At 42.0% G+C, this 243700-nt stretch overlaps 6 protein-coding genes and 1 long non-coding RNA gene across 22 annotated transcripts; 4 read left to right on the top strand and 3 right to left on the bottom strand.

The window, feature by feature from the left end:
* Positions 1–10517: 10517 nt before the first annotated feature.
* AGMO (alkylglycerol monooxygenase) lies at positions 10518–59757 on the top strand. Its single transcript, XM_081881815.1, has 5 exons — positions 10518–10733; positions 13946–14073; positions 21874–22025; positions 57453–57556; positions 59647–59757. The coding sequence occupies exons 1-5, from the start codon at positions 10599–10601 to the stop codon at positions 59749–59751; spliced, it is 624 nt and encodes a 207-aa protein (XP_081737941.1). The 5' UTR covers positions 10518–10598; the 3' UTR covers positions 59752–59757.
* Positions 59758–68164: 8407 nt separating this feature from the next.
* On the bottom strand, positions 68165–114813 carry LOC309325644 (uncharacterized protein C7orf78). Of its 11 annotated transcripts, none has more exons than XM_081833841.1 (8): positions 114791–114810; positions 88184–88265; positions 81131–81194; positions 79116–79577; positions 75185–75269; positions 72469–72617; positions 69505–69585; positions 68165–68608 (listed from the first exon to the last, which is right to left on the bottom strand). In XM_081833841.1, the coding sequence occupies exons 4-8, from the start codon at positions 79554–79556 to the stop codon at positions 68336–68338; spliced, it is 1029 nt and encodes a 342-aa protein (XP_081689967.1). In that variant the 5' UTR covers positions 79557–79577; positions 81131–81194; positions 88184–88265; positions 114791–114810; the 3' UTR covers positions 68165–68335. The 11 variants fall into 11 exon arrangements, with proteins under 11 accessions (XP_081689967.1, XP_081689966.1, XP_081689969.1 ...); XM_081833840.1 differs by lacking the exon at positions 114791–114810 and adding an exon at positions 89127–89222; XM_081833843.1 differs by lacking the exon at positions 114791–114810 and adding an exon at positions 89127–89222 and having other exon boundaries at positions 88194–88265.
* Positions 89335–91931, top strand: LOC309325807. The gene is made up of 3 exons (XR_014150028.1): positions 89335–89524; positions 90706–90754; positions 91122–91931. It is a non-coding gene; the product is annotated as an uncharacterized lncRNA (long non-coding RNA).
* On the top strand, positions 107549–166381 carry VWDE (von Willebrand factor D and EGF domains). Its single transcript, XM_081834032.1, has 31 exons — positions 107549–107977; positions 110022–110206; positions 111439–111670; positions 115174–115233; positions 127018–127277; positions 128731–128820; positions 130058–130202; positions 132566–132780; positions 133519–133592; positions 135663–135936; positions 138189–138397; positions 140038–141032; positions 142688–142824; positions 145172–145327; positions 145697–145801; positions 147909–148023; positions 150146–150396; positions 150526–150745; positions 152110–152247; positions 152946–153092; positions 153987–154673; positions 155532–155627; positions 155711–155806; positions 157794–157889; positions 159024–159119; positions 160139–160234; positions 162460–162555; positions 162671–162766; positions 163425–163520; positions 165392–165495; positions 165594–166381. Exons 1-31 carry the CDS (start codon positions 107893–107895, stop codon positions 165612–165614), a joined length of 5673 nt encoding a protein of 1890 aa, XP_081690158.1. The 5' UTR covers positions 107549–107892; the 3' UTR covers positions 165615–166381.
* A 146-nt stretch (positions 166382–166527) lies between these two features.
* LOC309325665 (uncharacterized protein) lies at positions 166528–196653 on the bottom strand. Of its 2 annotated transcripts, XM_081833892.1 has the most exons (6): positions 196223–196653; positions 189590–189685; positions 189057–189161; positions 188034–188129; positions 170208–170327; positions 166528–167102 (listed from the first exon to the last, which is right to left on the bottom strand). In XM_081833892.1, exons 1-6 carry the CDS (start codon positions 196464–196466, stop codon positions 166978–166980), a joined length of 786 nt encoding a protein of 261 aa, XP_081690018.1. In that variant the 5' UTR covers positions 196467–196653; the 3' UTR covers positions 166528–166977. The 2 variants fall into 2 exon arrangements, with proteins under 2 accessions (XP_081690018.1, XP_081690019.1); XM_081833893.1 differs by lacking the exons at positions 166528–167102; positions 170208–170327 and adding an exon at positions 177648–178070 and having other exon boundaries at positions 196223–196633.
* LOC309325726 (uncharacterized protein) lies at positions 196597–219415 on the top strand. 3 transcript variants are annotated; one of them, XR_014149907.1, is made up of 4 exons: positions 196597–196729; positions 199303–199389; positions 207280–207383; positions 218880–219415. XR_014149907.1 is itself a non-coding variant. In XM_081834028.1 (4 exons), exons 1-4 carry the CDS (start codon positions 196738–196740, stop codon positions 217376–217378), a joined length of 309 nt encoding a protein of 102 aa, XP_081690154.1. In that variant the 5' UTR covers positions 196655–196737; the 3' UTR covers positions 217379–219415. The 3 variants fall into 3 exon arrangements, 1 of the variants encoding a protein (XP_081690154.1); XM_081834028.1 differs by having other exon boundaries at positions 196655–196777; positions 217301–219415; XR_014149908.1 differs by lacking the exon at positions 218880–219415 and having other exon boundaries at positions 207280–209642.
* Positions 219416–220096: 681 nt separating this feature from the next.
* Positions 220097–243452, bottom strand: TMEM106B (transmembrane protein 106B). Of its 3 annotated transcripts, none has more exons than XM_081833886.1 (9): positions 243287–243451; positions 239637–239710; positions 234994–235206; positions 229590–229653; positions 228633–228792; positions 228369–228509; positions 228218–228267; positions 226055–226108; positions 220097–223927 (listed from the first exon to the last, which is right to left on the bottom strand). In XM_081833886.1, exons 3-9 carry the CDS (start codon positions 235199–235201, stop codon positions 223789–223791), a joined length of 816 nt encoding a protein of 271 aa, XP_081690012.1. In that variant the 5' UTR covers positions 235202–235206; positions 239637–239710; positions 243287–243451; the 3' UTR covers positions 220097–223788. The 3 variants fall into 3 exon arrangements, with proteins under 3 accessions (XP_081690012.1, XP_081690013.1, XP_081690014.1); XM_081833887.1 differs by lacking the exon at positions 243287–243451 and adding an exon at positions 239844–240037; XM_081833888.1 differs by lacking the exon at positions 239637–239710 and having other exon boundaries at positions 243287–243452.
* Between the last annotated feature and the right edge of the window lie 248 nt (positions 243453–243700).

Here is a 243700-nt window from a genome sequence, read left to right as displayed (position 1 = left end):
TGCCTTGCCAGGTCTTAAGTTTTACATCTCCTTTGTGAGATGCTCTGTTGCTCCAGGATATTAGATCAATATTGACTCAGGGGAAGACGTGTCAGCTTTTGAATCCCCAAACCAACATGCACTAATACTACGAGCTTTTCCTCCTGGCCTCATGCCAGTTTATTTCTGACACTTCCTGACCTTCCTCTCCCTGTGGGATTACACAATATTGTTGATGCTCAAAAGATTAAGACACAGAAGTCCAAATACGGACATGCACTGACAACTTGGCCAATGTTGATTAACTGAGCAGTAACTTCCCGTAACTTATTTGGTACAATAGGTTTGCTCATGAATAAAAAATATTAATCTCAATAGCTTGGGGCACAAACCACTCACTATTGTGCTGTTCCCATGAGGTTTGCCAGAAAGTTTCCAAATGAGTTGTGTCTTTGGGGAAAGGTGTGCTATAGATCTCTATACCAATGATCAATCTCTTAAGCTCTCTCTTAAGGAATCACTTCGTTTCAGGAGTGATTTTAAACTGTTAATCAAGAAAACTACTTTATGAATCTATTTTATGGTAAAGCCACTGCATCTTTGTGAGATTAAGGAGGGGCACCAGTCATTAAACCCACAGTGTGGTGATGGGAAAGGAGCTAGATCACCTCTAGCATGTATGAGTTTTCAGCCACTCCAGCATACTCACTTTCTTCCTGTGATGAAGAAAAAACGGGTTTCAAAACTATACGGAATTCCTCCAATTTTGAGCTGAAATTAGCAGGACATGTCGCATTTGTAATGTGCTTTGGACCAATTTACAGAAACAGCACCATTCTGCATCTGAATATATTCACCTCTTAGAAAAAAGTGCTTTTGATGAGTGCATGGAAAAAGAGAAGGGCTTTTGGCTTACTTTTCAAAGTTGACAACAGGCTACTAACAGCTTACATGTCTGTGGAGCACCTGGAAAAAATGATTTATGGCAACTGGGGTGCATGGTCCCTCAAGTGGCCTCAATTAGACTTCAAAGTTACTGTGAAATCTTACCGGTTGTACTGAGCAACAATTCTGCCCTCTAGTAGAGAGCCTAGCTGATGCTGAAGTCTGACTCCAGTTTCTTGGTTCACAGGCCAAGGCTACTTTCCAATGTGCGCACAAAAACAGACAATATGAGATCAACTTATTTGTATATAAACCACACAAATTCTTAGGCTTAATTTTGTGCAGTGTTTGGCCTAATTTTATTCATGTGTGGGGGAGGGGAGGAAAGGCAAGTGGAAGAACTAAAATGGTGGTGGATTGGGAAGGGATGAAACAGATAGGAGTGGTGGAAGGAGAAGGGGGAAGCTCTCTGCAAGCAAGTAATTTAGACCTCTGGCAAGAGCAACCTGTTCTTCCCCTGGTAGCCCACTGAACAGGAAGAGGGAAAGGAAAAGAAAAGAAAAGGTACTGGGCCCTGCTCACACTGAAATATCCAGTCCTGCCCACCAACAGCATGCAACCCCTGAGCAAATGCAACCCTTAAGAGAGAAAAAGTTATGCTCCCCTGCAATGCAGGATGTCCCAATGTGAGCAAATGGGGGAATCAGTGTAAACATGGAATTCTAAGCATGGAACTATATATTATCCAGTACAGGCAAAACCAGCTTGGTGGTGACAATTACCAGTGAATGAACAATCCAGGGGAAAAGGGTGACAAAGCATTTGTTGCCTCACACTAATCTCTTTAAAGTGTAATTTCAGAAGCTGCACTTTAGAAAAAGAAAAGTCATTAATTTTTTTTAAAAATCACAATTCAGTGTATTGCAACCCATAAATTTACCAGAAGGTGCTCCAGATATGATCACATCAACATGAAAGGACAAACTCCCATAGAACCTTCTCCCAGCCATTTGAGGGAATGTGATTATGATTGCTGTTTCTATGCTACATTTTTAGGAGGGGTACTGCTGTTTTATTGTTAAACTTGATGGGCTTTTTTTTTTTTTTACTGTGTATGTATATTGCCTAGAGATGTTTTCTATCAAGCAACAAATCAAATCAAATTAATAATAAAAAATAAATAGATGGCACCAACCATTTCCTTCAGGATTTTTACATGCTTCCTGTGCTAAAGAAGATGAACAGACCAACAGCCTTTATTCATAATGCAAAGAATAATACAAATGGCTTGCCATAAAGCTGATTTTCTATCAGAGACACAGAATAGATTCTATCTCTGTGTATCATTATCCTTTAATATAAAGCAAAATATTACATTTATATTAAAGCCCGCCATTGTCATCAATGAGCCTTGGATAAAATCCTAAATCTCCAGACTTTCCGGAACTGATAAATAAAAGCATACACAGAAAAATCCATCCACATCTTGATCACAGCTGCTGTCAAAACAGTTGGCGGCTCTGGAATGGTTCCTCCGAACCAAACACAATTGGGTAAATTCCACAGTTATTATATTATTTTCTCAGAGTATAACACTCTCCCTCAATGGATTGGAAACATTCATGAGAGTATGTGGAATCCTGTTAATTACTTCTGGAATGACCATAGAGGAGATAATTAGGGCTTTCCACAACAGCTAGGGCTCCAATCCAGAACATTCTTACTAGGAAATAACTATAATTGGACTATGGTTTGAGCTTACACTTTCCTGCAATCCCCTTCCCCTCCAGATATTACAATGCTGTACTCAGTACACTCATACCTCGGGTTACGGACGCTTCAGGTTGCGCGATTTCGGATTGCACACTGCGCCGAACCTGGAAGTACCAGAAATGGTTACTTCCAGGTTTCAGCGCTTGCGCATGAGCAGGCGCGCTGAATCACGCTTTGTGCATGCGCAGAAGCGCCGAATCCCGACCCGCGCATGCACAGGTGGCAACGTGCTTCCCACACGGATCACATTTGCAACCTGGGTGTCCACTGTATTTCCACTTATCGCTTGTTTACAATTCAGTTGTGATAAAAAGAAGGAAAGAGGAGAAAAGTGGGGGGAAGGAGAAAGAGAAAGAGAAAGAGAAAGGGGAAATGAAAGTGAAGAGGGGAAATGATATACAGCAGTTTGCTTATTCCATGTGTAGCTCAAGGGAGCTGTGACAAATTGTCTGAAATGTGACCCCTTTTTGAATCTTAATGCAGAATATAGCTGCTAATGCTAGGTCATGGATCCAGTTTTGCAATATTATCTATTTGATTCCTTACCCCACTCTTCACCATAATGTCCCAGGGTGGATTACAACGATACAATCTTACAATGAAAAGGAAGTAAAACAGGTAAAGCAGTTTATACAATTATAAAAATGAGCAGAGGAAATACAAACAAAAGCAGTACAGCATAGCTTAAACAAAATGGTATTTGTCTTGTCATTGTGATTCTGGTGAACCATTCCCTGTGTTCATCTATTAAGTCCCAGTACTTCAGAGTCTGTGTGCAGCCCACCAGGGTATGTTTTACCTAGGATTGCTTCCCACTATGCTAGGATGTGTTGCCTCAGTTCTGCCCCCTGATTTCTTGCTGGATTTATTATTATTTATTAAATTTATTAGTCATTTTTTAAAAAAAATCAAGGTAACTCAAAGTGACTTACAATATATAAGGAAACATGCAAATAGAAAAAAACATAAAAGAAACATAAAAGAAAAAACAAAGAAAATTTAAAAGACAATCCTGTTTTTTAAAGGCAGGGTTGAAACATTCCACCCACTTGAAGTCACAGATAAATAAGAGCCAAAGGCCTGGCAAAAAAAGGAATGTTTTTGCCTGGCAACTAAAGGTAATGTAATTATGATGCGAAGCAAGTCTCCCGAGGGACATCATTCCACAAGCGGGGAGTCACCACTGAAAAGGCCCCTTCTTGTGTTGCCCCCCTCTGGACCTCCCAAAGAGGGGTAGATGAAGAAGGGCCTCAAATGGTGACTAAAATGTCCAGGTTGGTTCATATGGAGAGAGGCGGTCCCTGAGATATTGGCATCCTGAGCTGTACTTTAAATTGGGAAAGCCAATCAAAGCATAGAATTGTAGAGTTGGAAGGGATCCCAAGGATCATCTACTCCAACTGCCTGCAAAGCAGGAATATCAGCCAAAGCACACATGACAGATGCCATCCAATCTGTGCTTAAAAACCACCAAGGAAGGTCCACCACCTCCAAGGGGAGACCATTCCACTGTCAAACAGCTCCAGACTAAACATACCCAGTTCCCTCCACCATTCCCCATGAGGCTTGGTTTCCAGACCCTTGATCATCTTGGTCACCCTCCTTACCCTCCAATACATTCTGCAGGCAAAGCAGATGCTTTACCACTGAGCATCTTTCTCCCCACAAAATGTATGATTTAGCCATACAAACTGTGGAGGCCTAACCATGGACGCGGGTGGCGCTGTGGTCTAATCCACTGAACCTCTTGGGCTTGCCCATCAGAAGGTCAGCGGTTTCAATCCCTGTGATGGGGTGAGCTCCCATTGCTCGGTCCCTGCTCCTGCCAACCTAGCAGTTTGAAAGCATGTCAAAGTGCAAGTAGACAAATAGGTACTGCTCTGGTGGGAAGATAAACGGCGTTTCCGTGCGTTGTTCTGGTTCACCACATGTTGGCCACATGACCCAGAACCTGTACGCTGGCTCCCTTGGCCAGTAAAGCGAGATGAGTGCCACAACCCCAGAGTCATTCGTGACTGGACCTAATGGTCAGGGGTCCCTTTATCTTTACCTTTAACCATGGAGGGTTCTTGCAAGGCTCCCCATCATTTATTCTCTCTCACCCACCTACCCAGCCTTACCACTGGAGGTTCAGGTGGCCTCAGTGCCTAAAAGTGCCTTTTACCAGCTATTCCCGTTATGTAAACTAATAGTATTCTAGGCCATGGTGATTCAAGCCCTGGTAACCTCAGTTATTTCAATGTCCTTACACTCCAAATGTCCTAATTTACCAGGGTTGATCCCTATTTTCTCATACTGTAGTAAAATACTCTATTTTGCCTGTGGTAATATTAGAAATGTCTTTTTTAAAAAACAACAGCAGCAGTAACAATAAACATTGGTGTACACTAGAATTTTTTCAGGCCTCACACCTTCCTTAGCTCCTTAAAGCTCTGAGGGGAGATGAATGCATTGTGTGTCTAGAGTGTTTGAGTATATGCACCTGGACAGAAACTGCCAGTGCATTATCTTCTCTTCAGTGGTGTCACATCAGTACAGGAGTTTGGGGAAGGTGTCCAGGGCTCCGAGTGCAGCAGGCCTGGCTTACCACATTTTGGAGGCAGTGAAATAATACACGTTACCATCTAAAGAGGCCTCCCCTAAGACCGTTAAGTCCAGAATCTAAAAATTACCGAAGTACACCACTGTTTCCCTTCAGTCCCCTCACAACCATCTATCTAAACAATAATGAATTACCAAATGTGTTTGAGCTGCACCCATTGTGAAATTAAACATTTTAAAAAGCATTTAGCAGTTTCCTAACAAGTCCTGCTTCTGTAGCCAGGGTTCTTGACTACTCCAGAGCTCCCTATGTATAATGTATACAGTACGGTAATTCATTCTGGAGCTCTCTCTAGAGTTGTTGCTAATGCCTAGATACATTTTTCTTTTGTTTAAAGCATTTCTACCTTACTCTTTAACTCAAAAGTAGCAACAGCCCTTGTTCTCAAGCTAACCATCTAAAAGACATGCCATGCAAGTATATCAGGTTTGTTCCAGAGTTTCCTCCAATATCTATTATTTAAACACATGCCTTGGTTCTCAGCAAGATAATCCATCAGTTTCTGTTTATGAAATACTCTTCATAAATATTTCTCTATAGTACATAGCACTAGCTCATTACCAAAAAAAAATTAAAAAAAAATATTGGGAGCCACAGCCGCAAATTAAAGAGATGGAATCAGGTACTGGTTTGTGGCTGATAAGTACTAAAAACACATGACGAAATAATGCTTATCTAATAAAGAACTTCGACTCTTTTGCAATCACAGGTACCACCAATTAAATGAATCAAAATAAGCTGTTGCACAATTACCCTCATCAGGCTAGGAATATAGTTTAATAAATAGCACTACAGTGGTACCTTGGGTTAAGTACTTAATTTGTTCCGGAGGTCTGTTCTTAACCTGAAAAATGTTCTTAACCTGAAGCACCACTTTAGCTAATGGGGGCCTCCCACTGCCACTGCACTGCCGGAGCATGATTTCTGTTCTCATCCTGAAGCAAAGTTCTTAACCCGAGGTACTATTTCTGGGTTAGCGGAGTCTGTAACCTGAAGCGTATGTAACCTGAGGTACCACTGTATTGCCACATTTTAGACTACGTTAATAAATAGCTTAACTAGCAATGCATCAAAAGACATTTAAAAATATGGTTATTATTTATTATTTTAAGCTATTTCCCATATTCATGTATAATTTCAAATCATTCAAACAAACTATCCGCAGCTCACGTCTGGATACAATTTCACTTTGCAGTGAATTGCTGCCAAGGCAAACGGTATTGCCCAACCCATTCTAAACCTACCCTAACTCCCTTTATGAGTTTATTATTTAATGCTGCTGCAGAGCTCCAAAGAGACCCAAACAGGAAGCGTCTGGGTGTTTTCTGCTCATAGAGTGGGTGGGACAGAGTTCTTCAGAGAAAATAAGAATATGAGCTGCCTGCAGATCACATTGGGCCAGTTCCTCAATTTCCTCCAAGAGTTTAGTTTCCTTGGATACTGAAATGATTAGTCAACACTAGAATACTATCCCTTTAGACCTGTGTTCCTTTAATTGTATTGGAGATACCTTGGGTTCTACAAACACAAAGACATGGGGCAAAGGAACACGTACACATCCATGCTCACAAAGGTCCTGTTTCTGGAGCCTTGTGCCAAATGCTAACAAGTCGCAGTTCAGTATTCAGCTCAGTAAATATATGCTGCATTTGCTCTTTCAACTCTCCATCTTCAGGACACAAACAGGGCTCTGATAGTCCTTTGAGAGTATGCCAGAGAAGAGACCATACTCACATAAACTGAACGTCCTATCACATTGCAAACTGGGGGATGCTGGGGTCCTATTAGTAGAATGTTCCTTCTAAGAGAAAACACTGGTGCATTTGTTTCTGAAGTGGTCTGCTTTGTGTGACTTTACCCACCTAATTTTCATGGGAGACATTTGTGGGAAGTAATCTCCACATGAAAAAAACTCAAAGCTTGTATCATGCCAAAGAATTATGAATGTTCTCATTTTTAACTGACAGGACGACTCAAAACATTTTCTATATTTTCCACGGGTTGAATCCAGAGATATGCACACCTAAGGGAACTAATGGAACCTGCCTTTTCCCGTTCCTCCAGACCCTTATGCCATAAGTCACTCCATTCAGCAATGTCCCCTGAATCTCATGAAAGGCTTTTTGGGATGGTTGCTGGCAGGGAGGAAAATTTGTTCTCAGCAGTCTCCTTCAGTGCACTTATCTTTGGATCCAACCCCATGTTTAATCTAATTTAAAAATCATTGATTCTTGCTTTTATTCACAGTGTTTTATACACATAGTCTTTTTATTATCTGCATTTTCAACATGATTTGTTGTGTACTTTTGAGCCCATTTGAACTTTTGCAGTAAGTTTCACCTGAGCTGCTTTTAAAGAGACATTATTCACAGAGCAGTTTACAAATACACATTAAAATATAACCATGCATTTATTGTCATGACACAGGGACTTTACCCCCATAGAATCAAAATGAACCTCATAATACAGATAAAAGGGCTGAAGTAAAGGTGTAAAGATAAGTGAATATGCTGTTCTTATTTGGAGCACAGAAGGGGCTCCTGAAACCCAGTTCAGTTCAGTTCTGTTCTGTTCTGTTCTGTTCTGTTCAAACATCTCTAGTTATTTTCTAAAATGGACTCTGAGTCTACTGTGTCAATATGCACATGCTCATACTGTATTCTATTTTATTGTTTGGATGAGCAGAGAGCAACATAGCTTATGTGTACCTTGTGATAACCAGTTTACTGAACCTCTTAGAAGTTGTTTAAGGTAATAATTGACTTATCAAGTATCAATTCTGCATCTACCAAGAATCATCACAATGTTGGTCTGCAGCAGCTGTATAATGAGAAATAAAATATTCCAGCAAAGCAGGAAGATTGGTCGATTCATTTTATTGTTACTGTTAAACATTTTGTAACTGATATGGAAAAATCAATGAAAATTTGCAGATATTATTGCTTGCCTTCTGTAATCTGAGAGGAATTTCCTTTAACTCCAACTGTAAACATTCCTTATACATACCCTCTCTGTTACTTATCTTTGTCTCAAAGCTTTGTGCAGCATCATATTTTCAAGAAGCAAAGTTATTTCCTTCCACGTTGCCATGTTGACAAACCTAATCTGGACTCAGATTAACATCTGGGACAGCAAATGCAGTGATGAAACCATAACAGGGTACTTATTCTTTAGCACAAGGTCTACTTACATGGCAGCACATTAAAGAATTGTACCTGCTTCTGGATTCAATTCCTATTGCTGTGCTTCCCAGCAAGACAGCAAACAAGAGGAGCAAGACACAAGATCAAAGTGCTATAAAATAAGGAACATCTTGTAAGATAGTAAGAAAATGATTGCATCAGAACATTAAACACTACTTTCTTAGGTCACTTCAACACAATTGGTATTTTTGGGGTGGGATTCAGTTGCATAGCATCACCATCAAATTTCACAATTAAAGTAGATTTGGTGCTTTTGCAAAATAAACCCATTTACATTTTACAAAATAAATAAATTAAAATACTTTTTGAAGCAAAGGAAGTGATGGGGAAATGCACTAGAAATTGTGCATTGAAACTGCTTGATGCAGTCTCTTATATTTTCTCCCACAAATCAGAACGAATGCTCAATAAACAGTGACGTTGTATAGCCCTCCCTGCAAGCTTCGTGCAAACAAATCGGAATGCTAAATAAACAGCAGTCTGGAAGTAACCTTAGAATACACTGTCTTTGTAATGTAACAAATTAAAGCTTTTTAAGTTGTTATTGTTGCAGCTACGGTGCCTCTCAAAAACAAAACAAAACTGGCAATAACTACAGTGTAACCCCATTTCTCTACTTTCTCTCTTTGTGTGGACAGGAGGCAGGCATCTGTGGCAGACTTTAGGCTTCAAAATTTCAGCGGTGCCCTGTGAAACACCAAAATTTGGCACCCCTACCTCCACTTGCCTTCCACTGCTGGTCATTGTTGCAGCAACCAGCCCAGCGCAGGTGAATGTAATCAAGATCCAGGTGTATTGGGATGTGTGGATCTGAGCACCTGCAATTAGCATGTGAAGAGTTAATTAACCTGAAGGTATGGGGCAGTTATTATTATCATTTATTAAATTTGTATAGTAACAACGTCCCAAGTGTGAGTTAGTGTACAAATTTAATAAATAACAAGAAAGTCCTAATTGTCTTAAATCCTAGTCAATCAAAAAGTGTTGATGAAGTCAGGTGAATTCCTTTGTTAGGTGATGCCTGGTGGGGGATTAACCATTAGCGCTTCAAACCACTAGTGCAGGCATAGGCAAACTTGGCCCTCCAGCTGTTTTGGGACTACAACTCCCATCATCCCTGACCACTGGTCCTGTTAGCTAGGGATGATGGGCGTTGTAGTCCCAAAACAGCTGGAGGGCTAAGTTTGCCTATGCCTGCACTAGTGCATGAAAAGAACTGCCCATTAGAATGCCAATAAATAAAGGAGGTGGATTCAGGAGAGAGAGGACAGGAAATGCTTGTATATTTTTTAAAAATGTAGTATAAACACTAACAATTGGGAAACACAGGCCTACCAGCAGTCCAATTGGAGAACAGCCTTTACTAAAGGTGTGGTGGACCTTGAAGATGCACAAACTCAGGGTGATAAGGAGAAGCAAGCTAAGAGGAAGGCACATTTGGCAAACCCTCGCCGTGATCAACTCCCACCCCGAAACCTATGTCCCCACTGTGGAAGGACGTGTGGATCAGAATTGGCCTCCAGTCAGTCACAGACTCACTGTTAAGACTGTTTCCATGGAAGACAATCTTACTCGGCTAGGAGCGATTGCCAAAGAAGTAGAATTATGTTCCTGGAAGGCCAGCCTGGGTGGCAGAACAAAAAGTGATGCTGATGCTGCGAGGATAAGAAAAGCAGACTGAACAGTTCTTCAGGTGTGTCAGATAAGCGTGCCTGGTTCCCCCGGAGGGGAAAGCGAGGGTGGCGGCCAACTTTCGTAACCAGAGACCTTGAGGCCAGGAGGAGGCCGTGGCGCGGCTTCGAGAGCCGCCCCTCAACTTATGGCTCACCCGCTGCAGCCCGCTTCCAGAAGCCGCAGAGCTCGCTGAACCCGCGCAGTTCATCCATCTGCTTCCCGCAGCCTGTTTGCCTAAAGGGGTGGCGCGGGCAGCGCGCCGGCCACGGCCTTGAAACTAACCCAAAAGGCCAGCGAGGAAAGACGGAGCGAGCACTGCTCTCGCCCTCTCTCTCCTGCCCCCCCCCCCTGATAAGTTGAACTTTCCCCTCAGAAGGGAGCGCCGGGCTCAGATCCTCGCGCCTCTCCTCAGGAGGGGGGAAAAAGGCGGCCGGCGTCGTTGTCAGCAGCAGCTGCGCAAACAAGGCGCGCGCAGCCAAGCCATGGCGGCTTCTTCGCCCGCCCCCCCTCAGCGGGCGCTCACCGCCTCGCAGCAGCTCCGCGGCCTCTTCTACGCCCTCACGCCCAACGAGAGCTCCTTCTGCGCCCTCGAGGAGGTGCCCGATTACACAGACAAGGTGAGCCAAGCGCAGCTCGGAGGAGGAGGCGGCGGCGGCGGCCTTGGCCTTGGCCTCGCTTGGCTTTTTTACCTGAGGGGGATTGACTGCTGCCCATCTGCTCCCTCCCGTCCACCAAGAATGCACGAACCCCGAGGAAGCAACCTGTGCTTCCGTCGTGGAAAGGGCTCTTGGGCTGCCATAGAGAAGCCCAGGGTTGACTTTTACCTCAGGGTGAGGAGAAAACAAGGCTCCTTTGGGGGGAAGTGTTGGCGGAGCTGTTCTGTTTCTTGTGGGGCAGCCCTGGGTGTTGTAAACAAAAATTGCCCTTTTCCCTTATGGGGTATCCAAGAGCCCATATAGAGTCCTTACATAGGTTCCCTATTGGTGGGAGAAGATAACAGAGAATATTGAGAAGCAAAGCAGCTAGTAAGCCTGTTCTTTCTTGAACTGTTGCAACAGGGTGTTCCCCTCACTTGCAGGAGAGGAAGAGGAACCCAGAACAATGGCACACAAGGCCTTATAAAGACTTTTGAAATTGCCACTCTGTAGATCAAGACCACCCCCAGAAACATCATACATACCTCACAGAAGGGGTGTAATCTAAGACCAACCCTCAGATACATCATACCTACATCACAGAAAAGGCAGTCTAAACAGAAATTTGAATGTTGTTTTTCTCGGGTCTGGCAGGTTACTTGATTGGATTGCCTGGGGAGCCTGGCCAGTCTTTCCTAATGTTAAATATTTCCTGGGCCAGGTCACAGGCTCACACCCTATTCATATCTTAAATGTGCCCTTGAGACAGGATTTGTGAGGAAAGAGACAATGGGGAGGTTTCCCACTTGGACCTTGCAGAGAAAACATTTGCTCAGTTTAGGAATCAAAATGGTTCCAGGTCGGTCTTCCTGTGCTGATCTATGTACGTGCTTGGTTGGTACGCTTATGAACATTACCATATATCTAAGACCTCAAAATTCCTATCACATGGGGCCCTAGGAGCCAGGGGGCCAGGGTGTCTTCGCCCCCAATAAAAAATTGGAGCCCCCCCACTCTAATTAATGGACATTGCCAGCACCATTTTCCTAGAAAAAGAAGGGCCAGATTTCTCCCTTGTTCCCTTAGAATGACAATGGTGTCCACCAGAATAAATGGCGCCCACTGGAAAAAAGCCCTTGGCATTGCTGTTCGTATGGTGTCTTATATATTTTTCGGGGTGGGGATTACCTGCCTCCCCCCAGTATTTTATTCAAGTTGGCAACCCTGCCTATGGTACACACTTTGTATGTAAAAAGGCCCCAGGTTCAGTCCTCAGCATCTGCAGGTAGGGACTGGGAGAGACTCCCATGTCTGAAACATTGGACCAGGGCAGCATGGGGGTAGCCAGGATTTTTGTTGGGGAAGACAGTCGGGTCACCCTCTAAAGTTGATGACGTTTTGTGGGGAAATTACAGGTAAAAAAATACCCCCCTCCCAGTATGGGGAGGCATGCGTTGGTTGGTTGCTTGGTTGGTTGGGGCAAAACCTCAGTTGATTGAATACTTTCAATGCTTTTCAATAGCTTCGCCCATGCTAGGCAGCCCACTGTTCTGACTGGGCCTAAGGCAGCTTCCTGTGTTCCTGGCCCTGACTGTGGCCTGAAATGAATTGGAGCTTAACGTTGCAGGGAGCTGGTTGGCACCAGGTTTCAATAAGAATGATACAGGAAATTCTGAGGAAGCCCAAATAAAAAGGGGAAACAAATATGGACTGGCATTTTAATACCAAGTGTTGGGTGAATGATTGGGGGAAAGTATCTATTACTGTTTACCTGGCCTTTACCCCAAGGTCCCAGGAGGCGCTACAATTAAAACACAACATTAAAAATACTTTAAAACAACTTACAAGCACAGAAATAAGGTAGGTCCTAAAATATTTATATCTCAAGTGTCAAAAGCCTGAGTAAAGTGGAGCACCCAGGCTCCCACAATAAGCACACATACCTGGGCAAGTCTCATTGAATTCAATTATTTGTATTCAGTTAATCTTTACTTGGAGTAGACCCACTGAAATTAATGGGCCTAAGTCATGACCATTAATTTCAGTGGGTCTGCTCTAAATAAAAGTTAGTTCAATAGGACTAGCCCACCCATAGGATCAGACTATTAGCTTGCTCTCTCATCTCACTATATCATTTATCTATCCCAGTCCTAGTTCTGGAATGGCATTCTGCAATGGGGATTCAGTTTCTCTGTGATAGGAGGAGAACACAAAATCTTAAAGGGTAAAGGCTTGGGAAAGTTCCCTGTCTGAGATCTTGGAAAGCTGCTGCTACAGTGGGTGAGCTGGATTAATGGCCTATTTGTAAATTCAGACCTGCTTTTCCAGGGGTCTTGGTCACTAGAAAATGTGATATATATGAATTGTAGGATCTACACACACATTGTATTGAGTGTGTGGTGGCTGGGAGTAATAGCATCATGTGTGATCCTCCTCTCCTCACCCCCACATGTGAAAAGTGCTAGAATGAGATTTGGATCTAGGAACATAAATTCTACATCTGCTATGAACTTTTATGGAAAATTAGATCCCTGAGTCTACTCAGCCTCATCAATATAGCTTGCAGTGTGGAATAACTGCGGCACCTATGAACTACCAGCTCTAAATACAGTTGCTTCAGAAACAATACACTGATAAAGTCTTTTGCTGCAGAGGATTTTTTAACAGTGTAAAACAGAAGCAAGGGCAGACTTACTCAATGTAACAATGGAGAAATTTCCCAGAAGGCAATTATCAGTTTATTTTCCCTTTCACCGTGCTAAATGGCATTTTTCATACAAGTTTTTATATATATATATATTCTAATTTCATGGATCAGTCAGAAGAACACAATACCTATATTTTCTTGAAAGCTCATATGTTTTTAAAATACAATTTTCTTCATAAATGTCATGTTCAAGTTAGGATTGGTTTCACACCTTCAGACACTTCACTTGATCTCCTGTCTCTTGATGACTCAGCTATATGTGTGAATTGTCTGTACTGAAAATAAATACGGTACATTGTTACTGAGTTTTTTATGTAATACAAAATTAAAAAATCAACCAAAAGCAATATTCTTTCAAAACTGCAATATGCAGATGAGATGATAGCGAAAATAATGTGTTTTCAAGTATAAATCTTTACTAGAAAATAAGCACTCTGTCGTCTTTTATTGTTGACTATCTTGTTTTTGTGTTTCTTTTTCATTTTAGGCAACTCCATGGTTCCTTACCCTGATTTTTCTAGAGTTTATTGTTAAGTGGGCTCAGAAGGGATCATCAGCTCGGGTCAATGACAGCATAGCATCTCTCTCTGCAGGGATCCTGTCTCGACTTCCAGAGTGAGTCCTCTCAGTTGCATGGTTTGGCTGATTCATGTTTAGGGGAAAATAATCCCCTATGGCAAATACTAGCTTTCACTAACACAGAAAAGCTAGTAGGTTGGGTTGGTTGTGAAAGTGCAGTGTGAAATTGAAGGCATTTAGCTTCTCCTCCTGCTGCCACTGCACTGCAGGGAAACAATCGGTGTTACCTCCAAAGCTAGGCTTGTGGTTTATTCTCCACTCATTGTAAGCTAAGAACAGACCTTGGCTACTGCTCATACAGCAACAATGAGCCTGGGTTTGAATGTAATGTTAAGCCAGACCATGGTTTGCTTCTTGGCAGTGCAGCAGCACCAGGAGTGTGGAAGGAGCGAAGCACCTACTGCTTAAGCAGTGAGCACATTAAACCAAAGTTTATTTTATTATGGGTTAATGTAACATACAAACTAGGCCATTGAGGCATGCAGCTGTTAATACAATATGTAGTTTTGCAGGAACTGGTTTTCCACATCTGCATCTGAAAGTATTTGTAAACGACTAAATAGACTAGACTAAATCAGGGGTTGATAACCTTTTTGGAACATTTGGAACATTTTGAATTTTGAGAAAGTGCTGTGAGTGCCAGTCACAACATGGCTATCATGGAGGACATAGTATAACACAAAATGGCTGCCATGGGGGATCCATCATTGTTGCTGGAAGCTCCTGTGGTTGCAAAGGTGAGGACTGCTTTTTATCAACTTTGGCTACAATGAACCATGCATTGGTATCCTCGAGACTATATTACTGTAATAGTCTATGTGGGGCTTCCCTTAATATTTGAAGCTGCTGGGTTGCTGAGTGATGTGTCTGGCCATGGCCATGTAACACCATTGTTAACAGAACTACACCAGTGTCCAGATTTGCAACTGACCCTAGTTTAAGGTTTAGATATTAACTTAAAAGACCCTAAATAACTAGGGCCTGGGTTATCTGAGCAAACACCTTCTCCAATACATATCTGTCCAGTCACTAAGTTCATCCACAGAGGCCTCCTGTTGGGGCACAGCCTGCAGACATCCATCTGGCATTAATGATGAAGAGGGATTTCTCTGTGATGGTATTGACTTCTGGAATGGTCTCGCTCTAGAAATAAAGCATGCACCAGCAGTAATGCAGTTCTGGCATGTGCTGAAAGCTTTCTTTCTTTCTTTCTTTCTTTCTTTCTTTCTTTCTTTCTTTCTTTCTTTCTTTCTTTCTTTAAATTTTTTTATTCAAAGTTATAACAAAACATATTTTCCAAAAACATATCCTTATTTCCCCCCCCCATTTTCCCTCCCCCCTCCGCCCACAAACCCCCACCCCACCCCACCCCACCCCCAGACTTCCCTCAGTTCCAGTCTTTGGTTTCTCCAATAATGCTATTTTCTGCATGTTACAGAGTTGTATAGATCCTCCAACTGTTTAGCTAATTATGATCAGTAAAAATAAAATAAAAATGTGGATGTTTATTCAAAACCTGCCAAGGAGTACAGTTCGCTTTGTTGCGTCTTCAAATACTTTGTTTTAGGTTCCCATTCATCCTTAAAGTCACAGTTATCCTTGTCCCATAGCTTATGTGTCAGTTTTGCCAGTTCTGCATAGTCCATCAGTGCTGAAAGCTTTCTGAAGGAATCCATTCCATTGTCAAACAGATCTTATTGTCAGAAAGTCCTGATGGTTAGTTAGAATCTCCTTTCTTGTAACTTGAATCCATTGGTTTGGTTCCTAGCCTCCAGAGCAGAAGGAAACAACCTTGTTGCCCCTTCCATGTGTGACAACTCTTTAAACATTTGAAGATGACTATCATTTCTCTACTCAGCCTCCTCTTTTCCAGGTTAATAATAATAATAATAATAATAATAATAATTTATTATTTATACCCTGCCTGTCTGGCTGGGCTTCCCCAGCCACTCTGGGTGGCTTTCAACAAAATATTAAAATACAGCAATGTTAACACACCCAGCTCCCTCAACCATTCCTCCTAAGGCTTGATCATCTTGGTTGCTTTCCTCTGCGCACGTTCCACATGCTGCTTCGGTAAAATTAGGTACTACTACTTTAGTTCATAGTCGACTTTACATCTGAACCAACAAATTGATTTGTGCTTGGTAAGCACAAGTCATAGTTTGGTGCATGGAACCTATGGCCCTGCAGTTGTTCTTGGACTCCAGCTTCCTTCAGCCCCAGCCAGCATGGCCAATGGTTAGGGAATCATGGTAGTTGTAGCCCAGCAACATCTGGAGGACGAGAAGTTCCCCATCCCTTTATTAAACAGTTGACCAAACATTATCCATTGTTCTAGATGAGTTATGAATAGCAGAGGGGAAAAGCTAACAGGATTAAAAATTAAAAATTAAAAACATTCCTTTGTCATTTTTTATCCTAAAAAGCAAGCAAACAAAAAAATAGTAAGTTCCTTCCATTAGAGCTTCAGGCAGCCTTTCCCCCCCAACAAATACAAAGTAAGGAAGTTTGACAGAAACTGTTAAAATAATATTTCAGCAGAGCTCACTGTATCTGGGGAAATAGTAGTGTAAATCATTAACAGCTGAGGGTTAGATTAACGCACTATTGATGATATCCTCTCCTAGGGACTAATTTTCATCTTCTCGGCTAACAGGAGAAAGTTTCCCACTTCCTTGGAAAGCATGTGATTAGTATTAAAATGGTGACTTGCAATACATCAAACCTGTAGTTGGAACAGATCTTCAGACATATAATAAGAATACCTTTTTAGTTGCTGTGAAGAAATTTGAAGCCAGGGATTTAAAATTTAAGTATGTAATGCAACTTTTAAATTCTCTTAAAAGGAGGAAGAATATTGCGGCTGCAATCCTAAAAACTTTTAGTAAGTAAGGTCTATTGGACACAGTGAGACTTGCTTCCAAGTAAGAATTGATCAAAAACAAGGATAGTAAATTGCTTAAGGATAATTTAAGAGACATTTAAAATTCATGTAAATGTAAAGCTTTAAACTTTTTAAAAATCACTTTAGAAATGGAAACGGGATTGAGACATTAAAGCTCATTTCTTGGGAATAAGTCTCGCTGAACTCAAGGGAGCTGTTCCCTTCTATAAGTAGATGGTTCTGAAAACCTTGACAGTAAAAAATAAATTACAAATAAAACTTGCCTAAAATCTTGAAAAGTTTTCAGTGAACCAAGCAAAACAATACTCATTTCTCCGGAAATAACTACCGGTATATATATCCTAGATATGAATATCACCTACAGTTCATGCATTGTTTCTTATATTGGTTCGTTTTCCCCCATGAAATTAAGAACTACAAGTAAATGTTCACAATAACATTTTGGTAAATGTGAAGTCTTTATGTATATATTTTCTTATATTCAGATCCTAAACTCATCTTATTTATTTGAAAGGAATGAGCTTCCATGGAAAAATATAGGATTGCAGTCTGCAATGAAGTATCAGAAAATACCTTTCAGTTGGTTTGCCAATATGCTTTTGTATTTAGGCTGTACACTTAATATTGTTTCTTTTTAGCCATGCCTGCAATGAAGATTTCCATTCCTAAAACCAGAACAAGATAGAGTTAAACCTGTCAACTTAATATAACTCTCCACACTGTATTGACTACAAAAAGAGGGGAAATTCCTATTGGAATTTTTATTATGTGTGGTTCTACATCTTCCTTTGTTGATAACCTTTAAAATTATGCAGCTGTTTCATATTCATTTTTTAAATAGTTGAAAGTCATTTAACCTATAAGGGCTGCAATTCTTTATACACTTACCATTGAAAGCAATGATACATATTTTTGTGTTGGTTGGAGCTTTTCTTTATTTTTAACGGAAACAGCACAGATTTAAAATAACAATAAGCAAGCGTTTACTAGGCTCTGCTAATAATATTCAAAACTCTGCCATTTTTATGAATTGCTCTTAGCCTAAGGTTGCTTCATAGCCAGTTTTGCATATTGAGGGTAGAAGTGGATCATATTTGCCTTCCTGAGCGAAGTCAGGGAATAGAACTCCCACTCCTTCCTTCCCCTTTCCGCCACCTTGCGGAAAGTTTGGCTTTGTATTGGAGTGTGAAAAGGGAGAAAAAGCCTTGACTCTAGCATGTCAAGCATATTTCAACTCGATTTGTGTCAACTCTAATAAGTTGGTTGACAGAGTAATAAATTGGTTGTCAGCTCGAGAGCTGGCAACTGTCCAAAAAATAAAAAGGGGATTTCAGATTGCAGGCAAGCTCTTTTCATTTTTCAACCTGAGGTTTCCAAAGGCTGCTGCTTTTCCCTCCTTTTTCATAGAGAAAACATTAGGAAATCTTGTTGTTTTACTTTTTCTAGTCGTTTTCCCATTGAGAAATGTAAATTTCAATTTTAAAGTAAGTCTGTAGACTTAGTTACGGTGTGTGCGGGTGACTTCTCAGCAATTTCTGTGAAATAAGAGTGGTGTGGCCAGCTTGTATCTTTGTAAACCACATTGAGGTTGTTTTTTTTTTACAATCAAGTGCTGTATACATTTTATTAAATAAATATTTCCCTTGCGCTGAGGAAGGCTCCCTGTTGTTATTAGACAAGAACAGTGTGTTTGTGTGTGTGTGTGTGTGTGTGTGTGTGTGTGTGTGTGTGTGAGAGAGAGAGAGAGAGAGAGAGAGAGAGAGAGAGAGAGATTTCGCTTCATAATCAGAACCAGCAGAACATACATAGCTGCTCATGGTAAGCATAAGGTGGTAAAGGCTGGCTGTCTTTCTAATTTTGTCAAAACAAAACAAATTCCTTCCAGTAGCACCTTAAAGACCAACTAAGTCAGTTCTTGGTATGAGCTTTCGTGTGCATGCACACTTCTTCAGATACGAGTATCTGAAGAAGTGTGCATGCACACGAAAGCTCATACCAAGAACTGACTTAGTTGGTCTTTAAGGTGCTACTGGAAGGAATTTGTTTTGTTTTGACTATGGCAGACCAACACGGCTACCTATCTGTTTCTAATTTTGTGTTATTCCATGCTCCCCATGGCAGCCATTTTGTGCCCCACAGCAGACACAAGATTCACAATGTGCACACTTAATCCAAAAAGGTTGGCGACCCTTGTTATAAGCAGATTTCCTATCTCATATTTTATTTGCATCATATCTTCTGGATTTTAGTCTTTGAAGATCCAATATTTCCTAGCAGCTCCCTTTCCTTTATTCCACAAAAATAGACAGCAATTTATGGATTTTTCACACATTATTTATCTAACCTTTTGCAGAATTGCATATGAGGCAACATTACACCAAAATAGGTAGAAATTAAAGCCAAGTTGGAATGTTAGTGAATTTTCCTACTATTTTGCAATGAAAATTTGTCAGAGCTTCTGATTATAATCATCTTTCTTGGAGCAAGTGCCATTTACGTAAAAGAGTTTAGTTTCAGGTAAGTAATCAGCTTAATTAACCTCCATTTTTTTTCTTGAAACCCTCATTGAAGGGGGGAGTGGAAGGTTTTTTGTTTTTGGGGGGAAAAAGAGTAAGCATTAAATAACTGCTAGGTTGATGACTTTCATAAAATATTATACAAAAAGACATAAGTAACTGCTGATGCTTTTTGTGATACAATCAATTATTCTTACAATTCTAGCTATTATGTTTCATTTTTTTGTAATCCAACGATGAATGAAAAATATGCAGAATTTACTTGCGTGACTTTTAAAACCAAAACAAAATCATTTCTTTGCAGTTAGTCTGAATTTTACACTCTGGCTACAACCCATGGAAAAAAGGACTCAAGGGCAAAATGAAAGTTCATAAAAATGGAGGAAACATATCTGTTCATATTTCTGGATATGCTGCAAAAGCATTACATTTCTTTTATTAACAAGGCCAAAGTGAGAAAACAGTATCCAGTGGCCACAATCCAACACAGAGTCAGGCACTCTTAAGCCCTTTTGATTCAGTAGGGCTTAAGTCCATGTAACTATTCACTGGATAGTGGCCAATAAATGATAACATTGTGTTGCTGGATCCCCCCTTTTTTTTTCATTTCCTGGGCAGTGAAATGATGTTGAGAATACTTTTTTTTTTGTTCCCTTTAGACTAGCATTGGTTCTCTTCTTGCCAGTTGTCTGTATGATTAAGAATTTAAGCTAAGACTTGCAAATGCCACATGCTATAAATTGTAAAAATATGGTTGGTCATATAAAATCATCTTTAACAATATCTGAAGAACAGGACTCTTATGAAAATTAAACATCTTCCAGGTGTTTTGCCTTAGAAAATGGCAGGTTCACCTACCATTGAAAGTTGCATGGAAATTCTCGGTCCATCAACTGCCAAAGTGAAGTTAAACAGATATCTTGAGTGGAAAATCAGGACAGCTGTTGGAGGGCTATGAGTGAGGCACAGGTGGACTATGACAGCCAGAGGTGAAAGAGGGTCCTCTCATACTCTTTCTGAATTCTTTTTGGCTTTTGGAATTGTAACCAGGAAACATTGCCAAAGCATTTCCCAAATAATAGTTTAGTGTTAACACACTTTGATCATAGTGATTCTTTGTAGCTAGAGGAATCAGGTGCGCAGAGCCTTACAGGTAATTTTGGGTCAGTTTAAGACTCCAGCACCACAGTAGCAGCAATCTAATATGCTAACTGCACTTATTTGTCTTGTTTGTCATTTTTTGACTCTTTAATGTTGCCTCTGCTCATTGGGCCACTGCTTCTGTAGATTCAGTTTCATAGGGCCCTGTTGATTTGATTTTGAATATTTTATCTTCACTTTTTTTGCATTCCTTATGAATTTGTGTTTATTGCTTCAGCAAGTTTATTGCTTCTTTCACTGTTTTTCTACAACATTTATTTATTTACTGAATTTATATCCTGCGTTTCCTCCTGAAGGAGCCCTGGGTGGAAAACAGATCCACAAGTTAAAAACAAAAACATTCTTATTCAGTTAAAACATTCTAAAAACAATTACAGTTTAAAAAGTACTCCATCAAATGATCTCAGGGAGGAGCAGTATTCTTCAGCCACCAAATACTGGAATGTTTTCAAATTCCTCCTGAGCATTAGTAATGATGGAGACCTACAACTCAATAGGGAGGGCATTCCACAAATGGGGAACTATCACCGAAAAAGTGATGCAACTGAGTAGTGCAGGTGGCAGCACTGCCAAAAAGGCCTCACTTGTTGATTGTGGGGTTTGAAATGATTGAGAGGAATCTTTTAGGTACTTGGGTCCCAAGCCATTTAGAGCTTTAGATGTCTCATTTGTCACTGCCTCCACATACTTGTCCAACACAGCCTTTTCTCAAAACAAAATAAAAAAATTTCTTCCAGTAGCACCTTAAAGACCAACTGAGTTAGTTCTAGGTATGAGCTTTCGTGTGCATGCACACTTCTTCAGATACAGGTATCTGAAGAAGTGTGCATGCACACGAAAGCTCATACCTAGAACTAACTCAGTTGGTCTTTAAGGTGCTACTGGAAGAAATTTTTTTATTTTGTTTTGACCATGGCAGACCAACACGGCTACCTATCTGTAACAGCCTTTTCTGATTCTGAAGGAATGGAAAGAGAGAGCTGCGTATCATAGGTATACTGATAACACCATTCTCCAAGTCCCCATATGACTGCATCCAATAGTTTCATATGATGTTAAATAGCACACGAGACTGAATGGATCCTTGATGGATTCTGAAAGGCATGGAGTCAAGCAACAATCTCCTATTACTTGGGAGTAAGCCATATTCATCTAGCTTTTGAGTAAATTTCTTCTGAATAAATGTGCATAGAATTGGGCTGCATGTTGAACTCAGAAATTTTCTTCTGAACTATGCCTTCCAAATTTCAGAGCTTTGTTTATAACCATTGAGCTGGCAATATACATCTATGTGTGGGACAACTACAGACTTATGGAACTGCCATGGGACTCACCGTGGACATGGTATTTGACATTCCTTGGAGTAGATTTTGGTTACTACTGGTTCCACCGTATGGCTCATGGTAAGACGTGTTTTGTTTTTTGATTTCTTGTATATTTTTTACTTGTTTTCTCAAGAGATGCTGATGAAAGCACGCTCAGTTGATGCTGCCAGGAATGTATTAATCTTCTCTTTGACAAGTTGCTCCACCATGAATGCCATTTTGGCCATGAGGACTGTCATCCTGTCATCCAGGACCAGACTACTTGTAGGCAGAGTAAGGTGACTGTGTCAGGCAATAGACAATGGGGGTGAAGTAGTGACAACAGTCTACCCTGCTATGCCCCCTTAGCATGTTTGCAGGCTGTTTTCACTCTCCTGAACAGTTAGTGATGCTGCTTGTATTCCTGTACTCCCTAGTCAAGTTCCAGTGCATCACAGACAGTACCCTTGGAACAGGAAAGCTGAGAAGCAGGCAGCCCAGCCTACAAATGCCAGATGCCAGAAGGCATATGTGTGCATTGTTCTGCTCCTATTATGCATGTGGGTCCTGCTGCTGTTGAATTTGGTTGAGGAATGGTGAATTGAAGTGAGATGTTTGAGGACAGAGCTTTGTGTCCCTCAGCTGCAGTAGAGGATGTTCTCCTTTCCATAGTGTTAGAAGTATGATTCACATACCAGTCCATTTCATATTTCCATTTCAGTTTATGGAATGGAAGGGGCATTAGGTGGTCCCCCCCCCCTCCTTTTTAGGCAGCAAAATGTTTTGGGCTAGACATGACTGGATGTAGGCAAGTAGAAACCTCAGAGTCAAGACACAGGCAGGCTGGAAGCTGCAAATTGTAAAGTTTGTCTATGTGAGTGAACCACTGTGACAATCAGGACTTCACTTGTATGGAAAATAACTATATTTTGTGAAACTCCCCTAAGTTGTTGCATTATCTTTAATTACTTGTTTAAAATGCACCAGTGAAAAGTTTCAAAAATGTACTGGCGTTTCCCTAAGAGTGAAGTCAGATGTAATCTTCTGAGAGCAGTGTGGCCTTTTTGTGAGTGTGTTCAATTTGAAGGTTTATTTTTTTTCTTGAGTTAGGAAGCTGGGGTACCCAGTATACTTCTGATTGCCTGGTACCCATGCTGTTGTCAAGAAATCTCTTCCCCTTACCGCCACCAGTCTTTGGAACAATTTTGAAGTTAAATATTTTACTCTCTTTAATTAGCAAGGCAAAGATGAATGAACACATATATACACATATGAAATTAATTTAAAAATGAAAAAGATTGTCAGCCTTCCTGAAGCATGAAAGGTAGGGGCTAAAACTGAATGGCCGTATAAACATTTAATTTGCTGTTATATATGTTTGTATTTTAAATACTAGCAGTCACCTTTAAAGTCCAAAATGGCCTGGGGTGAGGTGGAACATAAGAACTTGCATGTACTTTAAGATTTGCTCTCTGGCTCATCCATTCGCAAAGATCTGATTGGTAGTTATCAGAAATGGGGTCTTCTCCTTGGTGACATCACAATTATGAAATTCTCTTCTCATGAAAATCTAACAAATGCCCTTTCTTCCCCTTCTTATACAGGTGCTTTGAAACTTCTTCTTCTTTTTTTTTAAAAAAATGCTTTTTTACCTTGTTTTTTAATAACCCTGTGCATTTCTATTGTGTTGTTTGATTTCCAGCATTGATTAATTTGTTTCTTTAAATGTACGCTGTTCCAAAACATTGGTTTGAAAAGGAAGGTATAAATTATTTAATAATTTTAGGCCAACATGCCTAAAATTAGTAGGGGACCCCTTTTGGGATTAGCGTGAACTTTTGCATTTCCTTCAAATGATAGGAAATAGAGATTTCTGTTCAAAGGGGAAACATTCCTAAATCCTCAGATGTGTGGAAAACATTGCTGCAGACTTAAAAACTATAAGGACAGGTAGGAAATTATGATGGGCTGTTGAACTGAGTGGAAGGGTGGGGTGGCTCCTGCCGCTGATGAGAACACTTGTGATGGAAAAAGGAATGGGGTCAGAATCGGGCTAGAACAATGCTGGGAGGGTTTTTGAATTAAGCTGCAGAGGAAGGAGGCAATCGGACATACAGCAATCCTATGGGGAGGAACTCCAGACTTCATTTAGAGAGAGGGGTGGGTGGGAGATGAGGAAGTGCATGGGAGATGAGACAATGCTAAGGGGAGGGAATATTCATCATAAGGGGTAGCCAAATTCTTTGTGTGGGTGTGAGAGAGATGGGGAATATTTTTCATCAACAACAACATTAACTGTATTGGCAGCACTAAGATGTCCATGATTTCCATTATGAAAAGCTATTATAATACATCTCATCCTGAGCACCTAATCCCATCCACCAAATTTGCATTGACAGAGAGGAAAAGAAAATCTGTTCACTTCTGTTTTGGGGGGAGAACAATTGCCCTTTAAGAGAACACTGTTGAACTCCTATTTTTAAATTATAATTAGACCATTTCATTGCAGGCAATACGATTTTTAAGGCTCAAACTACATGTGACACTCAGTTGCATGATTCTTTCCCCAGATGATTTGTTTCTTTAATGCAAAGCAGCCTTGGAGGAGGCTGTGATCAAGAGCGGGGAGAACAGTAGGGGGGTTGTTTTAACTCCTATCCTTCCTGCCATTAGTCTGCTGAAAATCCTCCCCCCAGCTGCTTTCCCACCTGTGGGGAGAAAAGAGATTAGGTCCTGTCAGGGAAAGAAGCACACAACTGTGTAGTGACAGGATGCATGCATAGTTCATTCTGAAACAGCCTGCTCACTACTACACTGGATGGGTGCCAATTCAGCAAGGTACAAGAATCTCGTGCCATAATAGACACACAGAATAGAGAATTGTCAAGGGAACATCTTTACACTATGGCTGAGGAAACTATCCAGTTCTGTTCTTTAGAAGTGCTGTTTTGGGCAGTTGTATAGGTAGAGGACCACTGTCTTGCTAGTGATTAAACTAGCAAGCGAAGTGGAAAAAAACAGCAGTGAAAAGGAGGTTACTAGTCAGTTTGGGGCATCCAGCACCATGTGGGATTGGCAAGATACAGTAATAGCTACTTGTGTTTTGCAAACTTTCAAAGGACTCAGGAGAGCAATGCCTCCCTGCCTCTTTAATGACAAGCCATCCCATGTGAGGCTGTTGAAGAGCAGCAATGTAAACTAAAATTAATGTTACACTAAACATATTAGTAACTTTTTTAAAAAAATTGCTTTCAGCTTAAAAAACAACCGGAAAAGAGACTTCAAAAATGTATTAGAAAGTGCCTTTGAACATGTGAGCCACTGGGAAAAAGCTTAATAGATGGCTTTTCAAATTTTAGCAGACCCAACTACAGTGGTACCTCGGGATGTGAACAGGATCTGTTCCGGAGCCCCGTTCACATCCTAAAGCGAACGCAACCTGCGTCTGTGCATCTGCGCATGAGCAGGCCGTGTTTCGCCACTTCAGCGCATGCGCGTGACGTCATTTTGACCGTCTGCGCATGCATGAGTGGCGAAACCCAGAAGTAATGCACTCCATTACTTCGGGTCACCATGGAGCTCAACCCAAAAATACTTAACTTGAAGCACATTTATCCCAAGGTATGACTGTATTTTAACATTACTAATTCTGAGGCTTTTAAAAAAGGTGGGAAAGCTTTCTGTAGAAGGTGACAGTATAAGGTTTCTCATCTACTGTAGTTACCTTGTTTGTTTTACATATCTTTTGCTTGGTTAATTACAAATACAGTATGTGATGTCTTTCCCCGGTGGCTAAAGGTTTTTATTTTCATTTTAAAGGTGCCAAAATGCTTTTTAGTTCAAGAATGGCAGTGCTTTCCCCAGGATACTGGAGTGTTTTCTAGGTGACGCAAACACACAAATGGATAAAACAGATTTATTCCTCTGCACTCTTCACTTTTAAAAATAGTCAATGGAATGAATAGACCCATTCTGGTGTTTTCAGAATTGGTCTAAGGCCTATTGTCATGTTTCACCATATGAATTAGACAAACTAATCTTCCCGTAGTTGCCTGTGAGCAAATAAACTTTTGCAACATTACTGTGGAGAAATTCTAACCCATATGTGATGCTGTTAAAAGTCAACTTTTATTTGGCTATATCTGAATTTCCCAACCTGCAAGCCTCCTGATTTGTTAGGCTGTATTCGTAGGTCACATTTTCTTATTCTCTAACGTTCAGAAATTTAAACCATAGTTTGAAAGATTGGGAAAGCGTGTTCTCATTAAAAGAGAGCATGTGTTGCAGTGGGGGCCAGCCAAGACACCCCTCTGTTGCCAGGCAGTTTGGGATGGTATAGCTCTGGCAGAGACTGGTAGCCTGAGTTGCTGGGGTAATTTTGATGTTACCAATTTGGGGGTGGGAACAGAGGTTTTTTAAACAGTGCTCGCAGCGATCTGCTTTCTCTTTTGCTGCGTGCACCGTATCACCCTCCCACCCTCCCTTAATTTGGGTCTTGTGCATTGACCTTGCTATGCCTGTCATGGGGTCGCCTGCCGTTGGGGCAGGGGCCTGGTAGGAATTTTGTCCATTTGGCTGATTGGCTGGTGCCATTTATTTTTTGCCTACTGCATAGCAAATCGTCACAACTTGTAAGGTTGCGGTTAGGCATTGGTTATAATTGGTTGGAGGAGGGGTAAGGATTGGCTGGGCCTGCCCCTCCAATGCTGCTGCTGCAAGGGAATTCTATTAAAGGAATTCAGGGGCTTGCCATCCTTTTGTCCAAACCCCTGGAATCGGGTTTGGGCCGCGTAAGCCCCTGGGAGCATGCGGGGAGAAGCTGAGGGCCTGTGGCGCAGCTCCAGTTCTCCCCAACATTGTTTCCCCTCACTGACTTTCGCTGGAATCCGGAAGTCAGTTCTGTCCCCAGACGGGGGGACAGATAGTCCTAACCAATGCCTAAGCAACCACTCACATCCACGTATGTTAATAAAGTTGTGGCCAAAATTATGCCAAAAACCTTAAACAAAAATTCTGTGTGAAGTGTGTGTTGTTGGGATGGGGGTGTCTTGGGGACCTCAACACGCAACAAGCACTATACTTACGTGTTGACACCCCCTTCCCTCCTATTAAGCACTAAGCTTAATAGAATACTTTCTGGTTTGATCAAACCTCAATCCGTCATTATGTCTGGCAAGTTATGATAAGAGTGACTCTTCCAAACTAGGAATCTACATGAGGAGCTCCATGTTGGGCAAAAGATTCTTGAATTGCAGAGCGTTGGACTAGATGACCCCCGTGGTCCCTCCCAACTCTAAAAAGGTAAAGGACCCCTGACAGTTAACTCCGGTCGTGAATGACTCTGGGGTTGCAGTTCTCATCTCGCTTTACTGGCTGAGGGAGCCGGCGTACAGCTTCTGGGTCATGTGCCAGAAGTGGCTTAGTCATGCTGGCCACATGATCTGGAAAAACTGTCTGCGGACAACGGAACACCGAAACCAGAGCAACACACGGAAACACTGTTTACCTTCCCACCGGAGCAGTACCTATTTTGACGTGTTTTTGAACTGCTAGGTTGGCAGGAGCTGGGACCGAACAACAGGAGCTGACCCTGTTGCAGGGATTCAAACCGCTGACCTTCCGAATGGCAAGCCCAAGGCTCAGTGGTTTACACCACAGTGCCACCAATGTCTCCCACTCTTATAGTTCTATAATTCTGTGATTTTATAATCAAACAGTTTGGAGAGAATCACTCAAACTAAGAGGGCAGCATAGCTGCTGTTTCAAGTGGTGGCAAAGTCAGCCTCCCACTTGGTATTTTTTGGTTCTGCTTTGTTTTTAACTAAAAGAAATTATTGGCCATTTAATCTTCCCCCACCAGAACATTTGGAAAATTCACTTTGCTAAAGTTGCACTTTACAGGGGAATGGTGGACTCCAGAAGTGTGTGTTTGAGGGAAGAGATAATTTTAGCCTGACTTAAAATAATGTAACATTTATTTTAAAAAGTGGTATTAGTATCTGAATTGTCTGTGCTGAACTTTAAAACTTAGTTACATAATAAAATCAAATGTGTCGGTTGTATGGCCCTTGTAGTTTAAATGCGTCAAGTTAAACCACAATAAGAAGACTTCAGACTACTTATATTTATGCTTACTGGCATCCCAGGGAAAAAGGTAAAGTTCAGTTTATAAAACCTGGGCAAATAAGGATGTAACTTTTTCTTTTCTCCCTTGGGCTGAATCTCAGCTGAAATAACTGACAATTTCTGGACTTGCAGGAGGAAATGATGAGCTAAGATAAATATCCAGATGTTTGCTGGCCAGATGGATAATGTTACATTTTGGAAGACAATGGTATACCTGTGTCTCCTGACAGGAAGTTGTAAACACACACAACCTTTTTATCTCTGTAGTCTTGATGAAAGTTTGTCTCACTTTTTAAAAATATAAAAGTGTGCATTTTTTTATAACTAAACCTACAATGGTTCCAAATAAGAAATCCTTGCAGCATGGAGGCACAGTTTTGAAATGGTGGCTGCATCTGTCAAAGTTAATTTAACACTCTCTGTGCATTGATTTCAGTTCATGGGAGACTTGGCTTCCAGAAGTGCCTTTCCAGCATTAGGAAATAGGTGTGCCATCTTTTCCCATGCTTCCTAGGGTCTGTTCTCATGTTTCAGGTTATTTATGTCCAAAACTGGAAACCTTGACTTTTCACCTGTCCACGCCAATTCAGCCCCCCTTAATTGTTTGGTTACATTTCAATCAAATTATTGAAAGTAATATTAAAAAGTAATGGTTTGTATCCAAAGTCAGTCATACTCGTAATAGGCCCATTGAAATGATTGAGCATGACTTATTTAGGTCCATTAATTTCAGTAGGTCTACTCTAAGTAATAGTTGAATACCACCCTATGTAAATGAGACACGGGTGGCGCTGTGGTGTAAACCACTGAGCCTTGGGCTTGGCAATCGGAAGGTTGGCGGTTCAAATCCCCACAACAGGGTGAGCTCCCGTTGTTCAGTCCCAGCTCCTGCCAATCTAGCAGTTTGAAAGCACGTCAAAGTGCAAGTAGATAAATAGGTACCGCTCCGGCGGGAAGGTAAATGGCGTTCCCGTGCATTGCTCTGGTTTTGCCAAAAGCGGCTTAGTCGTGCTGGTCACATGACCCAGAAAAACTCTGTGGACAAACGTCGGCTCCCTTGGCCAGTAAAGCAAAATGAGCGCCGCAACTCCAGAGTCATTCGCGACTGGAGTTAACTGTCAGGGGTCCTTTACTTTTACCTTTTACCCTATGTAAATTATTCAGCAGTGTAAACTCATATGAAGATGATCATCCAAATGTCATAGACCAAATGGAGCAAACAGCACGCAGACCTAGTGGTGGGAGGAAAAAATCCTTAAATAAGAGACATGGGGGAATGATTAATGGACTTCAATGTCTGTACACTAATGCGCAAAGCATGGGAAATAAACAAGGTGAGCTTGAGCTCTTGGTACAGCAAACTAAATATGACATAATAGGCATCCCTGAAACCTGGTGGGATAAGTCCCACAATTGGAATGTAATAATGGAGGGATACAATCTATTTCAGAGAAACAGACCAGACAAGAAAGGAGGAGGAGTGGCGTTATATGTCAGGGATGTGTATACCTGTGAAGAGATCCAAGATTTAGAACCTCAAAGCCAAAGTGAGAGCATTTGGGTCAAAATTAAGGGAGAGAAGAATAACAGTGACCTCATTGTGGGAGTTTACTATAGATCCCCAAGCCAAACGGAGGACATAGATGATGCCTTCCTGGAACAGATGGCCAAGCATGCAAAAGGAAGGGAGATAGTAGTAATGGGGGACTTCAGTTACCCGGATATTTCTTGGATGTCAAACTCAGCCAAGAGCATAAGGTCAAACAGATTCCTCACTGGCCTTGCAGACAACTTCATTGTCCAGAAAATGGGAGAAGCAACAAGAGGAACAGCCATTTTAGATCTGGTCCTAACCAATGTTGATGACCTGGTTAGTGGGGTAGAAGTGGAAGGATCATTAGGCGCGAGTGATCATGCTCTTCTGAAGTTTACTATACAGCGGAAAGGAACAGCCAAGCATACTAGGACTCAATTTCTTGACTTTAAGAAAGCCGACTTCATAAAACTTAGGGAAGTGCTGGGTGAGATCCCATGGACAGTAATACTAAAAGGAAAGGGAGTTCATGATGGCTGGGAGTTTCTTAAGAGGGAGATAGTAAAAGCACAACTTCAGGCAATACCAATGAGACGGAAACATGGAAGGTGCCTAAAGAAGCCAGGGTGGCTATCTAAAGAACTTTTAACTGAGTTAAGATTAAAAAAGGAAGTGTACAAAAAATGGAAAAGGGGGGAAACCACCAAAGAGGAATTCAAACAAATAGCCAGCATGTGTAGACACAAAGTCAGAAAAGCTAAAGCACAGAATGAACTCAGGCTTGCTAGAGAGGTTAAAAGCAACAAAAAAGGCTTTTATGGGTATGTTTGTAGCAAAAGGAAGAACAAAGAAACAGTGGGGTCACTCAGAGGAGAAGATGGTGAAATGCAAACAGGGGACACAGAAAGGGCTGAACTCCTCAATGCCTTCTTTGCCTCAGTCTTCTCTGATAAAGAAAACAATGCCCGACCTGAAGAATTTGGAGCAAATGATTCAGCAGAGGAAACACAGCCCAGAATAACTAAGGAGATAGTACAAGAATACTTGGCTAGTTTAGATGTATTCAAGTCTCCAGGGCCAGATGAACTGCATCCAAGAGTATTAAAAGAACTGGCAGATGTGATCTCAGAACCACTGGCAGTCATCTTTGAGAATTCCTGGAGAACAGACGAAGTCCCGGCAGACTGGAGGAGGGCAAATGTTGTCCCTATTTTCAAAAAGGGGAAAAGAGAGGACCCAAATAATTACCGCCCAGTCAGTCTGACATCAATACCAGGGAAGATTCTGGAGCAGATCATTAAGCAAACAGTCTGTGAGCACCTAGAAAGGAATGCTGTGATCACCAAGTCATGTCAGACTAACCTGATCTCGTTTTTTGACAGAATTACAAGCCTGGTAGATGAAGGGAACGCAGTGGATGTAGCCTACCTTGATTTCAGCAAGGCATTTGACAAGGTGCCCCACGATATTCTTGTAAAGAAGCTGGTAAAATGCGGACTTGACTATGCTACCACTCAGTGGATTTGTAACTGGCTGACTGACCGAACCCAAAGGGTGCTCATCAATGGTTCCTCTTCATCCTGGAAAGGAGTGACTAGTGGGGTGCCACAGGGTTCTGTCTTGGGCCCTGTCTTATTCAACATATTTATCAATGACTTGGATGATGGACTCAAGGGCATCCTGACCAAATTTTCAGATGACACCAAACTGGGAGGGGTGGCTAACACCCCAGAGGACAGGATCACACTTCATTTCCCCCCCCCCCAAATAATATTTATTTATACAACAAGAAAAAAAACACACACAAAAAACACAAATACCAAATATTACACACAAATTACAAAAATAACTATAGACACATAATTTTCTTGGCAAACAATAAAACATCTATTGGTCTTAACACTAAAGACCCAACTTCCCATCTATTCCATATTCCATATTTCAAATTCATATTACTTATTGCCAATACACATTTTTTTCATAATTAAACTTATTCTCAATAAATCTAATTTCTTCTATCTACCTAGCAACTATTACTGAAGTTCCTCGAATGCTGCAACAGAATTTAAACTACTATATTTATTTTTCAGATATTCTTTGAAAACCTCCCATTTAGAAACAAATTCCTGTTTTGATTTATTCTTTATTTTTTCTGATAAACCATCTAATTCGGCATATTCTGTCAGCTTTTGGATCCAATCTTGTATAGAGGGGATTTCATTACTCTTCCATTTTGCTGCGATCAAAACTCTTGCTGCCGCCGTCGCAGATCAGACTTCAAAACGACCTTGACAGATTAGAGAACTGGGCCAAAACAAACAAGATGAATTTTAACAGGGAGAAATGTAAAGTATTGCACTTGGGCAAAAAAAATGAGAGGCACAAATAGAAGATGGGTGACACCTGGCTTGAGAGCAGTACATGTGAAAAGGATCTAGGAGTCTTGGTTGACCACAAACTTGACATGAGCCAACAGTGTGACGCGGCAGCTAAAAAAGCCAATGCAATTCTGGGCTGCATCAATAGGAGTATAGCATCTAGATCAAGGGAAGTAATAGTGCCACTGCATTCTGCTCTGGTCAGACCTCACCTGGAGTACTGTGTCCAGTTCTGGGCACCACAGTTCAAGAAGGACACTGACAAACTGGAACGTGTCCAGAGGAGGGCAAGCAAAATGGTCAAAGGCCTGGAAACGATGCCTTATGAGGAACGGTTAAGGGAGCTGGGCATGTTTAGCCTGGAGAAGAGGAGGTTAAGGGGTGATATGATAGCCATGTTCAAATATATAAAAGGATGTCACATAGAGGAGGGAGAAAGGTTGTTTTCTGCTGCTCCAGAGAAGCAGACACGGAGCAATGGATCCAAACTACAAAAAAGAAGATTCCACCTAAACATGAGGAAGAACTTCCTGACAGTAAGAGCTGTTCGACAGTGGAATTTGCTGCCAAGGAGTGTGGTGGAGTCTCCTTCTTTGGAGGTCTTTAAGCAGAGGCTTGACAACCATATGTCAGGAGTGCTCTGATGGTGTTTCCTGCTTGGCAGGGGGTTGGACTCGATGGCCCTTGTGGTCTCTTCCAACTCTATGATTCTATGATTCTAAGTATAGCTTCTCAACTCCTAGAGAGCCACATATGCTGGTTTTTCATGTAGACTGTATACATCCAGAAGGTGGAAAATAGCGTTGAGCTGAAATGGAGGGTACTATTTAAAATACAGAAACAAAACAACAGACTCTTTAAAAAAGCGTCCGCTTTTGGTTAATTTCATGGGGTGGCTATGAATAGGATGAAGGTGTTTGCCTTTGCAGATTAAGGACTCCTCAGTCTGTATTGATTTTGTGACATCAGGTATAGCCAGGTCTGGGGAGAGCCTTAGCTCAGTTGCAGAGTCACCTGCTCTGTCTGCGGAAGGTCCCAGGTTCAATCCCTTGTATCATCAGGTAGGGCTGGGAGAGACCCCTGTTTGAAATCATGGAGTGCCACTGCCAGTCAGAACTCAGCTAGATGGACCAGTAGTCCAATTCAGTACAAGGCATCTGCCTGTGTTGCTATGGTTAAGTGATTTAGTGATGTCATGCTGGGTATGGTAACCCTGATTGGCTGGAATTGCATAGTCAGCAAGGAGGAGGAGGAGGGGATTTTAAAAACTGGTGCCAAAACAGCAGCTGATTAAGGCTGTAAATGACGAGGAGCAAGGAATAGATGGAATGTTGCTATTTAAAACTGAATTATGTTTATAAACCACTTAAGAGTTTTTTTTTTACAATTTAGCAGTATCCAATTTCTGTTAAATAAATATAAATAAATAGAAAAAAAAACTTGGTACAGCACTGAAGAAGCTTAAAAATCCTACGGGTTGAATTTTCATGTCCCCCTCTAAATTGTTTTATGGATAGGTCTGTAGAAAGCTTTTTGTTGAAATAGGGAGTTTCCAGCTCTTTAAAATGTGGAGCTGATGGGATTGAAAGGATATATAATCCTAAACCAAATTAAAAGGTGTCTCAGTTTGCTATTCTGGGCCACGTAGAAAAGTGTTGTTCATCTATTGCTAGTGAATGAGCATTGTGTCTCCAAACTATGCTTTGAGCTAATTACATTTTAGGCAAAACGCTGATGCAAACATGATGTTGCACCATTGAAAGAAAAGAGAGGGAGAAATTCAAGAGGAGGGGAAGGAAAGGAGAAGGTGCAGATGAACCTAAACAGTGCTTCTGATTCCCTTATCAGAATTAGATTGGGCAACATTATGCTTGCACTAGTCCTGGGTCACTGATTCCTACTAGTTTCGCATCCTCCATTTTCTTCTTTTTATCCCATTCTTCTTTTTCTGTAATCCCAGGAGGATTGCAACATGTAGTCTAGGATATACTGACTCTTGAATTGTTATCTGCTAACCAATAAAACAAGCACTATTTTGTGTCTGGTTTCCCACCACCTGTATTCTTTGAAGAGAAGCTAAGTATCATAAAATAATCAGAATATGTATTACAGTTGTATATACAGTGCATCGGATTTTGAGATTCCTTGCAGATTCCCTGATGCTTCTGTTAAACATGTGCTTGGCAAAAGTTGGGGTGGGGGTGGGGCTACATTGAGTCTTCCCCCCCCCCCACAGCTACATTCTAGACAGTATCTGTAGATCAAAATATATTTTAAAAATAATAAATCATAAATAAAATTGGTACTTGGTCAAGAGAAGGTTATTATTCATATTACTTTTGTTTATCCCACATTTAGATAATATGGTATCTTGAGTGATACCATCTTACTTGATAATATATTTCACCCATCTAACAACATACATTTCCATATAAATATGGAATCACAGGATCATTTGTTTGCATGAATGTATGCACCATTCATATGCCCTTTCCTAAGACTAGCATGTACCAATGTAAAACATTTTTTTTCATTACAGCTGATAATTGTGTTTTTAAACTCCTCATGAATTAGTGGAGACAATGTTTTCCATTGAGTAAAGCATTTATATTAGTTCTGAGCTGTAATTATGGGCATTCACTTAACTTTCTTTGACTTCCTTAGGATTGCATAAAGTACAAAAGTTGATCTAGCAACTGATTACAGTATGAAACATAGATGGTGTAATTCACAGAATAATATCAACACACAATAATAAAGACCTCCCTTTATAGAGAGCCCCTCAAGATCTACATATGATTCTATGCTAAACAGCCATGTTATTAGAGCTTATTATTAAAAGAGATGCATATAAGGCATCTGACAGTATCAATTTTAAGGCTTTAGTGCACAATAGCACCAGGAATCTAAAATTAAAACTGTTATTAGAAGCAGTTGAAAGGATGCACTGAACTGAAGCTGTGCCTTGCAATCTTGGCTATTGTTATATTATTGCAGAGTCCCACAGGCAAGCCTAACATGAACAGTACAGAGACTTCACATCCTGGCTCTTTTGATTCTTTTGTCCTCCCTCCAACCTGCACGGCCAGGAACCTTCAGTTGAGAAAGATTTATGAAGCCCTCACTAACAGGGTCAACCCTGTTATATCATCAGAGGGATCCTTCTTAAAAATAATAACATCCATCCACAGCTCTGTCGGGTGGCCTTTCTTGGCATCAGCATTTTGTGTTTGTCTTAACAATCTGTGCACACAAAAGCTCACCCCCCACTCCCTTAACTCCAGTGAGAACGTCTATCAATTCTGTTAGGCACAGTAGCTCAGGTTCTTGTTATCTGTCAGCCCTGTGTCATCTGAGGTAACTGATACATTGGAGAGGTGCTGTAAACTTCAAAGGGGTAGAATTGTGCATCCTGAGGAGACATGCTTAGATTTAGAGGTTTCCACATCAGAAGATATAAACAGAAGGAACCGACTGCTTAAGAAAAGAATTTATCTCTCACACTTACAAACCACTCCTGCAAATAAGCATGTTAGTTAGCGTACATTGCAGATATTCCAAATTGCCAACCAAGGTTAAATATTCACAGATGTACTACAAGACAGAAGTATTTTTTAGGCAGATAATATGTAAATGATGGATCATCTCTCACACAGTGACCTTCCTTGCAGTTCAAGCTTAATCGTTTGGCTGAACTAATCAAAATGTATTGTTGTTCATAAGAATGACAAAATAAATGAGGATATTATGTTTTTGTATTGCTTCCTCATAGACAATGGCCTTTTATTTACTGTGATTTCATAAACTGCTTCTTTGCAGTCAGCCTTTCAAACTAATTTTGTCTCCAGTGTTGGGAGTTTAAACAAAAGAGAATATATTCCTGGGTACTTAGCCAGGGATTTTGGAGAGTTAATACTCCCACTCTTCTTTGTCAAGTGCCATGGGGATTTCTAACATCCGCACAACAGACAGGAACTTGGTTTTATGCCTTAAAAAGTGGATGGATTTTTTCCACCACATAATCTGTACTGCAATTACCAATAAAAAAGTAGTATTTAAGTACTATAAACTGAACAATCTGCAAGCAGGTCTATTTTTTAAAAGTAAGACATGAACCTTGAAGTAAAAAAAAATGGGGGGAAAAGACACAGGGAATTTACATCAAGTTTCACAGTGAATATAGAAATCACCAAAATGGATAGATGGCCAGGTCCTAAGGCTATACGAAAGGGCAGGAGGACTGTGTATGTTTTTGAAGCCCAGTCCCTTAAGCATTGTAGGCCATGTTATGTTCTTTCTGCTGTGTGTTCTGCGGCTTCTGCAGAGTGTGCACCTGAATCAAAGCTCAATGGGTGTTCTGGGGCACATACCTTATTGGCAAGTATATCATGCCAGTCACGCTGATCTGTGAACTGGGCCCCATGAACTTTAGCTTTTAGCTTGCAAAAAGGACACTAGTCCTTTGTGATGGGTGTGAGTGCATTTTGTGGTAATTGTAGATTTCCGTCCTCCTTTCCTAATTCAGTTTGTCTTTATGTGGGTCTTTCGTATTGCTCTTCACATTCTCAACTGAGAAACCCAACTTCTGGAAATACACCAAAGTTTTAACAATGTATCAGGAAGGATTCTGTAATCCATTTGCTTTTACTTTTATTTTTGTCTCTTCACACATTTTGCAAATGTATGAATGTGAGGACCATTTGCATTTTATGTATGCAAGTTTAATGACAGATTAATTTATTTAGCTTTTTCTTTTTCTTTTTCTTTTTCATCCCGGTAGTTTTCTTTTGGATGATTTAGGATCAAACTAGATGAAAAGTGACGTGGAATCGCATGTTGTGTATTTTGGTGGGGATTTTAAAAAAGTGGTTCCCCCCACCCCCAATTTATACAGGTGAGCTGTTGGGTGCCAATAAAAGCCTGAGGAGCTATTTTCATTGGGAATCTGTTGTGGGGAAAGAATTAAATTTCCCTTCCCTGCATATCACAGTCCTGATCATGCTCCTCTACTGCTGCCATTTAACAGCAGATATGTGAAAAGCATATGTGACATAGTGTCAGGGCACCCCCCCCCAATATTGAGGGGGTCACCAGGCACCCTCCTTGTGCCCCAGTCTCCACCCAGCAGCCCAGGAGCTGGGTCAGGGCTGGGAAGAATGTGGGAGATATTTGCCTTCCCTCCTCCTAGCAGCCCATGAGCTGCCAAACTGTATTTATGCTTGATAATTTTAAAGCAGGGATCTGCAGCAGTAAAAATTGAATATAGATGCAAGAAATAATAATAATTAACATACTGAATAAACCCAATAAATACGTGCTACTGGGGTGTCTACATTAAGGCTGTTGCATAAGAGCTAGAGCATATGTTGTGTTTACTATGGGGAAACTGCCGAAAAAACTCTCTATGGAGAGTTTACTGTCAACCTCTAGCAGGGACCTTGAGATTCTCCATATGGCACTCTGCAGCCTAGGGAGGTGGAATGGAGAACTTTCTCTGAGGAGGACCTCTTAGATGACATTCCTTTTGCATATGTAATAATTAAAACTGACTCCTAAAATGGTTCTTGCTATTTGCAGTATTTATAAGTTACTTGTATTAAATTTGCTGTCCAATTAATTTACTTGATAAAAATGTTTTAAAGTCAGTCAGTTTAACCAATGAATCAACTAAACATTTCAGCCCTAATAAGAAGCCATATGTCCATAGGGTTTTTCTGCTGTGTTGCTCATCTTTTAATCAATTAAGCAACCAAGAAGAGCCCTTCATGTTATTTATGCATCTTGTAATCAGACAGACCAGTTAAGCCAAACTGCTTGGATTCATGCTGGTTAGTCCTCTAAAGCCAAAGGGATTTGATCCATTTTTAAACAGATCAGCTTGACTGTTCTAGTAGACCACATTATGAAAAATTAAGTTATTAAAGCATAGCATCTTAGCATAAAGGAAACAACTGAGACTTAAGTAAATATTTTTTTAAAAAAAACTGAACTCGTGAAAGTGGCTTTAAAAATTGGCACAGGACACCAAGTAGCGTTGCCATTTGTGTTGATATTCTGTGATGTGACCAGAGTCCCAAAATCCAGTGGTTGTTTTGCTTGGCTCAGTTGAAGCATCACATTCCTCAGGCTTTTGCACCCCATTGACTGTACTGGTGACAAGATCTTTAAGTCACTCAGCAGACTGAAAGTCAACAGCTATTACACATATTGCTCACATGTGCTAAACTTTACAGTCTGTTTTGCCAAGCATTTCTTTTAAGATCCTTTGTTCAAGAGCATTTTTATTTTTAAAAAAATAAATAGCAATAAGCAATTTCTTTTACTTTGTGTTTGCTTGTTTGTTTAAAAATTCATTGTCTGCTAAATAGTTACATCTTGCACTTTAAAAAAATATTCCAAAGGTGTCTGCTGAGAGAACTCTACTGCTGTATCATTCCAGTTTTAGTATATGTGCTGCTGGAGTGAGCATGGACTGCCTTCTTTGGAGTCAACGTCCCTCTCTCAATTCAAAATTCAGGAAGCATGTAATATTTACAATATTTATGTCAACAGCAAAAAATATATAAGAACAATTAACTTGAATTATTTCTTAGCTCTGGCGTAATGCTAAAATTATACAATACAATTAATTAGATGAACATCTTAATTATCTACAAACCATTGTTTGTATGAAAGGAGATGATAGTAATCAGACCACGACTGCCACAAATAGGTGGTATTATCTTTGACAGTGCCAACTATATGTGACTTACATAATCCAGACCTATACCATCAAGTGATGGAATCATCTCCTTCATCTCATAGCACCCTTCAAATCACCTAGATGATGATTTGCACCTCTACATAGAAACTTGTTTGAATGAATAAATTATTCTTACTAGACTGAGACTCTAGACACCACAGCTGCTTTTAGAAAACACATTTATGTACTATATGTATATTGCTAATTGCATATTATTATTATTATTGTTGTTGTTGTTGTTTGTTAAATTTGTATACTGCCCTTCATCAGAAGATGAACCAGGGTGGTTCACAACAGATAAATACAAAATGAGAATACAAAATACATAGTAAAACAAAAACAAGAAGAAACCAATAACACCTCTTCAATGAACACTTTATAAAAGCCATGTAATGTTAATCAGCCAAATGCCTGGTTGAAGAGAAACATTCTCACCTGGCACCTAAAGATGTGTAATGAAGGCAGCAGGCCTCTCCCTGGGGAGAGCATTCCACAAATGGGGAGCCCCACAGAAGAGGCCTTTCTCATGTTGCTGCCCTCTGACTTCTTGTGGAGGAGGCACACAAAGAAGGGATGATGATTGCAAAGTCCAGGTTGGTTTATATGGAAAGAGGCAGTCCTTGATGTATTGTGGTCCTGAGCCACTTAGGGGTTTATAGGTCAAAACCAGTACTTTGAATTGGGCCTGGAAACTAAGTGGCAGCCAGTGCAATTGGGCAAGGATCAGCTGAAGTTTCCAAACCATCTTCAGAGGCAGCCCTACGTGTAACACATTGCAGTAACCTAAACTAGAGGTTACCAGAGCATACAGTAGTGAGGCTATCCTTGCCCAGAGAGCAACACAGCTGAGCCACTGATGGATGCATAGTCTTTGGCAAAAATACTTTTTTCTCATAGATGAAAAAGGTACTGTATTTGTGGTAGAATAGTTAATATTAAAACCTTTGACCATTAATCAAAGTGAAGGCAGTAGAAGTTCCTATGGTAAATCTAGGACAATTGTTTATTTGCCTACCTGAATGTTCAATATTATTTGTACATGTTTTTCCAAAAGGCATGTGATGGCAAAGTGCCAATTTACCAGGTTTTCTCTTGTGACAAGTAATTAAACATTATACTGGTTATTACTAGGTATATTTATCTTTCCCTCACTAGAATTGGACCATTTGTCTTCTGAAAGGGGCAGTGCCTGCGCATTTTTCTAAGTGACATTTTTGAATTACCGGTCCAACATTTTCCACCCCACCCCTGGGTGTATTTTTTCAGAAGTAAGTTTTGTGACATTAGTGGCATTCTTTTTCAAGAAAAGTGAGCATCACATTGTAGACTGAATATGAACTCTGAGTAAGGAGGTTTCTGCTTCAAATCTTTCCTCAGCTGTGAATTTGCTGAATGCCCCTAGACAGTTTTGACATCATGTCAAACAATAGTTAAGGAAGATTAACTATGGTTTTGTGTGTTACCTGAATTGACAAAACATAATTTAAAGCTTTTTCTGCTGCTCCTTCAGGGACCACTGCACCTAAATTGCTGACCAGACAGAAAGTGATAACTAACTAGCAGCTTCCATGGTTTACCTTAGAAGTTCACATTGTGATTTGCGTTGTAAGGTATGCTTAGTGCAAACTATGGCTTGGTGTGATACCTGACTGTCTCTGACTGTCAGGAACTGGCAGGGTTCTGAGGAATGGGTGGAAGAGGTAGCGGGGCCAGAGACTGATACAGGCACAGCGACAACTTCATTGTAGGAGAAGTTGCAGGTTGATTGCGCTCACGCTATTAGGGAAGCATACTTAAGTTTGGGGTGTAGGAATGGCCACCAGTTGCTCCTACAGTCCAGCTCAGAGCACAAGCCTAAGGAGGGGCTAGCTAGCCACTAGAAGCATGTTTGTGTGTGCTTAGTGCATCTCAGGAGCTGCTGTTATTCATGCATTGTCAATAAATAAGGAATTAAACTACCGGTTGTTTTACCTCCATGGGCTTGGTGTGCTCAGTACACTAGCTCAGTCTTAATACAGTCATACCTCGGGTTACAGACGCTTCAGGTTGTGGTTTTTTTGGGTTGCGGACCACCGAAACCTGGAAGTACCAGAATGGGTTACTTCCAGGTTTCGGCTGTTGCACATTCACAGAAGTGCTGAATTGCACTTAGGTTGGGAACGTGCATCCTGCATGGATCACATTCGCAACCCAAACATCCACTGTACATTTAAATTTAGTAATGGAGATAATAATACTTATCTACCTCAAAGGGTTGTTGCAGAGATGACAAAGGCTGTGTCTGTGACTGTGTCTGTTTCTGTGATTCTGTCTTGGACATTCACAAACAATGATAAAAATATAGGATGGTTAATGGTAACAGTATAGATTATACTGTTAATTGGTTTAGTTGCAATGCTAGACAGCTGTAGCAAGGTAGGGGTGTGTCTTCATGAAGTGGGAAATAACTATTGAAAACCTCTGACTGCCGCCAATCACCTTATGGAGTGGGGAAATGGCTTTTCCAAACTAGCATGCTGGTTCAGCTGGCTTGTCTGCTTGCGCACATGTTTCTCCCTAGTCTGCCTTATACCTCTCTAAAACCTGTTTCTTGATGTGTGCTGTCTTACTCTGCTATCTGATTAGCATTCTGTGAATGACCATGGAACAGAAGGGATGGAAAATGTGAGTGGTGACAGGGGATGAAACAGACATAGGCAATATTTCTTGAAAACTTGGCATTTTGTTTATGCAATGATTTGGGAATAGGGCAATCCCTTATTTGCCTTTAAAATTATGAGAGATTATGAGTCTCCCTTCAATTTAAGGCCACAGCCAGCATGTAAAAATATTACAGTGCAGTAAACCTCAGTGATAAAATAGCAACATCCATTTGATAAACATTGACAGGAACCATAGAACAATTAAAATGAACTAATTTTCTTGAAATGCTGGGGATTTATTTTTTAAAGACTTTGTCCAGTGTCAAGTGGATATCAAAGTAGAAACTGGGCAAGTTTCTCAGGAAGGTAATTCCAAATGAGGGCACCACAAGCAAGGAAGTCCTCATAACACCAGTTAATTTTCTTGGTGGAACAATAAAATGCATTCAAATGTTTTGCAAGAAAGAAGTGAACTGAAGTGATGTCTGGGATGTCCCATTGTCCTCAAATTTTTCTCAGCTGTTCTCTTCTTAGATGCTGCGCTGTTATTTTCAGCAAGATGCACAATAGTGAAAGACACAGAGACTCTCCTGTGAATGTTTTTCTTTTTTCCTCTTAAAATTTTGATGCCTCAGCATCATCTCTTTCTTCTTGGCAGTACACCATGAGCACCAATCTGTTTATACTCTTCTTCCCAGCCAGTGTAATCGAACCCCCATTATTTTCTTCCTCTGAGAATTGTTAAGTTCATTTGTTTTAACTATTTTTGAAAGGGGGGAATTGGCCTCACTTAGGAACTCACTCTTCTGGGTTACCCTCGAAGTCTTAAATCCTACTTGAAAGCACCACAAATGAGGCAACTTTCCTGCTTACTTCTTCATCCTAGCTGAGAGTTTTGGCTGGACAAATAATTAAAATGAAGGGGAGCAGGAGCATTCTGTGGTATGTGCACTGCAAATATTTTCCTAGCATATAATATGAACTATTGGCTCCTTAATTTCAACTCTTCTCTCAGCAAGATAGCCTGAATAGTTCGGCAGGAACACTGCAGTCCTACTAACATATTTAGGTGTGTGTTTTGTGTATCTCAGATCTCAAAGTCTCAGCCCAAGAACCTAGGAATGCTCTTAACCCTAAAATGCATGTTCAGTACCGGTACATAGACTGTAATTTGAAAATGAAAAGTGTATGTGTGGAGTACTTTTCCTCCACTAACACCATCATTTACCATCTTTCTGGGATTACTTATTTATTTAAAACTTTTATAAAATGCTGAATGGTTTAAAAAACTGTGATCGTTGTACAACACAGAAACATAAAACAGTATCATTAAAACAAAAATACGCATAAAATTCCTGTTTTCGGTATGGTACCACAAATATAATTTCCCCAGATGACTTAAGTGATCTTACAGGTCTATATAGTGACATGGCGGTCTTTAAGGTAGGGGGCATAGGGCATGATTTCCAAGCATGGCTGATCTAGCACCTGTTACTTTAGAAATTAATAGTTGTTTCTGTGATGTGATACTGTGTTATGAAGTAAAAGCAGCGACCATTTTACTTGGGTCCAATGTGTGTGTGATTGCGCATGCATGCATCACCATGGACCTGGAAGTGGCCCAAAAATGTGGTGGGATGGGCTTATACACAGTCTATGTATGCAATGACCTGGAATGCAACCCCCCACAGAATCAGGAAGTTGCCTGTATTATTAATGCTGCTTTGTATATCATGGATATTTACATACAGGTCTTTTCTTCTTCTTTTTACCACCGCTGAGGCTCATGGCCTTTTTGGTTAATGGATTGTCCCTTTAATGGTGATGATATTTCAGGGAACCTAGCTTTTGCATAGGAAATGTAGTCATGCTGAAATATGAATAAATATTCAGAATGACACATTCCCATGACTTTGATTTGTATTATAAATGTGCTAATAATATTCTGCTATGGACCAAGGTTCATGCAAATTGCTGTGGAATTTTTCCCACACTTGGAAAATGTTGGCCACAGTATTCTCCTAGTATATTAAGCTTTTGGAATTCACTTCTGTTTCCTATTTCACAAACATTAGTCAAGTTTTAAAAGAGAGTGGAAATAGTGTGCAAAGATTCAGTTGAAACCGCCATGAAAAAATGATGGATAAATATTGTGTAAGGTTGTTATTTTGTGTGCTACATGGTACACCAAACAAGGTAAAGGTAAAGGACCCCTGGATAGTTAAGTCCAGTTAAAGGTGACTATGGGGTGTGGCGCTCATCTCTCTTTTCAGGCCTAGGAAGCAGTGTTTGTTCACAGACAGCTTTCTGGGCTAGCATGACTAAACTGCTACTGGCACATGGAGGACTGTGACAAGTGTCAGAGGGCACAGAAATTCAATTTACATTCCTGCCACAGCGGTTCCTATTCATCTACTTGCACTGGTATGCTTTCGAACTGCTAGGTTGGTAGAAGCTGGGACAGAGCAACAGGGGCTCACCCCATTGCGCAGATTCAAACTGCCAACCTTCCAATCAGCAAGTCTAAGAGGCTGAGTGGTTTAGACCACAGTGCCACCCATGTCCCACACTAAACACTGATGCGGCTTGAGGAAATAAAGTTGTAAATGCACAATGCCTTTGCATTCATAATGGAATGGTGTTTCGAAAGAAGTGTTACTTTGAGTGGATGGGGAAATGTATTGAAAAATAAAAGGTCTCCAAAATAATAATTGCAATTTCTTCATTGCATGGGTTAGTCCCACATGTATTACAAGCCATCCTTATAAGTACAGCTGTGTGGTGAATATGCAGAGCAATTCTAACCTCCAATTCAGCCCAATTCAGAGGCTTCGCTTTGTAAATAGGGGATCTCACTTTTCCAGTGCTGGGTGCTCAGCTTCTTCAGCTTCTAGAAATGAGCCTGATCAGGCCTTTCTCCTGCACCAGCCTGTACTGGCATGCTGAAAACCAGCAGTTTCACTGCCCCTTCCCCCAGAGGCATACACAGGCTTTCCTGCACCCTTGGCAAGGAGCTGTATTGGTGATTCTGAAGCCAGGAGAGACCATGGACAAGAAACTCAAAAAGTTAGTTTTTTGTTGATTTTCACAGGCTCCTAGGCATGCCGAGCCACAGTGGTGGTACAGTTTTTGTGCCCCCCTAGGCCTGTACCCTTCACAGGGGTCAACCTAGCCAACCCATGGTAGGACTTCCTGACTGGCATGTTTTCTCCCTCCTGGTCGATAGTTCGGGAGCTTCAAAAGCTTTCTTCTGCCCAAACATCACAGCGACTGATGCCAACAGACATCAGCACACTCACGGATCCTCAAAGTCTTTGCAGTTTGCGTAACAGACCTCAGCAACTCAGCATTTTGGCTAATCTACTTTATTTACATATAAAACACTCAGAGCATTCTGACTTAGCTCCTTTCTCTTTCCCATCAGACAGCAAAGAGAGAGGACAAAGGACAATAATCCCACTTCACAGAACACAGTAACACAAACATCCTGTCTCTTCCACTTCCCACTGTGGAATGAAAACATACAAGAATCTCATGACTGCAATCATGGAGCAGGAATCTTAACAAAATACACCCCTGTCTTTCTCCTCCTACCCTGGCTGATATGAGCGGTAGGACTTCTGATGTGACACTGGCTCTGTCACTCTGCTCAGTTCCACTGCTCCTGGCCAGAAATAAGGATTCTAAGATGACAGTGCAATCCTATGCATTCTTACTTGGAAGTAAATCACACTGTTCTCAGTGGTGTTTAGTCCCAGGTAAGTATGCACAGGATTGCATCCCTAACTGTTGTATCAAATAGCTTATAAGAAGCTGTTTAAGGAGGGTATTTTCTGCTTTCTGTCTTTAAATAATGCCTATAGAATGGCTAGAACTAAAATCTGCCAAATATCCTACCAACTAATTGATTGTGTATGTGGTCAAAATCAGGGGGGGGGGGTTGTACTCTCACTTTCTGCTCCAGAAACTGGGTTTCCCGTTAAAGGGATCCATGAAGGAGTTGCTTCTGTCCATTTGCTCAGATGGCAGCTTGGGCCTCAGCGCTTCTAGAGGTGGCGATCCCTGCGGGGATCCCCCTATTTGATGTAAGTCATAGGAATCCCCACTGCTGGGTTGACCCTCATGTCATTTCCGGCAGGCAGACAAGAAAAAATGATTACCCATTGTCTATGCCAAACCTCTTCATCTGTAGTCAATAAAGTTGAGGCCTGATTTGATCCCATTAAATGGCATGGTGTCTTATTGGTAGCTCATCTGAGTGGAGGGGTGGGGTGGGACAATGACTAGAACTAAAATATGCTAAATATCCCACCCAATAATTGATTGTGTATGTGGTCAAAATCAGAGTAGTATCAGATTTATTATGTGTTGAATTGGAATAAGAGGAAGAAAATAAACCAGGGAAGCAGGAGGAAGAGGGTTGGATCTGGCACCAATATAAGAAATAAAAAAGGAAGAAAAATACAGTTAAAAATCAAAATGAATATTTTTTATTTTATTTTTTATTGGGTTTTGTAAACAAGAATAATAATGTTATACAAATTAGTATAACAAGTTTTCTCATGTCATATGTATATCATAAAAATAGCATAGTAAATGTGGAAAACTATCTACAACATATGATTCATTATTTAATGTGATGGCTGTGCCATCACCTGTCTTCAGCCATATATTCAGATCTGTTGCAGACCACCTGAAAAAAGCTCACAGACCACTGGTGGTCCATGGACTACAGTTTGGGAACCCCTGACAGATAAATGTGAAGTAATCCTGATACACTTTGTCTGTTGCCTTTTGAAAGATGTTTGGGAGCATATTTTCCTACAGATTTGAAATTGTGACACTTAAGTTAAATTTGCAGCCGTTGTCATCAGTGACCCATGACAGATGGACAAATTTCAGCTTGATTGGTAAAGATGGAGAGTTATGTGTCATGACATTTCTGTGACTTGTGTTAGTCATGACTTAAAAAGAGTTTTGCTTCTTGAATACAATATATTATTTTTCATTGTGGATATATAGTTTGTCTTTGTGTCATATGCAACCTCACCTAAAAAATCAATCAATCGAAGAACACAATCATTTGTGTTATAAGTGTAAAGTTTCTTTTTTCCCTTTTGCAGTGGTGCATTATTTATGTTTTAACTAGAGTACACTTGATAGGAAATGGAAGTCAGAGCACTGATCTCTTGTAATTTGAGTCAGAAATTGTCAACAGATAAATTAGTTGTAACTTTTCGCAGCTGAATAAGAACATTAAAAATATTGGTAACAGCGAAAGGCCATTTACTATACTTGCCAGTATTATTTCATCTTATTCTAATCTCAAACACCTGCATAGGCTGCCTCCTTCCATCTCCACCCCTAGATCCAAGGCACTCAGGTCATCTTTCCTGAACACATTTATAATCATTGGCTTAGTCTTGCCATCTAGGTTGATACTTTAGATGTCGTGAGATTTATTGTCATCTGTTAATGGCAATAAAAGTATTCTCAATGCTTCAGGCCTAGTATTTTCTAGGTCAGGACCTGACACACAGTAAGTTAGAGTCCGTAGTCAAAGGATTTATAGGACGGGTTAACAAGATGCAAAGAGGAAACTAGAGAATTCCAGTGTGGGAGTAGAGAAGAGAAGAAGTTGAAAACAATAGTGCATTATTTGCCAGGGTTCTCAAACTCCCCACTCCCCCCCCCCAAAAAAGTTATATACGCAGACACACAAAATTTACCATTAAGTACAAGATTTCATTGGTACATCAGTCCCATTACTTTCATTAGCAGCTGATTATAAAAATGATACCATTTATATAATTGAAGAAGGACCACAGTTCACTGGTAGAGCATCTGCAGTCCTAGGTTCATTCCTGACATCTCCAGGTAGGGCTAAGAGAGAGACTTCACTGAAACCCTGAACAGCCATTGCTAGTCAGTATAGACATTACTAAGCATGATGCACCAATGGTCTGATTCAGTATAAGGTAGCTTCCTATGCTCCTATGTGCATTACCAGGTTAGCCAGAAATCCCTTGCTAACCATGTCTACTCAGCAGTAGGTCCCATATAAATCAATGATGCTTACTTCCAGGTAAGTTGGGTTAGGATTCCACCCTTACTGCATTTTTTTTTACTACCACTCTGTAAGAATCACAGAAAAGTTCAGCCATCTTTGTTCTCTGATTTTTATTTTTTTTACTATATTACTGCTTGTGTGGAGACCAAATTTAGAAAAATATGTGTGTGGTTTAAAGAAATTGCTTAGTTGGTATTGCAATAAGTCAAGAACTAAGACATAGCAAGCAAACAAATTGCCCTGGAAGCATTCAAATGAATACTTGGTTGTAGTGGACAATGGTCGTGGCATTTCTTTTGCCAAAGTTTGTGTTCTTTTTATTCTTAATTTTCTGTAGGAAGCCTCCTTGTCTCTAATAGCTTCATTGACTTTGCTTGTTAATCATATTAGCATCCTCTTTGCCTCAGTGGTATTTTCCACATTCGAGACAAGCTTCTGTTACTGTGGTTATGAGCAACTCCCAAGCATTTTGGAGAGTTTTGTTACTCTTTACTTTCGCTATCAACTTCTCTTTTACCCTCATTTTGGGGAAAGTTCTCTCTTTTGAAGTCAAATGTCGGACTTCCTTGGCAATTGTTCATTTTCATATATACTGAATATGATAGAACTAATTAATTCAATATTATTTACATCCAATACCAGGTTGGCTTAAATTGTGGGAAAAGCATAAGCAGTTCTCCCCTCCCCACCCCCATATTAAAATTCAGGAGATTGAGGGGGGTGCATCTCCTACAAAATAAGCTTGTCTGTTTTTTCTATCCATACATACACTTGAAGTGAAATTTCTATGCAAAGAAAGTGGTATGTAAATAGACTTTCTTTTAAAAATACATGTAAACTAAACATACACAATTTTAAACACACAAGCCAAGATTTGAAGAGTTGCATTAGGTGTGTCCATCAGCTTAGTTATTTGCAATGGGACTTAACACAACCTTTCAAACAGTGGGCCCTTGACCCAAACGACTTTTGAAAGCCACTTTCCCCATGATATGTGGGGATGATGTTCAAAGTAGATATGGGGACCCAGATGGTGGTGTTAGAAACTGAGATATGAAAGCTAGAAATTAAATGGCACCCCAAACCTAGGTTATGGGTGCTGTAATGGAGTGTCTAGGCACAATTTTTAGAACAAAAATACAAAACTGAAAATGAATGAACTGCAGATAAAATCTTATGTTCATTTTTCACATAGTCTAGTCCTCATCTGAAGAATGCAAAAAACAAAGCCATACTTCCCCTGCCCGCCCCACTAATATTCTTATGAGAGTCCCTTCTCCAGTCTTCAGGGAGTGGCTGGAAGTGGGGAGGCAGGAAAAGCACCTCCTTTTCTTCCAGCAGTGGCAGTTTTAATCTGAAATCTTAGGCTCATTACTGCGCCCAGGGCTCACAAACTGCTCACATTAATGAAATTCCCTGTCGCAAAATGCATCTAGAACGATGGGAGTTTCGAACGCTGCCAGTTGGGATGTAAAACTAGGTCAGATGGTTTTCTAGATCCTGACCAAAACTACTTATTAAGTATATGGTTGACCAATTGTCTTTTATTTTGATTCTCTTTTTGAGTTTGTAGAAGTAATATCAACATACCTTAGTTAATATCTGCATTTTTTATTTATTTAATTTGTTCACTCTTGGCGTACTCTAACTTTAATGTTTCCCTTTAATGTGTGCACATTCAGAATTTTGGACATTGTGGGAAAAGGTTTCACTGGCAACCATTCTTGCCATTAAAAGTGTTTCCCATCTGAATATCAGCTGCCAAAGTATGTGGTATCCAGCAGAGCAGGAGGATGAGGACATAGTTTGCAATGAAGCTGAACAGTTTGCACTTCCTAGCAGTGACACCAAACATCAATCTTTATAGAGACAGCCCAGAACACAGGAAAATAAGAACCCTTTACAAAAAAAAAAAGAACAAAAGGAGAATTATCTTCTCCCTTTCATTCTCATTCCAGTTGTTTCCTCTTCAGATCCTTTCAGAACGAAATATATTCTCCCAGTGACATTTCAGATTTTTATTAACGCAACTTGAGTTATAAATGTATGCACTCCACAATGTAAAAAATGCTTTGATTTCTTTAAATGTTGGCTTTGCTGTTGATATTAGTCTATGGAAATGTATTCTTGGACTAGTAGAGGAGCAGCAGCCCAGCTGCCAAAGTAGCATCAGAGTGCTATTGTGTCTACATGGGCTTCTGACTTCATAGCATCTGAGGCTGCTACTTTAAACTCTTTGTAAGGGTTTGAGGTGTTGCAGGGAAGCTTGTCTCCTGTTTATTTAGTTTGGTTTCATTCAGTTTTGTCCAGCAATGGGAACAATGTTCTTCTCAGCATGTGAGTAACCTATTTTGAAGTGGCTTCTCCCAGAAGGGAGAAGCTGCATGCTTTGCCTGCAGTTGTTCACCCATAGGAAATTAAAACAGATTCCTTCATCAGTTGTTGTCTGGTTATGTGTTTTTAATTTTAAGTGCTTGTGATCTTTTTAAAATACATGTGTAGTTAGGGACATTTGTGTGGGAGGGACCCTATTCCTGCCTTGTCTCTGTTGTTCTCCACTTCAATTCAGGGACATAAGAAGCAGCTGCATATTGAGTGGGACCATTGATCCTTTTAGCTCAGAATTGGCTGGCTGGGATTTGGAATTCTCCTTGTCCTGTTCCTTCTGCTCCAAGAGTGTGTTTCATCTTTCCTTGCGCATGCTAGGGCTAATTTGTTGAACTTGAGTCAAGAGTAGGAATATGTCATCATGCACTGTACAAAGCCACCTTTCTTATTTCCCTTTCCTAGATGCCACCTGGGTTGGCATAGTGTGCTCCTAGGTTGAGCAAGAAAGGAGCAAGGAAGGGAAGGCTACGTGGCTCCCTGTGCTCTGTCACTGCACAAACCTGCCTGCCTGCCCCCTTCCCGAGGGATGTGGCTGTAACTCAGTGGCAGGACATCTCCTTTGCATGAAGGATGTACTGGTTTCATCCCCCAGCATCTCCAACAAATAGGGCTGGCAGAGACCCCCCAGTCTGAAACCCTGGAGAGCCACTGCCCGTCAATATGGATAGTACTGAGTTAGAGGCACCAGTGGTCTGACTCATTATAAGCAGCTTCCTGTCTTCCTACTTCTCAATTGCTCCGTGCTTCAGTATTACAAAACAAAATGTTGGAGTGTGATAGAAGAATTGATGTTTGTGAAGATGGATGGACAGACAGGCCGGAGATGCTACCAAAATTCTTCAGGAAATTGTGGTGGCTTTGGTGATGTTTGTCTCAAAGAAGAGGAGATCATTAGAAGTCCTGAAATTCTTCGCTCGTTTTTATTAAATGCCAAATAAGAGAAGGCTTTCCGACTTACCAGTGCTAAAGAACTGTCACTAGGAACACTGGCCCATGGAAGACGCATGGTAAAAGAGGGTTCCCAAACATAGGTTGGCTTTTGCTCCCAAGCCCAGTTTTCACAGGGGTAGCTATGAAAGGTAATCACTTAGCAAAGCGGTGGATGAAATCTTTGTGAAGAAAGGTCTGAGCTGCCCACTATTTCTCTAAGTCAAGATGTCACATGTCTCCTGCCAAGGCTCTTCATGTGCAAAATGGGTACTTAAAATGCCTACCTGAAGAACATGAGGAAAAAGAGGCAAGGTTCCCCACCCAAAGAGAGGGGAATGTACCTCCCAACATCAGGGTATCCAGGTCCCTTTAGAGAACCAGGGTTCCAAGCTGGAATCTTCTATGAAGCTGACCAGCCTTGGTGATTCTTTGTGAGTAAACTTGAACAACGAGTGTAGTGAATAAGCAAGCTCAGTTTTAGAGCCACAGTGCTCAGGTTTATTTTATATTATGTTTTGACCTTCTGCTTCCCCTCTAAAAAAGTTTCTTAATTTGGCTGTGTATATGGTTGCCAGTCTCAGAGTTTTTGGATCCCTACATTTCTAAACACTTGGCATTCATGCTACTGGGAATTTTGGATTGGAATTACAACCACACTCTTCTGAGGTCTGGGAGGGACTCGGAGAGAGTGAATGCTTCCACTACACTCCAAGTGAATCACAAAGGTGCAAGTTGAACTGAGTGCTAGGGCACTGCTTTAGTGCATCCCAGGTTCCTTTCCATCTGGGGCAGAAAGAGTAATTGGGAGGGTGGTGGCAGTAACTGCTGGAGAGTAAGGCCGCTGGCAGCACTGCAGGGCTGTTGTGTTACAGTTGGGCAATGAAGTGAGTGAGAAAAGCTCTCTTGAGCACTTCTGTCTTCGTCACACTCTTGACTTTGCTAGAGGGGTGCTTTTTAGAGCCTTACGGTGGATAGGAAAAGGAAGTGAGTTATTTCCAATTGTGCAAAAAAGAATTTGTTTTGTTTCCAAATTTGTCTATGGTGATATCTAGTCAAGCTCACCCATCACAAATATCCCACCCCCCGAGCCTCAATATGATGCTTACTAATAAATACAAACAAATCAAAATCCTATTGAAATAATGTGGCTTTTTGGACATGTTTCACTTTAAAAAGCATGAATATGTATTACCTAAAAAATAAAGCTGTTGTAGACTTGAAGGGCAAAATCAATATGGATTACACTCTCTTAACATAGGCTGTGTACAAGATACCTTGAGATTTTACTACAGGAGGGCCTGGCTGTCTCTATTTTTCCTGGACGAGGTCTGTACTACTTTTTGCTTTGGAGATTTCTTCCCACATTGCCTCAGATCAATGGTTTTTGTTTTGAATTTCTAGAATGCTTGTGGATCTTCTCTGTGGGAGTGATTGCTTTGCTATTCAGATGGTATGGCAGAAGATCAGGCAGGGGTTTCTGGCACACGTACATATCTTTGAGGCAGGTTTTGCACTAGCTTGCTATAGTTCTTGGCATGTATATCCTGGGAACATATTCCCTGATTTTTCTATTTGATCCTAAGTTATCCCACTCACTGAATCATTTTCAGACCACACAAGGTTTTAATTTTTGAGTGATGGGAATGAGAATGAATGGAAAAATCAAATTAGAGAAAGAAAAATCAGTAAATTGCCAATTTTCCCTAAAATGGTTCATATATTGATACATTTTTCCTTTAACATTATGCAGATGTGTTAAAAGCATTTAAGGGCAAGCTATGTCAATATGATACATTTATGTGCAGCTCCAGACCTTAAACTGAGGATATGGGGAGAAGCCAACAATTGGCATTGGATCACAATGGATTTCAACCCTTATCCTTTACTACCACCAGCCTCCTACCTGAACCTACCAAGTGCCTTATCTCTAGCAGTCCTTAACACAAAAGCTGGCAAGTGGGATATCTTGGCAAGCTCTCCCATAAAATTTTTCTTTTATTGCAACAAAAAAGGAGGAACAACTTTGGTGTGTTCTGGTTCAAGTTACCCTCTGGGGTTGACTTCTGGCTACTTGTTTCAGTTGATTTGACGGCTGGATAAAAATATTAACACACTGGATACTGAAGGAGCAGAAATGAAAAACAAGAAATTTAAAGTTACTTGGTTTCTTTTTATTTAAGAATGTATCAGTTGATTTCTGATACTACATCTCAAAAGTTACATACTTAGCAACATTTTAATACAAGCAATGGAATGGGGGACTCTTCAGGGTAGTATGCCAAAGACTCCTTCAAACCTAGTGCCGCTCTCATCTCTGAAAGTTGGGACACCCAGGGAAGTGTTCTACTAGCAGATCTTGGAGTTTGGGCAGATTTTTGTAGGAGAAGGCAGCCCTTTAAATATGCTGGTTCCAAGTTATTTAGGCTCTGGTGCATGTCAGTAATTTAATTTCCAATGACTGGCTGACCATTATTAAGGGGGGAGAGAGAGAGAGAGAGAGAGAGAGAAGAGAAGAGAAGAGAAGAGAAGAGAAGAGAAGAAATTTATGCGGCTAGTGTATCTGGATTCTGCATGTGACATTTTAGTTCATTTGTTAAAGGAAAACTATTATGGAAAAAAGGTATTTGAAATTGAGTCTTTAACCATGTGTAACATTTGTAATTGTGGACAACTTTAAGTTGAAAATAGTATAATGGAAATGTTAATGAAATTATGTTGTAGTTTGCAGCCGTGTAGCTACTTCCTTTGTCTTGCTAGAAAAAAAAGTGTTTGCTTAAATTCCCCTTCCCTAGATTCAACGTTTTTATTTTTGTTTTTGATCCTGGGGAGAATAAGTTATGTTAGTTGACTGACACTGGTGTGCTTTCCATCCTTGTAGAGACACCTTTTGTATTTTACAATGTGTTGGCTACAGCTGTATATTTTGTAGTAATAGATAAAACAGGCTGCCACCTGTGTTCAGGGCTGACCAGCAGTGAGTGTGACTGTTCCAGTTCTTCTAGGCATGATCATTGCTCCTCATTCATTACTTAATCTTAACTCTTTCTTTTTAGAAAGGAATTCTACATTGCAAATACAGAGCAGAGTGAAACTTTGGTTTAGCTCACATTGTAAATATTTATTTATCCTGCCAGTATTTATCCTGCCAGTAAGAGCCCAATGGATTTTTTTAAAAAAATTCATTTTTCAAATAGGACACGGTCTATAGTCCATAGGCTAACCATTAGTGTTTCTGTCTACATTTACAAAATGAAAATAGATCTAATATATATGTATAGACAACAATATACAGTACTAGTATTTTCCATGAAACCACATCTGCTCCCAATGTAATTAAACTGTTCATCTTAAAATAAGAGCTCGTATTACAGTTAACTTTCTAAACTCAAGGAAGTTATACTGGCCTTTATTGGTTGCTTTTGCAAATTCTTCTCTCAGAAATAGGTCTTTAAAATTAGCTTTTAAAAGACAAGTCCACCTTGGTATATATTTTAATCAAATAATCAAACAATAAGTATCTGCTTATAAAGTGGAAATCTGTTTATAAGGTGCAGGAGTGGAAGTTTTGATGACTATTCTCATTGATCAATGGGTTTCCTCTTAGGCAGTAGGAACCTTTTTCTGTAAAAATAGCAATCAGAGGCTCTGTGTGCACATAGTTCTGTCCCACCTGTGCAAGAATTCTGGGCTATGTTTTTTAAATCACTCATTTCCACAGCTGACTGTTTGATGTATTTAAGACAAAGAACATGATTCAGCATTGTTCTCACTGGTTTCTCACTCTTTAATTGAATACTTGCTAGTAATAAAATGGACTTCTAGTAATTCTTTTTGAATACCATTTTACCTTAAGTTAAATGAATGTACAATGTAAAAATCATCATGAATTCTCTTACTTGAACTTTTCACAATGACTGAGGGAAAGAAGCAAGATCCAGTTACTGTACTGTTTGTACAGCTGTATCTCATTGAGTCAAGGTTTGTGTTACACACAGTTTGTGATAGGAAGTATATGCTTTTAAAACAACTAAGGAGACAGATCTTTAACCTCCACCCTTTTTAGATTTTTTTGTTCACTCATTTAGCTTCTGTCATGGTCCTAGGAAGTATTTCAAATACAAATTATTGCACAGTATTGTAGTTTGCATGAATAACTCATCCCCTAGTGCACTCATTAGGAAGGGTGGATTAAGATACTCATTTCCCTGAAGAATTGGTTTAAGATACTGCTTCAAGAGAAGATGAATTCTCAAAAACGATTTCTCAGGTTGCATGTTAGGGATATTTTCCTGATGGGTCAGTTAAATAATAGTTTTTCAGTATAGCTGATGTGAGGATTTTGAGGAGCTCAGGATACAGTCTAGGATAATTTAAGTTGCATCCTATATTATTAGCAGGTCATAATTTGTTGGCTGTCATATGCTAATATCTAACTTACAAGTAGTTTGCAATTTCTCTGGTGTCTTGGAATGAATGACCTGAAGATTCATTAACATATTGGATTTGGTAAATTTGATCTAACAGGTTAATCATCACTCCTAATATACTTTTGGCAGTAGAAGATACCACAGCATTGATGTTTATAATCATATACTTATATAATGAACAAGATCCCAATTTTTGCCAAATGTTACTTGCTTAATCGTTTCAACAAAAGTTTACCTTTCCATTGTTACTAAGTAGAGTTCATCTGGCTGCCATCCAGTCAACTTTCACATTATCAGCAGATTTATGTAAACTTCATTCTTTGAAACACAGGTGACCTGAGATTTGTTTAACTTTAAGAAGACAACTACTAGACTCCACCACCCACTTTCACATTATGATGAGTTCAAGACACTCCACAGAGCCTCAGGCTACACATCTGATGGCCATGAAAGACTTGGTCTTTTCAGTTCTTCTTGCCAAATTCCTTCTCAAAACTGTCTCAAAATAGACATACATATCTAAAATTCATAGCAACCAGGCCACCTAGACTATTTTAAAGAAGACAGTGTCCTGATATATTTTGGCTATTGATAGTGAGGCAAGGGACATAGAGACAATCAGTATGCATACGCATGGCTGCTGATTGGTGGCTGCCTGATTCCCTGTCTCCTTAGTAGAATTATAGGAATGGAGGCCTTGATCAACCAACCAGGCATTTAATCATCAGCTCAGGGCTTCTGACCTCTTTCACCATCACACTTAAGAATGGAAATAAACCAAACAAAATGAACAACCCCCATCATTCAGCCCGGACACTAAGGTCCACCTCCAAGGTTCTTCTGGAAGTTCCCTCACTGTGAGACATGAAGTTACAGGGAACCAGGCAGAGGGCCTTCTTGGTGGTAGCGCCCTCCCTGTGGAATCCCCTCCCATAAGATGTCAAGGAGATAAAGAACTATACAACTTTCAGAAGACATCTGAAGGCAGCCCTGTATTGGGAAGTTTTTAACGTTTGTCATTTTATTACATTTTTATATTCTGCTGGAAGCCTCCCAGAGTGGCTAAGGAAACCCAGCCAGATGGGCAGGATATAAATAAAATTATTATTATTATTATTATTATTATTATTATTATTATTATTATTATGCCAAAAGTGTAAAATTATCATGATATCTCTAGACATCAATATTATGTTCAGGGAACGATAGAGAATGAAAGATTACAAATAAAGCATTACTACATAATAAGACGCTTACTCTTATTTAGCTTATCTTTACTGATAAAGATTATATCTAATTGCGCACACGCTCTTCCAATTTCTCTTAAAATATGTCCTGAAAACCCTCCCAATTTCCTCGCTTTACAGTTTATTTCTGTATGTATTACTTCAGTTCTTTAAATAGGTAACTTTTCTCACTTATATTAACCCCACTGAGGGGTCCATTAGATATTCTCTCAATCATGTGGGAGCCACTTAATTGTGAGCCGTTCCTACATAGGTCATTTGAATTATCAAGGCACTTGGGCAGGGTGATTGTTTCTTTGCAATTATATTGTTTGATTGCAATTATATGAGCATTTCCTCAAAAGTAAATATTGTTTTATTCAATGGGTGTTCAATGCATAGGATTGTAGCCTCAATCATTTTCCTAGGTGTAGATATCCTATGATCCTGAGAGAATGTCTAAAGAGATTCTGGAATTAGCTGATTTTGATGTATAAAATGGGACCAGGACAGAGACACTGAGTTCCTCCCAACATTGGGGGGGGGGGCTCATTGTTTGCATATGACATTACATTTGCGACACACACATGTGACAACATGTGCATCGGGAGGAGGCTGAAAGGCTCGCTGCCACTGTGGGGAGGCCTTATAAGGCCCACCCCCTCAAGATCGGGAGCAGCTTAGCTCTGTTCCCACATAATCTGTGGGCGGGATGGAGGTGTCCTCAGCTCCATGGAGTTTGCACCTATCGACTATGATAACTGAAAAAATGATCTCACATCTTACATTACCAATCAATCACTGTCCTCTGCAGGTGATCACCCCCTGCAGATACCACCTTCTCAGGAGGTCAGTTCCATACAATGTCCTTTGTTTACTGCTCTTGGCTCCTTTGAGAAGAAGGGTGGGATATACTGGTAAATTTAATTAATCACCATCATTATAATTTTTGAAATATGTGTATCACATGCTAATTTTTATTAATTGTGATAGTTACTTGATTATAGGAACAAAATGCTTTGTTCTCTATTCCAGGGCTCACATGAATTATTTGTCTTTTCAGAGATTAATTTATTGTGGGCAGGACACCAAGCTCATCACAGTTCTGAGGACTACAATTTATTCACAGCATTAAGGCAATCCGTCCTGCAGAAGTATGCATCTTGGGTATGTTGCATAAAAGTTACACTGTTGTGCAATAAAATAATGGCTAAACATGTGTGTCAGTCATCAACTTTAGGGATATCAAATCTATGACTTAAGCTTTTTTCAAAAAGTAATTAGTAAAATGCTTTATTTACTTTAAACTTCCATGTGGATTCTACTTTCTCTATATCTTAAAAATTAATATATTTGACATAAGTAAATAAAATGAATTTAATACTTAAGTGCAATTGCAACATTTCTATTAACTAAAATTATAAATGTTGAATTAACAATGAATTAATTGATTTGTATATAAAGAGAATTGTTTTAAATGACATTGAAATGACATTTATGTATTGTGTGTGTGTTCTAAATAAAATGACACAAAACTACCTTGACAGGCAAGCAAAATTCTTATATTTCTCCCCAATCTAGGAAGTGATATCTATATGTAGGAAGGAGGCTTTGCTCTTAAGTTCCTTTGCTCTAAAGTTCCTTTGGTTGGTTGGGACATTTATAGTGTGTTGTGCTTCTGTGTTAATAGCATGAGTGGATGCCCATGACAAATAGTCAGGGCTGTGCAAGTGAGTCCTAGCACTGGATTAGGGACTGTAGTTGCTACACTGTTCAGGTGCTTGGTGCTGCCAATTCACACACTGTAAGTCACCTAAATTAAGGAAGTGAACTTTTCTTTTAAAATGTAACTAAAAAGGTATTAATACATGGCCACAAAACCGGACTTGAACCTAGCCTTGATCACCAGCCAAAATTTATGGTTGTCACTGACCATGTGCAGTGGAAAGATCTTTGCTGTGATGTCACAGTATGCGGAATGCATTTGAAAAAGTGTGAAGTGATTGTGGACGCAAACGTCTGTTCTCCTCACCTGGTTCTGAGCTTCTGATGTTGGGGTTGCCCCTGTAAAATGGCTCGGAAAACAGTAAATTGAGGTGTGGGTTTTTTTTAAAAAAATCCTCTCTGAGGTTTAATGACATATGGAGCCCGATCCTATGTGTGTTCACTCTGATGTAACTCCCCACTAAGTTCAGATGAGTTTATTCCCATATAGAATTCCCAGGTTGCAAAGAATTGCAACCTGGATTTCATTTCTTTGCCCTACATCAGGGTGCATAATTTCCCTTAACTATTTAACATAATTTACTACTTACTTTGAAAATTCTGCCGTTTAGATTTATAAAAAATAGAATTAACTGTTTTTGTGGTCACTATATATAAGCAAATACCGTAGTATGTAACAGCACTGTTGACTGTTTGTGAGACTTGCAATCAAACTAATGAAGAATGACATTAGAAGATTTTACAAAATAATAGTTAACTAATAGGAGATCTCTGGCTTCTGTTTCATAGCAAATGTTTGTGGTCTCCAGTGATGGGTAGCCTGCCATGTTCAAACGGATCCAGTTGAAATGTGACAGTGGTTCTTGTTTTAGATAAATTTGGCCATGCCAAAATGGAAACTAATTAGAATTGCCACAGTCTTTTTCGTGCTTTTGGAAAAAAGCAATGTGCTGTGATTTAAGCATTTTGCATCTCACTAGAATACCTTCCTAAATTCTTTACTTAGAACCTCTTTCTGTTACAAGTGCAGTGAAATAAGACTTGGTTGGATACAAACCCAACTGCTGACTTTTCTGTCATTGAACTTTTCAGATTTTTACCTGATGACATTAATTGAGTGGAGACACATGAATAGCTGGAAAATATTGTGGACATTTACAATCCACTAGGAATTCACCCTTAGAGTTTTGGCTGGTTAGCAGTTCCATGGCAGAACAGCAATGAAGGGAACAATTGAGTTAAGCAATTTAAAATAATGAAACGTGGCAACCATTTTAGTTATAGCACATCTTTATCCATACTAAGTTTCAAGAAAGCATATTTCAGAGTATGATGGTATGTATCTAATAACCAGAATAGCAACCAAGGGAATTGCAGTGGGTACATTTTCTCTTTGCTGGCTTCTTCTATCTTTGTCATCTCAGGCATGTCTTGAATGTGGAGTTTCCCATAATTCTTTTATTAAATGAATAAAATTATGTCTATTATAATTTGGTAGATCCATTTGTTAACTTGTCTTCCTTAATTTTCAGATATTCTACTTGCCCATGGCTCTCTTTATTCCTCCCTCAGTGTGTGCTGTTCATCTCCAGTTTAATCTCCTTTACCAGTTCTGGATACATACAGAGGTAATTTAGGATCTTTAGCAATGCCTAAGCTCTTAGTCTGGAACTGTGTCTTGGAAATCTACTAGTAGCTGATTTATTGTGTAACAGAAGTATTTTTCTGATTTCTTTAAAGAGAAACATATGCTCCTTTTTATTCCTCTCTCTCTCTCTCTCTCTCTCACTCACACACACACACACACACAGGCCATTTGGTCCCAGTTAGTTTAAAATATTTTAACTTCAGCATATCAAACCAAAGTACTATTTTAGTACTATATTTTTACACTTTTTATTTTAATTGCTGCAGCACAGATAGACTTTATATCTGAGAAAGACATATCAATGAAAATATTTTCAATGATCATCAGATCATTTTGATAATGATCTAAAATCATGACCAAATTTTGGTGTTGGCCTCCATTGTCCTAATGATTAGCTGCTCATGAAAGTTTCATGTGTGCATTTGAGCACATATTTGTTAGTCTTCTGTGTTGATAACTAATTAGTCATCATGCTATTTCTCAGGTAAACTTTGTTTCAAGTTTTAGTAATATGCAAGGATTATGTACTGATCATATTATTTTTCTGCTGCATACAACAATCTATTTTGAATAGCCATCACCCCATATTTAAATTAATCCTAGAATAAATAATTATCCTCTACTACAACTGTAGCTTATTACATTACAAAGTGCTTAGTTATTTTCAGTTACGTAGTTCACAGATTGCTGTGAGGAGGCCATACATAGTTCTAAAAATGCTTTCTCATCCTGTTTTCAGGTTTCCTGTGCATATTGTTTGGCTTACTTGCTGTGCAGTTACACTTGGCCTTTTATATATAATATAGCCTCAGCTTTTAAAATATTATAAATCTGAAGGTTATACTACACTGGTCTGCTATTTATAATAAAATACCAAAATCACAATGGGCTGTTAGGACAAATAAAGCAGTCCTGCTTTTTATAAAGAAAAGGGTCCAGGTGTTATTGTGACAGAACTAAATTTAATTTTGTTCAGATGTTGCTGTCTGACAGATGTGAATTCTACATTATATTTAATTAAGTGTTCTTCCATTACAAAATGCCTCTCTCATCTCAAGGCTACCTCTATTGCAACATTAAATCATGTGTTGCTGCCCTGCATGAAATTCCCCCAAAGTAAATATTTAGCTTAGATAAATGATGCTCCTAAATTTCTAAAATAAATGGTATAGTTGTTCCTCTCAAAATTACTGATATAATAAACAGAAGAGGGCTTTGAAATGCAATACTTCAGGAGCTGAATCAGGCCCTTAAAAGGCTGAGGGAAAGTGTTTATTGATAGTCATTTGAAAAAGACAACATGATAGTGCTTTTGTAACAACTGAATAGAGGGAGATGTAGGAGGGAATTGCATAAGGCTCAACTGAACCTTTCAACTTGGTTTCTGCTGCTGGTTTTTGGCAAGGTACATACATTCTGCAACCTGCTAGCTAATACTTGGTGTAGGAGGTCCATGCTTGCCTTCCATAGCAACATCCAAATATCATGCATGCATATGGATAGTGCTTCTTGAATCAGTTGTCAAAAGGTTGTTTTGATTTGGCATGGGAAACTTATATAAATGCATCACAAGTAGAATAACAGATTCCTGGTTCAGAAATATTCATTTTAATATAATTTAATTTTAATTATAGAGCCTTCCACAGGCAAGGGCAAAATAAAAACCAATACATTTATGTTTAAAGAATAATATAGACTATAATAAATAATGCTTTATAGAAGGTGTGCACCTACATAATATTTGCTTCACACCCCAATTTGGCACTTAATGGAACAGCCTAGAATTGTGGTCTGAACTAATTGTTGTGGTCATTGCTCAAGCATCAAAATTTTGTTAACTGAACTTCAGCCCACTGCTATGCATGTAAATAGCTGATTGGGGTGTGTGTGAATAAATGAAGGAATTCACTTTCTAGTTGAAATAATTCCCTCGGATTGTAAACTTGACCTTTTGATCACAATGGAGCTGTCCCTCAGCACCTTCTCCCCTCCAGGACCCCAAGGATCATCGAGTCCAACCCTCTGCAATGCAGGAATCTCAACCAAAGCATGACAGATGGTCATCCCATCTGTTTAAACAGAGCTATTCCGCCTGGCTTTCAATTTGAACTTAGCCTGATCTTTTATTCCCCTTCCTCCCTCTCTCGCCCCTTTTTATGAAGATTACCCACTCTGGGATCCCACAGCTAATTCTCCCCTGGTCTCCTCACTGGTCCAAACAGGACTAATTTAGCCGGCTATCCCTGGTGATCATCTAATGTTTATTGGATGGATTTCCCCCCTAAATTTATTTTTGAATTCTGAATTTATTGTTATTCACGTTTTATACTGCATTTTATGCTGTTTTTGTTGCATCGATTACCGGTAAGTGTTTTAAATTTGTTGTTAGCCGCCCTGAGCCTGGTTTTCTGAACCAGGAAGGGCGGGGTATAAATAAAAAAATTATTTTATTATTATTATTATTAAAAAAAACTTCCAAGTCCACCACCTCCTGAGGGAGTCTGTTCCACAGTTGAACAGCTCTTCCTGTCAGAAAGTTATTCCTGATGTTTAATCAGAATCTCCTTTCTTGTAACTTGAAGCCATTTGTTTGGGTCCTAGCCTTCCCTGTGACAGCCCTTTAGATATTTGAAGATGGCTATCATATCTCCTCTCAGTCTCTTCTTTTCAGGCTAAACACACCCAACTCCCTCAACGGTTTTTCATAAGGCTTGGTTTCCAGACCCTTGATCATCTTGGTTGCCTTCCTCTGCACAATATCCTTCTTAAACTGTGGGGCCCAGAACTGGACACAGTACTCCAGGTATGGCCTGACCAAAGCAGAACAGAGTGGCATTAGCTTTTTTAAAAAACAGCATTAGCCTTTTTTGCTGCTGCATCACACTGTAGACTCATGTTAAGCTTGTTGACTTATGATAAGACCACTGGATCCTTTTCACATGTACTACTAACATGAAATTGAATAGCACCTGGAAAGCTCTGCTTTGCTGGGTGATATGTCCTCTCCCTGCTCTTTGAGTTCCTTTGGAGAAGGGATGGGATATAAATTTAATAAACAAATAAACCCCTCATAGTTTGTTCCCGCTCGACACAGTACACCACAGAGCATTCTCACCTTTACTTTCCAACATTTTGTTTACACCACACAGTTTGTCTCTCACTGAACAAATGTGCGAAAGGCGTGATCTTTACCAACTATGATTCTATTATTCTTTAAATAGACACTTCCCTTTAACTTGCCATCACTGCCTGAAGAAAACCACAGGAGTGAGAAGCATCTAGTCTGTATAAGCAAATAGCAAGCTGAGTTTCCTTCAGTACAGCTCCCCTTGACTGTCTCAAAATCCAAGAATCCAGTGTTAGCAGAACATCAAGCAGCAGCTGAGACAACCCTCAAGCTATTTAGAGCACTTGCATTGTTCTGTGATTAAATCTCATGATCATGTTATGATGTAACAATCTTTAGGAGCTAAGTGGCCAGAATTAAAATCGTGTTTCATATTCTACCAAGCAGAAATCAGAATGGCTGGTGCGGATAAACTGCAACTGTACAAAGTCCGCCTAATTTATTTCCAGTTCTTGTATTGCAAAGCGTGTTCTCCCTAAAATGAGAGCATGTGTTGCGGTGGGGTCTGCCAAGCCAACCCTCTGTTGCCAGGCAGGTAAAGAGGAGCTGACTTGGGGCAACGATTGGATGGCCGGGTTGCTGGGGCTAATTGCATGTTGCAAATTGGGTGGGTGGGACCAAAGGCTTTAAATATTGGGGCACTCAGCTTTTGCTTTCTCTTTTGCTGAGTGCATCGCATCACCCGCCCGCCCGCCCTGAGTTCCAGTTGACCTTGCTATGCCTGTCATGGGGTCGTCTGCCGTTGGGGCAGGGGCCTAGTAGGAATTTTGTCCATTTGGCTGATTGGCTGGTGCCATTTGGTTTTTGCCTACTACTTAGCAATTCGTCACAACTTGTAAGGTTGCGCTTAGCCATTGGTTATAAAATTGGTTGGAGGAGGGGTAAGGATAGGCTGGGCCTGCTCCTCCAATGGTGGTGTGGAAGGGAATTCCGTTAAAGGAATCCAGGGGCTTGCCATGATTTTGTCCAATCCCTGAAATGGCAAGCCCTGGGGAGCAGGTTGGGTGAGCGGTGAGGGCCTGTGACTCAGCTCCATTGCTCCCCAATATTGTTTTCCCTTCACTGGCTTCTGAGGGAGTTTGGAAGTCAGTTCTGTCCCAGGCGGGGGGGACGGGACAGATAGCCTAAGCAACCACTCACAGATTATGTATTTTAATAAAGTTGTGGTCAAAATTATGCCAAAAACCTTAAACAAAAATTATGTGTGAATTGTGAATTATTTTGAGGGGTGGCTTGGGGACCTCGACACGCAACGGCTTTTCCCATAGTATTTTGCAAAATGGATGCCAACAGCCAGCTTAGACAAGACATGCACAACAATGCCAAACTGCTTCAGAGCCCTAGGAGCCTCTCTTGCTATAAAAGCCCTCTACAAACTTTCAATTATTGTGTTTCCATTTGAACAAGACAGGAAATTAACTGGTCAACAGCTCTGTCTTGCAAAGGAAAGGACAGATTCAAATTCCATTAAACTCAGCGCTTGGTCTTTCAACTGATTTCAAAGGGATCAAGGCCTCACAAGGACAGTCAAGCAAATTGGATCAGAGGCGAGAGGGACAGGTCTATTTCCAAACTGTCTTGAGTGGCATTTACAGAAGATCTGGCTCTGTCTTCTAGGAATAGAAAGGAAGAGAGTGTTTACTTCCTACCCACCCCCAAGATGTTTAAGGTCCTGAGAGAAGCAAGCATTGTATGCTAAAGAGTGGCCAAAGCAACATTGCCTAAAAGCTTTCCAGTGCTAAGGAAGATCCCTTGTGCATCAAAGCTTTAGATGGTTCCTGTTTCCAGATATTAATAAGCACATCTCCAAAACACAAGGAAATTCCTGTTCTGTTTCTGATGGCTATTTTGACTCCAGGGAACAAGAGGAAGTTGCCTTGACGTTAGAAAGAGAGAGAAAAAACTGCCACCGTTTTCAGAGTTATGTAACAAGCCTAATAGAGCAAACAAGGATCCCTGTCAAAAATGTGGATTATCGGTCCAAAAAGCTACGTGTATTTGACTTGTCTTTAAAAAACCTCGTTCGTACTGTTAAAAATACATGGAAGAATTTAAGGCCTCATCTCATGGGTCATGAATGCCAACAAAAAGTACTTTGAATGGGGCACAAATACCATTGCACAAGATGATCATGACAACTTGTGATGTGTCCATGTAACAAGCTGACCTGACGTCTCCATTGGGGCAGCTAAATCATTTTAGACCCTGGACTTAATGGTCTTGCTAGGGTGGGGGGAGTTTCATGCTTTATGATTGCTTCTACGCTCCTTAAGAGTGTTACAGCAAAAACAATGGTTAGCTAACTCTTTTTTTAAAAAAAAAAAAAAGAAATACTCTGAGCATGTGCCCAGTTGTAGGTCCAGAGTGTAGCCTGCCAAATGGTGAAATGTGGGGCAGCCCCATGGTCATCATGGCAGCCATGAAACGACCCCAGAGCCAGTTGCCTTGGCATGGATGTTGATGTCCCCAAAAACCAGCAGTCTGGGAGTCCTCAACACCACATCTTGAGACCAGCTCAATAAAAGAATGAAGTGATCCAGTAGCAAGGATTGCCAGCATAAAACACAAATGCTGGAAGTACCAGAAAATAAAAGATGCTGAGGTCAGGGAAGAACCTTGAATGCTTTTTCTAGTTCAATAAAGAAAATCTACAGAGTCAGGGCCAGATTTAGGTTTGATGAGGCCCTAGGCTCCTGAAGGTAATGGGGCCCTTTATATGTCCAGCTATCCTTTGTCAACAACAAATTGTCGCTGTTTGTTGTGTTGAATATATTCTATATGGTAATTTATGGACCTAATAGGTATCTAAAGCCATTTGCACATGTTGCCATGCAACCAGTCCATCCGTAAGCAGACCCCTGTGTTGCAATATAGACAAGCTGAACAATACAACAATAACAATGGCACTAAACACTATTATAGACTAATACAAATGATCAGAAATTACAACCAAATTCTCTAAATCTTCTTCCTCAGGTGCAGTAGAATAATTCAAAAGTTTGATATATACATAATCTGTCACCAAATATCGCCGGAACAGAGTTTCCGGATAACCAATCTGTTTCGTTCAATGCTTCATCAATTCTTCATCAACCAGACTTGTAAGAATATGAGAAGGATGCAGTTCAATTTCTTAACAAGCCAATCTTAAAAAAGGTAAAAGGTAAAGGTACCCCTGCCCGTATGGGCCAGTCTTGACAGACTCTAGGGTTGTGCGCTCATCTCACACTAGAGGCCAGGAGCCAGCGCTGTCCGCAGACACTTCTGGGTCACGTGGCCAGCGTGACAAGCTGCATCTGGCGAGCCAGCGCAGCACACGGAATGCCGTTTACCTTCCCGCTGGTAAGCGGTCCCTATTTATCTACTTGCACCCGGCGGTGCTTTCAAACTGCTAGGTTGGCAGGCGCTGGGACCGAGCGAAGGGAGTGCACCCCGCCGCGGGGATTCGAACCGCCGACCTTTCGATCGGCAAGTCCTAGGCACTGAGGCTTTTACCCACAGCGCCACCCGCGTCCCAATCTTACATGTAAGCAAATCTTACAAGCCAATTTTACATGTAAGCAAATATAAACGCTGTAGAAAATATGCTCTGGATCACTAGTCATATGATACTGTAGTCACTGAAGCAACCACTCCATGCAGAATGTAGGCACCCTATATATAGAAATGAGCAAACCAGTGATATTTTAGGGAGCAGGCTAGCAGTTGGGGCCCATTATTTACATCATAGGAGCCTACACAAAACACTGTTGCTGTAGGTAGGTTTTATTTTATTTGTTTTTTTATCTTATATTTTGGAAATGTGCATCCAGGGTTTTTTCCCCCTTTAAACTTTTTTTGGGCCCCCAAGAGAGTGGGACCCTAGACTATAGTTTGTTTAGCTTATATGTAAATCCGGCACCGTACACTGTGAACATCTTTGTTGTTCCCCTGCAGTAAGCACTGAATGGACTCGAGGCTTAGAGACAAACAGCAACCGCTGACACAGCCTTTCGTTTGGGTGAGAGCTTCAGGCACACGTGATGTGTTTTTCCAGGGAAACCACCTTTATACTCATTCATGGAGCTGTGAGACTTTTTTTTCAGCGGCTTGTTAAATGCTGCGTCTACAGTGTGCTTCCATACGCATGGGGCAGATAACACTCTCATTTGTGGTAGGACCGTTTCCCCTTTGTTTTTAGAAGCATGCATCCTATTGCCTTTATGTGACATGAACTTCTTTTACACAACTGCATGTGTGCTCATGCATGGGCTGAGTGCATATGTGCCTGCATTTCTGTGTGGTGTGTTGGAGTGACAGCTATGGCCATGCCCACTTCAGCCACGCCCACCTTTGCTTTGGCCACACCTTCTGTGTGGGCACGTGCCCACTCTCAGAAGTTGGCTGTAAAGAAGAGCTCTGCAGCCGAAAAAGGTTGCCAACCCCCATATGCAGTAGGGCATATCAGAGCCACCTGATCCAAACCCATCTTTATATGCTGTATCAAACGACACGTTCAAATCTCCGAATGTGCTATACAAATTCATGCCTCAAGAGGCATACCTGGTTGGGATGAAGGATGCCCATTCTGCTCCAGAAGCCATTAACTATCATTGCAATCAGAAGCCCGTGTGAAATTATTCCGTGAGGGCACATCAACTTTCACCTGTTTCTAGCCTGTTCCTCTGATTTCACATACCGTGTGCTTCCGTTTGCTAATTCTGCTGTGCTCAAAGCCTGTTTCTCTACCCCACACTGGTACAGGTTATGTGAGACACGCTTCGTAGAATCATAGAGTTGGAAGGGACCACGAGGGTCACATAGCAATGCAGGAATCTGAGCTATCCCAGATCTTTCACAGCATCAGGGTGCAGATTCTGCAGCAGGCCCGTTTGTCTTCTCCAAAGGAAGTTCTACTTGATTCTCACAGTATTAACATATATTTTTTTGCTAATTTCCCCCTATTTGAATACGGATTGATGGTTTTGATTACAGTGGTACCTCGGGTTAAGAACTTAATTTGTTCCAGAGGTCTGTTCTTAACCTGAAACTGTTCTTAACCTGAGGTACCACTTTAGCTAATGGGGCCTCCTACTGCCACTGCACCGCCACCAAGCGATTTCTGTTCTCATCCTGAAGCAAAGTTCTTAACCCGAGGTACTATTTCTGGGTTAGTGGAGTCTGTAACCTGAAGTGTCTGTAACCCGAGGTACCACTGTATATCATTTTTAGCAAAACACTCCTGAGTGCCATTAGATGTGGGAGTGTATTATATAGAGAAAACCATCCCTTGCTGCACTTGTTTGTTTGTTTGTTTATTATTATTATTTACAATTATTACATTCACTGTGATAAAGAGAGGATGAGATTTATCCTCCTGCAATACAGAACCCTACTGGCACTAGAATTGCAGCAATGAGCATAATACAATCCAGGTATTTACTGAGTGTTCATGGTCTCCCCCTCATTATTTGCACCTCAGTTCCTCGACACTCTGGGCAACGCCACTTGGCAGCAAGAAGCCCAAAGGTTCTGGTTTTATATGCATTGACAGCTGCAACCCCAGTGTTGCCATAGATGGTGGCTGTGAGAGCTGTCCTTTTTGCAGGCTTTTCTCCTGCGGCCTGCCGGCCTGTTGCTGCATCTCAATATCACTCTCAATGGAAACTGCTGTTCTTGGCGTTTTCTGCCTCAGACTAGATGCAGCTTTTCTTCTGTCCTGGGCCTGTTTCTGGGCTGCCTGGAAAGCAGGGAGGAAATGTCACAAAAGGTCAACATCCATATCTAGAAAGCCTGCCTAATTTTGTTCTCTCTCGCACACACACCACTATAATTCACGGGCATTCAGTGAAGCAAAAATTTGGGCCGATTGAGGACATATAAAATGCTACACTGCTTCACACAGAGCGCAGTTCAGCTGTGGAACTCACTGCCACAAGAGGCAGTGGTGGCCACCAACTTGGAAGGATTTAAAAGAGGAACGGACACATTCGTGGAGGAAATGGCTACCAACCAGCCACAATGCTTGTTCCTCTTCCTCCACAGCTGGAGGCATTAATGCTTCTGAATGGAAACCACAGGAAGAGGAAGTTCTCATGTGCTCAGTTCTGGCTTGCCAGCTTCCTATAAGGCCACTGTGAGAACAGGAAGCTGGACTAGATGGGCCTCTGGCCTGATGCAGAGGGCTCTCCATATCTTATTTACGTGACCCATGAAGGCTGTAGGTGTGTTCCTGGAGCACGTTCCTCACTTATTCTCAGTGAAGGCTGGTCCATTAGGGCAAGTTGGGTGAGTCCATTAGGGTCAGTCTGTCCTCAGTCAGCCCCCATCCGCCTGTCTTCTTACTTAGAACCAATAAGGAGGTGGCACTGCCTGTCATTGGCTCTGACTCTACCTACTGCTGGTCTACCGGCCTTCTGCCCCACCAGTCCCGAGGACAACTAGCCACCACAACAACTTCTATCCCAACTTTCCTTCAGTTCCTCCCCTGATGTGGGGAACCTGTGGCTCTCTGTGTCTTGAATGGAACTGGTGGGAGTTGTCTAAATATTCTCTGTACTTTATACTATAAGAGTTCCTTAGAGGGGAATAAACAGGTTTTAAACTGGGTTGCTAGATTTCCTGAAGGCAACATACCTCTTTCAACCACAGCTGGCTTAGCGTTTCTTCTACACGTTCCAGAAAGGCACTGTGTGCAGCTCTTTGGCTTCTGTGCCTCTGAAGACAAAATCATTAAAATAATGTAAGAAAACTACTGGCAGGCATGGTTTTAACCAAATGGGGATTCACAGATATCAAACATCTTAAAGCGAAAGGGCCTTGCTCTGCAGCTAGGCTTTATAACATAAGCATAGCCTGAAGGGAAGATACATAACATTTACTGGCAAAAAAGGCTTTAGCTGCAATAATTGAATACCCATCCAAATTGAGTATCATACAGACACCCATTTACTAGTGAGGATATGTACTCGGCCTTTTTCAAGTGTTTTTAATGCTAGTGCTTCACAGTTGCCAAATATGATGAGAGCCTATCAAACTTTCCCCAGCAGGCCTATCTCCTCACATATCTGTGGTTGCCTGTGAGGAGCACTGGCCTCAGCAGATATAAGCCTGACAACAGCAACAACAACAACAACAACAACAACAACAACAACAATAGTTGTTTTATTATTTATACCCTGCCCATCTTGCTGGGATTTCCCAGCCACTCTGGGTGGCTTGCAGCATATCTAAAAACATAATAAAAACATCAGTCATTAAAAACCTCCCAATACAGGGCTGCCTTCTGATGTCTTCTACAAGTTGCTAAATTCTTTATCTCCTTGACATCTGAGGGGAGGGTGTTCCACAGGGAGGGCGCCACTACTGAGAAGACCCTCTGCCTGGTTCCCTGTAACTTCACTTCTCGCAGTGAGGGAAGACCCTTAGAGGAGGACCTCAGTGTCTGGACTGAGTGATGGGGGTGGAGACGCTCCTTCAGGCATTCAGTACATGCCTGACATGAACATGCAAGGGGTTTGGGGAGAGTAGGTGCGAGCAAACTAGCTCTACACCATCCCTGTCATCCTCCATTTGCCTGGGAATAAGCCCCACTGAATTCAACAGGGTTTACATCAGAGCAGACATGGTTCGTACTGGGGTGTTAGCAATCCATTTATGTAACGGTGGTGGCAATGTTTGTGTTTTTCCTGCAGTTTCTTGGCAAAGCCGAAGTTCCTGAAAGCCTCCATGATGTGTGCTTCGTTTCAAGCGATTGAAGTCCCTTCAGCAACAACAGGAAGCACCTCATCCAATCATCCATACAGAGGACTGGCAAGATTTGTACTGTGATATGATTTCGCACAATGCCTAAAAATATGCCATGCGTTTTTTAAATTTAAAAAATCAAGCTGAACACAGAAGAACAAAAAGAGAGAGGAACAAATAAAATAACAGAAAGCATAGGTTGGGGGCAGCAGTAAACATCTGAACTTACAGGAGGGACAGGATAATGTACAGGGCAACGAATCATGGTGGGTCGGAGGGGCCCACTCTGAATTACACTAGGCCAGGCATAGGCAAACGCAGCCCTCCAGATGTTTTGGGCCTACAACTCCCATGATCCCTAGCTAACAGGACCAGTGTTCAGGGATGGTGGGAATTGTAGTCCCAAAACATCTGGAGGGCCGAGTTTGCCTATGCCTTCACTAGGCAGGTGCAGAGCCTAGGAGATTCCAGAAGGCAGCCCTTGCTATTTCCTCCCTAGGGGAGGGAGGAGACCAGCAGCACCTCCTATTAGCAGTGGCAGTGGGCAAGGCATGCCTTGGAGGCCAAATCTGTTGCCCCTGTGAATTCTGCCACCCAAGGCAGTCACCTCCCCTTGCCTCATAGGTGGGCTGGCCCTGCTTCGCAAGAAAAATCTCTGCGCAGTATTTTCCATGTGGCTCTAAAAAGTTGCTAAACCAGGTTCTGCATCAGAAAGTTGAGTTCTGTGCTGCCCAGCAAATGCTGGCACGTGAATACATGCATCTGTGATTCTACCTACTTTGTGTAGCATCTAAACAAAGCAGGAACAAATTCAAGCATTCACCATAAACGACATAATCGTAGTATGTTATTACCTAAAGTGACTAAAAATTCTTAACTGATATCTTCATAGCTACGATCCAAAACTTTGCATGTGTATACGAGGATCCTCACCCAATGTCAGGGAGGTGCCCCATTCTATATGGGGCATCAATGGGGAACCTGTGGTCATCTAGAGGTTTTTGGATTCCATCAGCCCTGGCCAGCATAGCCAAAGTTCAGGAATCATGGGAATTGTAGTCTGGAAACATCTGAAGGGTCAAAGGTTCCTTATCCCCAATATAGCATATCTATATCAGGGAATCAGATGGAAGCCTTACTGGTTACAATGGAATTTTCTTCCACATGTATTAGTGCTTATAATTTAAAAGCATTTGCAGCTCAAGCGATATTAAACAGTAGGCAAGATTCTACACATGCTATTACACTATTTGCCAACATGCATTTGAATCTCCAAGACTAGCTCAGGAAAATTACGCCTCCCACATTCTGAAATGGCTCTGGCTTGTTTCCGTTTAAAACAACACAAGAGTCATTCATACCTCATTAGGAAAAGTCTATAATTTGTCAGAAAGCCCAAGTCGCTTCTGATCCCTGGAAAAATGGGTGAATTTATTCCTTTCAGCCTGCAATGTAGCCAATGTACCCAAGGTTCTACAGTATATTTTTTGCTTTTTCTAAAAAAAAAAGTCGTTCAAGGCATTTTGCAAGAGAAACAGTTACAGTTTTCAAACAAAACTATAAATAACAGCAGGCCTACAAATATCTTCCTCTTCTACCTGTGAGAACCTGTTTATGAGACAGACATTTAAAAAAACAACCCACAGCCTGTCTTCTAATTATATCACCTTAGGTTAGAATCTGGCTAGCTATCAGCTTTGCAGAAACTCCCAAGTACTCCAGCAAAGCAATACTCTTATTTTATTTTATTTTTAAAAAAAACCATTCAGAACACCCACAGATTTCTATTCCAAATATGAGTACAGTGGAAGAAGATGCGAAGAAGGGAAGGGAATTATGGAGTGTTGTACTAACTGTGAAGGAAACAGGTTTAGTAGGCCAAGGCTCCTTTGGCAGAAGTAACTTCGAATCCCACTTGAGTTCTTGAGGCTTGTAGCAGGTGGTGAATCTTTCTTTAGATCGGGGTCTCCCCTTTTCTTCCGCGAGAGGATGGAGTCCGTGGACTGAAGAGGGACAGAAAACAAAAGGCAGTTTGTGCTCAGAATCCATATTGTGCATTGCTGCTGACAGGGAAAGGATTTGAAAGTGCATGCAGCACAATCCTATGATGTTTACTTGGGAGAAAGTCCAACAAGAGCCAATGGGACTAATAGTATTGCACCCAAAGCAACTAGCCAGTTTTAGGGGAGCCACACTGGTCTGGCTGCCCTGGGTGCCAATAACCACAAGGGGTGCCACAACCACTATGCAGAATGGAGCATAAGAGGTGGGGTTTGTGTGTGCCAATTTTTAGCGTTGCACAGGGTGACACAAAAATTTGAGAGCCCAATGTCTGCCACTGGGCTAGATTTTGGGTAGATTTATTAAAGGGTGTGATGTTGGATTACTGGTATCAAAGTGCTTGGAGATTAGCTTTAGTAGAAAAACGTACATATAAATTGAAAGCAACTAGGGGACAGCCAGGGGCCTTCTCTGTGCCTGGTAAAACAGTTTCATTTAGGCAAGCCTACCAAGATAGGTAGAACATCGATATATGTTTTATTCTGGGGTAGGGTTTTTTTTTTTTTTTTGTTTATTGGTGGGTCACCCCCCAAAAAAAATGTTTAAATAGTTGTTTTAAACTCTCTTTTTTACTGATAATTCCATTCTTTTACTCATTTTGCAAACCACATTAAAATTATTTGCTTTTATACTCAAGTGCCATGCATATCTTAATAAATCAAGAATCAGAGGCCAGATTTGCACCAGGCACATCATACACTTGTGCCTCTTGCTGTATCCCATTTACCTAACAGGTGGACACATATTCACATGAAGTTTTGTAAATGCAACAGCAGATGTTCAGCCTTCTGCCGAGTTTGCTGCTCCATAGATCGCAACCAGTTAGCGTAGATGTTCAGTTCTGAACTCGTCTATCAGTGCCACTTACACATTCTCCAGAGCACCTAGGACACTGCTAAATGGCAGCAGCATGGTCAAATATGGCAAGTGAAATTTAAGTGGGGTATACGAACAAAAGAGGAAGCTTTGGACTGCCCTAGCCAAGCTTCACAATCACCCATTTGTAATGATATGTTGACTTTTGAGTGTTATAAACAGTCAAATGAGAATCTTAACATTAATGTTTTGTGTTATAAATATGCCTGAAACTAACCTTTATTACTATTGTTCCCTAAAGGAAATAATGGCTGTTGTGAGGGCCAACTACTTAATATGTCTGCTTAATGAAGATTAATACTACCAGTGTCGAAGAAGAAGAACTCTGGACGGCTCCCAACAGAATATTAAAAACACAATAAAACATCAAACATTAAAAACTTCCCTAAACAGGGCTGCCTTCAGATGTCTTCTAAACGTCAGATAGTTGTTTATTTCTTTGACATCTGATGGGAGAGCGTTCCACAGGGTGGGCGCCACTACCAAGAAGGCCCTCTGCCTGGTTCCCTGTAACCTCACTTCTCGCAGTGAGGGATCTGCCAGAAGGCCCTCGACACTGGACCTCACTGGACCTGGCTGAACAAATGGAGGTGGAGAAGCTCCTTCAGGTATACTGGACCAAGGCTGTTTAGAGCTTTAAAGGTCAGCACCAACACTTTGAATTGTGCTCGGAAACGTAGGTAAAGGTAAAGGGACTCCTGACCATTAGGTCCAGTCGTGGCCGACTCTGGGGTTGCAGTGCTCATCTCGCTTTACTGGCCGAGGGAGCCAGTGTACAGTTTCCGGGTCATGTGGCCAGCATGACTAAGCCGCTTCTGGCGAACCAGAGCAGCGCACGGAAACACTGTTTACCCTCCTGCTGGAGCGGTACCTATTTATCTACTTGCACTTTGACGTGCTTTCAAACTGCTAGGTTGGCAGGAGGTTCGGAAACATACTAGGAGCCAGTTGCAACCCTCTTTAACTTCCTGGATAGCTCAGCAGGGGGTTGTACTACATGATCCTCGGGGTCCCTTCCAACTCCATGAGTCTATGATTCTATTATTTATTACAGGGATGAGGAGCCCTTTTCAGCTTATGGGGGCCACATTGTCATGTGGGCTACCTTTTGCAGGGCCAGCAGCAAAAGTTGGTAGAGCAGCAGACATTAATGTTACCTTTATAGAATCATAGAATTTTAGAGTTGAAAGGGACTCTGAGGATCCTCTGGTCCAACCTCCTGCAACGCAGGAATAGGCAGCTGTCTCATGTGGGGATCGAACCTGCAACCTTGGCATTATCAGCACCATGCTCTAACCAACTGAGCTATCCAGTGCAATTATACCGTAAGCCACTATACAGTATATAGTATATCGACTCATACACCCCTATCTATCCTCCACCCAAGTAAGTAAGAAGCATTATCAGATTTCAAGGACATATTTCAGCTAAGGAAGGAGGGTGCAAAGCAGGAACAGGAGGAGGAAGCGCAGCCTGGAGAGAGTCTTGAGAGCCACACCACACCCCATGCCCAGCACAATGCAAGCTTCCCAATCCAATTTATTACTGAGAGAACATGATGTTCAAACTATAATGTTCCTCTGATGCACGAAACGGGTGTCATACCTACTTCTGAAGATCAGCGAGGACTTACCTTTGCTTAAACACTGGGATTTCAACTTTAGATTCAGAGGGTCTCTGGCATAGCTGGTCACAAAATTTGGCCTATCTGGTTCATACTGTACGGGGAAAAACATGAAGAGGGGACACCTGGATTTGCTGGCAAACAACTTGGGAGCAATGCTTTGGCGCTTGTCATTCTTACTGCCCATTCACAGCGACTTCCTTTTGTATATAGCAAACAGGGTTATTTTATTTTATTTTGACATACTTCTATTTTTTGTTTGTTTGTTGAGGTTTTTTGCCTCCTGCTGTGGCACTGTACTTTTAAAGCAAAGGCTATACACCACACATTTAAAACACACGACTTCCCCCCCAAAGAATTCTGGGAACTGTAGCTTATCTTTCACATTATGACAATTCCCAGCATACTCACAAGCTACAGCTCCCAAGATTCTTTGGGTGGGAAGTCATGTGTTTTAAATATACACTGTGTACATAGCTTTAATAAGTGAGCCGTTCTACATTTCTTTCATGCTGCTGTTTTTAATGGATTTATATCCCATATTTTGCTTTATTTATTTATGTTACTAGGGTGGGTTTTGGGGGTGGGTTTTTTTTTTTTTGTATTGTTGTGTTTCAGTCTCGAGGCAACACCGGGGTCCTTTTACGGCACTACAGTGGTACCTTGGTTTAAGAACAGCTTAGTTTATGAACAACTTGGATTAAGAACGATGCAAATCCAGAAGCAGATGTTTTGGTTTGTGAACTTTGCCTTGGAAACAGAACATGTTCTGTTTCCTGTTGAGTGTGTTCCATTTGTAAACTCAGTCCCCTGCTGCTATGGGAAAGCACGCCTTGGTTTAAGAATGCTTTGGTTTAAGAACAGACTTCCGGAACGGATTAAGTTTGTAAACCAAGGTACCACTGTAGTCTTCAACTAGTGGGTGGCAGCCTGATTCAAGGTGGGTGGCAACAGGAGCACTCTGCAAATATAAAGTAAAAGACTAAGAAATAGGTCTCCAAATGCATGTTTGGGTTAAAAGTGGGTCATGGGTCTGAAAAGGTTGAAGACACTTATTTTAGCAGATTGCAAGGTAGGGTAGAGATTCTCTAAAAGAAATAAACAAACAAAAAGTGATCCTGGAACTGGACAGAGCTCATTTCTTGCCACATACTCAGTTGTTAAAGCTCAGTTAACATCAATAAAACTGATTTGTAAATTTCTGAGGCTCTCAAAAGTCAACAGAAGACACACAGCTATCATTAATAATATAGTCACTTCCTGGTTTAAGGCAGGAATAAGTTATCCAGTAAGTTTAGTATGGAAATGCTAATCTTAGCTTTTCAAAGCACCTCAGATAATCATCTCTGTATACACATTCTTAACCGGTTCTGCTAGTAAACACCTGCCCCTTGTTAACATCATAAGGTTCACATGTGACTGCATAAGCAGGGCCGTCTTTCAATGAAAAAACAACAACACTTTTAAGTCAGGTCTGAGGACCAGTTTCTGCTTGGGGCCACATTTTCTTTTAAGCAACCTGCTGCATGCTAGTGGTACATGAGATGAGAGGGAAAAGTAGGAGAACAACAATTCTAAAGTTTACCTCTGTATGGTAGGCTATTTCCTACATGTATTCATGCACCCTACTCTGTCCTCCATTGAAGTAAGGGCTGAAGAACATATTCCAGCCATTCAGAAACACTCATAGGGACATAGGAAGCTGCCTTCTGTTGAGGAAGACTGTTGGTCCATCTAGCTCAGAACTGCCCTACACCTCTCTGCATCCTCCAGGCCAAACACTCAAGAAGGGTGCAGATCCAGTGAGGGGTTTGGCCTGGGAAGGGATGAGGCCCAGGAAGAGTCCTGAGGACCAGGTGGAAAGGCCTCCTTTCCTAGCTGCAACCTTAAAAGTTTGGTGTGATAAAAGTAATGACATTGGGGTGTTTTTTAATACCACAGAGAGGGTTAACCTGTTAATTTGTGTTGTGGTTGAATGGAGAAAAACAATGAAATGCATTAGAAATGGGTGTATTGGACATTAATGTGCCTCTATAAAATAATTTAAGTCTCATGAAAAAAATCCAGTCACCAACAGAGTACCATGATTGAAGATGAAGATCTTAATGTTTAAAAAGTTTCTGAAGAACCCTGAGGCTTCAAAGACATTTTTCAAAGGCTAATATAACCACATAACCCAACTACACTATAAGGAAAAGATAAATGTGAGCCACATCACTGAATTCATTTGACCAAAGCATTTGTTGCAATAGTGCCATCTTGTGGAGACACTAAATTCTGTTGCTTGTGTGTGTTTCTTGGTGTGTGTGTGTGTGTGTACTTTATAGAACAGGCATAGGCAAACTCCAGCCCTCCAGATGTTTTGAGACTATAATTCCCATCATCCCTGACCACTGGTCCTTTTAGCTAGGGCTGATGGGAATTGTAGTTCCAAAACATCTGGAGGGACGGAGTTTGCATATGCCTGTTATAGACACACCAAACAGAAATGATGTAGCTTATGTGTTATGTAGGTAGGGCTAGGTGAAATTGTAAATTTAGGGTTCTCTCATTTTCTCATTTTTCTAATATTTATTTTGGTTCTTCACATTAGTTTCTTTTTTTTTAAGTCCTCATGAAAATTCATCAGCATTGTAGCATACAATTTTGCCCAATACTGACATTTTTGCAAAGCAGTATTCCTGTTGTATGTTATTTTATTTCATGCTTTTATATGCATGCTTTCCTCTAGTACATGCACTTTTGTACATATTCCTTGGCCAGAGAAGCACACTGCAAAATTTGGAGAAATGCAAATTTCAAAGGATGGCTGTGTTTTGATTCACATATTATTTCGGGAAGCGTGAATTACGTAGGTTCACCCCCCGATCCCTATGTGTAAAGGCAGAAAAAAACCTAAGCTTTAATGGTAGATTTCTAGGTGAGTTGAGTTAGATTGCAAGGGTTTCTGACATCTGGCTCCTTAAGAAAAGCATCAAATGAAAATATGTGCCTCTCTCACTGCTGAAATGAAGAAAACTTGTGGGGGACGGACCAGGATTGAATTTCTGTGAGAAACCCACCCTGGTGATAAAAGCAAATTTCTGGGCCACGCATGTTCTCGGAAGTACCCTTTAGCCTTTTTCAATTCTATATGTACATCTGTCTGACTGTGTAAAGACTTGGCTCCAACTTGTAGATCTTAGAACTCCAGTGGTACCTCGGAAGTCAAACGTTCGGAAACCAAGGCACAGCTTCTGATTGGCTGTAGGAAGCTCCTACAACCAATCGGAAGCAGTGGAAGCTGCGTCGGACGTTTGGGTTCCAAAGAACCTTCGCCAACCGGAACACTCACTTCTGGGTTTGCGGCATTCGGGAGCCAAAACGTTCAACTCACAAGGCATTCGCGAACCAAGGTACGACCGTATAGTTAAAACAAACAAATAAATAAACCACCCCAAACGGTCCGTCTTGGCTGGTTGTTGTCGTTTGCAGGTTATTCTGCAACATGCCATTGATGCAATAATAACACATCTGTGGTAGATTTATGCTGTGGACCATCCACAGGTCATTTTGCTTTATTAGTTGCTCTGTGACGCTTCCCTGATGTTAGTTACTATTGCTGTCTGGAGGGACAGTCTTGCGCTGCAGCACAATGAAAAAGGAAAGCAATAAAACAAACCCAGAACATATGGAATATGAAAAGTTAAATGTTTTAAGCAAGAAGTCATGGGACATGCATTGACTGGAAACAAAGCGGTATGTCCACCCCAAAACAGTGTAAAAGGTATTGAAAGTGAGATTGTGCATAAATGTCCCAATACATCTGGGGCAGCACAAAGTAGATTCCAGAAGCCTTGTAGTCTACCCACACCTGGTGCAGCGCATTGCCTCAATCCCCCTCCCCACCAAAGGCCACCCTTTTCCAGTTGCCTCTATCTCAATTCATCCTTCCCTTTACCTGTCTATAGTCAAATGGTTTTGGATCTTGGTATTTGCTGCTCTTGAACTTTCCCATCTTCACAAACATTAGCTGGGCTTCGTAGGGACCCATGTGGGGAAACCTTGTGATGATCTTGGGCTCCTGTTTGCGTTCCACGATGGAGAAAAAGAAATTGGACCTTATCCTCTGCAACTCTTCCTGCACCGTGCTTGGGGGCGATTTCTTTTTCAGCTCTTTCGACTTTCCTCGCGGCTTCCTGAGAAGGCCTCGGGTGATATAAAGCCTGTAGCTGAAATCGGGAGGTTGTTTTAGGCAGCTATCCTTTTCCAGAGGGGCTGTGAGTGGCTGAGACTCATTGACTCGATCTCGTTGTAAGGCTAGCTCCAGGTTCGTTGCAAATCTCCCCTTCAAATCGAAAGTACACTTCGATTGGTTCCCAGCATGGATATTGGGGAACATTCTGCACTCGCCGCTCTATGCCTAAACAAGGTAAAGAGGTAAAGAGGAAGAGGAATAAGAAGAAAGACTTCGATTATGACTGATCTATCATACAAATTTATTTTTAATACAATTCTGCAGAAAACAGCTGTTTAGAAACAACAGCAACAACCCATGAAAATACGCCCACTGCATCGCTTCCTTTGGGCAGACAGAAGAAGTCACCATCGAAAAAAACTGGCTAGGTCTGGACTGAGACACATCAATAAAGTGTTTCAGTTAAACACGTTGTAAACTTCATAAAGGGAAATCGTGTTTGCGAAAGATGGGACTCCACAGTGCCATCTGGTGTCACAGTGTTATAATGCATATAAAGTGCTTTTTCATTCTGAATGTAGCTGATTACAGTGGTACCTTGGGTTAAGAACTTAATTCGTTCCGGAGGTCGGTTCTTAACCTGAAACTGTTCTTAACCTGAAGCACCACTTTAGCTAATGGGGCCTCCTGCTGCCGCCGTGCCGCTGGAGCACGATTTCTGTTCTCATCCTGAAGCAAAGTTCTTAACCTGAGGTACTATTTCTGGGTTAGAGGAGTCTGTAACCTGAAGCATCTGTAACCTGAAGCGTATGTAACCCGAGGTAGCACTGTACTAAGTTGTGCTCAGGCAACGAGCAAACTGAAATTAGGGTTGTGGCAATACATGGTACCCGGCAAAACATCACCACATACATTTACTCCCCACCCAACAAGAATGCAAAACAAAACAAAAAAAGTTCCTTCCCTGAAGGAAAAATGCAATCAATAGCTAGCTTGTATTCCCATATGCAGATATATTCGCAGCCAGATATTTATGCCTTTATAGAAGTATATCTGTACTGCCAAGATATCAAGGCGGTGTACATGGTTAAAGGTAAAGGTAAAGGGACCCCTGACCATTAGGTCCAGTCGTGACCGACTCTGGGGTTGCGGCGCTCATTTTGCTTTATTGGCCGAGGGAGCCGGCGTACAGCTTCCAGGTCATGTGGCCACTGTTAAAAGTTAATATTTAAGGTGACTGGCTAAGCAAAAATAAAAACTAGACAGGTACAAAGGCCTGTCAGCTAAACAAGTCTGCAAGGGACACCTGAAAGTCAGTAGCAAGGATGCTTACTGAATCTCTCCTGGAAGGTGTTCCAAAGCATGGGATCAGCAACACTAAATGTCAGCCTGTAGTTCATCCAGGTGGGCCTGGGCTACAGGGAGGAGTGGGAGGCTGGTACAATTAACTGCACTCCTCCAGATGATCACAGTGTTTGAGCTTTATATTAAGCTATCCTGGACCTAAGTTGTTCTGGGATTTGTACATCAGCCCAGGAACCCTGAACCTGGCATGGAGTAGGTGTTGGGATTTCGTTTTTCCAACAGTAGGCTGTAAAGTACAAACTTGCATTTTTTAGAAATTGTGGTGAGAACTTTTGAAATCTCCTCTGGCTATATACACAGTTCTCCCCGATGCCACCACAATTATTTAAAGCGTTGCCCTAGTTATTAATAACGGTAAAACTGCAACCCTTATAAAGGAGACAGAGCTGAAGAAGCAAGGAGATTCTACTCACCCTCTCTAAAGCCAAGTCCTTTCCCAGGTGTTTCATGCCGGATCACATTTTTCCCTTTGCAGCCCTGGTTAGAGCAAAGCAAGCACACACACAGAGAGAGGAGAGTCTCATAACAGCAATGTTTGTTCTGGGAGATGTTTGTGCTCTTCTTTTTTCTTTCTTTTTTGTTATACAAAGAGGTTTGAATGCATAAATGTATTCAACCCATCTGGGTTGCTAAGAAACAGGACAATTCTTGCCTCAGGACGTCATTCAAAATTCAAAAAAGAGGGGAAAAACAACCCTGAAAAGAGTGCCTCTCTTGGCTGTATAAAATGAGCTTGAAACCTAGCAACAAGCTACACCAGTTCAAGGCTATTTTTTCAAATGCTAGGAAACAGAAAAGTTCATTGAGGGAAATGAAACTGAGGGAAAACGAACAAGATGAAACAGGCCATTGAGAGAGAACTGGCATAAAGACAGTCTTTTTATTCCTGTTCTTATAGGACAAGCTCTCTCCCATATAACAGACTCTCCGAGTGTCACTATTTTCCAGGGACAATCTTGGATTTACAGAAGCCATCCCAGTTTCTGAATGTCCCGCTTTTCCTTAGGACATCCCTATTTACATCGGATAAATGTTGGAGGTTATACAGTTGTCCGTAACATCTGAAGGCAGCCCCATATAGGGAAGTTATTTAACGTTTAATGTTTGTATAATATATGTGTTGGAAGCTGCCCAGAGTGACTGGGGCAATCCAGTCAGATAGGCAGGGTACAAATAGTAAAATTATTATTATGGAATAAGACGTCCCCATTTCATCAGAAAATTTTGGAGGGTATGGTATACCTTTTGCCAAGTTGGTTCCTTTGTACTTGAGTAGTACTCCACAATTTATGGCCAATGGATCCAGTTTTAAAATATGGAAAACTAGTCCTGTCTCCAGGAACAGCAGATAGAAAAGGGCCAGCACTGTTGGGAGTAGCAACACTTGCAGTAAGTTATCTGAACCAGCAGAAGGCAATAAACAGAAAGGCAACCTTTTCATCCCTCGCTGATCAAGCAACCACCTGCAGATTTGTTTTCTCTCAGGCTTCACTTCCTTTCTCCTCCTCCCTCAGTCAGTTAGTGTTCTGTCTTTTGTTATGACTCCATGATGGCCACATATAAGCTTGTACTCACAATGGCTTTGCTTGCCATTGGTAATAAACCATAAGTTTCTTTATTCTTTCAGTCTGCAGTCTCAACACACACACACACTGGTACCTCCGTTTAAAAACTTAATTCGTTCCAGAGGTCTGTTCTTAACCTGAGGCACGCTTTCACTAATGGGGCTTCCTGGTGCCGCGCGACTTCCGCTTACATCCCAAGGCAAAGTTTGCTACCCAGAACACCTACCTAGCACAGCTCGTTACCTGAAGCATTCGTAAGGAGGACGGTATGTAGCCCGAGATTCCACCATGTATATGTGTGTGTGTGTGTGTGTGTGTGTGTGTATGCACGCGCACACACACACGCACACACCCCAAATGCCAACGAATACATGGTCTGAATCTAGCAGTTCTAGTACCATGCTGTGGTACTATATTGTTTTAGTTTTGTATCACTTAGATGTTTTGATTATTGTTGTGCACAGCCCTTGACTGCTTTTGGAAGAAGTGTTGTATCCAGTGCTTTTATTCTAAAAAAATTATGTTTAGGGATACTTTCATCTTCCTACTCATATTGAAATACTGCCCCTCAATGAGGCCAAACTTAGATTCACAAATGTTTAGGGGCATGTGTACCCCTGTGTACCCCCAGAAAAAAGGACTGGTTGTACATCATCATCATTTGTACCCAGCACATCCTTCAATGCACACAATGGATTGAACATCCCCTTCCTCTCCAGTTGTATCTGGAGAAGATATCACAAATTCTGCACATCACCACAAATCCCCTGTATCGATGATCAGTGACATGCAAAACTTCGAGGAGCGCTAGCAGCAAAGGAAATATAGGGCAACCAATTTGCCGCAAGCAAAGAAACGCTAAAGACAAAAAACATTTCTAGGAGCAAGATGGACACATCCACCAGCTAACACATCACATAACAAGTCTGCAAGTCAAAAGGATGAGATACAAATAATAGTTAGCCTTTATGACAGTCAGCCTGTCCTCAGAGTTCCATTTTCTGCTCTTGCTGTGTTTCTTCTTCTTCAATGAAATGCACAGAATATTAAAATGTATAAAAGTTGTCATTTTAAATAGTCGATGTTACATAGATTTAAGCTGAGAATAAGTGCTGGCATCAAACTAGCGTTAGCCTGAGATTTTCTATCCAAATTTATTGATCGCAGGCATGAATCTAAGTGAATGCGTGAGCATGATGTTAACTCCTAATCATAAGGATTGATTTCTGTGTATTAAAGGTGAAGGGAATTCATATATCCGGCATCATCAGGCATGTAAAACTGGGTGGTTCTTTTGTCCACTAGATGGCAGGGTATTACTTGCTATAGTAATAATAATAATGAAAAAATTTAGAAAAGCAACCACAAATAGTTCTGCAAAATAAATTGATATTTTTCTAACCCAAGGCATTATTTATTTACATCTAAATGAAAGCAGAAATATTGTGAAATGAATAAAAGCAAGAGGCAATGGCATCCAGTTTGGAGAAAGACGAAAGAAAGACAGAACAAAGTATTCCTTTTCCCTCACAGAGTTCCCTGTGAAGAAGGATTGATTGTTAAACCTCTCTGGGTGGGAATGTTAGCTCTGAGGAGAGAATAGGGATCTGCTAGCAACTCTCAGCACCTCAAACAAACTACAGCTCCCAGGATTCTTTGCGGGAAGCCATGACTGGGTGGCCATCTGTCATGGATGCTTTAGCTGAGATTCCTGCATGGCAAGGGGTTGGACTAGATGACACTATGATTGTTTAAAGTGGTACTGTAGTGCTTTATATTTATGGTGTGAATGCAGCCAAGGTAGGAGTGCATCAATCCCTTCACTGACGCGCATGGCCAGAAGTCAAAGATGGGTGCAGCCAGATGCAAGCATGGGCAGGGCAATGGATGCAACTTTCTTGCCATTCAAAAGTCAGAGGTTTCTACAAACACAAACACACAGGTCCATCCTCCATCCACAAAAACTAGAAACAGATCAAATTTGAGGGCACATTCCAGCCAGCCAAAAGTGTTCATAGAGGACTTGGAGCAAAGTTGGTCAGAGGTTTGGCCCGGTGACGGGGGTGGGGGCAGATCTCTAGTGAGCACTGCAAGGTGCCGGAGGCCAGAGTGGGGGGCACATTAAGTCCCTGGTCCTTAGATTTCCCTCCCCCCATTGATGAAGTACTTGTGAAACTGAGAAGCATAGCGCTAAGGTGAATCCGAAGGAGTATACATGAAGGAGCGTCTCCACCCCCATCGTTCAGCCCGGACACTGAGGTCCAGAGACACCTTCTGGTGGTTCACTCACTGCGAGAAGTGAGGTTACAGGGAACCAGGCAGAGGGCTTTCTAGGTAGTGGCGCCCGCCCTGTTGAAGGCCCTCCCATCAGATGTCAGGGAAATAAACAACTATCTGACTTTTAGAAGACATCTGAAGGCAGCCCTGTTTAGGGAAGTTTTTAATGTTTGATGTTTTATCGTGTTTAATATTCTGTTGGGAGCTGCCCAGAGTGGTGGGAAACCCAGCCAGATGGGTGGGGTATAAATTATTATTATTATTATTATTATTATTATTCAGCGTGATTACACAAGCACTAAGGTTGCAGGTTCAATCCCCATACAAGACAGCTGGCTATTCCTGCAATGTAGGGGGCTGGACTAGATAATCCTCAGGGTCCCTTCCAATTCTACAATTGTATATTCTAGGATTACGTGATTCCACCGCTAAACATACTCTGCGTTCCAGAAAACACAGAGCTAGAGGAAGGATTTTGTGAGGCTCTATGCAGACATCATCACCCAAGGTGCAGACACACTCCTTGTATAAAGAGGGAGACTGGTAGTTTTGAGCAGGCATAGGCAAATTCGGCCCTCCAGATGTTTTGGGACTACAACTCCCATCATCCCTAGCTAACAGGACCAGTGGTCAGGGATGATGGGAGTTGTAATCCCAAAACATCTGGAGGGCCGAATTTGCCTATGCCTGATTTTGAGTTCTGGTAGACATTCCTGTGCAGTGTATTTGTAACTTCAGGTTACCATCTCTGTTGCTATAATCTCAAAGGTCTGGATGTTTCCATGAGGGCTAGTAGTGCTGCTGTAATCTCTGCACCAAACCATCTGGAGGATGGAAAGCCCTCCTGATCATGCCATGTGACCAGCGTGAACAGCCATCTTTGATGTGTTTATAGGCTTCTGCATTGGTTTATTGGCATGAGTCTTCCAAAACAACAGCTGCAGGGGCAACAAAAAAAGACACCCAGGATTCACACTTTTTAGCAAAAGGTCCAGAAAGCTCCATGGGGGAGTTATTGTTGCTTGTACAGTTTGAGAAGTTGAATGATAGTATACATGCCAAATAAAACTAAGACAACTGGAAGGGGGGGGTGGAATAGTACATAACTGGTTGGATACAGACTAAAGTCACTGCCAGATAACCTTACTGAATGTTCATTCTTGTTTGGTTGCCTGAAGTTGCTGTTCAGCAATGTTGGCTGTTATTTATGGATCATTTGTGCTGATCTGCTTGTGGAGACGGTAGACAACATTGAATCAGGTGTTCCCTCACACTTTCAAGCGCATTTCCCCATCCAGTATGGGCATAGCTGTCAACTTTTCCCTTTTCTTGTGAGGAATCCTATTCGGAATAAGGGAATTTCCCTTAAGAAAAGGGAAATGTTGACAGCTATGAGTATGGGAGGGGGAAGCGGGTTTGTTGTGTAAGAGCTTTAAATCTACCTTAATTGAGCAACCTGGATTTGTCAATAGGTAATTCAATCCTAACTTAGTTGAACCTGCATTGGTCATTACTTACGTCCCATTGATTTCAGTGGAGAACAAGTGCAATCCCAACCATGTCTACTCGGAAGTAAGTCCTCCTGGGTTCGGTGGCACTTCAGTGGGCTTAGGTCGGACTACAGCTTTTGTCGGGATCCAACCCAATATAAGATGGTACTTGTCTTAAACGTTCAGTATGGAGAAGGATTGAGTTGCACAAATCCTTTCCCTCACCCCCCCCCCAAAAGCCCTCAGAGGACAAAATTCTGACAGAATTTTTCAAAGCAGACAGAAGCAGTGGTACTACTGCTCCACAGTCGCCATCCCATAACAGGATGAGAAAAAATCTAATTGTTGTTAATATGGTATAAAATTATGTGCCATTAAGTTACCATTAAATCAATTACATTCTCTTTCCTAAACTCTGAATATAATGGATTTGGATATTCACAGGCTGTAGGTTAATTGGAACCTGCCGTGTATAAAGGATAAGCCACGGCTTTCCGGATATATTTACTGCATTATCATTCTATGTGTGTAAATAATTCAGTCTGTTTCCTGTAGGCCCCCATCATCCTAGCACTTACTTTTCCTGATATTTTCTCCGACAGGTTTATATTACCATTTTTTTTTTTACTCAATTTCACTGTGCTGAAAATGCTTGACTACACAGACTTCCTCTCATTTCAAACAGCCGTATATTAAATGGGGTTAACTGATGACTGCTCATCATCTCCTGAGGATACAGGATTAGGAGATTTTGTTACAGATAATTAAAGAGGATGTCTGCGCCATCTTCAGCTAAAAATACCTACAGCCTGGATTCTCAGGTTGCAACCAAGTTTGGGTCAACCCTTCCATGTTAGCTTAATCTATAGATTATACATTACTATATTCACTGGCAAAAACCATACATCATACTTAATACATTCTTCAATACATAATTCCCCCCCCCCATAACTAATTAAATAGTGGGGAGCCCGATTCTCACTAGAGGTGCAAGTACTTAATTTCAGATCCTGGACATAATGATCTTAGGAGTCTATAAACCATGTTGCAGCCTGAGGCCATCAAAGTGATGCAAAACAAGATAAAAACAAAATGCAGGTAATGACCGATTGACATGCGTTTGATATGTGCGCAACTGCGCACATCGTGGTGACCTGGAAGTGGCTAGAAAAGGGAGGGAAACTGGGGGTGGGAGTAGGGTAGACCAGGCTTATACACCTTCCCCGTCACATACAATGACCTAGAATGCAACCCCCACACAAATCAGGGGTTGCCTGTACAGAAAACACAATTTCTAAAAACAATCAAACCCATTTCAACAAACTCTAAAAACAACAAACCAATTCATACAAATGTTCGGTTAGTATTTCCTAATATTTCACACTTCGGGACAGCCTTCTTAAGCAAAATCAACTTCTGCAGCAGGTGCCTATTACAGAGGACTGGAACTGCCAACACTAAAAGCAGGATCTCTAGTGGGAAATTTAGAGACACCCCTTGTTATAGCCTAAACAATCCCTTCATACCTCAGATTCAAGGCCAGAGCTAAGAGACATTTAGTTTCAGAGTTCAAAAGTGTTATTTTAAGGCTGCATAGTCCTAATCTATATACTGTTAAAGAAACTGCAAATCAAACAACACACAATGTTCCGTTTTCAGAGACTCCAAGATTAATCTATTGGTCCTTTAAATGGAAATAATACCAGCTTAAAGAACTATGTATTAGTGATTTACTTATTATAAAGTTTGGGTTTTTTTATCGCATGTTGCAATTTAAGTGGCGCTCAAGGCTCCTACGAATGAAGGTTTAATATCAACAATTAACATTGAGCTAGAAAGTGACATTGAAAGCTGAAGCCAAACGGCAATATCCACCATAAAAGCAATAAAATGAGTGAAATAGCAAACGCAGGAGTCAATTGTAAATCACTGATTAAAAGCTTGAGAGAATAAAATTGCCTTCAATCTGTGCTCAAAAGGTCACGTGCTAGGTGGCAGCCAAGATCCCTGGAGAACCTATTCCACAACTGAGGAGTCACCACCAAAAAGGCCCTGCCTTCGTGGGGTCACACCCATCACATCTGAAGATATTGACACGGGATGCACATGCTGTTAATAACATAGAACGACCTACCTCTTCCCACCTGTACTGTAGATCCTGTGCCACATGGTGATTCCCTATAGCAATGGAGGGTCCAAATCCCTTGTTTGTCAACCTGAAAACAGCAATATGTCCTAATCAGTTTACGGCAGAGATGGAGAAATTGTGGTCCTCCAGATACTGTTGGACTATACTTTCCAACATCCCTGACTATCATCCCTGCTGTCTGGGGTTGATGGGAGACGGGGTCAGCAATGTCTGGAGGCCCACAGGTTCGTTCCCTTCTTCTGTTTTTCTACTTTGGCAATGGGTAGCTCCAATCTTGCCAGCCTCACTGATTTCAGAGGTATAGAATTAGGTACAAGATGGAGTCCTACATAGGATTAAGCCCGGTCACTATATGTCATATCATCATCATAATCATCATCATTATTAAAACCCTAAAAAATCCACACCAGGTCATGAACAATAAAACTGTAGGAATATTGTTTGTGTCTTTAGCTTGCCTTTTAACAAAACCTGTGGGAGAGGCTTAAAAGGGATCACTGTACCAGGTATTTAAACCTAATGATTGTCTGCAAAATCTCTCTTTATGCCACTGGAAGGGGAAAGCAGGCCAAGTGGAACATTTTGTTAATCGGGTATGTTAAAGTTTATATACTCTTGCAATTCAAGGGACACTGTACTGCCCTTTGTGGCCATTGCTGAGATTTATACATTTATTTACAGTAACTTCAAATGTCCTACAGGCTGTGTTATCAATCAGAGTTGTGGACAAACTATTTCTTTATTGGCAGTGCCTCACTATTGGGCGAAAGTTAATTTGGAATATTAGTCACTCATGTTGGAATTCAGAAAATATCAAGGAAGCTTGGAAATGAAGGAGATCATTAAAGTTCCTACCTATCTGCACTCTTTCCCTGATCCCCCTTTCCCTCTGACTCGGTTGCTTTTAGAACACATACATTAATTCTACCTTTGTCTGCGTACAGAAACAAAAGACACCCTAACAACTCCCATTGGATGAGACACAGAGCCATGCAGGCGAATGGCTCAGATCACGACGCTGCTCGATGATGTAGGGCTCCTTCCATCCGGAAGCATGCCTGTGATCTCACAAAAGCCGGTTCATGACAAGCAACCCAAAGGAAGATCCACACGTGACCTCACAAAGGACAGCTAGGAGAACAGAAATTCCAGGCACTTGTTACTCTAGGCAACTCCAAAGCATTTTGCTGCACCTTTCCCCCTTCCAGATACAGAAGCCAATCAGATTGGCAATTGAATCTCCACTCAACACGGACAACTGGACATCCTTCTCTACTGTATTCTCTAACCCTGAACCATCCCTTTTATATTACTGATCACCAAGAGGTGCTTAATACGCTTGACTGAAGTACACTATAAAGATTCACCCTTAAGAAGCAGCTCCGAAGTGACCTCTCCGGGGTGCAAGCCTGGGCAGTCTGTATGGAAGTCCTGGGCTGCCCAGGTGACAAGGCCCCCTTCTTGGCCTTGCCGATGTGATCCAAAGGAAAGCAGAGCAATATGTTTGGCACCAGCTTGGCTGCAGGAGTTGCAGGAAGGAGGTGTACAAGACACCATCCAACAGTCTTAGGGACTCCACTCCAAATTTGTGTAGGGTCTACTCCCTACTCTTTTCTTCTCCCAAAGATATCCTGCAAGGCAGAAGAGGTTCAGGATCAGAATTTCCCTTCTGTTAGATGAGCTCCCTTTCCAGGTTGACAAGCCCCATCTGCTTCTCACTTCCCCCCATAGGAGCCAGTTCCTTGGGGCTTCACCCCCCCCTTAAATATTTGAGGGGTCTGGGAGCTCCCAAAGTTGATGGGTATTGCCATTCAAATGGTGTGCATGCACCATGTGTTGTGATCAATTATGTGGGGCGGGGCTTACCTGGGTCCCCCCAATATTTTATTCAACTTGGCAGGCACCCTTGCTTCCCTCTACAGCACATGGAGAAACTGCCTTCTTGATCATTGGACCTATTCTTGGTCTCGTTTGCTCGATCCACCAGAGCCTGTCTTCACATGCAGGGGAAGCAGCCCAGTCAGGACTTAAGAAAAACATTCTGCACATCCCCAGAGTCTGTCTCTCTTTTCTGCTTTAAGTGCAGAGCCCTGGCATTTGAAATCAACCTCTGGAGCTGAGTCCAGTTAAACCCTGGCTCAGATTAACTCCACAGACACATATAAGAAAAAGCATATATAGGGTTTTGGAACATACAGTATTCCCAAATATCGGTTTCCTCTCTCTTCATTGTTTATTTGGCTCGAGACCAGGTTGGAATTTCACAAAAACAGAGCCAGAGAACTGTGGGCGGAGGGGAAATAGCTTGCTAGCACTCTTGTGCAAGAGCTTAAATGAGAGTCCAGCCCTGCAGTTGCTACACAGATATGGTTAGGTACTCTGGGAATGTGGTCTGTCTGAAACCTTGGAGAGTCGCTGCCAGACAATGCAGACAATCTGGGTCTGACTTGGCAGCTTCCAATGTACGTTGTTGAGTTTAATTTTTCTCATGCAACATTCTAGCACAGATGCACTTTGAACTCCAGCGCCCATCATCCCCAGCCAGCAAGGCCAAGGGTAAGAGAGGATGGAAATTGTAGCTCTGCAACATTTGGAGGGCCACAGGTGCCCCATCCCCAATCTAATAAACCAGCCCTTTTACACATGGATGGGGACTTGGGGACAATCAAGAGACTGACATTGTGTTTAGGAGCTCCAAGGAAGAACAGTCTTTGAAGACCAGTGCAATTTCTGTGGAAGCATATCAGACAATTCATGGTTTCTTCCATCCACGGAGACACTTGCCTCATTAAGCTCCTGCTATTTATGCTTTTAATGTCCTTATGGGAGTCTTTCTTCTTTTCTTTTCTTTTTGTTTTTTTGTCCAAGCTGTAAACCAGCAGATGATTGAATACACAGGAAATTTGCCATATCTTTTTCACAGATGCTGTCAGATGGGTGAAACAAGGAAATGGAAGGAAGCACAGATCGAAGGATTATCACTCTGTGATTCTACAAGCGTTTGGTACGATTCAATGGCCACTTATATTGATGTAGATCCATTAGCAGAATCAGTGAATTGCTCCCTTGTGCGAGATTTGCCGGCTCTGTGGATGCTGTGCAGAGACGATTCAACAATCAGCTGTGAGGCTGGTGGAGCATAAGTTGTATGTGACCACTTTGCTAGCGATGGAAAAGACAACACTCCGATTCCATAGGTTATCTCAGCAAAGAAAGGGGTACTTTTTGTTACTGGCAATTTATCGTTTCCCAGTGTTTGGATTTGAGCAGAGGTTTTTCCTTTGGATCTCAGAATTCAGAATGCAATGCTGTCCTCTTAATAAACACAAAGGGACAATTGACAAATCTTAAAAACTTAACATTTCCATGAACAGGAAACGGAATCAAAGTTCAGCTTTTATGAACTACTACCTGGTAACGACACATATTATTATTATTATTTTGTTAATAGCCTTCAACACTGAGAAACAGGAAATTGAGAACAGAATAACCCTTTTAAAAGATCAGGAATTTCCCCACCTTGGTTGGTTGATTGATTGATTGATTGATTGATTGATTGACTGATTGACTGATTGATGCTTTGAAAAGAAAATCTATGTGCTATTTTACCACACCATACATTCATTAGTTTCCTTAATATGCATGCTACCTCACTAAGGGGCTAGCAAATGTTCTAGTCATACAAAGACACTTAAAAACTGACCTAAAAGTGCTTCCAGGCTTCTTTTTAAAAACAAAAAAACATGAATTTTTTACTAATAACTGCGCTCCTTCTCTCCCCATCTCCATCTCTCTTTCTCTGAGTTAGTGTTTCCCTTCTTCTTCTTTGGCGATCACTTGTAGCCAAGTAAGATTACCATCCATAAACATGGTTTTAACAGTGAGCCTGCAAGTGACTGTGGAGGCCAATTCTCGACCCACATGTCCTTCCACAGTGGGGACATAGGTTTCCAGGCAGAAGTTGATCATGGTGAGGGTTTGCCAAGCATGCCTTCCTCTTAGGGCGTTTCTCCTTTTCATCCTGAGTTCGAGTGTCTTTAAAGCCCATGACACCTTTGGTAAAGGATGTTCTCCAATTGGAGCACTTGCAGGCCAGTGTTTCCCGGTTGTCGGTGTTTATACTACATTTTTAAAGATTTGCCTTGAGAGAGCCTTTAAACCTCTTTTGTTGACCACCAGCATTACACTTTCCATTTTTAAGTTCGGAATAGAGTAGTTGCTTTGGAAGATGATCATCAGGCATCCACACAACATGACCAGTCCAACGAAGTTGATGTTGAAGAATCATTGCTTCCACACTGGTGATCTTTGCTTCTTCCAGTACACTGATATTAGTTCACCTGTCTTCCCAAGTGATGTGTAAAATTTTTTAGAGACACTGTTGATGGAATCTTTTGAGGAGTTGGAGATGGCATTTATAAGTGGTCAACGTTTCACAAGCATACAGTAAGGTTGGTAGGACAAGTGCTTCCCTAACTTGCACTTTGCTAAACCTATAGGTGAGGAACCTCAGGTCATGCAGCCCAATAAGGTTCTCCATGCCTTTCCTCAGACCATTCTCCTCCTTGTCCAGAAGGCAAGACTGTGGTCGCACTACAACTACCTGTGCTGGTGCACTGAGACCCAAAAACAGCCAGTCTGAAAGCACCCTAGTGTTTCTTCCTGTTTGTTTTTTCTTCCTGTCCTCTTCCTAGTTTTGTGGTCGTTTAGCTAAAAGTAAATATATAACACAAAACAAGCAAACATACAAGATGTAATTTAAAGCCCACTCTTGTTCACAAGGAGCTGCTAGCTCTGCTGCTGGCTGCAGCCAGACTAGAAATCCTGACAAGATGGAAGTCTGCACTGGATCTCTCTAGGGATGGATGGTTTGAGAGGATGCGGAACCATTGCTTTGTCTGAGCATTTAACCCATCACAGGAGGGTGATAAGAGGGGTTAAGACCATTTTGATGTTGCATGGTCTCTGTTTTTATGCCTCACAAATGAAAATAATGTGCTGCATAGGCCCCCCAACAACACATGCCTAAAATAGATTCCCTATTTTATTATGTCTGCAAAAGTGTACTGAACCTTCTGTTTATTTCATTCTAACTGCAACAATGTGCTCCACACACTTGTTCTTTATTCATTGTTCGTCTTGTCTGCATGTTGTTGTTTTTGAAAACTCAATAAACACATTTTAAAAAATAATAATAATGAGTTATATAGAGCTGATGCTCAGATTACCCGCTGAATTACAAGGGGGGTCAAATAATCCATTTGTAATTACAAATCTGAATGAAAGCCATTTTAACTCTCTGCAGATCATCCATCCATCAACTACCTATATGATGATACATTTTCTTCTCTATTACAGCTGTCCAGCCCAGGTCCTAAGCAATTAGTGAATCACTCATGCTCAAATTTGTGGCTTTGAACAGCAAATCTTCCCCTCACTAAGTGTTTATTATCATTTTAAATACTTAACCTGTCCGCAAGACATTTTACTTTCTTAACCAAATGGCATTAAAAAGTGCTTTGCCCGGCCTTCTGTGAATCAGAGATCTTATCTCAGTAACAAAATTTCGAAAAGCTCCTAGCTATGAACAAAGACGGTGTTGTGCTCACATCGTGTTAAAAGAATCCTGCGAATTATGATTGAAAAGTGAAGCCTCTGAAATCCCATCGCTATAGGAGGCAGAGTGGAAGGAAGTGTAATTTTACCGAAATGTAAATGGGGAGGGGGAAGCCACACAAAAAGAGAGAGAGGGGTATTGTATCTCGGAAACCCATTTAGGATTGGAAAATATGTCAAACTCTGCTCCGACACCCGCAATGCTAAAGATTCAGATTTGCATAGAAATTTCCATCCGTGGTATTTTGATTATAGTCAGCTGGTCTTCCTTGCAAGTTTCAATCGAGTCACATCCCCTAGCCTAATGCATGGCAAACCTGTTTTGCCTGTGGATATCAAGTCTTACGGTCCTGGTAGAGAAATTTCACACCTCCATCAAAAAACGTACATAGATCTAACAGTACAATCCTATAAGTGTTTAGTAAGCCCTGCTGAGTTCAATAGGATTTTAGCAAACCTTAAGAACATAACAAGAACCAGCTGCATCAGACCAGTGTCCCATTCAGCCCTACATCCTGACCCCACAGTGGCCAACCAAGTGCCCCAGTGGAAAATCTGCAAGCAGGACAAGAGCCCTCTCGCCTCAGGTGGTTTCCAGCAACGGGTATTCAGAAAAATTACTGTCTCCAACCATGGCGGCAGAGCAGAGCTATTGTGGCTAGTGGCTATTGATAGTCTACCCAGATGTCAGCTTGACCATCCAATTTATAATAGGGGCAAGCAGAATATAATATGGAAGTATATAGGTGGTACATGACCCCAGTCAAGCTTGCAAAAATTTATCATTTGCCCGATAATAAATGTTGGAAATGTAAAGAGATTGAGGGTACATTCTTTCACCTTTGGTGGACGTGCCCAAAGATTAAGGCTTTCTGGGAAATGATCTATAACGAAATGAAAAAGGTGTTTAAGTACACCTTCCTGAAGAAACCAGAGGCCTTTCTCCTGGGCATGGTCAGCCAATTGGTGTCAAAGAAGGATAGAACTTTTTTTATGTATGCCACAGCAGCAGCAAGAATTCTTATCGCAAAGTATTGGAAGACAAAAGATCTACCCACCCTGCCAGTCATCTCCGAGACCTGGGGGAAGAGCTGGTGGAAGAGGATGGGAAGAAATTTAAAGACTATCTACAGAAACAGTGCAAAATTTATGAATGTTAAAATGATGTTGAATTAAAAATAAGCGGCATTAGTGATAAAGTTAAAAGAGTATGCAAAAATGAATTGATGGATGAAAATATTTGAGTTGTAATATGTTAAGATACAAAGTTAAAGATGATAAATTGAAAGAGGGCAAGGATTTGCTGATTTGATTATGTAAATGGGAATACAAAAAGAGGAGGTGTGAGGAGGTCAAGGAAACAAGGTAATGAGTTTTAAAGTTAAAAAAAGGAAAAATGGATTTTTTCTTTTGTCTTTATATTTTTATTCACTTTTTGTTTTTTGTATCTTGTATTTTTCTTTTTTCTTTTTTCTCTTTTTTTCGCTGTATTTTGTTATGTTTTTGTAAAACTTCAATAAATATTTATTTTTTAAAAAACAAAAACAGAATATAATATGGAAGAATGGTATAAAGATGCGTGGGATGTATCTATTACTGATAAATTAACATGTGCCACTGAGGTAAGACGAGGACTGCGCAGGAGAAATGATTTCGAGGAGATACGGAAGGTGTTTGTAGAATTTGTACTGTTAAAATGGAAAGGGGTCAAACCATCGCAAGAGGTGTTGAAATTTTGCAAGGCTGGATAGTTACAATGGAATGGTCTCAGTGGTGGGGTGCACATTTTAATTCTTATTTATTTAGATAGATAGATAGATAGATAGATAGATAGATAGATAGATAGATTCTTTATTGTCATTACACAAGTGCAACATTGCACAAGTGCAACGAAATTGGATGCCATCCCTTAAAAACAACAAAAGCAAAACAACAACAACAACCAAACAAACCACATTCCAGCCACACCCACACCCACACCCATCAAACTCCCAGGTCACACTATCGAGTTACAGCATTTAAGAAGGCCACAGCTCTTGGGTAGAAACTATTTTTCAGTCTGTTTGTCCTTGACTTGATGTTTCTGTATCTCCTGCCAGAAGGCAGTAGTACAAACAGACTGTATCCCGGGTGAGATACATCCTGCAGGATATTGTTTGCTTTCCTAAGACAACGGGAACCGTACAGTTCTTCCAAAGATGGGAGGGGATGACCAATAATCCTTTGGGCTGTGGTTATGACCTTCTGGAGCACCTTCCTCTTCCTAGCTGTACAACTGGAGAACCAGGCACAAATACAGTATGTAAGAACGCTCTCTATGAAACCTCGGTAGAAGGACACCAGCAGTCTCTCACTCAGATTGTTCTTCTTTAAAAGTCTGAGGAAATAAATTCTCTGCTGGGCCTTCTTCACCAGAGCAGTGGTATTTATGATTACTTTGTCAAAAGAAGAAGAAGAAGAAGGGGAAGGGGAAAAGGAGGGGGGAATAGAATCGCCCACAGCCATCCCTGGGTGTGCACAAACCACCAAACTTCCAGTCAACAGCCAACCAAACTGACCCACTGCACCTATGGCCTTTTCCACCCATCCTTTGTATTTGCAAAGGGTGTTTGAACATCTAAAATAGTTTGATGTTGCAAGAGCTCCTAAACTTTCAGTCTCTTTTTTTGTTTCATTTCTAAAGGTCATTTTTATAGGTAAGCCTGGGTTTCAAACATGTCAAAATCAACTCCATATATATATGCAGCCTAGTTTGCATTCTATGTAGAAGCTTTTAATGAAGTTTTACAAAGAGAGAGTAGCAATGATTGGAACTGAGACCGCCCTGCTCAACATGTAGTTTGTGGGACTTTCAGGATCTGCATGGGAGCGACCTTCATGCCAAAACAGCAATCACAGCTGTACCCTGCCCACAGTTTAATTTCATGCCATGCCAACTTCTGCTACTCACTGCACATGACTTGGTTTGTGCCAAGGCTCAGTCGTGGCATCTGTTTTCAGTGCCACGTTTCCAACTCCGGAACACAAGCAGAAAGAACAGAATTTAAAAGAGCCTCTGAGCAAATCCAGAGTGCATTTCTGTCTCTATCCAAATAAGGGTCTCAATTCTAGACCGGAAGATGACCTTTCCAGACTGATTTGAGCCCCAACATCTTTCCACCACTCTAAATTAAGTACTGTCAACATGACTGCGCATGGAAACTTCTCATTTTGCAGTTCTATTTGTTGTCACAAAAATGTGGGGAACTGTTCCAGTATTCCTTGCATGATATATTAATTTGAATTACAGACTAAATAACTTCCGGTGTGATCCACTTGGGCTGTGTACACATTAATGTTTACTCTGGTTCCAGTGTGCTCTCACGCCTGGCCTTTGAAGCTGTGTCCCAACAACATGAGTCACAATCCATCTCTAGCCTGGAGCTACGTGATGCACTTCCCCTCAAACCAGCTCCCATCCTATTTGCTGCATTCACTTCACATTTAAGCTGTGGTATGTGCATTTGAGGCAGCCGTTGTGCATGTGCAGATGATTCTCACTGAATATGAGTTTGGGGTGTTGCAGATGTGTGAGAGGACATCAGGTAATGCACATCAGGAGAAGACACCCCTACCCCTATCTCTTGTGTGTATAGAACAGGCATAGGCAAACTCGGCCCTCCAGATGTTTTGGGACTACAACTCCCATGATCCCTAGCTAACAGGGCCAGTGGTCAGGGATGATGGGAATCTTAGTCCCAAAACATCTGGAGGGTCAAGTTTGCCTATGCCTGGTACAGAAATATGCAAATGCAACGTGGAACCCTGTGGAAGAACTGTTTTAAACTGCTAATAGGCATATAACCCTAGATAAGTTGGCTGTGGTGCAAATAAGGAGGCATTAAAATATCCAGGCTTGGAATCTAGGTATATATTTGCATAAGATACGTTAATACAGAGTTCCTCTGGTACAAGTAAAAATGAAATGCAGGATTCAACTTTTTAAACTTTTTTTTAACCATGCATTTATAAAAGTGCTTTTAGAAGCTGTTTCATGGAGGTTTCAGGTTTTCCAAGATGCTGCCTGCTGTTCCCATCCTTAAACACGAAGGTTTTTAAAGACATGATTTGTTTTCAAGCTGCTAAGAATTAGACATGCATGACATAAATTTACCTAGCTGTGTCAAGTTTGCTCAGGCACTGCCAGAGTGACTTGCTATGATGACTAAAACTGGGAGAGGCATTAAGCAAGGCTACAGTTAAAAACAGGGTGTTTTAAAAATATATAGCAGAGAGAGCCGACAAGCTCCACTCTGCCTATGGTTAACTTTCATTGGTTTGTCCTATAAAGGTAATGGTAAAGGGAACCCTGACCATTAGGTCCAGTCGCGGACGACTCTGGGGTTGCAGCGCTCATCTCGCTTTATTGGCTGAGGGAGCCGGTGTGCAGCTTCCGGGTCATGTGGCCAGCATGACTAAGCCCTTCTGATGAACCAGAACAGCGCACGGAAATGCCATTTACCTTCCCACCGGAGTGGTACCTATTTATCTACTTGCACTTTGACGTGCTTTTGAACTGCTAGGTTGGCAGGAGCAGGGACCGAGCAATGGGAGCTCACCCCATCAGCAGCAAATAGTTGGGGGGAAACTGTGACTTTAACTGCATCCGTTAAAAGTCGCACTACACGGGTTCTGAGACTCTGAGTCATAGAGTCAACGTTGGGCTGCTTGTGGAAGAACCAAGAGAGTTCTTAATGGATTGGTGGGAAATCTGATAAAGCTTTTTGTTAAAAATGGGTGCGTCACTTTTAAATAACTAGCTCTGTTATGGCTGTTTCTTAAGATAAAACACATGGAGCTTTTACATTTCAGAAACACACACCTTCCTTAGGATTCCGAGTAACACTTTTATTAATGGATGCCTTGGATACAAAACAGAGGGTTATAGCTTTGCTAATGTTTCCTTTTAAAAAAAAAAGATAAACAAGGAAATTAAAAGATTTGAGGCTTATTGTTCAAAGTTATGGCTGCAGCTGCATCACATGAAATAGAGCTGGGAAAAGGATGCTTTGGAATACCAGTTATAGGCATCGCTAGGGTGTGTGTGCGGCTTGGGGGATTCCCATTGGGGCATCTGGTTAGACACTGTGAGAACAGGATGCTGGTCCAGATGGGCCTTTGACCTGATCCAGCTCTTCTTATGTTCTTTTGTGGCTTTACTGCAGTGGTGTCTGATGGGGGGGGGGCTTGTTTGTTTGTTTGTTTTCCGTTAGAATCAGAAGAATCTTTATTTGCATCAGCCACTAGCTATAGCAATTCAGTGGTACCTCAGGTTACATACGCTTCAGGTTACAGACTCTGCTAACCCAGAAATAGTACCTCAGGTTAAGAACTTTGCTTCAGGATGAGAGCAGAAATCATGCTTTGGCGGTGCGGCAGCAGCAGGAGGCCCCATTAGCTAAAGTGGTGCTTCAGGTTAAGAACAGTTTCAGGTTAACAATGGACCTCCAGAACGAGGGGGGCCACCAGGTGGTGCATTGGAAGATGGCCGACAATAACATCTCTCCGACCCACATGAGGTAATTAAGAGGCTGCTATGGGAAGTATGCAGTCTTCCCCGCCCCCAAGGATATGGGGGGACTGCCTTGCCAGCGGTGGCCACAATGCACCCCCGGATTCGAGAGAAGGGGGTACCCGGTCACTTGGCACCAGCCCTCGGTGAAGTCGGCTCTTCCTGGACGCCGTCTCCAATCTGCGCGTGCTGGTTTGCTTTAACTCGAAAATACAATTGGAAATATATAATTGGAAGATGTTAAAGCACATACGTCAAGCAAAGGTCGGGAGATAAGACTGCTGATTAATGGATCTCTGGGATTGGAGCAGCGGGCAAGGACAAATAAATCAAGCGATGAAGCGCCATTAAGAGATTGGTATGTCTGGAGTGAAGTATGTCAGGGGTAAAGAAGGGGGGTGGAGGAAAAAACTTTTCTTTTCTTTGCCTTATGTGAGTATTAATAACCCTCCACCCCAAAGAAAGAAGAACCGCTGTATTTTATTACACAAGCAGGAATTTAAAAACTGTGTGGGATGAATTAATGATGAATGAAGAGAGGATTGATAAAGATCGGAGAATGAAAAAAAATTATAATGCAGTTTTAAAATGGCGTCTCGCAAGACAGGCTTGTTTATGAAAGACGGGGGGAGGAGAACCAGGACTATTTGAAAGTGAACGATGATTGGAATTTGATCTTAACCTGGCAGAGCCCTCTATGAGATATTTTACAAGCCTGGGAAAACTAAAGGGCAGACCGAAGATAAACTTTCGAAGGAGGAGGGGAATGGCGGCTGTCCCTATGAGATATGACTTTTGGAGTGTGTAAAACCCACACAGACGATGTTTGTTTTCAACCTGCCTGTGAAGATTATCAGAGATCGCAAAGAAAGGAATATATGACAACAACAAGAAGATGAAGAAAGTAATAAAGAGACTTTCTGGATAGAACTGGATAGAACTGTTTAATTAAAACAGTAATAGAAGTGATGTTTGAATCCTCGTCTGGAGCTTGATGTATGGGTACCCCCAACAAAATTGAAAAATTTGGCTGTTTACCGGGAAGAATGGCAGATGAAAGTGATGGACTACATGGAATTGGCGGAAATGACTGGCAGAATCCGAGACCAGGGAGAAGAGTCGGTGGAGGAAGACTGGAGGAAATTTAAAGACTATCTACAGAAACATTGTAAAATTAATATTTGTTAGAAGGATGTTGGAATAATAATATATGATTTTAGCAGGACTGATATAAAGGATTTGGGAATAACTGACTGTTAATTGGTGAAAGGAGAAAAAGTAAAATTACATTATATTAAGACAATTTACAGGACAAAAATTTTAAAAGAGGGAAAGGATTTGCTGAAATAGATAATCAACCTAGAATACAAAAAAGGGAGGTGTGAGGAGGTCAAGGAAACAAGCTAATGAAAGAATAGAAAGGAGATTTGATGCTTTCTCTTTTTTCTAATTTTGTTTGAGTTTAATGGGTTTTATTTTTCTGTTCTATTTTTCCTTTTTTTATATATATTGTGGTGTGTTGTTTGGTTTTTGTTTAACGTGGTATGTTCATTTTTTCTTTTTGTAATTCTTGAAACTTTAATAAATATCATTTTAAAAAAAGAAAAAGAAAAATTTGGCTGTATAATTTGGAATTAATGTGATTTGAAATAATGTGATATGATTGGCCTGTTAATAAAAATTATGTTTTTTTAAAAAAGAATGGACCTCCAGAATGAATTAAGTACTTAACCCGAGGTACCACCATACAATAAAATGAAATGTACTGAAGATAGAGGTACAGTGGTGCCTCGCAAGACAAAAATAATCCGTTCCGCGAGTCTCTTCGTCTAGCGGTCTTTTCGTCTTGCGAAGCATCCCTATTAGCGGCTTAGCGGCTATTAGCGGCTTAGCGGCTATTAGCGGCTTAGCGGCTATTAGCGGCTTAGCGGCTTAGAAAAAGGGGGGGGAGGGAAAAAACTCACAAGACTCGCAAGACGTTTTCGTCTTGCGACACAAGCCCATAGGGAAATTCGTCTTGCGAAGCGCCTCGAAAAACGGAAAACCCTTTCGTCTAGCGGGTTTTTCATCTTGCGAGGCATTCATCTTGCGGGGCACCACTGTAAAAACTTAACTGTGGAAAATACATTTTGAGAGTTTATGTCAATAATCAAATAATAGATCTTATTCTATTTGCCCCCACTAATAACCTTGCAGTTTTTGCTGTCATCTGATCATCTTGATCCGTTGAAACAAAGGACACAGTAGCAATGGTTGAGCGACCTGGCATGGACAATAATGGAGGGGTAATAACCTCACTCCTCAAATCTTCATCAAGCGTACAAGCCAGAAGCACATGAGCCACTGACTCAATACTACCATCTCCACAGGGACATACCATATTTTCCTGTGTATTGGACGAGGTTTTTTTGACTAAAAAATGACATCAAAGAACTGGGGTTGTCCACTACACAGATAGTGGCATGGGGGGGGGGAGAAGCGGGGTGCCACCATCCATCCGGTTGGCAGGAGCGTGGCTTCCCCCTATGCCCCAGTGAGTGGGGAACAATCTGGGTGTGTTTCCTGCCTGTAGCTGCATGGGGGGAGAAGCTGTGTGCAGAAGCTGCATGCAGCCAGCCAGCTTGTTGGCGAGAGCACAACCTCCCGATGCCACTGCTGGCGGGAGCGCAAATTCCCCCAACGCCGCTGCGTGCAGGAAACGATCTAGGGAGTATTTCCTGCCCGCAGGTGCTTGGGGGGAGAGGCTCAACAACTCTGGGCCATCTTCCCTCATTTTCTTAAAATTGAGTCCCCCAAAATAGGGTCTTATACATAGGGGCGTCCTATAGACGGAAAAATACGGCAGCCATTTTTCCAGTGGAACTTTTTGAAATCATCCTTCAAGAACAGCTAAAGGCAGTATACTCAATCTTGAGAAAGTGAAAGCGCGTCTGTATTTTGGAATTGTTAAATTTTGCAAATAGGGTGCCAAAGTGTCAAAATGACTAGGTGGGAAATAATCATACCGTGGACAAAATTTCCTAATTGTGGCCAGATTATTCTGTCGCTCGATATCATAGAGGCGCTGTCTAATTAAATTATTCGCTTTACTGAAGCCCAGTGTTAATAACTGTTGTGGTTATAAACCAGAAAAGTAAAGCTTTTGGTTGACAATTTTAGTCCCAGTGCTCTCATGACAATCTTGCGATACTAAGGGCCTGCATTAGCATCTGGCATCCTTGGCCATCTGCTGGAGCTCTGGCAGTGCTCACAGATAACACTTGCATATCCTTCAACATTTCTCGGATGAAAATAGGAATGTCTTATTCCATCATCATCATCATCATCATCATCATCATCATCATCATCATTTTACTATTTATACTCCACCCATCTTGACTATGGGAGGCTTCATAATTACATAATAATACACTAAACATTTAAAAATCTTCCCTATACAGGGCTGCCTTCAGATGTCTTCTAAAGATTACATCGTTACTTATCTCCTTGCCTTAGGCATCACATAACTCCACACCCTTCAACATTTCTCCAATGAAAATAGGAACCTCCTAAGGAAAAGTGGGACATTCTGGGATCAAATCAGAAACCAGACTGGCTTCTGTAAATCTGTTCCTGGAAAATAGGGACACTTGGAGGGTCTGTAGCACTTGCCCTGGGCCCTCCTTAAGTTTGCATGCAGCCTGTGAGAATGATGGGCAGCAGAAGTAACTTGGGAAAGGTTTAAGGGAGGTAAGGATAGGATGAAGGGTGACCCACAGGGCAGGGACTGACTTGCTTATGAGAAGTTAGTTCCTTTGAGTAGGTGAGAGGTACATTTAATTAAGATTCAATTTATTTAAAAAATGTGATAGTTATAGAGAGGTGGGATGAACTGGATGAATCGTCTCTTGCCAAGGCCAAACTGAATCAAAATGGCAAAGCAGGATGAGCACTCTTCATTCATTACAGGAAAAGTTTCATAGATGCAATTAGATTCTCCTTAGCTTCTTATTGTTGACTTCATATCACCAGATCACCATCTGCAAAGCCCTTTACTTGTTTTTCATTACCTCTGGGATCAGAAGCTGCCACTCAGCAAACCTCTCTCTATGGCAGAACAAGATGACCAAAGAAAGAAAAGCCCTGAAGCAAAATTCTGCCTTTGTCTTGGTCTGAAGAACACAGTAGTTTCATTATACTCTGAAGGCCATCATTATCGTTGTTCTAAATAGCATCCTCTACAAGAAGCCACATGTTCTTTTTAAAAAAAATGCTGCACACTTTACACCTTCTGCATAACTCCTGCTAGGACTTCCAAACACTCTTCAAGGGTAGTGAAAAAGCTGCCACAGAAGGAAATTGTGTGTTCTGATATACAGTGAGGTTACAAAAGGTAGAATAATGATAAAATCAATTAAAACTACCATAACCATAACATCAGAAAACCATTGATGAATCCATATTTTCTTTAACAGGAAAAGGAAATAGCAATGGCAAAATTCAGTTTCAAGGATGCCTACTCAGAAACAAGCCCTATGGAATTCAGTGGGGCTTACTCTTAGGTAAATGAGGTGAGACTTGAAGGCTAAAGTCGTTCAAAAAGATCCTAAAACACCCCCGCCTTCTTCTAACATTTACCAACTGGCCTCAACTGCTTTCGGCCATCTCAGAAAGTTGTTTTTTAATGGGCTTTGACGTTTATAGTGAGACTTTTATGGAAGTTCTCTCAGAACTACCATTGAGATAAACCTTGGCTCAAACTTGCACCAATGGTGGCCTTGCAGGGTTGGATTAACAGCAGGGAAATCCTTCGGGGTGATCATAGCAACAAATGGATAGGCTACAAAATGTAAGCTTCTTACAGAGCAAAGACCAGCAGTATACTTTTAGTGCCTGACAACTCACAAAAGATGAAGACCAAATTGGTGAGATGTGCTGTTTCGTAGAATAGGAACAACCCCTGCTGTGCATCAGTCCCTTAAGAAAAGCTTCCAAGTGGTGAAAATCTAATGCAAATTTGTTTTACTGCAATCCACCATAATCTTGCCATTTCTCACAACATCTTTTCCCTTTAATATGCTCTACTGTCCACTAATTAAGAAAGTCCACAAATGTCTACACACAGAGAATTATAAATTTTGTTGTTAGTAAAAAGTTGGCTCCCTCAGCCTGAAAGTGAGATGAGCGCTGCACCCCAAAGTCACCTTGACTGGACTTAACCATCCAGGGGTCCTTTACCTTTTAACTTTAGTGGAGATTATACATTGCTGCAGCCAGAAAGTACCATAATTGATGACCCTAACACAGCACAGATTTACCAGTTCGCTATTTCTTTTATCAATGTGAGTGTTAAGTGGTGTTTGGATTTTTTCAAAATCATTAAAAAAGAAAGAAACAAAACAAATCAGGAGTATGTTTAAATGTTACAATGATGATAACCAAGTATCTACAAAATGGCCAAGAAACTGGACAGCTTATTGCCTGTCGCTTGCACAGCTCCTTAGACAAAGCTTGAGGGACAGTTGACTGTGAAGGGAAAATTACCCTGGCCGAAAAAAGGTAACAAGGACAGGATTGACAGAATAATTACCGTAAGTTGTCCAGGAGACTAATATGCATGAATCAGCTCCCCTGGAGCCTGCTGTTCAGATTATACCTTTGGAAGTTGGCCCGAAGTTGTTTTCTAGTGATTAATGTTGCACACTGATGCCTGGTCCTGTAATCAACATGTCAGGTTTCTTAGAAAGAGCGGTTCCAAGTTTTAAACAAAGTCTGGCCCTCTGTTTTAAAGGAGTACCTTTTGCTAACTTTGATTTAAAATAAAACTACACACCTACTACTCAGCAAAGTGGGATTCAGAACAGTTTTGTTGAGCACCCAATGCAGATGCAAATGATCAAAGTGATCAAGAAAGGCAGGGAGAAAAGGAACAATTTGGAGTGGGAAATAAGGATAAGAGAGGATAGAAAGGAAAAGAAACATCAATAGGATTGAAGCAGAGTAAAAATTTGCTGCTGGACATTGGAGTATTGTCAAAAATCATATAACGATGTGTGATCTTAAGCAATCTCTTGCAAAACCAGCATACATCTGCAGAGTTCAATATCAAAGCAATGTGTAAACCAAGGAGATTTACAGAAGAACCCTGTGTGTTTAAGAATTAAGTGCCTCTGAGTTCAGTAAGACTTACTCCCTGTTAAGGGTGTTTAGGATTTCAAGCTTAGAAGGATAAACAAAAGGATACACAAGAACCCTCTTAAGGTGTTCTGGCTACTGTGTAAACTAACACATAAGCAGGAGGATACAGGAACAAATGCATTAACTCTGCCCCCTCCAGTCATCCCCCACACATTCGTAGAATTGTAAACCTGGAGGAGTCCACGAGGGTCATCTACCCCACCCCCTGCAATGCAGGAATCTTTTGCCCAATGTGGGGCTCGAACCCATAACCCTGAGATTATGAGTCTCATGCTCTACCAAGTGAGTTATCCCATGGCGGGCAACAGTTCCTTGCTTAAGGCAATGAGCCTCTTTTCACTCTTGTGGGCTCTCTGATTTCCAGGATTTTACATCACATGGGGAACCTACATCAGAACGTAAGAGCTGTGCTGGAATAGCCCAAGAGCCAACCGAGTCCAGCATCCCATTCTCACAGTGGCCAACCAGATGCCTATGAGAAGTCCGCTAGCAGGACTTGAGTGCAACAGACTCTCCCCCACTTGTGATTCCCAGGTTATTTGAAGTCTTTCAAATAACCTGGTCCGGAACAATTTAGGGCTTTCCATATCAATACCAGCATTTGATTTTGGGCCCAGAAACAAACAAGCAGGCAATGCAACTGGTGCAGTTATAGGTGTATCGTGTTCCAAACATCTGGCTCCAACAAGCAGCTGGGCAGCTGCATTTTTACCAACTGGGAGTCTAGTCTGGGTGTAAGCAGGGCATGAGAAATTGAGGCAAGGTCCATATTCTAGAAAGGGTTGCAGTTGGTGTGTTACCTGCACATCCAGAAATTGCACTGATATCAAGGCACAAGCTTGGAAGAATGACACTATCTAGAACAGGAGTCGGCAAGGTTTATCTTGCCTGGGCCAGATCAGTCCCGCGGAGATCCCTCCATGGGCCGGATCGCGTGCAGGCCCGTGTGCAGACGCAATTTTCGGCGTCGTGGAAGTGGGTCCTTGCGCCGTGCTGCGCAGATTTAGTGCAGCGCATGAGTGGGCAATTCGGTTCAGGGGTGGCTCATGGACCAGTCAAATGACCTCCGCGGGCCACTTCCAGCCCATGGGCCTTAGGTTGTTGACCCCCGATCTAGAACCATTTGGAAATGGTCATTGATTTCCCAACCCACACCCAAGGACCTTCATCTTATCTGAATTAAGTTCAGCTCATTCGCCTGTATCCATCCAAAAGCCACCTCTAGACACCTGGTTAAGATTTCCGGTAACTCCCTGAGATTAGTTAACAGAAACAAGAAGCAAAACTGAGTATCCTCCACATAGGATCTGGCTAATTACCTGCTGATTATATTTTCCTACAAAACAAACTATGGCACAGCTGTGGAGCATTTTATGACCCTTGGGGACCCTTCCAGCTCTTTGATACTATGCTTCTATTAAAGACCCAATGTACTAAATGTATGCATAATTAGTCTAACATTCTGTTACTACCGCCAGCAGTGATTTCTGTACAATGGGCATAATCCAGAAAAAATTATTTGTGTATCTGCCCCAAGGTGTTTGGAATTAAGACTAACCACTAAGCCAAATCCTAAAAGCTGGACTCTTCTGATTTGTTGGGTTTTTCATAATTCTGCGTGTTGTCCACATCCCCTATTTCTGTTGGAGAGATTGGTAATTTATTTCCTACCCTGGGATTATTTTATTTTGCCACCTTCTCTTCATCTCCTTGTAGAAGCCTCTATCATCCCACGACTACCTTGAATAAGGAGGACCCTGCCGGTGGAGAGGCCTGTGAAAGAACAAGTGCCGGGCCTCCGCTTCTTAACGCTTCACTGCCGCACACTGGTAGCATTCCGTGCATTCCAAACGTGAGAATGCCGGAGGAATGGCCAATCCCGTGTACGCCGGAGAGACCCACAGCGTGCGGTCGACGGGGCTTACAGGCTGCGATCCCAACCTCACTTACCTAGCAATAACCGGCACGGCTACGACTGCGCTGCTACTCTGGCAGTCAAAACTGAAAGCCCCGCCGACCTGAGTGGGGTCAGCGACCAGGCTCGGTTGCAGCTACTCTGGTTGCTGCTCCCCTCCCAGCTTTGGTGCTCCAGCTGTTGCATTTGTTTGTCTCCTTCTCCTTCTTCCAGGCGGAGCGGCCTGCAGGGAGAGGGCGCGCGAGGCTGTCCCGGGACCTGAGAAATTGCAGCAGCAGCAGCAGCGAGAAGATTGCAGCAGAGCCAGAGCGCGCAAACTTCGCTCCCAGCGCGCTCGGCGGAGGGTGCCCAGCGGATCGGGGCCAAGCTCGCTCTCCAAGCTGCCTTGCTGAAGGGAGAAAGCGCTTTGTCCAGAGTGGGAGAAAGGAGAGAGCTATGCGCTCTCCAAGTCTGCCGGGGAGCTTCCTCTCCCTTTGCGCAGCGCTGGTGGTGTGCTTCGAGGTAGCGCGCGGCCAGCAAGGTAAGGAGAAAGGAGAGCAAGGGCGCGCGGTGGCTCTGGGCACGAAGAAAGAAAAGGGGAGTCTCTGCAGCATCTTTAGGCTCACGGAAAGGGGCGCGTTCATGGGTGTAATGCTGGCAAATGGAATGCCCTCTTCTGTAGTGGATCGTTCTTTAAAAAAACAAAAAAAAAAACTCCGCAAAAGTTGTTCTGTGGTTTTGTTTTCCTTCTGTGCCTGTTGAGCATCACTTTGCGCGCTCTGGTACCTTTAAAGCACATTCAGAGCACGCTTTTTAACTCCCAAAGAAGCCTGTGAATTATAGTTTATCCCTCACGGAGCTAAAGTTCCGTACAGGGTTAACAAGCGACTGTTCGCAAGATTCTTTAGGAGTAAAAAATGTGGTTTGAATGTGCTTTAAAGATATGGTGTGCGCACAGCCTCAGGAATTTCAATAACAGAATAGTGATGTCCTTATTACTGCTACCAATAATTGCTAATAATTGATGCTATGTTTCTCTTGCTGTATGAATGTAGGGAGTCGGGGTACTAATTCTAGATGAATTAACAGAATATATACAGGAATGGACTCCTTTGGGAGGAGGAGAGGGATATAAATCAAATGAATAATGATGGTGATCAGAAGTTAAGAGACAGGACTATAATACTTCTGCTGTGGTTTGTATGGGGAACCCTTTGTGGTTAGGATAGTACGTGAAATGTGAGAATCCAAGTGAGAAAGGCTTCAATATTATTTTTAATCGATTGTCTTGACACTGATTATAAACTGATTTTAGTGCTGATAATGATTTTTTACACAAAGTGACAACCGAGTTGCTTTTTTATGATGTTATGGGCTTTAGTAGAAAACATTTATATAAATGTTGTTTGACAACTTGGCAGAAGTTAGCCATATTATACAAACCAAAGACAGATTGCATTGCTGATATGTTTTGACCTAAGCTTATCATGGTAACCGAGACTGTCTTATTAAGTTATCTTGTGCTTCCTTGTCTATTGATTACTTAAAGCAGTTGTCTTCTTGTTTAATACTGCATTTCAAGTTCTTCAATTCAGGATGGTTGTTTTTTGTCTCTGTGGTGAAATGAGCCATGATATACTAGGCGCTTGTTCCAAAGACACAAAAAAAGCAGAAAAAAAGCAAAAAAAAAAGCAAAAAAAAAGCTATATATTTGATTCCTGTCTTGATTAGAGTCTCTGGCAAATATCACACAATATTATCATAATGCAATTGATTCACAAGCTTTGCATTTTTAAAAGAAGATTCAAACTCCTTTAGTTTGCAAACATAGCTTCTTTATGATGGACAGAAGGGACAGATTTGCTAAATGATTCATGTTCCAGAACTTCTTAGCTCCCTGCTAAATAGAGCCCAATAGACCTTTATTTAATATAAATCTTAGTAGCAAAAGCAAGGCATCATTTTGTTTCAGCAAATAGTGGCCTGGTTTGCATAACACAGTTTGGCTTAGTTTGTATTCCAGACTGAGGCTCATAGTTAAGCCTTCTCCTCACTAACCACAAGTTGTGCCCAAGAGTTGTTCTGGTATAGCCATAGTTTGGGTTGCCATATTTTGCAAACCAGACCAAGATTAGATACAATGCTGTAGATCAGAGATCACCAACCTGGTGCCCATGGTACCCCAGCAGGTTTCCAGTGGTGCTTCTGGCAGGTACCCTAGACTTCAGCTTTTGTTTTAGAAAAAAATAAGTCTCCAACCCTCCTAGAAAGGAAGTTATGGGGCAAAATGTGCAAGCAATTTCTGTGAAATTACAGTGGTGTGGCAACCTTGGCTTAGAATGCTCCCTGTTGTTATTAGACAGCATCAGTGTGTGTAACCTCCATAATCAGGACATAGCTGACTTTCTGTCATAAGCATAAGGAGGATGGGAGGAGTTGTCTACCTAATTTAGTGTTATGCTATGCTCCAGGCAGCCATTTTGTGTTAAACCGCTCGTACACCCTCCATGGCAGCCATTTTATGACTGGCAACACCCGCTGCAGATGAATGCATAAGAATGCTAATGTCTCCAATTTTTCTACAGCTCTGGAATGTCATCCAGGCGGTCATCAGATCCTTCAGAGTCCATACCGAAGTGTTGATTTTGATTCATCACGGCTTCAGCAATCAGCCATCCAGGACTTAATATGTGATCATTCACTGCCATCAGGGTGGTACCGCTTCCTGATTTTCGATAAGCAGGCTGAAATGCCAACCAAGTGTGTGGAGGTATGGATGCTCTCCTTTTAACCTATAATTGTATAATATGTCAGACTCCTTTTAAAATATATATATTGCTCATCTTCCATACATGTAAATCTGAGCTGTTATGCTTGGCTTTATAATGCAAGTGTCCTTCTGGTCCACCATAAGGCTGCAGAGTCCACTGCTGCATCCTAAAACCTCCCTGAATATTCTTCGTCTAGAGTAGTGATAGAAAATTCTGTTTGGTCTGATGTGGGCAAGATTTTAGTAGGCAGCATCAAAAAGTTTCTGTTCTTGTTCTAAAACAAGTTTACTTTCCCCACATTATTGACACTGAGTGAATGCAGATGATCAACTTATGAAAGACATCCTCTAGCTCTCTATCATCTGTGCCAAAATCAACTTGTATAGTGCAAGGTGGAGGCACAATAATCTGACCAGGATGGTAAAAGGCAGCTCCCTATGTTCCTTTATCACTAAAGTAAGGCTGGAATATCAGTGGCTCTCTAGATAGTGTTGGCTCCCATCAGCCCCAGCCAGTTTGGCCAACAGTCAGGCATGAGGAGATTGTGGTTCAGCAGCCTCTGCAGCACCACAGGTTCCCCACCCTGTATTATGAGATAGCTGCTGCTATAGACCTACTCAGTTTGTATAGTCTAAGTGTTGCGTAGTCTGAGGCTGCCCACCAGCATGTATTTGTTGCCTGCCAAGTGCTTGTCAACCTCATTATCTTTATTGCACTCAACAGGGTGGAAATGGGTTGCCCATGGTGTCCCTTATTTCTCAAAAGGCTGTTTTGCATGTTATGCTAACCATGATTTTGCATCAGCATTAAGCTCCAAGAGAGGAGATTGCAACTCCTTTGCTCTTTGGTTTTGCTTCTGTTCTGTGCTGAGCTAAGCCATGGTTTGACTTAGTTCTTCATCTGAATCTGCTTCTTGGTCTCCCTGTTGAACCATGAGCTGTAAACCATAGAGCAAATCTTGGTTACAGCTGATGGTTACTCTGCAGAGAGCTAAACCATGAGCCCATGACCAGACAGTCTGCTAAGCCAAGCCAAACCATGGCTTGGATCAGCCCAACAAAATAACCAAGGAGGAGTGAAGTGGCCATAATCTCCTCTTTGGCTTGGCTTATAATTTGTGTGTGTGTGTGTGTGTGTGTGTGTGTGTGTGTGTGTGTGTTTTCTTATCTTGGATGGTGGAAACATTCTGTTGATCAGCTGTTTTCTTCTGCTTTGGTTTTGGTGCTAAAAGATGAATCACTGTGGGACACAGGCCCCTGTTTGGTTGTCTCTGAGAGAGTCCGAGTCCTTGCCTCAGCCTGGTGAGATCAAACACTTAACAGCCTGTGCAACTTGGCAGTTTTTCTTCAGCACCACAGAGGACTGCTGCCTTTTCCGAATTCCTGTGAGTGTGAGGAACTGTGGAGATTTCTTTGTATACTTACTCCAGCCCACCCAGGGGTGCATGGGATATTGTGCAGAAGGTGAGGAAGCACATGCTGCCTGCTACATCCGAAAACATGTGTATGTTTTCTTTTCCCAAATGGGTCTCAAACCATTTGGCCTCTTGTTACATTTTTATAAATCCTTCTACATCTATAGAAGGGACACAGGTGGTGCTGTGAGTTAAACCACTGGGCTTGCTGATCAGGAGGTCGGTGGTTCGAATCCCCACGATGGGGTGAGCTCCTGTTGCTTGGTCCCTGCTCCTGTCAACCTAGCAGTTCAAAAGCACGTCAAAGTGCAAGTAGATAAATAGGTACCACTCCAGCGGGAAGGTAAACGGCGTTTCCGTGCGCTGCTCTGGTTCACCAGAAGTGGCTTAGTCATGCTGGCCACATGATCCGGAAGCTGTATGCCGCTCCCTCGGCCAGTAAAGCAAAATGAGCGCCGCAACCCCAGAGTTGTCCGCGACTGGACCTAAAGGTTAGGGGTCCCTTTATCTTTTACATCTATAGAGAATATTAGGCCTTGTCTACTCATGAAAAAATTCTGAAGTGTTATAGAGCATCACCTCAGACTGCAGCTAGGTAATATTGTTTTCAAATATTTCCTTTCTAGAAAGCTGCTCTCAATGTGTCCTCTCTCAAAAGTGATCCAAACAATCAGCGATCACCTATCACGAGCCAAAATCTTGACAGGCATTGTGCTTTATTCATATAAGTTATTACATAAAATGTCTCTAATAATAAATCACATGTTCCTCATAAGCTCAGACAAGGCTGCAGCCCCATCTACAAGAATTAGTTGAGTTAGATTGCAAGCCCTAAATGGCCTCGGCCCAGTATACCTGAAGGAGCATCTCCACCACCATTGTTCAGCCCGGACACTGAGGTCCAGCGCCGAGGGCCTTCTGGCAGTTCCCTCACTGCGAGAAGTAAGGTTACAGGGAACCAGGCAGAGGGCCTTCTCGGTAGTGGCGCCCGCCCTGTGGAACGCCCTCCCATCAGATGTCAAGGAAATAAACAACTATCTGACTTTTAGAAGGCATCTGAAGGCAGCCCTATTTAAGGAAGTTTTTAATGTTTGATGTTTTATCGCTTTATTATTCTTATTATTATTCTGTTGGGAGCCACCCAGAGTGGCTGGGGAAACTCAGCCAGATGGGTGGGATATAAATAATAAATTATGATGATAATGATGATGATGATCCTAAAAGCTGCGGGAAAGGGAGAATCAAAGGCAGTTTCCAAAATCCTGCCAACCTCTCACCAGCAGTACAGAAGTAATGGCAAAGCAAGGCACGAGCACCTCTGTCTCCATTTCCAGGTGTTCTTCTTCTTCTTGTTATTTTGTAGTTAATGATTTCCCTCCCATTGGAAACTGTGAAAGGGAGGTTCCCTATGCCAGCTTCTGTGGTTTGGAGGTGTGTGGAGGGACTGGGTAGTCTATAGATCCTTTGGATCCAAATTTCCACTAACCCACCTCCAATCCACTAATCTGCACACCCTTCCGGTAGGGCAAGGGCTATGGAGGTTTTCACAGTGGCAGGAAGGAGGCATCTCCTGCTGAATCTTCAGCTTGTGATTCTCCCTTTCTCTTCTTAATAGAAGGAGATTTGATGCTTCTCCTGGCCTCTGAAACACCCTCCCATTAAAGAATAAATGAGCAATTGACATGCTAAGTTGCGTTATTTTTCAAAAACTTGATGAGTAGTTGGAGCAAAATTCCATTTGCATCTGAAAATTGGCCTTAGAACAAAAAAAGGATCTCTTAGTAAAAGTCACTTTACTTGCAGTAAAAGAGGGTTTTAAATTCGTACTGTCTAGTGTTTTAATTAAAAGACATGAAATAAACTTTTTATTATCAGGAAGAGGAACTGTTACTTACCCTGAGTAGGCCACCATAATAATGTTTTCTTTATTACTTTTATGTGCCAAAAGAAATTATCATAATTTAATGGATTTCTTTATTATGCCAGCGAAAAGCCGATAGTGAAAGGCATAAACACTCTTCATCATCCTATGCAACTTATTTACTGAAAATGCGAAATGTGTATAGTATAATACACCATTTGTTTTTATGGCGGAGAACAATTTAAATATTGAAAACGTTTTCATTGCTACATTAAACTAAAAGCCAACTTGTTTTCTTAAACTGAAAATAATGAGCTGTCTTTAAAAAAGCGAAATACATTTGGTTTTAAAAAAGCTTAGCGCTGTTTAGTGAAATTGCAGCCTGCTGAAAAGTTTTTTAAACAGTTCACTCAGCTTGAATAGTTTATAATAAAAACTGAACTTTTAATTATAAGCATTCTCAGGGTGAACTTAGATGTCAACATTTAACAATACCAGGGACTTACTGACTGCGGGTGAACGATCTTCCCACTCTATAACTCAGTCCTGGCTGGTGTTTAATATTTGAAGAAGAAATAAACCAGGCCAGAGCTTCCCAGAGGTGTAACTTTCAAACAGGAGTAGGTATAGAAGGGTTTGCCCACCCTTCTGGGGCCTATGGGCACATTTGAAAACCAGAGCAACTGTTGTGGTTCCAGACACAGCAAGACTCTCCCCACCCCAGTTGTAGCCTCACCTGCATTGACCCCACACTGCAAAACTAGAGGGCTAAACAGGGTTTCTTTCAGCTGAGGGAGGGTCAGAGGGGACAGAATCCTGTGGGCACAAAGGAAGGCCTCTGAGGGCACATGTACACCCTCTGGCTCCCATTACCCCCAGCCAGCATGTCAAACTGCAAGGGATGATGGGAATTGTAGTGCAACAAACAACTGGAGGGCCACATTCCCCCAATCCCTGACCCAAATGCTTATTTGCTGGAGCAAAAGCCAAAAAAGTATTGTGGCATCTGAAGGAGAGCTTTTGATACCAGGTGCTAGCTTTCATCACCTGCTTTGAAAGAAGGATGTCACAGGACCCTTATTTTTGCTGTGAGAAACTGGCATGGCCACCACTCTGGAATTTGTCAATTGACAGCTGTCAATCCATATCCTCCAACATTTCTCCTATGAAAATAGGGACGTCCCATTCCATAATGATAATTTTACTTTTTAGACCCCACACATCTTACTGGGTTGCCACAGCCACTCTGGGCAGCTTCCAATATATATATAAAAACATAATAAAACATTAAACATTAAAAAGACTTACCTATACAGGATTGCCTTCAGATGGCTTGGGGGTTGGATAACTCCATAACCTCCAACATTTCTCCAATGAAAATAGAAGCATCCTAAGGAAAAGGGGGACATTCCAGGATCAAATCAGAAACCAGGGCGGCTTCTCTCAATCAAGGATGTCCCTGGAAAATAGGGACACTTGGAGAGTCTGTTAATCTAGGCTCAAAAATGCTTGGCAGGGGGTTGGACTCGATGGCCCTTGTGGTCTCTTCCAACTCTATGATTCTATGATTCTATGAAAAATCTAGGCCATTAATTTTCTAATTTATCTTTAATAAAATACAAGGCAAAAATGCTCAGAGTTCCTGTTGAACAGTCACCTGATGCAATTATATGTAAGAAATATATCTTTAGTTACTTCAGGTGCTGAACTGCAGGCCTGCCAGACTGGGGGGAGAGAAAACACATGCAGTGGTAAGTAGTTTTGTACAGATTTTGTCAATATATTATTTTGACCCAGGGATTCTGTGTATTTTCTGTCTTAACTCTGATTTTATTTGACATTTATTTGTTTTGTTTATACATACTGTAGCACCCTGCTTGTGGTTAACGCTTAGCTGGAATGAAATATTCAACGCAGCAATAGAGAAATTAAAATAGTAATTTATTTGTCAGACAAATAAATAAGAGGCTCAGTGGTACGTGGTTACCAAGCTCTGGCCTGGCCTCCTGCCATTCTGGCCAGCACTTATATTCCCTTAATCCAGCCCCCTTTGCTCCTCCTGTGGCTGCCTCTGTCCAATCAGCCTGGTTGAAATTCCTATTGGCTGTTTGCTAGAACCAATCACAAAAGATACACCCACAAAAGATACACCCATTTCCTTGCCCTTATATGGGAGACAAAGAGCTATATATAAATGACAAATAAGTAATAATATATCTTACATGGAATCTTAATTACCAGCTCACCTCTTGCCCTTCTTGCCCTATTGCCTTTTAAAACAAATGGTTTAATCTTACATTTTATGTTCAACAGATGTCAAGGATCTTGAGTTTCACATCAACATTGAAAGATTTCCTTCATTTAATGTTTCTAAACAAAATGCCTGACAACTATATATCAAGACTGCTTAGAGGCGTCTTCTGTCTGGCAGCGGGGGGGCTGGTGGCTGACTTAATTTCAGGATAAATACAACTCTTACAACCATATGAAATAAGAATCTAGCATTCCTTAAATCCTTTGCATAATTACATTTAAGCCAATATATTTAAGCTAATATATTTCATACATTTATCATAGGTAGCCTCTTAAAAGAATAAAGCTTCTCAAAGTGAAAAGGAAGGAACTCAATAAAACACAGCTTTTAAAAGAAGCCTCTTCAGTTTGCACCTCCCCCTTTCCCCCTCCTCTCCAGCCTCAAAATAAAATAGGAAGAAGCTGCTTCTTCTGCCAAGCCAGTTGCCTTTCCAACATTTAACACATTTTAACCTTTTTTTAACTCTCTCAGTTTAAGAAACAGCTTTAGAAGAGACTTCCCCAAAAATGCTCTCTTTCTTTCTAGCTAAATGTTTTTCCTTCCATTTGCTCCTGGCCTTTCAACCTTAGAAAGAAGATCTGGCTCATTTTACTGGGAGGCACATTAGTATTATCTTTCCCCATTCCTAATGGTGTTTTCTCAACCTTGGGGCAGCATATGTAATTTCCCTTTTTATGACTTTGAGAATTGTTTTTCTACTATAAATCAATGGGGCCCTTCTTGTCTTAGGAGGAAAAACATCTTGCCAAGGTTCTTTTAGGCAGCTGGTCTTTTGCCTGGCATGAAACATTTGAAAATCCTTTTTAAGCTCATTTTTAAATACAAGCCTTGATTGAAATATATAGAAGCTTTGATAAAAATGCAGGCTTATGATTAGATGCCTCATTCCCCCCTTTCAAGCTCAAGGACCTTCATCCCAAGTGTCCTTGATAGCTTGACCTTCATCATATTCCTGAGGTAAAGCTCTGTATAGGGCCATGATATGAGGTAGAGTTTCATTTGAAACCATCTTGCTAATTGTACTTCTAAAACATGAAATGATACATGGCATCATACATAAAACCAATACTACTACTGTCAAGAAAAACAAGCAAGACAATAGTATCCCTTTGAGTCCTGTGACATTAGGTAACCAATTGGTGAGCCATCCCATATCCCATCCTTCCCATGTTTGTACTGGGACATGTGCTATATTCTCCATCTTTGTGGCCAACACACGGATTGCCTCACCATTATCAGAAATGTTAAAGCAACAGGCATTCCCTGTCAAGTTCAAGACTCCACATAGGCCTCCCTGCCTGGCAAGTACATAATCCATTCCCATTTTCAGCTGCAAAATGGCGGCTCTACTTTCATCCAACTGTTGTGCAATAAGTCTCAAACTCTGGGCCGTTGCATTGGTTACAAGTTCCACTACTGCTTGCAATCGAATTATTCTGTTTAGATTATAAATAGGATCCCGTGCCCCTTGTATGAGCTCACCAGGATTCCAGGAGGCAGGATCATAATAGGCTATAATGCGCTCTGGCGGCCAATCATCAGTACCGCTCCAACTTTGGGTACTTCCTCCTGCTATATGAGAAATATCAGCATTCCTTCGTGTTCGCCTGGCCGAACTAGTGGGCATAATCCACATTGGTGGTAATACCCAACCCAAGAAACAAGTCCCACTCCATTTGGAAGGGAGTTTCTTGTATGCCCATTCTCCACATATCCACCACAACCATCGGGTCTGAGGTTTTTGGTACGGGGAGTACAGAAGGCGAAATACCAAAAGGGGTATAGAGTTCACAGTGCAGTATGTTAGATTGCCTTTTTCTGTCACAGTTATGTTCCACACCACTTTCCATGCATGAATAAAAGGAGGTGCACAGGGCAAGGCATTCCGAGTTCGATAGGTAGTACCGTGTGCCCAGGTATGACTATTCTTCTTATAATCCCAAGTATAGTGACAATGAGAAGAGCCTATCATGGGAGAATCAGCTGCATCTGATGATTTATGTACACAGAATTCCCCTTGTACAGGTATAACTCGTAATGGTTTAGTTGAGTTCCATCCGGGGAAATTCTGTATTTCAGTTTGGTGTGGCATTTCGCTTACCATACCAATAGCATCTAATGGTATCGGTAATAAGGGCATACCTCCCTCTGAATCATCTGGCCCAAGAGAGCAAACAAGGCAATTGGTCCTATTTGCAACATTAGCTACCATTTCAGCTAAACCTACCCACATATTGTGGTCATGGCTGAATCCATATTTAGCCAATTTGGTCAGATTCAAGGACCCTTCCCCTTCCCAAGGGATCAGGATTAATAATAAAATCATGTTGATGTCTAGTATATGCATTCCTTCCACAAAAGATTACCTTATTATGATAGCAAATAATTATTAGCCCCAATATAATTCCCCCAGTGACAGAAATGGGGAACCACCAAGACCAAAACATATATCCCGAGGATCCCCAATGAGTAATATCTCTGATAATTGTTCCACAAGGGGGGCAGTCAATCAATTGTATTAGAGAATCTTTCCGTTCACAGTCGCTGGTTCAGACGCTCCTCAAGCTTCAGGCGTGCGCAGGTCAGCCAGCTTCCAGGTTGTGGCTGCAGCAAGCCGGTCGTCAAATGTTGCCCGTGACCTAGCCCGTTCCCGGTAGGGCTAGATACAGGGGTTTTTGGAGAGAGTTAGTTTTAAAGGATTAGAGGGGTCACCTTTGCACGTCCAACTGCCTTCAGACTTCTTCAAACGAGAGTGATGAATCCAGGGGGTCACCTCAGCTACCTTCACCGCTGTTGGAGTAGAGAGCAAGACGGTGTAAGGTCCACGCCACTTAGGTGCAAGTGGATCACGTTTCCACTCTTTCACCCATACGCTATCGCCAGCCTGGAACTGATGAATCGGCTCGGCAATGCTGCACGGCGTGCGCTCGAGGGCCCACCTGTTAAGAGAAACAAAAACACGGGAGAGAGATTGCACTTGTTCCTGTGTCACATGGTCTCCTATTTGTTTAAGGTCAGCTGGAATATCCTGAACAAAGGAGGGCGGTCTCCCATACAGGAGCTCAAAAGGTGACAACTTAAGTCTTTTTGTGGGTGCACACCGAACACGAAACAGTGTTATGGGTAACACATCTACCCATCCCAATCCCGTTTCCTGGGTTAATTTTGCCAATTGGGTTTTCAGAGTCCGATTCATTCTTTCAGTTTTCCCTGAACTCTGAGGCCTATATGCTGTATGCAGTCTCCATTTTACTTGTAGGACTCGACATACATCTTGTACTACTTGATCAATGAACGCTGGCCCATTATCACTTCCAATGCATCTAGGTAATCCAAACCTTGGGATCAATTCAGTGAGGAGTCTTTTAGTTACCTCTCGTGCCTTTTCAGTTCGGGTGGGAAAAGCTTCAACCCATCCGGTAAGAGTATCTACAAACACAAGGAGATACTTGAATCCCTTAGAAGGGACCAGCTCTGTGAAGTCCACAATTAGGCTTTCCATGGGGACGTATCCCACATGCTGAATTCCAGGAGGTTGTACCGGTCCCTGCCTGGGATTGTTTTTAGCACAAAGAACACATTTCTGTGAAATGCAAGTTGCTAATTGTGATAGATTAATAATATACAACTTCCGACTGAGACTCTCTCTAGTTGCAGTACCGCCAAGGTGAGTAGATTCATGATAATTTCTTACAATTGTGCCTGCTAGATGATGAGGTACATAAATCCTATTGTCCGGCAGGATCATCCAACCGTCCCTCACAACCGCTCCTTCCTGTTCAGCCCACTTCCTCTCTTCTGGGGTATAGTGAGGTTTAACTTCTTCTGGAACTACCTCTGGTATGAGGGCTGCTATAAATCCTCCCACAGGCTTTTGGGCTGCCTCTCGGGCTGCTTTGTCAGCAGCATGATTTCCTCTGGTTATTGGATCCCTTCCTCGTCCATGACCTTTGCAGTGCATTACAGCAATCTGTTCTGGAGCCCATACTGCTTCTAACAGGATTTCTACTTCAGGTCCATATTTCAAGGCCTTCCCGTGGGCTCCGATTAGACCTCTTTCTTTCCATAGAGCTCCATGTGCATGCAGGGTTAAGAAGGCATATTTTGAATCAGTATAGATGTTTGCCTTACATCCGGCTGCCAATTGCAGAGCTCTAGTTAAACCTATAAGTTCAGCCTTTTGTGCTGAGGTGCCAGTAGGCAAAGCTTCAGCTTCCACAACTTCCTCATTGGTGACCACAGCATATCCTGCTCGTCTGGCACCTTCATGCAGGTAACTGCTACCATCCGTATAATATACAACATCTGGATTTTTTAATGGCTCATCTTTCAGATCAGGTCTACTGGAATAAACTTCATCCATTACTTGGAGACAATCATGTGATTCCTCATCATCTACCTCTGGTAGGGGCAGCAAAGTCGCTGGATTGAGCATATTCACTACTCGTAGATGAATCCTGGGATTTTCACACAATAGGCCTTGGTATCTAGCCATCCTTGGGTTCGTTAGCCAATAACTACCCTTATATTCCATGAGTGTCAAAACAGCATGAGGTACATTCACATACATCGTCTGGCCAAAGGTAAATTTATCAGCTTCTTTGACAAGGCTCGCAGTGGCCGCTACTGCCCTTAGGCATGGAGGCCATCCTTTTGCTACTGAGTCCAATTGTTTAGACAAATAAGCTACTGGACGGTTCCAACTTCCTAATCTCTGGGTCAGGACTGCCGCTGCAATCCCATTCTGTTCATGTACATACAGCTGAAAGGGTTTTTCCGAATTAGGCAATCCAAGGGCTGGTGCCTCCATAAGTCGCTGTTTGATAACTAAAAAGGCTTGTTTCTGCTCAGGTCCCCATACGAATGGGTCCTTTTCTGCACCTCGAGTGCTTTCATGTAAGGGCTTGGCCAGACTACTGAAATCAGGTATCCATAGTCTACAAAACCCTGCTGTTCCCAGGAATCCCCTAAGTTGTTTTCTTGTGGTAGGTTCCTTGATAAGGCAAATAGCTTCTTTCCTCTCTGGTCTCAATGCTCGTTGTTGGTGTGAGATGTCAAAGCCCAAATATTTGACCTTTTCTAAACATAACTGTGCCTTTTTCTGGGAAACTCGGTAGCCAGCTTCCCAGAGCAAGTGGAGCAGTTCCTCTGTCCCTTCTTTACAGGTATCAAAATCCTTTGCAGCTAGTATAAGATCATCCACATATTGCAGAACCACCTTTTCTCCCGGTGTTGAGGGGTAACTTGTTAGATCCCTCGCCAAGGCAGTGCCAAATAAAGTTGGGGAATTTTTTGAATCCTTGGGGCAATCTTGTCCAGGTTAGCTGGCCTTTTGTTCCTGTCAAAGGGTCTTCCCACTGGAAGGCAAATATAGGTTGGCTCTGTGGTGCCAGCCGGCAACAGAAGAATGCATCTTTCAAGTCCAATACAGTAAAAAATGTTGCTTCTGGTGGGATCAAACTCAGCAAGGTATATGGGTTTGGTACATTTGGGTGCAAGGTCTCGATAGCCTGGTTTACGAGCCTCAAGTCCTGCACTGGCCTGTATTCATCTGTCCCAGGTTTTCGAACAGGCAAAAGGGGTGTGTTCCATTCTGATTGGCAAGGCTTAAGCAGACCATATTTTAATAGGCGGTCCAAATGTTTCTGGATGCCCTCCGCTGCTCGCCGGGGTAAGGGATATTGCTTTACAGATACAGGGGTAGCCATAGGTTTTAGGGTTACTACAATTGGAGCTATATTCTTAGCCATTCCTGGTGGGCTATTTTCGGCCCATACTCCTGGTGGCACCTGTAGAGTTTGGAGGAGCTTGTTTAATTCTGTATCCAATGTGGGTTGGACTTGCAAGGCTGACATTAGGCGCCATGATTGTTCCTTAGGTACTGAGAGGGTAATTATTCCTGCTGCTTTTGATGGCAGTTTCATTTCTGGACCTCGAGGAGTGAAAGTGATTTGGGCCTGCAATTTGGACAGCATATCTCTACCTAAGAGAGGTATTGGACACTCAGGTATATACAAAAACTGATGGGTTAAACGATGTCCCCCAATCTGGCATTCCAAAGGTTGGAGGAAAGACCTCTTAGCTGACTGTCCAGTGGCACTTTTAATGATTACACTTTTGGATGCCTTTTTCTGCAATAGTTCTGGGAGTACCGAGTATTCAGCCCCAGTATCAATCATAAAGTCTATTAAATGGCTCCCTAATTGAATCGTGACCGTGGGCTCCTGGAAGCCTAACTTTATGGAGTCCGGTCGTTCCTAGTCTTGGGTAAAATCCTCTTCTGCCAGTCCAATGAAATTGTCTCTACTCCGTCCCTGTCCTGGTCTCTGATATCTTCCATCTCGGATCATTCCCCGTCCCCGTCCCTGGTTTCTTGGGCCGGAGCCGGAGCCTGGGCCTGGGCCTGGGCGTACTTCTTCCAACCTCAGGGGTTCAGGACACTCCCGCTTCCAATGACCCTCCTTCTTGCAATTTGCACATTGATTCCTTCCCAGTGGTGGATTCCTTCCTCGCCCTCGCCCTCCATTTAAGGGGCGGTGGTCTTGCTTCACTGCTGTGGCTAGCATTACCATCTTTTCCTTCTGCCACTTCTTCTTCTCTTGCTTCTCAGCCTCATCCCTATTCCGATAAACTCGGCGTGCAATGGCCATAATTTGGCTCATCAGCATCCCTTCCCATCCTTCTGATTTCTGAATTTTCTTACGAATGTCAGAAGCGCACTGGGCCACAAATGTAGCAGTAATCATTCTACTGTTTTCAGGGGCTTCAGGGTCAAAAGGAGTCCATATACGATAGGCTTCTTGCAGCCTCTCTAAAAAGTCTCCCGGACTCTCATTTGGTTTTTGTTCTACTTCTGAGACTTTAGACATATTAGTGGGCTTCTGGCATGCCCTGCGGATACCTTGCACAAGTGTCTGGCGGTAGGTGGTGAGTCTGGCCAGGTGAATTGCATTGTTTGGATCCCAATTAGGATCTTCCAAGGGAAAGTTATCTTGGAGATGACGGTCAACATTATAAATATTTCCCGCTCTGGCCTGCTCACGCAAATATATCTGTGCCTTTTCAATTATGTCTCTCCTTTCCTCAGTGGTGAACAGAGTATTCAGGAGCTGGCGGCAATCTGTCCAAGTAGGACTATGAGTATTTACTATTGAAGTCACCAAGTCCATCATAGCCTGAGGTTTTTCTGCAAAAGATGGGGTGTGTGTTTTCCAATTCATCAGATCTGTAGTTGTGAATGGAATATATTGCAGGGTCGAAGTTCGAGGTGGCCGTGGTCCGGGTTGCCCATTAACCAGTGCAGGCTCCTCAAGTGCATCAAATACTCTTCTAAGAGGGGCTACTACGTGATCTTTCTCTTCACTTTGCTCTAGGGGCCTCAAATCATAGGGGATGGTATCTGTCGCAAGGCGTTCTTTTAGCAGCTTTATACGCCTGGCTGTATTGCTTGCTGACCGAGCAAGGTCTCCCTGTAACTTCTGTAACATTTCTCTGGGACTTGGATGTACAGGGGTTTGGGGTGGGCAATCAGTTGTTCCACTAAAGGAGACTGTAGATGGAGGTCTATTAGGAGTCACAGGTGGAATAACCACTTCTGCTTGGGCTTTATTATAGAACTCCAATGCCTCCTGAAGATATTTATCATAATCTATCAAGGAATCAAGCTCTGTGACTCCACTCCCATTATTCATTCCAGTTTCTTGCCTTGGGGTTACAACTGGTGGAGTGTTTGGATTAAGCTCCCTTCGATGTGGAGCATAGGGTGGAGGTGGAAGCACCTCTTCCTCTGGCCCCTCAAAAATGGGTTTGAGTTTATTTGGCAAGATTCCTTTCCTAGCTTCGGCTTTTACAGCCAATAATTTGCATCGTTTGACTTTGCATTCCCTTATCCATGGAGGATTTTTATTTAATGTGCTCAGCCAGGAATCTATATATGGAAATTGTTCTGGGCACCCTCCAGTTTCTTTGGCGATATCAGTCCAAAGTTTGCTTACTAAATTTATATCAAAGGTTCCCTGGGATGGCCATCCAGTAATTTGTTTTGGCCATTCTAGTTCACATAACGTTCTCAAGCGCTCTGGCGTCATTTTGACTCCATATGCCCCTGAGAAGGCTTTCTTAAAATTATTTAACATACACTCAAGAGGTGTATTTTCCCCCTTTGAACCCCCAACTCCCATTGTATGGCCCTGTGAAGTATCCACTCAGTCACTCACAGACGCGCTTCGTGGGTTTCCTTGCCTAGTGAAGTCGCCTTACTAGGAACCGAAGTACTGCCCACTCCACACTCGGGTCAGCTACAGATTGCTCTGTACTTTCTCACACATACAATGCGCTGGATACTTCACCACACTCTACCTCCCAATTTTTCCCTTTCCCTACACCAGATCACCATCTGATGTACCCAACCACCTAGCGTACTCAGTTTCCCCTTACTGAGACGCAGAAGTTTGATCAAGACTTCTCTTCCTCCTAATTAATTGGAGGGCCAAAAATCCCTTTGTGCACTTACCCTTGGTTGGTTCCCTGTTTCCCCCGGTCCGTCGCCGCCAGTGAGCAGGGTATCAGACAGACGAGTCTTCTGCGTTCCCCCTGGAAAAATTTACCAGTGCGCGCTTTGGGTAAGCAGTTGTCCTCTCTCTTGTACCCTGCCCAGTAGGGCGAAGGGGCTGCGTTCCAGCAGACCACTTATCCGAGTCACAGGGCACCATAAAATGTAGCACCCTGCTTGTGGTTAACGCTTAGCTGGAATGAAATATTCAACGCAGCAATAGAGAAATTAAAATAGTAATTTATTTGTCAGACAAATAAATAAGAGGCTCAGTGGTACGTGGTTACCAAGCTCTGGCCTGGCCTCCTGCCATTCTGGCCAGCACTTATATTCCCTTAATCCAGCCCCCTTTGCTCCTCCTGTGGCTGCCTCTGTCCAATCAGCCTGGTTGAAATTCCTATTGGCTGTTTGCTAGAACCAATCACAAAAGATACACCCACAAAAGATACACCCATTTCCTTGCCCTTATATGGGAGACAAAGAGCTATATATAAATGACAAATAAGTAATAATATATCTTACATGGAATCTTAATTACCAGCTCACCTCTTGCCCTTCTTGCCCTATTGCCTTTTAAAACAAATGGTTTAATCTTACATTTTATGTTCAACAGATGTCAAGGATCTTGAGTTTCACATCAACATTGAAAGATTTCCTTCATTTAATGTTTCTAAACAAAATGCCTGACAACTATATATCAAGACTGCTTAGAGGCGTCTTCTGTCTGGCAGCGGGGGGGCTGGTGGCTGACTTAATTTCAGGATAAATACAACTCTTACAACCATATGAAATAAGAATCTAGCATTCCTTAAATCCTTTGCATAATTACATTTAAGCCAATATATTTAAGCTAATATATTTCATACATTTATCATAGGTAGCCTCTTAAAAGAATAAAGCTTCTCAAAGTGAAAAGGAAGGAACTCAATAAAACACAGCTTTTAAAAGAAGCCTCTTCAGTTTGCACCTCCCCCTTTCCCCCTCCTCTCCAGCCTCAAAATAAAATAGGAAGAAGCTGCTTCTTCTGCCAAGCCAGTTGCCTTTCCAACATTTAACACATTTTAACCTTTTTTTAACTCTCTCAGTTTAAGAAACAGCTTTAGAAGAGACTTCCCCAAAAATGCTCTCTTTCTTTCTAGCTAAATGTTTTTCCTTCCATTTGCTCCTGGCCTTTCAACCTTAGAAAGAAGATCTGGCTCATTTTACTGGGAGGCACATTAGTATTATCTTTCCCCATTCCTAATGGTGTTTTCTCAACCTTGGGGCAGCATATGTAATTTCCCTTTTTATGACTTTGAGAATTGTTTTTCTACTATAAATCAATGGGGCCCTTCTTGTCTTAGGAGGAAAAACATCTTGCCAAGGTTCTTTTAGGCAGCTGGTCTTTTGCCTGGCATGAAACATTTGAAAATCCTTTTTAAGCTCATTTTTAAATACAAGCCTTGATTGAAATATATAGAAGCTTTGATAAAAATGCAGGCTTATGATTAGATGCCTCAATACCACCCTTTGTCAGAAGACCACAGGACAGTTTACAACACAAATACCATAACAGGATATCTGTGCAACATTAAAATCAGAACAATTATACAAATGTAGTTACATTCAGGAATACAGAATGCAATACAAATTCTCGCAACTGCATAAAAAGAGGAGAAAATCAGCAACGTGGTATCTAAAATACAAATACAGCACACAAATTGAGACTCTTCTCTCAAAGGTAGCTCTCAGTCCTGGCCCCCCACAGAAAATGACAGACCTGCCGAGCAGTCACCTGGGAGCTTTTGTCTCTTCTTGCAGCCTCTCGAGATCTTCACTTCCTTGCCTCTCACTTCGGGTCCTTCCACCAACTATCTGCCGCTTCCTTGTGGGTGCAGCTATTAGCTCCCAATGGTGGCCCACTGGCCCAGAGTGGGAGACACCAGAAGGGTGGTTGCCTGTGATGTCTCCCACATGAGGTGTCTCCCATTGACATACTTGGCTTTTCTTTCCCTGTCCTGTAACCACCCTCAAGTTTGGGCAATGATAAAGTCTTTCTGTCTAAAAGACACTGGAAAATGCCTGTTGTTGACCAGTTTGGGGTAGGGGGGTGGGGAAATGAAATACAACAGCTAAAAAGTAACAAGGAATTTATGGAGTATTATCCGTCAATTTCTTTCTTTCCCCATGTTTGAAGTTATTTGTTCCCATTGTATAAAAATCACCCTACGGCGGCCATTTTGTGACTTCACACCAGCATTAATTTCTAACTCTTTAAAGCTCAAAGTAATAAACATAATAAACAGTTTGGTTTTCATTATGTTTCATGTGTCATGATGATCTGCTCATAGGTTCAATGGATATTGTGTGTTAATTGTGTGTTGATTTTTCTGTTCGCAACAGCCACCCTTTCCCCACACACTCTCACACCACATGCTATGCTATACCACCATACCTGTTTGACTCTGATTTCATCAAGACTCTAAATTTAAATGTTGGCCATTGTGAGAAGAGGATGCTGGAGTAGATAGGCCGTTGGTTGGATCCAGGAGGGCTCCTGTTATGTTCTTGTTTAAAATAGTTAGCAGGAAATCACATTATTTTGCTTGCTGCTTGTTTCTGGAATTCTTCTCTCTGCTTTACATTTCTTAAATGGCATTAACCCACCTCTCCACTTGTTTTTGTCGTTAGAGAAATTACCTACTTCACAGTTGCCACTTCCTTCACCACCCCCTCCAAGCACACCTGAAATAGTGGCGGTCTTACTTGAAGGAAGCATTTTCTTAAGGTGCTCCTTTGATGTTCCTACCACAAACACCTCTGTGGGCTTTCTTGTGGCTTGGTCCAGACTGTCTCCTGAAAGCATCAAAGAAGAACTGAAGCAAGAGACAACAGTCCAGGCATTCTCTCTCTTAGAACTGGATGGGGTAAACCTCCGGCTAGGAGACAGGGTATGTTTAAGTTCTGTATTATTGTTTTATGTTTCTGCAAAGAGGTAATGCTCCTCAGTGCTCTTCTAATTACAAGTCCAACAAGTTAATCCATGTTAAGCAAGGAGTCGCACCGAATGATAAATGCTGAGTTCCAAAACTCCTTATTTGTGATTCCCTTAGAAGCAGCACCCTTAACTCCCAGGTTGTGGTTTGTGTATCTGTTATTCTAAGAATCCAGCAAGCTCACCGGATGAGATTTTAGGGTTGGGATGGAGACGGTTATATCTGCATCTGTCTAAACACTTGGTTTTGTTAAAGTTACCCCCTCATAGTTGCCACAAGCAAGCAAATTTTTAGCAGGTACAGAGCAAACAAATAACATGTATCTCAGTGCAGTTCCATAAAAACTTTATAGTAATATGGAAAGGCAGTATAAAGTGAACTGAAAACTGACCTAGAGCATCTTGCTGTTCCCTCTGTTAGGGGACACTGGGAGTGCCTGCAACCTAAGAGACAGTGTTGCATAGTGGCTAGACTTTGACCAGGGAGATCCAAGTTTAAATTTCCATCTGGCCATAAAGCTTACAGCAGGGGTGGTGAAGACTTCAGCCTGAGGGCCATGTTCCCTTTTGGCCAGGCTCCTGGGGGCCGCATGCCAGTGGTGGGTGTGGCTAGAGGCAAAAGAGGCAGTGCCAGAATCAAAATTGGCAAAGGAACAGGATTTTTTTAAAAAATTAAAGTAGTTATATCTCATTTTTAAGGACCTAAAACTCTCAAGGTGGGTCATTCTATATCAAGTGATCCAACTTTTTTACCTCATGTCATCCAGTTTTCTTAATATTTTGTACACTTGTGAAATGATTAAAGTTCTGAAGGGACTGGTGTTTTTAGTTTTGATGTATCTCAATCCTGGGCTGAGCTTTAAAGGTTTTTGTGTAGTCTGGCAAGGCCAAAATTGTCATTATTTTTGACATTTCAAACCCTCATAACTCAAAAACTGGATAAGATTAAAAATTAAAATTTGAGATTTAAACTTAGTTTTGCTCATTCAATGAGTGTACAAAATGTTAAGATAATTGGATGACATGAGGTAAAAAAGTTGGATCACTTGATATATGGAATGACCCCAGTGGCATATAACTGAAGGAGATCTAATTGAGATACATAAGAGTGTTAAAAGGTACACAGAAATAGCGAAGCACCAAGTCTCAGGAATTGCTTTTTAATCATTCTGTGATCTTCTGCATTGCCTGTACTCCTTGAATTTCATTGCCTTCTGATCTCACTGCTTCTGCCTGTCTACCCCTCTTGATTTTGTATATATTTCTGCAACAGAGGACGACACTTCATGCCTCTGACGAAGTGGACTCTAACCCTTGAAAGCTAAGTTAGTTTGTCTTTTAGGTGCCACAAGGCTCTTTGCCATTCTTGCTTTAATATAGTGTTGTCCCTTCTCTTGTCCTTTACATAGATTTACTGCAGCAGTTCCACCTTTTTCTTAGAGAAACCAGACATGCAGAGTTCAGTCATTGAGAGCATGGAATTTTTTGCAGGAATTAAGGTACGCTGAAAAGAAAACAGTGCATTGTGTAGTTATGACCCTGTACCCCAGAGGTGGAAAAGCCATACACCCAGATGAAGTTGGACTACAACTCCCATCATCCATGTTGGCTGGAAGTTGGAATTCCTACAACGTCTGGAGGGCCACAGGACCCACACTTGCATGTTGTACTTGGATGTAAGCCCCATTGAACTCAGTGAGGCTCACTTCTGAGTAGATATACAGTATGTGTAGATGGCCCTCCACAAGTTACTAGACTGCTACTCCCATTATCCCTGTCATTGGCCATACTAGGGTTGATGGGAGAATCCAGCAACATCTGGAGGGCCTCAGGTTCCTCACCCCTGCTGTATAGGATTGTGCTGTAAGTCATATTTGTCTTCACTGCAGTGGTGCAAATATTCAGAAGAACAATATTGTAATATTTGCTAGTGCAAGAATTTTTCTCTGTTGGCAATAAAATTAGTGGTGTGATAGCATGTAAAGGTAATAAGTGGCACTCCAAATGCACACAATTTTTCCCCTGAGTTGGACCCAGGCATGCTGTTCAAGCTTACCCTGTTAAGAAGTAAACCCCATTGTATATAGGATTCCAGCCTGAGTTAATTACACCTAGGTCCCATTTAAATCACTGTGAAAAGGCTGCGTACACACCATACATTTAAAGTACCTGATGTCCCTCAAAGAGTCATGGAAACTGTAGCTTGCCATGGTTGCTGGGATATGTAGTTATGCAAGGAGTAAACTACAGTCCGCAGGATTCTCTGGGGGAAGTCATGTGCTTTAAATATGCAGCGCGTAAGCTTTCTGAGACTTGACATAGTGGGAACTAAGTGCAAGCTAAATTGGTCTTCGTCAAACCATTTAAATTATTTCTACTAAAGAGTTGGCATGCAATCATTTTGTTTATTTGTTTAAATCAGCCTGTGTTTAGGCACACTCTGTGGAGTTTCCTTATAAAAGCAAACTACTTTTGTATTCCTTTTGCATGGGGGGGGGGGGAATCTATTTTGCAAGATTACTGAAATTAAGTCCGAGGGAATTTTTTTTAATTGCCATCATCACAGCAAGGTTTACAGTTGGATGTTATCTTATTGATTGCCTTTCTGTTGTTTTCTACAGCTGTAAAAACCAGTTTTCGCTTTAAATTCTTTTCAGCATTGTTCTGAACATTTACTGTGAGATAATTCCACACGGATACCTTGTGTTCATAGCATGTTCCTTTTCTTATATTCAGCTACATCCTGAGGCACTTATAATATCAGAAGATGGAAAGGAATACAGACTGACGATAGAAAGCAAAATTCCCATTCCTTGTCCTCAAGCTAGTCAGCTGGAAAATGACTGCAAAATCTCATTAAAATTAAGAACAATAGAGGAAGGTAATTTCTTCTTCAATTTTTTTTTTTAATTGGCTTGTGCCTTGAATATGTACTTTTTATCCTCATTTTGACATGTTCATGCATTGCCCTGCTCAGGTGATGCATGCTGGTTGCATGGCAGCCTGTGCTGGTCCAGGGGGGAGGTTACCGTGGGGCGAGGTCCAGGACCTGAGTTGAGGGTCGGCAGACAGTCCTCCTCGGGCGAAGTGGGGTCCACAGCGAGAAGCCGGGCAAGGACAGGAACTCTGGGGGAACAGGACTGGATGCTGGCCGAAATAGCTCTTCAACGACGTTGCTCCCGCAACCTGGGACCGGGTTGACTGGCCTTTATCTTCTCTGAGGCCAGGGGCAGTCTCGGCCCCCAGGAGACCCGCCTCTCCTGGCCTTAAGGCGAGCACTCCTCCTGGGAGAAACCATTTCCCTTCGCCTCTCTGCCCTGAGCCTCTGCAGTTACTGGACCCAGGGGTGACTCACCTGTAGGCACTGAGTCCTCAACCACCTCCGGAGCCAGAGTGGATTCACCTGGTGCCTGCTCCTGAGGATCCGGCACAGGTGCAGGCGCTTCAGAATCAAGGCCCTGCCCCAGTTCAGCCGGCCCTGGAGGCGGGGACTCCTGTGCAGGCTGGGATTCCTCCGGTTCAGCCTCTGAATGGGATTCCCAGGCTATCACACAGCCTTTGTGTGAGGAGCCAGCACTGTGTTGCAGTTCAGAACTCTAGCTTAGCTTGCTGCCTTTTGGCACAGTGGAAAACACCATGCCAATGCCCATGTTAAACTAAGATTAAACCAGTGTGGTTGCAGGAGGGTTCATCATGTTCTTTTTCTTAGTCACAGGTGTGGAAACTGGGCTACATAGAATACAGAAAGCTACCGTATACTGAGTCAGCCATTGATCCATCTAGCTTATCATTGTCTATACTGACAATAAGCATGGCCCTCTAGGGTTCTAGACAGGAGATGTTCCATGCCCTACCTGGAGATGCTGCAGTTTGAACCTGGAACCAGCTTCATGCAAGGCAAATGCTCTCACTGAGCTATGGCCTTTCTTTGGTAGTAATTCCTTTTGTCTGTTCTGAATTTTTGATTCCTACCTTTTCTCACCATTGACCCATAGTGACCGGGACTGATGGGAACGCCAATGGCATCTTAAGAACCAAAGGTTCTCCATTCTTCATTCTTGACCTAAGGCAATAAGATGTATTGGTGTCTGGCACTGGCTGTGTTGTGATAATGTTGTGCCCCACCCCAATCTCCAAGCAGTGTGAGATTCAGGGCTTTCAGATGCTTACCCAGGGTTCATGTCTCCTTTGGGAATGAGGCACGGTGGAGACTGTGGTGTCTTTATGATATATGGTTTGTTCACACATAGGTACAACCTGATGGAGGGGCTCACAGTATTAACACCCCAAGAGTTGAAGGAGGGGACCCTGCCCATTTGTTGTCTCACACAGAGCCCCTTTCCTTTGTCTCCCTTAATGGTCCATTACCAAGGTGATCACCTCATCAGGAAGCTAGCCTGACTTATATTTTAATACTCGCTTGTCAGGCATGGAGAGTCCTCTCCTTCCCTGGTAACTTCATTGGCATGAATCACAAGCAGTTTGTATTCTATAGTCCTTTTTATTCAGTCATCTGGTTGCAAAGCAATAATCCATATCTCCCCACAAAGAGAGGTTGTTGGCTACTCTGAGCCTTTCCCTTCCATCTCCAGCAACATCCTGGGCGCCAATGGGAAGTTTCACCCCTCTGCATCCTATGTTCTCTAATATGGAGAGACCTATGAGCCCGAGGAGAGAGGGGGTCATCCAGTCTCTCTAGGGAGGTCTCTGCTGGCTGTTCCCTCCCTTCCCCCTCTTCTTCAACTATCTTGTAGCTAGGTAACTCCTGCGGAGGCTGTGCAGCATTCTTCTCTCTCTCTCCTACTGAAACTGAGCGGTAGAAGGGATGTGAATCGTTCTCCTCCTCCTCCTCTTCAGACAGAAGCTGATTTGACTGAGGATACACTTCCCAATCCTATTCAGACCATTCCCTGACATTGCTGTATCCAGGGGTGAGAAGGGTCTCAGCACACAGCCTGACACCCCAATAACACATTTTCCCACCCCTGCTTCATGCTTGTGTGCACATGATAACATAAGTAAATTTTGGAGGTAAGAAAGAGCGATGAGATAGAAGTGAGTAATGTATACAAGATCCTGCAAGAGGTTAAACTAGTTGCCTCTCTGTTTATTTGCAACCTGACAGTTATATCCTGCCACTTCCCCAAAAAACTGCTTTGATTTTAACAAATCACTAATGCTAAAAACAGAACTCTGTTGCATCTTAAAGAGAAATCTTGCTAATGGCTGTCTGCTTTGGAACAGGTAAAGGTCCGCAGAGCTTAAACGTGGCTCTTTCTTTTTGCTCTGTGGAGCTTCTTCAGCATCCCTGCCACAATGGGACGTGTGGCCACGCCAGCATCCATTATACCGCGGTGACAGATTTCACCCGAAATGGAGAAAGAGTAACCAGAATTGCGGCAGAACCTATTGTGAGCGACAACTTCCTGTGGAATGGCTACATGGTGGAAAGTATTCAGGTGGAAACCCATTCCGTTCAGTCTTGATAAAAGAAAAAGAAATCACTTGGAACTTAGCTGATGTAAACTGGCTAGGTTTTCTCTTTTTTTGCACGTTTTTAACAATGACTTACGAGCATCATTTATAACGACATTTCTAATTCGCATAGCATGTCGTTTTGTTTTGTTTTGTGAAATTCTTTCAGGGCAGGGCTCTCCCAAGGTGGCTTACATGTATATATAAAACATGAAATAAAAACAGCACTTGGACATCTTAATTGATTAAAAAGCTATTTTAAAACCATTTTGCCACCTCATCAGAAGCCTCTAATTGATGGATAAATTTAGTTAAAAACATTATTGTTTGCTAAAACATAATGAAAAGCCAGTGATGACTAGCATATTCCTTGGTATGTGTGAGGTAGACCCCCTTAAGCAGCCGCTCTATACACCATGTATGGGGGAAACCAGTGACCAAATGTTGCTGGCCTACAACTCTCAACATCCCTGGCCTTTGGCCAGTCAGGCCGGCGCTGATGGGAGTTGTAATTCAACAACATCTGTGAACGGCACAGATTCCCCATCGCCTGCTCTGCACACTTACCTGATACAAGTAAGTCTCTCTGAAATTAGTGAGGCTTAGAATTGAAGCATTGCTGTGTTATTTACTTGTAAGTCAAGCTCCGTAATCAGCACGTCAATATATTTGAAGGATTCCTGATCAGCTGATTTACCTTAATGTCTTCACTTCTTTTAAAGGTTACTGTGAAAGATCTGCCCTCTGCCTATTGCTACTCTTTTACTGACCCACATATCATTACATTTGATGGCAGGTAATTTACAAACTTACTCTTTCCCCTTTTTCTTTTCAAGAGAGGATTTTTTTAAAAAAATCGTGGGCACTAAGATGAATACATTAATATTTTTTATCTGTCACTTGTTAATCGAAACCTTCTCCCACCCCATCAAAATGCTGGGGAGAAAGGCTTTAGTGACTTGCTTCAACTCAGTGACACCGGTTGCTATATTTATGAAGGAAATCTGTTCTGTCACAATGAAACACAGCTAGGGATGATCGTATCTTCTCAGCAGTTCTACAGAATATGTCCCTAGAGATGAGTAATGGTGGTTACATTGAATGCTCCGCACCCACAATGCGTAGCCAGGAATGAGCGTGTGCTTATAAAAACCCATATTATGTGAGCATTGACTAGGCAAAGAGGCAGTGAGGTTTTTTTATTCAGCCCAGTCTCCTAGCAACTACCTGAAATTCACACAGGTAAGTGTGGCCTGCCTGAATGGTATTGGAAAAAACTGTCCATCATGCCATTCTCACGTCATCACAAAACCTTCCCTTTAAAAATGAAAAGGTATTATTTAGGGAGTTGGAGGAACATCAACACACCAAGGAATGGGGAGGGAGTGATTAAATAATAATATTGTGGAATATAGCTTTCACCAACCTAGTGTCATCCAGGTGTTTGGGACTACAATTCCCATCCGCCCCAGGCTGATGCTGGCTGGCAGTGGTGTAGCGTGGGGGGTGCAGAGGGGGCCGGGCGCAACATCTGGGGGTTAGGGTTAGGGGGCGCAAATCCACGGGTTAGGGGGCGCAAATCCACAGGTTAGGGGGCGCAAATTACTTGCCTTGCCCCAGGTTAGGGGACGCAAATTACTTGCCTTGCCCCGGGTGCTGACAACCCACGCTACGCCGCTGCTGGCTGGGGATAACGGCAGTCGTCTGAATGATCCGAATGCCACAAGGTTGGTGAAGGCTGAGGCATACTCTTTTGTTTCTCTTTCAAACAAATAAATAACTTACTTTCTTTTCCTGAGCAGTAGGAAGTTCAGTGCAGCTATTACCTGAGTAAGGTAAGGTTCCATTAGAGGACAGGAGATTGGGTGCTTGCCATGTCTGGATAATAACTGTGCTATTTACAATTGTGGAAGCTGCATGAGTAGCATGGAGCTGTTGAAGCAAAGCACACATTGCTCAAAGAAACTTTAGCATCTCTAAGTCCAAAATCCAATATCCCAAGCCAAATCCAAAGTGGTTTCTTTCAGTTCTCCTTGTACAGGAATTCTTCTGGGGGAATTGGCTTCACCCTACACCCTGGGTGTGAGCAGAGATAATAAGTCTACACGTCATGAGTAAAAATGGCTCTCCTATAGCAGTTTCAGCTCCCTGGGGAGAACCCCCGCCCCCAATAATCTTTCTTCAGTCTTGAAAGGAAAAAGAAAGTTCCAGAAACATCCTCTGACGAAGGCCAAGTTAAACCCGATCCTCAGTCACAAACAGTTTGTCCCTGATAGTTTTTCTTTTTCTTCAAAAATTGCAGCTATGGGGGCAGTAAACTAAAGTAGGCGTTCATAACGCTTTCCCCTCATTCAGTTTCCACCCTAAAAACTCCTTAACCTCAATAACTTTTTACCCTTCAAGTAAAATGATGCAGGCACCATATTTTCCTTGGCAGGGCAAAAATTGTTTGGGGGGCAATTTTTAGTGAGAAATGCAAAAAGGAAAATGATTAAGAAATCATCACTGCCACCCAATGTTGGCCTTCGGCTTTTGTTTGTAGTCCAGCTATATTTTGTAAATAAAAAGAAATCTGGGATAAACTACACGCAACAGAATGCTAGGTATAATTTGACTTTAGTATTTCAGTGAGGAAGTGCACAATCTTGTTCATGGAGCAAGGCCCTTTAAAACTAGGCAGAACATACCTGTGAGTAAACATGCATAGGATTGAGTTATAAAAAAAACTGTTAGAACAGCCCCGCCCCCCAAGTTAAATTTAAAAATGACAACATTGGATGAATCGGCACTGCATTAAAATAGCAATTCGTAAAAGTGATGATAATTTTGAAACACAAATAATTTCACATGCTCTCCTTTTTTCTAGGATGTATGACAACTTTAAAACGGGAACGTTTGTGCTATACAGAAGTACTTCCCGTGATTTTGAAGTCCAAGTACGCCAGTGGGACTGTGGGAGCCTCTACTACCCAGCATCATGTAACTGTGGGTTTGTTGCCCAAGAAGGGGCTGATATAATAGCTTTTGACATGTGCAGTGGTCAGCTACGTGATTCGCAGCCACACTTATCTGTGAAGAGCAGAGCTTCAGCAGACAGCGGCGTCAGGATCACTGAATCATATTCAGGAAGAAAAGTCACGGTGTGTTGATCCATTTTATATCTGTTGTAAAGCAACTTGATTCAGGAGGAGTTTCCTGTTTCCTTTTTAATCAATGCACATATATAAGCTACTTTCAGACATTAATGATAAACCATGGTTTATCGTTGCATAAAGAGGCTTGGCTGAGCCTTGGGCTTCTGCATTGCCCAGCCCTTCTCCTCCAACTTAGCCATGAGGAAACTAGGAGCTTTTGTTACCCACTCTTAACTAACCACAGTTTAGCATTAGGGATTTTTAAATTTAAAAAATCCAATAAACATACATGGGCTGTGTTCGGACATTAATGATAAGCCATGATTTATGATTATCTAAACAAACATGGCTTAGTCTTGGACTTGTGCATTCCTTCTTTCTGCTACTCCAGTGTGGCCACGAGGAAATTAGAAGCCTTAGCTGCAATTTTTATGTCTAAACCTTGATGAACTGCAATTAGTCTTCACTATGATTACTGAAAGGGACGTGGGTGGCGCTGTGGTGTAAACCACTGAGCTTTGGGCTTGCCAATCGGAAGGTCAGCGGTTCGAATCCCCACGCTGGCCACATGACCCGGAAGTGTCCGCGGACAGCGCTGGCTCCCGGCCTCTAGAGTGAGATGAGTGCACAACCCTAGAGTCTGTCAAGACTGGCCCGTACGGGCAGGGGTACCTTTACCTTTACCTAAATGCCCGTAAGTTGCAGGCTTACTGCACAGCACTGTGTTTAAAAGATGCATTTTCAAAGGAAACGAACCCTGTGCAACAACTCCACTTGCAACTGACTGCTATATTCAAGGGACGGAGGCCCTCAGGACAACCACCCACAAATCTGTAAATGGTAGGGAGAATTGTCACTTTGACATGGATACATAGGAAAAGTTGGCTTATCGACACAAGAACCTCTGTGATGGTTCTCGTTCATCCCTGGACCACTCCCAAATCCATCTCAACCTCAGGTCACCAGATCATGTGGGAGAGGCAGAGGACTGTGACCCAGATTCTACAGCTAATATGACCAACAGGACAATGGGGTCAGGAGCTTGTCCCGCCCTCCTCCTCTGGTGTGGTCACAAGGAGATCAGAATCTTTTGCTCCTGCTTTCAATTAACAATAGTTTAGGATTTGGACATATGATTAATCTTAACTATGGCTTATTGAAACAAATCTGCTTTATCAATCACAGTGGCTTCTTTCAGTAATCATAAAAGGTAAAAGTAAAGGACCCCTGACAGTTAAGTCCAGTCGTGAACGACTCTGGGGTTGCGGCGCTCATCTCGCTTTACTGGCCGAGGGAGCCGACGTTTGTCCACAGACAGTTTTTCCAGATCATGCAGCCAGCATGATTAAGCTGCTCCTGGCGAAACCAGAGCAGCGCAAGGAAACGTCGTTTACCTTCCCGCTATAAAGCGGTACCTATTTACAGTGGTGCCCTGCAAGATGAACGCCTCGCAAGACGGAAAACCCGCTAGACGAAAGGGTTTTCCGTTTTGGAGGCGCTTCGCTAAACGAATTTCTCTATGGGGTTGCTTCGCAAGACGAAAAAATCTTGCGAGTTCCCACGGGTTTTTTTCCCGCTTTTTTCGCCCTTTTCCTAAGCACTAAGCCGCTTAACAGCTGATCCGCTGATAAGCCGCTTCTCAGCTGATCGCTAAAAGCCGCTAGACCGCTAATAGCGCTAATCCGCTAAGCTGTCAATGGGCTTGCTTCGCAAGACGAAAAAACCGCTAGACGAAGAGAATCGCGGAACGGATTCTTTTCGTCTTGCGAGGCACCACTGTATCTACTTGCACTTAAGGGTGCTTTCGAACTGCTAGGTTGGCAGGAGCTGGGACCGAACGACGGGAGCTCACCCCGCTGCGGGGATTCGAACCACTGACCATGTTATCGGCAAGTCCTAGGCGCTGAGGTTTTACCCACAGCCCCTCCCGCGTCCCCCTTACGGGCATTTAACTTGTGTGCAATCAGCTTTACGCACTTGGCAAAATAGAAAAATAGAAAATTTCGAATAGGGGCAACAAAAAAAGACATTGGCAATTCCCCCCCGCTGTCGAGCTCAATGTGTTTGACTAAACACAATTTTGGCTTTAGGCGTCATCCTTGGAATGTATTCCTTGCGTAAGTTGTGGGCTTACTGTACTTAAAAGACAGAAAAAAGGAGTCAGAGTAATTTGTTTCATCTCCAACACGGTCAATAAATGGAAACCACAGTCTGAAAAGGTCTTCTTGTTCTCTCGGTGTGATGCCATTTGTTTTTAGATCTCGTTTTCTTCCGGAGCTTTTATTCGAGCCGACGTGAGTGAATGGGGAATGAGTCTAACTCTCAGGGCCCCCAGTTTGGATTATAAACACACGCTGGGCCTCTGTGGAACATTTGATGGCATTGTGGAGAATGATTACCACAATGTGGACGGAACTGAAATCACTAGAGGAGCTGATACTTACACATCTTTTATTAATGAATGGAGGTAATAACCAAAAGTCTTATCAGTATCTTTTATATTATTGCAAAGGGGAGATCTATTCATTCAATTATTTGTTTATATTCCGCCTCTCCTCCAAGGAGCTCAAGGTGCCATACATGTGAGGGGTTTTTTTGCCTTCCCCATTTTATCTTCGCAACAAACCCTCTGAGGTAGAAACAAAATAAAAAAATTCCTTCCAGTAGCACCTTAAAGACCAACTAAGTTAGTTCTAGGTATGAGCTTTCGTGTGCATGCACACTTCTTCAGATACCAGGTATCTGAAGAAGTGTGCATGCACACGAAAGCTCATACCTAGAACTAACTTAGTTGGTCTTTAAGGTGCTACTGGAAGGAATTTTTTTATTTTGTTTTGACTATGGCAGACCAACACGGCTACCTATCTGCCTCTGAGGTAGGTTAGGCTAAGAGACAGTGACTGGGCCAAGGTCACCCAATGAACTTCATGGCTGTGTGAGGATTTGAACCCCGGTCTCCCAGGTCCTAGTCCAACACTCTAACCCAGGCATAGGCAAACTCGGCCCTCCAGATGTTTTGGGACTACAACGCCCACCATCTCTGACCACTGGTCCTGTTAGCTAGGGATGGTGGGCGTTGTAGTCCCAAAACACCTGAAGGGCTGAGTTTGTCTATGCCTGCTTTAACCACTATACCACACTGGTAGTATTGAAATAGTGCAATAGTACAAAGACTTATTTCTGCTCTACCTTTCTTCTGTCATGGAACCCAAGGTAACATACACGTGGTTCCCAGCCTGTCTTCCATCCAGGCACTGACCAAATTTTGAAATGTTGTACCAAAATGCCCTGACTTCTTGTCACTTAAAGTTAATTATGAAAATGATAACAGCAGGAAGGGAATGTGGAATCTAGTTCCCCAATAACATTAAAAAACAATGAAAAGATACTGCACAAACTTACACAATCTCCATTTTCCATTTAATTAATTTCCCCTGTCATTATGAATGTGTCCTGTTCCATAGCTTAAGGTCTCTGATCTTTTTATCCGCACACTGAGACAATCTAGGCTCAGGGGATGGCAGGTGTGTCACCATTATTTGTGTATTTGTGTATTTATATATACATACACAAAAAACCCAGCTATATAGCACTGTGCAATAATGGACACTGCGCTTTCAGAAGGATATTGACAAATTAGAGTCCATAAAGGCAACAGAGATGCTCAACAGTATAGAAAACAAGTCCTAGGGGGTTTGAAGGAACTGCTTAGCCTGAGTGGGGAACAGTCTTCAATTACCTGAAGGGCTGTCACATAGAAGAGAGCAAGCTGTTATTCTCTGCTGCCCCAAAGGGCACGACTATATCTAATGGACGTTAAGTTATGGGAGGATACTTTTTGGTTGGGTGGCAGGAGAAATTTCCTGATGGTTAGACTGGTTCAACATTTAAATGAATTGCCTAGAGGTCTGGTAGGATTTCCTTTGCTGGAACAGAGGCTGGACAGCCAAATGTCTAAAAGGAAAATTGCTATGGTAACAAGTATCACAAAGCTCCAGTGGCATGAACAGTTCTCGCCTCCCCCCCCCCCCCTCTATCCATCCATCCATGCATGTTGCTTGTTTGGATAGCAGCCATGTTGAGATTTTCCATTTGTTTTTTTGACAGGATTTCACCAGGAGAGAGTCTGTTTGACCAAATACCGGATCTTTCAACTCCGGCCAAGGAAATAGTTTTTTGTAATTGCAATGCTGGTGACGTGGGAGAAGACCAACCAGCAAATAAACTGAATTCTGTTTTTGAGGCAGAATTGTCTTTGCCCTGCAGAAGAAACAAACAAAACGCTTGGCTCCCTTCCTTGATCCCGGGGCTGGATGTAACCGCTGAGTACATCGGCTCGCTTGATCCTATCAGGGGCTTGAGGAAACGTGCTTCTGTGCTGGAGGAGGTTTCTTCTGCTGTTCCCTCCAGAGAGGGACGCTCTCTAAATCAAAGAGCTCTTCAGACAGCAACCCCAGAACGCACGGCTCTCTTTCTGAACTCAAAGACAGGATTTACAACACACAAACAGGCTGTTTGGGGCCGGGGAGCTGACAGCTACACAGACAAATTTGGCAGCCAGCAGCGCCGCAAAAGACATTCACACCCAAAGCGCCAACATGACTACGAGTACCTTTCTGTGTTTCCATCCCAGAGCCTAAGCCAAACAGATCTGGACGGATTTAGCTATTTCTTCCCAGAAGATCACATGGCTGACCCATACCAAGAGCCCATGTCTTCATGGCCTACGCCTTCTGGCCTCACTGAGTCGGATGCATTGAACCTTTGCCAAGAGACAGTTGCCAATTCCAGCATAGTGAGGGCTTGTAAGGCTCTCCTCGGCCAGCGGGTCAACGATGTGGTAGACTTGTGCATCAAGGATCTGCAACTGAAAGACGACCTCAGCTGGGCAAAGGCAGGCTTGGCCCTCCTAGAAAACGAATGTGAAAAGAGAGCTTTGGAAGAAGTTAATTACCGCACCGGAGAAGAAGACAAGAGATTATCTGAGGACTTGCTCTTAGCACTGAAGTGTCCCAACCTCTGCAGCGGGAGAGGTCACTGCGTTGAATGGGGCTGTGCATGTTTTCAAGGCTTCAGCTCGTATGACTGCAGCACCTCATCTGGTGAGTCAAGTTACAGTTACTAGCGTTCTTTCTCTACCCCACAGCAAGCCTCCTTATCCAACATCTATATTCTAATCTGTAAAACGGTCAGCTTTGCAGTCTGTTCTGCATCTGACCTGTTTCCTAGAGGTAAGTCATGTAATATTTGGCTCCTGTTGTGCCAAATTTAACCACTGCTCACTGGAACACTAGTCTCAATTACTAGCTTGGGAGAATAGTACAATTTCACATTCCACCCTCCTTAGAGAATGCAGCCAGATGCCTCTATTTGGTATTTCTATTAGATACCCTTTAGGTCTTTTATATAATGCAACACAGTCCTTGGTGGGTGGAGAGGAGCACCATGCTGGGGGGTGTCTACATGGGGTTGCCTGGTTCACAGCCCCTCATAAATTGTGCGCCCAGGGCCATGGCCACCCCTGGCACCCCCCACACTATGCCTCTGCCAGGAGACCGTGTGGCCTCCTGATTCAGCTGTTATGGAGAAATAGAGCTGAGTGTCATCAGCATACTGATGGCAACTCACCCTGGAACTCAATGACTGCTCCTAATAGCTTCATGAAGATATTAAATAGCACTGGAGATAAGACAGTCCCCTGTGGCACCCCACAGCATAGAGGTGCTGAAAGACACTCTCCGAATACTCCTCTCTGGACTGAAGGGAGGATTAAAACCACTGTAATACAGTGCTCCCAATTCCCATTTCCCGGAGCTGGTCCAGGAGGATGCCATGGTTGATGATGAGAGTGTTGGCTATTTGCAGTGTTGCAGCGCTGCAGAGAGCTTGCTGGGGAGACCATGCATTAAAAAGGGACTCTAAAATAACTTAAACAAGGTTTTAATTAGAAAAACAAAAACTCCTTATACACTATACAACAACAAACCAGACCCAACCGCCAACCCATCCCCCAGGGTAATGGGAGAGCTAGGTGCTGCTCCTTATATACTACACCCAATTGCTGACACAGCTTAATCAGTACAACTCAGCAGCACCTGCTATGTTTCACAGCTGTAAAGCTGGGTCTCGTTATTTTGCTCTGGCCCTTGCTCTGGCCCCTTAAAGACATACACATTGGGTGGAACAATGATGAACCTTTACATTTAAAGAAACCATTCAACAGAGAGACCAAGAACAAGGTCCCACTCCCTGTGTCCTGCTCTCTATAAAGATAATTCATCAAGGCAACCCAGACTGATTCCATTCTGTGGTGAGGTCTGAACCCAAATTGTAATGGATCTAAATATGATCCCCGTATTCTTTGCGCATATGAAACAATTAGCGTATCCAAGTAAGAACACTTCTCTCTGACATTCAGTTTTCTGAGCGCTGGGGATATTTTTGGTTGGAAAATTATTCAAATAATGGAATAATGGAAATTTGAGGTTAAGAGACAAGTGTGCCCCCATGCTCACTGTTTGTGAAACCTATGTCTCCCTTTAACAGAACTCAGTATGTCAAATTTTCTCAAAGAAATTCAATGTGAAATATGTTGAAATTAGTTTATTTCTTTGCCCAGGTTTTGTGTCTGTAGTGCCCTATTTTCTTCATATTTGTTCGATAGGTATTTGTTGGCACAAAAGCTCTGTCATACTGTTTACACGAAGGGCCTGTTGATTGACTCGGTGTGTTTCACTTTCTGATTTTCGTTTTCAAGATCAGGTTCCGGAAATTACAGAGCTGAACAATGGAGGGTTGTGTGATGTCCGGCAGTATGACTGCACAACTGTAAGAGTTTTTGGCCGTGGATTCATGGAGTCGCCAGGTCCCAGATGTGAAATTAATAACTTGCAGGTGGATTATTTTATGTCGTATTGATAAAGGTTCAGCGTTCAGGTTTTTAGAACCTGAAGATCATGTAAGCCATTCTGCATCCGTATTCTCCATATTCAGGCAGTTGCTGACTGAGGAAATCATAGGTGGTACAAGTGGTAGAGCCTGCAAATAGAAGGCTATGAGAAACCAAGTTCAGCATGGTTTTCTTTTCTTTTCTCAACTTTATTTTTTGGCCCTGTGCAAAGGTGACAAACTGGAAAGTCCCATGCAGACTTGTGGGTGCAGCTACTTGGTTCTGCATTACTACTGGTTAAGTATGAAGACTGCGAGCAAAATTTACAGGACAGTTTTTGTAGGGGAGAAAGCAATTACTCAAACTGGAGTTTATCCAAGACCCTTGATCAATTGACCAATGTCAGAAGCCTGAGCTAAAGGAGCTGAAACTAGCACCTGGCCTCTGAGATATAATACAACTTTCAAAAAATAAATAAAAAATCCCTCATGTATAAGAAATTCAGTTTTCCCATTTTCTTTTTCCAGCGCACCTTTATACTTGGCTCCGTCCAGCTGATGCTGAGGTTATTTTGGCAGGTTATATTACAGTGCAGGCTGTGGATTTCCCTTTGTACACAACATGGATCCTCTCATCAGCAAGTCAGTTTGAAACCAGAAAGCCAACAGCACATTTACATTCCATTAAGTTAAGAGCTGCTCCCCAAACTCCTAGTGAGACAATTATTGGGAGTTCACTTATCACAGCTTGAACTGTCTCACTCCTCACTCATTGCAAGCTGGAGGGTTTTAATAACACTTTCAGCAGCAACACTCTTGGTCTTATGCTCCCCTCCCCCCCAAAAAAGGTTCTGTGGCCTATCCTTTTATCAAGCAGATAAAGTTTTGGCTTGCCATGTGAGTCATTAGATCTGAATAATGTCTAATTTTTATGTTTTGCAAAGGGAGAAGAACAGCCATTGCTATAACTTCTGGCACAACCTGAGATCTTTTTGCTCACATACAGCACAGCCTGACCTAATTAGGCCTGCAGTCCTATTCTCATTTTTCTGGGAATAAGCTCTGTTGGAAACAGTGGGACCTGTTTCAGCACCTGTATGCATGGACCTTGTGTTGCACAGCTCCTGCAATCCACCTTACAGATGGCATACTTTTTTCAACTATGCCTACCCACTGTCATCTTTATTTCTCCCCCCCCCCGACTCCCCTTTTTGTGTTTGTGTTTTTGCTTAACATTCAACTTGAATACTCCGTGTTTGAGGGAACGTGAAAGCTTGTGCAGTACTTTGCATTTCTGTTGTTTCTCAGAAAGGTATTATATATTTGAGTTGCTCCATATGAGGGATGCTGGTGGCACTGTGGTCTAAACCAATGAGCCTCTTGGGCTTGTCGATCGGAAGGTCAGCGGTTCAAATCCCCGCAACAGAATGAGCTCTTGTTGCTCTGTCTCAGCTTCTGCCAACCTAGCTGTTTGAAAGCACGCCAGTGCAAGTAGATAAATAGGTACCGCTGTGGTGGGAAGGTAAATGGTGTTTCTGTGCACTCTGGTTTACCTCTCGGTGTCCTGGTGTGCCAGAAGCAGTTTAGTATTGATGGCCACATGACCCAAAAAGCTGTCTGTGGACAAACACTGGCTCCCTCGGCCTGAAAGTGAGATGAGCCCCACAACCCCATAGTCACCTTTGACTGGACTTTAATTGTCCAGGGTTCCTTTAACTTTTCTTTTTTTACCTTATATGTGGGAGCAAGCAGAAGGGTTTTTACTCTTTACGTGGCCCATGGACATTTCACCCACTATGTTGTAAATAAAGAGTTCACTGACAGAAAAAAAAATGACCCATTGTCAGTGGATGAAGCTAGGTGCTTGTGCAGGTTGAATGAGAATCATTTCAGGGTATGCAGCAAAAAAAGTCCCTCCTCTAGAAGTAGATGTGAGATGGCGTAGATCAATGGTTTAAGCCATTTTCTTGCTTGCACTGGTTTTGCAATGCAAATGACACACGCAAGCTGGGATCTACTTGTATTCTTCAGTGGGGGGGGGGGGACTGGTTATTGCCAAGTGTCATGGCCTAAATCTAAATTAGGGCCTCCATTGCTTAAAAAAAAAAAAAGCCTTGAGGACATCCAGTAACGTATCTTTTGCCATTTTGCTATATGGCTCTGATTAATGCTGCAGAATACTTGCCCATTTTGTACCCCCAGAACTGCCAAATCGGGTCAAAAGAGGTGGCAAATTAAGGTACTCTGTAGAGATTTGCTTCATAAAACAGTTAGATTATTTGTATATCTATTTGTATATCACCGTTTTGTTTATAGGGTCACTAAATCAGGCATTTTTGGTCCTTTAATTCAGTACAGTGATAACAAGTGGGTGCTTGGGGAATCTTTATTCACCCACGCCACTTTCCACAACACCAGGACTGTGGATTGCCAACTTCCCACTGAGGGACACCAGAATGATGGTCTGGATCTTGTGGATGGCCAACCCATTGCAAAGTGGCAAATTAAGGTAGTCTCTAGAGATTTACTTCATATAGTCATATAGCGACTGAGATAATTTTTTTAACAAATCCTGCAGAAGTAAGCTGAGGAGGTGCATGAGCATAACTTGTAAAACCATTAAAAAAATCATCAAAAGGCACACTGGGGGGGGGATGCACAAAAGAAACAAGTTTTGCTCTCTGTTTATAATAGGTCACCCAGAGATCTACCATTACTTCCCGTTATATCTTCTGCTTACCCCTGCAGTATGTAGGAATCAAGCTTAAAATATGTAGGGATCTAGGTAGGATGTGCATGTTGTCAATTGTGAAATGCACCATAATCCCCTTTTGGGTACTTATATAACTCACAGAACTGTTGCTGTATGTCTAAACAGATTTCTAATGACGGGTTCACTTATAGCAACCCTAAAACAGTGACATTATTTGACGGAGCTTGTCAGATATGTGACCCACAATCAAATGGATTTTGCACGTTAAAGGCAAGTGTCTTATTTTTGTTGTTGTTTTGCTTTGAATATTTACAACCTCATTAGGGCTAGGAGATAAATCTAGCAGAGATGTCATCTCATTAAATGAAACGGAATAGATTAATCATGTACAATTTCAGCGGAGTGATCAATTAATTAGTCAGTTAAATATGCAATACACAATTTCTGGAGGGGCAACAGTGTTAATCCGTTATAGCTGTGAGTCTTGTGGCACCTTAATGAGTTGTTGTTGGCATCTGTCTGTCTCGAGAGATGATAGGGTGCTCCTCCGGGGGTGAAGCCAAACCGCTGGAGTATCATAGTGCCTGCTGTGGCTGCAGAGAACTTTAACTCATAACTGCTGCCTCCTGCGTTGTTTTTGCTGCATTAGCAGCGCCAAAGTGACCTCTCTGGAGTGTAAGCCCTGGCAGTGTACATGAAGGTCCTGGGCTGCCCAGATGGAGAAGCCCCCCACTCTTGGCCTTGCTGATGTGATACAAGGGGAAGCAGAGCAATACATTTGGCAGGAGCCTGGCTGCAGGAGTTGCTGGAAGGAGGTGTACAAGACGTGATCCAACCATCTTGGGGACTCCACTCCAGATTTGTGTAGGGTTTGCTCCTTAGCAAGGGAGCGAGTACAGATTTTTCCTTGGGGTATACTCCCTTAAAGAGCAACACGTTTATTTATGGCACATGTATTCATGACTAGAGTCCACACCATCAGGTGCATAGGACCAACAATACTGTCCTAGACATGTCTGCTCAGAAGCAAGCCTGATTGAGTTAAGGTTACAGATAGGTAGCCGTGTTGGTCTGCCATGGTCAAAACAAAATAAAAAAATTCCTTCCAGTAGCACCTTAAAGACCAACTGAGTTAGTTCTAGGTATGAGCTTTCGTGTGCATGCACACTTCTTCAGATACACAGAAGAAGTGTGTATCTGAAGAAGTGTGCATGCACACGAAAGCTCATACCTAGAACTAACTCAGTTGGTCTTTAAGGTGCTACTGGAAGGAATTTTTTTATTTTGTTTTGATTGAGTTAAGTGAGACTCCCAGCTAAATAGGAGCATCTGGGGAGTTCCCCATTGGCTAGCAGCTCCAACCAGGATGGCCAATAGTCAGTGGTGATGGGAACATGAAACTTTTAAGGTTCACAGGTTGGAAGTAGGCAGTCTGTTACTGGTAATGCCTTACTTCCCAACTTTACTCGTAATGCTGCTTCCCAACTTCCAACTGGGTTGACTGGATTCATTCCAGAAATAACTTCTGATGTGTTTGTTGGTTGTTTCCAGAAGGGAAAGTGCTCTCTTTCAGCCCTTCCTCCTCCTCCTGTCCTTAAGGTGTCTCATACATCTCTAGGTCTAAGAGGTTATCACGGCCATGAAAATATCACTTCCTTGTGTGCACTACTGAGTCTCACATCTCCTAAATTAAGGATGGGGAAACTATGGCCCTCCAGATGTTCTTGTACTCCAATTCCCACCATCCCTGCTCATTGGCCATGTGGCTGGGTTTGATGGAAGTTGGAGTCCAACAACATATGGATGGCACCAGTTCAGGGAAGGACGTGGTAATTCTGTGCAAGTTTACTCAGAAGTAAGTCCCACTGTGTTCAGCAAGAATTCTTCTATGGCAAATTTCTACAGTATTTGCAACCCAAATTTGCAATCTGCTATAGAACAATACAATACAGCATTGAATTTAGTGATCTACTACAAAACCCTCCCAATAATTCAGATTAATGGACCTTTTGCGTGATCAAGAATTGAAACACCAAACTCAGTAGTTTCAACACGGCACCTTGAAATCCTATCAGGTGTGGACTACAAAGGATTTCCTGAATGCCCCACTGGAAGGCATGTCGTTTGTGCAAGAGCTTGGCCATACTCGGTCCAGCCCAAGTTCTGTTCATTTTAGCGACAGTGGTGTAGAATACCTTTCTGAAGACCTGGCTTCAGAAGTTGTGAACTCTCTGAAGCATGCAAAAATTAGATTGAGGCTGGGGCCATGTGAGAATAACTAGCAGGCCACTGCTTTGACAGTTTATGGCACATGAATAAACATGCAGGAAAAATATTCTTAATGAATCTTAATGAATGATGTTTTATTTCTGCAAAGGAGAAAACATGTAACATAGATGGACTTTGTTATGGTGAAGGTGACACAAATCCTACAAGCCCTTGCTTACTCTGCAGACCGGAAATATCAAAGTTAACTTGGTCAGTTGCTGAAAGTAAGTTCTAATTAGTTATGAAGCTCACTGGTTCAGATGCCTAAACCTAACAAATGATTTGTATTCTCAGATTCATGCATGTTTTCCATGTGCATACCAATGTTTACAGTAAACTGTGAAGGGGAGACACATCTCCAGAAAGTTGAGGAGGAGATACATATGTCATGGAGCTGGCAGTGAGTCAAGTGGCCCCCAGATGTTCTTGGACTACAACGTACATCATTCTTTACCCTTGGCCATGCTGGGTGGAGCTGATTGAAGTTGAGAGTCCAACACCATCTTGGAAGGCCACAGGCTGTCCATTCTTGCCTGAGAGTTTGGAGCAGCACATTACCTCTCTAGACTTTATGACTTGTGTACCTTCTCATGAGAAACAGAAACTTCAGACAAAATTTGCTATCTAGCAATTGCTTACCTTGCATCAGCTCAATTTGTTCCTAGCTGCCTGTGCCAGGATGATGGCTAAAGTTCATCATGGGTTCATTTTCCTGATGGGTTTGTGCCATTTTGTTCTGTGGTGTAATGCTCTTGGGGGAGGGTGATGTTTATTGCATGTCGGTAGGTCATGAAACGCGGGTGGCGCTGTGGGTAAAACCTCAGCGCCTAGGACTTGCCGATCGCATGGTCGGCGGTTCGAATCCCCGCGGCGGGGTGCGCTCCTGTCGTTCGGTCCCAGCGCCTGCCAACCTAGCAGTTCGAAAGCACCTCCGGGTGCAAGTAGATAAATAGGGACCGCTTACCAGCAGGAAGGTAAACGGCGTTCCGTGTGCTGCACTGGCTCGCCAGATGCAGCTTGTCACGCTGCCCACGTGACCCGGAACTGTCTGCAGACAGCGCTGGCTCCCGGCCTATAGAGTGAGATGAGCACACAACCCTAGAGTCTGTCAAGACTGGCCCGTACGGGCAGGGGTACCTTTACCTTTAGGTCATGAAATGTGTTTCTTCAAGACCTGTTTGCATCCATTGGCACCTGCAAAGAGGTCTTGAAGAAACACATTTCATGACCCACTGAATGTTAAAGAGCCTTGAGTTGGATCCAGACTAACTTAACTAGACTTAACTCAGCTAGAGCCAGGGCCTTCTCGGCTGCGGCTCCAATCTGGTGGAACGCTCTGTCACAAGAGACTAGGGCCCTGCGGGACCTGACATCCTTCCGCAGGGCCTGCAAGACAGAGTTGTTCCACCAGGCCTTTGGTCAGGGCGCAGCCTGACTCCCTCCTCTGGCAACCTGCACAGAATCTTGCTTAATCGGTTGCCATTAACTTGATTTTAATTTAATTTTTATAATGAAATATTTTTAGAATGTGTGATTATTCGATTGTTTGATTATTTGATTGTTGTTAGCCGCCCTGAGCCCGGCTTCGGCTGGGGAGGGCGGGATATAAATAAAATTTATTATTATTATTATTATTATTATTATTATTATTATTATTAACTGAAGTCCCATTGGTTTCAGAGCAACCTGCGATTAACTCTCTCCCATTGAAATTCCAGGAAATGGAATTGTAGTTGTATCTGATTCCTTGTATAGATCAATGCCTGCAATCATGATGGGCACAGGGAAGTGGGAAGCAGGAAACCAGTTTGTGCAGGAACTCACACACCCCAGAGAAATCCCTTTCAACAGATGCTTAGAGCCAGTGTCACAGACTGGTTGCACACCTTTCCTCAACCTGGCAACCCCCAGGTGCAGTTGGACCCCCAAATCCCATCAGGCCCAGCCAGCATGCCCAGTGGTCAGGGGTGATGGGAGTTGGTATCTGACAATATCTGTAAGGCACCAGGTTGGGGAAGGCTGACTTACTGCAATGCTTAATGAAAAAGCACAAGAGGATATCTCTGTTGGTAGAGAATGAGACTCTTAATCTCAGGGCTCTGGGTTTGAGCCCCACATGGGTAAAAGATTCCTGCATTGCAGAGGGTTGCACTAGGTGATCCTCATGCTCTCTTTCAACAACAGCTCTATGATATGGGATCAAGTAAAGCACTGCAGTCAGGTGCACATTTTGTATAGGCCCCTAACAGTGGCTATGTAAGTAGGTGGGGCACAGATAAAAATTTCCTGATGTCATCCGTTTTTCCTATTTCTCACTTTGTGGCTGTTCCATTTATTTCCTTTCAGACAACCAGCCTCCTGTATTTCAAAATATGCAAGAACGGCTGCAGACCTTTTATGGGGAGGATTTTGTGTATCAGTTCTCAGCGACGGACGCAGAAGGCTCTGCTGTCGCTTTCTTATTGAATTCCGGCCCGCCAGGTGCCAGTCTTTCTCCCGCTGGACTCCTGATATGGAAGGCGCTGTCGAAGAAGCCTGAGCTGTTTACCTTTTTCATAACGGACGACTGCAGTGCCGAAACCAAAGTTGCAATCGAGGTAATAGCTATTGTGGTCAAATAGCCAACGCTAATTGCTATCATGCAGCCATGACAAGAGCTCCATTGCAAATGGAATATCCCATTCAAGAGTAATTATAGCCTGCTGTTTATTGGGCATGTTTTGTAGGTCAGCGTGAAACCATGTGACTGCTTAAATGGAGGGTCCTGTGTGACCGATACCAATTTCCCTCCTGGAAGTGGGAAATATCTGTGCATCTGCATGCCAGGATTTGAAGGTGACCTTTGTCAAGTGAATACCAATGACTGCACATCCAACCCCTGTGGCCTTGGCAGATGTTTTGATGGAATAAATAGCTTCCGCTGTGAATGTACACCTGGGCTGCAGGGTGAATTGTCACTTATTCTACATTTACATAACAATAATTCAATTACATGCATGATTTCAGGCTCCAGTTTACTGTGAGGTTTATTTAAGCAGAACAAATATTTTTCAAGCATCACTGAGTTAGATCTTCGCGTACGCCTCTTCAGGCCAGTTAAAGCCAATGAGGAAGAGGGGTAAAAGCTTGGCTTTCAAAAAGCTGGTGTGGTTTGCGGATTACAGTGGAAGCTAGAATAAGGAGTTAGAAAGCACAGTGCAATCCTATACATGCCTACTTAGAAGTACATGCAATTGAGTTTAATGAGGCTTGGATGTAGGGTTGTATAGGAACAGGATAGGGTACTATTAAATTAGTCTGCAGACTGCATAGGAGAACAAACAATTTTTTTTACATAAAGTTCATTTTTTAAATTCCACATAAATATATACATGAAATCATTTTGTCTTAAATCTTATCTGAAACAACCAAACATTAAGAATAAATAGGGGAGATATGTATCCAGATGAATCTATATGATCAAAACTCAGAATTTCCTTCCCAGCTATTTGAAATCAATCCCAAATAACTTTTCCTGAGGCTGGAGGTTTTTTTCTGCAAAAGTGGCCATGTCCCCTTAAATCAGGGGTCTACAACCCACGGCTCCGGAGCCGCATGTGGCTCTTTTACACCTTTGCCACGGCTCCGGGGCGGATACTAGCGAGGGGAGGAGGCGCATTGTGCGCCCCGACACTCCCCACTGTGGCGGGCGCTGTACTGGCTGTGACGTCGCATGGGGGCAGTGCGTGCGTTAGTCACGCACCGTCCCAACGTCACCTTCCCGCCCGCCTGCCCGCCCGCTACATTGTAAGGGGCATGTACACAGGTCACTGCATTGAAAGGGGGCATGTACGCTGGTCACTGTTTTGAAGGGGAGTGAAGAACATACACACACAAAAAGGTAACTTGTTAATTTAACGTTTATTTCTATGAGGAGGAGTAATTCTGAGGGGTCAAACAAAGAAATAATTTTAAAAAGTGACAAAAAGGTTATTTTTATAATGACGAGTTTTGCGGCTCCCAGTTTTTTTTTCTTCGGAAATGGGTCCAAGTGGCTCTTTTTGTCTTAAAGGCTGCAGATCCCTGCCTTAAATGTATATAGAACAAATACATCATAAAAATCCCAGATTTATTTATTTTTTTTGTTTCTGGAAAATCAAGGGCTTGCTATCTCCCAAGAGTTAGGCAATGAACCAATGTTTGCTTTCTGTTTTGAAAATCTTTGTGGCTTTTTGTGTGTGTGGGTGTGGGTGTGCTACTAGTTCCCGAGAAGGAACAGACACTTGAAAAGAGCCTTTGATGCATGCCCGAATATCTTTCTTTCTGTTTAGGTAGACATTGCCAAAAAGACCCTGATGAATGCAAATCCAGACCATGCTTCCCTGGAGTAGCTTGCTTCAATACTATGGATTCCTATTATTGTGGTCCTTGCCCCACTGGCCTGTACGGAGATGGGAAAAGATGTTATGGTAAAAAGCTATCCCTTTTTGATCATCAAAAAAATCATATTTCATTTTATTTCCCAGTGTTTTGTTCATTGCACTAAGCTGTGCTTAAAACGGATGTGCCTAAGGCAAAAACCTGTCTAATAATCCTGTCCATATAATAGAAATTCATAGAACTTTCATGCTTGATAGCTGATTCTGTCTATATGGGATAGGAAACATGCTTTTGAATGAGAAAAGTTTTGGTAGTCAGGTTGAACAGATTGACCTGTTAGCCTTCCCAAACCAGTTGCCTTCCAGATTTTTTGGGCAATAATTCCCATCATCCTTGACAATTGTCTGAGCTAACTGGGGCTGATGGGAGTTGGAATCAAACAACAAAAACAATAGCAGCATTTACTGGGTAAGAAACTAAGACTTTCCAAGAGAGGATCAGCACAGCACAGTAAAATAATTGTGGCTGTACGTGTTTTCCCATATAAGCAACTTCCAGTTAAATGTTTGTTTGTACAGTCCATTCCACTGTGTGCTTGCAGAAGTTGTGCGTAGAATCTTTCTGGCCACAGTTGGAATAGTGAGGATAGCAGTGGCTGTAACCTGGAACTCTGAACATTTTTCAATAAGCCTAACTACTTTTTATGTAACCCTTTGGCTGTCCTTTAAATAAGCTACCTTTGGTTTGCTATCCCTTTGATTTGGGCATTCTTTTGTTTATGTCGCAGCTGGAATAAAACCAACAAGCAAGGCTCCCTCTGGTCATTTGACTCCAGAAGATGGATATAACAAAATAGACCCCAGTGAAAAAATCAGTGCAGGCAAAAATCACGGCTATAGCATTGCTGGTGCCCATACTGATGAAAATGTCTCTGGCAAGTAAAGAGCTCAGGTTTATGTTATTCATATATATTTTTAAGATAGAAGAAATGGGTAGGAGGCAAACCTTATAATTAGAATTCCTTCTGATTTCTGAACATCAGAATGAACAGCAGTGTATTCCTGGGGATATGCCATTTCTAAAAACGGAATGACATCTGCCTGGAGAAGCGTCTCCACCCCCATTTGTTCAGTCTGGACACTGAGGTCCAGCTCCAAGGGCCTTCTGGCAGTTCACTCACTGCGAGAAGCAAAGTTACAGGGAACCAGACAGAGGGCCTTCTCGGTAGTGGTGCCTGCCCTGTGGAATGCCCTCCCATCAGATGTCAAAGAAATAAAAAACTATCTGACGTTTAGAAGACATCTGAAGGCAGCCCTGTTTAGGGAAGTTTTTAATGACTGATGTTTTAATGTATTTTTAACCTTTTGTTGAAGCCGCCCGGAGTATACCCAGATGGGCGGGGTATAAATAATAAATTATTATTATTATTATTATTATTATTATTATTATTATTATTATCTAAAAGAAGATGGACTGACAAACAGGAAAGGATATGGAAAGGGTTTCTGCTGCTGCTCACTTTTTGCGCAGGCTACTGATAGGTAGATGCTAAGGAGTATTAATTTCAGGTTTATGTTTTACACTCCCTGCCAACTCTCCGTTATGTCTTATGCTCCCCGCCGACAATTCTGGGAGCTCTTGTTTGAGTTTAACCTTTTGTGTGTTTTCTAGTAGACTTCTAATGCTAAGTACACCGCAGCAAGCACGACTGGAAAAATCCAGATATATGTAGAAGTCTACTTTCTTTTTTTACTGTTTTAAAACTATTCTCTTTGAAATGTAAATCTTGTAATAATGCTCTTGTGTCTGTCTCCTGTTTGTTTGGCAGGTTTCCTGCAACTGTCAACTGCTGAGGTTCCAAATACCACTGACTTCCCTCTTAATCCCACAGATGTTCCCAGAAGTTTCATTCCCACAGAAGTAGCCAACAGCAGTCCATCCGTTTCTGCAGCCAAAACAACTGTGTCTTCACATGTATTCATTTCCCAGAGCCCAGCTTTGAGAAAGCCTGTTAGTAGTGCATCCCCTGATTATGCATTAGGTGCCAGTACTGTAAACATCCATTCTGGCACCGCAAAGGAAGAGTCAGCAGCAGATGCAGTAGGCTCTGCATCTGACACGCCACTTAGGAATAAGACAGTATTTCCCAAGAAGATGACGGTGGCACAAGAGCAGATGTATTCTCCCCTAGAAGCCAGCATAACACTGAGCAGCAAAGCTAATGTGACACTAATAACCAGCAAAGAACTGGGAGGAGGAAGTGGCCACAAATTCCAAAGGCCATTTGGCAAACCTAAAGACAGCACTTTGCAACCCACCTTTGAAAGGTTTGCTGTGACACTCCAAAGGCCTGGCACAGATCGAAAATCAGGCTCTGCGTCAACTGTTTCCCTGTTACTCACTTGTGCAGAGTCACCCTGTTTCCCCGGGGTTCCTTGTGAGCCAAGTGAAAATGGAAGCTTCAGATGCGGTCGTTGTCCTTTCGGTTATTACGGAGATGGTATTATTTGTAGAGGTACTGCGGCAACATATGTTTTGCTATTTTGTTGCAACATAATCCTATTTCCAGCAGATGTTCTTGCCGAACTTTTACAATGGCGGTAGAGGCCTGATATGCACATAACACAAAACTGTGGTTTATTAAAGTATGGTTTATTAACCATTGCTTAGGTTTGTGTGTAAACCCAGCCCAGCATTGGTTTACTGTTAACAAACACGATGTAAAGCCATGTTTATGTTGTTGACTTAGGAACCTTTGATTATATGTGAACTCAGCACCCTTTACCGTGGCTTGAGCACTCCACTCCAGAGGTTCACCAAACTACAAACACATGAGGCATGAGCAGCTGGAAACAAACTTTGGAGGAACAAACCATGTTTTGTTTGATTATCTGTGAAACAACTTATGGTTACCTCATGATTTTGCATAAACAAGCTATGGCTTATTGTTATGTGTGAACCAGAGCATAGAGCTGGACAGCTTGTTGTTTCCAAGCTGCATGGGGTATACAAAAATTTAGGGTAGTTGCTGTTCTATGTGAAACTTTGCATGGCTGAGTTGTGTCTAAAGAGCAGTCATGGTGGGGAAGGAGAGGGGAGCAGGAGCGCTATCAACAAGGTCACAGAAATTGCACAAATGGCTCCCTAAATGCACATTCTGTTCACTGATCATTGCGTTTCGCCATATCTGCTGGTGGCCACATGTGATGGGGTTGCAGAACAACTTGAACTTCATAATTGCACAAATTGATGTAAAGTATAGTGTTTTCAAGGTCAATGCTGTTAGCTAATTTTGCATGCTAGGTATTGAAAGTAAATACCACAAACCAGATGAGTTACTGATCTTATTTTCCCCGTTTCTTCTCTCTCATAGCGATATGCAGGCATAACTGTGGTGAAAACATGGAATGTGTGGCACCCAATACTTGCAGGTGTAAGCCTGGTTACTCCGGCCGTAGCTGTCAGGCTGGTGAGTGATGCCTGTTTTATGCATCCTCTGCATTTAATAATATTAAATGGTACATCTAAGAATTTAATGTTGGTTTTATACAGCTCTGTGTCGACCAGAGTGCAAAAACAATGGGAAATGCACCAAGCCTAATGTATGTGAATGCCCCCCCGGATTCAGTGGCCCCATCTGTGATGAAGGTAACACTGGGCTGTCCTTTTAAAATTAAAGGATGACCCAAAATGCATGCTGAATGTCGGTGTCAAAATTGATTCTCAGAAGTTGCAGTGTCAGCTATTTCACTCCTTCCAGAAAACAGCTGAAACAAATGAAAAAGTTGTATTTCGTGTTTATCACAACGTTCCCACAACAGCGGAAGCTCTAGTGCGCCACTCTTGGTCCTAAAGCTATTCCAAAGAACTGCAACTGTACTGAGAATAGCAATAATGGCACCCTGCATGAGGCAGGCAACTCTTGTTCTGTTCTAACAGTTTGCCACCATGTGTCTGGTGCAAAGATTTGTTCCGATGTAACCGGCCTTAGACTGGGTGAATTGCATGCATGAGTCACCCCCAAGCTCTTCTCAGTTCTGTTTGTGTCCTATTCCATCTTCCTTAGTTCCACTCTGCATCACAGCTTTGTGTTATATTTTTGGTGTGATAAATGTGTAGGGCAGGTATAGTAGGGATATCAATGAATCTGTCAATTTTTGTTTCTTTGTTTCTTATTTTTTCCAATTTTAAATGCAATTCACTTTTCTGCAGCAATTTGCATTTTAAAAAGAATCCTCATGAAAGTTCACCAGCATTTTAGGACAGATTTCACCTAATACATACATTTTCTCCTCTATGCAGTTTTTAATGTATGCATTTTGGAAGGAAATTTCTTAAACGTAATGCATTTACTTATGTTATTTTCAATCATGTGTGCACACTTCCCCAAATACACTCGTTTCTGTACCCATTATTTGACTGGAGAACTGCGTCACAAAATTTGGAGACACGCAAATTGTGGTTCACATATTGAATTGAAAAGCGCAGATTAGGAAGTTTCTTAGTAAAAGGCAAACAAAATCGAATTTCTCCCCATGCTGCTCAGAATATACCTCCCAACTCTCCATCTTAACAATATCCATACACACAATTTTGTACATATGCTTGTCCTTAAAGACCCTATATTTTTAGAATCATAGTTCCCATGCCTGTTCATATGTATAAAGATGGATGTCAATGGTGTTTATTTTATTGATTGCCGACATTTTGACATATTGTCTAAATGCACAGTATTCAGTGAAACATATCCCTCACGGCCAAATTAATATTTCCTTTAGAATAGATAATCTAAAGGCCAGTGCTATTTTTCTGGAGAGGAACTCACCATGAACACCTCCCTTGTTCTCTTAGCCCACCTGAGAGGGGCCGGAACTAAGTTCAGGTGTGTTCTGGCTGAAAAAAGCCCTGCTAAAGGCCCAGCTCTACCTCCAGGTTCTTGGTGAGGGGGAGGATTAATATAGTAGGCCAGTTGTTTTAATGCTGAGAAGGAGGAGATGGAGTAAGTTATGGAAGATTGTAAAAACACATTTCAATATTGTGTTGCTTTACTGTATATGGTCTGCTTGGATTGTATAACTCACCCTGGGATTGCTTGCCTGTGAAGCACAGGATGATAATGAAATAAATGAAATAGCCCTTGGGGTCTTAAATCTGCCATGGAGCACATTTCCTGTCATTAAGCTACTTAGACCACTGTGAAAAAAACAAACATAGATCGAGTTCAGCACTGACATTTACCAGGGTTGCCTCTGTTGATATCATCAGAGTGATGCCTATTATATGCATACTTAAGTTGGATCCCTGCTAAAACCAGGATATTCTTGATATTCCAAGAAACAACTTCAATTGTTTCTTTAACAAGATGTTGGCAATTTCAAATTGTTCACAAGCAAACCTGAACTGGTTTTGTTCAAAGGCAGGATGAACTGAGAGTCCCATACTTCATAAGTTGTTGTCCTGCCTTTTGACCACTGGTGGGGACATGGACCCAACATGATAGTTTTGCCAGTAACCAATGCAAAGATAGTGTTGTAGAAATCTTTTCTTTCTATTTTTACACCTTTTGTTTAAAAGTTTCTATTGTTAATTGATTTCTGGAACTGATATCTTGACCAGTCTCCCTTTCCACCTCCAGCACATTGTGAGCCACCTTGCCAACATGGAGGGACCTGTCTGACCAGAAACCTTTGCACTTGCCCATATGGGTTTGTGGGTCCACATTGTGAAACAAGTAAGTAATGGAATACGTGACAAACATATAAACAAAGCATCCTGGTGTCACAAGATGCACATAGATAAGAGGCACTATACAGTAGTGCCTCGCAAGACGAAATTAATCCGTTCCGTGAGGCTCTTCGTATAGCGGTTTTTTCGTCTTGCGAAGCAAGCCCATTGACAGCTTAGCGGATTAGCGCTATTAGTGGTTTAGCGGCTTTTAGCGATCAGCTGTTAAGCAGCTTATCAGCGGATCAGCTGATAAACGGCTTAGCGGCTTAAGAAAAGGGGGGGGAAAGGGGGAAAAAAAACGCAGGAACTCGCAAGACATTTTCGTCTTGCGAAGCAAGCCCATAGGGAAATTCGTTTTGCGAAGCGCCTCCAAAACAGAAAACCCTTTCGTCTAGCGGGTTTTCCGTCTTGCGAGGCGTTCGTCTTGCAGGGCACCACTGTACGTTTCTGATGTTCTGTGCCCCAAAATAACCTCTTGGTGAATTTGTCAGAAATAAATTAGTTTGCTTTTTTGAAATCGACCTTCCTGATTTTTCCAAAGAAACTCAAGGCAACTAATCAATAATATAATATAAACAACCCCCCAAATTAAACCATATCACACAAAATACAGCATAAAACAAAGGAAAACAATGAAAACAATGCCAAAATCACCATCCAAAACCCTCAAAACTAAGCCAGTGAATAAATTAATTGGAGGTCATTTGTTTATTTGATTCCATAACCATTCTTCACCATTTAGTCCCAGAGTATGTTACAACGGTATACTTTGCAATGATAAAAAACAGAAAAATACACCTGTTTAGCTGTTTGGATGGAATAATGCATACTAACAACAACCTCTTTGATGTCAACAGGCCTATTGTAAGCATGGTTAAGTCCCAATTCAGCTAAATATCTTGAGGTGTAGTTCTCGTTATTTTCTCTTTGTAAACCACTTTGAGGTTTGTTTGTTTTTACAATCAATTGGCGTGTGAATTTTATTAAATAAATATCATAGCAGAAAGACAATTACAGACAAAACCTGGGAAATTATTTGGGTGTATATAGATATGCAATAAAGGTATGACAGCAACCCCTTTTTTTCTCTACTAACTTCTGTTTATTATGTTTCTTAAACACTGGTTGCTTGGTTTAGTGGTTTGCAACAGGCACTGTGAAAATGGCGGTGAATGTCTTGCCCCAGATGTCTGCCAGTGCAGGGTTGGCTGGAATGGACCCACATGCAGCACAGGTAAAAAAGTATAGCCCCAAAGGCCAGTTATTTGCAGTAAAACCATACACACACGTTGCCACCAAGAGAGACAAGATCAGCTCAAAAATGCTGAAATTACGATTGGTGATATGAAAAGTGGCAGGCTTTGAAGGACCAGCGTTACGCTGGTTGTGGTAAGAGATTTATTTGCACCAGGGTTAAGGTAGGGATGGAGAGAGAGCAGCTCCCACAAGAACTTCTGTCTGGAAAGCTTCTGTAGGAACCACATGGTGGAGCTCTGCTCAGCCTTCCTCTGCAGAATAACAGTCAAGGCTTCAATCCTAGTTAAGGAAGTTATGGAAGGAGAATTTGCTGCTCGGATCTCTCCACTGAAGCCACATGAGCTCTTGCCTGCTCCTCCCCTCAGCAGCCCCTGGCTTCCTAGTTTAAACTGGGGTTTAGGGAGGTGGGTTCCAACCTTCTAGAGAGGCTTGTGGGGGAAGTCAGGGGTTGCTATAGCTTTGAAAATCAAATACCCTCTTATGTGTGCAAGATCAGCTTTAATAATATTTCATGCAGTTTCTTGTAGTTCTCACTGATTTTTTAAACACTGGGTAGGACTGTCACCTGGCCTCTTTTAAGCCACCCAACTAGGGTTTTTCTTGTTTGTTTGTTTGTTTGTTTGTTTGTTCTATCCCCCCCCCCCTTGTGTTTTGTTCTCCCGGAAAAGGAGGGTGTTTTGTTGTTAATTACAGTTTCCGTGCTAGTTGTGAAAAGGCATTTCTAACTGAGCATATATTTTATATAAGCCACCTATGCAAATAAGCATAGGTTATTCTTTTGTCTTTTGGCCTGGTAGATATAGCAGCCCTCCTTCCAAAGAACAGTTCAAAGCAAATTACACTTCAGTTCTTTCTCCCATTACAACTTACTTAAGTGACTTAACGAAGTATTTGCGTGCAATGAAATGAAATCGCTACATGGCACACATACTTAAATGTGTTTCCATTTAACCTTTAAAATGAAATTCTCTCCTCTCCTCTCCTTGTCTTCTCTAGCTGTGTGTGACCCAGTGTGTCTCAACGGCGGATCCTGTATTAAACCAAACATTTGCCTTTGCCCCAATGGATTCTTCGGTGCCTATTGCCAGAATGGTAATTTTGTTGTGCTATTTTAAAAGAAACGTGCGATAATTAATGGTTCCCCCCCCACACACTTCTACTTTTCAGGGAAGAAACATTGATAGAATGGCTCCAAATGGATCATATAGCAGGCACAAAGTGCATTGCAATGGGGTGGTGACCCATGTGTCTTTGCAGTGGACCCCACAACTTCTGTGCCTCCACCCATTTTGGTTATGGGCACTCTGCACAATCCAGTGCTGGCAAAACATCTAATTAGCACATGCAAATTTGTGTCATGGACCAGTGCTCTAAAAACACCCCTGGTGGGGGTAATGTAGCTTATCGTGGCCTGAGCATTGGGCAAACCCAAGCACTTGGTCAGAATTTGTAGGAGCTGAAGGAGAGCGATTTGTTGCAAAAGCACTGCTGGATCCATAGGAAGGGTTTCGTTGCCTTTCCCATTTTAACCATATTGTGGCAGCGCAGCAGGAGGCAGGTCTCAACTCCAGCACCATTCATCATATACGACCCGCTTTATACATGATCCACAAAAGGGGACACTGCCCCACCTTTGATCTTCATCAGATTGTGCTGATGGGGAATGAATAGGCTTAAGTGTGGACAGTCAGTAGTCGCAGGCTTCAGAGCAGCAGTAGCTGTTCTCATTAAGAAGCTGGAGAGAACCGATCAGCTCCCATTCTCAACCCTCAATGATGAGAATTTCAGATCTAACTAGATCAGGGGGTGGGGAACCTTTAAAACACCGTGGGCGGCATTTCCTTCTGAGGGTCACACGAGTAGCTTACACTAGTGGCCAAAATTGTGGAAACCTTTTGGGAAAAGTGTATTTCTGAGGTTTGATGGCTCATAACACTTTTTTTGAGTAATACCATAAAATTATATATCAGTGGAAAGATAAGTTAATGAAGAATGTACAGTGGTGCCCCGCAAGACAAACGCCTCGCAAGACGGAAAACCCGCTAGACGAAAGGGTTTTCCGTTTTGGAGGCGCTTCGCTAAACAAATTTCTCTATGGGGTTGCCTCGCAAGACGAAAAAATCTTGCGAGTTCCCGCAGGTTTTTTTCGCTTTTTTTCGCCCTTTCCCTAAGCGCTAAGCCGCTTATCAGCTGTTCCGCTGATAAGCCGCTTCTCAGCTGATCGCTAAAAGCCGCTAGACCGCTAATAGCGCTAATCCGCTAAGCTGTCAATGGGCTTGCTTCGCAAGACGAAAAAACCGCTAGACGAAGAGAATCACGGAACGGATTAATTTCGTCTTGCGAGGCACCACTGTAATGCAATGAAGTTTGTCCAATTATCTGTATTCTATCCAAAGTTATAGCCAAATGACCAGAAAATGGAAGCACAACTTGCTTAGGTTGATATGCAGTTGCTTTCCTTCATTTGAATGTAGCCAATGAGCACAAGTGTTTAGGGAGTCAGTCAGGTGTTATGAGCCGTCAAACCTTAGAAATACACTTTCCCCCAAAGGGTTGTTGGGAAACTGTGTACGTGCAGCTACTCACACAGTCAGTTAAGGTTTTGCAGACAGCCAGAAGGCAATCTGAAGGAGTAAGTCTGCCTGGTGATAACAGAGACATGGAGACCGCTCCCTGATTGGTCAGACTCTCTCAAGGGAGTGATAATTAATGGCCTACTAACTGGAATATGTTAGTTCGAGAGTTCAGTGGTTCAGTGTGTCAGTGTAGGAGTTGCGAGTCGTGTCAGAGAGAGCTAGCAAAAGATCCGTGTTCTGTTCCTGTAAATAGTCCACTGTATATAATAAACACCTAACCACAAGTTCCTGGTTCCTACTTCGTCTATCCTGTCTGCAGCCAAGTTGCCAATTGCTTTCATGGATTCTGCGTTTACTCTGCTAGGTCTGGCTAAGGTCCTGCAACTAGTCTGAAAGTTGCGAAACACCAATAGGCTTTTCCAATAAAGGTTTCCACAATTTTGGCCACTAGTGTGCTTGCACTCACACACCCCTCTGTGCCCTCCATCCCGTGAAACCAGAGGCATGATCAGAGTTCAAGGACACATTCCAGCCTGGCAAAAACAGGATGTGAAGGGGAGCCAATGAGGGGATGTGGCCTGCGAAGAATCTGGAGGGCCAGATACAGAAGAGTTGAGGGCCACATCCCGCACCCCTTCCTAAGGTGCCTTTTCCCTGTAGAAAAGAAAATGAAAATAATAGGCCCCTCTACTATGCAGCACTCGAACCACTGCCTCACTTCTCTCTCTCTCTTGTCTTTAGCCATCTGCAACCCTGCCTGTAAGAATGGTGGCCACTGCATGAGAAACAATGTTTGCACCTGTCCTGGTGGCTACGGTGGCCGACGGTGTGAAAAAAGTAAGGCTGCTTCATAAAAAAAAAAAGCTCTACGCATCTCAGCACGCCAACTCGGGGTGATGCCAGCAGCTCAGTCGCGTGTGCTGAGCGTTTTCTCGTTGCTCTTTGGTTTCAGGTGTCTGTGACCCGGTATGCATGAACAGAGGAAGATGCGTGGGCCCAAACGTTTGCTCTTGCCCTTCGGGCTGGAGAGGCAAAAGATGTAACACTCGTAGGTATTACTCTCAGCCGCTTGGAAAAGGAGAAGCCTGTTAAATTGGGCGTATAAAAAAGGCTCTCCATCCAAGCTACAGCAATAAGTAGCATTTAATTTAGATTTGCTTGTAACTGGAGGGCATCTTTCCACTGCTGCTTAATGTGACCCTGAGGGTTTTCCTGTCTAAATGATGGAAGCAGGTCTTAACTTCTGCTCCAGAATGGCATGCTCAGATTTCCTTGTTTATCTCCGTTCTTAAGCAAACAGGCTTTGAATGCTCAACTTAGTATCTCACTGGCACAGCATGTCTCTCTCAGTCTTTTTGAAGCATTACCACAGTTCTGGGAGACAAATTCCCATTTCTCCTCCAGAAGACATGAGGCTGTAGCTTGATTAAATGTAATGTAATGTAATGTAAATGAGGTCAACATTAGGATGCATTAATTTCATGTATAAAAAGCCGGCGAATGCCATCGCCAAGAGTAGCAGACAGTTGTTAAAATTTGCCTAAGCTCACATAAAACTATCAAGGGTGGGAACACATCAACATGCCATGAGGATTAAGCAAAGGTATATCTTACAGTTTCCAGTACCATTTGTTCATTGTTTGTGCAGATTTTGAGCCATTGTGGGTATTCACACTTCTTTTTCTATGCATGCCTTTCTTGTACAGCTATATGCCTTCAGAAGTGCAGGAACGGGGGTGAATGTATTGGACCAAGTACTTGCCATTGCCCTCCAGGATGGGAAGGAGTTCAGTGTCAAACACGTGAGTCAGATGTAATATTTGGATTACAGTGGAGGGAGTGTTTTTATAGGACTTTTAATAGCTTGTTCATCCAGAGCTGCACCATATGAACTGGTCTTTATTAAAGTAACTTGAAAGAGAGCATTCCCTGCGAGATCAGGTACTCTTGCCTCACCTTCCATTCATCCCAGGGTAATCAGTCATGTTTAAAAACAATAGGGATTTTATGTCTGATGGTCAGAAATGTCAGTTCCATGGAATGCAGGACTGCCCTATACCCAGCCAGATTTTTGCCAATCTACTTCAGTATTGTCTTTTTGAATTCAAACTGTGGCTTCTTTTTTGCAGCTGAGGCATGACTTTTCAGTCACCTGCCAATGTCATACACAACATCAGGTGACTGACAGATGAAGAGCCCTTCCACCTGTCAAAAGTGGCTTGTTGGAGGGCTAGCTACTTCTGGATCTAGCCCTCTGGTCAGATCCAGTTCCCCACCCCTGTACTAGATCATAACATTAAAAATAAATGAATAAATAAATCTAAAACCTGAATCTAAAAAAAAGATCCTCTTTAAATCCTTGGTGAATAAGTTAACATTATATTTGAAGCTCAAACTGAAACAATATAATGAAACTTTTCTCTTTTTTTCCAGTGCAGAGGCTGGATGGCTGCCTGCCATGTATGAGATTCCTGCATTGCAGTGGGTTGGACGATGACCCTGGGTGTCTCTTCCAACTCCACAATTCTATGATTTAACACCTCCCTCTTAACATTTTCACAATTAGCATTTCTATTCCAGTACTATGCAAAGAGATCTGCAGGCACAGTAGACTCTGCATCCATTGCCTTGCTGTTTCACTGCTGGAGGTGAATGAGGGGGCATTCTTTATTCCTCCTCCTCCTCCTCCTCCTCCTCTTGTCATCAACTGGAGGGAATTAACTTTTCCAGACCAGGGCTGTTGCACGGAACCTCAGCATTTCTGCAGGTGTGTTGGGGGAGGTGAAGAGGCTTTGAGCATGGCATCTCCATGTTTTCACCCAACACACTTCATTCCCCCTCTCCAGTCCATGAGCAGAGCTGAGCTTTCTGCACAAATGCCAGGGAACATCCAGTGGCAGGTCGTTCCACATGTGCACAGTACCTCCATCTTCCCTAGCTGAACAGTGGTTCCTGCTCTTCCTGAGGCACCTCATCCAACTGGAGTTAAAATTGCACCTTTGCACATTAAATTTCTATGCCGTTTATTCCTTTCCTAGTCTTCATTATTGGCAAAAATAAAATCCACTCTACACCCTTTTACTGTTGCTTCCACTAGCAAACAGGCTGCAATCCACATATTACCTGCCATTTTACAGGATTGCACCATCCAGCTTTCCTAAAAGCTACACAGTTGTATTTGTTAGCAGTCTTTTTACCCTGATATCTCTTATATAGTCATCAGCCTAGTACTTCTGTATTTCCCTACAGTCTCACCAAATATATCTAAAATTAGCATCTCCAACACTGTGTCATAGGAAGTCAATATATACATTTTTTCCACAGCCTTTGAGGAGTGTGATATCATTTTTTAAATCGTCTAATAGGAGTGCAACATTCATCAAATGACTGGGCTGTTAGCAGAGCCACACACTCTTGAAAACGTTGCTTTGTTGTTGTATATTTATGGGCCATTTGGAAACTGAATGAGGGATGCCTTTCTGACCAATGCTTTTTATTGTTGTTCTGGTTTTGTTTTGTTTTTGTTTTTTGCACTATCTTGCTGAGCTGTAGCATGTAAACACATGCTTGTGCACCCTAAGAGTTACTGCAGAATCCCCAGGGGCTCTCTCCTTGACAGACAGGTTTTGTTTTGATTGCCAGATTAAAACACATGCACACATGTATGTTTCAGCCACGTGCAACCGGAAGTGTCTATATGGAGGTACATGCATACTGCCGAACGTATGTGCTTGTCGTCCTGGCTACACAGGAGTCACATGTGCCAAAAAAATTCAGGTAATCATAGTACAAATACTCAATGCTTTCGAAGATGGAAGAGGGAAAAATTAAGCTGCATCCTAATTTGCCGGTTTTTTTGCTGCTTATGTTTCAAGGTACAAGGACGTCACGCGTGAAGAACAAATGTCTCTGGGTCACACAATGTGCTGCATGGATGCCAGCCATCTCTGGTGTGGAGAGGATCACTCAAGACAATGTTACATGAGTGGCACAATCTGGCCCCTTCCACATGCAGAGTGCAGAGTTGTTCTTTGTATGAATGTTTTGAAGTTCTTCCCTTCCCCACCAGGCTGCCTCTGTGTAGGGCACAACGCTGCTTTGCCAAGCATGCTGCAACCTTCCCAGCCAATCATGTTAAGCAGAAGTCTGTTTAGGGCTCACCTCGAAGCACCCAGTAGCCTGCTTCTCCCCATGGCTGTGGTGCACAGACTCTTTGCAGCAGAAAGATAGTGGCATCAAATGTGGGATCCAAGGGGGACTGGGCTGCTGGATACTTCCAAGTGAGGTTGGACCAGGCTTTACCTTAACCACAAATGGCTGAGTAAGTTGCAGCTGGCTCGGAATAGCAGCAAATGCTCCTGATTGACTGGCAATCAACATCCATCACACTGCTACTCTGGCTGGAGTACCCCAAGTTTGTTACAGCAAAGAATATGTCTCAGTATGGCTTTGAAAACCAATGAGATTAATTAATGCAAAACATCCAAATCAGGCATAATACACCATCACTTACACATTTGTCATGGTGCCTCAGAACTAGGTTATGGCAGGTTTAAATTTGTGTAATAAATACTTGGATTAGGCAGATAATTTGGATTCCCAATCCATGACAGCTGGAGGGAGCAAGCTTTAGAAAAGAAACCTGTGCCTAATATTGCTTGGGATTCTGTCTTGCAATTTGTGAGGTGCCTCTGCCAGTTCAGTCGTGGAATACGACACTGCCAATATGTGTGGTGTAGGATTCAATTGTGCCGCTTAAAGCCATCTGTTTACTGCAACTGACTGAAAAATGAGCATTTGGAGACAATATGAATTTGAAACTCTGGAACAGTTTTTACATTCCCCCCCATATGTAACATGCCTGCACCATAAATTTGCACCATACTCTGTGAGCCAGGAGAATTCCATATTTGTATGCGATGAACTTTTGCTGAGGTTGAAAATTAAAGATCAAACACGCCCACATACAAAAGGACTGGCTCGACCCAGTGAAGATGCTCAGCATTCTGTGGACCTGTGAGTAAGATAGGACATCATGAACCACTGTAACCTCACACCGGCATCTGAGTAAGCTGGGGGATGCTGGATGGCTCCATCTACTTCTCAGGGTTACTGCTTCAAACATCCCTGTGCTCCTGTTATGTTAACCATTTCTGCCTTAGCCAATCACAGTTTGGTTTCCTATAGCAATTCATCTATGCAAGAGAACTTTTGGCTACTTGTCACATGTACACAGATCCAATGAATAGCATGTTGTTTCTAATTCTTATTACTCCATTGCCCAATGAGCAGCAGCTGGCATCCTTGGGAAGCTGTTTCAGGGCCCTGGCAGGACCTGCTGCTTGTTGTTGGTGTCACCAGGTTGGCATATGCCCAAGAAGAACCTGTAGTCACAGAAATGCCAGTTTAGGAGAGTTGGCACCGCTATGGAGATCTTTACTGCAGCTGGTTGCACATCATAGCTGTTACTGCAGTAGACCCCATTACGCCACTTGCACTAGGGAGTCTTAACAATGACCCCTGAATGCCAGTAGGAGTGCTTGCTTCAGAGAATTGGAAATAATCACACTGCTGTTATAATTAGAATACTTTGTTGTTGTTGTTGTTGTTGTTGTTGTTGTTTAGTTGTGTCCGATTCTTCGTGACCCCATGGACCAGAGCACGCCAGCCACTCTTGTCTTCCACTGCCTCCCACAGTTTGGTCAAACTCATGCTGGTAGCTTCAAGAACACTATCCAACCATCTCGTCCTCTGTTGTCCCCTGTCTCTCTCTTTCCCAACATCAGGGTCTTTTCCAGGGAGTGTTCTCTTCTCATGAGGTGGCCAAAATATTGGAGTCTCAGCTTCAGGATCTTTCCTTCCAGTGAGCACTCAGGGCTGATTTCCTTAAGAATGGATAGGTTTGATCTTCTTGCAGTCCATGGGACTCTCAAGAGTCTCCTCCACAAGTAACTGGCCAAACAAGAAATAAAAAAGGCTTTGAGGCTTGAAGTGTTGATGTAGAAGAGTAAAATGGTTAAAGGTTGCATGTTTATCCATTCCACGTTGTGGAAATAGAAGGGGCTAGAGGTGGAGAATTGCTTTGTGGAGAAGTCCTAGAGACCCACCTTATTTGTGGAAGGACAGATAAAAAGCAGGCAAAGTTCATGTGCCACACAGTACATGTTCCAACTAAAGGAGGGGGAAATGTGAGCAAGATTGGGGGAGTGTGAAAGTCGGAAAGAAGTGAGGGAGTTGAAATATGAGAATGATCTGTCCTGTCAGAGTGAACAAAGAGAAATGAACAACTGGATTTTCACTGAAGTACATTGTCACGAATGGACTAGGATATTCATCTGTATTACTTTTGGGTTGTTGAGGGAAACCGGGGTCTAGATTCTTATACCCAAATGGAGACTACCACCAACTCTTTCAAGTCATGGGATTCCTTCATGTACCACAGTCCTTGAGAGGAGGTGCTGGCTTCCCACCCTCTTAAAGTTTTTTCCCTTTTAAGTTGTATTTGGGTTCATTTTTGAGTTCCCCTACTATAGTTTAAAATGGAAATCTAGCATTTAGAAAGACACTGACTGGTGCCTTTCGGCTGAGAAAGCCCAACTAAACCTGGAGAAAATATCAAACACAGTGCAGAGGTTCTGGGACAGAGAACAAGAGGCAAGGAAGAGAACTTAAATCAAGCAGGGGTAGCTGATATAGTGCCCGCAGATGTTTCAGCATCATAGCTGCCCATGAGCTAAAGTCTTCCAGAAGAATCAGGGCTCCTGCAGCTTGATTTGTGAGGCTGAAGCATAAGAAAAACAGCTTAGAGCAGCCTTCAGCCCGTGTCCCTGAAAGCCGAACACCTTGGGAATACAAAAGCAATCCAGCTGTAGCAGCAGACATAAACCTGAATTTGGAAGTAGGATTTCACTGAAATCTAGGACGGGCACGAGAGTGATTAGATAACAAAGAGGGCACAAGTGAGGAATTACCATGGGTTGGCATCATGAGTCAGACCAGTTAAGTTTGCCACCACAGAGTTTCAGACAGAAGTCCATCTCAGCCCTTCCTGGAGATGCCTAGATTGAGCAGGCCTTGCTCTTCTCTAGCTTCCCTGTTTGTCTCTGCTTCTAATTCCTCATTCCCAGATCCTGTTGCTGACACCAGAAGACTTGTGACTGGCCACACACTCAGTTTGCAGTCTGAGAAGAGAGTTTGAAAGCTGACACTTTGGCAAATCAGTGTTTATTATAAGTGGAGAAAGGGATGCCTTTTCCCAATATTATTATATTATAGAGAGATGAGCTGGCACTGCAGTCTCCCCCACTCCGCTTTCAAGTCTTGTTTTGATGCTGTGGAGTCGTCTGTTCAGTTGCCACCAAAGATGTCCTCCACAAACTCCAAACAGCTATTTCTTTCCCCTCAGTTATTATTTCGTTTCCCCCCTCCCAACAGCTGCACACTTACTTAAAATGCCCTCCGACTATCACTCTCCTAGCATTCTGATCTCCTTGGCAACAGTTGCCTAGCCTGCACAGAGCTCTCACCCCAACACACGCACACTCATTACAATTTTATGTTTCCACCAGGCTTCATGAAACATATTAAAACGGCAAGCAAGAAAATGCAACAAAACTGATTCCCAGTTGCTGGAAACGGCAGGAGGGGAGAGTGCTCTGTTGCTTGGGTCCAGCTTGTAAGCTACCCATAGGAGTCTGGTTGGCCACTGTGATGATGCTGGACTAGTTGGGCCATTGGCCTGATCCAGCAGGTTCTCCTTATGTTCTTAAAACACAGAAACTTCACCTGCCTCATATGGAGGATAGGACTATCAATGGCTACTACTAACATTGGCTAGATATGACCTCCAATATGTATCAGCTGGTGGGAAACATGAGTGGAAGAGTAGACTACTGTATGTTCTTCATAGAATCACAGAGTTGGAAGGGACCCTGAGGATCATCTACTCCATCTCCCTGCAATGCAGGAATAGGCAGCTGTCCTTTATGGGGATCAAACCTGCAACCTTGGCATTATCAGCATCATGCACTAATCAACGGAGCTATCCAAATTGAGCTCACGTCCTGCTTTCCTTGTGAGCTTCTCATAGGTATCTGGTTGGCCACACATAGGATGAGACAGAATGCTAGACTATAGTTCTGATTCAGCAATCTAAGTCAAGCTCATTATGAATATTTTTTTTTGGGGGGGGGACATGTCATGTTCAGCATCTCCTTTCTGCCCTATGTAAGATTTGTTATAGTATTGAGAGATTATGAAACTCAAATGTGGGCTCGCTGGAGTCCCTTGGGCAAACAAGTGATGGGAATTGCCTTGGGTTGCATAGGAGAAGCACCTGTGCTAGGGATTGTGGAAACACAGAATTTCACTTTAAAGACAGAGAGAAGGATAGATGTAATTTATTTCCATCTCTGGTTTGTTCCATAATATTTGTGATGGCTTTAACATCCAGTGAAATGTTCCTCTCTGATGGGAGCAATGGCAGTTACCTTGAAGAATGCAGTTTGTCTGTTGATGAAATGGTGGGAAGGACACGACTGATGATGTAAGGACTGTTTGGTATCTTCTTTCTTCAAAAAGGATGCTGCTGCTGCTGCTTTCCCCTGAAGCTCTAAATCAAAGAGCATACCTTCATCATATCCAATTAGCCAGACTCTCTGTTCCCTCCCAGCAATTCCCTTAGGCCAGTTTCTGGGCAGCTCCTTAACTGAAGCAGTGACTCTAGCCTTCGGGGCATTGAGACTCTCAATTAGAGACTGCAGGCTGAACCTTTCCTCTTGTTCCTGAACTTTGTGCCTGGGATTGACTTTGCAATTTCTGCAGTACTGCCAGAGATTTTATTGACTTTTTTGTAGCTTTTGTGATTCCAGGCTTTGGGAGATAATGCTGGTCCAACCTTGGCATTTATCTTTTGAAAAGGCTTCTGGAGCTATTTCAGCCTAGGACAGAGTGGGGAGAAGGTGTGAAATTGGCATTGCAGTGCTGTTGTGCTCTATATGTCTGCACAGAAGATGGGTCACATCAAACCTCCAGGCTTGACATGATGGGATGTAGCTCAGTGGTGGAACATAAGGTTCTAATATCTCCAGGTATAAATCTAAGACTGTCTTTTCTGAAATCATGGAGAGCCACTGCCAGTCATTATCATGACAGTACAGAGCTAGGTAGACCAATGGCAGCTTCACAAGTTTCTAATTTGCTGTCATGAGGGATGGAGGAGTAAAGGAGCTTTATTCGTTACAGAAGCTGGAATTTAACATAGCTTCATAAAGACTCTGCGTTCTCCTTTCCCTGGTGAAGACACCATACAACCTTTCTTCCAACCAGGAGGAGGCACCATCCTGGAAGAAAAAGACTGACTACTGGTCTTCGTGGAGATTTATTATTATTATTATTATTATTATTATTATTATTATTATTATTATTATTATTATTAAAACCATCTAACTTTGTTGAAGTCTTGTGTGCATCTTGAAGGCAGCATTTAGAGTGCACAATAAGACTTTGAGCCAGAAATTAGGCCTAAGCAAGGGTGGCTAGGGAAGCTGTTTTGCCCAAGCCAGAACCACCTGACCTACACTTGCCACACGGAACAGGTAAATGTGTGGCTGCAAAGGAATAATTGGGACTGCACTCCTGCTTGTTCCAAGGAAAGGCTCAGTTGGCAAAGCTTGAGGATGTGGACAAGGTGCTTGGATCGGTCACGGCTTGTGCTCTAGACACTTGCCCCTCTTGGCTGATAAAAAGCAGCAAGAAGAGAACAGCTGGCTGGACCAGGGAGCAATGCCTCTTTTTGTGAGGGGGTGGTCCCTGCCTGTTTGAAGGAGGCAGCTGTAAAGCCACTCCTTAAGAAACCTTCCCTGGATTCAGGAAATCTAACTAACTACTGGCCAGTTGCTAATCTCCCTTTCCTGAGCAAGGCTCTGGAGTGAGTGGTCGCAGACCAGATCCAGGCGCTTTTGGAAGAAACTGATTTTCTGGATCAATTTCAATCAGCCCAGTTTTGGCACAGAAATTGCTTTGGTCGCCCTGTATGACAACCTCTGTCAAGAGAGAGAGACAAGGGAAACATATCCCTGTGACTTCTCAACCTCTCAGCGGCTTTCAATACCATCAACCATAGTATCCTTCTGGAGCGAGTGTCTGAACTAGGGGTGGTGGCACCACTTTGCGGTGGTTCCAGTCCTACTTGGAAGGTCATTCCCAGAGGGTGTTGCTTGGGGAGTGCTTCAATGTGGGGTTCCACAGCGCTCAATCCTATCCCCCACATTGTTAAATATCTACATGAAACCGCTGGATGGGGTTATCTGGAGGTTTGGAGTACATTGTCAGCAGTATGCTGACGGCACTCAGCTCTATTTCTCCTTTACATCTGCAGGTGAGGCAGTGGAAGTGCTGGACCAAGTGTCTTACCTTGGTAATGGACTGGATGAGAGCCAACAAACTGAAACTCAATCCAGATAAGACTGAGGCACTGTTAGTGGGTGGTTCCCTAGACCAGATGGGTGGGAGATTGCCTGCTCAATGGGGCTACACTTCCTCTGAAAGAGGTTCATAGCTTGGGCCCAGAGTGCCTTCCATCAGCTTTGGCTGGTGGCTCAGCTATGCCCCTATCTGGACAGGGATAGCCTAAATACTGTTGTCTATGCTCTGGTGACCTCAAGCTTAGATTACTGCAATGCATTATACATAGGGCTGCCTATGAAGATTGTTTGGAAGCTTCAGCTATTGCAGCATTCAGTGGCCAGGTTGCTCACCAGTTTGAGCATATTACACTGATCCTGGTCCAACTGCACTGGCTACTAATTAGTTTCCAGGCCCAATTCAAAGTGCTGGTTTTAACCTATAAAGCCTTAAACGACTCAGGACCACAATACCCCCAGGACCGCCTCTTTCCATATGAACCTACCTGGACTCTGAGATCATCTTCTGAGGCCCTTCTTTGTTTGCCTCCTCAAGAAGTCCGGAGGGTGGCATCATGAGAACGGGCCTTCTCTACAGTGGCTCCCCTTCTGTGGAATGTTCTCCCCAGGGAAGTTACCTGGCCCCTTCATTATACACCTTTAAGTGCCTTCATTATACACCTTTTAACTTGGCCTTTGGTTGATTGATTGACATCCTAGGCCCTTTTAAAATGTCAGGTTTTTTGGAAGGGGTTATTGGGTTGCTGTTTTTATTTTGATTATGTATTTTGTGGTTTTATATTCTGATTTTATTCTGTGAACCTCCAGGTATAGGGCAGTATAACAACAACAACAACAACAACAACAACAACAACAACAACAACAACAATGGAAAGGGAGGCTTATATTCAGCACCTTTTAAATTGGGTGGTAACTGCTGGTCTTGCTGGGGTTGACTATTTCTGGGTTGAGTCAATCAAGTGGGATTTGCGGTTGGCACCAATCATCTGCTTCACACTGAGCACAAGCTTCTGATGAAGTCAGAGCCTGACCCCATCTTCACTCAGAGGAAGCAATATGCCAGAGGTGAAGACCTCCATCTGACCACCTAAAAGAACAGGGATTTACAGCACATAAAAAAAAAATCCCCCTTTAATCCATTTACAACATTGTAAACCATGTACGTTACAATTTTAAAAGTTTAAGATGAAGGGTGTTTGTTATCTGACATGTTACAATGCTGAAAATGTCCCCCTCCTCTGACAAATGGTTTAAAGCATTACTTCATAAAAATATGTCTGATTTTCCAGACACATTTCTAGGCACAATTGGTTTGCATGACTTGCATCTGCAACTTTCTTTTATCATTTCATTGTAGTAACTTGACATAATCTTCCTACAGAGGTGACTTTAGCCTGGAAATCTCACTAGAGCAACTCTATGAGCGCCACTGCGGAAGGCTGGAGGCTATGTTGATATCATCAGAATATAAAGACATGACAAATGTGCAAGCCTAAGGGATGTCTGAAACAAAAGACATGATTCCAGCCCCACTTCAATTCCAAGTTAAGCTACAAAAGTGTGGAGTAATTTTGAATTTCTCCTCGTCTATTAAAATTGAGTCACATGAGCCTCTGCCTTCAGATTGCAACTCAAAAGGTGTAAAAGATTAGGTGTAACGATTCAAAGCACGAGTGCTACACTTGGACCTGGCACTACATTACCTTAGCAGTACTGATCCACACCACTGTACATACGAGCCCTCACGTGCTGGATCATCACCTTGTCGTGATGAATGGGCTTGCACGTTCCTATGACCCTTGTGAGCAAAGCCGTCGGGAATCTCGTACTCCCAGCAGAGTCACCCAAAGTGGTAAGGTCAAAGGGAAGGAGCTAGACAAAGAATGATCCAAGATGTCCTCAATGGCAGAGCAGGCGGGTGATAACAAACGGTATGTTACAATGGCTGTGAAGGCAGATGAAAGCTGCAGCAGATAAGAATCTACTGGTCCTCGTGACTACTCATGCCACTGGAACAGAGCCTTACCTTGAAGACTGTGCATTGGTCAGCGTTCACTGATCTACACACATAAAACAAATTCATGCACAGGCGTCTTCCAAAAACCCATCCCAAACCCCAAAAGTCCCATGGCGATCAGCAAATGGTAACGGGCGCAGGATCGTGAAATCTGGAAGCCCCTAGTCATGAACTGGCACATGGGTGGTGGATAGATTCAGTCGTTCTGACTCAAGGAATGAGGCAGTTGAACAGCTCAGCTGCTGTATCCATGACTGAGCAGCCCTTTTTAGGATCTACTCTGCTCACCCTGAAAAGGGGGAGGGGTTAGAAAAGATGCCCTAAACATAGTCTGCCTCCCTTTTTTCCTGAACCCCACTGTGAAAGGACATGTGGATCCAGAATTGGCCTCCAGAGTCACTTATGAACTCGTAGTTAAAACCGTGTTTATGGAAGACAATGTTACTCAGCTACGAATGATCACCAAAGAAGAAGACATATGAGCCCTGCTCAATCAGATCAATGTTCATAATAAGAACATAAGCAGATCTCTCCTAGACCAGGCCATATAGTCTTATCATCCTGTTCTCACAACAGCCAACCAGATAGATGCCTGCTGGTGTACTCTCCACACTTGTGATTCCCAGCAACTGGTAGTTAAGATTCATATAGACATTTCTTGTTTTACATGAGGGTTACGTTCTGGACCCTCATGTGCATCAGTGGAGCACGTGTAAGCCCACCCCGCTCCTTTCCATGACAACTTTATGACATTTTGGGGTTACTTCTGGGTTCAGTGTTCTGTGCACATGCACAATAATGCACCATTTGGCTGTGCCAGTCATTGCCTGTATTACCAACAGTGGAGGGAGACCATAGTCAACATGCCTAGTAGCTATGGATAGCTTTGTTCTCCACTAATTCGTCTCATCTTCTTTTCAAGCCATTCAAATTGATGGCTCCCACCACCTCATGCAGGGGCAAATTCTACAGTTTAACTATGCATTGTGTGAATTCTTCACTTTCTTTTATGCGTCCTGAAATTTCCAGCACCCATAGTTTCATTGGATGGACTCACATTCCAGAAGAAACACTTCTTTCTCTGCAATTCATCATGCAATCCTTTCCCCCTCTGCTGCAAAAGGGGTTGATGAGAGGTTACCGGTATTTGGGGGAGGTTGGGCAAGATGCGCTCGATAGAGCCCAAGTTGGTCCTACCCTTAGGCAGAGTGCTTCCAGAAGCTGGACAGAGCAGCAGGTGTATCGACACAGCCCAGCTTGTGCATCCTAATCTAGCCAACTGCCAAGAGGAGGACGCTGTCCTCTTGCTGGTGCTGAAGTAAGAGTCACCTGCCCAGTCTAGTTGGCTTCTGTGTGTGAAATGGGGGAGAGGGCACCTTGTGCTTCACCAATGCCCCTCCCCTCAAATCTGAGCAAGAATGCTGTGAGTGACCAGGAGTGATTGGTAGCACTAACATAAAACCTGTAGGCTTCATCATGCTGTTGCCTGCACATTTTCTTTCAATGGGTGCCATTTGGCAAGAGTCTTATCGTTATATCTTTCATACCCTTTACTTTAAACCAGCTCACCAGAGGTTACAGTGCTCATCTGGAGCCATAATCTAAAAGCTGGAAAAGTAAAGATTTTTCTCAAAATAAATAAACTCCTTATGCTACGCTTAAATACTGTTTCAACAGCTGAGTAGTGAACAACGCTAGAGGCCCGTCGCTTGCTAAGAAGAAGCCACTCTCCTCCTAAGATGTTGATATGAGTTTTAGCAGGTGCCCAAAAATACTTACTGCTGTTGCCACAAGAGATGCTGATTTCAGGTCTTTTGGCCCAGCAGCAGCAATGGTGTAACCCTGTGTCATTGTTGTTGTTGTTGTTGTTTTACCAACAGCTTTGTAGCTTTTATGGCAAATGAGGCAGAAGAGGCTATCTCTTGTAGCAAGGAGCACAAACAACTATTTGCAGCTAAAGCCAATTCATGTAATTAGGCTTTGTTCTTATCTACCATTTTAAATCAATATAATTATACCTCACTCTACAACACACACAAACACATTTAGACTGCAACCAGCAGTTTCTAGCAATGAGTCATCTACCCAGACAAAATCTTAAATGCAGCCTAATAAGAAAAAAAAAATCCACCCCACTGACTGTAGTAAAACACACACACACACACACACACACACACACACACATGGTAAGGGGCTACTACAGCAACTAACTAAATTTAGTTTTGGCACAGACTCTGTCCATTTCAAATGTATATGCTATGACATAGGCTCTGTGTTAACACAGCCTTTGTGATTTGATCCTTTAAGACATGGATTCTATGTGCTGCTGTGTCAGACCAGACTTAAGAGAGCTGATGCTGAATAGTAAAATTACATTGAAGGTTCAGAGGGGAATGGACAAAGTTGGGCAGGAGGGGGGAAAAACAACCTTAACAGCCAGCAGATGGAGCTGTTTTCAAGCAATTTTTTAAAATCCAAAACTACAGAAATTCACTGACCTTGCAAGAGGCCAACATTTGCCTGCCGTTGGCAAAGCAACCATGCTTTTAATTAAAGAACCATGAAATTAATGTTTGTCTAGCACCGTGGCAACTTCAGAATAAGATTTCTGAACGCATGCACATTCCGATTACTGCCTCAAAAGGGATTGGGGGGAGGAGGGGAGAAATGCTTTCTCTCTTGTTGACTGCTAGGTTGTTGTTTTTTTTTAATATACAGAGGAAATCACTAAGTAGGAAATATATCTACAGCAGCTACTTTTCCTTGGAGCTCTTGTCCCCAACCCAGCAATAATTGCATAGAAGAAAACGTTGTGTGTAACTAGCTATGCAGAGAAATAACTGTGTGTGGTTGGCTCCAGACAGAGGGTGCCCATGTGTTATTCCTATCTGCACCACAAGCTAACAGAGCAGGTGAATTGACCACACTTTAGCGCCGGGGGCTGCATAAGTGCCATAGAGTGTGTGCACAGGCTTCCTCAAGAACCACATGCGCAGCCCCAACTGCTGGCTATAGGCATCCAAGCCCTGAGTACATGCTTGCAAAATCCACACAGAGAACTCTGCTTCTGCCCCAGAGGTTTTTCACGCTGGGACAGGAAGCTATAAAACCAAAGCACCTGTTATATTCACTGGACTCATATTTTGTGTGTGTGTGCACGCGCGCACATACTTTGTGTGCGATTCCCTTAAGATTTTAAAATTTGTACTTCTGCAAACCTTGGAGTCCACCCCCCAAAAACCATTCTGATACATCCCTCTTTTTTCGTATGTGTCCCCAGAGGCTATCCTGATACTCATTGAGTTCACTATTAGAGGAAAGCAATGTCTATAAAACCGTATGACCCAGCAAGATCCACATTTCATTCTTTGCTTCTGCCCAGCGATTTCTCATGCTAGATCAAAGAGCTTTAAAAACCAAGATTATATTCATTACATGGGAAAACATATTCTATTTGTGGAAGTGAATGAAACAGCAAGAGCAGGGGAGGTTTTGGCGGGGGGCGGGAATGCTTTATTCAGTAAAAAATATTCAATGTTACATGTGCTAAAATGAAACATAAGGTATCCACGTGCTTCCAAATTCTCCCCACGCATATATTTTGATACACATTCAACTGCTTTGATATTGTCATACTTTAAAAAAACAAAAACGCCCTTCAGTATAGGAGAGCTTTCATTTAATATATAATCAAGACTTTAAAATCCTATGGATGGACTGACTAGCATAATGCAAAATTTCTCCTTTCTCCCAATGTTTATTCATTAAAATAAAAGGAGCTCGTCTTCAGAGTAGGCTGTCTCATTGCTTCATTTTCTTTGTACACTGTATACCAGAGTATGGTGAACGACATCTGCACACATCTGGAGCGATGCATTTGCCTCCATGCTGACATGGCAACCTACACAATGCTGGGGGGGGGGGGGAGTCCAAAACTCATATCAGTTACACAGCACAGATTTCATCTTATTAACCGCATTTGATGCATAGTATTTTATTGAATTATCACAATTATTCCTAAGAAGAAAATATCATTAAAATACAGCAGAACTACAGTATCCATGCCTGCCATTCATCCTTATAGTGTCGGAATTTTGTTAAATCTTATACTTGGAGAAACGATTGTCGTGATTTAAAAATAATTCAAATGGGGAAATGTTTTGTGATTTCAAAACCTACGGCTTGTTTAAATCCCACCCATCCTGCTTGCTTGCCTGCCCATGAGTTTACAAACTGGTTTGAAAGGGAAACATGGCTTGGCAGGACTATGACAATTCCACGCAAGTACAAAATTTAGGCCTGAGCAGGGCGATCTGTTGTCAGGGACTGGACAGAGGAGGAATGGTGGAAACCGCCTCCCCAGCCTGAACCTTCCAGAGAAGAGGAAGACAGTTTAGATTTACAACAGGGGTTTGAGGGAGGTCACAGCTCAGAGGCAGATGAGGGGAAAAGTTGGGAAATAATGGGAGAAGAGGAGGGGGAGGTAGAGCCGGAGCAGCTGGCTAACACGTATCGCTAGAAATCATTCCAGACCCCCCTTCTCCCAGAACCCAGCAAACAGTGAAAGTAGGAGAGCAAAGGGCTCAGAGACAAATGGCCCTAAGCAGCCACCGTAAGTTAGGTGGTCTGTTGATAACTGAGGAGACAAGGGTGTGTGTGTGTGAAGATTACTCAGAGCAACGCCATTACTCCAAGACGCTGCATTTCTAAGCCCCTCTCTGTGAATACAGTGGTGCCTCGCAAGACGAAATTAATCCGTTCCGTGATTTTCTTCGTCTAGCGGTTTTTTCGTCTTGCGAAGCAAGCCCATTGACAGCTTAACGGATTAGCGCTATTAGCGGTCTAGCGGCTTTTAGCGATCAGCTGAGAAGCGGCTTATCAGCGGAACAGCTGATAAGCGGCTTAGCGCTTAGGGAAAGGGCGGGAAAAAGCGGGGGGGGGGAAGCGGGAACTCGCAAGATTTTTTCGTCTTGCGAAGCAACCCCATAGAGAAATTCGTTTAGCGAAGCGCCGCCAAAAACGGAAAACCCTTTCGTCTAGCGGGTTTTTCGTCTTGCGAGGCGTTCGTCTTGCGGGGCACCACTGTATTGAATATAAGACATTGGTAAGAGTCTTCTTTGTCTATCTATTCCTGGCAGTCTACCGTGGTGGGTCGGATTCCCTGACGCCTGACATCTGTTGTGCTAACTGATTGATGCTCAAGCATTTTTCCCTTCCAGGAGGACACTGTGAGTAATTGGCACCTTGGCAATAAAAAAGAGGGCCTTTTCAGTGGTGACGCTTTATCTTTTGAACAAACTCCCTAGACAGGTCTGTAAATCTAAACATTATCATCATTTACACACTGTGTCGACTTTTTTCTTTTTACCAAAACTAAATTGTTTTCTGCCTTCTATTGGATCTGCATTTTTATTGACTGCTCCCTTGTTAATTTTCACTTCTGCCTGTTGTTTACATTACTGTTGATTATGGTTTTATCACTCATTATTGTTTCAAGCTTTTTCAATATTGCAAGATGCTTCTGAGACAACTCATTGAGAAGTGACTCATAAAACAAATAGAAAAATAAATAACCCTCATGGGTGTTCTCGAACTTTAAAGCAGTTTCCAGGTCTGCACCATTGCAGGTGAGAGAAGCAAATTACAAGTTATTTAGCCAGTGATGGTGATTTGTGTGGGTTCCTAATAAAAGCAACCAGAATAGAATGCTCCTTTGCAGAGCCATTCTAGCAGTACCTACTGTTTTGCATGTTTCTGTGCTGTTCTATATTTCTATACCTGTTACTTCAACTTACTGCTATTGCAATGATTATTCATTTCAAGAGGATTAACCCATAAGATTAATCCAGAGACTCAAAAGCGAAGTAGCTAATCACTACTTCACAGGGAACTCAGTTCAAGGGCCATCTCTTGAAAGCAGCCCTCCCCCATCTTAGAAGCAAGAAAAGAAAGAAGTTGCCACTGATAGTTCTAAAAGCGCTCATGATCATGCAAGTACTGAAAGAGAATGATGCCCCAACGGAAAGTAATGGTGTATTTGAGAATTAGAGGTACAGTAAACACAAGAGGTTTATGGTCCTCACAGTCACTCCTATATAGTTAGTCTCAGTCATTTGTTGTAAGAGTAGCTGTCACGTTAGTCTCAAGGAAAGACAGATGGCAGCACAATTCAATTCAGCTGACTTTCTGCCTCAAGAAAGGTCCTGCCTGGAAGCTTCTGTACCCAATCCATCCCACATTGCCTTAATTCAGAATGCACTACTAGATTGCAGCCACTGACCCAGACAAATGCAGCTCCAGGCACAGACATACTTGACAGTCACTTATATCCTTTAGCTGAAGGATCCCAGAAGCTGCTTTTAAGATACTCTCTTATCCACTTGCATTGCTTCATGCTTGGCACTCGCTACTCAGTTTAGTGACCCGCCCACTTGACATCTATCATTGCCTTAAGGGCTTTGACCCACCATTTGCAAACCACTGCATTAAGAGGATTGCATGCTTTCCACTTCAAGCCTGCAGCAGCTATGGACAGACTATTTTTGTCTGCCTTTAGGGAAGAGGAAGACTCTTTCCCTTCTTTTTAAAGCCCTGCTGAACTGGAAAAAGAAATCCTAGAGGTTGCTGTAATGTGAAACTCATTTCTGGAGCATCAGTATTGTCTATTTTATCCTAACTTTCACCAATATCAGCATCTGAGTGGTAACGGCTATTTACCCAATGAAATTTGAAGTTAGATTAGATTGCAGGTTTCATATAGAACAGACCACATTAGATGAAGCACAAAATTTATTATTATTATTATTATTATTATTATTATTATTATTTACTACTACAACTACTACAATGATCATCATCATTCCTACTACTATTCACTTTCCATCAATTTCAGTAGGACTTGCCTAACAATGCAAACCAGCAATCTGTCTTTACATTGCTGCTGCCTCATTCATTTCAGTCAATCTTGCATGGGACAGCCATGAAAGAGCCACTGACCAAGACTTCCGGTTTAGCGCGACTCTGAACCAGGCGGGGATTCCTTCGCTGCGGAGGATCCCGAACTCTCCGGGGGAAAATAGGGGTATCGCAGGGCGCAGCGAACCCCTGAAAAGTATCTGCAGGACGATACAGATACAGAGGTTCCCGCGGTGCCGAAACGCAGAATCCCCGGCCGTCAGGTAACTCCGTTTCGGAGCGAAGAGTACGGCGGGGGGGGGAAGCGGGCAGAGGGAAGCCATAACTGCCTCTGGGGAGCGAAGCCCCGAGCCTGGAGGAGGAGCGCTAGATTCTCAGAAAAAAGGACAATTTCGAATCAAAGAAGGAGGTTTTTAGGATTGATTAAGCTGAAATTCGAATTGGAGAAAGAAAGGCATAAGAGAGCTCAACTTTCACTCGAAATCGCATTAGACGCAGAGCGCTAAGCAAAGCGGAGAAAAATGTGTGTGTCGCTAGCGGACAGAATTCTCTCTCCCCGAAAACTTTCCAAAGTGCCAGATATTAAGTAACAGATTAGGAAGGAAGGCAAGGGGAGAGCAAAAAGATACTATATAATTCTTTGACGGACTTAGTCCAGGTTTCTCCAGCCTGTAACAGGATAGAGGGAAAAGAAGGAGATAGTGCGATCTTTGGAAAGCACTGCGTGAGAGAAGATACGAGAAATTAGAGACGCCATTACCTTCCTCACTGTCAGCACGTACTAGGAGAAGGAGGAGGAGACAAGAGGAGGAGTGCAGGACAGCAGCTAACTACTCAGCAGGGACGTGGACAAAATAAAAGACACTAGCGGTTCCTTCCCACTTTCCCCTCTGTGAGGAAGACACTTATGAGAACACCGCGGAGTTCTGGGGAGATTTAGAGAAAGTACTTTGCCCCTTCTTTCTTTTCTTTCTTTTTTTCTCCCCTTTCGCGGCACCCGCTCCCTCCTTGCTAGAGGGAGTTGTAGCGCCTTTTCGGAAGGAGAGGAGACCGCAACATATTACTGTTTCATCTGTTCTACCTACCCACCTGATCTTTTGGAACTGTGTTGAAAGAGATGGAACAGAGCGTTGCCTAAGGAAAGGGGGTGGACAGAGAAGAGCTTCTGGAATCTCTGGAAAGCAGCCGCAACCGCGGCTAAAAGGAGTTAGCCCAATTGGGGGCAAGAAGATAAAGAACAGACTCAGAATATAGTGAAAGGTGGATTAGCCCAATTGAGGGCAAGAAGATAAAGAACAGGCTAAGAATATAGGGAAAAGTGGATTAGCCCAATTGAGGGCAAGAAGACTTGGAAAGAACAAAAAGGGAACAGTGGCACTGAGCCTTGGTGGTGGAGGGTGAACCTTCATATTTAACGGATTAGCCTAATTGGTGGCAAGAAGTAAGAAGACCAAACTGGACTAAAATTTGTAAAGACTGCAACTCAAAGGAGACAGTGGGAACTGAAAATCAGACTTCCCCATCTTATTTCTAAATTGAATCTTTTGCGGGGGGAAGGGGGAATTGGTGTGTGGGGAAGTGGAAAGAAGTGGAAAGAAGGAAAAACGGTCTATCGGGTTCAGTTTAAACGGTTAGTGAAATCAGATCCAAAAATTTTAAAATGTCATACACACAGAAAAAGGCGGGGGAGGGGGGGACTCCAGCAGAAAGAAAGGGGTCCAAACAAGAGTCTGATTTTAGATCAGAAATATTAAAAATGTTTAGTGAGATCAGACAAAGTGAAAAGAACTTAGAATCAAAAATTGAACAGGTAGATGCAAGAATTGGAAAAATAGATAAGAAAATAGATGAGACAGTAAGAGAACTTAAAGGGCAAATCAAGGAAGTATCCAAAAGAACCCAAGTATTAGAAGAAGGGATGAAAAAGACAAAAATGGAAATAAGAGAATTAAAGCGGGAGGAAGATAAAATTAAGGTGGGACTCCAGGAGACTAACAAAGCTCAAGAAGAAATGTGGGATGCCATCTCTATGAATGAACTTCGACAACGGGAAACAAATTTGAGGTTGAGAGGGATACCAGAAACGCAGAACGAGAATATTAGACAAAAGTTAATAGTAGAATTGGCGCAATGGTTAGAACTTCAGGAAGTCGACGTAGCAAATACGATAATGAATGCCTTTAGAATGAGGGTCAAAACGACCAAAGCGAAGAAATACCCAGGAGACTGCCTCATAACCTTCAAAGATAGGGATATGAGAAATTTGGTCCTTCAAAAAAACAGAGAAAAAAGGCTAATTATAGATGGCGGCTATATAATCATTTTCAAGGACATCCCAATTAGATTGTTGAAACGGAGAGACCCCTATAAAGCAATAGTCCAAACTCTAAAAAAGAACAATATAGAATTTAAATGGGAGTTTCCCGAGGGGATCTCCTTTTTTTACAAGAGTAAAAGACATAGACTGATCAGCCCACAAGAAATAAGTAAATTTCAAAGAAAGTATAAAGAATTAACGATGGAAGAAGATGAAGAAGCGAAGGGAGCATCGGGAGGAGAAGAGATAAAGAGGAAAAACGGCCAGAGAAACGAGGAACAGGAGGAAGAGGAGGTGAGAGAGGAGGAGGAGGAAGAAGAGGAGGAAGGAATCTAAACACACCTAATCAAAACAACATGGCTCTAAAAATATGGAATTGGAATGTGAATGGCTTGAACGATAGGAAAAAACGCAATAAGGTGGAACAACTTTTAAAGAAGAAAAATCTAGATATAATCTGCTTGCAAGAGACTCACGTTGCAAGGAGTCATAGAAAAATTTTGATCAATAAGAGATTAGGCAATGAATTCATATCCTCAGATAAAAAGAAAAAGAGAGGAGTGGTAATGTATGTTAAAAGCAAAATCGAAGCACAACAAATATTCAAAGATGATGAAGGAAGAATGATGGCAATCCAGATAAATTGGCAAGGTGAAAAAATAATGGTGGTCGGGATCTACGCACCAAACGAAAACAAATCCGAATTCTACAAAAAATTGGAGGACAAGTTATCAGAATTTGCAGACCAAAAGATAGTTCTGATGGGAGATATGAACGGGGTGGTCTCCTTAGAAATGGACAGACTAAGGAATAACAACTCAAAGGAAGGGAAGTTACCCAAGTCTTTTTTTGAGATGGTAAAAAGCTGTAATCTAATAGACATCTGGAGGTTAAGACATTCTCTGAGAAAAGAATTTACATTTTACTCCGACCCAAACGAATCAATGTCCAGAATTGACCAAATTTGGATATCAAATGAGTTGACACCAAGAACATCCCAGGTAGAAATTCAACCAAGAGTCATCTCAGACCATAGCCCTCTGGAATTGGAACTTAAAGGTTTGGAAGAAAGATCGTTTAGGTGGAAATTAAACGACTATTTATTGGATGATCAAAAGGTAATCCACGAGGCCAGGAAGAAATTGAAAGAATATTTTGAAGATAACTGGGATAAAGGAACGAAGAGGAGTGTTGTCTGGGACGCGGGTAAGGCAGTGATGAGAGGGTACTTTATCCAACAGAATTCGATTAAAAGAAAGAACAGAGAAAGAGAAAAGAAGGAAATACTAAGACAAATTATGGAAAACGAACAGAAACTGATAAAGAAGCCAAACAATGCTAGAATCAAACAAAGTATTAAGGTGCTGCAAAAGGAGTTTGAAATGATGATAAACAAAGAAATTGAGTGGAACATCAAAAGACTAAGACAAAGGAACTTTGAATTTGCGAATAAAGCAGGGAAGTGGCTGGCATGGCAGACCAAGGAAAGAAAAGAACGAACCACAATAAACAAAATAGAAGTGGGTGGAGAGGAGATAACTAACCCTAAAGGGATTAGGAAAGGATTTTTGGATTTCTACAATCAACTGTATAGAAAGAAAGAAAAGAACAACATAAGGAAAATAGAAAGATACTTAAAAGAGAAAGAGATACAGAAGATTTCGATAGAGGCACAAGAAAGGTTGAACACTCCAATAAGATTGGAAGAGATAAAAGAGATAATTAAAAAAATGAAAAATGGGAAAGCTCCGGGACCAGACGGTTTCACAGCAAGGTACTATAAAGAATTGGAGACAACTTTGTCACAACCAATGAAAGAAGTGATGAATATGATTTTGAAGGAGAAAGAAATTCCGGAGACGTGGAGAGAAGCATTCATAACATTTATCCCAAAAGACGATGCAGATTTGACGCAAGTCAAAAATTATAGGCCAATTTCTTTATTGAATACGGATTACAAAATCTTTGTAGGGATATTGGCAGAAAGGTTGAAAAAGGTTTTACAAGGAATTATACATGAAGACCAGGCAGGCTTTCTTCCTGGCAGACAAATGAGAGATAATGTGAGAAATATTATAAATATTATAGAATATTTGTCTGCCAGGAATGAGAAGCAGGCAATGCTAATGTTCGTGGACGCGGAAAAAGCATTTGATAATGTATCATGGGACTTTCTGCTGAAAAATATCGAACAGAGGGATATGGGTAATGATTTTCTCAACGGAATAAAGGCAATATACATGGAACAAAGAGCCAAATTGATAGTAAATAGTGTGATCTCAGAAGAAATAAAAATTTCAAAAGGCACTAGACAAGGTTGTCCATTGTCTCCATTGATATTTATCATGGTCCTGGAGGTGTTATTAGATTCAATAAGGAAAAATGAAGGAATAAAAGGGGTGGCGGTAGGAAAAGACCAACATAAAATAAGAGCCTTTGCGGATGATTTAGTGCTGACGGCTGAAGATCCGTTGGAGTCAGCAAAAGAAATACTGGACGAAATTGAGAAATTTGGAGAGGTGGCGGGGTTCATAATAAATAGGAAGAAAACCAAAATCATGGTCAAAAATATGGAGAAAACAGCATTGGAAGAATTACAGCAACAAATAGGAATTGAAATTGTTAAAAAAGTGAAATATTTAGGAATTTGGCTGACACCCAAAAATATCGACCTTTATCAGAACAATTATACACCGACATGGAACAAAATTAAGAAAGACCTGATAATTTGGAACAGATTAAAACTATCCTTCTGGGGCAGAATTTCACTAATTAAGATGCTAGTATTGCCCAAAATGCTATTCCTATTCCAAATGCTACCAATATTAAAAGGAACGTCGACCTTCAAAGAATGGCAGAGGCTGATCACAAGATACGTTTGGCAAGGGAAAAAACCAAGAATTAAATATAAATTATTGACAGATACAAAGGAGAGGGGGGGCTTTTCCCTGCCAGACCTGAAGATATATTATGAGGCATCATGCCTCTGTTGGCTGAAAGAATGGATCAACCTCAAGAATACAAAGCTGTTAGATTTGGAAGGATTCGACAATAGAGCCGGATGGCATGCTTATTTATGGAAAGAGAAGAAGAAGGGCTATAAGTCATTTGATAACCATATTGTTCGGAGAGCGTTGTGGGAAGTATGGGATAGATATAAAAACATATTGGAAGTAGGAGTCCCACACTGGCTGTCCCCATTAGAGGTGTTAGCTGTTAAAAAAGTCAACATGAGAGATAATTGGGCGACATATGGAGAATTGGTGATGAAGGAAGGAGGAAAATGGAGGATAAAACCATACGAACAAATAAAAGGTCAGGTTTATGATTGGCTGCATTACCTCCAAATAAATGAAATGTTTAAGAAAGATGCAAAGGAAAAAGGGTACAGAGAAAGAGAATCTAAATTTCAAACAGAAATAGTGAACAGCAATTATAAGGTGATTTCAAAAATGTACAAAATCCTGCTAGATTGGCATACGATGGATGAGGGGGTAAAGGATGTGATGATTCAATGGGCCAGAGATTTGGGATACAATATAGAAATAGATGATTGGTACAAAATATGGAACGAAAACATAAAATTTACAGCTTGTGTCTCCCTAAAAGAGAACTCAATGAAGATGGTGTACAGATGGTATCTAACGCCAGTAAGATTAGCCAGAATGTACAAAATCAGTAATAAATGCTGGAGGTGTGGAGAGAAGGAGGGTACATTCATGCATATGTGGTGGGAGTGCAGTAAAATAAGGGAGTTTTGGGGGACAATACATAACGAACTGAAGAAAATACTAAGATATAACTTTGTTAAAAAACCTGAAATTTTCCTATTAGGAATAACAAGAAAGGATATAACAAGGAAAGACTGTAAATTTTTTCAATATGCTATTACGGCGGCAAGGATGTTGGTGGCTCAGAATTGGAAGGGAAAAGAGGTCCCAACTTTGGAAGATTGGAGGGTAAAACTTATAGATTACGCAGAATTAGATAAATTAACAGGTAAAATAAGATATCAAAAAGATCAGAAATTTTTGGAAGACTGGGGGAAATTTACGGAATATTTGGAAACTGCATGTGAGGAACATACAACGTTAGTGTGTTTTAAAGAAGCTTTGTAAAAGAATGAGGAACGTTACGTGAAGATATATAGAGATAGAACTGTAATACTTAATAGTAATGTTGAAGCTAGGAAATGTGTAGATAGGATGGAAATTACGAAAGATTGTCGGAAGAGTTGAGGGAAGTCCAGATAATGAAAATAAGTGATATGTACTTGGATATAAATAAGTTTTTCTTTTTGTGTTGTTAAAAACTCAATAAAAATATATGGAAAAAAAAAAAAAGAAAGAGCCACTGACCAAAGGCAGGTACAGTTAATGAACTGCCAACTACACGCCAGCAACTGCTCAGGTCAGCTATATCCCAATACAAAATTAGTAACTCATGCAATATTTCCTATCTGCATCGATCCGTTCATATTTAGATGAGGGGATAGTACACACATGAGACAGGTAATGAGGGTGGGAATCTGGGTGCAGTTCATACGCCTCTGCAAAGACTTTGTTGCTCTTGCGGGTGTCACGATGATCATGTCAGCTTTTAGGCATTTCATTTAAGAGGCTCTAAAAGATATGTAACTCACCTAAATGACAGGCGCCGCCGACCCAGCCAGTTGCACAGCTGCAGATTCCAGGAGCGACGCAAGTTGCTCCATTCCGACATCCCTGAGGACAAACCGCTGCAACGAAAGAACAATAAAGCAAAGTCATCTATCTCGGTATCTCAATATTACACTGTAGAGCTGGGGATGGCAGGGGGTGGGGTACACCTATGGTCCTCCAGATGTCGCTGGAGTCCAACTTCCATCAGCCCCAGCCAACATGGCCAGTGGTCAGGGATGATGGGAACTGTAGTCCACCAACATCTGAAGGGGTGATGGTGAGATTTCCCCACCCCCATTATAGAGCATTAGAGAATGTTTAAAGCAGGGGTCTTACAGATGTTGCCAAACTACAACTCTCATCACCTGTGGCCATTTGCCATGCTGGGTGAGGCTGATGGGAGTTGTAGTTCTGCAACATTCAGAAGCCCATAGGTTAGGCATCCCTGCTTTAAGGGGGGGATATTTCCTCCCTCGGACCAGAACAGAACACTAACATCATTAAAAGTGACCACATTCTACCTTTGCATGAAACTGACAGATTGAGAGCAGTGGCTTTAGCTGTCATTCTCAGAAACGGTTACCTCTTGAACAGAGGGTAAACTGTGTTAGCTCTGAAAGTGATTTTTTTTTGGGGGGGAGAGTAGGAGGAACCCCTCCATGCAGAATCATATAAGGCGATTTGCCCCTGAAACACACTGGATATATTTTAATGAACTGCATCCAAGCACCAGTTGACATCTTCTCTCCTCTCCACTGCCAGGCGTTAGATAACTAGCGTACCATAGTGGGAAAAGTTAAGCTTGGAACAGGAGACCTGAATTCAGATCCCCATTGAGCCATAAAAGTTACTGAGCAACCCTGAACAAATCTCTCTCTCTCTCTCTCTCTCTCTCTCTCTCTTGGCCTAATCTATTTATACCGATTGTTTCAACAATAAAATGGGGAAAACTCCAAGTTGAAAGAAGTGGGACTGAAATGCAATAACTAAGTGAAGATTTTTACCTTCTTGGCATCTTGATCCTGTCCACCCTGAAGCACAAAGACACTTTACCAGCCCGTTGACCGAGATGCACTCGCCACCATTTTGACACCCTCCCTCACAGCTTACTGGAAGGAAACAGCACAGGCACAAAGCAAGCCATTATAGCATTATAGCAAGGGTGTTTTGTTGCATAAATGTTGCCTCTTCCAAGCAACAATTCTAGAATGGAGTTGAGGCATATAGGTGGAAATTTCATGCTCATTTGTTTACGATAACGTTATACCTGCTTATTGTTATTTATGGAAAACGTTGCTATCCTGACTTTCTGCCTCAAAATGAAACACTCAAAGCGACTGCACAACAGATCCAGAAATGCAAATAGTAATCAAATATTAATCTCAATATATAAGAGTTCCAGACACATTATACCATGTCTGTATTGCAGTCCTGACCAACCTAGTACCCTCAAAAAGCTTTGGACTAAAAGTGCAATGGTTTTAGACTATTCCCCCACTCTTTGCTACAATTTGAAAACTGTCTAAATTCAACTTACCTTTATGACAGTATCGTCCTCCATAGCCAGGCTGACATCTGCATTTTCCAGGCCTGAGACATTTCCCACCATTTTTACATTTCGGATAACAAGTTGCTATGAACCAAAAGAAAGGGACAAAGAAAGTTAGATGAGACATTTCTGGGCTTGGGGGTTGGGAACAGTCTACTCAAAAGCACCCTACTCCCTTAAGGAGCCTACCAGTTAATTCATACATTTGCCTGGGCCCAGTAGACCGGGCAGCAATTCATATGATTGCATGCTGTACATTCAGTAATGGTAAATATAATCTGCTAATTTGGTTTGTGAAATGGCTATAATGAAGACTGAACTTTCTTATCACGTTAAATACTGTTTGCTATCCAGTGATAGGAGCAAAGCTTGTCATCTGATAACAACCACCACAACTGATTATATTAATTAGCTCTCAAATGCTGTATGAAAAGAACTGATGACAGGATGACCCTGACCCAAATCCAGTCTCCAAAGCGAAGGGTCATGCTATTCTTCAATAGATTAGCTATTCCTCAATAGCTAAACCAGAGGCAAAAAAGAAGAGATACAGTAATGGGAAATGCTTTGCTTTTCAACTCTGATTAAGAGCTAATCCAGATGAACATTGGTGCAAATGTAACAGTACAACATGGCTACAGAAATATTATAAATGAATCAATCCTATCTCACTGGTCAAGGATGATGGGACAGGTTTAGCTCTTGAAGTCCCTTTGAAGTTAGTGCTGGGTGTACTGGTAGATTTGACAGAAGCGAGTGCTCAGTTTGCATAAAGTTAACTCCCCCGCTCCCTTTATTCTTGAACACCTGATTGATTCTCCCTGAATCAGCGAGTTTATCATTTCGGTAACACTAATAATTTGATCATTTATTTTCTGGCATGCTTCTTTCTGAGTAGTGCCCATTTTGCTTAATGAATGGCTTCTTATTTAAGATGTAAAGGTGCATTTCAAAAAGCAGATTTCATTCATTCATTCATTGTTACCCCTTGCACTGATCTGGGCAATACACAATTAACAGGTCTATCTAAAAGGAACTACAGTCATACCTTGGATCTCAAACAACTTGTGAGTCGAACATTTTGGGTCCCAAACGCCGCAAACCAGGAAGTGATTGTTCCTGTTTGAAAGGTTCTTTGGAACCCGAACGTCCATTGGTGACTTCTGTGGCTTCCGATTGGCTGCTGGAGCTTCAACTTCCAAGGTATGACTGTAGTTGGTTCTAAAGCTTTATTGATGCTAATAATCCATTGGGAATATCATGGGTCCTTAGACTGCCTGGTTATTCAGGACAGTTCTGGTAGCAGCTGTGAACCCACATCTAACTTCATCTGAGCTCTTAACTTTTTGATTTATGGTTGGAAGCCATGTGGAACTACACAACACAACTGCAAATCTTCCTACAGTTAAAACTGATTACGTCCTCAACCATTTTTCTCATCACCGCACCCCACCCCTTTCACCAGCCTTTCCCAGTGATTAATCAGCTTCTTCACAAACAGTTTTCCTACAGCAAACAGCATTTTCTTAAGTTTTCATCCATGCTAAATATGGGATTAAAATGAAAACCTGCTGAGGAGACAGTATTCCTTGTGGATTCTAGGGGAATTCTTTGTGGCAGCTACAAGATGTGCCTGCACGATGGACAAATAAATTGCACATTTTGGCATACGGCTGCTTCGATGATTTTGTGCAAACAAATTATCTGACAAGTTTAGCTAGTTCTTGGCTAATAAATCATTCATGAGCCAATCCCGATTTCGATGTATTTGCTATCTGCAAACAATTTTCAATAGAACGTTTTCAGGTTTTCCTCTGGACTTGCATTATGGATTAAATTGAGATTCAGGTGATCACCAGGAATTTACTGGCAGGAGTCTATAATGTGTGATGACGGTTCTGGTCTCTGAACGCACAAATTAAATGTTGGGAATGGCAATTTTTTAAAATAATAAAAAGATGTGCACTTTAACAAAAAAATAATGAATGGCAAACATTAGCAGCTTATCACAAGAAGAAACACTTCTCAAAAAAGTACGTGAGCAAGAATTATTTAAATCATTGTTCATGAATGAAGAGCAGAAAAAAATATTTCAGCGCATTGCAATAAGTATTGCCCATAAGTAGTCCACTGCTACCATTCTTTTTTCTCCATTTGGTAGTGGTTTCAAAATTATTATTAAATCCTTGAAATATTTTTTAAAGGTCGCAGTAAGCATTTATTAGTATTTTAAAACTTGTTCAAATGTTCAACAAAATACTGCAGTCCCTCAAGGACTGCCTCTCCCCATATGAACTGACCTGGCCCCTGTGATCATCATCTGAGGCCACTCTTCGTGTACCTCCTTCATGAAGGTGGCTCCAGAGGGTGGCAACACGAGAAGGGGCCTTTTCTGCAGTGGCTCCTCACTTGTGGAATGCTCTCCCCAGGGAGCCTCTCCTAACACCTTCGTTACAAATCTTCAGGCACCAGACAAAAACATTCTTCTTCTCCCAGGCCTTGTGCTAATTAGCAGTTTATGGCTTTTTAAATGTATTATTATTTATTAAATGCATGTACATATTAGGTATACACACACACACACACACACACACACACATATACACATATTCATTATGTATTTTTTCCTTTTTCCTTTTCTGTTTTTTATATTGTGATTTTACGTTGTGAACCACACTGAGATCCATGGATATAGGGTGGTGGTAGTAGCTCTGTAACCCAGGTTTTAAAGTAAAAGTTGGGCTTTCTTTTTTTAAAAGCAAGATTTGTTTGCATACTTGGGAGGGGTTTTGTTTCTTCCCATCTTCAGGGACCCACCCATTTTAATACCCAGAGTAGCTCCATGCTAACTATTCACTTTACTAATAGAGAGTGATATGCATTTGATTCTCCAAAGAACTATTCCTAATTCAATTATGCAAATAAAAGATTCTTCATATTCGACCCCCTCTTGTGATAATCCTTATAAGTAGCTTTCCACCCCAGACATAACTATACCTGATTAATTGGTATAATCTCCTTTCATTATACTGTCTGTATCAATAAAGGTATCTACTTTTATACATTTCCCCAAGACTGTATTCTGGCAGGCATATTATAGTTAAAGCCACTGGCAGCATAACCCACTGGTGTTGTTTTCTTTCAGTTGTTGATGGCTGATTTTATGCTGCCATTCTTCCGGATGTTTCATTTAAGTATTAGGATTGCTTGAACCTTGTTGTGATTTATAATTTTAAGTTGAAATTTAATTCATAATCAAATTGAATTTCATTGAGTTTCAGTTAAATCATAAAAGATGGTGTGTAAATGTCAAAACAAATTAACAAACAAGCATTGGCCTTAGGCTATGTTTGGCAAAATATCAAAATGGCCTCCACAGATTGTTGAGTTTTGAGGGGCAGACTGGGCCTATTCATAGGGTTGTCATATGTCCTGGATTTCCCGGACATATCAGGGACACTGGAGTCAGCAGCAGTGTCTGGGTGGAAATTGGAAAAAAATGTCAGGGGAAATCTGGACGTATGGCAGCCCATGTTGGCAGTGCTGTTTTTCATTAAAAAACGGTATTTTTTGCTCAGCAGCTTTTCTGACTGGATTTTCACTGTTTGAAATATGGCAACCCTACCCTTCATCTTCTTTGCTTCTAGCCTTGAGGCTTAAAACACCATGTCCTCACTATCTTCCAGCTTTTACTCAACTTACCTATATCTCAGACCGAATCCTGAGGTCTTGAAGGTTTTTGGTGAAGAAGTTTAAAGCAGGAGGGAATCACCAAAGTACAGCCAGAGCACACAAATATGCCATCATAAACCACCCTGAGAACTTTTGTTACTGGGCAGCCCATAAAAGTAAATAAAATGAATTAATTAAATGTTAATTCAATTTTAAAAAAACATTTTGCTACATTAGAAATAAGGACTTAGTGCAGGGGTGGGGAACCTCAGGCCTGGGTGCTCTAGGTCTCTCTACTGGCCCTTTCTCTGGGGCACACCGTCCTTGAGTGCTTTTGCCTGGCTGGAATTCGTCCTTCCTTGAACGATGGCAATGCCTCTTGCCTGCCAGAACGAAGATGGAGAGAGATGTAATGGGTGTCTGTAGAAACATCTGAATTTGTACAGCTAGAATGTAACCTACAGTTCAAAGATAAGAGCAGAGCTTTCCAAACTTTTCAAGTTGGTGACACACTTTTTGGAAGTGCATCATTTCGTGACACAGTAATTCAGTTTTGCATCATTTCATGGCACAGTAATTCGGTTTTACTAGCAAACCAGAGGTTAAACTAACCCTTTCCAGCCACGGGAGGAGCATGGGGAGCGTATGTGTGACACACCTACACACTGCAGCCGACACACTAACATGTCGTGGCACACAATTTGGAAAGCTCTGGGTAAGAGTCACGTCCACTTTTGCACCAGGCTCCACTAACCACTGATAGGTTTGTCCACAAAGTTTGTCAAAAAGTTTCTCCATTCACAATCCATGCAATATTCCCTAGCTGCCCCAGCACTTGTAAATTATCCCCATGCCTTTGCACTCATTAGTCAGAACACCAGAAGGCAGAAACAACTTTGGTGCACAGGGATCAACTGGAGAGCATACTGTCGCTGAATTCTTCCTTGTTTCTCTAAAAGTTTCTACAAGAGTTTGGATTTCATATCCCGCTTTATCACTACCCAAAGGAGTCTCAAAGCGGCTAACATTCTCCTTTCCCTTCCTCCCCCACAACAAACACTCTGTTAGGTGATTGGGGCTGAGAGACTTCAAAGAAATGTGACTGGCCCAAGGTCACCCAGCAGCTGCCTGTGGAGGAGCGGAGACGAGAACCCGGTTCCCCAGATTACAAGTCTACCGCTCTTAACCACTGCACCATACTGGCTCTAGAGCAGTGTTTTTTAACCACTGTTCCGCGGCACACTAGTGTGCCGCGAGATGTTGCCTGGTGTGTCGTGGGAAAAATTGAAAAATTCGAAAGATTTTTTTTTTTTTAAAGTCAAATTTTCGCCCACTAGGCGGGCGCCGGACTGTGTCCACCCTATTTTCCACCCGTCCTGGGTGGGGATCAGATCGGATGGGATCGGATGAGAGTGGACAGGCGGTCCACTCTCATCCGATTCCCCATAGAGAGCAGTGGGGCTCTGACATCTCCCTCTCCGCACACAGTGCGGAGACGGAGCTGTCATCCGCCAGCTCAGCAGGGATCAGCGGATCGATCCCCGCTGAGCAGAGAACGGTCCACAACGTTTTTGTTTGCCATTAAAGAAAAAAAATATTAAACATTTTCTAAGGGTGGTGTGCCTTGTGATTTTTTTCATGAAACAAGTGTGCCTTTGCCCCAAAAAGGTTGAAAAACACTGCTCTAGAGATATACAAGGGCTAGAGACCTACTTTTAAACAAGCTGAATATTTAGGAAAGGACTACAGAAAGTTCCTGAAGTGTGCTCCACCCCCATATCTCCCCCCACCTCTATTCTTTGGGATCTGGGACTTTCAGGAGGACAAAAGCAATACACAAAGTAGGGTCAGCATTTCTTCTTCTTTTTTAGATTTCCTGCTCAAACATTTTCCCTAATGCTGGAAAAAGGGTGGCTTGCAAGCGGAACAGCCAAGCACATTATTCCCACCAGATGAATACTTGGGTTACATCTTCCTCCATAGTCACAAAAGGATTCCTGTAAAAGCACTTCAGTATAAGAATTGAGGCGGGGCTTGTCAGCCAAGCAAGATCTTGCTTTCAGTAAGAAGAATCTCTTGCTGAAGCCAAAATGCTCTTTGTTCTCATGACTGCAATCCCACAGACACTTTCTTGGGAACAAGCGTCACCAATGAAATCAATGCTAACAAACTCCAGGCAGTCAACTTTCACAGCAGACACAAAACATGAGCTTTGTGGCAGGAATCTTTAGGAGATTAACAGAAGTGTAGTGCTCAATCCTACTCATGTTTACTTGAAATAAGGTCCCCTTGTGCCCAAGGCATAGGATTGCAGTCTTACTGTAGTGTTAGCTTTCCTGGGCTTGACTCGATTTCCTGTCTGTGAGAGTATGACAGCCAGAAATCGACGGGGCTTCCAAGTAAACGATAGGATCGGGCAGCAAACCTTCGATCCTGAATGTGCACTAACCCCATTCCTGCGTATTTATAATCTGGAATACCCAACACCCATGCATTTCTCCCAAGTAAACGTGCATGCAGAGGACTGCAGTTTGACTTCGAAGTAAAACTCCCAAAACTAATTCCAAGAAAACAATGGGAGCGTAAAGAAGCTTGCCACCTCGCCCCAGAGGGCTCTCTGATCTGCCTCCACCCAGAGGGTCGCTCCTCCATCCCTTCGGGTGGGCAGCCCCCGAAGAAAGGCTGGTGCAGAGAGGCAGGAGAGCTTAGCTGCAAACCTGCGCCAGAGGGACTAGGGTTCCATTTATTACTGGCACTTTCCCAGCCAAATCCAAGGGCGGGTTACAGCAATTTAAAATTCAGCACCGATAGTCAAAGGAACGTGGTTGGGTCCTGAAAACATACATCTCAGGTCCAGCAATGACCTACACCTTGCAGGGGAAGGGGGCTCCCCCCCCCACACACACACTTGTTATGGCCACCACCCGCTCTTCTACCCGTTCTACCCACCATACTGGCAGCGCTCGCCCTCGTAGCCCCTGGAGCAGAAGCAGGTGCCGTTCCGGATGCACAGGCCCCCGTGCTGGCAAGGCGGGGCGTCGCACACGGCGCGCGGGTCGAAGACGAAGGGCACGGCGACGCCGCGAGACACCTTGGACGGCTGCGCCAGCGCCAACAGCGGCGCCCCCGCGCAGGCCACCAAGAGCAGCCACAGCGCCGCCGCCCGAGGGATTCCCGCCACGCGCCACCCCATCGCTCGGCCTGGCGCGGCTACCCGGCGGCGCTCTCTGGTCCCGGCGGCGCTCGCCTTGTGCGCGCTGCCGCTCCCGCACTTTCCTCCTCTTCTGCTTTCCCCCTTTCTCTCCCTCCTTCCCCTTCCCCGCCTTCTGTTCCCGGACCCTCTCTCGTTTCACTCGCTTCTCTTTTTCACTTTTTTAAAAAATATATATATATTCGTTACACGACATATTTCTTCGGGTGGCTGGAGCCACTGAAAGGAAGCTCTGTCTTGTGCACGTGAGTTTATGTTCCGAAGCAAAATCCAAGCGTTTGTCCAATGCAAGAGTATTATTATTATTATTATTATTATTATTATTATTATTATTATTATTATTGATTTCTATAGATTCCTTCATCAGAGAATCACAGGGTGGTTTACAGTGGAAACAAAGCATACCATCTGAACAAACAGAAACAATAAACCCCCAGTTTTAAAGGCTAAAAATTGTTTAATTAATTATTAAGGGGGAAAGGCCTGGGGCAGAGGGAAATTTAAAGTATCAGGTTAAGCTTGTGCTTTAAATTTAAAGTATCAGGTTAAGCTTGTGCTTCCAGTGCCGGATTTCTGTATATGCTAAACCAGCTATAGTTTAGGGCCCCACTCTCTTGGGGACCCCCCAAAAAATTAAAGAAAAAAACCTGGATGTACATTTCCAAAATATAAGATTAAAAAAAATAGAATAAAACCTACATACAGCAACAGTGTTTCGTGTTGTATGGGCTCCTATGATGTGCATATTTTGTTGTGTGCAAATGGCTTTAGATACCTAATAGGTCCATAAGTTACCGTATAGCATATATTCAACACAAAATAACAGCGACAGTTTGTTGTTGGCAAAGGAGAGCTGGACATTTAAAGGGCCCCATTACCTTCAGTAGCTTAGGGCCTCATCAAACCTAAATCCGGTCCTGCACTGGGCACCAAGCTGACAGGGGGATGGGCACCACAGGGCATTGCAGTTATTATTAATTTCATTTCTATACTGCTTAATATTTTAAATAAAAATACAGTGGTACCTCGGGTTAAGAATTTAATTCGTTCTGGAGGCCCGTTCTTAACCTGAAACTGTTCTTACCTGAGGTACCACTTTAGCTAATGGGGCCTCCTGCTGTCGCCACACGATTTCTGTTCTCATCCTGAGGTAAAGTTCTTAACCCGAGATACTATTTCTGGGTTAGTGGAGTCTGTAACCTGAAGCGCCTGCAACCCGAGGTACCACTGTATCAAAAAACAACACATTGCAACATCAAGTAAAACAGTCTGGCATAAAGCAAATTCAACTATTGACATACTGCACACACAGAGAACAGAAGGCAGAGGGTACCAAACATAGTATACTGAGGGCATTTGAAAGTCTGTCCCCTGCCTGAGAGACATACCTAAGCATAGAAGCCAACTCCCAGGGGCTGTGGGGGTTTCGGTCCCCACAATAAAATATTGGGCAATAAGTTGATGGGCATTCCCATTCAAATGGTGTTTGTGTGCACTGCGTCCTGTAATCGATTAAACGGGGTGGAACCTATTTGGGCCCCCACAATATTTTATTCAAGTTGGCACCCCTGTAAAGATATGTAACAAGGGCGCCAGGGGAGCCACCACAGAAAAGTCCGTTCTCATGTTGCCACCCTCCAGACTTCTCGCAGAGGAGGCACATGAAGAAGGGCTGCAGGGTCCAGGTCGGTTCATATGGGGAGAGGCTTTATAGGTCAAAGCCTGCATGTTGAATTGGGCCCAGAAACTAATTGGCGGTTGGGGCAGGATTGGCATTATATGCTGCTACTTCTTATTATTACACAATTTTATCCTGCCTCCCAAGGAGCTCAAGGCAACATCTTTGGATTAGGGCCTTAGGCCGTTGTTTTCATTTCTCTGGGAAATCTTCTAAAATACTAGGGAAACATCACAGTTTTTATTAATATAATGTTTGGCTTTATATGATTAGGTATAACTATTGAATAACTTAATATTAACACAGTCCTCTTTCTGGCAACAGCATACATTTATTTGCATACTTATTGTTATTCATGCACAGAACTCAGAATTTAATAGGAGGTCAGAGTATTAGCAGCACTCTATAACACCCCAGAAAAGGGTTTCCAGAGGTCCAGGTTAATTAACAAGATTCGCCCCTCCCTGTTTTCATCTGTGCTTCCTTTGAGGGTATTAAAAGGATTAATATGAAATGGGTGGGGGGAGAATCCTTAAGATGAAATATAGTAACTGTCCCTTCAATACAGCTAATTAGATGCAAGGGTGAATTAAATAAGCTTGTCCAGGTGTCTCATTAAATTAAATACATTTGTTTAAACATTATCTCCAATATTAGGGATTAGGTCTAGTCATTATCTTTGTGCACCAAAATTCATCTAAGGGTTTATGAGTCTGGTAATCTGCATTTTTAAATTGCCTGAGTCATGCAGTTTGTACCTCATTTAAAACAGGAGTGCTTGTAACCTCAGTAGGCATGTTTTTCCTTTCTGAATAATATTACCGCTTAATATAAAAATAACAATAAAAAGGGAAGCATGCTGAGTTCACAGACATGGAACTAGACACCCCCCAAAAAACATACCCATTCAAAAACTATTTATTTATTTATCTTGAAATAAAATAAAATTTGCCAGTTGTCAAATGGATCCTAAAAACACGCACTATCTCATATTACAAGTTGGGCACCAGGGGGCACCTTGTCTCCTTGCACTGGTGTAGCTGCCTAACCTCTGGCCCAATGATGCCAGTTGCCCTGCAAAGCAGAATGGTGTCACTTGGGTATATGTAGGCTAACAGAGTGTTATGTTTTATATTCTAGCCCATTTGTTGTCCCTGGAGGCAGAAGGGAACAGAATCACAACTTACTGCTCCCCTCAGGTAAGAGGGATGCATGGAAATAACACAGGTGAGTATGACATCAGTGTATACTTAAGTTTTCTAACTGATGTTGTTGTTGTTGTTGTTATTATTATTATTAATTGAATTTATATACCGGTATGTACCACCCTATACCCACAGGTCTCAGGGAGGTTCACAGAATAAAATCAAAATCAAAATGTAAAACCACAAAATACATACCGTAATAAAAATAAAAACAACAACCCAATAACCTTCCCCCACCACCACCAAAAAAACCCCCAAGACATTTTAAAAGGACATAGGATATCAATCAAATCAACCAAAGGCCAGGTTAAAATGGAATATTTTTGCTGGCGCCTAAAGGTGTATAATGAAGGCGTCAGGCGAACTTCCCTGGGGAGAGCATTCCACAAACGGGGAGCCACTGCAGAGAAGGCCTTTGTTGTCACCCTCCGGACCTCTTGAGGAGGAGGCACATGAAGAAAGGCCTCAGAAGATGATCTCAGGGTCCGGGTGGGTTAATATGGAAAGAGGCGGTCCTTGAGGTATTGCCGTCCTGAGCTGTTTAAAGCTTTATAGGTCAATACCAGCAATTTGAATTGGGACCGGAAACTAATTTTATGGCATGCACTAGATCTGCATCACAGAGATGAAAAGTGGACTGTACAGATGAAGTCAACCCATACCCATATTCATACTACTTAAGAGAGAGGGGTTTCATTTGCCGCTTCTTGAAAATATTCAGGCTCATGTTTTAAGTGCACACGGTAACATCAGGCACATGGGGCTAGCTGCATCCTTCTTGCCTAATACAAAACATTTCTATGCAATTTGCATACACAATTGAAACTCATGTGGTTCAACAATGCCCCTTCAAAGAAGATATGTATAACATGGAAACACCAGTAGTAATGATGACCATATTTCTTCAAACGCCTGGAAGAAGAGGTATGTTTTAACCTGGCATTGAACGGATGTTAATGTTGGCACCAAGCAGGCCTCATGAGAGATTATTCCATAAATGGGGAGCTACAATGGATGGGGAACCTCTCTCTTGCCCCCCGCCCCCCGAATGTTTCTCAGTGGGGCCACCTGGAGAAGCGACTCAAGAGGATGAATGCTGCATCTGCGTACTGTATATTCAAAGTGGCTTAGCCAGCTGTGCCAAAACCAGTGTTATATGTTCAAGCTGCTTTGTTCCCATCAGTACTTTTGCTCCTGGTTTCTGCACCAGCTGCAGTTTCTGAGCCATCTTCAAAGGCAGCCCCGTGTATACAGACCGCGATAATCATTCTATCTATGATTTATCACACCAGACAATGAAAAATTACATCATAGATTAGCAGCATTGATCACGCCAGTTTCCCCAGCCAAAAAATACATCATAGCGTTCAGTTAATGGCAGCTTAGGGCAGCAATAGTTTTTAATTCAGTCAGAGCAACTGATCTATGTTTTAATCCATCTGAACAGTTTGGTTTGGGTCTGTTGGGGAAATGCTACCGTAATTCTGCCACAAAAGAAAATGACATGATAACCCATTGTGAACACATTGCACATTACATTGTCCAAGGTGTTGCTGTTGTTTTTTTTAAAAAAGTAAATATATTGACACCTACCTGCTGCACCATGCATAGTGCCTGCATTGCAAGAGGTTGGCCTAGATGACACTTGGAGTCTCATCCAATCCTACAATTATTTAGCACTAGAATTTGGAAATTTTTGGCAGAGTGTCGTGGTACTACAGTAGCATATAATGTTTTTTTCTTTTACCAGAGAAACAGACATATTTTTACCAGCATCTCTAGACTAATAACTGAAATATCTACAAATTATGAATTAATTTTTTAAAAAAACCCCAGAGTTTGGTGCTTTGTCATTCTGTTTTACATTTAAAAATGTGGTTGCTGGAGGGTTTTTGCATGCTGCAGACACAAAACCAAACCAAACAAAAGCCCTGCAGTTGCCATCCATTAAATCCATCCATTTAATTTGCTTGTAAAAAGATTAGTGCAAACATTAACTGCAGTAAATCGAAAACAATTAGCCATTCAACCATCATGCTGTAACTTTATTAAGCTCTTATCTTTCCAAAACATTTGGTGACAACCAAACCAAAAACCTTGCAGCCAATAGCTGCTCAATTGGTTTTGTGTGTGAAGAGGAGGGACCGTCCTTCCAATTCACAAAAGAAAGGCTGAACAAAATCCTACCGTTATTGAATGCACAAGCAATGGTCATTGATTGATAAAAGTTTTTTTGGGTGGGTGAGACCTTCAAATGAAGGTTATTGAAATTAACGGTACATTTCTTAATATAAATACATCTAGATTTTCAGTTTTTGGGTTACCATCCTTGGTTGGTGCTTATTATATAAATCTTTAAAATACATCCTGTGTCTTTACAAAGGGCAGGAATATTCCCATATTACACTGCCAACAGATGCTGTTGTCTGCCCTATCTTCCAGGCCATGTCTCCAATTAACTCAGGGGTCAGCAAGCTTTTTCAGCAGGGGGCCTGTCCACTGTTCCTCAGACCTTGTGGGGGCTGGACTATATTTTTTTGGGGGGGGGGAATATGCCCCACAAATAACTCAGAGATCCATTTTAAATAAAATGATACATTCTACCCATGTAAAAACACCAGGCAGGCCCCACAAATAACCCAGAGATGCATTTTAAATAAAAGGACACATTCATGTAAAAACACACTGATTCCTGGACCGTCCAAAATCCAGACTTAGAAGGCGATTGGGCCGGATCCAGCCCCCAGGCCTTATTTTGCATACCCATGAATTAACACTTCACTTTGGGCTTCCTCCCCGACCCCACAAGGTGGGGAATATTTATTTTCCCACTATGTTGGAAGAGAACATTGACTAGTCTACCTTCCTTTAGGAAGTGTGTTGACACTCCTCCTTGAGACTAAATAAGCAGCTGAAACAACAATATGAGTTAGATCCAGCATAACAGACCAAATCCTTTACAATTATACCAGTGAGAGGAGAGACTGCTTTGCCGCAGCTGACAATGTATCTCATGCTCTTTCTTCTAGTTGGCCCTAAAGACAAAGCTAGATCTGATGGAGGCGATCCAGAATTGAATCTTTCTTTGCCTGATTTCATTTGCCCAATTTTTCATTCCCTAATTTAAATCAGAAAAGCAGCCCTCAAAGCTTGTCTGTATTGCGAACAACAACAGCAACTACAACTTTTTAATAGCATTTTCAAATGTTCACATGCATCATCTGGGTGTAATCTGTACAACAGCCCTGTGTAAATTAGTATTATTATCCTCCCTATTCTAGGCTGAGAATAAGAGAGAGTGGCTTGCTTAGACCAACCTAATGAGTTCATAGCAGAAACAAGATTCACACTGGGGACTTTACAGCTCCATCTCTTAGCCACCATACTATTAGGGTGGTATGGGAGCGATTCATTTATATTGGGGAAATGGTGCAGAAAAAAGGTTTAGCCCCTTTAGTATCATGCCCCCCTCCTCCTTTCCCCAGTGTCCTGGCCCTGATGCTAATAAAGAGAGCTCCTTCCTCCTGAGCCTAACCAATGATTGCCACTGTGAAGAAGAGCAAAGAGTCTATCTCTGTCTTAGGACATAATCAATGGCTGTTACAGGGGTCTTTATAAGCCCCTTTGCGGGTAGATGAGCCAGTTGGTGCCACCTGTGTGTGTGCTGTTTTATTATAGATGCTGATGCTGAGATGCATAGATTGATACATAGATTGATCTATGTTAATGGGGACTGGAGTAAAGGGGGCATTGACGCCGGGGGGGGGGAGGCGGGTCTGTTGAACTATTCGTAACCATTTTCTGTATGCAAAATACAGAGCAGTCATCCCAAGCAGAAATGGTGCTGTTCTTAGAATAGAACTGCAGATATTCTTTAGCCGTTTAGATCAGTTCAGGGGAACGATGAGGAAAAAGATTGTATTCACTTATATTTAGATACTGGAGACCATCATTAGCATTGCTGGACTTCAAACAAAGATCAGAATAATAAGAGCAGTCTAAGTTGTTGTTTCATGAAACCAATCTCTTAGTGTTCTTTAAAAATTATTTTAGTTTTGTGACATTCTTTTTTAATAAATAGATTTTGTGACTTTTTTGGAACAGGAGCCAAAAGCCAAATGAATTCTTTTCACTTCTGAACTTGACATGTGTGCTTGAATGCAAACACTGGCTGGCAGTGACTCTAAAAGGATTCAGATGAGGGACATTTGTAGCTCTGCCGCTGAGCTATGGCCCTTTGTACTGAATAAATGTCACTCCTGAAGTTCACCTTGTTGTAGATAAAGGTCCCAACAACCTCTGCATAATGGATGCTAAAGTATAATGCTGTGCATGATCAAAAGAAAGAAGCCAATGCCACAGCAGCCAAAACCATTTCAAGCTGTCCTTCTATAGCAGTGCATTAAGATCAATGCTTTACACATTCTTGAAACTTGGTACAGTATATGTGAATCCGGTACAATCATGATTTGATATGTAGGTGCACAATTTATTAAAAGGCCTCTGAATCTTTGGGGTATGTGAATAACAGAGGTGGAAAGAAGACTGCAAGAAAAAATGGGCAAGGTTTATTATGTTCGCTGACTGGGAACAGTTATGGACCACAGGCCTTAAATTTACGGCATGTAGTGCCTTGAAAGAAAACATAATGAAAATGATCTATAGGTGGTACATGACCCCAGTCAAGCTTGCAAAGATATACCATTTGCCCAATAATAAATGCTGGAAATGTAACGAATGTGAAGGAACCTTCTACCACCTTTGGTGGACCTGCCCAAAGATTAAGGCCTACTGGGAAATGATCTATAATGAAATTAAGAAAATCCTTAAGTGGACATTTGCAAAGAAACCGGAGGCTTTTCTCTTGGGCATGGTCGGCCAATTGGTACCAAAGAAAGATAGGACATTTTTTATGTATGCAACTACAGCAGCAAGAATCCTTTTGGCAAAGTATTGGAAGATGCAAGAATTACCTACTCTGGAAGAATGGCAGACGAAGGTGACTGAATTTATGGGACTGGCAGAGATGACCGGCAGAATCCGTGATCAGAGGAGAGAGACAGTGGAAGAGGACTGGGAAAAATTCAAAATATATCTTAAGAACTGTTGTAAAATTTCAGACTGATAAAATGTCAAGGGATAAGAAACAGAGAATTACAGCTGTAAATGTTTAAGTTAAGAAAACCTGAGGGAAGTTAAATATAAAAATGGAATGAAGGATTGCTAAAAAATTGGAAACAAGGGTGCAGTGAAGGGGAGGTATGGGGAAGTCATGTGTTGTTTGTGTATGGTTTTTTTTGTGTGTTTTTGTTTGTGAAAATTAATAAAAATTATTTAAAAAAAAAAAGAAAAAATGGGCAAGGTTGACTTTTACCGAGGGGGAAAAATACTTGTAGCCATGACTTTGAGTCTTAATAGTGTGCCTACTTTAAAGTTATCTATTGAATTTCACTTTCAATTTAAAACTGGAACCTTCTTTTTAATGCCCTCTTTCACTCTTTCCAAAGTTGTTGTCTTGTTAGGTCTCTGATATCTCACTCTGCTACTCTTATTCATACTTCACACACACACACACACACACACACACACACACACACACACCGTGCTTGGACTCTTCTTCTTGTTAATATGATCTCTGGCATGCTTACTCCCTTTTTTTATAGGAACAATGCCAAGATCTGTTCTTGATCTTTCTACTTGTCATTTAAAAACAAAAAACTAGCTGTGTGCTCCTATAAAGAAAAATGGGCATCATTTTTTACTTTTTGGATCTGATTCACTCCTATGGATACTTTTTCGGGACTAAGCGCCAATGAACTCTGTGGTATTTACATGCATAGTTGCATTGCACTGAGCTGCGCAGCTGGCATTGTTGCTATTTACATCTGTGCTTTTCTTAGGTGTGCATTTAACAAGGCTTCCATTTTCTGAAACAGCACAGGATCGAACTCAATCGTTGTAAGAGTTCATTAATGTTAGTAAAGCTTTGGGTAGCAAGGGTTAAATGTGCTATATTCATACAAAGTAAACTTGCAGTAGAGCTGATGTCATGTGTTGGAATACATACAAGCAAAGAAGCAACTTTCCTCTTTGCATGTGTGTACCAAATGTTGTTAATGCTGTTGTTCTATCTATGCCCCTTATGCCTAATACCAGACACAACTTTATACCAGTCACGATTCAGTTGTTTCAGTCTGAAATATCTGTTAATGGGCTGGAAAAGCTACGTATTAGGTTAGAAGCAAAAGTTGATCACACATTATCTGTTAAAATACCAAGGTGCTGATTTAGCTTAGTACCCTTTACGCATGACTGGCTGTGCCATTATGTCAATGGGGATGCATGTTCAAATGCGTGTTCCACTGAAAACAATAAAGTGTGGCTCAATGAAATGCGTGCTTTCGAACTGCTAGGTAGGCAGGAGCTGGGACAGAGCAACAGGAGCTCACACTGTTGTGTGGATTCGAACCGCCAACCTTCTGATCGGCAAGCCCAAGAGGCTCAGTGGTTTAGACCACAGCGCCACCCTCATCCCTTCTCCAAGACAAGGCTTCTTCCTTCACTGCAACATTTGAGACGTGTGCATCAAAAGGATGCACACATGGAATTAGGAGTGTGCCATTAGGTCTTACTTGTTGGCTTCCGATAGGCATCTGGAGGGCCACTGCGAGAACAGAAAGCTGGATTTGATAGGCCTTTGGTTTGCTCTTGTTAGGGCCTTCTTAATGTTCTTACGGAGCTGCTTGTGACATCTTATTGAAAAAGGAAGCCTGTGAACATCAAGCACCAGTTATGCTTTCAAAAGGGTGTGTGATAGCGTATTTATTTTCGATATTGATTTGTTTTCCAATAGTGCAAGCTATACATATGCAAAATGTCCCGTACTGCTAGCTTTTGTTGATACTAACAACCAATGGATTGTGATGCTTCAATACCATTGTACTGAGTGCTTTATAAAAACCTAGCTACAGCTTAAGCTTTATGAAATAGCCAATTTTTGGTTCACCAAGCCAGTATCAATGGCAGACAGTTGGGGAGCAGAGCTGAAGTCCAAAAATGTATTCTTGGGTTTCTACAAATAAGGTCATTTATCACACCATTTTTCTTTGTCCATTAATACCCAGCAAGTTTATCATTTATATATACTCATACATTTTCCTTTGAAACAGTTGAAGCGGGTTATATTTTCTCTTCAAAAATTTTATTTCTCAGCTTGAAGTGTTCCACTTCAATACAATACACGGGAGAACAGTTGCAATGAAGTATGTTCAAAGCACATTTTTCTTTATTACAATGACAAGTTTGAAAAGCACCTTGTGATTTGACATCATTTGGGAAGGGGAGGGAAAGTGCACTTCGCCAGCCGCAAGATCTTAGTTTTATTGTCTGAGCAATGAATCTAATAATAAAAGCCAACTCGATTGCCTTGCTGAACTATAGACACATCCTTCTTTTCAATTCCAAGCACACATGTCTGTCTGTGTGTGCACGTAAATGTGCGTGTATGCACACTCTCACACAGGGTTTCTATCATCAAATGGATGTCCTGCAGAAGACTTGCAACTGACTCTAGCAGGGCAACACCTTAATCAACTGTCTCACATTTAACTGAGGGTAAGCTATTACAATACGACAACATGCACTTTCTATGTCCAAACAACGTATCATATGAAAAGAGAAAAAGCTTCTTATTACTAATGTACCAGTGAGTGAGACAGAAGTTTATTGAAGATAAAAAGCTTAGATGTCTAACAATGTGCATTGTTTTGTTATTGTTGCTCATTTAACCCAACTACATTGGGTTCTAGAAGAACAGATCCTATATTGCTGAACTATCTGATTATATATATTTGTAGAGCTTCCTCTCAAAGCTGCACTGCAGTAACGTTTCTTTCCTTTGTCCTCTATGAAGAGAGAAACGAACTAGACCAGAAGTTGCATGCAATCAAGTCTAGTCAACTTCGTGACCCCATTTGCAAGTGTGGGGCTGGAGAAGTGGCAGCCATTAAGTGTAAGGTAAAAAGAACTCTCCCTACCACAACCTCTCCCATTAAGTGTAATGTAAAAAGGCTACTAGGCATTGATAGCCGTGTCCTCTGATTTTGTCCGATTGTCTTTTAAAGCCACCCAAGTTGATGGCCATCACTGCCTCCTGCAAAAGTGAGTTCCATAGTTTTAACTATGTGCTGCGTGAAGGAGTACTTTCTTTAATCTGTCCTGAATCATCCAGCATCTGGCTTCATTGGGTTAGTCTACAATTTCTTCCTGGAAGCTGGAGCTGATGCACGTAGACTGCATTGTACCACATTTGGCCCCTTTGTGTGTTCTGGATAAAAGATGCTGAGGACCGAAGATCAGGGTGCCTGTACGATTAGTAAAAGCAGATGGTGGAGCATTTCCCATGACACGTTACTATGTTTTGAAGGATTTACCCCACTTCTCTCCCACACATGCATTCTTGCTGAAGCTGCTGCATTGTTCACAGGAAGACAACACAGAATGTTGAACCGCAGCCCAGCACAGAAATACATTTGCTTTGTTTGGGAAACATACCAAAATCTGCAGACTTAACTGTAGCCTGCTAAAGCATTTTGCGCTCTCAGTCTCGATGTAAAGCAGGACTCCTGCCCACTAAATCTGAAGGGGAAGGAAGGCACGCAGCCATTTCTCTCCGCATGTTCTTTCGGAAGCTGATATCTGTGAATTTAAAGCTAAGATATGATGCCGTGAAAAATGTACACGTCCCATATTATTTTATAGCTTTTCCATCACTTCGTGAACACCCAGGCATCAGACTGTGTTCTCAACCCATTTACACCTTTGCGGTTTGTTAATGACAGTCTATAGGTGAGGGGTGGGTGGGAAATGGAGTAGTTAAGCCTAGAAGCCAGTCATTAGTCTTGTTGTCAGCCACAGTATATCTCTGAACTTTATAAGTAATTCATGTCATCCCTTCGCTCTTACCCCTCAGCAGACTATCCATTAAAACCGTGATTCTGTGTGGAGCTTCACAGAGAGCCAATGGATGGCCAATATGGGACAAAAGAGGCTTGCAAGTCTATGATAAATTGAAAAGCTGGGTCATATATATATATATATTAAACTTTAGCAGAGGGACAGTGTCAGCCTGAAATAAAAGCAGAATAATAAATCACGGTTGCTGTGCTCGGGTATTATTTAAATGAACATTAACATTCCTGAAGTAAACCTTTGCAGAAATTAGCAATATCCTCCATGTACACAGATGCTTCCTGCATTAGTCTTATTTAGGCATTATACAAATCTGGAAATGCAATGCACGAGCAAGGAAAGTGGGCAGTGGGTGGCGTACAGAAGTACAGGAGGGGAGTGACATTTTCTGTTTTGCCTCTGGCAGCAAAACATCCTGAGCCAGCCTTGCTAAAGGCCAACAGAGAAAGGACAGAGCAACACACGTATGTGAAGATGCTATTTTTGGTGCTATTTCTGAAAAGGCCCCTGTCTCAATTACTTCTCCATCCACTGCCTGCCCCCAGATAATGAGGGAACCAAGAGCAAGGCGTCTGAGGAAGGCCTTCATAGTTGTATGGAAGAAAATGGTCCATAAGGCATTTTGGACCCAGGCTTCCAAAAAACCCCACTTAAAACCAGTGCTTTTGAATAGGTGCTGGAGACTACCCGGAAGCCAATAATACAGTTGCGGTAAATGTACAGTAAATTTAGGGCAACAAAGGCTCCTGTGTGTGCTTTCTAAGTTATAAAAGGCAGAGGAAGAAATAATGGAAGAAAAAGTATTTTAAGACACACAGGGGGATATAGAGAGCCAAAGCAGCTCACTGTTTCTTCCATTGAAAACCCCCATGTCCACTGTGCAATGTATCAACATGAGGCAGTAATGTCCAGTGAAGTGCATTAGCGTGGAAAGTTACCAGGGCAATCCACTCTGTCATCTGCTGAAATATCACAGTGGTGTTTCTGTCAAATACACCAGGCAAGTATTGGTAGAGAAATGACCATAAACGTGTTTATACATGGCACTCTTTCCCAGGGAAAGTTGCACAGTGGACTTTGTAGCTGTCCCAGGGAAATCCAGATAGCATCTCAGCTTGAGCCTTGTGATGATACAGCTGGGAGGCAGATGGCAATCTCTTGGGGGTATCAAGCTGGACAGAACAGCTAATTTATGCATGGAGCAGAGAATGGTGCTGGCACAGGGATTTGACTGCCAGCCTGGAAGAACAAAGGCCCTCCTACTTCCTGCCCAGTTGAAGTGCTTTCCTAGTTTTCACCTATTTAATTATAGGGTTGAAGAGATTGCCAACTGTGTCCAAAGTCATTAGCTCCCCCTGGAAATGCAATCTCTGTGTATCTGAAAGAGGTCACCACCAACAGAGCTTAAGAGAATGGGATCCTCCCCAGGTCAGTGACTTGATGTACTGTGTGTGTGTGTGTGTGTGTGTGTGTGTGTGTGTAGAATCAGGAGTTCTGCAGTGGGGGGGTGGCAGGAGGAAGAGATAGGAGTTGACTGAAAGCTAGAAGCGTTTTGGAGATCCAAATTCTCTCCCCTGGGAATCTGATGGCCTGCTGCCTTACAGAAGAACATGCTCTTGTATGTTGTTGTTGTTTAGTCATGTCCGACTCTTCGTGACCCCATGGACCAGAGCACGCCAGGCACTCCTGTCTTCCACTGCCTCCCACAGTTTGGTCAGACTCATGTTTGTAGCTTTGAGAACACTTGTATACCTATAAATAAAACAGATATTGCAAAAACCTATCTAAAGTAAACCAACGGCCCAGGTCAGTCTGTCTCTAGAACTTCTGACTGAGGCGTGTGCAGTGCAAATATTTATTAAGCAGAATCAGCCAGTTGCATAACATGTCCTGTAGAAATTACATTGCCAGGGAGAACACCAAAGTTAGAATGGTGACTGGTGCCCTTTGAGAGTGATGAAACCGAAGCCAGTGAGGCCAACAGTAGGGAGAGGCGGAGTCAGTGACACAGAATCAACTAATTCTGGTTTTGACCCCATCCTCCTGCTCGTGTTCTACAAATTGACAGTCGGCGCCACCCAGAGCTGCCTCAGGCAGCGGAAGTGCAAGATGCGGAGCTGCCACCCTACTGCTTTCACCACTAGCTGAATGTTCCCCTCTCACCAAGTTCTGGTGTTGGTAGAAATGAGGAGTGGCAGAGGGTGGGGACAGCAGGGAGGTGGAAGACAGCACAGTCCCATTTTGATCAGGTGATTAAATGGTACAGATCGCTCCTGGGGCCACCTTTTTGCTCAATTGAAAAGCCCTAAAGTCCACAAAGGTATAAACTACAATCTGTGTAAACAGTGGATACACTAGTTATTACACACTCCCATTACCATTTAAATTATAATACAGAATTACATGTTGAGGCTATGGAACATAAAGGTTTGTTTTGTTATGTTTGTTTGGCAGCAAAAGTAACAGTGAAAGAACTGGCAAACATTTCAGGTTAAATATAACCGCAGGACTGCTTTTTTTGGAGACCTATGTAGCAGTGAAATATTCCAAGAGGGAACAAGGCTTTGTATCGCTTTGCAGATTTCATTTCCTTCTCGCTGGCTCTAAATGGGTTTATCAGACAGTCTGAAAAATGTTTTAGCAGCTCAGTCCTAAGACTGGCTACCCCAGCAAACCACCAACTCCACCAGCACGATGCCAGAAGGCACAGAGGGCAGCTGAAATTGTTTAGGATCAAAATGCTGATATCAAGTTGCAGCTAAAACTTTTAGGTGGTCTGTATAATGTCATGTTGAATTTCTAATGATATAAAAGATATCCCCTTGCAGTCCATACCTTAGGACTGGGGTCAGTAGCTGAGTGCCTGAAGATTGACACCACTTGATTCCACATACTCCCTGTGCTGCCCTGTGATGTGTGGCAGGAGACAGCTGGTTCCTTAGTATACCTTATTTTATTCCCTAGGTGGGGAAAAAAGCAGCATGTAATTTTCTGCTATAATTTACAGAAAAACAACTGTACGTTCACGTAAGCTTTTGTATATCAAAAACCTATATTTTCATGAAGTTTTAAACTAAAGGGGTAGGGGAAACAGATGGCCTCACTCAGATGCACTTTTGAGAGCTAATTTAAAGATGTCGACTCTCATCAGTATCAATCATCCTTTTCCTTTTCAGAGGCCTAAGAGTTTTTTATCTTACTGTCCAATTACTTGAAATTCTGATAAAATTATCTTAATGATATCCTACCTGTTATATTTCAGTGATTTGCATATATTATGCAGAGCACATTGTAGATTGTAGATTTCATTGTAGATGGAGAGATAAAGAAACAACTCATCCATGGTTTTTTTAAAATAACGTGAAGGCATTAAAATAATTTTAGAGATTTGGCACATGTGCATATATTCCAGCATATGCACTAAATAATAATAATTTGTTATTTATGCCCCGCCCATCTGGCGGGGTTTCCCCAGGCACTCTGAGCAGCTCCCAATAGAATATTAAAACACGTTTTATTGTCAAACTTTAATGTTGGATAATAAAACATGTTTTTAATACTCTATTGGGAGCCGCCCAGAAGTTTTTAATAACTTCTCTAAACAGGGTTGCCTTCACTTGCCTTCTAAAAGTCAGATAGTTTTTATTTCCTTGATATCTGATAGGAAGGTGTTCCACAGAGCAGGCACCGCTACTGAGAAGGCCGCTTGCCTGGTTCCCTGTAACCTCACTTCTTGCAGTGTGGGAACTGCCAGAAGGCCCTTGGCGCTGGACCTCAGTGTCCGGGCTGAACGATGAGGTTGGAGACGCTCCTTCGGGTATATTGGGCCAAGGCTGTTTAGGGCTTCAAAGGTCAGCACCAACACTTTGAATTGTGCTCAGAAACATACTGGGAACCAATGTAGGTCTTTCAGGACTGGTGTTATATGCTCTCGGCGGCCACTCCCAGTCACCAGTCTAGCTGCCTCATTGTGGATTAATCATAGTTTCCGGTTCACCTTCAAAATCTTCACGTATGGAGTCCCTTGCATTTAGAGTGGTCATATGTCCTACTTTATTTGCATCCTCTATTTTAAGAGCTGTCTGGTCCAAGTCCTAGTGTAAAGATAAAGAACCATCAGAAGCAGAGGGAGGGCTTGAAAATACCTGCCAGCGATTAGCTCATGAACAGCACAGGTTTCTCCTTCATCAGCCTTCTTCACCGTGGTGAAATGCATTTCTATTTTGTTACTATGACGTCTATATCTGCATATATACATATGAATTAGCATGTGCAAATTTATTGGAAACCTGTGCCCCCTTTCGTCTTCTTTTTTGGTGATGCATTTTTTTTCTGTAATGCACAATTGGCCACCCTACTTCCAGCGGTGACTGGTGCCAAATGGGATAAAGTAGGGAGATACCCAAATTGATACCCAAATCGGAGTCTGAAAAGACACACCTTAAGAACTATCGTCCCATCTCCCTTTTGAATGTGGATTACAAAATATTTGCAGATGTTTTGGCAAGTAGATTTTAAAAAGTTCTAAATGAAGTAATTCATAAAGACCAGGCAGGCTTTCTCCCAGGTAGACATATGTTTGCTAATATAAGGAACATTATTGACATTTTGGAACTCTTGCAAACAGACATAAACACAAAAGCAGTGCTAATCTTTATAGACGCGGAGAAGGCCTTTGATAATATCTCTTGGAAATTTATGAAGGGAAATTTAAAAGAAATGGGAGTGGGACGGGGGTTTGAAAATGGGATTGAGGCAATATATTCAGAACAAAAGGCCAAATTGATAGTTAACAATGTGGTTACAGAAGAGTTCAAAATTGAAAAAGGAACACGACAAGGCTGCCCGATTTCCCCTTTGTTATTTATCTCGGTTCTGGAAGTGCTCTTAAATATGATTAGAGGGGACCGGTTGGTGGAAGGGATTCAGGTCGGAGCGAAACAATACAAACTTAAAGCCTTTGCAGATGACCTAGTTCTGACCCTGCAGGAGCCAGAATCTAGTACAAAAAGAGTATTACAATTGATTCAAGATTTTGGTCGGGTGGCGGGATTTAAACTAAATAAACAGAAAACTAAGGTGTTGGGAAAAAACTTGACGGATACAGAGTCAGAACGGTTTCAGAGAGAAACAGAACTAACTGTGGTTAAAAAAGTAAAGTACCTAGGGGTAAATATAACAGCAAAAAATCTGAGTCTATTTAAGGATAACTATGAAAAATGTTGGTCTGAAATTAAGAGAGACTTGGACAGTTGGACAAAATTGAAGCTTTCTTTGCTAGGCCGAATTGCTGCTATTAAGATGAATGTATTGCCAAAAATGTTGTTTTTGTTTCAAACATTGCAGATTGTGGACAAGACAGAGTGCTTCTGGAAGTGGCAGAGAGATATCTCTAAATTTGTCTGGCAGGGCAAAAAGCCCAGAATTAAGTTTAAGATATTAACTGATGCGAAAGAAAGAGGGGGCTTTGCCCTGCCAGACCTAAAGCTGTACTATGAAGCCGCAGCTTTCTGCTGGCTAAAAGACTGGCTACTTCTGGAGGACACTGATGTACTGGACCTGGAAGGCTTTAACAATGCTTTTGGTTGGCATGCATACTTATGGTATGACAAGGTTAAGATCAATAAGGCCTTTAAGAATCATATTGTCAGGAAAGCAGTATTTAATGTCTGGACAAAATACAAAGACTTATTGGAAAACAAAACTCCAAGGTGGCTTTCACCTCTGGAAGCTAAGGCCCGAAAAAGACCCAAATGGCCAAAATATTGGGAAATATTAGAAAAAGATGGAGACAATTGGAAATTGCAGAGTCTGGAGAAAATGAAGGATAAAGTGCGAGACTGGTTACATTATGCTCAGATTAAAGAAGTCTTTAAAAACGACAAAAAGTTAGGGTTCCAGGTGGAGAAATCGAAGTTGGAAACAGAATTGTTAGAACCAAAGACTAAGGTACTATCAAGAATGTATAACTTGCTGTTAAAATGGAATACACAAGACGAAATGGTTAAATCGGCTATGATAAAGTGGGCACAGGACATTGGGCATAACATTATGTTTGAGGACTGGGAAAGGTTGTGGACCACAGGGCTGAACTTCACTGCATGTAATGCTCTGAAGGAAAATGTAATGAAAATGATATATAGATGGTACATGACCCGTTAAACTTGCCAAAATATACCATTTGTCTGAAAATAAATGTTGGAAATGTAAAGAAAATGAAGGAACATTCTTTCACCTCTGGTGGACTTGCCCTAAAGTGAAGGCCTTCTGGGAAATGATATATAATGAGTTGAAAAAGGTATTTAAGTATACCTTCACTAAGAAACCAGAGGCCTTCCTTCTGGGTATTGTCGGTCAGAAGGTGTTAAAGAAGGACCGAACATTTTTTATGTATGCAACAACGGCAGCAAGGATACTCATCGCTAAGAACTGGAAAACGCAAGATCTACCTACACTGGAAGAATGGCAGATGCAGCTGATGGACTATATGCAACTGGCCGAGATGACTGGCAGAATCCGAGACCTGGGAGAAGAGAGGGTTGAAGAAGACTGGAAGAAATTTAAGATTTATTTACAAAAATATTGTATTTTGGTTGAATGTTAAGAAGGATGCTAGATCATAAATAATTGTCCACCACTAAATTAGATTTGAATTCGATGATAAGTGAGATTAAGGAAAATATAAACCTTTTGGAGAATTGCTAGATTATACTTAAATGAGCGGATATAAGATTGTAAACAAGATGATAATTTGCTTGAAAAAACTTTTTAACGATGCAAGTGGGAGTGGGAGACGTGAGGGAGTCCAAAGAAGTGATGAAATTATGTTATGATATAAGTAATGTTGTTTATTATTTATGCATTTGTATTCAAAAATTTTAATAAATATTTATTAAAAAAAAAGTAGGGAGATTAACAGTAGCTGCAGCCAGAGCTAGTAAGTGTTGGAGACAACTGATTCAATTTTTGCTCCATCTTCCTCCCTGCCAAATTCTACAAGGGCATCACTGGGGCTAAGGAGGAGGAAGCTGACAGCCAATACCACCCCTTGGACTGGATGTTAGAGTAAGGACAGCAGATGAGGGTTGATTGAAGTTGGTGGGGCACAGCCCCGTTTGCCTCCACTGTTGTTAGTGTAACAATATCATTGCCAATATCATTAACTGAAGCAAGGATGGGGGGAAATATGAAAAAAAACTAAACCTGGGTGTACATTTCTAGATGGTCAACAATTTATTGTAACTTCTTTTTCTAAAAGCCTGGTTAGAAATATTTAAATGAACACAAGCAAAAGATACAGAGTTTAGTATACTACTTCTGTCCCACCCCTGCCTCCCCACCCAAATGTCCTGTTTTGGGACCTAATGCTGGTTTTTGCTGGCAAAAGAACCACCAGCGCTAAAAGCTTAAAGGTAAAGGACCCCTGGACAGTTAAGTCCAGTCAAAGGCAACTATGGGGTTGCAGCGCTCATTGCTCTTTCAGGCTGAGGGGGCCAGCATTTGTCCACAGACAGCTTTCTGGGTCATGTGGCCAGCAGGACTAAACCGCATCTGGCGCAGTGGAACACCGTGACATAAGCCAGAGCACACAGAAATGCTGTTTACGTTCCTGCCACAGCGGTACCTATTTATCTACTTGCACTGGTGTGCTTTCAAACTGCTAGGTTGGCAGGAGCTGGGACCGAGCAATGGAAGCTCACTCCGTTGCGGGGATTCGAACCGCCAACCTTCTGATCAACAAGCCCAAGAGGCTCAGTGGTTTAGACCACAGCACCACCAGTAGTACATCTACACTGATGAAGCCATCAGCACATGTTGTGGGGCCTCCTCAGTGGAGATGCAACTCCAGGGGTGAAGCTCTAACACTCCCCATATGAGTTCCAGTCAGTTGAGCAGGTGGCAAGCATTGCTGTGTTAACCACAGTGTTGGATTGGTCATATTATCTTGGTTCGATGTATGCTCTGGCATGCTTACAGTATTCTTGTTTATTTTGTATAGTTTTTCTTGTTTTTAAATGCTGTCTGCAAGGTGCTCTGGAAGTTGTCAGACTGAAAGGAAGGCGTTTTAAAAAATGTTATTTAATAAATAAATATATCAGATGCAGAATGCATATAGAAATGAATCTCTGTATCTTAAAAGTTCCATATGCAGTTGGCCTTAGTTATACAAGTCTGTTATTACTTGTATACTGTGCCTTCCTCAACATTTGGATAGAGAGAAAAACATCCCTTAAGCAAAGTACAGACTTTGCAAAGTTTCAGACACTAGTGTCTTGTGGATAGTTGGTTTAGGTGCGTGGAAAGTTATTCACTCTGTTCTTGGCTTGAAGAATTGTAATGCAGGACACACGCTTACTTTTGGGAATTTTCTCCTACCCTCCCAAGTTTTGGAACGTAAAACTAGAGTTGATTCATTCAACTGTGCTGTTGGCTACCTTTCTGCACATGCTGCAGTTTAAGTGCAGTGTGTTCTGGCAGCTCTAAAATGCTTAAGAAGGGACAAAAGTACATCTCTCTCCCATTCCTAGTTTCTCTTGCCCTTCCCCATTCTACTCCAGAAGGTTGGATGAATGACCCAAACAGACTTGGGAGAGGAATGCACAAAGGGCACAGAAGGAGGGCAGCAGGAGAGGGCATCCCATTGCACGGACAAAAGTCCAAGTGCTAACATGACAGCTTCATTGGATACAAGGCTAGAGCTATACTCCCTAAACCTGATCTCAAAGTGAATGTCCTGTGCAAAAAGGGGGAAGCTGGACTGCAGCAATGGAGTGAAAGGAGTCCTGTAAGGCTGAGCCTATCGCTGAAATAAATTTGCATACAATGCCAAGTTTAATATAAGGTACCCACTTCTCTTACAGTTAGCAGCTTAAATAGCTAACATTAATTTATGCTGAATACACAGAGTTAAGTTCACACGGAATAACTTAGATATATTAATTACAGCATATCTTTTTTGGAAGGTGAAGTGCATTCTGAATACCATGATTGGGCCTCAATCCATATTTGAGGAACTCAAGCAGATTAAAATGGCAATGTGATTACTATGCTCATAGCACTACAACAGATCATTCTAAGAGACCATTAAAGTAAACTGGGTAAGCCTTTTTTTTTAAAAAAAAAAAGATTGCATACAAACACTTTTTGTATGGAATAATATTATCTTTTTGTACATTCTCTCTTTTTGGGCAATGCTTGATTTTTAAGTCCCTTTTATTAGGCAATCAAAAGTTTATGCCAGAGGCTGTACTATAAATTGTTCTTACTTTTCATATTGTACCTCTTTTACTTTCCCATTTTGCAGCAAAACCCAATACATTTAATATTTCTATAGCCTTGAACAATTAATAAAAATATAACATGGGCCTTGCCTGTCTGCTTTCATTATAAATATGTGTGTCACTAATAGGAATGTAAAGTATATGGCACCATCTATTGAGAGAAATCAACAATGCATGATATTCTGAGCATATCCTCACCGTATTATGTAAAAATTTATAGGACCAGAGTTAGAAAAGTAGCTTGGAGTGAGATGAACAGTTTGGAAAAGCAGATTTAGTGAAAGTGTAGCTTTGATTACCTAAACTGAAATAAAACTGAGTTGCTACTAAAGTCTACCTTGTTAAAGAACAACTAATAATTTCAACATTATTTCCTCTGAGAAGCACAAACGCTGGATGATCGGCCTCAATACATGTTAAAAGAATGCTATAAAACTACTGTTGGGATTTGAAAACCAATTCTGTGTGGAAAGTTTGTTAATAGTTTGCCCATAATCAAGACCAATAAAGTCTATCCCAGCAAAACAAAGCTATCTAGAAATGTGCTATAAGTGGCTTTTCTCTTGAGAAATTTCCCATTTGCATGGTGGGACTCCAAGACTACATGGTGGCGCTCAAACAGTTGAAAAAATACAAGAATGGGTGACATGTCTGTGCAGACCGTACACTAATTTCTGTTCTACGTAAATAACTTCCTTCCTGCTATCTTCTCTTTCACTTTTTGGCAGCACCCTGCAACTGTCTGTAAATATAGGCACTAATTGAGGCACTAATTGATACACGGTGGTGGGTTCTAGTCCACAACAGCTTTCCTTTGCCAGCGCACAACAGGGTAGCAGACTTTTAAGGCTCCCGTTAGTGCACTGGAGAGGAATCGAACAGAAAAGGGGAACCAAAATTATCAAGGGGGCGATGAGAGGTTGTAGCGCTTGGTACTTTTTAGCTTAAAGGGTGAGAAAGAGGCGACACGACTTATGAAGTTATGCACGGCTTACAAAGTGACAAGAGAAAGTGGATGGAGAAAAGTTCCCCTCTCCTAACACTATAACTCATGGACATCCAATGGAGCTCAATGTTGGGACTATTCAGGACAGATATAACTATTTCTTCATGCAGCACCATATGGGACTGACTCCCACAGAGGTGGCAAGGATGACCACCCACTTGGATGGCCTTAAAAGATAACTTGACAAATTCACGGAGGACACAAGGCTATCAGTGGCTACTAGCCACAATGACCATCTTCTTCCTCCACTATCAGAGGCAGTATGTCTGTGAACAGCAGTTGCTGTGAACTGCAGGCAGGCAGAGTGCTGTTGCGCTCATGTTCAGCTTGCAGGCTTCGCACAGGGAACTGGTCGGCCACCGTGAGTACGGTATGCTGGACTACACCACTGGCCTAATTGCAAACTTTTTGAGTCCACGGCTCCCTTGACCAACCACATTTTTTTCTGCAGCTTCCCTGTGACTACTTGCACTAGGATTTCATTACAGCACGTCTGTAAGTGGGTAGACTAGGAATCTGGGGTGTGTCTGGGAGGCAGCGAAGAGGACGGCTCAAAGAAGGTTGGCCATCGAGGAGGGGGGATGGAGGAGAGAGAATGCAGGAAAATATGGGCTACAAGTTAATGAAAGGACGGCCCCCTGCTTTAACATTCCTCAAGTCTCCCCAGGGTACCACAACACACTGGTTGACAACCAATGGCCTGATCCAGAAATGTCCAACCTGTCAACTGCGATTGACAAGTAGATCCCTGGGTGATCAGTCGATCATGGGATCCTTATCAATCTCTGGATGTATAAAAATGCGGAATGGATGTCTCCGCCCCCCACCCCCTCAATCTGCCCCCCCCATCGTGTCCTGTGTGCAATTGTTTGTTGTTTGCTCTTCATTCACGTTTGCATGTTTATTGGTTGGTCAACTCTTTGCAATCATTCCATAACAACTGTGGGCATTGTTCCCCCCAAAAGCTCAACAACTCTGGGCAGTCCTCCCCTTCCACCCCCCACGCTCCTCCTCCCTCCAATGACAATGTGTAGATCGCTGCCATTTTTCAAATACTCGGGAGTATTGGAGTAGAATGCAGTCTCTTGGGAGTTGGACGTATCTGGCCTAATCCAATGAGCCTCTACTTGCCCCACACCTGACACCACCAGTAGGACTCCTAGCTAACTTAAGTTGTAATCCTGCACACACTTACCTGGGATGACCAGGTAAGTCCTAACAAATTCAATGGGGACTTCTTCTTAGTAGACATTATAGGATTACATTGTGACATTCTTCTCATAAAATTCAACAATTCCCTTGGCAAGAATGCAAATTAATTCATGATAGATAGATAGATACTACACTTGATCTTAGCCAAAAGGCCGAGAAGCGATAATTCATGATATAATGTCATTCCTTTCCAATAAAAAATTGCAAGAGGATACGAATTATTGAAGTTACATCAGAGGATCCTCAAAGGGATGTCCAAATAAGAGAACCGCATAGAGAAGTTTTATTTATCATGCTTCAAAACACTGCATACAGGTATGTTTGCCACACAGAATTACAGAACAATTACAATTCTGAAATTACAAAAATAGTTATAACCTTTTAGAATTTCTATACACAAATTATCTGCCTATGAGCACTATTAGTGGTTAATTAATGAGTAGTAAGTAGGTCATCAGGTTACTGCTTCACGGTTTTATGTAGAAATTGTTATGAAGAGAAAAATTGTAGGGCCTGCCCTACCTTTACCAGCTAAAAACATGGCAGCATAATGACAGATGTGCCACAATTTACCTTATGTTGGGCTAAAATGACAAGCGCAAATTCAAGAATATTGACATGTAGCTAGTATTCAGGCCTTGGACACAGCACATTTAATCTTTAATTATAGCTGGTAGTCTAAATGTGGCACTGGCGTTCCGTAAATACGACTGTACTCCATACTCACGAAAAATAAAGGGGATTTTTTCCCCATTTGCAGCAGCCATTTTTTATACCAACATAGCAATCACATTTTCCAGAAACAAGGCATTCAAAGACATGTGAAAGATAGCAATGAATAATGCAATTTTGATTTTGTTTGCACAAAAGAATTAGTTTTAAACCCGTTTTCATAAACCCTGATGCTTTTTTATTCTAAAAGAAACTGCTTCAGATACATGTCAACTCCTCCTTCTCCCCAAAGCTCCATGGCAGAAAAGTACAATGCTAGCCCAAAGGAAAGCAAACTGCAGTTAGCATTATAAGGGAGTGCTGTGATGAATCTCTTGACTTCCTGCTCCCCCAACATGCAAGGAGAGAAGATTGAAAGCATCCAGTTTCAGTTTTTGAATAAACCAGAGTTTTCTGCTACATCCAAACACAGAAATGTGGTTTATTCTGTCATAAGGTTAGAAACAAAACAAAAACCCCAGGATCTCACAGGAGCCCCCTCATATACCTCTAAATCATTTCTGGACTAGATCACTGTGAGAGGCCTACACTTTATAGACTATGCCAAATGTTTAATTACATTGGTGACGTATGAATTTCATCAAAGCATGAGTGCCTGAGTAAACTCACAAAATAGTACGGGTGTGTATACTGCCTACCAAAAAAAAAACCCCAGCCAAACATTAATGCTCTCAAAATTATGTTTTGTTTTGTGAGATTGAATGCAAGAGCATTGCCAAAAATTACATTTCACCAAACCGTAAGTGCCTGGTTGCTCGATGTAAAACTTTTAAGGGGTGTAAAACAATCACTGGGCTTTGTTGTCACTATAGAGAGCTCAAGAGAATGTGTTCATTCCATTTGTTGCCCCTTGTCACAAAGGCAGTATATAAATGCATCAAATAAATAAATGAATTACAGAAGAGGCGTTGACCACTCAAGAGTTTATTTCTTAAATCTCAGTGATTTTACAGTGTTATATTCCCTATCCTTTGCTTATATCTGTTGTATTGGTCGGTTGGTTGGTTGGTTGGTTTGTTTGTTTGTTGTATTTTGATCAAAAAGCTTAAGACATTTTGTATTAAGAAAAGATTAATCTTCAGAATTGTAATATACTACTTCTGTGTTTGTATATTAAGTAAAACGTGGTTTTTAAGGCCTCACTCAGGATGCCAAATATAGCCCAGTATTTATTTATTTTCATCCTGGAGTTGTCTCATGATTTTAATAAGGCTATTCATAGAGGCTCCACTGACAGCAGAAAGCATGTTAAAAAAACCCTGCTATGAGACATTTTCCCAGTTATGTTAACTAAGTTGATTCCAAAAATGTTACACAGCAAAATTCTAAAGTATCTATACAAAGGCAGTATGCCAGTTTGTGACAATGTACTTACTCCTCTATACCAGAGAAATCTCAGGATTCAGAATCCCATGTAGGTTTTCTTTTCAACATCAAAACTCATACCAGTTATTGTTCCCAAGCAAAGTGCATTATCCCCATTAACATTAAAAAGAAATCTATAAGAATTTACAAGTGCGGCTGTCCAAATCCTGTCATATCAAGTCTATATATACATCTGTAAATGGAAAACATATATGTAAGCAAAAAAATGGGCATATAAACCAATGGTTCTTTGCTTTACATGGGTTGGATCAAGTCCAGTGTTTTCAAATTGTTAGTAATTAGCTGAAACTTTATGAGCAGGGCCTAATATTACAGCTGAGTTTTAGTATTCCTTAACCAACAAAACAGAGCTTATACAACTGAAAATACAGCAAACTGAAAATGTATCTATCTCAACAAAGCAATGACAAAATGATATGCCTTTCACCAGTTGTCCAAGTTAGATGCAACAAGCCCTATCCATACATAAGCAGAATGACATGGGAGCTACTGTAAAACAGTTGCATGTCGTATTATTATTAGAAAGGAAGTAATCCCTGAAAGGTGACCAAAAACCTACCACTGTAACAATTTTGTCTCCTATAGCAATTGCTTCCATTCCAAAATTACAAGAACATAACAGCTGTTTATTAGATTACAACTCCCATCATCCCTGACCACTACTGGCTAGGGATGATGGGAGTTGTAGTCCAACAACAGCTGGGGGACCAAGTTTGAGAAACGCTGTGTTAGCAAGTCAAACCATACTAGGACTACACCATTCATTCAGTGACCACTCTATTCAGTTCAGTAAGAAGATAGTCAAAACATGAGCTCTTTAAGACAATGCAATTGCTTTGACCTATGGCAATTCTCAAATTTGATTTAAGTCAAAACATGGTTGATTTTTATAAGACATTATCAGTTTTGATTGGTATATTTTACATTCACTTCAAGCTGTCAGAGGTCTAGTTATGGTATTGCTCAAATGACAATGAAGTGAACTTAAGCGTAAAATGTACAACACATTCTGAGATAAGCATGTTGACCTCTTTATATTGATTAATATGGAAAACACAAAACCCATAAAAACTCATTACAGATTTCTATAGTGAAGCTTTGAAGCACATGTATTATTTTAGGTTTTTTTAAAAACAAAACCACGTTTTAATACATTTTAGTCTTCATTTTGTACCTATTGCTCTGCAAATATGCAGCAATCTAGTGGTATTCATATATTCAATATACCCAAAGATTTCAAGCAAATTATGTTCTTTGTGGAAAAAACAGCAGTAACTTCGCCTATAATAAAAATTTCTAAGATCAAAATTCCAACACAGTGAAATCTGCCATATTGTTATTAATGAAAATGTGTAACCCTCTATAATGCTGCAATACGGCCAAACTTCCTTCATTTAAAAAAACAAAAAAACCACCTTAGTCATACTATTGGTGCGTTATTAGTTTACTTTCTAATACATACTTGTTAGCATCACAGCATAATTTATACAATTATATGGTTTCACTCTGACTTTTATAATCATGTACCCATGTTTCCATTTAGGGAAAATACAGATTTGCTGATTTAACAGCCACCCCTCCCCGCTTCCCCGTTGTAACAGTTTGACAGAATACTTACACATTTAGAATGGAAAGGGGTAAGTTATCAAACATGAATATATACAGTTTGACCTTTTGCTGCTCACGCCTCCAAAGTACAGAAGCCTTCAGGGCTGCTAAATTATATACATCCACCTCTTTAAGCAGTACTAGATATGAAAGTTCAACTTCAGTGAGTAGTAAAAGAACCAAGAGTTAATCTTTTTTCCTCCTGCAGCCAGAAACTCTGCTTCTTCTACTGAGGCGGCTGAAGTACATTTAGATACTCTGACTGTCCCAGCTGGTAAGTTGTGTTTCCACCGCAGTCAACATACTGGTACCGCTCCTGAGATATTTGTTCAGAGTGACCAAAGTAAGAGGTGGTCACGGTCACTCTTAAAAGGGGGGAGGGGAAGGGACAGGGAAGAGAGAACGAAGAGTTTATACATTATATACTACCTCAGCTTTTGGAGGTGAGGGGGCGTTCGCAATTATGACCATGTTGGTGGGGCACCCATATTGAGATGAAAAATCCACTGGTGGTGGCACCAAGTTGGGTTGGGGGACTGTGGGGTCTCTGGGGAAGGCTTGTTGGGCCACATCGGGCCTGCACACTCTTGGTTTAGTGAGGGAATAAAGATAAACATCTTTCACAGCTCCAGATTGATGTATTTGGCTAGCTCCTCCAGTCCATCTAGCATATTCAACCCATTTTTGCTACCACCTAACAGGTTAGAAGTATCGTTCTTCCGCAATTACAGGATTTTCTGAGCGAGCTTATGGTTGTTTGACAGGGCTTTTCCTATTAGTGCAACCAACACACACTATGCAAACATTTACTTAATATGCAAGTCCTTTAGTTTCATTCCCCAAACTCCAGTTCTGCGCCCGGTAAATCAACAACAATAAAACATATGTAGACAGGGATTGATAAAGTGCTACACTCTGGTTTTATAAAGAAACAGTTGTCACACAGCAACTGAGTTGCAACCAACTAATTCAGCGGTAGGGAACCATTTTGGCTCTGTGAGCTAGATAACTATCTGGATTGGCCTTGTAGACCAAATTTGACAGGTTGGCCCACCCTGTCAATCATCTGACATCAGCCGATTTGGTGATTTATGTGCTGTAGCTCAAGGTACCTCACAGACAGCAAGGTGCTGCTAAAATGGAGGAAAATTCCTTTTCTTTAGGGCTTCAATGCAAACACCTTCTTGATGAGGGGTTTGGGTTAAATCCTGCTGAAAGGAGCAGGATTTAACCCCCAGGATTGCAGCAGCCAAGGCTTTCTTAACAAAAATTACGGCTCTCAGTAGGATGACTTAAGATTTCTTTTATTTACTGACAACTTTCTCTTCCAACAAACCAGGGTGGATTTGATTTAAATCAAATCGATTTAAATCTCTAGCCAGTAAGACTTGATTTAAATCATTTTTTTTACAGACTCATTCTTGCTGGTATCATCTTAATATTTAAAACCAGAGGAAGGTTTCATTTTGGGAATAATAAATTTTCAGAGTAGTTTTTAACTGTTATATCGAAAATTACAGATTTGGTTATACTATTGGAAATACATAGACCAATAATTATAAAATTATTGTGATGTTTAATAAGCTAACTTTATATTTGGAAAACTTTTCTGCAGTACTTTATTGGAAGGAGAAAAATAATCATTTCCTTAGTAACAATTTAAACAATTTATTTAACTAAAACAAAAACATTATAGCATATGTATCCATGTTTGTTAACTGATGTGGTTAAACAAAACAAACCCTTATTTCCTGATGAATAGCCTTTGGACTACAATGTAACTTAAATAGAAAACTATCCTTAGAAAGATTTTTCCTCCAAAAGCATTTTATTTTAAAAATCCAATTTAAATAATATTAAAAAATATTTTTTTATTTCAAATCATTGATTTTCATCCACCCTGCAACAAACTAAACTCTGTTTTTTACAAACTGTAAAGAAAAGGAACAAAAGAGAAGAAAACCCTAGCTGCTGTCACTTTTCATGATATTCAGTGGAAGATAAAGAAAAAATATGTCATCATACGCCTCCTCATCTTATCTGAGGTCACTCCCATACCATTTGCTCTTAATGGAACACCACCCAACCCCAATCATTTGCTGATAAGCAAAGAGTTGAATCCTGCTACATTGGTTGTGGGAAACCCACATGCACAGCCAAACTGAGCATGATTTAACACCATCTAATGAAGTGATGCCACCCATCCATCAGAGTGACACGAGTTGATTGACAGGCAGATGTGGCTTTAGAAAACATGGCCTCACGGGCCAAACTGGAACTGCCAGAGGGTCAAAAATTGCCTACAGAGCAAAGGTTCCCCACTCCAGAACTAAAATTATAATCAGAGCTGACACACTGAAGTTAATGGACCTAAGTTGGTCGTGCCCATTAATGGCAAATAGAAAGTACTCTTGAGTATTATGAATGTTGGATACAACCCATAGTTTAGAAAGTTAGGGCTCTGTGTAAATGAAAATGCAAAATATACTTACTGCATCATGACTACTATGTTGTGCACTTTGATAGAGAGTAAGGTGCAAAAATCACTGTAAGAAAGAAAAAAAGTAATGTAAGCATAATTAAAAGCTAGCAAGGCTAAAACAAACACACCAAGTTCTTAATTCTAACTAGTGATTCCCCTTAGGTCAATTGGGAATGGGCTTAGGTAAAACGAGGTACTTAACAAAAATTGGTTGATGGCAGGAATCGGGCTTGAACCGAACACAAATGTATCCCCCAAACTTTCCTGCCGTTCCACAAACAAAACAAAACAAAAGTATTTTGAAGTCAGAGTGACAAAAGAAAATGGGAGAAATTCAGATTGCTTTCCTATGATCCATGCTTTCCTATGATCCATGCGACGGTCACCTCCAGGCTTGACTACTGTAATTCACTCTACGCAGGGCTGCCCTTGAAGCTGTCCCAGAAACTCCAGCGGATGCAGAATGCTGCAGCGAGGCTCCTCACGAGGTCTCTGCCATGGGAGCATATTCACCCAGTGCTTTTCAAGCTGCACTGGCTCCCGGTGGAGTACAGGGTCAGATTTAAGGTGCTGCTTTTGACCTTTAAAGCCCTTCACGGCCTAGGACCCTCGTACCTACGGGACCGCCTCTCCCGGTATGCCCCACGGAGAGCCTCAAGGTCCATAAATAGCAACACCCTAGTGGTCCTGGGCCCTAAGGAAGTTAGATTAGCTTCAACCAGAGCCAGGGCCTTTTCAACTTTGGCTCCGGCCTGGTGGAACACTCTGCCTCATGAGACCAGGGCCCTGCAGGATCTGATTTCTTTCCGCAGGGCCTGTAAGACAGAGTTGTTCTGCCTGGCCTTTGGCTTGGAGCCAATTTGATTCCCTCCCTCTCTTTCTTTTTTCTTTTCCTTACTCCTCCTGCGATGAGGCTACATTTTAATATTTTAATGTTTCAGTATTTTAATGTTGTATTTTAATTTTGTTTTTAAGTTGTAATCATTCAACTTGTTTTATTATTGCTTGTTAGCCGCCCTGATCCCGGCCTTGGCTGGGGAGGGCGGGGTATAAATAAAAATTATTGTTATTATTATTATAATAAGCGCTCCCATGCCAGGGGAGGGAAGAACAAAGGATGGTCCCAAAGAACCAGAGATTAGGCAGACTGTGTGGCTGGTTTGCACACAACGCCAATATGAATAAGCCATGGCAAGGTTTGGGGTTGAGCACTCCTCTTCTGGCACGCAGCTGCAAGAAGACAGAAAGCTTTCGTTTCAATATTTAACTAACATCAGCTTAGCATGTCTAAACCAAGACAGCAGCTGATTAGTCTTAATAACAGCTTACTGAAATAAGGCAATGCATTGGCTTATTTCAGTAACCCATAGTTAAGACTAACTGTTTTGGGGCAGGATGCTATACCACAGTTAGTTAAAAATGAAAGCTTCCAATCTCCTCCTTGTGGTTTTCTTGAGTTACCAAAGTACGTGTGTTGTTTCTGTATTCCGGTCGTAGTCTTTTCTATCAAACAGGTTCAATTATGTAATACTAAGCCATAGTTTAGCTTCATGTGAGAATGAGGACTACCTGAATCTAGCAATTATGCCTATACTTGAAGGAGTTTTGCCCAAGGAATGTTCAACGGTTAAAATGAAAAAATGGAGGGTGAGGGGGGGGGCTGGAAGTGAGCCTAATGGTCAGGTGTAGAGGCCACTTTTGAACAGAAAGGTGCTTCTCTCTGATTTCTGCTGGGCTGTCCAGCAGTAATCCCTAGACAGATGCACACCAAGAAGTTAAGCCCAGCTAAAGAGGAATAAAGTCAGAGTGATGGCACCTGAACCTGAACACTTTACTGTATTTCTTCGACAAATTTCCTTCAAGTATAGACATACAGTTGTACCTCGGAAGTGGAACAGAATCTGTTCCGGAAACCAAAGTACAGCTTCAGATTGGCTGCAGGAAGCTCCTTCAGCCAATCGGAAGCCCCGTTCGGGTTCCAAAGAACGCTCACAAACCGGAACACTCACTTCTGAGTTTGCATCGTTCGGGAAGCAGAACGTCTGAGTACCAAGGCATTCAACAACCAAGTTACGACTGTAATTGCTAGCTAGGGGCTGAGGATACCCTGCAATATTTCACTGTGGGTCCCCCTTCTTGTGTGTCAGTGTACTCTAGAGAGCCAACCACTTACAACATGTAGCTCATTTCATCTTGTATAACTGTGGGCACCATATAATCAATCTGGAAAAAAGAAAAAGAAAGATCAGGATAAAGAATGTGAAACAAGAGATGACTGCTGCACATTCAGCCATATTGTATGGAATTAAGTCAACTACACTTACTTGTTTCATGTCCAGTGGGCCAATGTGAGTGTTATTGCTCAGCCGTGCTTTCCCAATAACAGTCTTTGAAAACTGCACCTGCGCTGTAATGTTTTCAACTTCCACCGAATAATAATTGTTGTTTGTGATGTTCAATGTGTTCTACAGAAGAGAATTTTTAAAAAAATTCTAGATTAAAGAGAAGTCATATGTATCTCAATGATCCATATACAGTAAAATGCCAACCACAGAAGGAAGCGAAAGAGAACTTAACAATGAACATACCGTAATATTTAAGTATATTATGCGCCTCTGTGCTTCGTAACTGACATATACTGACTTGACTCCAATGTATTCAACATCAATTGATCGGGGAAATAAGAAAAATACTGCCAGCCCAGAAAGTAGTAAGCATACAATTACAGAAGCAGTAACGTAAAGTTTTCTGCAGGGAAGAGAGAAGAGACAGGTTACCACTGTAGATACATAGATACACACACTATATATATATATGTGATACCTTCTTGGAGAAGCTGCACCCAACTTGCTTTGCCCTTCACCATTCACCTATTCTAAAGCAAATTGCTGTTTTGAACAGAGCATGTAGTGTGCATACGCTTTTTCGCAAATGCTTGGCTGCATTCTACCTAAATCCTGCAAGTATGGGAGCAAAGAGACCCAGCATAACAACAAAGCCTTCTGAGAGCCAGATCGCCCTCCCCACAAGATCATTATGCAGAGCGCATGAAGACATTATGCACAGCCACTGCAACATGGTTCCGCACTTTCCCAGTCAAGGCAGAGCTAGGTTTATCTGAGCCATCCTATGATTTCTAACAGTTGGACAAAGCATCTTAGATAGATAAATAATAGAAAAGAAAATCCAATGGTATGAACAAAAAAGAGTGGCACTGATGGAGGAGCACACCTTGGATGCCAGCTTTCTTCCCTGAAGCCCCTGAGAACACTACAGTGACCTGAACCATAGTAAAGACATCCACTCAAAGAAACAAGACAATGCTTCAGTGTTGATACACAAGAACACTTCTAGCAAAGCAGCCACCTATCATCACAAACACAAAAAATGGCTATTGAGGTTAATGGGAATAGTTCCCAAGTACTCAAAAGCCACATAGTGAACACCATCCAAATTACATCTTTTTATTCTAGATTTGGATAGACCAAACCCAGCTTGAATAATTCATGGACAACACACGTTTATATTGCTTCTTTAAAACTTACGTTCTTCTTGGCCTCAGTCTCTGATCACTGTATGGAATCAGGGCAACAAGCTGATTTTCCTGACCTACAAATAAGAACATAACTGTTCAGTATCTTGAGTTTCCACCCATGTTCGATGCAGCTAAAAAGAATAAAACGTGTAGTATCCTAGGATGATAAAAATGACTTGTCTGCAGTACTACAGCTCTGCACTGAATTCTTTCGCAGTCTACTAAATTTAAGAAAAATGTGCAATGAAACTATCAAGAGGCAATTTCTTTGAAGGAAATTTGTTGCAGAAGAGAACTGGTTTGGGGTTTTTTGACATGCCACTTTGCTCTGTGCTGCCTTTTCATCTGTGGCATAATGCCTCTGAAGGCTTCCCCCAAGAGGAGTCCTGTCTGCACCTGTTTTCTTTTTGGTGCCAGGTGAAAACCTTTTTATTTGCCCATGGCTTTCAGAGGTTTGCATTGTTTTAGACTATATGCATTTTATGCTTTTATTTTATTTAGCTCTGCCTTGCTTTTATTGTGTACTATATTATGGATTTAGTTTTGAGAACTGCTATGAGAGTTTGGGTGGAAGACCATAGCTGCTCCAATCACCTAAGCACCCTGTTGTCCCAATTAGGTCAGAAAATTATTTGCTCTTTACCTTTCATCAGAGTTCTTACTTTCTTTTTCAGTAGTGCCTCTTGTGCTTTGAACTGCTACATTATAATGAGAAAGTCAACCAGTGCCACTTTCCATGACTATGGTTGTGTGACAAGTAGCACTTACTGAATGTATCACCAATATCCAGCAGTTCTAAGGGCGCAAACACACGCACAGCTAGTGATGTTAAATTCTCAAGAATAATCTTTTGGAGATTATTCTCGAGAATATTCTCAATTAATGAGAATATTAGAGAATTTTCATTTGATATAGAATATTCATTTTAATTCATTGAAAATTATATAAACAACCAGTTACTGGCACTAAATAAGAATATAGAAACATTTAAATCAAGGCCAGCTCACATGCTGTTACACATAATTGTATAGGCCTAGGTACTTTTAAGTGTATAAAGCATTAAAGCTATTTTCTGTAAAAATAAATAAATCATACTGTATGGCCAAGGGTATAGAATTGCTAAGAATAAGGTCACACCAAAATAGAGAAAAGGCTATTACATATAGCTGAAATACAAATTCAAATGTTGATCAAATTAAATGAATAGCATTTTAAAAACTTTTTTTAAAAAGTTTTCTGTAGCTCACATTTCAGAACTGCCAATGGTGAATGACACAATGCCTAGTAATGTAACTGGATCAAAATGAAATCATTATTCATTACTTACACTGGCAATATCACAGCTTGACTTACTATTTACTAGATTTTTAAAATGTGGGTTGTAAAACTGGTTCTTACATTAGAATTTACAGTTTGTGGAGAATATCCTCTCCTCACATCACTACGCAAGGCTAAGAAAAGAGGTGCAAAGCATTTCACTGCCACTGCCCTGAATGAAAAGGGAGATTTCCATTTTGGGTGTTTCCAGGCAAGTGTTTATTGGAGAAATCAGCCCTGCTCATGCACAAACAGTTATTCGTAGCATCCGCATGATTTTTTTTTTAAAGTATTTAATCAGGATTCCCCCTCCCCTTACTGCAGAAAATCTGATCACTAAAAAAACAACAACTTGTGATTCATCCACAACCACCACTTGTGTGGAAGTTCATCGGCAGCTTTGGAACAAGGAGGACCAAGATGGCAACGCTAAGGGGATAGGAAGCTCAGGTTAGGGTGGCAAAAGGATGAGAGAGGAACTGTCAGAGGCTGTACGCTTCTGAATACCACTTGCTGGAAACTGCAGCAGGAGAAGAGTTTTGTTGTGCTTGCTGGCTTCCCATAGGCATCTAGCTGGCCACTGTGAGAACAGGATGCCGGACTAGATGGGCCTTTGGCCTGATGCAGCAGGCTCTTCTGGTGTCTTTATGTCTGAGAAGCTGAAACCCAAGGAAAGGGGAGGCAGAAGAGGCAGGGAAAGAGGCACCTAAGGAGTGGGCGGAATTACTTGGTAATCAGAATGAGACATGAGGATAAACCCTCATGCAGATTCCTTCCCACAATAGAAACAAGAGACATTTGGGTGCTCTTCATGGATCCTGGGGGTAGGGAGTGTGTGGTGGACAGTAAAAGAGCTGGCAAAACATGGGAATAGTAGGGAGGCTTGAGGCAACAAGCTTTTATGAATCTGCACTGAGAATTGAAGTAACCAGTCAAATCGTTGGCTTCAGGCCTCTATCGCTTTTGATTTGTGTACTCTTGTTAACAAAGATTTTGGCAAAATGTCAAGAAAGCAGGCTGCAAAATTGCAATTATGCATAAATCGGCTTCACACGGGAGCCTGCATAGGGCAATGGGCTCAGTGTTAACATCTGACAAGGAGACACATTGGCTGAAATCCTCATGCAGAAAGGGAACTTGCTGGGTTACTTCAGTCAAGTAACACACATACACACTCAAGACGAACCTACTTCCCACTTACTGCCTGTAAGATTAAAATGAGATGTCAGGGGGGGAGAGAGACAAACTGTCTAGAGAACTTTGTTAATGGGCTGTTTAGAAATTTTGTACACAAATAAATGTCTGCCACCCTGGGCTCCTTAGAAGAGAGTGTCAGTTTGCATTTCTTAGTACAGAAAGTATTGAACTGATGTGTAGAGATCTTTCCTATTCTAATTAGTTCAAGGGGGTTCTGGAAATCTCTGTGTGAAAGAAACAAGCAGAAGGTTCCTGATGTTTGGGTTATTCCTTCAGAGAAGCTGAGTACAACTGGCTTAAACTGGTTCTGTTACCTCTTCTGTCAAGGTCATGCAGACTATAAAAGTAAGGCCAGAAGGAGCCTGGATTTCACTTTCTCTTTCTGTCTCTCTTTCCTTCTAGTGTGGTGTTCTGTATATAGTGTTATGGTTTTGTCTTACTATAAGTTATTGTAAGCAGTGCTTTTTTTCTTAAAAAAGGTTTAGGAGTACTTTCATTCTGTCTGAGACTCAGGAAACACCGTGACAACAAATGAGGCCGCCATCGGAGGTAGTAACAGAACTGACAATTCATCATGTTAGAGAAAAAATTATTTTTTTTAGTTTCTTCTCCCGTTAAGATTCACAAAATGTTTAGAGGTATGTGTACCCCTGCAAACCCCCAGAAAAAAAGCAACAATTGTATGTTTAAGTTAAGTCTGCTGCAACTGGATTTATTGTGGACAGTGCCAATCCTGAATGTACTGGATTTGTGACCATTATGCTCATTTGCCTTCAGTAGCAGTAAAGCTCTGCTGGATGAAGTACAATTGCCTCTGGTCTATTTTGGGGGGATCCTACAACGTGTTTAGGTTTTTACTCTGCCAAGTATATGTTGACGTTCTACTCTGGATCAATACTGAGTAGAATTTCCACGACAGAGACACAATATAAAAGTTGTTGTTGTTTAGTCGTGTCTGACTTTTCATGACCCCATGGACCAGACCATGCCAGGCACTCCTGTCTTCCACTGCCTCCTGCAATTTGGTCAAACTCATGTTAGTAGCTTCGAGAACACTGTCCAACCATCTCGTCCTCTGTCATCCCCTTCTCCTTGTGCCCTCAATCTTTCCCAACATGAGGGTCTTTTCCAGGGAGTCTTCTCTTCTCATGAGGTGGCCAAAGTATTGGAGCCTCAGCTTCAGGATCTGTCCTTACAGTGAGCACTCAGGGCTGATTTCCTCAAGAATGGATAGGTTTGATCTTCTTGAAGTCCATGGGACTCTCAAGAGTCTCCTCCAGCACCATAATTCAAAAGCATCAATTCTTCGGCGACCAGCCTTCTTTATGGTCCAGCTCTCACTTCCATACATCACTACTGGGAAAACCATAGCTTTAACTATACAGACCTTTGTCGGCAAGGTGATGTTTGTGTTTTTTAATATGCTGTCTAGGTTTGTCATTGCTTTTAATTTTGTGACTGCTGTCACCATCTGCAGTGATCATGGAGCCCAAGAAAGTAAAATCTCTCACTGCCTCCATTTCTTCCCCTTCTATTTGCCAGGAGGTGATGGGACCAGTGGCAATGATTTTAGTTTTTTTGATGTTGAGCTTCAGACCCTATTTTGCGCTCTCCTCTTTCACTCTCATTAAATGGTTCTTTAATTCCTCCTCACTTTCTGTCATTAAGGTTGTGTCATCTGCATATCTGAGGCTGTTGATATAAAAGGGATCTCTCTACTTTTAGACCCTAAATTTAAAATCTGCCTAATTCATTCTGGGCTCCTATGGAAGGAAAGATCCAACATAAACAGGATGTCTAAACAAACAAACAAACAAACAAACAAACAAACACTGAATATGTCTTCCACCCTACCCTCAGCTTCTAATTTTCATTGGAAATTTTCAATGGACATTATATTTAGTACAGTATTTTGTTTAGCTTGGTCTGGCTCCCCCCCCCCAACCGCTACAACATCTATCAATTAATAATTTTCATGGCACCGCATGTTCTGAAACCTTCTATGAAATGCCTTTTTAAAAGTAAAAACACAAACCCTTTCACTTATTTTGTTAAAACGACTCAGTAATTTCAACACATATTGTTTTACGCTACTTAACCCAACAAGTTTCTCCCCTCAAACTTCATTCAAAACATACTTTGCTGCAGGCTTTAAGTTTAGCCTTCTGTATCAATAGGATCCATTGTTTAGAACTTACCCCTATTAACGTATAAGCAATTTATACTTATGTGAATGTACTGGTATACTGAGTAACATTCGCTTCAGCTACCAGTTACATTGTACAATATACTAGCACCATCTTAAGGGATTCCCAGTTGTACATTAGCATAACTTTAACAAGTAACCACAACTCTACAGAGGCCATCAGATAAAAGTTCTAACATTTCCAAATTTAAAAAAGAGAAAAAATAGCTTTAAAATGGTAAAAGGATATCATAGACCATGACTGGATGAAAAACTAAGCCGTAGTTTGCTTTAACAATGGTTTGTTGAAGAAACCAGAATCCTGCTCACAGATAATAAAATAAACCATGGCTTGTTTTGCCTGGTGTTGACTGATGGTTGCCTTCTTGCATTGTGAATGCCCAGCTGCCATATTTGCAACTGAAAACTGGTAAGGTATCACATTAGTATTGTTTAAAAAGTTCAATGTGATTTTCTATGAATTTGGTGAATAAAGCAGAGAGAGAAAATCAAAGGACCCAAACCCAAGGATATCCCACCATAAGTCTTTCAATAATATTCTCATATACAAAAAAGGCCAGCAAAACATATCAGTATTCAGTCATTATACACTTTCTACAACAGATAAGCATAAGGACTCATGAGGACTTGAAGAGGAGGAAGAAAAAAACACAGCACTTTATTATTTAGAATGTTTCATGCATTTTAGACATACCACGTGGAATTCTCCCTGTTCCCTGGCACGTGGGACATGTGACGCTATCTCTTCCCGTGAATTCAACATATGGGAACTGTGACACGTCTCCATTTCTTCCATCTTCACTGTGAGATTCTGAGTGAACTAATCCCTTCCTCATGTTGTCCGTTGATGAAACCCCATCTTCTTTAGATCCATGTAAAGGCATTGAAAGAGACTTCCCCATGTTTGCTGGTAGGAAAAGTTAAGAGGCAGACTTTAGACCTGGAGGCATGTTATATATAGGAGGCTTCATTTGGAGAGCTATTAACTGGGATTGCTATAAATACAGTGGTACCTCAGGTTACATACGCTTCAGGTTACAGACTCCGCTAACCCCGAAATAGTGCTTCAGGTTAAGAACTTTGCTTCAGGTTGAGAACAGAAATCGAGCTCCGGCGGCGCGGCAGCAGCAGGAGGCCCCATTAGCTAAAGTGGTGCTTCAGGTTAAGAGCAGTTTCAGGTTAAGTACGGACCTCCGGAACAAATTAAGTACTTAACCCGAGGTACCACTGTATTGTTGAATTGAATAAATGAAAACACTAAAACTATGGTTCAGCTTGCTGAGATAAACCACTGCCCACCAGGAAAACATTCAGGGAGACTTGCTTGCAACTTGTTAGCAGGGAGCCTAGAAAAGGAGGCAAACTGCCATAATCATGACTGGCTCAGTTCAGATGTAATATTTAACCATGACTGATGCAAGCCATAATGTGCAAACCTCAGACATTGTGGTCTCCCATCCTGGTTTGGTTGCAAGCCAATTCTTAATCACAGTTGAAGTATTCAGTTGCAACACATAATCCCAATTAAGGAAAACAAACAGTTGTTCAGCATTATGTCTGTGAAAGGCTGAGGAGGTGTTTAGTACTGTTTTGCTGTTATTTTATATTCTGTTGGAAGCCACTCAGGGTGGCTTGGGCAACCCGGTCAGGCAGGATATAAATAATATATCATCATCATCATCATCTGCTTTTTCTGATTGGGGAAAAAAGTTATATTGTTTCAAGAATTATTACCACCCATACATTCATTTTATGATAATTATGCCAAAAGTTTCTAGTTGTGTGCAGAATCTTTAGTTATGGGGAATACATTCTTCATAATACCTACCTCTTGGTTTTCTTTCAGTACTATGTATGTTGCTGCAAAGCTACTCATGTGTTCCACTCAGCACACTAATCCTACACTTGTTCCTCACAAATCATCCTGACAGCCAGAAACCAGAACATGTAAATATTGATCTGAAATCCTGGAATCAGCTGTCTCCGAGAGAGCCATCTGTAAGTACACTAAACATGTAGGGTTGCCAACTTTTTAAGATAGGGCTCTTTGTGAATTGAAATCCACAGCAATGTTATACGTGTTCTCGGCTGAATGGGCTATCCCTGCTTTGCTTTTACTCTGCTTCCAGAGATGGGGAACCGGCGGCCCATCAAACCTGACCACTGGCCATGCTGGCTAGAGCTGATGGAAATTGCAGTCCAACAATGTCTGTTCCATTTCCCTGCTATACTTGCAGAACTTTGACTAATGGAGCCCAGAACGGGGCTGGGGGCAGTTTGAAATGAGTAATGAGGTCCCTCTACCCAGCTCCCCTAGCTAAGCTAGCCTCCTGCTGACTGTGAGTTTTGTCTGTGGGGTGTCGGCCAGCAGAAAGCTTCTAAGTAGGACATTCTGGAGGCAGGGAGCAGGTGGGGCTGAGCTGCCCCAGAATGTCTTGGATCCCAACCAGTTACACTGCTATGTGATGGCATGGGCCAGATCCAGGATGGTGTAGCTACATGCACCCACATATCTTCCTCTATGGCAGGCCTGCAGGTACAGCGGTGGCCTTGCCGCTTCATACAGCTTTGCCGGCCAGATTGCAGCCTAAAATTTCCTGGACTATGAGAAGGCTTGGTGGGTCAGGGTTTAAAGTCAACTGAGTTAAAGATAAAACAGGCAGTTATCACACTGGACATTTGGACAGTGTGCTAGCCATGATAAGACAACTCTTTGAAACGAAAAATAAACATCAATTCAGGTACAGCTGTGAGACTAGAGGAATTGTGAAACTATGCAGTAATGGAATTCAGAGCAAGCCAGTATCTGATATGGTTAGCTTGGCTTGGACCACTGTATTTTAGATAGATCAAACTGTATCAAAATAATACAGTTATCTGAAGAAGTGTGCATGCACACGAAAGCTCATACCAAGAACTGACTTAGTTGGTCTTTAAGGTGCTACTGGAAGGAATTTGTTTTGTTTTGTATCAAAATAAGTATGAATTTGATTATAAGACTGTATTCCTGTGCACGTTAACCTGGGAATAAATCCTTTAGAACACACATAATAAGACTGTTTAATACTAGGGCTGCCATATGTCTGGAATTTCCCAGACACAGTCGGGATTCGTCTGTTGAAAATGGTGTCCAGGTACAATTTTTGAAAAGCGGCTAAAATGTCCAGGGAAATGTGGGCTTATGGCAGCCCATAATTGAAGTGTTGATTTTCCTAAGAAAAATGTGATTTTCACTTTTTTATGGCAACCCTATGCAATACTGAAGAGGTGCTGCTGAATCAAATATTTAAAAAACAGTTGTAGCAGTTTGCTCTTGTCCACAAAAACAAAACAAACTGACCCAAAGTGCAAGTGGGACACACAGCAACCTAATGCCTAATAATAATTTAATGCAAACTAATTATAGTAATTAGCTTAAGCTCTGCTCATAATACATTTCTTTCCTGAATCAAGTATTTAGAGTCCTAATCAGTGACAGAAAGTTTATTTTGGGTTGCCTGGGATTTTTCCTAGCTACACATATGTAAATAATTCCTTAGTGGGAGGCTTCCCATCCACCTATCAAAACAAATGGAACTCACAAAAGGTCATAGTCCCCAGCATTTTAACCCTTTCTGCATTTTCCCAAGAAACAAAATTATTCATTAAAACTACCTGAGAAAATGAGTATAAATTCCACAACACCCAAATTAAAACAGCAGTTCTGTTGCACCTTTCTATATTAATAACAATGAATGACTAGGGCTACAGCATCTTTCCCACTAGAAAAGAAATAGAGATCAAGAGTTATATGTAAGCCGTTTTCAGAGGAAACCCATTTAAAATGGAGGTAAGTTAGTCATGACCTGCTTAAATCCATTAATTTTAATAGGTCTACTCTGAACATGACTTACATACAAACTGAAGTCATAATCTCAGTACATATGTAATATATAATGACTGCTGATGCAAACCACAATTTGCAAATTACTAATCATTTAGCATTCATCAATCCTCTGAGAAGAGGGAGGAATATTTAATACTCTGTAATATAAATGAAAGTAAGAAGCTTTATGATGAATCTTAGATTCGAAACTTCCCAGAGCCAAAGCACACATAAGATGACAGAGGCCTTGTAAACAGTAGACACCAAATGTCTCCAAGACCTAACTCAAGAAACAATTATGGAATGAAGGAAGGAAATCAGATATATAAAGGATAGACAATGTGCAACAACTTCTAGATGTGTATCTCTTTTAGGCTGCAACTAAGAGGAATAAACCTTACTAAACTCAGCAGTTACTTCTGAAAAGATAGACCTGAATAGGAATGCAATGTTAGCCTGTTGCAGCAAAAACAAAACCGTGGCACCTGATCTTAGCCAAAAGGCCGAGAAGCGAAGAGTGGCAGATGCAGCTGATGGACTATATGCAACTGGCCGAGATGACCGGCAGAATCCGTGATCTGGGAGAAGAGAAGATGGAGGAAGACTGGGAGAAATTCAAGATGTATCTACAAAAACATTGTAATTTGGTTGAATGTTAAGAAGGATGCTAGATTATAAAAAACTGGCCACCACTAAACTAGATTTAAATTTGATGATAAGTGAGACTAAAGAAAATATAAAATTTTTTGGAAGAAGTGCTAGATTATATTTGAATGAGTGGACATGAGATTGTAAACAAGTTGATAATTTGTTTGGAAAAAATTTTTAACGATGTAAATGGGAGCGGGAGACGTGAGGGAGTCCAAAGAAGTGATGAAATTGTTGTGATAGAAGTAAGATTGTTTATTATGTGTGCATTTATATTTAAAAAACCTTAATAAATATTTATTAAAAAAAAAAAAACCGTGGCACCTTAAAGATGGAAAGAAATATGAAGAGCAAAGGTAGTGATGTCAGCACATAATAACAATCCTTCCAAATCCACAAATGGGCAAACCTTTTATTGGGAGGACGAACCGTAATGTTGCAGAGTAGCATGCAAGCTTTGGACTTGCACCATACTAAAAAAAAAGGGGGGGGGGGATTTAGTCTACAAAAAAAGCATGCCATAATAAATATGCATAGCATAGGGGAAATTTCAAGCAAATCAAAGCCCTCTCGTGACCCCTGCAAACCAGCACAATTGCCTCCTGCTCCTCAGCCAAACCCCACCTCCCCTCTGCTTCTATAGATAGATAGATAGATAGATAGATAGACAGATGATAGATAAATAGACAGATAGATGTACACGCACGCACAGAGGTGTGTGGTCAGCTAGCCCCTTCCCTCCTGCTATCACCTGCCTCTTCCCCAATAGCCTCGCTCCAGAAGGCAGCAGGTGTGCAGTTTCTTTTTGGCTCAGCCTGCCTCACCTGCGTCCCCTGGCCGCGCTCCCTCCTCTTCCACCGCCTTTCTCCTCCTCCTCCTGCAGGTATGGGCGCTTCACCTGAAGGGACAAAAACGAGACATGGAAGACCCTCCAGAAGCAGCCGACATTAAGTTACGGGCAATTCAGTGATAAAAGCAAGCAGTGAAGCAATCAATTTGCAGGTCAGTCGCCGCGCAAACACACCACGCACCGCGATGCCTGGGCGCGGGGCCCGGGGTATTCTCCCTCCCTGTGACGTAGCCCGACAGAAAGAAGCTCCGGAGGGGAACCCCTGCTCTCCCCGTTTCTGCAGGGATTTCTTTTGTCACACGAGCACACACACGGCTCTGGTGCCCAGCCTAGCTGCGCGGCTTGCAAGCTGCAACATCAGGGAAGGCGCACGCCATTAAAGTAGCTCCGGTAGGTTGCTTCTCCCTCCCTCCTCGGGACCCAGGAGACGAGTTTCCCAAGAGAGGCAGAGGCGGAGGAGGGGGTTGTTTTGCAAAATGGCTGGCTTTATGGGAGTTGTAGTAGGATGCTGAGCAGGAGAGCGAGCATCCAGGACTACAGCTCCCAGCATGCTCTCTGTTTCTCTTCCCCCCCTCCCTCCCCTCTCAGCTTTTCACATGCAGTACTGGAATTAAAAGAGAGGTCCTGTTTCTATTCTGCCCCTCACCCCCATTCCCGGGCCTGCCCAAGAAAGAATGGATGAGTCTAAAAATGGTAAGATGCAGGGCTTACAGGCTGCAACATCCTGCAACTACAGGCCAGAAGGGCAGAAAAGAGCAGGGAGCTCTATGTGCATGTGTGTGTGGTGCCTACCCACGTAGGGCTTTTGACATTCAAATTGCCCTGTGCTTAATAAGTAGTGAGACGAGAGCAATGCATATAATGAGCAATTTATTCTCAAAAAATCCCAACTCTGGAATTACTGTTTTCATTGCAAAGCGTTTTAAAGAGGGTATTAAAAATATGTAATATAGTGTATAAATAATAAATAATACGGAGCATAAAGCAGATAAAATATAAAAATCCATTAAAAAACAGAGTTTGCTCAGTACACATCTGCTCACTCAATACCTAAACAAATTCCACACCCACTAGCACACCAGGTTAAACACATAGCATTTGGCCAAAGTGGTACCATTTGTTTGGCAGTTGTAGTATTATGGTGATAGTATATTGTCTAATTTTACATTAAGTTGTACTTAAATGAAGATTGTTTTGTTGCATTTTAACGTCCTTCAGTCTGGGAGTGTGTGAACAATTAAGAGTAGGTTATAAATTTATATTGTAAACCACCCTGTTTTTCCTCAGATGAAGGGCAGTATAGAAATTTAATAAATAACATAATTTAAATAATTAAGTAAAACATATTATGTGGTGCTAGAGCTTAAACTTTCTTCAAAACAGCTCTTGTTCCCAAACTTGGGGAAGGATCATTGTTCAGTGGTAAAGCACGCACTTTGCATACAAAATTTCCCAGGCTTAATTCCACATGGGGCTGGGAAAGATACCTGCCTTAAATCTTGGGCCAATACTGGGTTAAATGGACCAATGAGTTTGGTATAAGCAGAAATTCTTGCCTGAAACTGAGTGCAGAGTGAAGACAATACTGAGCTAGATCAATCAATGGTCTGATTCGGTAAAAGGCAGCTTCCTTAGGTTTATGATTACAAGAAAAGCACTTTCTCAAATCCAAATAAATAAGATACTCACAGGAGGACTGTTTCTGCTGTGGGAGGTGTAGATCTTTAAACAGCTTAAAGTATCTTGGAATTCAAATAGCGGTGTGAAAATAGAGAACAGGGATGCACATCAATGAGGCATGCATCCCTCAACCCCATGAGGGGAAGCAAAAATAAGCCTTCTCCCTTAACACTGTATCATTCCAGTTCAGACCTTAGATGAACAGATTAGTCCTGAATTTCATAGGGTAATTTAATATGCCTAGGCTGCTGAGATATAGGATGAGGTAAGCAAGAAGCTACTCATTTAGACCTGGAGCTCACCTGTCTCCTGTTGCCGAGCTATGAGGAGAGGGTGACTTTCCAATCATACTCCTTTCCCATACAGTGGTACCTCGGGTTACATACGCTTCAGGTTACATACGCTTCAGGTTACAGACTCCATTAACCCAGAAATAGTACCTCGGGTTAAGAACGTTGCTTCAGGATGAGAACAGAAATCGCGCAGCAGCAGTGGGAGGCCCCATTAGCTAAAGTGGTGCTTCAGGTTAAGAACAGTTTCAGGTTAAGAATGGACCTCCGGAACGAATTAAGTACATAACCAGAAGTACCACTGTATTCCTCAATGGCTACCAACTTCTCAGGCTTCAGAACCATATCTGAATTCATGGGAAGTAACAAAATGTTGTAATCACGTGGTTTTTCCCACCCGCAGTGGTGTATCAAATTATGAACACACCTGTACTGATGCACTTCTCTGCAACTCTAGTAGGGAGTGAGTAATTATTAGTTGCTTGCTCCAGATTCAGAAAAATAAAGATTTTAATTATTGTGCAATGAGAAACTGCAATGCAGACTCTTCCTCAATACAGAGGAAGTAGAGAGGAAGTAATGATTTAGCATTTCTTAATCTACTGTACCATTGGCAGGAGCCCTTAACATCTACCTACAATATACTGTAAATGCTTATCTCAAGAAGCGCTTTAGTTGGCATTAGATTTCAGACACCCCCATATACAAACCCTGTCTCAATATATTATTTCTAATCATAACTGAATTTATATACCGCCGTATACCCGCAGGTCTCAAGGCGATTCACAGGATATAATAAGAACGTAAAACCACAAAGTACATAATCAAAATAAAAACAACAACCCAATGACCCAGAGAAAAGCTGGGACCCCACACTTGCTCTTCCAGGGCAGACAGACAATGGGAAGTACAGTACAGTAAACGTAATTAGGCACCGAAATGCTGAGGCTTAACTCCAGAAAGGCGGAGGGGAAAGTAATACATGAGACATGCACACCTCGAATCCTGGGAACTGTAGTTTACCCTCGCTACGATTACCAGCACTACACTTCCCAGGACTTCTTTAAATGTGTTTTACATGTATGCTGCATACTGGAAGGAATTTTTTTATTTTGTTTTGATGTATGCTGCAAGAAAGGGCTGCCGGTTCCAAGGCCTTCCCAAACCTAACCCTCTCAGAGGCCCCGACAGAAATGACAGGCAGCAGCACAACTCTTTCCTCTCTTTCGCCCCCCAATCTGCACTCAAAGCAGGGAACTGATGCCTAGGAAAAGGCTGTATATGTATTAGGATGGCGGCCCAAATTCCCAATGAATTACCCCATCGCTCCCACTGGCGATGCATTTATTTATTCCTTCGTTCCCGGCTCCCCCCCCCCCCCTTTTTGTTTGGCAACGCTCCTGCGCGCGCACACGCACACACAGAGAAGCCCAGGATGAGTGCAGGCCGCGATCCTTCCCTCCCACCCCTCTGGGCCAGAGTTGCTCGTCGGAACGCGCAGCTGATGCCATAAGCAGAAAAACAAACCCATCCGTGTGCGCGCGCGCTCACGGCACCCAAAGGTGCCCCGTCCTCCCCCTCCGAGCACCAGGCTAGCGACCCCCGCTTGCTCAGCCCTCCCTCCTCGCCCAGCTCCCCCCCCCCCGAAACTCACCGCACGCCCCCGAGCCTTTTCTCCAAGCGAAAGGAGCGCGGCTTGTTTTTGTGGGGCTTCTCTTTTTCCCTTTGGCTCAGCGCCTCCCTCCGCTCCCGGTGTAGCAACCTAAACAGCTGCCCGTCGAGTTCTACGGCGAAAGGCGACTGAGCATGCTCCGTAGCAGACGCTGAAGCCCTCTGCCCTTCCTTTTTGCCCATCCTTGCAATCGGAGCTCCGTCTGCCGAGCTGAGATAGGGAACGGCGGAGTGGCTCAGGGCTGTGCAACGCCTGATCTTGGAAACGGGGGGTGGGGGAAGGAAAAAGCAGCGGTATTTGCGTGAGCAAAATAATAATTATAATGGGGGGGGGGAGGCCAAGGATGCTCTACGGAGCATGCTCCCTCCCTTTGCAGTCATCGTCCTAATTGACTGT

Source organism: Podarcis erhardii (genome assembly GCF_964252035.2).
Source record: "Podarcis erhardii genome assembly, chromosome: 12".
NCBI lineage: Eukaryota > Metazoa > Chordata > Lepidosauria > Squamata > Lacertidae > Podarcis > Podarcis erhardii.
This window is presented reverse-complemented; position numbering and strand designations above follow the sequence as displayed.

Excerpts from the sequence above, each read along its gene's own strand:
- AGMO (XM_081881815.1), top strand. The coding sequence starts at position 10,599 with ATGGCGGCTTCTTCGCCCGCCCCCCCTCAGCGGGCGCTCACCGCCTCG. Across the intron at positions 22,026-57,452 it reads GTTCCACCGTATGGCTCATG|AGATTAATTTATTGTGGGCA; the intron begins GTAAGACGTGTT and ends TTGTCTTTTCAG. Across the intron at positions 57,557-59,646 it reads TGCAGAAGTATGCATCTTGG|ATATTCTACTTGCCCATGGC; the intron begins GTATGTTGCATA and ends CTTAATTTTCAG.
- LOC309325644 (XM_081833838.1), bottom strand. The coding sequence starts at position 79,556 with ATGTTCCCCAATATCCATGCTGGGAACCAATCGAAGTGTACTTTCGAT. Across the intron at positions 75,270-79,115 it reads AACCATTTGACTATAGACAG|TATGAACCAGATAGGCCAAA; the intron begins GTAAAGGGAAGG and ends TTCCCCGTACAG. Across the intron at positions 68,609-69,504 it reads GCCAGCTGTGGTTGAAAGAG|GCAGCCCAGAAACAGGCCCA; the intron begins GTATGTTGCCTT and ends CCTGCTTTCCAG.
- VWDE (XM_081834032.1), top strand. The coding sequence starts at position 107,893 with ATGCGCTCTCCAAGTCTGCCGGGGAGCTTCCTCTCCCTTTGCGCAGCG. Across the intron at positions 110,207-111,438 it reads TGCCAACCAAGTGTGTGGAG|ATGAATCACTGTGGGACACA; the intron begins GTATGGATGCTC and ends TGGTGCTAAAAG. Across the intron at positions 153,093-153,986 it reads TACTGATGAAAATGTCTCTG|GTTTCCTGCAACTGTCAACT; the intron begins GCAAGTAAAGAG and ends TTTGTTTGGCAG.
- LOC309325665 (XM_081833892.1), bottom strand. The coding sequence starts at position 196,466 with ATGGGGTGGCGCGTGGCGGGAATCCCTCGGGCGGCGGCGCTGTGGCTG. Across the intron at positions 189,686-196,222 it reads GGGCGAGCGCTGCCAGTATG|CAACTTGTTATCCGAAATGT; the intron begins GTGGGTAGAACG and ends TTTGGTTCATAG. Across the intron at positions 170,328-188,033 it reads CGGCGGCGCCTGTCATTTAG|CTTCAGGGGAAAGCAGCAGC; the intron begins GTGAGTTACATA and ends TTTGATTTAGAG.
- LOC309325726 (XM_081834028.1), top strand. The coding sequence starts at position 196,738 with ATGTTCCGAAGCAAAATCCAAGCGTTTGTCCAATGCAAGA. Across the intron at positions 196,778-199,302 it reads AGCGTTTGTCCAATGCAAGA|CCCATTTGTTGTCCCTGGAG; the intron begins GTATTATTATTA and ends TTTATATTCTAG. Across the intron at positions 207,384-217,300 it reads TGGCAGCCATTAAGTGTAAG|GTGAAGTGCATTCTGAATAC; the intron begins GTAAAAAGAACT and ends CTTTTTTGGAAG.
- TMEM106B (XM_081833888.1), bottom strand. The coding sequence starts at position 235,201 with ATGGGGAAGTCTCTTTCAATGCCTTTACATGGATCTAAAGAAGATGGG. Across the intron at positions 229,654-234,993 it reads AACAGGGAGAATTCCACGTG|GTCAGGAAAATCAGCTTGTT; the intron begins GTATGTCTAAAA and ends TCTTATTTGTAG. Across the intron at positions 228,793-229,589 it reads AGACTGAGGCCAAGAAGAAC|AAAACTTTACGTTACTGCTT; the intron begins GTAAGTTTTAAA and ends TCTTCCCTGCAG.